The sequence below is a fragment of the Mesocricetus auratus genome, unplaced genomic scaffold (genome assembly GCF_017639785.1).
Source record: "Mesocricetus auratus isolate SY011 unplaced genomic scaffold, BCM_Maur_2.0 Super-Scaffold_100010, whole genome shotgun sequence".
Taxonomy (NCBI): domain Eukaryota; kingdom Metazoa; phylum Chordata; class Mammalia; order Rodentia; family Cricetidae; genus Mesocricetus; species Mesocricetus auratus.
The window spans coordinates 81,653,131-81,867,563 of NW_024429194.1; the positions used below are offsets into that span (position 1 = coordinate 81,653,131).

Consider the following 214,433-nt stretch of genomic DNA (forward strand, 5'->3'; position numbering starts at 1 on the left):
ATAGTGACACACATCTTTAATCCTAGCGCTTGGGAGGCAGAAGTAGGAGGAACTCTGTGAGCTTGAGGCCAGCCTGGTCTACTTAGTGAGTTCTAGGGAAGCCAGGGCTACAAAGAGAGACCTTGTCTCAAAAAGAAAAATTAAAAATCTAAAAAACATTTTTTTTTTTTGTTTTTCGAGACAGGGTTTCTCTGTGGCTTTGGAGGCTGTCCTGGAACTCACTTTGTAGACCAGGCTGGCCTCGAACTCGAACTCACAGAGATCCGCCTGCCTCTGCCTCCCGAGTGCTGGGATTAAAGGCGTGTGCCACCAACGCCCGGCTTCTAAAAAACATTTTTAAGGGGCTGGGTACCTCAACAGATAAAGGCGCCCGTGTAAGCCTGATGACCCGGGTTCAATCTCTAGAACCCTCCGGAAGGTGGAAGGAGAGAACCAGCCCCACAAGGTTGCCCTCTGACAGCTTTTATGGGACCGTGAACTCTGAGCAGTGAACAGTGTTTGTTTCTAGGGGTCAGAGTGAAGATCTAGCCCAGGAGGACACCAAGGGTGCCCAGAACAGTGGCCTTGTGGCTGTGCAGCCACTGAATCAGCTTCTTGGGGTGCAGGAGGCAGGGGAGTCAGTCCACCTGATGTGTCCCTCACACAGAGCTAGGTGACAAGGATCACCGGGGCCTTTCCGTCTCCGTCACCCTGCTGCACAGGGACACTGGAAGCCTGTTGAGGACAGAGGCCCCATGGATAGTGGCAGGTATATTCTTTTACTTTTTTTTTTTTTTTTTGAGACAGGGTTTCTCTGTGTAGCTCTGGCAGTCCTGGAACTAACTCTGTGTGTGTGTGTGTGTGTCCAGTGAACAACTTCAGACGTCCTTCCTCAGAAGTCACCTACCTTGGTTTTGTTGTTTAATCCACTCTATTTTGTGTGTGTGTGTGGGCGTGCTCATGCCAAGTGGCTTGTATGACTGTCAAGGGGCTGCCTTCTGGAGTCAGTTATCTCCTTCCACAGTGAATTGAACTCAGTTTGTCAGTCTTAGCACTAAACTTTGCCAGCAGAACCATCTCACTAGTCCCAATTTGGGTTTTGTTTGTTTGTTTGTTTTGTTTTGTTTTTGAGACAGGGTCTCTCTCTGGGACATGGGGCTCACTGGTGAAGCTAGCTTGGCTGGCTAGCAAGTCCCAGGGATCTGTGTGTCTCCACCCTCCCAGAACTGGGATTCTAAGCTCACATTACCATGCTGTACTTTCCGCTTTTTCCTATGACTTTACTGGTTCAAATTCAGGTCATATGCTTGCATGGCAAGTGCTCTACTGAATGAGTTCAGTCCTCAGCCCCAGTCACTTCTTTTCTCTTCCTGAACCTTTGAAGACCCTGCTGCACATTCTCCTAGAGTTCCCAGACGTCTGTGGACAAAACAGACTCCAGGCCAGAGTAGCAGGAGCGAAGGTGCTCCTTCCTTTCTGATGTGGGCTGTCTGGGGAGGCTTCTGGATGCACTTGGTTTTTCAAGCTGTGCCCTGCGTAACAGCGAATGGACAGAAAGAGGCTGGGAGGCGAGAGAATAGCAAGGTAGCATTTCATAAGGATGTTGGGGGCAGGTTATGGAAGATGCTAGATGCTGGCTAAAGAATTTGGACCTTTCTGTAGGTGCTAGGCCCCCAGTAAGGAGGAGCAAGAGTGGCAAGATTGGTTTCTTGGAGAAGTGAGTGAGGGTGTGGCTGCTGGTCCTGAGGATGCCCCTCAGTGAGGCAGCTGGGGAATGGAGGGTATGAGAAGGGAGTTCCACCCAAGGATGCCCCTCAGTGAGGCAGCTGGGGAATGGAGGGTACAAGAAGGGAGTTCCACCCAGGGAGATTGCAGATATAAAGAAAGCAGGGAGCAGCTGCCAGCAGAGGGCAGGCATGGGAAAGGGGTTGGCACCTTCAAAGAAACGACTTTCACAAAGGCACTTCCTGTGGTGAGGTCGTTGGCTTGGGGTAATAAAATAATGATGAGGAAATCACCAGCCAGTCTCAGTTCCCAAATCTTCTAATCAAGATGAAATTGGTACTTTCAGTGTGAAATGAAAGGAGGTTTAGGCTGAGCTTGGTTGCTGGCACATGCTGGTGATCCCAGCCCTCCAGAGGTGAAGACGGAAGTTCCCAGTCATTCATCCTTAACTATGTAGCAAACTTGAACAAAACAGTCTATAGGAATCTGAACTTAGAAGAGTTCTTCCCCAAGCAGAGGAATGGGGCTTGGTTTTTTGTTTGTTTGTTTTTGTTTAGTTTTCATTTTGTCAACCATGGCGCAGGGTCATTCATTACTTGGCCATTAAGCAGCCGGGTCTTTGCTTCCTAGACTCTAGGGTCAAGGGAACAGGTGAGAAAGGGACAGCTCAGAGGAAGGAGGGTAGGGAAGAGACCATTCCTGCTGCTGAGGACTCAGGGTGTGACAAACTGTGTGTGGTAGGCTAGGCTGTCTGCTGGATGCAGGTGACTCCTCCCTGTCTGGAAAGGACATGTGCTCCCCAGTGCCAGAACTATTGCAGGATCTCACAGGCTGAGTTGTTGAAGCTTAGTCCATTCTAGAAGGAAGGCTGCTGAGCCTGTGGCCAGGGCCCTAGCTGCCCAGAGCATCCCTGATCCTTATCCTGACCATCAGTGCCTCCATCTGTCACTCCATGCCCACACCAGCAGAGGGCACCAGATCTCACTCAAGGTGGTGGTGAGCCACCACGTGGTTGCTGGGAATTGAACTCAGGACCTCTGGAAGAACAGTCAGTGCTCTTAACCGCTGAGCCATTTCTCCAGCTCCCTCATCTTACAGCTATCTTATAGTCCATCATGCAGGACAGGAATCTGGAGGCAGGAGCTGATGATACAGAGGCCATGGAGGGGTGCTGCTTACTGGCTTGCTCCTCATGGCTTGCTCAGCCTGCTTTCTTATAGAACCCAAGACTACCAGCCCAAGGGTGGCCTGTAATAGAATAGTACTTAAACTATGTAACGGTGTGTTGCTTTTGTTTATGCTGCATTTGTTTAATTATGTAAAGATGTGTTGCTGTTCCACCTTGCCTGACTAAAGAACCTGATTTCTCTATAATAAAAAGCTGAATAGCCAATAGCTAGGCAGTAGAGGGATAGGCCAGTTGGTGGGCAGAGAGAATAAATAGGAATCTAGGCTTGGCAGAAGAGGGAGAATGGAGAGAAAGTGAGGGAGAAAGAGAGGGAGCTTCCTAAGGCCAGCTAGCCAGACATGGAGTAGGACATACAGAATGAAAGAAAGTTAAAAAACCCAGAGGCAATACATAGATAAAGAGAAACAGGATAAGTTATTAGAGATGGCAAGGAATGAGCATAAGCTAAGGCTGAGCATTCATAACCAAGAGGTCTCCATGTCGTGATTTGGGAGCTGGTTGATGGCCCAAAAGAAAAATCTGTTACAGTGGCCCCACCCACAAGGGGCTGGGCCTTCCCCCATTGCCCGCACATAGTAGTAGATGTTCAATAAATGTGACTTCAAAGCCTGAACCCTGAAATTAGAGTCCCCCAAGGAATCTCCACCACCTTACTGTGTGACCCCATGTCAATCTGAGTTCTCTGAACCTGTTTGCTTGGGGAAGGGCAGTGACATGAGAATGACAGTTATATCCCTGCCTGCACTTGTACATGTGGGCCTGGGTCTAGGGTTTGTTGTCTCGCTGTTATTCTTAGTAGAAAAAATGACACACTTGCTGGTAGGAGCTGCCCTCTCCCTTCCCATTGTCCCCTGGGCAGGCAGTTTCTTGATCCTGCCCACAGCCCTTGGCTTATGAAGAACAGCCGGTATGGTGGAGCCAAGAGAGGGTGTGCCCTGAGCTGGGAGAGCCCTGGGCTGGGTGAAGGCTGAGTCATAGCCATAAAGCTGGGGGTGTGTCCTGGTGACACCAAATACCCACATCCGGCTTGGAGGGAGCTGTATCTCCTGTCTCACCAGCAAGGGAGCTCAAACAGAAAGCCTTTGAGGGCTGCAGGAAACAGGGAGTCAAGTGGAAATTTTTGCCCGGCAGCTGTCCTGACTTGGCGTCAGCCCACACCTGGCCTGGCTGGTCATTTGGACTGGAGTGGCTTTCCCAGTCACAGATACAGCCAGCTCTTATAACATGCATGACCTTCTCTACCCATCCATGTCCCCAGCACCCCTTGATGCCCTGCCCGAGGGCCCTGGCATGTTCTTCCCTTCCCCCCACAGAAGCCTGCTCTGCCCTAAGACCCCATTAAAACATACCTTGCTACTGAGGCTTTCAGCCATCTTCTCTGAAAGCAACATCACCATTTTCCCCACCCATCCTTACCATTCCTGACCTTGGAAGTCCCTGGCGTGCCAGGGTCCAGGCCAGACTTGTCTTTCTGTCACCTTTCTCTCCTGCCAAATAAGTCAGCCATCTTTCCCTACTCAAGCTTGAAGAGTTTTAAATTTTGTTTTTCCTTTTATTATTTTTTAAATACATTATTTATTGTGTGTGGGGGGTGGCTCTCGAGTGTGTGATCAGAGGAGAGAGGACAGTTTTTTATGTTAGTTCTCCTTTGTGTCTTCCTGAAATCTAATTCAGGATGTCAAGGCTTGCACAGTATCTCAGGGTTTCTATGGCTGTGGTGAAATACCGTGACCAAAAGGAAGCTGGGGCGGAAAGGGTTTATGTGGCTTACACTTCCACATCATCGTTCGTCACTGAAGGAAGTCAGGAGGAAGTCAGGACAGGAACTCAAGCAGGGCAGGAACCTGGAGGGAGGAGCTGATGCAGAGGGCATGGAAGGGAGCTGCTTGCTGGCTTGCTCACCATGGCTTGCTCAGCCTGATTTTTTATATAGAACCCAGAACCACCAGCCCAGGATGATACCACCCACAATGGGCTGAGCTCTTCCATGTCAATCATTAGTTAAGAAAATGCTCTACAAGCTTGCATATAGCCTGATCTTAAGAAGGCATTTTCTCAGCCGGGCGTTGGTGGCGCACGCCTTTAATCCCAGCACTCGGGAGGCAGAGGCAGGCGGATCTCTGTGAGTTCGAGGCCAGCCTGGTCTACAAGAGCTAGTTCCAGGACAGCCTCCAAAGCCACAGAGAAACCCTGTCTCGAAAAACCAAAAAAAAAAAAAAAAAAAAAAAGAAGGCATTTTCTCGGGCTGGAGAGTGGAGAGATGGCTCGGAGGTTAAGAGCACTGACTATTCTTCCAGGGGTTCTGAGTTCAATTCCTAGCAACCACGTGATGGCTCACAACCACCTACAATTCAATCTGGTACCTCTTCTGGCATGTAGGCAGAACATTGTATATGTAATAAATAAGTAAATCTTTAAAAAAATAAAGAAGGCATTTTCTCAATTGAGGTTCCCTCCTCTCATGTTTTTAGTATGTGTCAAATCGGTATAAAACTAGCCAGCACACACAGTAACTGTTACCCACTGAGCCATCTTACTAGTCCATTTTAGGATTTTTGTTTTTTGGGTATTTTGTTTTATTTTGTTTTGGAGACAGGATCTTAAATAGTTCAAAGTAGTTTTACTATGTGAGTAAGGATGACTTTGAACTCCTACTTTCCTGCCTTTATCTCCCAAGTGTTAGGATTAGAGGCATGCACTAACACATGCCTGAGTTTTAATTCTCAGTTTTACTTTAAAAACTGTTTTTGAAAAAAAGTTCTTACTATGTAGCCCAGGCTATCTTGGAATTCATGATCCTCCAGCCTCTGCCTCCCCAATACTGGGATTATAGTTGTGAGCACAGAGTACAGATTTTTAGAGTAGTTGAAGGACTCTGTAGGATAAGGTAAAGGTAGACTCATGAACTGGGCAAACTCCATGGAAAACAATACAAACAACAAACCCTAATGTGTGCTGTGCACTTTAGTCAGTAGTGATATACTAGTACTGATCAGTCATTTGCAACCGCTATGCCCACTACCCTAAGATCTAAGCCATAGGGGCAATAGGGGTAGAAGGAAGATAAGAGGAAAGGAATGCAGGCCTGTGGGAAATCACCTCTATATCCCCCTCTCCCTACAACTCCCACCCCCATCAGAGACAGGGCCTCATGTAGCCTGGGGTGGGATTGAATTTGCTATTGCTACCTAACCAAGGGTCACCTTCAAACTGTTCCTCCTGCCTTTCCTCCTGAATGCTAGGATTGTAGATGTCTACCAACATGCTCAATTTATGAGATGTTGTAACTTGAAGGCTTTGTGCATGTAAGGCAAGCACTCTACTGACTGAGCTATGCTCCCAGCAGATCTGTGAGTTGGAGGCTAGCCTGTTCTCCATAGTAAATTCCAGTATAGCCAGGGCTTTGTAGAAAGACCTGTGTCAAAAGACAAAAACCAACAACCAAAATTAAAAAATGATTTATTGGGGCTGAAGAGATGACTCAGCAGTTAAGAGCACTGACTGTTCTTCTAGAGGACCTGGGTTCAATTCCCAGTACCCACATGGCAGCTTACAACTGTCTTTAACTCCAGTTCCAGGGGATCTGATACCTTCATCCCAATGCATATAAAATAAAGGTTAACTATAAAAATGATTTATTTTATTTTTTAAAAGATCTATTTATTCATTATGTATACAGTGTTCTGCCTGCATGTATCCCTGCAGGCCAGAAGAGGGCACCAGACTTCATTACAGATGATTGTGAGCCACCATGTGGTTGCTGGGAATTGAACTCAGGACCTCTGGAAGAATGCTCTTAACCCCTGAGCCATCTCTCCAGCCCGATTTATTTTACTTTTAATTACATGTATATGTAGTATATATATGTGAGTGTTGGTGGCTATGAAGGCCAGAAGAGAGTGTCTCCTGGAGTTACAGGTGTTTGTGAGCTGCCAGACATGTGTCCTGGGAACCAAACTCTGGTCCTCTACAAGAGCAATAAATGCTCTTAACCGCCATCTCTCCAGCACCTTGAGGGACCTTTTTTTTTTTTTTTTAAGACTTATTTATTACATATACACCAGATTGAATTGTAGATGGTTGTCAGCCACCATGTGGTTGCTGGGAATTGAACTCCAGACCTCTGGAAGAGCAGTCAGTGCTCTTAACCTCTGAGCCATCTCTCCAGCCCCGCTTGAGGGACCTTTTTAAGAAATATTTATTTATTCATGTTTTATGTATATGCGTGCTCTGCCTTCATGCACGCCAGAAGGAATCTGATCCCACTATAGATGGTTGTGAAGCAACATGTGGGTGCTGGGAATTGAACTCAGGACTTCTGGAAGAGCAGTCAAGTGATCTTAACCACTGAGCTATTTCTCCAGTCCCCTGTTAGTGGGTCTTTTGTTTTGTTTTTTGTTTTTCGAGGCAGGGTTTCTCTGTGGCTTTGGAGGCTGTCCTGGAACTAGCTCTTTTTTTTTTTTTTTTTGAGACAGGGTTTCTCTGTGGCTTTGGAGGCTGTCCTGGAACTCACTTTGTAGACCAGGCTGGCCTGGAACTCACAGAGATCCACCTGCCTCTGCCTCCCGAGTGCTGGGATTAAAGGCGTGCGCCACCACTGCTCGGAATAGTGGGTCTTTTAAAAGCGATTTTAGGTTTACAGAAAAATTAATGAGAGGGACTAGGCTCAAACACACAGAGATCAGCTTGTCTCTGCCTCCAATGTGCTGAGATTAAAGGCACGGACCCATCACATCCATCTATAAGTCATTTTTTAAAATGTCCAGTGATAAAAGAAACATCGCCTGTTTCTCTATGGCATGGAGACTGTTTGTTCTAGCCATGCCTGTCTTCCTCTGAGGAAGACAGGCATTTTCTTCCCTCCCCAGAGGCTTTAGCCATCACAGGAATGTGCTTTTGTTGAGTCTCCTATCGTGGAATTCCTAGGTACTAAGCAAGCTGATCATGAGTGACAAGGAACAAAACCGTCTTTAAAACATCATTTGGATGCTGTGCTAGGTTAGGAGACTGCGGTCAAGCTTAATGATGGCACAAGGGGCTCTTTAAGGCCAGGTCAGTGCTAGCTAGATTCACTTTTTGTGGGGCTTTGTTAAGGAAATGTCGGTTGCTTTGTGTGACGCTCTGTCTGTGTGGGCTGCCATATGGATGCTGGGTCCCAGGCAGTCCTAGGCAGAGTCTGGCACTGGGTGTTAGCTCTCTGGGCAGACTGTAGGAATGCCCTGACCTATGATTAGCCAGACCAGGCTTGGCAGCGGCGGGCTGTCCCTGATGCCCACATGATACTCCCATCCGCCTTAATGAGAGCACGTGCTGCAATCTGAAACCAGAGTCACGGCTGGAACCAGTTGCACAGAAAATAGAGCTGTTACAACAGGAAGGGCACATCCAGAGCCTGCCAAGGGACAGCTGGGATGGAGGGAGTTGGCCTGCTCTTCGGCACCCCCCCATCCCCTCCCCACCCCCACCTCCCACCCCCCCGGCCACCTGTGAGCTTCTGGGAGTCAGAGACCTAGAGAAGGACTGCTGAGGTTAGATCGTGCTGGATTTGTGCCCTTCTGGTTTCCCCAGCCTTGGCCTTGCCCTGGCAGGAGGATTGTGTGCGTGCTGGAGCACCAATCCTTCACATTCCCATCACTGGCTCCTCAGACACCTTCCAGATCCTGCTTATCTCTGGCTTCTCCCAGGGCCAGATCTGCCCTGCTCCATCTTCCCTTCTGTTGTCCTAGCCAACAGGGGAGGTGGCTCGTGTAGCAAGGGACCTGGCCTTATGTGTCCATTGAATTCAATTACAAGGAGAGAGAGGAAAGAACACTGGAGGACTTGGGAGATGGGGGCAAGCTTGAAAGGGTCCGTGACTGCTGGGTAGGGACCCAGGGCAGCCCTCCTGATTTTCCCAGGCTTGACTTCCTCACCTTGGAAGGACAATAGGATCCGTCTGTCATCTTTGCAGTCTTTTGGCTTTGTGGTTCTGAATTCCAAATGTTGAATATATCTTTCTCCTGTCACTCTTTGTCACCGATTGCCCAATAGTGGCATCTGGTGTGAAATCTCACTCTGTGCCTTTTTTTAAAGATACATCTATTTTATTTATTTTTTAAAAAGATTTATTTATTTTGAATACAGTGTTCTGTCTACATGTATGCCTGCAGGCCAGAAGAGGGTACCAGATCTCATTATGGATGGCTGTGAGCTACCATGTGGATGCTGGAATTTGAACTCAGGTTCTCCGGAAGAACAGCCAGGACTCTTAACCTTTGAGTCATCTCTCTGGCCCATAGTTTTTTGTTTTTGTTTTTGTTTTTTTTGAGACAGGGTTTCTCTGTATTGCTTTGGAGGTTGTCCTGGAACTTCTCTGTAGACCAGGCTGGCCTCGATCTCACAGAGATCCACCTGCCTCTGTCTCCTGAGTGCGGGGTGGGATTAAAGGTGTGCGCCACCATCACCCCCCCACGATACATTTATTTTTATGTGTGTGTTTTGCCTGCATGTATGCATGTGCATCGTGTACGATGCCTGATACCCTCAGAGATCAGAAGAGGGTGTTGGATTCCCTGGAACTGAGTTATGAAATGGTTGTGAGCCACCATGTGGATGCTGGGGAACCCAACCCAAGACTTCTGCAAAAGCAGTTAGCGCTCTTAACCACTGAGCCATGCCCACTGTACCTGCACCTGAGGAGGAAGGGAGGAATCCACCAGCACTTGATTCTGACCACCTAGGGTGGGGCCCAGCTCTAGGTCACATGATTGAAACCCACCATCAGTATCCCATCCTACGTGGGCCCACTATCCTTGTCAGCAGTGTCTTCCTGTCCTCTCTTCCCCTTTTTTCCCCTTTCCTTTCTTTTTTCATTTTCTTGGGTAGCTTTCATGTACCCCAGTCTGGCCTTAAACTTATTTATCCAAGGATGACCTTGTACTTGTGACCTTCCTGCTTCCACCTTCCAAATGCTGGGATTGCAGGAATGGGAGGGAGGTCAGGCCTGGTTTATGAGGTTGGAACTCAGGCTTTGTGTGTACTAGACAAATGCGTACTACCAACTGGGCCATATCGTCAGCCTCAGAAATCTTTGTGTAACTGTATGTCCGTGGAGTGTGTGTGTGTGTGTGAGAGAGGGGGGGATCAGTCCTTGCTTTCCAGCTTACTCAAGACAGGGTATGCTTGTTATTTGCTGCTATGTTTGTGTCACTAGCTGGCCTGAGAGTGTCTATGCACTCTCCTGTATCTGACTCCTATAGGAGCACTGGGATTACAGATGCTCTTTACTATGTGCAGCTGGTATGTGGGATCTGGGAAATCAAACTGAGGTCCTCAGGCCATTGGGCCAACACATTTTACTCACTGAACCATCTCCCTGACCCAGGTCCATTATCTTCCCCAGACGAGAGTGGGTGTCATAAGAGGCATTCATATATGCAGAGTTGTTTAAACTTGGAGTGGAAGCTGGCATTGGTGGCGCTCACATTTAATCCCAGCATTTGGGAGGCAGAGGCAGGTGGATCTTTGAGTTCAAGTCCAGCCTGCTTTACAGAGAAAGTTCCAGGACAGCCGAGGCTACACAGAGAAACCCTGTCTCAGAAAAACCAAAACTAAAACAGAACAGAGCAAAACACCCTGAGCTTGAAGTGGAGTTGGCCGTGCTTGCTGCCCCCACAGGGCTGTTGGAGGTGGAATATAGGTGCTCGGTAGTCTCAGTCTGGGTGGAGGTTCCCAAGGGGAGATGAGGTGGGCAGGAAAGGAGCTGGGAGGGACAGAGGGCTGTGGGGGTGGGAATGCAGACGGCAGGGCAGGGCAGGGCAGACAAGCTGGAGGAAAGAGATGGATGAGATGGATGGTGGCATCTCTCTGTGGTGAGAGACAGAGAACAGGTGCTGCTGACTTAGCCAGGCCAGCTCTGTTCCCTCTTAGGAGGCATGGAATGTGGGTGAGAAAAGGGGGGGTCGGGGAACTCAGCTGCTTGCTCTGCCCCTGTACAGACCAGGAAGTGGCTCCGAGGCACAGATGCATCCTGGTGTGGGCTGGCACCCAGCACTGGTGGGTCTGACTTCACTGCATGGTAGGCACGGCACTAGGTAGGCACCTTCCATATATGCAGAACTGCATACAACAGCCACCCTGACAAGGAAGGCTGGGCTTTGCTCTTTCTCCTGATCAAACACGTCTACAGATGCTGAGACGTGACAGGCTTGCCCAAAGTCTCCTGGCCTAGAAGAGGAATGATGGGGGAGGCATTGAAATTCACCTTGGTTTTTTTTTTTTTTTTTTTGGTTCAAGAATGTCTGTTGAAGTATTGGGCATGGGTTTATTACACAATTTTTTTTGAGACAGGGTTTCTCTGTATTCTGGAACTGGCTGTTCTGGAACTCACTCTGTAGACCAGACTGGCCTCGAACTCAGAGATCCCCCTGCCTCTGCCTCCTGAGTGCTGGGATTAAAGTCGTGCGCCACCAACGCCCGGTCACAATTTTCTCTTACTCTTTCTTCTTCCCCTTCCCTGCCTTCTGCCTTCCTTCTGTAAGGTGTCCTTGCTCATTATAGAAAATGTGGGAAACGGCCGGGCGTTGGTGGCGCACGCCTTTAATCCCAGCACTCGGGAGGCAGAGGCAGGCAGATCTCTGTGAGTTTGAGACCAGCCTGGACTACCAAGCGAGTTCCAGGACAGCCTCCAAAGCCACAGAGAAACCCTGTCTCAGAAAAAAAAAAAAAAAAAGAAAATGTGGGAAACGAAAAAGTAGATTTGAGAACAAACACCTGGCCTTCCTCCTGTTGCCGTACTGTGACAATGTTACCTGGAACTGCCCGACAAAGGACCACAGCTTCCACCTGGGTGGCTTTAAAAAATGATGTTTGCTATTCTGCAGTTCTGGAGGCCTAAAATCCAAGTGCTGGTAGGGACAGTTGATACGGATCTACATGGGAGAGGGAGGGTGGCCTGCCAACACAGACTCCATTCTGAATCCCAAGTGCCATTTTACGACTTGCAGGTCCATATCGGATGGCCTGAAGAGCATCTTTGATTGCCATGAAAGAATACGAGGAGATTGTTCTAGACATTTTTTTTGAGATAGGGTGTCTCTTTAGCTTTGGAGCCTGTCCTGGAACTCACTCTGTATACCTCAAACTCACTCTGTATATCTTAAGCTCACAGAGATCCACCTGTCTTTGTCTCCTGAGTGCTGGGATCAAAGGCAGGTGCTACAACATCCTGGCTGACATTTCTTCCCCCTCAATATGTTTTTATTTAAATTAGAAACATGAATGCTTCACATGTCAATTCCAGCTCCCTCTCCCAGCCCTCTCCTCCATCGTCCCTCCACCAGTCCCCCAACCCCCCTGCTGACATTTTATAAAAAAAATGTGTGTGTACCATGTGTGTTTGGGTACCCTTAAAGAGGGTGTGGGGTCTCATGGAGTTGGACTCACAGGTAGTTGTGAGCTACCTAATGAGGATGTTAGGAATAGAACTCAGGTCCTCTAGAAGAGCAGGAATCACTCTTAATTGATGAGCTATCCCTCCATCCTCTGAACTTTAGTGGAGGGTGACCTTGAATTCTCGATCCTCCTGCCTCTGCCTCCCAAGTACTAGGACTTGACTGCTATTGTTGGAGGTCGAGTCAGGCTAAGGCGTTCAGGGTGGCTTTGAACTCTTGTTCCTCCTGCCTCCACCTGTGTGGTGCTCAGATTAAAAGGTGTGCACCACTATGGTTAGTGCCTCAGGGAATATATACATATATATGTTTTTGGAGACAGTGTTTCTCTGTAGGTTTGGAGGCTGTCCTTGAACTCTCTTTGAAGACCAGGCTGGCCTCGAACTCACAGAGACTCTGCCTCTGCCACCCAAGTGCTGGGATTAAAGGTGTGCACAACCACCACCACCACCACCACCACCACCACCACCACCACCACCACCACCACCACCACCACCACCACCCAGCAGAATTTGTGTCTTTATCTTTTATCAAGTAAAGACTGGGCCTTATTGGGTCTTCAAGTTTTACTTGGTCCAATTTGGCACATATGGTAACACTGTACTAGAGACCCTCCCCGTGGGTTTTCCACTTAGTAGAAGTTAGAATTTCCATCAGGATCTGTGCCCTGAAGTAGTCAGAGGCATGAGCAGTTGAGATGCACCCCTGTAAAATTCTCTGTAATCCCAGCTCCTGGGAGATGGAGGTAGGAGGATCAGGAGTTCAAGGTCATTCTTGGCAACATAGTGAGTTCTGGCCAGCTTAGGCAACGGGAGACAGTTAATTTTTGTTGTTTTTCCGAGGGCGGTGAGACTGCCCAGCAGGTAAAAGTGCTTGCTCTCTAGTCTGATGACCTGAGTTCCATCTCCATGTACCAGACAGGAGGAATGGACTTTCTCCAGTGGAGTGTCCTCCGACCTTCACGCTTACACTGTGGGATGCATATAAACATATAGATCAATGGGGGGGTGGAGAACCAATTGAGGATTGTGTGTAGGTGGAATGACACTAGCACATCAAGTGCTGGTCACACCTTCTTAAGGAAACCCCATTCATAGGCAGTGCCGTGTCCCTCCACCTTTGGGTGGGTTAGGGCAAGCAGCCTACAGCACGTGAGAGTGGAGTGTTGTACCTGCCTGTACAATTACGTGTGAGTCTGTGTGCACAGGCCAAAGAACAAAACATCTAAGCAAGCGAGGGCGGGATAACTGCCTCCTAATCAGTGACGCATTCATTCCACACATTTGGCAGGAATGTGCTTCATTCCTGGGTAGATCCAGGAATGGCTCCAACAGTTAACACTTTGGTGTCTCCAAAATCTTAACAATTGGTTAGTGGGTGCTGGAGATGGAGCAAGGAAGGCTCTTGTGGGCTGAGCCAGCCTCACTTTCCAATCGTCTGTGTGTGTGTGTGTGTGTGTGTGTGTGTGTGTGTGTCCCCATCCATGTGTGTATTCAAGTGACCTGACCTTTGTATGCTTGTATGGAGGCCAAGAGATTAACTCTTTCCAAAGTATTTATTTATTTATTTGAGACAGAGTCTCTCACTGAATCTGGAGCTTGCTCTTTCAATTAAACTGGCTGGCTTTAAAGTTACCTGGAATCTTTCTAACTCTCCTGTCCCAGTGCTGAGATCACACACTCATGCTACTCCATCTGGCTTTTTTTTTTTTTTTTTTTTTTGGTTTTTCCGAGACAGGGTTTCTCTGTATTACTTTGGAGCCTGTGCTAGAACTCGATCTGTAGACCAGGCTGGCCTCGAACTCACAGAGATCCGCCTGCCTCTGCCTCCCGAGTGCTGGGATTAAAGGCGTGTGCCACCAACGCCCAGCTTCCATCTGGCTTTTAGATGGTTTCTGCACCCTAAGTACTTTAGCACCGAGCCATCCCTCTTGCTGCCAATTCCAATTAAAAAAATGAAAAGTTGAGTGGAGTTTGGTAGTGCATACCTTTTAATCCAAGAATTTAGGAAGCACATCTCTGTGAGTTTGAAGCCAGCCTGGCCTGCATAGTGAGAACCTGTGTCAAACAAAATAAAAGTGGGAGGAGTTTTATAGTCTGTAGTGATCCTGGGACATATTCAGTATTCATAGGCCATCCTGAGAGCAAGGTAGGCTTAAACTCACTAGTCCTGGTTTTCCTGGACTTATCTGTTTTACAGTTGAGAAAATTGCGCCCCAAAGAAGGGAAGGCACTTGCAGGGTGGAGTGGCTGTTTGCTGCCAAGCTACCCTCCCTCCCCATGTGTCTTTGCTTCTTGCATGCCTGAAATGCTCCAGCCAAGAGGAACCTCTTTCTCTCTTTAGGGCTCACTGCTTTCTGGGAGGCTCTTTGTCATATTTTAGCCATCTTGGGCAGTAAAATATCACCTTTGCTCTTTGTCATATTCTACCCTTTTGAGGGAAGTAAAACGTTACTGTGCTTACTATTGTTGTCTCTCCCTTGTCTTTGCTAGGTTCACCAAACATTTGAGAGCTGTCGCATCCTATTCATTTGTTGGGACAATGTCTCACTATGTATCTCTGGCTGTCCTGGAACTCGCTATGTAGACCAGGCTGGGCTTGAACACACAGGCATCTGCCTGCCTCTGCCTCCTGAGAGCTGGGATTAAAGGCATATGCTACCATGCTTGGCTATCTGTACTTATTCTTAACTTTGGAGTTACTGGAGCTATTTTACCAGCAAAAGGGCTTCCTCTGGGTGTTTATTGAAAATATTTTGGTCACTGTGAAAATATGAGGGTTTTCTCTGGGGAGGGTTAAGACAAGGTCTCATATAGCCTAGGCTGGCCTTGAACTCGCTATGTAGTTTAGGATTACTTTGAACTCCTGCCTCTACCTCCTAAATGCTGAAACTACAAGCAGGTACCACTACTTGTTTTTATTTTGTTTGACTTTATTGCATTTTATTTATTGTGTGTGTAGCCATGCATATACTACAGTATACTTGTAAAAGTCAGAGGACAAGTTGTGGGGAGTCTGTTTTCTCCTTCCATGTGGGACCTGGGAATCAAAACTTAGGTTGTTGGTGGCGCACGCCTTTAATCCCAGCACTCGGGAGGCAGAGGCAGGCGGATCTCTGTGAGTTCGAGGCCAGCCTGGTCTACAGAGTGAGTTCAGGGACAGCCTCCAAAGCCACAGAGAAACCCTGTCTCGAAAAACCAAAAAAAAACAAAAAACAAAAAAAAACAAAACTTAGGTTGTTAGGCTCGGCAGCGAGTGCCTTTACCTCTGAGCTATCTTGTGAGCCCCTTGAAAATATGTTTTAACCTGGACTTTTTAATCTAAGCCATGTTGCATAAAATGGCTAATAAAGGACTAACTTGATTATCTTCTGACCCCAGTAGCTCTGTGACAGTGAGTTCCTTGTGTGTGGTCACTCTGCTCAGGCACAAGGCAATCCCAGCTGCGGACTAAGAGCCACTCTCCAAGTGTCTGCTCACAAACTCTGAGAGGCTGGCACTGTCTGCCATCCTGGCCATAGACCAGGACACAGAGGTGCTGAGAGCACCAGGGGCACAGGGAAAATCCTTTGTTTGGAGAGGGGCAAAGGCAGACCTGTTGGGTGTGAGTAAGAGAGGCTGGGGTGAAGCTGTGAGATGTCCGTGCAGGCGACAGGAGGCATCTGGCTGGTGGGTGGTGCCAGACTTGATGCTTCTTTGTGGCTTCCAGTGTCCAGGTGAGGCTAGAGTCACCAGGGCTGGGTGTGAAGCAAGACTATTCGAGCATGGCATGGGGACAGGTATGCTGATTGAATGGCGGTGGAGTGATTGCTCCCCTTAGAGACCCTGGGAGAAACTCTGGACTTCCAGAGACAGGAGTCTGCACCATCAGCTGACCTTGCCCAGACTAGCCTCAAACCCAAGATCCTCCTGCCCCAGCATGGGTGTTAGGGCGACAAGTGTGTGTGTACTTACTTCCATACAGCTGAGCCTCGCTGACGCTTTTCTTTTGTGTGTGTACATGTGGTCTGCACTTGTGTATACATGTGTATTCACATGTGTATGTGCACGCCTGTGGAAACCAGAGGTTGTCATCGGGTTATCGTCCTTGCTGGATTCGTGCCCCATTCACTGAGGCAAGGTCACCTGTTAAACCTGGAGCTTCCTGATGCAGCTAGTCCAGTCCTGACTCTTCAGGCAAGCTATGCCAGCTAGACTTCTGTGTGGACGCCTGGGGTCTGTGGAAAGTGCTTTAACCACTGGACATCTCCTCAGCCCGATTTATTTATTTATTATTATTTTTGTTTGTTTTGAGATAGGTTTTCTCTGTGTAGCTCTGACTGTCCTGGAATCCATAAACTAGGCTGTCCTCGAACTCAGAGATCCACCTACCTCTGCCTCTGCCATTAAAGGTGTAAGCAACCACTGCCCAGCTTATTTTCATTTTTTAAGAAATGGTCTCATATAGCCCAAGTTGGCCTTGGGCTTCCTAAGTAGCTAGGATGACCCTGAACTCCTGACCCCTCCTGTTCTATACCAAGCGCTAAGCTACCACACCTGCCTTTTCTGTTTAGTTTAATTTGCAGGGAGGATGAGACAGGGTCTCATTATGTATCCCAGGCTGATCTTGAATGTTCAATGAGTCTCCAGTCTCTGTCTCCCCAAGTGCTGGGATTAAAGGCATATATCACCATATGTAGCTTCATTTATTCATTTGTGTCAGTGTCTTTCGGTGTATCCCTGGCTTGCCTGGGGCCATTTCCTCTTTTTCTTTCTTCCAACTAATTCTGTCGCCTAGGCTGGCCTGGGACTCTCAGCCATTCTTCTGTGTCAGCCTCTTGAGTGGATTAGAAGCCACTATCCATGGCCATTTACTCTTTACTCCACATAGTATCCAGAAACTTACCTGCTGTCGATTTCTCAGATCCTCACTCGGGGATCTCTAGCAGTGTGAGGCAGTGGTTAGGAAGTTATTAGCCATTTTGATGCACTATCATTTCCCTCTGTTCCTGGAGCTAACGCCTTATCGGGCAGGACAACTGTGAACCAAAATGTCTGTGCATTGTCTGGTGCCCTGAAGGCCTGTCCTCTGGAGGGAAGTTTCTTCACTCCACTTCCTCTTCTTCTTTTTGTTTATAAGACAGTGCTTACTATGTAGCCTTGGCTAGCCCGGAACACACTGTGTAGACCACGGTGACCACGAATGCAAAGGCACCCGCTTGCCTATGCCTCCTCTGTGCTGGGATTAAATGCGTGCCCTACCACTCCTGGTTTGGAGGAAACTTTTTAAATAAAAAGAATTGTGTGTGTATGTTTGCTTCTATGTATGTCCTCGCCACGTGCGTGCCTGGTGCCCACAAAGGCCAGAAGAGGGCGTCAGATTCCCTGGACTGAAGTCACTGACCGTGATGAGCCGACTCATGGGTGCTTGGAATGGAATCCGGGTCTTTTTGTCCAGATCCGAGGAAACTTTCTCAAAGTCCACCTCATCTGAATTCGCAGTCAGGCACCGCAACGCTCCAGGGTGCTAGGAAAACCACAGAACTCTGGCCCGTCTAAGGAAGTCCTATAGACCCCAGCCTCAGGGCGGCACCCGGGGAGTGACCCACGCTGGCCTCTCAGAGGCTTAAGTAGGCGCTCCTCGTTTGACTGACAGGGGAGGCCGCTAATACTCACCCAGACTAGTCCGTTTGAGCGTGCTTGGGGGCGTGCTGCCTCTGCTTCGGTCTGCCCAATCCGGGGCGCCGAGGGGGTTGAAGGGCGGGGTCTTGATGCCGGCAGCCAATGGGGCGAGCACAGCGGGCGCGGCGGGGGCGGCGCGGTCTGGGCAGGCGGCAGAAGCGGCCGCGGCGGGTCTGGGCAGGGCCGGGCAGCTTGCGCGGCTGGAGCGGAACGGGAAGGGGTCGGAGTCGCAGCCGGGCCGAGGCGGCGTGCGTAGCGGGACCCGAGGCGAGCTGCGATCGAGGTGAGGGGTGCGCCGCGACGGTTGGGACGCGGGTCGGTGGCCGCGCCTACCCCTGTCAGGCCGCGCCGGGGCGGAGCGCACGGGGCCGCGCCGCTCGAAACTTCTAGTCCGCGCGCGAGGAGCCACGCACCGGCGGGAGGAGCCGGGGAGGCCCGAGGGGTGGCCGGAGCGGGCCGGACCCACGCGGACTTACTCCTGGGGTGCTTTGCGGACTCCCGTTTCCGTCCTTCCCACGCTTGGTGTCCTCGGTGGTGAGAGCCAAGCCTGCCTGGTGAACATGACCTAGGGGTGTGTGGCGAGACAGGAAAGGCTGGATGCTGTCCTTTTGACTTTCATAGTTTTCTAGACACGTTGGATCCGAAGTGTCAACTGCCTCTCTCCTCCCGTGGCGCTCAAAAGCCGCGTTCTTCTCTCCCTAAAAACTCTAGGCTTGCGGGGCCCCTCTCTGAGAAGGTCGGCTTTTCTTTTTTCAAGACTGGATCAGAGGGGTCTGGCTGGAGACCTTACGGCCTTAGAGATTAGACCTGGAAGTAGACACGCCCCAGGGATGCTGCGTTCTTTTGGGTCCTCAAGGGAAGATGACTTTGGTCCGGGGTTTGCACTCCATTCCTGGCTCTTGCCGTCTTTCTCCTTGACCGCAGATGTCCTGAGGTTTTGTGATTAAGGGGAGTAGATTGCTGACGGTCTCCAGGGCTACTCATTACGCTGTTTAACAAACACTCCTTCGCTGTTCTGATGTAAATCTATTTAATCCTGAGTGGTAGGTGTGAGCTCACACCTTCCTCCCCCACTGTAGGTTTTTTAGTTTGCTTAAGTTCTGTTCTTGTGCCCCGGGGCTTGACAGCTTGGAGCACCTCGCCAAGGGCTCATCCAGATGGGCAGTGTTCTCTGTTAGGGCTTTCGGAACCACCTTTTCAAAGCAGAAGCACTGAATGAGTGCCAGTGTAGCTGGGATTCTTTTGACTTACTTGGAACACTTTTGGTCTGTGCATTTACACTTAACTGCAGAGTTTGGCAGTCTCCTGGTGAAGCTGTGTTCCCTAAGCCATGAGGCCATTACATGAAAAACTTCTGCGACGTGTGTTTCTTTCCCTGTGGTCTGGAGAATTTAAAGAAACTGACCATTAGGCTGATGGATACTTATTACTTGGGAAAGTAACAGCACAAAGGACTAGAAGACTGATTAGATCTCTTCTCTCTGTGCAGGATTTTTTTTCCCCCTTGAAGACTGGGTTTCTCAGTAGCCCTGGCTGTCTTGGAACTCAATCTGTAGACCAGGCTGGCCTCAAACTCACAGAGATCCCTGCCTGCCTCTGCCTCTGGAGTGCTGGGGCTAAAGGCTTGCGCCACCACCACCCCGCAGCAATTGTGCAGGACTTTTAAAGAATAACTATTGATTGGAATAGAAATGGTATTTTAGTTCATGCTGTTTTGGGAGCTAGAACTTGTTACTTCTGAACACAAGAATTAATTAATGCAAAAGTGTGTGTATGCAAGATACAACATCTAGGTTTCCATGCTACCTGCTAGAGGTTTTCCCTTGGTCCAGAGTGCCAGCAAGGATTTCTGATGGCCAGGCATTTCTGGGGTGGGGATGGATAGGGACATTTGCCCTCAGTTTTGTGGGTTGTTTGTTTGTGTGTTTTCTTCTTTAGACACAGGATCTCACTATGTGAACCAGGCAGGCTTGGAATTTACAGAGATTAAAGGCATGTAGCACCATAACTGGCCACCCTTAATCTTTGTATTCCTTTCTCTTACCTGAAAGTCCATGTTGATGAGTTAAAACCTTAGGCTTCCTGCTTCTCAAAGGGGTCATCACTTGACCCTTGCCGGATGTTACGGAGTATGAAATAATAGCAGTACATTACTAGCTGTCTTGGCACCTTGTGAAGCATACCCAAGTGCTCTCTGGCCAAGCTCACCTGAAACCCAGGTGACTGAGTCTGGCCTGCCTTATCTACATCCCATTGTACTTGGCTTCCTGGAGGCCACCCTAAGTAATCACCATGTTCACCAGAGCTGCAGTGCCGGCTCAGTTTTTTTCCAGTTGTTTGGAACCACAGCTGCATACCTGAAGGCAGCAGAGGGAGGCAGGGCTTCATTACCTAAGCTTATTTGCATGCTCGGGTCAGAGTCCTTTGTGGCCTCTGCATATTCTCCTCACACCTGGAAGTAGGCCTGAGAGCAAGGTCTAAGTGGGCCTTAACTTGTTCCTCCTGAGGGCTCTCAGTGATGATCTCTGGGATGGGGATGACTGAGAGGTTTTTTTTTTTCTTCCCGATTTTAATATCCAGGTGGTTATGCTGACTAAAGACCATCTTAAAAGAATAGGTCTCCAAGGGCTGGGGGATCGTTCAGTCAGTAAAGCACACAATGTTCAAACTTGAGGATACCTGAGTTTGAACCCCCAAGCAAAAAAAAAAATGAGGCGGGGGCAGGGAGATGGCTCAGTGGCTAAGAGCATTTACTCTTACAGAGGACCTGGGTTTAATTCTTAGCACCCACATGGTACCATAACCATCTGTAACTCCAGTCCCAGGGACTCCTACATCCTCTTCTGACCTCTGAGGGCACCAGGAATGTACACGGTGCACATACATACATGCAGGCAAACATCCATATACAAAATTGAGAAATCCTGCTGAGCAGTAGTGGCACATGCCTTTAATCCCAGCACTTGGGAGGCAGAGGCAGGCACAGATAGTGAGTTCGAGGCCAGCCTGGTCTACAAAGTGAATTCCAGGAGAGCCAGGACTGTTACAAAGAGAAACCCTGTCTCAAAAAGCAAAAAAAGAGAAAGAAAGAAAGAAAGAAAGAAAGAAAAAAAAAGTGGTGCCTGATATCAATCTCTGACCTGCACTTACACACACACACACACACACACACACACACACACACACACACACACACATGGGCACTTGCCTTTGGGAGGCTAAAAGTAGGGAAATCTCTAGTCTGAGGCCTCCTTAACTGTGTAGTGAGACCCTATCTCAACAAAGGATAGTTCTCCAAATATTCTGCACAAGGAGACTTTTTTTAGCATCTGTGTGGTTAGTAATTCCTTGAGACAACTGGTTTGCATTTTTTGGGGGGGGTGATTTTGAGGCAGGGTTTCTCTGTGATTTGGAGGCTGTCCTGGAACTCGCTCTTGTAGAGCAGGCTGGTCTGGAACTCACAGAGATCTGCCTGCCTCTGCCTCCTGAGTGCTGGGATTAAAGGCGTGCGCTACCATGGCCCAGCTGGTTTGCATTTTTAAAAGGATATTTCGTTTGTGGTGTGTGTGTGTGTGTGTGTGTGTGTGCACGTGCACATGAGTGTATGCACATGCCATGGCATGCATGTGGAGGTCAGAGGACAGCTTGCAGGGGTTTTTTTCTCTCATCTTGTAGATAACAGGGATGGAACTCAGATTGTCAGGCTTGGCAGCAAGTGTCTTTACCTGCTGAGCTGGTCCTCTCTGTCCAGATTTTTAATTTTCATTTAAAAAGAAAAATTTCCATTAAAAAAAAAAAAGATAATACCTCAGGAGGCAGAAACAGGCAGATCTCAGTGAGTTTGAAGCCAGCCAGGTCTACGCAGTGAGTTCCAGGACAGCCAAGACTGGGTTCTGGGGACTGGACTCTGATTGTAAGGGTTGATGGTTCCCTTCTCCCAACTCCCGTTTTTTTTTCTTTCCCTCCCCTCCCTCTCCCCTCCCCCTTGGTGTTGGGGGTGGAGCTCTGTGTGCTACAGCCTATGCAAGCAGTCTACTACTGAGCTATGCCTCTAGCTCTCTTAAAAATTTCAGCTTAGAAACATTCACTCATTTCTTGGGTCTAGACACTGAACTAGATAGAGAAGGAGATACAGCGGTGGGATACAGTGGTAGCAGCTATCAGAGTCCTCAGCAGCTGCCTTAGAAAGAAACCTTGCTGCAACATTGAGGCAGGATCTGAGTCGGGACTTACAGTGTGGCCGTCCTTAGCCTCAGATTTAAGACAGTCTTCCTGCCTCAGCTCTTCAAGTGCTGATGTTTCAGGCTTGAGCCTTTACATCTGCTTTGATGTAATTTTCTCCAGATGGCAGAGGGGGAGATGGGGACCAGAAGCCCTGCGCTCTTTCTAGCCTTCCCTCCAGTAACTCTGAGTCTAGGAGGATATGCAGATCTTAGGGTCTCGTTATTTATATTTGTAAGATGAGAGCAGTTGTGAGATATCCTCCCCCCCCAGGAAAAGAAGCACACATGTAAACAACTTGGGACACGCATCCAGGGTAAGGACTGCCACACTCCAGCCCTAAGCTGTCTCCCTCCTGACGTGGTCTTGGGGCGGTGAGCACATATCTTCCTAAGCTGCCTCTCGCCTCAGAATCTGTAATCCTATTTTCCCTGTCATCTTGGAGCTAATAATAACGGTGACGTACATACATGGAGGACACACATTTTGAAGGATTGTCCCCTTATTATTTTTTACTCAAACATTTGAATGACATGAGTTGTGGTAAAGAAAGTGGTGTCAGGTCTGGCCATTGCTTTGTAGAATTCATCCTGGGTCCAGAACTTGTGCTCCTGGATGCCAGCTTGGGGTTTTTCCTTGGTTGTTGTCATGATGAATCGTTGGCATCGTAAATCTCCTAGATTGTCACTTAGAGAAGTTTTGTTTGCCTTTGAAGGACTGTTTTTCCTTTGGAATTTGAATCCTAAATACCTTTCTGTCTTGACGATGAAGATTAGTTTTAAACCTTTATATTTTATTCTATGTGAATGAGTATTCTACCTATATGTGTGTTGGATCCCCTGGAACTGGAGTTACAGTCAGTTATGAGCTGCCATATGAGTGCTGAGAATTGAACCCAGGTCCTCTGGGAGAGCAACCAGTGCTCTTAACTGGTGAGCCATTTCTAGTCCCCTTGTTTTTGTTCTTTAGCCTTTTTCACAGGGGAAAATTTGTAGGATGTGAGTGTTTTGGGCAGGCTTATTTAATGTTTATTGATTAAAGAGTATATTTAAATGATTATTTCTCAATTGCTTAGCACTTGAGAAAGCTGTGAAGTAAATAAATGTTAAGTGGAAATTAGAAATTGAGTCAGACCTAGTGATGCAAGCTTTTAAGTTCCAGCACTTGGAGGCAGAAGCAGAGGCAGGTGGATCTCTGAGTTGGAGGTCAGCCTGGTTTACAGAGTGAATTTTAGGACAACCAAGGCAACACAATGAAACCCTGTCTTGAAACAAAGAAAATCTAAAATCTTGGAGTTGACCTATCCAAACATGTTCTCATTGATGATATACTCCCTGAGTAGAATTCCCCAGTAATTTGAAGTTGGACATGAATTGTGTTGGTGACTGTCTTAGTTACTTTTCTATTGCTGTGATAGAACAGTTGAGAATTCACAACAGTTGAGAAAGTAGGAGGTGCAGCGAGAGAGGGAGAAAGAGAATGCACATTGTTAATGGTGTAATGGGCTTTTGTAAGCTCAAAGCCATCTCCCGGTGACACGTCTCTTCCTATAAGGCCATACCTCCTAATTCTTTCTAAGCAGTTCCATAAACTGGGTACCAAGCATTTAAATATAAGAGTCTAAGGGTGCCCTTCTCAAATAACCACAATGACCAAGGCTGTCCAACAGTGGCTTTTTGTGATTTTGTCAGGTTCCTAATGCTTTATGAATTGTCTGTTTATTAGTAGCACAGAGAGTCTCAGCTGTACAAAGAGCAAGTGTTTAAGAAAGGACAAGAAACTTAAAAACTGTGCAAGTTAAATAGCCTTTTTCCCCCTATTTTTGTAAAAGTATTATTCTGGGTATGCATGTGTATGCATGTCTGCATGAGCACAGTAAGTGCATTTACCTGCCAAAATTTGCCAAGCCGTCTGTCTGTGGTGGTTTGAATAAGAATGGCCTCCATAGGCTCATATAACTGGGTGTGTAGTCATCAGGGAGTGGCACTATTTGAGAAGACTTAGGAGGTGTTGTTGGAGTAGGTGTGGCCTTGTTGGAGGAAGTGTGTCTCTAGGGGTAGGCTTTGAGGCTTCAACAGCCAGTGCCAGCCCCAATCTCAGGCTCTGCTTGTGGATCAGGATGTAGCCTGTCACCATGCTCCCTACTAAGATGACAATAAGCCTCTGAAACTGTAAGCCAGCCACAATGAAATGCTTCCTTTATACGAGTTGCCTTGGTTGTGATGTCTCTTCGCAGCAATAAAACAGTGACTAGGATACCTTTTCACTGGCTTATTTCTGAAAATAATTGACCTGGTCAGATGTATTGGTTACTCAGGCATTGACTTTTGAAGTACCCTCAAACAGCCAGTGTGGAGAAGTCCCTGTCCTTCTATCATGTCATCCTGATGCATGTCAGGAGGCAGCCAACCACAGTTTGTGATTATGGCATGGAAAAAGTGTCTGTTCTTGGACTAGAGAGCTACCTCAGTGGTTAAGAGCACTGCTGCTTTTCCAGAGAACTGGAGGCCAGAAAATGATGCCAAATCCCCTGCAACTGGAGTTAATAAAAGGTTGTTAGTTGCCATGTGGGTGCAGGGAACTGAACTTGGGTCCTCTGGACGTGCAGTACATGCTCTTAACTGCTGAACTATCTCTTAGCTCTTTGTTTTGTTTTGCTTTGTTTTATTTATTTTTAGTCTTTTGAGAACATGCTGGTCTCAAACTCACAGAGATATGCCTGCTACTGCCTCCTGAATGTTGAGATTAAGGTGAGCACCACCATGCCCAGCGCTTACTTTGTGGGTTTTTTTTTTTTTTTTTTTGGAGACAGGGTTTCTCTGTGGCTTTGGAGGCTGTCCTGGAACTAGCTCTTGTAGACCAGGCTGGCCTCGAACTCACAGAGATCCGCCTGCCTCTGCCTCCCGAGTGCTGGGATTAAAGGCGTGCACCACCAACGCCCGGCTACTTTGTGTTTTTAATGTGTGTTTTCCTGCAGGCATGCATCTGTGGAGGTCTGAGAACAACCCTTGGGAACCTGGTTTTTTTTTTTTCCTCCCTATTATCTAGTGTGATCCGGTGATCAAATTCAGGTTGTCAGGCTTGTATTTAAGTTCTTTTGTGCTGAGCCATCTTAATAATCCCATTTTTGTTTGTTTTAATTATTTATCTTATGTGTGAGTGTTTTACTCACATGTATGTATATATGTGTACCACATGTTTGACTGTTGTCCAAGGAGGTCAGACAAGGGTGTCAAGTCTCCTAGAACTGTCATTGCACAGTTGTGAGCTGCCATGTAGGTCCTCTGGAAGAACAGTGTGTGCTCTTAACCATTGAGCCATCTCTCCGGTCCCAATAGCCCTGTTTTTTAAGAGAGGATGTAACCTAGGCGGAGTTTGAACTCATTGTCTTCTTGTCTTAACCAGTTTAGAGTTTTACTTGACTGCTCTCCTTGGACTGAGATCATTTGGAAAATATCTCAGTTGTCAGGATGTCAGTGTGTGAAGGAAGAATAGGCAAAGTGAATTGAAGGGGTGTTTTCTGGCCACTGTTAGGTAGAGACCTTGGTGCCTGGTTCAGCTCATAGTTCTAGGATTCCAAGATTAAAGTCTCATGCTCTGTAGAACAGCTGGGTCTAGAAATAATTGTGTTTCACCACGGCAGTACCAGATAGAAACGGGTCCACCTGTAGAGACACAGAGGAGGGCTGGTTTGGCTGCTCTCAGCACGCTGCAGAGCTTTATTCCAGGGAGGTGGCCTTTGGTAGAAGTGAGCTCCAGAGTCATCAAGAATATGGTTGCACGTGGTGTGTGAGGCTGTTGAGTGTGGTGGGAATGCAGCTTCAGGATGTGAGTGAGCTCTTTGTAGGCCAAGGTTAGGGTCTCAGCTTTCCTCTGGAGAATGAATTCAGTGGGGAGCCTTCCAGGGTATGAGCAGGACTAAAAGGTCAGTTGAGAAGTCAGGAGTGGATGGGATTCTGATTGTTCCTTTTCACAAAGATCACCCATGTCCTCAAGGCTTGAGGGTTGCCTTGGCAACTCCTAGGAAGCAGTAGTTTAATTTTGTAAGAAAGGGGCTTCCAGAGAGGGCTGGCCTCAGTCAATGATTGAGCTCCATTGTCTAAATGTTGACTTATGCTATTGGGGTGAGGAGGGTGTTGTCCTATAGCCTGTGTCCTGTTTTTGTTTTGATTGGCTTATTCTCACAAGTCTGAAAGGCTAGCTCCTGCAGATGAGAAAAGGCAATACAGCAGCAACAAACCAGAGGTCAGAAGCATGGGTTTGCACCAGACAGCCCTGGGTCTAGGTCCCAGGTCTACCACCAGGTGATCGCGTATCCACACCTGGTCAAATGTTCAACATTTAAGAGACTAGGTGTCTTATTTTGACTGCTGTAGCATAGTGCTCTAGGCATTTGCTTATGAAGAACAGAAATCTTTCTCAAAGTTCTGGAGTTTGGAAGTCTGAGGTGAGGGCACAGTAGTGTTGGGTCTCTTCTGGGTTATAGATCCAACTTCTGCTTGTACTCTCACACAGCTGAAAGAGGGTATGGGAGATCTCTGAGTTCCTTCTTAGGAAAAGGCACTAATCTCATTCTTGGGGACTTCACCTCCATGACCTAATTAGTGTCCTAAGGCTCCATATCCTAATATCATAATGACACTAGGATTTGAGCATTGGAATTTGGAGTGGGTCCCTTACTCTGGATGCGGTAGGTGCTGTGCAGTCACAGACCCAGAGCTCAATCCATAACACTTAGTTATTTTGTATCACTCTACATGATAATTAGGTGAGTTTGTAAATTAAGTAAAACCCTAAAGTACTCACTGGATTTATTTTACCCAGTTCTTTCTTCAGCCCGAGTACTCATTAGTACCTCCTTTGGTGACTCAAAGTCACAGGGGTGCTATCAGGGGTCACCAGTATGGGGGATTCCCTTTGTGGAATCTCATGACCCTGGCAGGACATATGTCCTCTTTTTGCACTATTCTGAGGTTATGTTTGCTTCTGTCTACTTAATGGGCGAGACTAGGAATCTGTATCCTAGCCAGGTGGTGGTGGCACACATCTTTAATCCCAGCACTGAGGAGGCAGAGATAGGCAGCTCTCTAAATTGGAGGATAGCCTACAAAGTGAGTTCCAGGACAGCCAGGACCACACAGAGAAATCCTGTATGGAAACAAACAAAGATGGGTGCATCCTGCCTATGCTTGAGGGCAGCCCTTCCCTGCCTCCTGGCTTGATGATGGTGTGCGTGAGTTTAATGTGATGGTCATGCAGGCCTGTCCCAGTGGTGAGGAAATGTTGCTGTGATTGTAACTAGTACATAGGGGGAAAGGAGCAGGTGACAGGGTAAATGGTACACCCAAGATGGAAAAGAATTTAAGGGGAAGGATTAAGCTGTGGGCACAGGGATCCATGGGGGAAATGGGAGTAAACTTACATGAAGCAGCAAGAGCTCAAACTGTGAAATCAGGGGTGCCCTTACCCTTTCACTTTCAGAATTAATATTTAGGTTTTAATTGGCTTTATAATTTAGATTGTTTATCAATACAACTTGACTGTGCAGGTATTGGTAGTTGACTATGAGCTTTCCTATTAGCTTTCATTTTGTTTTCAGAACAGCTGTGTTGGTTTCCCATGCTCACGGTTCAGAAGAAAGACAAAAAGAGGTAGAATTGGAAGGAAGGGTCTAGACCCCCACATGAGGGGTAGGTAGTTACAAGGTCTTTGCCTGGACCTGCAGGGTAGTCTGTGGTGTCTGGAGTCAGCTGTGGCTAGTTTTCTAAGTTGTCTCTTGAATGAAATGAAATTTTATTATTTTAAAATGATATTCAAATTGTAGTTTGTGAACATTTTCAGACTTCAAATTATATTTGTGTTTCATTATATCAAATTATGCTGTCTCTAGCTGAGTGTTCCAAGATTGTGAATTGTGGTCAGGCTCTCTTCCCACGCAGGCCTCCAAGCCCCGTTATTAGTGGATTCTGTAGCTCCCTGGTTTGCTGAAGCTGGCTTGCCTGAGCACCAGTTAGCTTGAGTGTGATGACGTTTTTAATTAAGCACTGTGACCTCTGTACCAGCAAATGTATCATCAGATAAGGAGGCTGGATATGTGCCATGGGAAGATTGGCATGCCTGGTGGCAGAAACAGTGATCATGGGGTACATTGTGTTCTGGATTTTCTGAGAGACCATGGATGTTTTACATTTCTGCCCATTGAATTCTTAAAACCAGTTGGTGATAACTCCACTTCATCCAGGAGTAATCAACCCAAAGGTCAGAGAAGTGACCTTCAGAGGGTTGCTGTCAGAAATGACCCTGAAGCCCACACCAGTGTCCCTTGATTTTTCCACCTAGAGTGCTTTTAGTTTAAGGCAGGAGTTATGTTCACAACTCACCCAATCGAGAATCTGTAAATTCGCATTGTACAAAGCCAGGGAGTTTGTAAGGGTAGGAAGGGAACTTACACAAGCTGGGACTGGGTCACCCGCATGCTTCTCTCCCAGCTGATGAGGTCAGAGGGTGGAGGAGCAGGGCTCTCAGTTCCAGAGGCCTGGTGGTTGCTATTGCTCCATCTTCCACAGAAGCCCTGAGGAGGCAGCTGAGGGAGAACCCACTCTGTTCTTTGTGACATTAGCTGAAGCTTATTTTAGGTGGATACCTGAGAGCAGATGTTCTGACTGTGTGGTTTTGTTTGTAAACACAGTTTCACCATGTAGCCCAGGCTGGCCTCAGACTCCAGATCCTGCCTAGCTCCCAAATGCTGGGGTTACAGGCTGTCCCATCACACTTGGCTCAGATACTTTGGTGGTTTTGCTTGGGCTAATTGCTGCTTTTTGTGACAAATGACTGGATATGAAAAAATTATATTCCCCTACTCCTCTATGTATGTGCATGTGTGTCTGTGCCATGGTATGCCATGGGAAGTTCAGATGGCAACTTGCAGAATTTTTTTTAAATCACGTGGGTACTGGGGCTCAAATTCCTATTTTCAGGCTTGGGAACAAGTGCCCTTATCTGCTGAACTTGTCTAGAATCTAGATTCTAGATGGCCCATGCCCCCCCCCATGTTTTTTCTTTTTGAGATTTGTGTCCGTGTCCCGTCCCCCCCCCACTCTGTCTGGCCTAAATGTCCTTATTGAGTATTTCCGTTGAAGTTTTTTCTTCCTTTGCAGTGTTGGGGGATCAGACCTAGAGCCTAGTGCATCCAAGACAAGCATTCTGCTGAGTTATGTGTCCAACCCCTTAGAAGATTTCCATTGTTACCTCATTGACTGTGTGAGATTGAAACATTCCCTGGTGCTGGGCATTTTAGGTTATTTCCACTTTTTTGCTAATTAGATGAATTTGTAGTTGACAATTTGACTTTGCTTACTTGCTTGCTTCCTTCCCTCCTGACTTCCTTCCTCCCTCCCTCCCTCCCTTTCTATTAGTTCCCAAGGAGAAATTCCCAGGAATGGCTTTAAAGCTGTAGACACTTGAGTGTTTTGAGACTTGTTTGAATTCTTCTAAGTCTGTTTTTCTAGAATTTTAAGCAAAAGAAAACCCTGGGGAATTCTTCCTGTTAGGTGCCTTGGTCTTTGGAACTTGCAGTATCCATGAGATAAACTCTCCTGAGGGTTTCTTGAATGAGTCACACTCCCTTCCTAATCTGGGTGGATTCTCCTCACAGGGGCTCCTTTCCTTTCCTGATCATGAAGCAGGGCCTTCCTGGGGCTGGGTTGTAGCTCAGTGCTAGAGCTATGCAGAGCATACTCAGGGCCTGGCTTCAGTTCCCAGTGCTAAAAAAATGGAAGTCATCTGACTGCCCCTCCTGCTTGTAACCAGTTAGGTGAGTGAGGAGTCTGTGAGTGGTCAGACTGCTCGGTTTGTGTCTCCACATTTGCAGTATGTGAATTGGCAAGGACTGGGCAAGGCTGTTGGCACTGGAATCATTCAGAGGTCATGGCAGCCTGGAGTCATGATCCTTTGGACTTTGCCTCTGTGACTTGGGGTGCCTGCCATTCTCATAGATGCTTCAGCCTCTACAAACAGGCACTCTACCGGAATTCTATATCCCATTCTTGTTTCTGTTGTTACTGTTTGCTTGTTTGTTCATTCTTTATTAGTCTACTGTGTCACTTCCCATTGGCTGACTCACTTTTTCACCTTTTACTGTCTGTGGAAGACTGAGCAGTGTCCTGTTTACTCATTTCTCAGGGTTTGCAAAGGACAAGGGTGTGTGTGTGTGTGTGTGTGTGTGTGTGTGTGTGTGTGTGTGTGTGTGTGTGTGTGTGTGTAGGGTGGGGGCTCCTGGCATGGAGGTTATGGCCAAGCTAGCCCACCTTTGCTCTTGGACAGTTGTGCCTCTCCCACATCCACCCCTCCCCCAGAAGCAGTTTGCTCTTCACATATCTGGCTTTACCTTGGACCAAACTTTCAATCTTACTTTCTCTTCTAAGAAAAACTAGTGTTCCAGGCTGAACTGAAGCAAAAGACTACTCCATATGGAGGTAGAAATGAGAGGAAACCATCTCAGACAACACATGGGCATAAGAGGCATTTGTTCCCTGGCACAAATGAGCTTTTAGCAGTCTGGATCTAGTCTGACTGTTAACTCTGCTAAGCACTAGGAGCTTCCTGCTTCCCCACCCCTGTTTATTCTGTCAATAAGACCAAATTTTAGAGTAATGCTTGGCTGTGTGCTTGGCAGCCTGTGTTTTTATCACAAGTGTGGAAATTGTACTTTGGCTTGGTTTCTACAGATGTCTAAACATGTCTGAGTCTCTGTTGCCTTAGCAACTAGCTGAACTTTGCTTGTGTATGTCAAAGGTTCTGGCAGGGGCTGGGTGGGAGCTTTTTAACTAAATTAGATGGCCAGTACCAAGCCCCAGTGGCACTCCCTGTGGCTGTCCCTAGAGTCCATTTTATTTTCTTGAGAAATCCCTGCTGAGCCACCCCAGCTCAGCAGAGTAGCATGGCATGGGATAGGGCTGACGCAGCCCTCCAGCACCTCCTAACTCAGGCTTTCCTCTTGGCTGAGGCTAGAGGCTTTGCTTTGCCCTGGGGTCAGGGCTTCTCCTGCTATTCTATAAAGTTGCTTGTGTTTCTTACACCTGGTCCTAAAGGCTGGGTCTGTCATGGAAACAGGGCCTCATAGAGGGCCAGAATGGTACATTTGAGTACCATACATTTTGAGGCAGTGAGTATGATGAGGTCATAGGAGTCTATGATAGATGTTCCTTTAAGAAGACCAAGGGAAGGGGATGGAGAGATGGCTCAGAGGTTAAGAGCACTGACTGCTTGCTCTTTCCAGAGGTCCTGAGTTCAATTCCCAGCAACCACATGGTGGCTCACAACCATCCATAAAGATATCTGGTGTCCTCTTCTGATGTGCAAACGTACATGGAGGCAGGATGTTATATTCATAATAAATAAATAAAATCTTTTTAAAAAATTAAAAAAAAGAAGACCAAGGGAAATGGTTGCTGTAATAAATATTATCCTTTGCTATCTTGTCCTGTTTTTGCATTTATTTTATTTGTTTGTGTATGTGTGGGTAAAGGTGTGCCAGGGCTCACATGTGGAGGTCACAGGATAGCCTGTAGGAGTTGGTTCTTGCTAGGGATCTAACTCAAATCAAGATTGACAGCAAGTACCTTTACCTACTGAGTCCACTTACATACATCTCTGTTATTTTATATTAATGTGGCTTTTATTTCCTTTTGAGTTTTTTCTTGCTCTTATAGGTGTAGATCGTTGCTTGATGGGAGCAGGAGCCGAGAGCTGTTTATCACCTTTCTTTAAGCTCATCCAGTCTGCCTTCCCTGAAGTACTTCTTTGTGTTCATTTCCAGAATTGCTAATTTGCACCTGAGCTGCAAATTAGAAATAGTTTAAAATAGCATGTGCTCTTATGAGTGTGGAGGGACTTCTAATAACCCTGCCTTCCAAAAGCTCACAGTGTGATTAGTTGCAGGGAGTACAAACTTAGCCTGCAGGGGACTGTAGGGATTCCGTCTTTGGCATGGAGTTGGCAAATTGCCAGTCTTGCCAGGACCTAAAAGGTTGCAAATCTTATTCCCACTTCCTTTGCACACTGCTGCTGTTGGGGGGAGGCAGTGTGGTCCTGATTGAGGGCCTTGGTTGCTCACTTTGAAGGAGGGCCATGTTTTCAAACAGTAATAGCTACCTCTGAGTTTGGGTCTTGACACAGCAGTGCTTTGGTGTATAGAATGTGAGGTGTCTCATTAGGATGCTCTGCTGCTAGGTTGCTCCAACTTCACCTTGACTCTTGACTGCTATTTGATGTGGGATCTATTTCTTTTTTCTTTTTTTCATTTTTTTTTTTTTTGGTTTTATGAGACAGGGTTTCTCTGTATGGGATCTATTTCTTTCTTTTTTTTTTTTTTTTTTGGTTTTTACGAGACAGGGTTTCTCTGTATTGTTTCGGAGGTTGTCGGTCCAGCCTGGCCTCGAACTCACAGAGATCCGCCTGCCTCTGCCTCCCGAGTGCTGGGATTAAAGGTGTGCACCACCACCGCCGGCGGGGATGTATTTCTTATTTGTATATTTGTATTTATGTGGACCTGTGTGAGTTTATGTGGATGACATTTGTGCAGGTGGCCAGGGAGGCCAGAAGAAGGCTGTGGGCCTCCTGGAACTGGAGTAAGAGGCAGTTGTGAGCTGCCTGATGTAAAGGCTGCAAACTAAGCCCAGGCTCTCTTCAAGAACAGTGGTGGTGGTGCATTCCTTTAATCCCAGCACTCAGGAGGCAGAGGCAGGAGGATCTCTGTGAGTTCAAGCCAGCCAGGTCTACAAAGGGAGTTCCAGGACAGCCAGGACTATTACATAGAGACCCTGTCTGGAAAAAAAAAATCCCAAAAGAACAGTAAGCTCTCTTAACAGCCAAGCCTCCTCTCCAGCCCCCACCTCCCTTTACAGTGGGGTGCTGATAGGCTTGTTGTATCGTTGGGTGAATGACTGCTGCACCACACTTCTTGTAGCACCCTGCCTGCTGGGTGGAGCACACAGGTGTATGGAAGTTTCCTGACTCTTGGAACCACGGTGTCTAGCTCAGTGCTGTAGTGATTCTTAGTGGTCCTGGCTCCCTGTGGCTAAGTGACTACCAAAGTTTTAGTCCCTCAGGGCTGTGCTCAGCAGCTACAGGTTGTGTCAGGTGGGTCCAACCCTCTGCTGTGGACTGTATGTCGCACACAGTGAAGATAACTGAATAATGTAGCCCTTCAGAGGCTGTGTGACCTGCGAGGAGTCCTCATAATTTCTGGGGCCCAGCTCCTCTGTCCAGTGAAGGATGAATCTGTGGGGGATGAAGTTGCTTCCTGGACCATGTGATGTACCTCCCAAGCTAGCTCTATTTTTGTTTAATTTAGTGCCCTTAAGGCTTCGAGAAATGTCATTAACCATACCACCTCACTGTCCAGCGACACTAGTCTGTGGGTACAGTGCCCAGGGCTGGTGCCCCACTGTTAATGCACCCCTCCCAGTTCCTGAAGTTGTAGACTGGGGAAATATATCTACCTGAGAGCTAAGATCAGACAGGGCTTCTGCCAACCTCAGGAGAGGGATTCAACCTCTCCTAAAACGTAGCAGTGTTCAAACTTCACATTCCCAGGTTGGATCATTAAAAGTCCCCCGTTTTCCCTGAGAGATCACCTTGGACTTGAGTAGTCCTCACGTTTCAGTTTCCTGAGTGTTGGGATTGTAGGGGGTGTACCATCACATTGATCCCGACCTGGTTTTCATTTCACTATGGTTACCACAGTCATTTTCAGTTTATATTTGCAGGGACTGATACGCCAGACCTCCCTGCTTCTCTCTGTGCATTTATGCTCATCCTCAGGACAGGTGAAGAAGCTGAGTGTAGGCAAAGTGCCAATATCTGGAAATGTGGTGCGAGCTTGAGATGTGAGTGCTATTGTGGAACTTGGAAGCCAGACCTGAGGACGAATCAGAACCCTCAGTAAGGGTGCCCTGTGTGTCTTTGTAATAAGGAATTGGCATATCAACGAGAGGGAATTTGTGAGACATGCTTCAGCCCTTTGTGTGGTGGACCTCACCACTTGATGCAGATATACCTGTTTGCTGTTTACAGATTTGGACAGTTTCTTTCTTGTTCTGAGTGCATTCCTTGCGGATGGTGTATTATTCCTTTCTTGGCTGCAGAGCTTTGGGTACTCACTGGCTTTTCTCCAGTGTTTTCTTGTTGTGACTGAGCATAGTGACTTTCTGAAAGCTGTTTTAAAAATCTCCTCTCCTCTGTGAAGGATGGAAGGAAAGAGCATTTGTGACCATGACTCAGCCCTTGATATAACAGTCATTCTGACTGGAAGTTTGCAAGCTGTTACCCTGCTGGCATCAGCAGCTGTGAGTTCTTTAAATATTTACATTTGATCACTGCTCAGCTCTTGTCTTCTGTAGGGAGGGAAGCAGTGTCCTACAATCCACGTGGTCATCTCTCATGCTTACCTTTCCAGGAGGGACTGTGGGTTAAAGATTGATGGGTTACCCAGGTGAGCTTTGCTCTGGGCCTTGCAAGGTGAGCTGTGTGTTTCTGCTCAGAGATCATGGTGTCCAGTGTGAGAAAATGGCAATGGAATCTTCAGTGTGTCTTAGAAGGGTTCTGTTTGAGGAGAAAATGGAAACCATTGTATTTTTGGATTCTTTATTTCTCTTCCCCTTCCTGCCCCTTCCCCTTCTCTTTCCTTCATTGAAAGCAAAGTGGGAGAACAGTGCAAAGAGGGGAGGTGGGCATCAGCCTGCACAGAGCTAGAGTACTGCTTGCCTCCCTTTAATTTGAAAATGCCCTTTTAACGTTGGTTTTTGTTGTTGTTGTTTGTTTTGTTGAGATTGGGTCTCACTTAGTTCAGGCTGGCTTGGAATTGTGTAGCTGAAGATGACCTTGAATTCCTGATCCCCTGCCTATAGCTCCCAAGTGCTGGGATTGCAGGTGTGTGGCACCATGCCTGGCTCGGAGATGGCTTTTGAAGAATGCTGTTATTGGATAGCATAAAAAGTTAGTGCTTTACCTTCTCACCCCAAATTTCAAACAACCTGAGTGGCAATAATGGACAGTCCTATGTTGCCTGTTTTTAAAGCGTATTGGTAAGCATACTGGTTGATATGGTAAGCGTACTGGTTGATACGTTTGACATGGGCATACACTGTTGCCATGTCCACAAACTAGCAACCTCTTCTTGTTTTGCAGCCCCTCCATTTATCACACCCCTTGTCTTCCCCAGGTAGGAAGCCATTACCATGTCTCCTGTCTTAAAATGCAAAAGCCTTAGGACTTGATGAAGTAGATGTTTGTAGGTTTGTGTGTCTGGGCTAAGTTTCATGTAAAATATTTGCTTAATTCAGGGTCACAAACATGTCTTGCTGGTCCTACAGGTCTGGGTTTTACAGTCGGGTCTGTGATCCATTTGAGCCACTTTTGTAAATAGTTGGAGGCATATGAGGACGGTCCCCTGTGGCTCCCCCATCTAGTTTTTCAGCACCATTTACTAAAATATTCCCCAAATTTTAAGGGGAAATTTTCTAATTGATCTGGGACTTGTGGTTCTGGGCACTTGAGTGTCTTCCTCCTGTTGGCTGCTTATCAGTGTCTGTGCTTCATGTAGCCTGGGTGTTTTTCTTTTGTGAGTAGATTCGACTCCTGATGGCAGGGGTCTTGTCATAGTGTAGCAAGTTGTAAAGGGGTAGGATGATGCTTGGCCAGATGTATGTGGGCTTTCTTCCTGCTCAGGGTTACAGAGCCCTGGACACAGAATCCTTATGGACATCTCAGTTGGTGGCTTCTGGGCAGAGGTGACTGTGGAGGCCTGCCAGGACAGAGAAGTGAGGGCACAATAAGTCTAGTGTGCCTGGGTACGTAGGGTGGCACCTAGGCTGTTTGGAGGCTACCGTATGTGGGAGAGGCCCAACAGTGGTGTGACCTGCCTGTTGGCTGAGGGAACGTGGCTCCTCCATGGTCTGACTAGTCTCTTCCAGTTAGATGTCTGTGAAGTTCTCGTGTTTGTTCTTGGTCACAGGCTCTGAGCAGTCTCTAGGCTGATCTGGTCTGTCTGACCCGTGCGGTGTGGTCCACTGGCCATGGTCTTGCCAGTGCCACCATCTGTGCTCTCTTCTGCTCTAAGCACTCTGCCAGCCTCATATGGCCCTGTGGGCAGACAGTAAGGAAACTGGAGCTTGGAGGAGTCCACATATCAGAAGCCTTTGGGCATGTGTTTGGCTGTTAAAGTTTAAAGAATTGATTGGTTTGCTATTCTTGAACTTCTCTTCAGAAGAGTGATTTCAAAGCAAGCCATCCTGGTCTTCATTGTCAAAGTGGGGAAGGGCCGGACTGTCTGGATTACAGTTCCTCATGGCTCCTGGTAGCCCTCACAGCGAAAGCCAAGCCTTGTAGAATGGCCTCTGCTTACCTCATTTCTTGCCACATCCCTGCATTTCTCCCTCCAGGTAAGAGGTGATTTCCTTCCTTCCTCCACTTACCTTTCACCCTTTGCCCATGCTGAGGAAGATGAGGGCCTGCAAGTTCTGTCTTTTTAAAATGCAACCCAGTTTTTAGTTCTGCAGTGGCATAAGCAGATGTTTATGGAATCACCAAATGCGTGTATGGGCACCGTGGGGACCCTTGGCTTGGGAACCATCTCACTGTATGAGAAGTGGTTGTCTGGATTGAGCTGTCTTCTTTGTCTTTATTTTTCTTTCTTCCTTCCACTTGCCTCTCCCCTTCTCTCTTTCCTGTTATTGAGACAGGGTCTTACTGTATTATAAGGTCTGACTCCTGGAACTCTCTCTATGTACCAAGCTGGCTTCACACTTGTGACAGTTCCTGAGTACTAGGGTTATAATTATGAGCCACTGTGCCCAGCTCCTTAGCTTTTTTTAGATCATGGATTTTAAGTTTATACATATTTTTTCTCACACCAATTAAAAAATTGGCATTCCTAACACAAACTGTCTATTTTGTGTGTATTTGTAAGTTCAGGAATTTGTGTGCTACAGTTTGCCTGTGGAGGTCAAAGGACAACTCTGTGGAGTTGATTCTCTCCTGCCACCTTGTGGGATGTGGGATTGAACTCATGTTGTCAAAGCTTCCGAACAGTGTGTCCACCAACTGAGCCATCTCACTGGTCAATATCTTTTTCTAAATGTGTCTACTGTTGAAAGTTTGATGGTAAGTTCAAAGACTAATTCGAATTTTTGTAGTATTTCTTTGGAACGTGGAGCCTGGGCCACAGTTGATTAGCATGGCTCAATACCGGTGTCTCTGGAGCTCACTGCTTCGTACTTTGGCTGGGAACGTTACACCTGCATGCTTGGCTGTCTGCATACTTGAGGCACACTCCTATAGGCTCTTGGGGTTCTGACCCTTGAACCAGATTATTTCAGTTCACTGTGTAGTATCTTCTTTTAGTTACTAGGAGATAGGAGTGAGCAATCTCATTTGACTGCCTGGTATTTGAGGGGAGGCTAAGGGCTTTAGGGGTGTAGAAGAGGAAGGGGAGGGACAAAGGGGGGTGGAGGGATGAAGAAGGTTGGGGTGCATGTACATGACTTCAAGTTTATTTCATTGTCAATTCTACCTCCAGCCATAAATAGTTGTAAAAAAGGAAAGAAAAACACCCTAGGGCTTTCTACTCTCCTCGCCCTCTCCCATGTTCTTTGAAAATGGGTATTTAAAGTACCATTCTTGGAGACTTAAGGTGTGACTACCACTGTCTGAACACAGTGGCAGGGGTGGGGGTAGTGTTTTTCCTAGAATGAAAAGTAGTCTATCCTGAGTAACTTGTGGTGAATGAGTAGCCAGTGAAGTCCCAGAGGAAAAAAGCAGCTGTGTTGAGGAGGTGGAGTTCTTCTATGGGACACTGAGCACCCTGTAGGCAGCCAGGAATGTTTGGGTTCTGATTCTCACTGTAGTTCTGCATGGTCAGTGTTGTTATTGTACACAGAAAATGCGGCCTCAGAGAGGTCATACGTACCTGGCCAGGGTTAGAGACACAGTTCAGCAGTTAAGAGCCTCACTGCTCTTCCAGAGGTCTCAAGCTTGGTTCCCAGCACCCACATTGGGCAGCTTATAACCACTTATAACTCCAGCAGCAGATCCAACACCCTCTGGCCTTTAGGGGCACCCTCACACATGTGGCAGAGAAGCATACGTGAACACATAAATGAAAATAAGTATTAATTTGCATGTCTAGTAAGTGAGAGTCAAGATTTGAACTTGGGTTACTCATCATGTTGTGTGCTGATTCAGGATTCCATCTCTCCCCATGCTTATGAATTAAGTATTGGGTGTTGTAGCCTTTGTGGGCCATAAGGGAGAGATGTGTTAGTCAGGGCCTTTGTGGAGGAAATTTAGCATCTATATTGTATATAGATGTGCATTTGTATTTATGAAACTCATGCAGTCTGTGTCTTAGTTGTCCAGGCTGTGGGAGTCTGAGAATTTCTAAACAGGAGAGTGGGGTGAGATCAGACCTGAGCCTCAGGAAGGTCTTCCCAGGGTGTGCAGCCAGGAATAGAGATGGGCTGCAGAGGCAGATGCCTGTGAGGGGGTTTCTGCCTATTCTGAGGGTCTCTCTGCACAGGTGCTTCTCTTTCCCTGGATTTACTTCACTGGATCCTCTCTTCCTTCAGGCCAGTGTGCCCCTCCTCAGGGCCTTGTCACTCCTTCCCTGATGTGGTCATCCTGCTCTCACTTGGGTTTTAGTGTTTCTTGAGTCTGTTTCCATGTCGCCTGTTCTCTGGAAAGTTCTTTGTAAGTCCATGGTTGTGAATGGGCAGCCCAGGTGTGAGCTGTGAGATCTTGTTCTATCAGTAAGCTGCAAGGAGTGGGAGCCAGGGGCATGGAATGAAAGGTCATTTTAATGTGTTTAATTTCATTTGACCAGATTAATGTTGCCTTTGACTCATACTTGTAGCTGTTTCAGTTGAGTGAACACTGCTTTCTCTGAACCGAACTGGGATGGTGGCCAGGGGGGGCCACTTTCAACAGCAGCATTGCTTTACTGAGCCTGGGTCCTTTTCCTCTTTTGTTGGGCAAACTCTTTTTGGCAGTCATCATTTCCCTCTTTCATAATCTCTAGGGTAGCTTCTGATCTTCCTTATCTAATGCTCACTCTTTCTTTAGTAATTCACAGAAAAGGGAAACCAGCTAGAGGTTGCTTGACTGAGACTTTTGGGCAAGGGATTGTTGACCTTGAAGGAAAGCTTCCAATTGGGGCAGATTGTGTGTGTGTGTGTGTGTGTGTGTGTGTGTGTGTGTAGGGGGATGGGAGAGTTGGGCCAGGTAGAAGTAGAAGGTGGAACAAGACCAAGGCTCTGGCAAGGTGACCTTGATGTTTCCTTTGCATTGTGCACTGATATGAGAGTGAAGCCAGGTAACCAGTGGCTCTAGAGCAATGGTTAGTCTTCTAGTCAGTAAGGGAGGGGGGGCAGTAGGGTGGGTCACTTCAGATGGATGGTGTGCTCAATGTGTGGAATCTGAGATGAGAATGTGTATGTGTGTGTTCTGCTCTATCATTCTCTGCCTTATTTCTTTGAGATAAGGTCTTTTACTGGAACGCAGTAGTTTTCTGCTAGAGTGTCTGGTCACCTAGCTCCAGCCATCTTCCTTTTGCCACCCCCTTCCCCGTCCACATAAGTGCTGGTGCTATGTGTACACTTAGCTTTTCCCTAGATGTCCACATAAGTGCTGGTACTATGTGTACACTTAGCTTTTCCCTAGATGCTAGGATCCCAGCTCAAGTTGTCGACTCCCAGCTGCATTATCTGTATATATTTTTATTTATATGTGGAAATTTACACTAACAAAACTGTCATAGGCTGAGGTTTAGGGACAACATGGCGATCTTGTTGTTCTGTGTGGTCTGTATGCTAAGGGGATTATGCTCACAGGAAGTTCCACGCCACATGGGCAGTGCCTGAAGTTAAATCTCTATACCACAAGTTTGTTAAGCAGATGCCTGAAGTCAGCGGTTCTCAACCTGTGGGTTGCTGTCAAAGGACCCTTTCACAGAGGTCATCTTAGACCATTGGAAAACACTTATTTGTATTATATTCATAACAGTAACAAAATTATGTTTATGAAGTAGCAACAAAAATAAAGTATATTATTGGGGGGTCACCACGACATGAGGAACTGTATTAAAGTGTCTCAGCATTAGGAGGTTTAGAACCACTGCCCTGTACTCCCAGCAGGAAGGGTCACAGAGCAGACTGAGGGAGGCATTTGGCCAGGGCCATTGATATCTCTGTATAGTTGACTGTTCTTATATTTAATTGAATATCATTTCCTGGGTAGAGATGTAAACACATGTTGCTATCCTTGGGCATTGGACAATGGCAAGAGCATTTCAGGTGCTTTAGGAGTTGTTGTTTTTCAGTTCTTTGTAGAGGCCTCTGGTCTGTACTCTAGTGCAGGGGGATTGGTCAAGAGGGTTGAGCATTCTATTCTGCCAGAATACAGAAAACTGGTAAGAGTTTTGTGACCTAAGTGAGTCTAAGCATAAAGCTAGTCCTTGGAAGATACTGGGTGTGGTGGCCTCGAAGATACAGGAAATCTGAAAAGGAGCCAGGAGGGACTATTGTTCCCAAGGGGTGGGGGATTCCCTAAAGCCCAACTGAAATGAGGAAGAGGAACTGTGTTGGGCATGGATCTACATTGGGGAATGTCATAGAGCCTCCTGCATAATGGAAATGTAACAGACTAGGCCAGGTTGTGTCCAGGATGCTAACCACCTTTGTACCATGTCTCAGGTGAGTCTATTAGAACTTCTTCAGGCCAGAAGTATAGTACCTCATCCTTAGGAATGCCACAAATGTAGCCAGACTGCATTCCTGAACTTACTGTCAGTGCATACAAGGAAACCTCCCTGAGTTCTGCCCTCTGTGGGTGGGTGAATTCAGGGCAGAGGAATGTCATCACCTGGGAGCCAGGAGCCCTGCTTTGCTGTCAGCAAGACAAAGTAGACTCTAGTTTAGCCACCAACCTGATGTGGTCCCTATGTCCTTTTTTTGGTTGCATGTAAACAAAGGCTATTTGTAGTGTTTCTCATTAGATTTCTTAGTTACAAGTTACTACACATATTACGATATGCTCATGCCAAATAAAACAAAAGATGAAGTTGGAGGTGGTAATGGTAATAAGTCAAACCAAGCTGACTGTGTAGTAGAACCATGGGTGTCTTTTGCAGGTTCTCACGTCAGAGCCGCCTTAAAGAGGAAACTTGAGTGGGTATCACTCTGAAACTCTATGGTTCCACTTCCCTTGAGTTTACTTGGCTGTCTCAGTTTAAGATCTCAAGAACAAAGATCTACTACCTATGCTCATGTAAACAACCCTAATTAAATCCAGTGGGTCACAATGAAATAAATAATAAATGAATGAGAGAGTCCTAAAAGTAAGTTGTCTTCTGACCTCCACACAATGGGGTGGATGTTCTCAAAATGAAAGAGGGAAGGAAGGCCTAAGAATTAGAGGGCTTTGAACAGATTGGATTGTCAGATTGGCCTGAAAATCTTTGGAGTGGGGGTGGGGTGGTGGAGGTGTCTCAACACTGTTCTGCATTTGCTAAACAGTTTTCTTTTTGTGTCTGTCTTGTGACATTTCTAAATAAAAATAAACTAAACCTCTAGTTTAGAAATGTCTTGTTTTGTTTTGTTTTTTTTCGAGACAGGGTTTCTCTATATAACAGCCTGGTTTTCCTGGAATTCTCTTTGTAGACTAGGCTGGCCTTGAACTCACAGAGATTGACATGCCTCTGCTTCCTGAGTGCCAGGACTATTTATTTTATCTTTCATGTGTATGTGGTTCTGAAGATAGACTCAGAGGAGTTGAATAAGGCAAGCATGCTTACTACTGAGCTATTTCTATAGTTTTTGGTAGCTAGGTTTTGAAGCATATTGGTGAGTTCCTGAGGGTCAGCCTCCCAGTTTGAGAAGGAAACCATTGTTTGTAATTCAGGGAAGGTGGTGCATCCTGCTACAGATAAATGTGGTCTAGATCTTTCATCATTCTCTTGATGTTCTTTTTGCTCTCCAAGAACACTATATATTTAAGTATATATGTGTGATTACTATGTTTAATGTTCTTATGTGCTTTATAAAGCAGGACTCAAATGATCTTCAGATAAGTTCAATTTTACTTGCTAAGTAATTGTCTTTTGATTTCATTTGTATTAATGTTCTGTGTAGAAACAATTAATTGTGTGAGTGCACCCTTGTGCATGCCTGCAAACATGCATTCTCACACGTGAAGCTCATGTGTTTATGGAATTTATAAAGAATGTGATCATGCATTTATGGAGGCAAGTTCTCATGTGCACTGCAACTCAGGAGAGCTAGTAAGGCAGTTTCAGCCTGAAAGTGGGCAGGCTGTGATCTTACTGTTTCTGTTCTGCTCAGACCTTCAGCTGATTAGATGAGTCCTACCTAAACTAAGGGGTTGATCTAAGGGGGCTGGACAGATGGCTCAGAGATTAAGAGCACTGGATGTTCTTCCAAAGGACACAGGTTCAATTTCCAGCACCCACATGACAGCTCATAACTGTCTGTAACTCCAGTTCTAGTGGATCCAATACACTCACACAGACATACATGCAAGCAAAACACCAATTAAAAAATGCACATTAAAAAAAATCATGCCAAATAGTGGTGGAGCTTGCCTTTAATCCCAGCACTCTGGAGGCATATGTAGGTAAATCTCTGTGAATTTGAGGCCAGCCTGGTCTACAGATCTAGTTCTAGGACAGCTAGGGCCATTTCACAGAAAAATCCTGTCTCAAAACAAACAAAGAAACAAAAAGAATCATTAAATTTTTCAAGCCGGGTGGTGGTGGTGCACACCTTTATCCCAGCACTTGGGAGGCAGAGGCAGGTGGATTTCTATGAGTTTGAGGCCAACTTGGTCTACAGACTGAGTTTTAGGACAGCCAGCGTTGTTATACAGAGAAACCCTGTCTTGAAAAAAAAAATGCTAACGTCATCTCTTGTAGAAGCATTCAGAATATTTAACCAAATATCTGGGTATCTGCTGGTGAAGTCAAGTTGACAAAAATTCACCATCACATGCCCAGACCACAGTGTAGTATCCTGTCAGCAGTCCAAACATGATGAACACTGTGGCTGTGAGCCTTCTTAATGCATATCTATTGGTACATATATACATGTGGGGCTTTTTTAGATTTTACTCAGTTGCTTGTGGTGTGTGCTCATCGTATAAAGGATGTATAGAGTATAACTTAGCTGCAGTACTTGTAAGTGGGTTTGCTCATCCTGGTATCCACAACCTAGGCCCAGGCTCAGTCTTCCCAAAAGTCAGCTGGTCTGCAGAGCTGATACACTGGTTCCACATGACTGCCTTCATTGATGGTGGGTGAGGAGGGAAGGAAAAGAGGCTGAACTCATTGCTTAATGACATCCCCCCAGTCCCCCCTCCTGTTCTCTTTTCTTTTCTCTTTTGAGACAGGGTTTCTCTGTGTAGCAGCTAGGGCTGTCCTGAAACTCACTCCTGAACTCACAGAGATCCACCTGCCTCTGCCTCCTGAGTGCTGGAATCAAAGGTGTGTGCCACCATTACCCCGATACTTAATGACCTCTCAGTTGGGTGATCCGAGCTGCTCTCTGCCTTCACCAGGAAGAGCTCTACAACTTTGCATTGAGGTGTCAGACAGAGCACGGACAAAAGAACTTTCAGGGATAAGCCTCCATATTGAAATGGTGACAGGAGCAGACAGCTTTCTCTATCATTTGGAAGTAGGTGGAATACAGATACAAACCACATCCAGTTAATAGGGGAGTTTGTCAGGCCTGGTGCGTATCACCTGGCGTTCATAGGAAAGTTCTGTGTGTGAGTTGCATGTGGTGGCTTACATCTGTAATCTCAGCACTTGGGAGACTGAGGCTCAGATGCTTCAAGTTGAAAGCTAACCTTGGAAACGGAAACAAAAGGTGTTGGATCCTTGGTGGAATTGCTGTATGTCATTCATTAGGTGGAGCCATTAGTGGGTAGGAGTGACTTATTTTTGGTGCTGTGATAAAACACCATGTCCAAGGCAATTTACGGAAGAGTTTGCTTTGGCTTACTGTTCCAGAGGGTTAGAGCCCATAGTGGCAGGACAAAGCAGCAGGTGGGCATGGATGTTGAGAGCTCATATCTTGACCCACAGGCACAAAGCAGAAAGAACAAACTGTAAACAGCATGAGTCTTTAAACTCTTGTAAATGACATATTTCCTTCAGGGCTGCATCTTCTAGACCTCCCCACAAAGCTCCACCAACTGGGGACTAAATGTTCAAATCCCAAGCCTGTGGGACTGTCTCCTTCAAACCACTACAGTGGATTAGGTGGAGGACAGACAGAAGCAGGTAGGCACATGATTTGGAGTGATGGAGGTTTGGCCCTCAGCTGGTGGTGCTGTTTGTTTGGGGAGAGTCTAGTGGGAGGAATTATGTCACAAAGGACATGTCCTTGGGGGCTTTATCTTGTCCTGTCCCCTTCTTGTTTCTTTGCTTCCAAGCTACCATGAGGTAAACAGTTTTGCTCTGCCATGCCCCCTCCCCCCCATCATGATGTCCTGCCTTCCCACAGGCCCAGAAACAGAGCCAAGAAGCAGAATCCTTTGGAATTATGACCTGAAAATCTCTTCTTCCTGACATTTCTCAAGAAAAATGTAGTGTCTGTGATGAGAAGCTAACTAACACATAGTAGGCCGTTTCATCTAGGAACCTGAGAGGTAGGAGAGACTGGTCTTTGTGATAGTTGAAGAAACAGGCTCACTGGTGAATCTGCTTAGGAGTTCACACTAGTAATGTGTTTGCTTACGTTCCAGGAAAGTGGTCGACAGTTCTGTTATTTTCTGTCCTGACCTCGGCCACAAAATGACATTAAATCTAAGTCAGAGTGAATTCACTCCTCTCATGCTGTTCGCCACTTCAAAGTTCAGGTGTGTGCTTCCGTGTCTAGAAGTATCTTATTTCACATGTAGGAAGGTGCTTTGTGAGAAACCTGACCAAGGCTACTTAATTAAAAGCATGACTGAATTCCTAACCAGTTTGAAGTAGCTGGTAGGCTTATTGGTTCTGAGCATGCTCCATAGGTCAGAAAGAGCAGAGGGGAAGCATAGCTTGAGCGCTTCTCTCTCCCACGGGGCTGTGGCTGCAGGTTCCCAGTGCATAGTGGTCACAGTTCATCTTCCCTTAGTTGAAAGCTGGGTGTGGGGCACACTCCTGTGATCCCAGCTCTCTAGAGGCAGGAGGGATTGTCCATAAATTCAACATAGTGAGTTCTAGGCCAGGCGGAGTTCTAGGACCCTGTCTGAGGGAAAAACTAAAAACTAAAGAAAACAGAAAAAAAGAACAAAATACTACTGTTAAAAAACAAAAAACAGAACCCTAAAAAACATTGTGTTTGTTTGTTTGTTTCAAGGCAGGGATTGTCTGTGTAGTCCTGGCTGTCCTGGAACTCACTCTTGACTAGGCTGGCCTTGAGAGATACACCCTCCTGAGTGCTAGGATTGAAGGTGTGCATCACCGTCACTCAGCTCTAAACAAGCTTTTTATAAACTAGATGGCATTTAGTAGTTTGAGGTACCAACTCCCTTTTCTGTTTTCAGCTTAGTGTTAGCTGAAACTCTGGTGAAAGAGATGAAGACCGCTGTTGTAGGGACAGGTTGGAGCAGAGCACTGTGGGGAGGCTTTGGTGAGGAGGACTGGCGGGGTGGGGCTGAGGGAGATGTAGGGAGCCACCACCGGGGTGCTGCTTGGCCATGCCTGTAGACTGCAGATTGGACCTCATGCTTTGGAAGCCACTTGCTGTCATTCTCATCAATTACTAGTTACATGCAGTTGTTTATCACTTTTTGTATGATTGAGTTTACAGAGGGACCTCCTTCATCTCAAGGTTCTTGCTTGCTTTGAGATTTTTTTAATAGATTGTTTTCTTTTGGGAGCTAGAGACACTGGCCAGCATGTGGTCATCACTAACCATGCTGAGTATGCCAGTCTGCTGTCCCACTGCTCATCCAGTAAAGTAAGACTTATTTATTAATGGAATCTCCTTTTCATGCCTACCCCTGATTGGGATCCCTTCATGCTGTTGAGATTAGGGAAGCTTCCAGTAATATGTCCAGTGCCACATGTGAAATTGCAAGTTTGTCTGGGTGCCTCTGCCTTTGGGTGTAGCTGAGGGTTTTATACTTCTTCCAGAAGGGGTCATAAAATCTCACACTTGGCTTTTTGGAGTAAATGGTATGGAATGACCTTGTTCTTTTCCCAGTGAAGGTAACATAATCAGGAAAGCCAGCTGTGGTGACAGGCCTCCCTCTGGAACAAGAGTTTCAGAATGGCAGGCTTATGTAGATGGAAGTTTCTGTCCTGCCTGGTCCCACAGCCATTTAGTCCCAAATAAACAAACACACAGAGGCTTATATTAAGTATAAACTGTTTGGCCGATGTCTTAGGCTTCTTATTGACTAGCTCTCTCTTAATTATTAACCCATTTCTCTTAATCTGAGTATTTCCATGTGCTTACCGGCTTGGCTTGCCAGTGACCCCCAGGTCTCTTCTTCCTCGGCAGCTACATGGAATCTCCCTGACTCTGCCTGCTTCCCTTCTCTATTCCTGTTTGAATTTCCCACCTGGCTAAATCCTGCCAGTCCATTGGCTGAAACAGCTTTATTCATCAACCAGTAAGAGAAACATATATTCACAGTATACAGAAGGACATCCCCCACCAGGCTTCAGTTGGTGACAACTTGTCATTTGTCATCTGGAATAAAGGATACTATGAAAGCCTGTGAGTGGGGACTGGCCTGTGGGCTTTGAAGTGAACTGGTCCTGGCCCCTCAGCACAGCAACAAGCTTGGCCTTTGTCTTGGCCTCAATGATGTCTGTCTAGTTAGAGGACTCAGAAAAGGACTCTGCTTATTCCTCTTCTTTTTTTTTTTTCCAAATTTTTTTTTGGGGGGGATTCAAGACAGGCTTTCTCTATGGCTTTGGAGGCTGTTCTGGAACTAGCTCTTGTAGACCAGGCTGGTCTCGAACTCACAGAGATCTGTCTGTCTCTGCCTCCCTAGTGCTGGGGGTAAAGGTGTGTACCACCATTGCCCAACCATTCCTCTTTTCTAAAGCTTGTAAGTGCATGTTGTAAAATACAAATGCAGATGTTCAGAAGAAAATCACCGTAGCACTTCATCATACATTTTCTAAGTCTGTATAGTCACACATATAGACATGGTTTAAAAAGTTATTTCATGTTAGTAATCATGTATGCATGCACTTTAGCACATGGAGGTCAGAGGACAACTTTCAGGAATCAGTTCTCCCGTTCTATCATGTGGATCCTGGGAATTGAACTCAGGTCAGCAGGCTTGGCGGCAAGTGCTCTTTACCTGTTGAGCTTACTCTTTGAACCCAAAATGTTTTTATGAGCAAGATCTCTTGGAAGATGAAATATTGGGAGGTAACAGGCCCCCAACCCCCAAGGCCTCCATGTTCTTAGTGGGCTTAAAAAAAGTTGGCTGCTTCCCTGCCTCTGTTAAAAGGCACTAGCTGTTATAGTCAGGAGCTCTGCAGATGGCCAGCTCTCCCTTGGAGGTAGCTGCTGAAGCTTAGGGAGTCACTTTTCTGGGGAGTTGTCTACCTTTCTTCCTTATTTGTTGGCCTAGCTTGGTCCCCTTCCTGTGAGGTCCCTAGATACAGTGCTTGTCATTCTGTGTGACCCTCTTGGTATTTGTCCATCTACCCTCCAGACTTGAAGCTACTTAAGAACAGGAATAGTGAATTACTTAGCCTGTAAGTCTTCATTAACTCTCCATCACTGTGACTGTTAGTGTGGATCGCCAACTTGATAGGCTCTAGAATCACCTGAAAGACAAACCTCTGGGCCTGTATTTGAGGGAATTTCTGGATTGCGTTATTGATGTGGGAAGACCCCCACATGGTACCATACCATGGGTGGAGTTCTGGACTAAATAAAAGAGAAGTGGGCCAAACACCAATATTCAATTTTCTCTGCTTCTTGACTGGATATGCAGTGTGACTTTGTTAGGCATTTCGTTGCAGCATGGAGGAAAGTAACTTACATAATCACTATTACATCTATCTACTATAGAGAGGAAAGGGTGATTTTGACTTAAAGTTTGGAGATTTCAATGCACAGTTGACTGACTGACCCATTGTTTAGGCTTGTGTTGAGGTTGTACCTCATGGTGGGAGTATAGTAAAGCATAAGGTAACCTGATGACTGGAATTCAAAAGAGAGAAAGAGACCTGGGTCCCACAGTTCCCTCTGAGGACTGTCTTTAGTGCATGGCCTTTAGGGACCTTAACAGCCAAACTATAGCAGATGGTGGATTTAAATATAAGTAAATGGGTAAAAATCATACCAGTAAAGCATTTGTGCAGCATGACCACTTTTAGTGCTGAAAATGTCCCTAAACTCACTGAACCTTACCTGGTGTTTGATTTTTTTTTGAACTTCAGATCTTCCTTCTTGGATTGTGTTCCATTTTCAGTATATTGCCCAAAGAATGCATACTCTTTTCCCAGGGTCATAGGCGATATGACATTTTTTGGGGGGGGGCTTTGAGACAGGGTTTTCTGTATTGTTTTAGAGCCTGTTCTGGAACTCACTCAGTAGACCAGGCTGGTTTCGAGCTTACAAAGATCTGCCTGCCTCTGCCTCCCGAGTGCTGGGATTATTGAGCCACCAACACCGGGCACAATATGACATTTTCACCTCCCAAAAGACATTTTTATTTCCAAGATGTTAGTTTAGAAATACAGATGTTGGGGGCTGGAGAGATGGCTCAGAGGTTAAGAGCGCTGACTGCTCTTCCAGAGATCCTGAGTTCAATTCAGCAACCACATGGTGGCTCACAACCATCTATAATTAGACCTCATACCCTCTTCTGGCGTAGATGCCAGAACACTGCATGCATAATAAATAAATCTTTTAAAAAAAAGAAATGCAAGTGTTGGGATGAGATGATCGCTCAGTTTGCAAGCTGAGAGCCATGTGAAAAAGCTGGATGTGATGGTACATGCTTGTAATCTCATTGCTGGTGAAGTGGAAACAGGCTTATCTCTGGGGTTTACTGACCGCTTAACCTAGCCTACTAGGCAAGCTCCAGGCTAGTAAGAGCTGGTGCCTCAAAAAAAGAAGTCAGACATGGTGGTACACGCCTTTAATCCCAACACTCAGGAGGTGGAGGCAAGCAGATCTCTGTGAGTTCGAGGCCAGCCTGGCCAGCCAAAGTGAAACAGTGAGAGACCTTGTCTCAAAAAATAGACAGTGCCTGATGGTCTCACAATGCATGCACACATACACATATTTGCAGACATTTGAACATATGTGCATCTATGCATACACACAACACCCTGAAAACCCAAGTATCGCTTCTCTTGATAGGGGCAACACGTTCTATCTAAACTAAAGTTGGGCTTTCAGCTTTAATGAGTTTGGTGTTGCTGCTTCCTTTTTCTATTTTTTCCCTCTTCCCTCTCCTTTTCTGTGTTTGGACAACTGCCAGAAAAGCAAAGAAGCTTATGTAAGAGATTTTACCTTTTTAAAAAACTTTGCCAAAGATAGTTCAGCTTTGTTCTGGTGCATTCTCTGATAAAGGCTGTTAGAAATCTGGCATAGATGTAGGAGAAATAAAGCCAGATGACTCATTTCGATCTTGGTTCTTGAAAAATAGGAAAGACTAATATTAAGATTTGAAATTAGCCATTACCCTCCTCTCTCTCCAAGTGTACTAACACCGCTATGCTTTATTTAGTAATATAGTAAGTTTTTGAAATTGAATATTTACTTGGTATTCGAAGACAAGAACTGATCACTTTGTTGCCAGCCTAGTAGCAATTGAACCTGACACTGAATTCTGCCACTGCAAGGCACTCTTGTGACAATATAGAGAAGCTGAGTGATGCTGGCTACAAAGTGGACCATTTGGTCCATCAGAATCATTGGTGTGTGATAGAGTCAGTCACCTTAAGGTTTGAGTCTCAATAAAATATACTTAGGCTAAAATGTTACAAAGTGTCTTCTTTGACTTCAGTACCTTGTGATGCAGTCATGGTCAGTGTTGTCTCTAGTGTGCTGCAGAAGTGGCCTGGTGGGAAGTTCTGTTACTGGAGTTATGCTCCACCTGATGGCAGAAGCCACGCAGGAGCCCACGAAGTGCCTCCTACTTTCACAGACTTAACTGTTAGGTTTCTGTGTATCTGCAAAAAGGCAGATAGATACCAGTGTTGAGGCAGAAGGATTCCAAGTTTGGGTGCAGTTTGGGCTGTATGGCTAGATTATGTTTCAACAACAGAAACTACTCTTTAAAAACCATAGATCAGTGTTTGCCAAGCCAGGGAATGCTGCAAAGGGCACAGGCAACTTGAGGGCTGGAGAAATGTTCTGTCAGTGCCACTAAGTGATCTCTAAGTCTATGCAAATCAGTATCTCATGAAAGAGAAAGAAGGAAGGAGGAGGAAAAGCAGATAGGGAGGAAAGAAGAAGAAAGAGCAAAAGGAAAGAAAGATAAGACCACCGGTCTCAGTTCTTCTAGAGTAGAGGTTCTCAACCTTCCTAATGCTTTGACAGTTCCTCATGTTGCTACTTCATAACTAATTTTGCTACTGTTATAAATCATAATGTAAATATTTTTGGAGGTAGAGGTTTGTGGAAGGGGAAATGACCCACAGGTTGGTAACTACTGTTCTAGAACAGCTATATCCCGGTGGCCTCTGCTGGGGTAACTGGATTGATCTAGTCTCCTTTCTGTAGATGTGGTGATTGGAATGCTAATGGTTCTACTACCAGCCCAGCTGAACTACCTGGCTTTGTGTCTTTGGCTTGCTGAGTTCGGGACCCAGATATGTGGGAGGTATGTCAAGGTGGGACTGCCAGGTATCCTTGCCTCCCCTTCCTCTTCCACTTAGGTTGAGTGATAACATCTGTTGATGTGGTCGTTTCTGATGGTTTCCAGTATAAGATTTGAGAGAGAGAGAGAGAGAGAGAGAGAGAGAGAGAGAGAGAGAGAGAGAGAGAGAGAGAGAATCTTCAACTGCTTTGTACAAGTTGAGGCTGCGTGACTTTTGAGTGAATAGTGACATCAATACTGACAAATACCCGAATGTTCAAGTGCACCGTTTTCCTTTGCAATGCATTATTTCGTCAGTCACCTAATTTAGTTTTACTACATTCTTCTTGGCTCATATTTTAAGGTAGAAACTGTCCTAAAGTGACCCTTTTCTGGCCACTGCCACTTAAACATAGTGTCCTAGCTGGCTGTATGGAAGGGATAGAACTTGTGTGGAAGAGAAGCATGGGGCGGAGCGGCTGTTTCCCCATCTGCTGAGCCATCTTGTATATAATTTAAAAAATCTTTATTGGAAAATAATAAGTGTACATAAAAGTGTCCAGACATAAGAGTACATGGATTTTCACACGCCCAGTGTGTATGCAATTAGTTCAAGACCCAGAAAACAAACCTGGGTCGATGTCCCTTGTGAGGCCCTGGTTCTGTCTCAAGTACAGGGAGAGGAAAAAAAAAGAAAAGAAAAAAAAAAAAGAGCCAGAAACTCATAAGCCCTCTGCAAAGTCTGTTCTTCCCACTTCCCTGTCCTGGTCCCCACAGCCCAGTTTGGTGGGGTTCCCCCCTTGTGCTTTATCTATCTAAGGGGTTCATGGCTGTGTATTCTTGTATACACAAAGTACCCAAACTTTTAACATTGTTTTTCCTTTTACATTTAGTTGTTTTTGTTTGTTTTGTTTTTTTCGAGACAGGGTTTCTCTGTGACTTTGGAGGCTGTCCTGGAACTCTCTTTTGCTGACCAGCCTGGTCTCGAACCCACAGAGATCCACCTGCCTCTGCCTCCTGAGTGCTGGGATTAAAGGCGTGCGCCACCACCACCCGACTTAGTTGTTTATCAGAGTAGAAGAAATAGGGGTGGCTTTTGGTTTTTACTCTGCTCACCTTGCATATTTATTTGTGTACCTTTCTTCTTAGGAGACTGTTGTCCCCTACCTGTCCCCTTCCTGTCCCCTACATCCCCATTGTCTTCTACTAACAAGCTACTTTGTGTTGGAGAGTACAGCATAGGAGTGGAGTTCTAATGTTCAGACACTAAGGTTAGCCCACCCACCGAAACAAACCTGGGGAACACAGGCTACATTATACCTGCCCTGAGATACAGAGTATGCTTTTTTCTGTTCTAAGTGGCAGGACCCTAAAGAACAAGGCGAGTCTGTAATGTAAGTTGGGGAGCACACACTTTGGTTTGAAGGAGCAATATGACTTTGTTGCCAGACCTCCTTTCTCTGGCTTTTAGGGAATGCTGAGATTCCTGGGGTCTCTTTTCTGAAAAGAGAGCTGTTGTGTGATGGCCCAGGCAGGCAAGAGCCAGCCGCAGTCAGAACCTGGTGCTTGGACTGTGAATGCAGCAGTGTGCCGAATGACCTTATCTCAGCAGCCAACAGGAAATGATGAAATGTGCTGGGAGAATTCGGCTGGGAGAGGGAGGTCAGACCTACCAGCAGGGTCGGAAGGAGGCAGGTACTGACTGAGTCGATCTGCAAAGTTAGGCGGTTGCAGCCAGCGCCTTACAGAAAGTGAGTGCTCTTTAAGGTAGACCTGTCTGGAAGTAGAATTTCTATACTTATTTTTGTCCGTGTGATTAACAGCAGTCTCACCTTGTAAGGAAGCCTACCTAGTTTGAGAGGTTCTTGACGGAAGCGTTCATCCAGTTCCACATTAACCAGCATGGAATGTTTTGTCCTGCATGCCCTGAGAAAATGACAGTAAGTGCTTCATTCTGCTGTGCTAGATTTTGACCCGAACAAAAAACGACGGTTGTGCTTTCTAATCTTTGGCTCTGGCTGGAAACATGAACGCATGGTTCCTTTCCCAGTGGGTTTCTCTGAACTGCTTCAGTGGGGTTGCCTCCGGCTTGCATACCTCTAGTGGAATTTTTTTCCTAACTGCCTAGCCAAATGAGTTACCTGAGTTAACTGTTTCTAGAGGGCTCTTTTTTCCTGACTTTCAGACAGTGTGTTTATTATGTATGCTGCTTCTTTTCTTAAAAGCCAGAGCTAATCTATAGGCACAGAGAAAAAAGCCAGCAAATAAGCTTTTCCAGTTGACTGTAATTGCTGGGAGGGCTCCCTGAATTAGCATGCTGCCCGCTCCTGGCCCGAGTCAGCTCTTTTCTCATCTCTCAGACCCTGTACCCTGTCTTCATTGCTAGAAACTTAATGTTTTTATCGGACAGCAAACGTTCTATTTTAAAAACTGAGCAGCCTCATACACATTTAAAATTATTTCTTACCTCAAAAATCATATCCTGGAACTGAAATTATGACTCCTCTCTCCCTTTATTTTTGTAGTACTGTAATTGTAATTAAAAGCTAAAACAAAAAACCGACTGCTTAAGTGGCCCCCGCTGCATGACTTGTTCTTACTGGATTACCTATTGCATGAACATTGAACCAAGCAGTGGCCTAGTATGGTTGTAAGCGCTCTGCTGGTGCAGGCTGTGCCCCCACACAAACATGCTTTCTTGTTAGAGTGTTACCTGCTGTGATCTGTGCATATGCCTAGCACTTTTGGGTCACAGGGAACTCTTCCACAGTATATAGCTACATGCCCATCAGTATTACTTTTGCTCTTGTAGCTTTGAATAGCTCTTTCCTCAAACCTTCTGGATCATGGAGTATTTTACTGGATATTCTTTAAGTGTTGCATTTGTGAAAATAACGAAGAGGTTTCATAACTTCAAGCCAAGCATTCCTTGCAGGTATGAGAGCTCCACCAGAAAGTGAGAATACACCTTTCTTTGTTGTTCCTTCTTTTTATTTGGCCCTTGCTCACCCACATGCTAAGTTATTAGGTAGCTTAGTTTCAAAGGTAGGAGCTTGGCATTTACAGTTGGAGGGCTCTTAGAGCTGCTGTGGACAGGCCTCTTATTTTGACAAAGGAATTGAGACTTTAAGAAGTGTAATGACTCGCTCAAGGTCACACAGCTGATTAGCTGAGTCTGGAAGCTTAAGGTGCCCGCTTTCTAGGTCATTCCTTTTGTATGATAGGTGTCTGCTTTCTCAACTTCATATCTTGGATGGCCCCTCTTCTCTTGGACGGGGGCCTCACTGAGCCTTAGCCCTGACCCAAAGAGTTCATTTTCTTCTTTTCATTTCCAAACACTCAGCTTTTATTAAATAACAGGTTTTGATGAGTACTGTTTGGCTTAGATGCATAATGAAAAAGTAGATTAATATAGAATATAATGTATAATGAGGTCATTATCAGTACAAAGGGTACCGACAGTTCTGCCTCTGAGAGATACTTTTTCTTAAAAATAAAGAGTCCTCTATTTCAAAGTTTTTCCTGCCTCTCTCCTAAATTAGGTCCCAGCCAAGTGAGCCCCATTATGTGTTATCTGTAGATGAGACTGCCAACCCTATTTAGATTACATTTAGTAAAAGAAATGGACAAATGCTTAGTTCTTCTTTGAAAGAGGAAACATGACAGGAAAACCTCCGAACACAAGCTCCTGTTTCTTAGTATTTGTGTGTTTCAGTTCCTGCATAGGAATACTAGCAGCTTTTAAATCTTAAGACAGGTCCTGCTACATGAGAGACTTAAAAAAAAATATAATGTAAACAAAGAGATGATTTAGTTAATAAAATAGAATTTATTCACTACTTTAAACATAGTTTCTTGGGGTAGATGAATGCTTGGAGTGTGTGAGGCCCTGGGTTCAGTCTCTAGCACCCAGCCTTGTCAAGGTTCTCTGTAAAAACTGAGTTCAAGCACAGACTGGCTGAGGGAGGGTATGGCGCCCTGCTGCTGTACAAAACCTACTTCTAGTACCCTGGAGGAGGTTTATAGACAGCATGTGTTTTTCTTTTCTAAAATATTTAGAGTATAATCCTTTAAAATTTTCTGAAATAGACTGGGTATAGTGGTGCACACCTTTAATCCCAGCACTCAAGAGGCAGAGGCAGGTGGAGCTCTGAGTTCTAGGCCAGTCTGGTCTACAGAGTGAGTTCCTGAACAGCCAGGGCTACACAGTGAGGTCTGTATAAACATTATGGTTAAGGGGAAGGCTTTTACTGTAGAGAGAGAGAGAGAACAGCCAGAGGATCTGGAAGAGTCCAGAGCAAAGAGAGAAAGAAGTAGACTGGACACGGCCAGCAGACTGGACACGGCCAGGGCTGCCTGTGAAAGAGGGGAGGACAACAGCAGGGGATAGAGAATGAGAAAACACAGGGAGAGGAGCAGGAGCCGAGCAGGGAGAAAACAGTGAGAACAGCAGGGTTATAAGGAGAATGGGTGCCAGGCGTTGGTGGCGCACGCCTTTAATCCCAGCACTCGGGAGGTAGAGGCAGGCGGATCTCTGTGAGTTCGAGGCCAGCCTGGTCTACAAAGTGAGTTCCAGGACAGCCTCCAAAGCTACAGAGAAACCCTGTCTCGAAAAACAAAACAAAAACAAAACAAAAACAAAAAAAAAAAAAAAAAGAAAAGGAGAATGGGTGGGGGGAAGGGGAGGAGAAGGGAGCCTGCCAGCTGCAGGGAGGTTGGGGGAGGGGAGGAGGTGAGAAGGGCTAGGATGCTAGCCTGGACTTTGAATGTGTGACAGGTACATGTGATAACCTGCATGAGCTTTGATATGCTGATAGACTCCACATGTAGCTGCAGGCCCTTCTGCCTTGAGGTAAGGAAATGACTCCTTTTGGTAGAGGGGAATCGGCTTCACAAGTTCCTGAGGAATGCTGACTTTTTAATCTTACTCCAGAAATCCTCCTATAGTCCAGGTTGAGCTATTTCTGGATAGTTAGATTATCTTTGGAGTTTGGGGAATTCGAGTTTCCTTTGGATCTGACAAGGAAACAAACAAACAAAAAATTCTGAAATATGTACACTCCAGGAACATGGATGTCTTTTTTGTTTCTTTGTTTTTTGTTTTTTAAAGACAGATTTTGGAGCCTGTCCTGGAACTCACTTTGTAGACCATGCTAGCCTTGAACTCACAAAGATTCACCTTCTTCTGCCTCCTGAGTGCTGGATCAAAGGCGTGCACCACAGCTTGAAAATGGATGTCTTTATAGATATCTTATTTGTGCTTAAAGTTTAATTTAATCAATGTGTACCTACTGTAATCTATAAAAGCAAAGAATGAAGTGAGTTCCGTGAGTGGTATTTTCATGCTGTAGGGCTGAGCTGTGACTTCCCCTGCCATTGTAATGGGCACCTTTTATATCCCTGAAAAGGCTGTTGCTTTTGGACTGAGCCTGATGGTAACACCAGAAGAAGGCATGGATCCCCTGGTATGAGAATTAGATGATTGTGAGTGAGCTGGGTCCTTTTCCTAATAATATAATTGATTCATCTCTTTCTGGAGTCAGCTAGTACTATCTGACAGGCATTCTTCCTGCTCCTAGCTTCTGCTTACTTTGTCCTAGGAGTTTTGTTGAGAGGGGTTGTCAGGCAGAAGCAAACCCAGAGGGAACAACATCTTGGAGGTCAGAAAAAAATAATTCACCATGCTTTATTTAGTGCAGTGATTCTCAACCTGTGGGTCTCAACCCCATTGGCAAACCCCTACCTCCAAAAATATTTACATTACGATTTATAACTGTAGCAAAATTATAGTTATGAAGTAGCAATGAAAATAATTTTATGGTTAGGGTCACCACGACATGATGGGCTGTATTTAAGGGTCCTAGCCTTAGGAAGGTTGAGAACCACTGCTCCAGAGTTTAGTATGTGCTTTAGGTACCCACCTCCTATTTACCTGGCCCAGAGCAGTTATTTTCCATCTTAAGCTACTTCTGTGTTCTTCATTTCTCTTTGAGGCTTTACCATCTGTTGTGCTATTAGCTTCTTGTGTCTGTGATGTTAAAAGTGTCAAGTCAGTTTCTCATTTGAGGAGCTGGTGAGTAGTGCCATGTTGGATGACCCAAGTCCTGAGGCTGGGGATTGCTCTCCACTCTATCCATTGGCTTCAGATCTAGTCCATCTGTCCCCACGGCTGGCTCTGAAGAAGGTCCAGAGTCCTCTTTAGTATGCTAGCTAAGGCTCTTGGGTTTGGTGGCCTTCTTTTGTCTCCTAGTATCTAGCAGCTCCCCTCACCATTCTCTGCCACTCAGTTTTAATCATTCCCTCTCTACCTAGAGGGGACCATCCTTACTGTCTCCAGAGTGACTTCCCTCTCCTAAGCACGCACCCAGGAGAATTGTCAGGAGCACATCCTATAGGGTCCTTTCTGCAGGGCTTTTGGGTAGTGTACATGTCTGAAAGGTCTAACTGATAAACTGGGTTGTCTGGGCATGGGTTCTTACTGAGCTGTTGTCATTGCTCAGCACAGTATGTCTCACTCCAGTTTTTCTGGATTTCACTGTTGCTGCTGGTCTAGTTGGGACTCTGAGAGCAAACTGTCGTTTTCTCTGACTGCTTTTGTGATTTTTTTTCCTGCATTTTCATGGTTCTGCAATTTAAGTTGACTCTGTGCAGCTATTTTAAAAGTCTTGTTTGGGCTTATTTGGCATCCATAATCTGTAATTTAGTGTTTTTGATTATTCTGCAAAATTACTCTTAAATATTGATTTCTCTTGCCCTTAAATGTATCTCTTTCTACTATTGCTGCCCTTCTATTTCTCCCCTTATTTCTGAGGGTCTCTGTGACTTTCATAATAAATTAAAAAAATAATTTATTTAACCTTTTCATGCATTGGGGTAAAGGTATCAGATCCCCTGGTATTAGAGTTGCAGACAGTTGTAAGCTGCCATGTGGTGCTGGGAATTGAACCCACGTCCTCTGGAAGAACAGTCAGCGCTCTTAACCGCTGAGCCATCTTCCCAGCCCAATACATGAAAATTTTTATTGAAAATATGTAAAAAATGGGGTACAGGCTATCCATCCATCCATCCATCCATCCATCCATCCATCCATCCATCCATCCATCCATCCATCCATCCATCCATGCATCCATCCACATAGCCCTGACTTGGCTGTCCTGAAACTCACTATGCAGAGCTGCCTGCTGTTCCTCCCCAGTGCTGGGATTGAAGGCATGTGTTACCATGCCTGGCTCAGGCGGTTTCTTAAACCAATAAATTTTTTATTGAGTATGGGGGAATGAGTAGGGAGGAGGAGGAAAGAATTGCTGTGTATTGTAATTGAGGTTGTAATAGACTCCTCAGATATTACTTGGTAAGGCAAGTATGGTAATTAGGCATTTTGCTGTGGATAGAAATGGGATTCCTTTTTCTCCGTCGTACTATGATTGATCACTAGAAAATGTTTACTAGAGAGGCAGTGTGTGAATTGATGTCTTGTGTCCTGGAGTTGTCATTGTTAAGTAACAATTGTGCTTTAAAGAAGATAAGGAAATTCTACTCATAATTTCCCCGTAAGGGATGCTGGCTCAGGAATGAAGCCAGCCTACACTGGATGCCATGTCCCACTATGAAAGAGGGTACCTAAGCTTGTATAGTCACAGAACAGTACATTTGCTGGTTATGTTGGTAGGAGCATCAGGTAGGCAGCTCACAGCCAAGGTAGGAAGTCTCTTCTGTAGGTTCTAGATGTTATAGCATCATTAATTTTAGGCTTGGAGGCTAAAGGTTAGCCAAGCCATACATCCTGAGAAGTCTATCTGTGGTCAGGTATGTTAAGTCAGATGCAAAAGTTAAGAGAGACAACCACTAAAGGATCTAAATTAGCTCTGGGCCTTCCTATAGCATCTCACCAGAATCACGGTGCTCCAGCCAGCCAAACTGAAGCAGTCCGCACCAGCTTTAGAGTGGATCTGTGGCTACAGCTTCTTCAGAGAGCATTGTGCAATGTGCTTATGCACTGCTTGCAAAGTGACATCTGTGGCCAGTTATGCTAAGGACTAGTAGATTGAGAGCATGAGAGACCAGCATTTGGGGAGTGCCTGAGACATGTAGGCATTCACACTTAATGTGCCATTTAAACTTAAAACTTTCTCTATGGAATAGCGCCCTGGTCTCCATCCCCGGCCCCCCCCCATTTTACAGATGGGAATGAAGCCCAGAAGTTAAACCTTACCTGATCACTGCTATTGCCAGGACTCAGAGTCCAGTTCTTCTCACTTTTCTCATGGAAAGAGGATTTTGCTGCTGATTTTTGCTTTGCTTAGGCTCATTTCAGATTATTGCTTATACATGAGTTTCCTGTTGTCTCAAACTGCTGGTTTTTGTTTGTTTTAACTAACATCAATATGAAGTTAAAACTCCTCCCCCTCCCCTCCCCCTATCTCTTTCTCTGTGTCTCTTCTCTCTGTCTCCCTCCCTCCTTTAGTTTTCAGTATGTTGCAAGTACCAGGTGTAAACTCCCAGCACTCTTCTCTGGGGTGGGATGCTGCGGCTTCAGTTGGTACGTGCAGATGAGCAGAATGTGTTCTTGAGAAAGTGACATTGTAGTAACATTCAGACAATGTCTACACAACATTTAAAAACCAAGTGATTCCCCCACGTATCCGTGTGTGTGTGTGTGTGTGCGTGCGTGCGTGCGTGCGTGCGTGCATGTGCACAAGCATACGCTTGCACAGACTTAAGCTTCAAAAGTATGTGGCTAGAGAAATATTTGAGCAGTTCCTTTCTGGAGACAACTTCTAAAAGGTGTGGTATTGCCATGATTTTCTGGCATTTTCTATCATTCTTGAGGAGGGGGCTGTGAACCCCTCCCCACCAAATAGGCTTAAAAACCAGCTAAACTGTGTGCTGCACTTTTGTTGTCACACACCTTCCTTCTCCTGGGACGCCCACCCACTCCTTCAGCCTATGGCTTCCCAGTGAGACTCCTGCTTCGAACACGGTGTTTTTGCACAGCTCTTTCTTCATTGGAAGAGATTGCCCACCGTGCTAGAAGACGTCCTTTCTGTGATTGTGAACCCTGTAAGAACAGAGCCCTCAGTGCTAGGGACCTGGCCACAGGCATGATTATCCAGTTGCCACCACTCAGGAAGCACACCCCCTCTCTCCCCCAGCAGAATGCTGCTGGTTCCACACAGTCTCCAAGGCAGACTGGATTCCATTTTTCAGATGAACATTGTCTTGGGCCTCAGAAGTATTTTGCCTGATGTGATCAGATCACCAGAAGGTATGGTCTTGTGGAGAATCAGTCACAGATTTCAGAGACCTTGCCTGGTCATGTGCTGTGGAATTATCCTTCTCTTGCTCTTTCTAATTTTCCACTAAGCAACTGTCACCTCTCAGGCAGAGCTGCAGCTCCTAGAGGCATCTGCTTTGTCAGACTTTTCTGTGGGGCAGGGCCTCTGAAACTGCCGCCTGTGCACAGGAAAAGCATCTACTCCTCCTCTCTGAACACAGGCCCACAGAGGCCCTTTGTGTTACAGGAAGTCCTGCTTCTAGAGGGGTTGTCTCAAAGTGGAGGGGTTGGAAGGAGCTAGAGGGGCTGACCTGGGACACTCTGACTCATGTGTTGTTAATAATGCCCTTTGTCTGCTCCTGGGAACCTGCCTCAGCAGCCACCAGCCCTTGGTGAATGTTCCCATTTTCTGTCCCTCTGAATAAAGGACAACCTCCTGACCCATTCTATATTTTTTCCCATTTTGGCCAAAAGAGTCCTTCTGACTCATCTAGGTCCATGTGACTTTTCTGGGAGTTGAAGTGTAGCCCTTGAGTGGGAGCTGACAGCTTACGGAAGAGGTCACTGACTAAGCAGGCACCCTGACTGGAGTCTCCAGGGAAGTGTTTGATGTAGCTTGACAGTGAGCTGTGGTAATGCCTCTCAGAGGCTGGGGCAGAGGGGAGCCGAGGCACGGGAGGAGTACTCAGAATACTTTGAAACGCCAGTACCCCCATTGGCAACCCAGATCTCTACCACTTTGTGACACATGTCTCTTGTGTACCTGTAGCCATCTGTCTGTCACTGTTGATTCTGATCTTAAGATATCTTAAAGTGAGAGGAGCATCATGCAGATCGAGCTGAGCTGATATATCCTGTGTGCTCTCCAGCTCTGACCCTTAGCATGCCCACAGGTGTGCTTCCTAGTGAAAGGACCCCCCCCCCAGGGGTTCTCTCTGTAACAGCCTTGGCTGTCCTGGAACTCACTTTGTAGACTCTGCTGGCCAGAGGTCTGCCTGTCTCTGCCTTCGAGTGCTGGGGTTAAAGGTGTGCACCACCACATTCTGTTGAAAGGATTCTTTTTGTATAAAAAAGATCTATTTTATTTATTTATTTATTTTTGTTTTGTTTTCTTTTTCCAGACAGGATTTCTTTGTGTGATAGCCCTGGCTGTCCTGGAACGTGCTTTGTAGACTAGGCTGGCCTTGAACTCACAGAGATCCTCTTGCCTCTGCCTCCTGAGTGCTGGGATCAAAGGTGTGTGCCATCACTGCCCAGCAGATTTATTTTTATTTCTGTGTTTATTAAATGGGCCATGTATGCTGGTGTTCCTGAAGGCCAACTGGAGTTAAAGGCAGTTATGAAACACCCAGTGCAGGTACCGTGAGCCAAACTCAGGTTTTTTGGGAGAACAACAAGCGCTCTTAACCCCTGAACCATCTATTGAGCCCGGACACACAAAAAGTTAGGAGTTGTCATTTTGTGTGATGAGTACATGTGTACTGTGGTGTGCCTGAGACCCACACTAAGAAGAATGTGTTGAATCTCCGGGAATTGGAGTTTACCTATGATCATAAGCCTTCTTGGAGTTGAACCTGGGTCCTTTGCAAGGGCAACAAGTGTTATTAACCTCTGAGCCATCTCCCCAGCCTGCTGGTGAAGGGATTCTAATACCGTTACAATACCATCTCTTCATTTTTTGGCACTGCTTTGTACACATTGTCACATATGTGGATATGGGAGTAAGCCAGTAAGCAGTTAGTTCTTCAAGCCTAAAGCAAGTCTTTGTTGAATGTGACCACTTGGACTGTTTGTATAGGATACTTATATTTGGGGTAGAAACACCCCATCAGTCAAGTATGTTCATTGAAGATAAGAAAATATGGCATTTGGAATTTGGTGCCCTAGCTCAGAATACTTTGCCATATTTAAAGCCATCAAAACTGTAGAAAGTCTTATTATCTAGCCTACCCTCTCCTTGTACAGAAGTGTGAGCAAGGTGTGGGTGTGGGAAGAGGAGCTTCTGGCTTGAGCAGCCTACAAGTGCTGGGACCATTTCCTGATGTGGGATTTCCAGACTGGCCTACTGTCTGGGACAGAATGGGGAGACAGGGTGTACAGGAATATGGGAGGGTTGAGTGGAAGTCTGTGGGAGACAGGGCCTGTGACAAGAGTCTTTGGCCAGAGAAGGTGGCAGTGAGGAGTGAGAAGAGCAAGAAGCTTCCGATTGCTGTTTGTCTTCTGCAGAGAGTGAGAGCTGGAGTAAGGGAGGGAGCTGGAGGGGAACTGTGGGGCAGGGGTTATGGACTGGCCATCTGCTGGTTGACAGTACACAGGCAGGGGGGTCCCTGGAGAGCCAGTTCTCCAGGGTTGCCAGTAGGCTGCTCAGAATGAGACAAGAAGCTAACAGCTGGATCCGTAGCTTCTCGCTAGGTAGGTGATAAAGAACTGGCATAAAGGACCTGGCAGTCTTCCTGCTGTACCCTGGGGGTGAAGCTGTGGCAGTGGTTAGCCCAGGACTAATGAGAAGAAATGTGGCTGATTCAGGCCATCACTTAGAACACTGAGGAGGGTCTGTCTGATGAAAGAATTTTTACATCACAACCCTTTGAATTTCTGTTGACTCTTCCTCAAGAATGTGAACATTAATTCCATAGAAGAAAACCTGTTTCTTGGGTGACAAAAGCAGGCTCTGACTATCAGCAGGACTCTCCGGAAACAAACACTGTGGAATGAATGTGTGTTGTTTGTATCCAACATTCTGGGAAGTACTTGACATTCATAAAGCAGGTACCCATGGGAAGACCACGAGAGTCCCACCCTGATTTTCCCTCCCTACGAAATACTGACAGGTGGACTGCCAGCCTCATGAACCACAGGCGCATTTCTCTTTGGAAAGGCACCCAGCTTTCTTATTCGAAGGAAGACTATGGTTTCTCCTGTCTTTTGTAAGGCACACTCTGAGTCATTTTCTAGGACCTAGGCTAAGTAGCCTTAGTTTTTTTCCATCTGTCTCCACCAGCCCTTGTCACTCACAGACTGAGCTGACTTGTTCATGTATTGATTCAGACATGTAATTGGCTAATATTTAAGTGTGTTCCTCATGCCAAGCACTGGGGACAAGGATGAAAATGCACAGCCCTTGCTCCCAAGTAACAGGTGTCTGTACTGTTCTGTGTGTCCAGTTTGAAATGGAAACCACTTTCCCGCTGTCCTTTTTGGTGGCTGTGTGTATCAGTCCTGTCAATTCACCATTGTTTTCTTAGCTTTTGGGTATTTGACTTGTCTCCAGTTTTTGTTGTTATAAATATTACTGGGATGAACATTTTGTTCAAGCTATTTTTTCCTATGTGTTTATTTGCTTGGGGCATATTCCCCAGAGTAGGACTAAAGAGTCAGAGGTTGGTAACAGTTACCACCCTTGTTCTGTATTTCCAGATTTTTCTATAAAGCCTTTTGGCAATGTAAGAATATATTCCTGTTTCCCATAGCTCCATCCCAACAAGTTATTGACCTGTTTCAAGGAAGCCCCGCTCCTTCCTCCCATAGTTCATTGTGTTCTTTCTGTATAGGTTATGCCTCACTAGTGAGCAGTACCAGTTTTCAGGGACTGACCATGACAAAAATGTTGACTTTTCTTACCACTCCCCAACTCTCCCACGTGTTCCTGTGTGGTGCCTGGGTGTGTAGTCCATCCAGTACACAGTGACCCTGGGACCAGGTTGGTCTAGGAGACCCTGCTCCCCCCAGCTGCCAGTTGAGGCCTCCTCAGTGGTGGACACAGCAGAAAGGGCAGCATTAAGACTTTGTACTTACGTGGCCGGGAGGGCTCATGCCGCCTGGTTTAGCAGATGCCCACGAGTGGTCTGCTTCTGTCTGTTCCAGCTCTCTAAGCCACTGATGCCAATGTAAAACGGTGCAGTTGTCAGACTGGGTGACTATGGGAAGCCATTTCTCAATACAACCCAGCAGTTCCTAGGTGTCTGCCCTAGAGAAACGAAGATGTACATAGAGCTGTGCAGAGACCTGTACATATGTCGTCACTGCAGTACTTTTCATAATAGACCAAGAGCAGAACGTGTTAATCCTAAACAAATTGGAGTGTGTTGATACAATGGAATGTTGCTTAGCATTAAAAAGGGATGAAATACTGCTATGGGCTACCACTCATGAACTTCACAGACGTGCTTAGTGAAAGAAGCAAGACCACATCGTGTATGGTTCCTTTAATATGAACTACAAGAGAGGCCAAGCCTGAGTGATCAATTAATTGTTAGGGGATAGAGGGGACAGATATGGCTACTAAGGGTCATGGGATGTGTTTGGTGTAATGGAAATGTTCTAAAAATTGACTGGTAATGCCGACACAACTCGGTGAGCTTCATAGAAATCACTTTGTCCATTTTAAATGGGTAGATTATGCGTAAGTTCTATCTTAGAAACGTTCTGAAAAATAGCTGTTTTCAGTAGTTAAGCCTTTTTGTCGCACCCCAGCCCCCTGCTAAATAATTCCCTTCATTAGTCCCTCACCCATGATTCTGGAGATCAAAGCTAGGGCCTTAGCTAGGCAGTCTTTCTACCTATCCTGACTTTGGTCTCTGCTAGACAGATGTGTGTGTAGGACCTTTTAGTTTATATACATAGAATTCCATTCTTCTTGCACTTCTCAAATTTCAGTTTCCAGTATTAAACACAAAGTTCCAGTCAGTGGCACTAGAAGTGGGCTGGGCTTTGCATTTCCAAGGGAGGCCACTAGGACTGATCTTTCAGCCCACATGGTGGAGTGGATCCCTCGCCAGGCCATGCCACTATTAGCACTTACTCCTGTGCTTGGACAGAACTCTGGTCTTACTTCCCACTGACTTGCTGACCTTGGAGGCCATCCTCTTTTCCCTTTCCATGGCAGTAAAAGGTGTAGACATGAGGAGATGGTGTGTGAGGTGGCTGCTACCTGCAGGGTAGTGGTGGAGGTAACTTACCTCTACAGCATATGCATTTTCATTAAGCAAAGCCTGTGCCGCCAGGAGTGAAGACAAATGGGCCCACAGCCTTGTGACAAGCTCTCCTTTGCAGAGAACAGAAGTGTTTTTAGAGGAAAGTGACTGTCCTAGCCACTGAGTAGTAGCTGAGGTTTTAAGTGAGCCTGTGCTTCTCGTTTGTTTTAGCCCTTACTCTTCCTAGCTGAGTAAGCATGGTAGCACTGGGTAGTAGGTGTAAAGCCCATTCATAAGCATTGCTTTGTGTGAGCAAAACCTCCATCTTATAAAAAAAAATCACTATTGTTCTGCTGCTAAGCAGCTTCCTGTAGTATATCAAAGGTCTAGTAAATGCTCAGCTCATGCCTAGGCAGTCTCTAAGAAGGCAGGCACTCAGGAGACAGTACTTAGTGATGGTGAGTGGTGAGTTCCTCTCTACAAGAGGCAGTGATAGTGACCTTCTGTTTATATTAAGAGAGCTGGGCAGGGCAGGGTGCATTTCTTCCTCATGTAGGAGGTGAGGAGTCTGAGGCCGGTGGGAAAGTGTTTTACATAGGAGTTACTTGGCAGTTTGGGAAAGCCAAAGAGAAGCCCTGGAGTACAGACTTCCTGATCCTCTCCACTGTGGGTTCTAGTTCCTTTTAACCTGGAGAGCAAAAGTAGTTGAATATTTCTTATGAAAGCACAGTCTAGAGCGCATTAGCCATTTCTTCACGGGCATGGCTTTTCAGGAGCTATGGCACCCATGGAGTTAAGTTTACTTACTTAGCCCTAACCAGGTCACACCTCATCATTTTCTTTCCATGAGATTCCTTCTGTGTATTTTCTTATATTACTGTTGGTATTCTTGTATTAACACTAGATTTGAAAATGTGTCATTTTTGTCCTTTTAAAAGTAGCTCTATTTTGCCGGGCGTTGGCGCATGCCTTTAATCCCAGCACTCGGGAGGCAGAGGCAGGCGGATCTCTGTGAGTTCGAGGCCAGCCTGGTCTACAAGAGCTAGTTCCAGGACAGCCTCCAGAGCCACAGAGAAACCTTGTCTCGAAAAACCAAAAAAAAAAAAAAAAAAAAAAAAAGTAGCTCTATTTTAACCCTGGTATTCAGGTCAAGAATATCTTCAGCTGAATGTCCACGTTCCATTCCTAGGGCTCTTGCCAGCCAGAGGTATAGAATACATTGCTGTGAGAGCATTCTCTGACCTGTTCCCATTACAGAATAAAAATGCCTTTGGGGGGACCACATGTAACCCGCCACCCAGACCTTCCCTGGTGACATCCTGTGGGTGAGCTAATAGCTGACAGCTGGCCTGAGACCTTCTGGTTTTTTAACTTTCTCCTACCTTTGATTCCTTCTCTTTGACCTGAACAGGCCATCTAAAAATGACCAAGATACCTGGTCCTCAGCTTGTTTTATTTGTACTGTTAGGATACAAAACACTCCAGGGCAAAACACGTTACTACAGGAACCCACAATTTGTTTTTGAACTGAATCCCACAACTTCTGTAACTTCTGTCTCCCTCCTTGTTCCGTTTCCTAAATTCCTGGTGATTTGTGTCCTGCACAGATAAGCTGGGCGGAGCCAGCTCTTCTCCAGGTGCTGGAATGAAGACAGGCTGCAGGGTACCTGGGCAGGCATAGCCCAGAGGTGATGCCAACCATGACAGGCTGTTAGGAGGAGGTAGCTGAGCCTAGAGGAGCTGGCAGAGCAGGGCCATTAGTGTTTATGAGCTCTCTGCTTGGTGTGAGCCTTGGCACATAGCACAGTCTGGCAGAAGGAGCTTCGCTGATGTCCTCTGAAGCATGCTGTGCAGAGAGTGGCAGCTGTCGTGTGTGATACCTCCTTTCCTGTAAGAGTCAAAAGGGAAGGTCTAGTCTTTCTTCCATTGACTGTGGTTCCAAAGTAGCAAGTCTTTCTGCTTCAGACTTTCCTCCTGTAAACAGACTGACATGGCTTTCTCTGGGCTTCAGATCCATCTTTGTTTTCACTCTAAGGCCCGGCATTCTCTCAGCACATGTCTGCTGCTTTCTGACAGGAAACCACTTAGAAACTGGAGCTCTACTGCAGATATAGAGGTGACAGCCACAGATCTTCCTAGAGCTACCTCCAGTAATTATTTGGTTGGTTTAAAAAATACTTGCGATTCTATTCAGTTTAAATGCCATCGGTTCTTAGGGTTGATGCGAGACAAGCATTTGGCAAGGTGAAGTTGTGTGTTCTCTGCATGTGTATGGGTCGAGGAGGGTGGGTGAACTGAGCAATCTGCTGGGTGGGTGGACGGACTTTGTTTTGAAGGGATTGGGAAGACTGAGGAAGTTCAGGACTGCCTAGCTGAGCCAGCCCCATACCTGTGACTGGTGTCTGAGGTGTGCTGAACCTTCGTACTGCTTGGATCTGTGGGTTGGGTGGGGTGTCTGTCCTACCTTGGCATTGGCTCTTCATGCTGGTGTGGCTCCCACCTTCACTGGGATGGTAGAGGAGAGATTGACCCTCATACCAGGCCTAGCAGGGTGAGTAGGAGCTGACTAGGAAGAGCAGTCTCGGGCAACAGTGTGTCACACTAGTTGTTCACAGAGGCTGAGGCCACTGGAGAGGTAGGATCTTCTGTCGTTGAAAACAGTTTGAGAGCATGAAGGTGAGGGATGTGTACATGGCCAAGAAGAGGTCATTGTGACAGTGAGCATATGAATGCCAACAAGGTTCCACCTTCTGGCTGAGCCTGGGCTGTCAGATGCAATGCCATGGTATCCTCGGTGTAACTCATGCAGCCCTGGTTCTGCTTTAGAATTTTGTCTTTGCTGAGGTTCACTGCATGATTCATCTCTGCACTCTTAACTAAATATGTAAGATCTTACTCATCTGGTAAAATTAGACAAACCTTAGGCTTCTCTTTACTCTGCCTTGTTTCTCTACGGGGGAAGAAGCCCAGGAGACAAGTGTGTCAAGGAGCTGCTGTTCTCTCACACTGAGGACAGTGTGAGTCACTGTAGCTCTGCTGGTATTTCAGTACCAGTTTATTTTTAAACAGTTCTGTGCAAGCAGAGCTTCCTCATGGTTTCTGTTACTAAGGCTCCATAATATTTCCTTAGGTCTGTGTGCCTGTGCTATCACACACTGTGGGCTTTCTAGTCCCTCAGGCTGTCTCCTGGTCAGGGTAGGAAGCAGTGTTTCTCCAGCTGCAATAGCAATTCTCTCTGATTTGGAAGAGAGTTCATTGTTGCTTGTGAATGTTGGAAAGAAGGGGCTGGTCAGTGGAAGGTGCTGTGTGACTCAGGGCTGCCAGGCCTCCCATCTTGGGACTGAGTGAGCAGATGCTCCCTCTGCCTTAAGGCCTTAACTCCAGGTCTTCTGGTTGAGAGTACAGGCAAGTAGGTTGGCTTGGGAAGTGTTGGTGCTGCATCCTCTGGCAGGCCCTTGGTTCTTTTTTTTTCCCTCTTATACTTGGTTTAGAGGCAGCCTCACACTGTAGTCCAGGCTGGCCTGGAACTCATTACATAGCCAAGGCTAGACTCAAGCGTTTGGAACTTGTAGTGGTCCTCCTCGGCTTCTTGAGTGTTGGGATTGTTGGTTATGAGCCCCTGTTTCAGTTACTTTTTTTTTTTTTTTTTTTGGTAATAAAACACAGAACCTATTTCTTCCTCCTTTGGCATGGTATTGTCTGGACATGAGTAGACACAGACCCAAGGACAAATCAGAAGTGCCCACGTTGTACACATTCAGGATTCCTACACCAATCTCTTTCCTCACCTCCATGCTCCTGTCTTATTTCTCTTGCTCAGCTCCTCTGGTTTGTCAGCAAGGACAAACTGACTACTGCAGAGGGAAGGCAGCTCATTAGCTTTCACTGGACTCCAGTTGCAGCCCTGGGAAATGCCTCCTCTTAGGTTACTAAGCTATTATCAGATAGGAGCCATTCTTAATCTCCCTGGCTTCCTTTTCAGGAGTGTTTCAGTTACTCTTATTGGTCATTTATCTTTGGGGGAGGTTCTTTGTTTCGAGACTCAGGCTAATTTAAAGACAGTCTGTTTACTAGTCCTGGCATTCTGGCCAAATTTACTTTGTCCTCCAGCCCATGCATTTGGGATTATTCTGTAAGGCTCTTCTCTGCTCTTGGAGAAAGTGTATTTCCTAGATGATTGTCCAGGGTTTAAGATAGGCCCAGAGAACTGTACATGGAAAGAGGCAGTTTGTGGCTACCTCAGAGTGTGGTACTTTAGAGTTAACTAGTATAGGGATAGCACACGAAGTCATCTCACACTAGGTTCTGATCGTATGCTTGAGTCCTCGGGAAACTGTGCTGGCTAGGTATCTTCAGGTTCTGCCATATGCATGATGACAGGACTGTTCAGTACTAGGGGGCTGAGAGTGTAGCATTAACTGACTTAGCTCCTTACAAACCCTTGCTCTGATACACAGTAACTATCAACTGCTGCTGTTTCTGTTACTAAGCAGAACATAACAGCATAACAAGATGTATAGGTGCTCTGGGCATGCCCATAAGATTCTGGTTATGGGACATTGTTTTAGTTAGGGTTTCTGTTGCTGTGAAGAGACACCATGACCATGGCAACTCTTATAAAAGAAAACATTTAATTGTGGCTCCATTACAGTTCATAGATTTAGCCCATCATGGTCATGGTGGGAAACAAGGCAGCATGCAGGCAGACACCGTGCTGGGGAGGAACTGAGAGTCCTTACACCTTGACTCACAGGCAACAGGAAGTGGTCTTTGAGACACTGGGTATTGCTTGAGTGTATATGAGCTCTCAAAGCCCACCTCCACAGTGACATAGTTCCTCCAGCAAGGCCTCACCTCCTAATAATGCCACTCCCATGGGGGGCAATTTTCTTTCAAACTACCACAGATGTACTGCTGACTTTGGATGGATGAACAGACCATGAAAGAAGAATTGCTCCTCACCTATTTTGTTCTCAGCTCAGGACATTTTTGGTTAATAATCTAAGCAATTAGTTTTTTTCCCCCTTCTTTCCTGTGTACTGTAAGACATGCTAGTGTGTGGCCTTCATGAATGAAATCGAGAGAGTCGGTGCACTCAGATCCATCAATATCTTCTAGAGCTGGGACCCTGGCAGGTATACCAGCTCTCTTTAGCCCTTCTCCCCTGTCTTGAGTCGAGCTCATTGATTTGCACCTGCTCCTGCCTCATCCTGAGATTGTAGCCTGGCTTTCAGACTCAGTTCTTTTCCTTCCTGGGGGACCTGAGCTCATGATACACAACAGCATCTCTGTTTCTTCATCTTTCTCTGCCTTGCAGGGCTGTTGAAGAGTGGGTATGCCTAGCACTGGGGCTCACACACAGTAACTATCAACTGCTGCTGTTTCTGTTTTTCAGCAAAGGCAGGAAGTACACCCCACAATAGCCCTCAGGGCTCACCTCACCAGCTTTATTGTGTGTTTTACTCAGGATGTGAAATGCCTATGTTAGTTTTTAGCATAGGGGTTAGGACAAGGATAGGATGCTGTGTCAGCAGCAGCATGAGTAACTTCTGTGATATGAATGGGCTTGGGAAACAGACTGTGGCTTGATTTACTGCAAGATCTCGAGAGAAGCAAGGTACTTCCTGTTCTTCCAGAGGACCCAGGTTCAGTTCCCAGCGCCCATGTCCAGCAGCTATAACTTTAGCTCAAGGGAATCTGATACCCTCTTCTGTTCTCTTAGGACACTAGCTTGCAAGTAGCATACATTCGCACAGATGTATAAATAAAATCTTAAAATATGATTTTTGACTCATCAGAATTATGGTGGGCTGGGTGGTGATTGGTACATGCCTGTAATCCCAGCGCTGGAAGATTACAGAAGTGGGGAGGCAGAGGCAGGTGGATCTCTGAGTTTGAGGCCAGCCTGGTCTACAGAGCAAGGTCCAGGACAGCCATGGCTACACAGAGAAACCCTGTCTCAAAAAAATAAAAAAAATAAGAAAGAAGTTATAGTGGTTTTGTTTTTCTTTTGTTGTCTATTTATATTCTTAAAAATTATTTTTATATGCATAGTTGTCTTACTTGTATTTATGTCTGGAACACCATGTATGTGCAGTGCCCAAGGAGGCTAAAGGATGTTAAACCCCCTGAAACTGAAGCTACGGACATTTGTGAGCTGCTATGTTATTTCTGGGACTTGAACCCAGGTCCTCTGAAAGAGTAGACAGTACTCTTGACTGCTGAGCCATTTCTCCAGCCCCCAGAAATTATGATTGATATAGATTTACTGGTTCTGTTTATTTGAGGGTGTATGAATGTCTGGGCGTACTTTTCTTTTAAAATTGGTGTTCAAGCTGTGCATGATAGTGCATACCTGTAACCCAGTATCTGGCATGCTGAGGCAGGAAGATAATGAGTTTGAGGCCAGGTTGGGTTGTATAAGTGCATTACTTGCCAGCCTGAGGTACATAGTGAGACTATGTCCCAAAACAAATGTAAACTTGACATTTGAGACAGGGCATATGAAATGATCCCTTTCAGCACACTGAATAACTCCCATGACCTACATGAGTGTACATAGTTGTTGTGTGGACAGTCCAAAAAGTTGAAAGGATAGTAGTTCTTTAATAAGCATAGTGTGAAGTACTTTGGCAGTTTTGAACTAAAGATGGTTCACAGTTAAAAATTGTGTGTCATTTACTTGAAGTTCCTTAAAAACAACCTGATTTCCTCCTCTATGTTATAGGCAGTGAAATAGGAAGAAATTTTAAAAATGTGTGTTTTACTTACATGTATGTACATATACCACATCTGTGCAGGTGCCTATGGAGGCCAGAAAAGGGCATTGGATTCCCTGGAACTGGGGTTGGACACAGTTGTGAGTCTCCATGTAGTGCTGGGAGCTGAGCCTGGGTCCCTGCTAGAGTAGGCAGTGCTCTTGATAGCTGAGCCATCTCTGCAGCCCCTAAAGTAAGGCTTGCTTATTAAGAAGGCTTGCTTACTTTCTCCCCTTTCCATCCAACCTTCCTCATCTATGTTAGCACAGGTATACTATCTCCTGTACCTTCTCTGATGTTCTCGGCTTTATTTCTAGCACAGGTAACAAACAGCAGATTACAGGTAGTGAAAGGCTTCAGGGGCCCAAGAGACACCAGCATTTTTTTCTCTTCTCTCAGGGTGTTTTCTAGTCCTTTATCCTGCCAGTATTATCTACCCTTCAAATACAAATGGAGAATGTTACTTAGAGGCTTGCCCCTTAACTGTGTCTGAGACATCTGACCACAATGTGGAGTGCTGAAGCCAGAGCACCTGGTGAAGGAGCAGGTCAGAAAAGGGAAGCTCCACCAGCTGGAACTGTCCCAATCTTGGTTCTGAATTCTGTCTGGGGATGACCTGAACTGTGAAGACCTGGTGGGGTCAAGTCTAAGACCACAGGGATGATGTTTTAGAACATCTCAGGGAGAAATGCTGGTTTATACAGTTGAGAATGCAGACTAGGGTGGCTAGGTGCTTGTGATTTGGCCGTAGATGGACTGAAAGGGCCAAGTACTGAGACTGGAGGGCCTCGTGTTGGTGTGACCGTTCCATGCTAACCAAGGATTGTCATTTGGAGTTAGAGCTATCATGGGCCTAGCAACATGGCCATGGGGAAGAGCAGGGCTAGAGACACTGGGTTTCTGAGTGGGAATTGCATGCCTGATAGTAGGACACCTTCACTGGGCTTGTCGGGTTAGGAAAGTATGATTTTCTCACCTACCTCCCCTGTGGGACAAAGGCCCCTGCAGTGTTGAGTGAAGCCAAATAAGACAAGCTCCACCATTTCTTCTTTTAATTGGGGTTCTTAAGAGTGTTTATTTCCAGGAAAATGGTCCCACGCCCTTGTGGAGCTCCTAAGATCTCCTACTTCTTACAAGCCCACTGTGCCTGTGTCACATGGTAACTCGGAAGCCTCGTCTAGCCAACTTGGGTTTTCAGGTGATTGTTTCTATCTAGGACAATTACAAGTTTTTGTCTTCAGGGAGATGCAGAGAATGAAAAAAACTATGCTCCCACCTTCATTATTTAGACTGGCTAAGCACTGGACCTCAGGTCCCTGAGAAGCAGCCTTTAGAATCCAGCATGTTGTGATGGACACAGTTTCCCACTCATTGTTGAGTTGAGTGCTCTACACAGCATTCCAGAGAGAGAAGTGACTTTATTTGCTGATCTCTATCACTTCCTTTAAGGAATGTTCCCTTTTCCAGATGAAGTCATTGGAAACAAAATAGGCTGTGGCAGATAGCCAAGTTGAAACATGTGTCTCTGCTTATTAACCAATGTTCGAGGCCACGTGTTAGCTCTGGCCTGAGCACCCTTTGTGTGCAAGGTGGTTTGAGGGCTAGAGAGATGCAGGAGACCTTGTCCTTCTTACCAGGGACTGACTGGACACACACTGAACCTGGCAGCAGAGGGAACCCAGAGGCCAGAGGCCTCAGATGGGCTGTAGGGCTTCCTGTATGGCTGTAGTGAACAGGGCTTGAGCTGCCTATTTTTCCTTGAGTTACCAAGCCCACTTGAGTAGAGTAGTCCTAAGCTCCAAGAAAGAGCCCAAAAGCTTTTTAGAGGATTTGAAGGAAAGAACATATAATAAGATGGGAGGAGGTATTACAGTTGTATTAATAAAAGAAGTCTCTACTTTAGATAAAGGCTCCCATTAGTTTCCTCCTGGGATCTTATCTCCTTGAGTCAAGATCACTCAGACTCTTGAGTTCAGCTTACCCTAAAACCTCCGGCAAGTTTTAAAGGAGTGACTGTACCCAAGGAAATGTGGATGCAAGAGTCAGGGCAGTGAACAAAAGAGGGCAGTGACGCAGACTCATGCCCTCTCAAGAGTTTCCATTTGTGGCATGGTAGTGCAGGCCTTTAATCCCAACACTCTGCTGGCAGGGGCAGGGGCAGCTGGATCTCTGTGAGTTTGAGACTAACCTAATCTACACTGAGTTTCAGGATAGCCAAAGCTATGTAGAGAGACTCTTGTATCAAAACAGATAGACAGATAAATAAATAAATAACCCAAAATACAAAAAGCCAACTGTGGTGTTAGAACTTGAAAGCACGGTAGAGTTGGAAGTGCTAGGATGCTGCCTGCCTTGCACAGGTCTGTAGTGCAGGAGGAAGGACGTTCAGGCAGAGGATGCGTGAACTGACCGCAGCTGACAGTGCCAGTGTCAACAGAGTACCTGCCTGATTGGAGTTGTGTGCCGTGGGTCGTGAGGACTGGACAGTTTGATGGGCATTGAAGTGATTTCATTTTTTAGTTCTGTTTTCTGCCGCAGCAGCATTCCCACAGTGAATACCTGCTCTTGGCTGAACTCAATCTGTAGAATAAATTTAGAGCTGAGACAGACTTTGGGATAGATGGTGACTTCTCTCCTTAGAGGTTTGGACACTGCAGAGCTAAGGACAGATACAAAACACATAGGTGCTTGGTTTTTAAGATTTATTTTTAGTTATGTGAATGTATGTGTGAGGGGAGGGGGCATGTGAGTGTGGAGACCAGACACATCGGATCCCCCTGGAGCTGGAGCCCAAGTGGTTGTGAAGTGCCTGATGTAGATTCCGGGAACCAAACTTGCATCATCTGCAAGAGCAGTACATGTTCTTAACTGCTAAGCCATCCCTAGCCACATGCTTGATTTTAATAGATTTTTAAAAACTTTTTCTTGTTTCTTTCACATCATGAATCCCGATCCCACCCATCTCCCACCCCCTGCATCCACCCTCTGTCCCTGCAACCTCACCCGACCCCAAATAAAACAATAAAAATAAACAGGAAGGGGAAAATCTTGTCATAGAAGTTGCAGTGTGACACAGTGAGTCACTCAGTGAGCCCTTTTATCCATGCATCTTTAAGTGCAGGCTCATTGCAAGAAACCGCTGGTCTGGATGAAAGTCCTTGCTCTCTGTTAATAGCATGTGTTATTGTGAGGTTTTAGTTTTGAAAAGCAGAGCACAGAGGTAATGTGAATGATACTTCATTGGTCCTCTCTGGAGCTTTTGGTACTGATCTCCCTGTTCTCCTGTCCCGTCCAGTGCAGGGCAGGTCTGTCACCTTCTACTGTCCCTCTACTAGGAAGCACCTGTCCCTACTTCCCATCTTTCCAAGTCCTCAGAGACCATACTTAATCACAATAAGCCCCTGCCCCTCAGACTTCTTCCTCTAGCACCCACATATCCACCCTTCCTTCCTTCCTTCCTTCCTTCCTTCCTTCCTTCCTTCCTTCCTTCCTTCCTTCCTTCCTTCCTTCCTTCCTTCCTTCCTTCCTTCCTTCCTTCCTTCTTTTTAGGAGACAGGGTTTCTCTGTATTGTTTTGGAGGCTGTCGGACCAGCCCGGCCTCGAACTCACAGAGATCCGCCCGCCTCTGCCTCCCGAGTGCTGGGATTAAAGGCGCGCGCCACCACTGCCCAGCACACCCACATTTCTTCTATCCAGAATTTAATACACTATGTGGCTGTATCATTTAACTGCATGCCAGGATGATCTCAGCCCCAGAAGGGCAGGGACTGAGTTTGTCTTGTTTATTGCTACTGTTCTGTCACCAGTTTAGGATAGTTCCTGGTGCATGGTAGATGTTTGTGGAATGAATGGGTAAATGGTTTCCTTGTTTAAAGAATGGTGGGTGTCTCCCCACCCTACCTTTGAGGCTGCATAGTGGCTTAGAAGTTGCAGTCAGCTGGACAGTGGTGACACACACCTTTAATCCTGGCACTTGGGAAGCAGAAACAGGTGAGTCTCTGAGTTTGAGGCCAACCAGGGCTACTCAAGAGAACCCCTGTGCAGAGAGAGAGAGAGAGGGAGAGAGGGAGAGAGAGAGAGAGAGAGAGAGAGAGAGAGAGAGGGAGGATGGGGGGGGGATAGGGGAAAAAAGAATTTGCAGTCATTTCCTAGTAACTGAAGACTTTTCTGTGCAGGTAACGAGTAAGAAAGAAACCTGTTTGAACCATGGGACCGCATAACAGCCTGGGAAGGCCATGTGGGCACTTCTGCTTCCCTCCATGGTTAGTGTTTAGCAAGGATCAAAGAGGAGGACTTCCTGCTCTTCTTTCAGGGGAGACAGGCAAGCACAGTACTTGGATGGTCTTACTTTCTACAGTAGCCTATCGGCCTCAAGAACGGCCTCTTAGTTTTCCTTTTGGAGTGAATTAAGGGGATTAAAGATAAGCTAGAGTTCTTATGTAATACATCCTTTGTTTACCTGGTACCTGTTAACAGGCCAGAAATGGTAGAAGGAGGTTGTGCCAGCCTCCACTGGGGCCAAGGGCAACTGTAACATCCTCTGTTAACCTCTAAGCCTCTGTACACAGGCAGAAAACTGGCTCTGGAACAAGTGTTGACCTTGTGCAGCAGCAGAAGTCACACGAAGCAGGGACCTAGACACTCTTACCCATCCTTATTCCTGGATTCCTAAGGATACCTTTTAAAATAGGTTTGTCTAATGAGTATCTTTGGAGGACTTGCTGTGTGCTTGCTGGCTTTGGACAGGGTCTCACATTGTGGCTCAGGTGGCCTGAAACGTTCTACAGCCCAGGCTGCCTTGAACCCAGCAGTCCTTTTGCCTCAGCCTCCCAAGTGCTGGGATTACACGAATTGGCCACCAGCCCGACTTCTATTACTAGGATTTTCTTGCTCTCAGGTTGCATGTTTGTTGCATCGTCATTGTCAACTTGACTGGATTTAGAATTACCTAGGAGACGTTTACATTTGTCTATAAGGATATACTCAGGATTAGTGAGAAGGGAAGGCTCACCTTACATGGGGATAGCGCCATCCACTGGGTGGGGGTCCTAGACTGAATAAAAAGGAGAAAATTGACTGAGCTCCATCATTTGTTGCTCTCTGCTTTCTGGCTGTGAATGTAGTGTAACCAGTAACTCACCCTGGGGTATCTTCCTTACCATAATGGATTATATCATCAAACCGTGGGCCCAGATAAATCCTTCCCACCTCAAGCTAGTTTTGTTTGGTATCATGTCACAGTAAAAAGAAAATTATCTTCTTTGAGGGGGCAGAGAAGCCTGTGCTGTCCTTGTTCCTTAATTAACTGGGATGCTAAGGCCTTTGGGAGGAGCTGGACTGAGGCTCTGCATCCTTCTAAGAGAGGGCCAGAAGAGAGAAGTCCTTAGTTGAGAGTCCTCACTCACTCACCTGCCTAACTTGTATTTAGACTCTTAATGTAGAGTGTGTGTCTTTGTCCTCCTGGCCGATGCGATGGGAGAGCCTTGTATTTTCCTCTTTAACATTGAATTACTGGAGTAACCTTCTCCCTCACCAGCAGCACTGGGGAGTTCTCAGAACTCTGTACATTCTGTTCAAGCATTAGAACTCAGTTTCTTTAGGAAGAAGTTATCAGTTTCTGAGTGCCAGGCAGCGTGAATTGCACAAACTGCCAGGCTCAGCCCATCCTTAGAACAGTGGTGGCTAGCTTGTCATTTTGTGCTTTTCCAGAGTTCTTTGCTGTTCTGCACCTAGGACCTCACTCTACCATTCAACCATACCTTACAGGCCACTTGAGGTGCCTCAGGAGGTGGTCTGTTCTACCCTGCCCCACAGAGGAGGTCATGCAGGGCATGCTTTCGAGATCATTGCCAGTAGGGAATCCCCAAAGCCACTGCCTGTTTCTGAAGGAGTCACCTCCCAGGCCTGCAGCAAGTTGAGTCTGAGCAGGATGGGTAGAGATACAACAGATATTGAGAAGTGAACTTTTGCCAGATGCTGGACTGTGTTAGGGTTTTATCTTGGTTTTCTCCCCCTGCTTGCTTCTGCCACTGTGACAGATATCTGAGAAAACAATGTAATGGGAGTAAATGTTTGTTTTGGCTCGTGGTTTCCGTCCATGTCGTGGCTGTGTCTCTGACCCTGTGGTGAGGCAGAGCATCACAGCAGAAGGGTGTGGTAGAACAAAACTGCTCATCTCCATAGAGTTTGAGAAGCAGAGAGAGCAAGGGCCAGGGCGTGTTCCTAGTGACCTTCTTCCAAGTAAGGCCCACCTCCCAGTGATGCTGTTATGTTCTCAATATTACACAGCAAAACAGTTGCGGGGGGGGGGGTTACTCCTTTGTCATCAGAGTTCTGTGGTGATTGGAACCATCAGCTGAGTAGCAAACCTTCAACACAAGAGCCTTTGGTGGATAACATACAATATCCAACCACAGCAGGTGTTGGACCAGTGTTTGAATCCTGGATACTCAGTTTTCTGCCTGTAAAGTGATGATAGTGGTATATGTGTGTATTTTGAGGAGCAAGAAACATGCCTAAAGCTCAGCATAGACTACCCGCTGGTAGTATGTAAGAGATGTGTAGAACGTGGCAGTTCCATGTTCTTACCATGCACTCCCAGATTCAGATCTGGCAAAAGCAGGCTTGCCATAAATGTGGCAGCCTCCAGAAAAAGAACCTTTTTTGGGGGCATAATTTAGCCATTACTTAGTGACTGAATACCTATGTGACATCATCAGGCAGCTCTTTTAGTTCCTTCCTGGATGGTCTTTGACTATCCATGGGGTTGAGTGTGGCTCTTTTTTGGATGCAATCTACCTGTCCTTGTTGATAGCTGGTTCTCACCCAGGAAGGAAGGCTTTTATATTAGGGACCATACTCGAAGAGAGAGCCAGAGTTTTATGCTGGAAGCCCTTTTCTCTTCGAGTATGGTTATGTCATGTGCCCTCTCCTTTTACCTTAGAACCCTTTCTCTGTAGCTCTAGGTGTCCTCAGTTACACGTCTCTCTATGAAGTCCACCAGAAGGGCTAAGGCCCACAGCTGTCTCCTAGGGTAGAATTTCAGCTAGCTCCTCAGGGCACAGTACCTGCAGTTAGAATTATCCAGGATGTTCTATGTTCCTGAGCTAGACAAACTCCTTGCCCTTTCTGTGTTCCTGCTCTTGTGAGACATGTGATGACTGCTGCCTTGTAGTTGTTAGTCAGGACTAAGTGCAGGCATGAGGAGCACATGAAACTCCCTGACAGCAGGTGGCCACCAGTTCCCTCCCTGAGTAAGAGAAGCTAGCAGCCTCAGAGAAAATGCTTGTCCCTGAAGCAATAACCAACAACAAAAAGTTCCAGTCCATAGTGTTTCTCTCACTTTCTTTGGGGAGCTTGCTGGGTGGACACTTTTGGTGTGTTGGGTGTGTGTGCCAAATATCTCTTACTTGTCCTTGTTAACTGTATTAGGATTCTCTAGAGGAACAGCACTTATAGAATTTATTAGAGTGGCTTATAGGCTCTGGTCCAGCTAGCTGTCCAACAATAGTATTTCCCAATGAAAAGACCAAGAATCCAATAGTTGTTTGATCCATAAGACTGGGTGCCTCATGGCTGGGTGTATCTGTAGTATACACCGGAATCCCAAAGAAATAGGCTCTGATGCCAGTGAAGGAATGGATTTGCCAGTGAGAGCAATGGCAAGCAGACAGTTTCCTTTCTCCGTGTCCTTTATATATCCAAAGATGTGGCCTAGATTAAAGGTAGATCTTCCACCTCAGAAGATCCAGAAGTAGGTCTTCCTATACTTCAACCATTTAATTAAGAAAAAAATTCCTCATAGGTATACCCAGCCCCTTGGATTTTAGTTAATTCCAGATGTAGTCAAGTTGACAACCAAGTAACTTAATGCAATGTGAGTAAAGCGCCCCATCCTTATTTGACTAAGGCTGTCTGACTCTCAGAAGAGCTTCTGTGGTGTCACTGGTGACACTGGAGTCAGTTGAGCTCCAAGGCGTCTCTGGGAGGTACTTGCAAGCCTCAGTCTCAGTGAACTGAGACTTGAGTGGTGGGACAGGGAAGAGAAGCTGGCCTATGGCAGAGTAGGAGAGACCAATGTGCTGAGATTGGTGTTGTGCGTTCAGTAGAGACACCTTGCCTTTTGTCCTCGAACGGGAAAACTACAACTGTCTATGTTTTTCTCTCATAGGTGTATCTGCAAGTTTTGAGCATCTGAAGTGGATTCCTGAACCTGAGTATCTGCTGCCATCCCCTCATCCTCTGCAGAAATGTCTGTCACCTACGATGATTCTGTGGGAGTGGAAGTGTCCAGTGACAGCTTCTGGGAGGTAATGCCTTCCCCTTTGATGAATGCAGATCCCAGGTCTTTGGCATCCAGTGTACCATTGTGGGTTTGCTAGAGTCATGAGGAGCTCAATGTAACTCAAAATCAGCTGAGGATTTGCCATCAAATGGGTGGTGACAGAGATAGGACGGTGTTTTTTAGGGTGTATGGGAATGCTCCAGCCCTCAGTGGAGGTGGGAGCTTACTTGCCTGGAAAGTCTGATCCCTCACGAGCTGAGGTGTGTTTGTGAAAGGTCTTGATGATTTTCCTTCCAATGTTCTTGGGTGTCTAGCAATAACACACAATAGACAGGCTCAGTCTCACAGGTTTTATGCATGACACGACATTATTTTGCATACTGCAGGCAAGTGGCCAGAGGGCTCCACAAAGGGCTGGGATCCTGGTAGAGCATCTGCCAGCCAGCCTGTGTCCTGGGAACTCCCTGATGAAATTATCTTGTGACTGGTTTTATTTTCGGAAGTTATTCTCCCCTAACCCACTTATTTTTCCAAGTAAAGTCTTGACTATATTTTCCCTCACGGAAAACCCCCTGGAACTTTCTTTTCATTCTGGGCTGCATGGACGGGGTGAGAAGGACTGGGCTTGCAGCGGTGGTGTATCAGCTCTGACCCCCGCTGTGCGGTCACTAGCTATGTGATCTTGGGCAAGTTGCCCCGCTTATCTGAGCCTCAGAATAAAAGGGGCTAATACTGGCCCCCAAGAGAGGCTGCCAGATGAGATGGAATGTAGTCTTCAGCACCCTCCTTGCTGACAGGAGGCTCCAGGGGAGGAAAAGGTGAGTGTGCTGTCCTGGTGTTTGCTGGGACTAACGTGTCTGAAAACTGTCATCTGCTGGTACAGGCTAATGGAAACTGATCACTAGTGCCCCGATTTTAAAAGATAGCAGAGGGTTCAAGCTTCACTAGCACTTTTCTTTCCTGTGCTCCGAGTGAGAGGACTGTAATTGACTTTTAATCTGTTAAAGGTACTTACTTAGCTAGATGCAGTGGCTAATGCTCGTGGCCTCTAGGACTGGGAAGGCTAAGGCCAGAGGATTGCTTCAGCAAGAGTGGGAGACCAGGCTGGACAACTCAGCAAGATTCTGGCCCCAGAACAAAATAGAACGGGACATGTATTACTAGCAGATACTGTGTGTGAGGTCCTGTGAGATCCTGTGAGGGCGTGTAGAGAACAAGTCTGGGACTTAAGGGGCTGCTCCTATAGGTACAGTGTGTGTGGAAGTGAGAGAGCAGGCGTGCTCTTCCCAGACTGACTGGCCGCAGTTGTCTTGTGAGGCTGGAGGCTGGAACTGGATCTGGATGGCAAGAGGCAGGGCTGCCCTGGAAGGGAAACATTTAGGGCAGCAAAGGTCACGGGGGCAGACATACTGTCAGCTGCTCAGGAGCAGGGTATGTTGGAAGGGTTGGAGCAAAACTAGGGGAAGCCGCCTTAGAGCTGTGGCTGTAGATGTCAACTGGAGTAAGGGTGGGCTGGCACTTGTCCTCTGCCCTTGCAGACACAGGTGTGTGGGCGGGCAGGCCCCTCTTGCTGAACCCCAGAGAAGCTGTGGCTCCCCTAGAGGCACAAAAGCACCCGTGAAGCTGTGTTGTCTGTGCCTCTGTGTGTTCTGCACCAGCCCATCAGGCATATGCACAGAAACTGTTAAGATCTCTTTGCTTTTCTGTAACCATGCTAGACTACCACAGAACATTTAGAAATCACAAGTGACTGCCCGAGCCTTGCTTTCAGTCTTCATAGCTGCCTCCCTGGTGTGAGCTCTGCTTACAAGCTTGAATGGGTATGAAAATAAGCTCCAAATGAGTTAGAACTGCCAGGCTTCAGAGTAGAACATGGCAGGGAGGGGATGTGGGCACCAGGATATAGGGCTGTGCCCCTGCCCTGCTTGTGGCCTCCTGGAACTCTGTCCCAAAGAGCCTTGTTCCTCCACACTCTCTGGGGTGTTGCTGCTTTCCTGTGAAGAAACAGAGACAAATGAGACGTGGAGATGAAGATGACAAGAATAGTTCTTATCACAGTGCTCTTGGCTCACATCAGTAATGGCAGTGCTCTCGGGCCAGCTCTCAACACCCCTGCCACACCTGTTGGTGCCTATTCTTTAGCTTAGTAGAGTCAGAGTGACCCTGTTTGGCTTGTGTTGCCACCATCTAGCACTGGGCATGGTGCATGGAGAGACTTTGTAGTCGAGGACCTGATGGTAGCAGGTGGTCAGATATAAATGGCTGAGGTCCTTCCAGGAGCTATCATTCTGCAGAGCCTGGCGCGCCCTCTCTAGGAACCTGCATCTGGTACATGAGAACTGACTGTTTTCAGCAAGCTGATGCTGGCTTTTCGACCACTGGCTTTTCCACATGCTTAGTAGATGGTAGAGTAGGACAACTGCAGCTGCTTCCAATCCTGTTGACCTCCCCTCTTAAGAAGACTGCAGAGTTCTATCTGAGTAGTGTATTTTGACTGGGTGCCACCTGACATAGAAATCTCCTTTGGTCGCAGGACTGGGACTTTTATGTATATATTGCTGATGCCAGAGCAATCCAGTAAAGCGTCTGATACAGAATTGAGTGTGCATGCCACAGATCATGATGCCCAGCCAGTGATAGCGTTTCTCTGATTATGATGGGTTACCAGTGCTGGACGCTTCCTCACTGTTGGTGCTGTCTGGTGTGCTTAGGATACCTGGAGCCCTAGGGTCACAGGACTCTTCAGGGGTTGGTAGGGCCAGGGCCTCCTGAGCCATAGTGTCTCTGCATTCTCTGGTCCTCAGCTGCACACATGAGCATTGCACACAGACAGATGGGGAAGTAGGCTCCATCTTGTTGCTGACAGGTCTCTTCACTATCTAGACATGGTTCTGAATGCCAGACAGCCACTTTTGTGGGGGGTGGGAGGGCCATCCCTGGGTTGCTTGTCAGGAAGTTCATCCTCCTTTTGTTTTGTCTTTGGGTCTCAGTCACTTGATTAAACTGTTAGAGGCACACTTTTCCATGTGGAATAGCAGAATTTGAGTGGTCTTTGGTATTAACCCTCAGAGCATCCTGGCTCCATGGGACTTTAAGGACAAATGTTGGTTTGAGCTGGCAGAGCAGGAAGGAAGCTGGATGGCCAGATACAGCCTGAGAGCACAGGCAGTGAGAACTGCAAACCAGGCTTGGACATGAGGGACCAGGACAAGAGTGGATCACACCAGAGTTGGGGTAAAGGGACTGGGAGTGTAAGTCCCTAAGAGACAACTATCCCAACCCTAACCCCACCTTTCAGTCTGTTGATTTCCTTCCAGGGCACTTGGCTTTTTATGACAGCCTGTTTCCACATGGCTCTTGACTTGATCCCCGGGGTCACAGAACTCTGAGGGTGTCTGTCCCTCTTACACTGGAGTGTTTCTGGGTTTCTCCTAAGAGCTGCTGGTCTTTAGCAGCTCATGGCAGCAGCTGTGACTCATTCTTGCCATTTTCTAGTTTGTCTGCTGAAGGATGAACAAGGGCTCATATCTCTATGTGAAAACCTGGAGTTCAAGGAGGGGCCTTGGGGGCAGTGGCATACAGATCTGGTCCATGTTATGAGCACAGATGCCTATGGGACACTGCGGGTCCTGCCTTCCTCCACTGTACAATACACACCACATGCACTGAGAACATGGGTACAGCAAACTTTGCCAGCAGCCTGTGGAGACGCTCAGTTAAGAGTAGGTTCATTGGGACTGAAGCTCAGTGGTTAAGAGCACCTACTGCTCTTCCAAAGGACTCAAGTTCAGGTCCCAGCACCCACACTGGGTAACCATTGTAACTTTTAGCTCCAGGAATCCAGTACCCTTTTCTGGCTTCTGTAGGCAGGCGCACACGCACACACAAACACAAGTGGATGCACATACACAACCCTCCCTCACTAAAATAAATATTTAAAAAGGGTTTGTTTGAACACAATCTTCCTCCCTATTATTTCATGTGTTCTGCTTTTGGATTTAGGATCCATCAACAGAGAGGTAGGGGTTCCACTTTATCCATTTTTAAGTTGTCAGTTTGAATATTTAACATTGATAATTCAGTTATCTTTAAAGTTTTTCTCTGATGTGTGTACTTTTAAGCAGTCAGAGCAAGGGGTACCTTTACTGGGCAGTGAACCCCATTTCCTTCCCTTTCCTTTGCTAGGCAATGAATCTCATTGTTTTCCTTTCCTCTATAGAATAGTGAACCCCATTTCCTTCCTTTTATTGGACAGTGGACTCTGTTTCCTTTGCTGAGTAGTGAACCCCATTTTATTCCCTTTCCTCTGAAGACCAGTTCCAGAAACAGGATGGCAGCAGTCAGTGTGGGGCTGTTACCAAACACCTGGATCTGGGACAGGAGTGAGGTCCTAGGCTTTGTCATGCTTCAACAGAGACTGTTTGTAAAACAGTAGAGGCATTGGCAGATCCGGGCATAAGCTTCAGCCTTGGGCTCTCTTGGGCTCTGCAGGCAAGGAGCATCATCCCATTCAGGTGGGGAGCCCAGTGGGTGTTATGCAGGCCAGTGGTTCAGGGAAACATCCTACTAAGGTGCCCCTAGGTTCTCTGCTGCAAGGTGGACATTACAAGAAAGTTGTAGAATTCATAGAAATGAGGTGAAAGCAGAATTCATAGAAATGAGGATGATAGAGCACTAATTGGCCCCAGAAAAGCAAAACATAGACATGAAATTTTTCAAGAGATACCTCCTTACATTTTGGTTTCTTTAAGCACAAGTGCCACAGAGTTAAAAACCCAAAATTGAGTAGAAGATGGTAGGAACAGAAGACCCAGAGGACTCATCCCTGTTGCAAGGGTCAGAATGGGGTTTTGATGGGTTGTCGGAAGTTGCTGAGATGAAGGCCCATGCTTTACCAGAGGTTGCCCTGTAGGTGTGTATATAGTGTTGCATCTGTGACAGGGAGTGATGCTGCAGGCTGTGTAGTCTTAGGAGGAAAGACTGTCCTGCAATCCTCCCGGCTTCACTGAGATACTGTGGGTTTGGGGTAAAATACTCAGGCCCTGGATATCACTAAAGATTGTGTAGGTTGCAGCAAGGGATCTGCAGGGCCCTCTTACTGGCCTGTGCCTTCACATCCCTTCTAGAAGTATGGAGGCTGAGGAGTGACTTGCTCCCCTTCATGGATGTGCTGGCTAGTTCTATATAAACATGACACATACTAAAGTCATCTGCGAGAAGAGAGCCTTAATTAAGAGAATGCCTCCGTAAGATAGGACTGTAGGCAGATATACTGTAAGGCATTTTCCTGTATGGAAATGCAGGCATGACCTGGAGGCCAGTCTTCTTGGCACACTGCACTTCTGAATAGGAAGCATTGCACACCATGCCCCAGATGTTAGAACACTGAATTCTGAAGTAGTGTGAGTAGTGGGTAGCTGGCCTGCAAATTAGTCTTCACTCTCCACTCTCCTTTTTGTGTTTCTTCAGCATAGGGACCCTGGTGGTATGAGTGCTCACTGACTGATCTGAGGTAATGTGCCAGCCAATCATAGTCTATAAGCTTCTGCTGTAAGTGGTTGCTCACATGCAATAAAGCAGCATAGTTCCCCCAAACCATCTCCAGAGCGGTTTACCTCTGCACCTTTTACTGTCATTGCTATCTTGTCGGGGCACAGAGTGGGTAATTTGCTGTCTGGTCAAAGAGCAACACAAGCATAGGTGGTAAAGTGCCTGCTCAAAGAGAAAGGAATTAAGTTTTGGTCTGAGTTACTACAGATAAATCCTTGGTTTTTGTTTTCGTTTGTTTTGAGGTAGGGGTGGTTTCAAGGCAGGGTTTCTCTGTGTAGCCCTGACTGGCCTTGAACTCTGTGCTGGGATTAAAGGTGTATGCCATCATGCCCAACAAATCCTTGGTTTTCTGTAGACAGATGTTTAGATCTAGAATTGTTGCAGAGAGCTTTAAACAGTGCACAGAGAAAGGGTTAGGACTGAATGTTCTGAATCTTTCTATTTGATTATGGCTTTTCTGGTAGCAGATAGAGATAAGGACAGTGAAAAGGAAAAAGAACAGGTAGGAAATTAAGATGACGTTGCTAGAAATTCTGCTGTGTCACAAAAGAGGACACTTCTGGCAAGAAGGCCTCTCAGCTCTGTCTTCTTTATGCCCTTCCTTGACTGCATTGCTTGAACATCGTAGCTTAAAAAGTGAAGGCTCTCAGCTGCCACCACATTTGGAACCTTTTCCAGCTTTGTGCTAGTCGTGATGATTGCTGGCCAATGAGCAACCCAGAGTCTCTGCTTTTCCAGTGAATGCAAATCCTACCCCTCGGAGACCCTTGAGATGGTATCCACATGACCTTAAAGCATCCAGCAGTTGCAGGCTGCTTATCGAGATGATGGATGTTGGTCTTTATATGTAATGCAATTATTAGAACCCATAAGAATAAATTTAAGCATGCCAGAGGGTTACAAACACCTGGCCTGAACATATATGAGCCCTCAGGATATTTTTTTTTAAGAAGGTACATTACTATGATCGATGTGAAGCTCAGGTGTAGCATCAAATGTGGAGATATTCCAGTCAGAAGGAGCATTCTCATCAGATGCTGAGCAGGCCTTCCTCAGTATTTTGACTAAGTTCTTCTGTGTACCTTAAGACCTTGGAAGGCTGTACCCTCTTCAGGGGACACAACAAATTTCAGAGATTTAAGACAAGTACCTACTGGGTGTTTTACTACATTTCTGGCTCAAGTACAAAGCTCGTGGAATGGGAAGTGCAGCATGCTGAGGTGGATGTCATACTGTGTGTGAACTTGCTTATGATGGGCCACAGCAGAGCCACAGAGGGCTAGACCATAAACAGTTCCTCTCCAGATGACGGGATCCTGACATGTCAGGAAATCGGGACCCAGACACATCAATGCCAGTGCCTTTGCAGAAGCTCTTGCAACATTGAAATCTTAAGTAAGGGGCCGTTGTTTCACTCTCAGTCCTGTAAAAATTCAATGGAAAACAGATGAACCTGGATGGATGGAACAATGGCCTTTAAGAGAAACTGCAGCGTGCTCAGGAAATAGCTGAACAGAAGCACCTGGAACATACCGAACCAAACTTCAGTCCCTGCAACTCTCCTATTTTTGTCATTTAAGAAAGTCAAGGGAAATTGGAGATTATTACATGACTTAAGAGCTGTTAATTTACAGTAATCATTCTTTGTTTCAAGTTAATATTTTTGGTTACTGGAAAGGTCAAATAATCATTATCCCCCATGGAAGCCCATATAAGTTTTAAGACCAATCACTGTGAAGAATTTTTCTCCTGTTCAAACTCTGTACCTGGAGCAGATATCATACTGATGTCCAGTTCCCATAGAGAAATGGCTTGTGTAACACTCAATACTACTACCCAAGAGTTTAAAATTTCGAAGGTCATTCTAGGGAGAGCTTCTCCAGAGTTGAAAATTGTTTGTGTAGCCATAAAACCCAATCCTTTGCCTATTAACCTGTATACTGACAGTACTTAATGTATTCACCTTGTTCCAAAATTACCTACCGCTTTCATAAAGACTAAAATTGCATCTTCCTATGATTTTGCAAGCTGTATTACAACAGCAACTACATCCTATCTTTATATCATATCAGACCCCCATAATTCTCTGGAGACGCTAAATAAAGGAAATGCTCTTGTTAATGAGGCATCGTGGCCTCCCTCTGGCAGGACTATGCACAATCACTTTCATCAGTCTGCATGGTCATTAAGCGCCTCTTTCCCACTGTAACTCATCAGCAAACAAAATAGATTGAGGATGTAATGCCTGTGCCCATTTCTCCCTTTAGGTCCTTTGCAGCCAATAGGGGTCAGTCCCTGGGGATTAAAGTCACTCGCATTATGGCAAGTGGGTATCATGCATGTTACTTCAATTGGTAGGCATAAATATGTTCATGTCATGGTAGACACTTAGTCTTACTTTCTTATGGCCACAGTAGTGACAGGGTGAAGGCCTATCATGTCATTACTCACCAAAATGTTTTGTGATAGCAGGGGTGCCCTGTACTATAGGAATAGATAATGGCCCTGCTCCTGCTCATCTCTCCTGCCTTTAAACAATTTTGTCTCCATGGAAAATTCCACATGTTACTGGAATTCCTTATAATCCCCAAGGTCAAACTGTAGTGGATAGAGCACACGAACAGTTCAAAGAACAAATTGATAGGTGGGGGTGGGGGTGAGTCTGAGTAAGGCTCACCCTCAATATCTTATTAATATGGCATTATTTACTTTAAATCCTTAAAAAACAGATGACAAGGGAAATACTGCAGCTCATAAACATTGAGCACCTTTGTAAGGACCTACAAGGTTACCTCTGGTGCCCTGCAAAGATGTAATAACGGGTAAATGTCAATCATCAGCCCCATGATTTACCACTGGGAGAGATTTCCTGTGTATTTTTCCAGAAATGGACTGCAGCCCATCTGGATCCCAGACTGGCTCCCCAGACCCTGGACAGCTGAGACCAGCAATGAAGCAGATAAAATTGGGCAGCTGCAAGAGACAGCGGCAAACACCTACTCTGCTCATGTGTTTACTTATTGTACTGACTCTAAGTAGTGCCAGAACTGAAAATTAGTATGCAGTGGTACTTAGCCCACCCTTGTTATCAGGGGTGGAGGTCAGAGGACCTTGTCCATAGCTGTTTGCCATTGGCTCCAACCTATTTCCTGATATGGGTCCTATAAGAGAAGATTCTAAAATTTAGAATGGATACCCTCTTTGCTTTTATAATGGTTATAATCTGTTTGCCTTTGTTATTTTCTCTTCAATTGTAATATTCTACTCATTGATCAGCTCATCTGCTCTTAGAAAAGCAAAACAATATAGAAGGAACTGTAGGAGAAAATACAGGCGTGTCCTGGTGACTAGCCTACTTGGCACACTGTGTTTCTAAATAAGAAGCATGGCACACCATACCCCAGAAGTCTGAATACTGAATTCTGAAGTAGCTTGAGTAACCATTAGCTTATCTCCCCGTCCTTTACCAACCCATAGGCATTGTTGTCTTGTCGGAGACTGCCCCAATAATGATGGCATTTTCTTAGTGATTTATGGGGAGACCAACCCATGGTGGGTGGTGCCATCCCTGGGCCTGTGGTCCTGAGTTCTATAAGAAAGCAAACTGAGCAACCCAGTAAGCAGCACCATCCGTGGCCTCTGCGTCAGCTCCTGCCTCTGTGTTCCTACCCTGCTTGAGTTCCTTACTGCTTTTGATGATGAACTGTTACATGGAACTGAAAGTTTTGGTCATGGTGTTCACCACAGCAATAGTTGGCGATGCCATCTGCTGTTGAAGGGCTCTTACAACTTCCCTGGGTTGAGAACTTTGTGAATAAAGGACTCCAGACTGCTTCAATGTCCATGATGGGAAGTATCCTAGCAGCTTTACAGACCTCTCCCTCTCCATGTGGAAAAAAGAATCTGGATCTAACTAACAGCCAGGTTTTGGCTCTGAGAAGACATTATGGAATGCCTGGTCTATAGATATTGAGAACAGAGAGTAATGACACTATGTTTTGGTGTGTAGCAGATGTCCACACAAGGTAACAAGGGTGACTTGAGCTGCAGGATAGATGTCAGAAGAGAGGTGCTGTGCATAGCTCGTGCTGTCCCCCTGACCCAAGCCTTCCTGAAGTCTGAGGCCCTTTCTTCTTATCTCACATGTCTCTAGACCAGCTTTGACCACTTGGAAATTCCTTTCCAGAACTATGATATTCACCAGAAGCTGAGAATTAGGGATGCCTGACTGGTTGCTTGCAGTTTGCTGGCTAGTGGCAGTGGCAGACTCTGCTCATTTCACGATTCCAGAACCATGAAGGACCTCTGGAGGTCACCTAAGCTGCTTCGCACTCCTTCCCTGTGTGGACAAGACAAAGACATAGCCGGAAAAGAACTTAGGTCCTGCCATGCAACTTAAGAGAATAGCATTGGCAGGGCGGAAGCCAGCATGCAGTGTGAGATTCTGGGACACTTGGCACAATAAGTACGTGCTCCGTTCTCAGCCCCCTTCCAGCTCAAGAGTCAGAAATGCAGAGAAGAGGCCTGGCCACATCACATGTTTGGGGCAGAGCCAGATCTGTGCTGCTGCTCTTGTGAGATAAAGTAGAAGGAAGAGAGCCTAGGGGCTTGAACACGAAGTCAGAAAGCCTTTTAGTTCATCTTGTGGCTACCTCCAGAGCTGTAAGCACCAGCCTCCAAAGGCCTGCCATTTCTTATGTCTTCCAACCCAGCAGAGAAGGCTGCAGCTTCTAAGCATCCTTTATCAGTGTTGGGGTAGACATTTGAATTTCAGAGCATGGACTTGCCTGGAGGGACATTGCCAGCCTTCTGCTGAGCAACTTGGCACAGGTACTTTCCTCTTCCAGGGATGAAAAAGGGCAGTTGTGGTTCTTGAGCCTGCATTACAAGGGTAAAATCAAGGTTACCCTTGGCAAGTTGTCTTAGTAGCATCTAAGCTCGGGGTTCCTGGGGTGAAGCGCCATTGGGACACAGTGGAAGCAGAAGTGGGGTCTGGCCCTGCTCTGCAACTCTTTACCCTCCTGATTGATCCAAGAGGAGCATGGTATGTGGGCCTCAGACTGTCTCTTTCTATCTGAATGATCATGAGTGACCATACCTCTTCAATCCTATTTCTGTATCCGTTAGATGGGGACACTAATATTCCCACCCACTGACCATGCATGGGATGGGTTGTCACAGTGGGACTGTCACTCCCTGCCTGGCAAAACATAAACATTGTGATGTAACGCACAATGGCAGGGTGTGACACTTGTTGCTAAGAGTCTAGTCCAGCTAAGGGCCAAGGCCAGTGTGCCTGAGGGGACTTAGTGAAACTGTGGCCATGGGCACCAAGTTCACAAGGGCACATGTGACCCCCAGCTGGAACATTTGTCTGGATTCGGGTTGGAGAAATCAGTTCCAGCAGCCGAGGGGTTCAGGCGATGCAAGTACCCACAGGTGGTCTCACCAGGGAGGCATCCATGGGGAAGACTGGCTGAGCCATTTCTCAGGCAAGGTACTATGGACTGGGCAGTGCAGGTCCCGCTCTGCCCCCTCTACTTCCCATTCATGCCTGTTTGCCTCCCCCCTTCCGGTGGTGCAGATTTGAGCGTCATGGTTCTAGAGCTTTTTATCCCTGTTCTATGTACAAGCATTTGTAATTTATATAAAGTTTCTAATTTTTGAAGAGTCTACCCTGACCTCCTACCTTCCAGTTCATTTCTGTGCCACACATCTTCTCATGCCATCCCCAAGGAATAGTCTCTTACCTGCCTGGAATGTGATGGTATTACACCAAACCAAATTGCTGGGTGGATCAAAGTTACAGGCATACTGGTGCCTAAGGACTTCAATATCTCCTGGTTGTTGACAGAAGTCTGTTTTCTACTAGTTCACGCAGTAAGAGCCTTTGCCCTACCCTAGCCTGTACTTGAGATTTCTCTCTCTCTCTCTGGGGTTTGCTAGTCTATGGGTGTAAAGAACTCCCTGAGTACTGCTTGCAGCAGCCCTGTCTTTTCCAACATGATATTTAGGACTTAGTTTAAGTCCCTTGCAGATTTTTAAGAGAGAGACAGTCTCTCCCTCGCCCTCTCCTTCTCCACCCCCCAACGTGTGTGTGGGGGCGGGTAGGTAGGTAGGTAGGTATGCATACATGAGTGCATGTCCCCACAGAAATCAGAGGGAATCCCCTGGAGCTGGAGGTAATCAGTTGTGAGCCACCTCATGTGGGTGCTGGGAATTGAACTTGGTCTTCTGGAAAGAGCTCTTGACAGCTGAGCTATCTCTCCAGCACCCCCTCTTGATTTTGGACATAACAGGAGATAGTGCTTATAGTCTGCAGTTGTTCAGGATATCTGTTATGAACAGACATCTTTAGTTTTTGAGGGAAGAGGGTGTGCATTCATGTAGCTTTAAGCTGTGAAATGGTACTTAAAGAGTACCACCTTTTTTTCTTTTCTTTTCTTTTTTTTTTTTTTTTTTTTGGTTTTTGGTTTTTGGTTTTTAGGAGACAGCGTCTCTCTGTATTGTTTTGGAGGCTATCGGTCCAGCCCAGCCTCGAACTCACAGAGATCCGCCTACCTCTGCTGGGATTAAAGGCGTGCGCCACCACCGCCCGGCAAGAATACCACCTTAATTTGCAGAGGTGTATTGGCCTACATGCTCTTCTAGTTGTTCTGTGGTTTTGCTGTTAGTGTTTTCATTGAAACCCTGGTATGTGGATGACCTAGAGAAGGCAGAATGGACAGATATTAGTCTACATGCTGTAGGCTATAGGTGCTTCGTGCATTGTGAAGCTTTTTTGTTGCCTGTATCTACCCAGGCCTGATTGCAGAAAGTGAGCTTGGCTGTGGAAGAGACAAGGGTAGCCATTGCCTCGCCAGAGGAAAACAGGGTAGTCTAGGACATGGATCCAGGAACACTGTCCACAAGAGAGCTTCTTTTCCTCTCATTTGGGGATCCATGGGTCAGCCTCGTGACTGTTGAACCTCTGGTGTATCAGGAAGTGTTGTCTGTTTGGGTTCCTTGTGACACCGAGGACTTCCCTGAGGAGGACAGGGTAGGAATTTCCTCACAACCTCAGGACCAAGGAAACTCAGGTGGGAACATGAGGTTGACAGTAGTCTTACCTGATTCTAGTCACACTAGGGTCACAAGTTCTTCCTGCCACTTGTCCTGAAATGTCTGCCTGCCGAGGCAGCTTCCCGCACTGGGAACTCAGGTGGCCGGAGTTCCTGTTTGATTGTGACTGCAACTGCTGTGTGCTATGGGCCTGCGCAGTTTGTGACTCATTAGCAGATGTTCTTTCCCTTCCTGAAATCTTGTCTTCTGGGCTTTGAACTTTGAGGAGGTGAGCAGGTTTCCAGATGCTAAAATACACATCTGGATAGTCATCTCCAGTCAGCACTACTGTGAAAGATGGAAACTGTCTCTGTGTGGTGGTTCCATGGGGCTACTGAGGCTCAGTCAGGTTGACTCTCTGTTCCTCTTGCCACCAGTCCTCCTCCTCCTCCTCTTCCTCCTCCTCTTCCTCCTCCTCTCCTTTTCTTCTTCATTTCTGAGTGACCACAAAGCCCCATTTGAAGAGGAGCAAGTGTGTTGGTGTTGCAGGGTGTGTTGTGGAGACTGTTTTTGTTTTCCTGTTTGTAGTAAGGAAAGGGAAAAGCTAGGTTATTAAGTCACTGCTCCGTTTCAGCCATATATACATTAATAAACTGCTGAACTTCCAGCCTTGCTGAGGAGACAAAACAGGCTTTGCCTGGGCTGCAGGGACTTTGTGCAGGGAATATAATTAACAATGGGTTCAAGAGTCCCACCCTTTAGTCAGTAGCCACAGTGATGCTGGGCCTCTGACCTCCAGGGGTCTTGGCTGTCAGCAGGATTCTGGCTACTGCCAGACGAGGTCATTTCCTCAGATGCCAAGAGCTCTAGCACTAGGGATAGCCTTTCCCTGGAGCTATTGTAGCCACCATCTCTCACTCCTTTTGCGTCTGCATGCAGTGGCTGCCTGCTTGTCCCTTTGCAAGGTGTTGTCTTTCTCCCTCTCGCAGGTCATCTCCAGCACCCCTCCTCTCAGCACGGGGAAAACACTGTGGAAGTACCACAGCACTGCAGAGAGGGCTGCCCCCTGTTCAGAGCAGGCCCAGGCATGCCTTGCTCAGAGGCTTTCAGACTGAGCAATGTCCTGGAGAGTCAGTGGGTAGAGACTTCCTAAGAGAGTAGTTAAGAGTTTTGAAGACATTGGTAGGAAACAAATGAGAACGTACTCGATCCTTTTTCTGTGCTGTTCTCCATGGACCCTCCCGTTAGCACTGGTTCTCTTTCAAGGCCATAGCTGAAGGATGGAACAGGCTCAGTTGGTAAAGTACTGGTGCGCCAAGCATGGTGACCTAAGCTCGCTTCTGCAGCATCCACAGAAGCTGAGTGTGACTGCACACGCCGGGAACGCTATGCTGGCAGTTGGAGACAGGAGGATCTCTGGGTTTGATATCCAGCTAATATAGCCAGATGTATGAGTGAACGCCAAGTTCATCAGAACCTTGTCTGAAAAAATAAAGTAAGAACAATGAGGAAGGTGCTTGACGTTGACTTCTGGCCTCCACCTACATGTGCACATGTGTGCATACACCACAAACACAGAGGGTGAAAATATTTTCATAGCTACTTCTAATTTAAATAATTATTTTCTCTCTTTGTATGTGAAAAGGGGTAGCCAAAACTTGCCCTTGACAAAGCAGATTAGAATCTGAGCTTTGTCATGCAGGCTGTCCCAAAAGTATTTTGAAAACTACCTTGAGCTTCAGCCCAGGCAGTATGACTGCAATCTTAGCCACAGTTCTCAGCTACTCTAAGCCTCAGATTCTTCATCTATGAAGTAGGGGACAGTTGCTGCCACTTAGGGATTAGGCAATGTATGCCTGGTGCATATTAGGCACTCATTAGGCGGGAAAATATATAATACTGTCATTGGGAAGTGAGTAATTTAACATGTGAGCATTTGGTTACGTGTTACCTGCTCCCCCATCTGCCTGAAGACCTGCCAGCCTCCCTGAGCCCTGCACCTTGCTCATCTGCCTCCTTCCCTGACCTACCAGTTGGTTTCTGCCACAGGACCTTACCTGGAGTTATATACTCAGAAGCCCGTTGAATGATTTATTTCTGTTGTTAATAAATGGGGGGGGTTGCTTGTCTGGTAACATGGGGTAGCCATCAGTGTGTGGAGTTGGGATGACCCTTAGAGTGGCATGAAGGGCTCCTACTGGCTTATATAGCAGCAACAGATAGGCTAACCATTCTGGAGGCTCTAGCGAATACACACCTTCCCCTAACCTTAAGCTCTGTCTCACAGGTTGGGAACTACAAACGGACTGTGAAACGGATCGATGATGGCCACCGCCTGTGTGGTGACCTCATGAACTGTTTGCATGAGCGGGCACGCATTGAGAAAGCATATGCACAGCAGCTCACTGAATGGGCCCGGCGCTGGAAGCAGCTTGTAGAGAAAGGTAAGGTGCCCTGGGCATGGGTACTAACTACTCATTTGCCAAGGATCCTCTGATGAATTGCTCATAAGTGGGCCAGGAATGCATCTTGCAGTTTCTAGGTCTGTGTGTGTGTGTGTGTGTGTGTGTGTGTGTGTGTGTGTGTGTGTGTGTGTGTGTGTGTGTGTAGGTGTGTGTAGGTGTGTGTGTGTGTGTAGGTCTGTGTGTAGGTGTGTGTGTGTGTGTAGGTGTAGGACAGCACAGTGCCTGTCACCCAGACACAGGCTGTATGAGCTTCTGTCCTCTTTCCATGGAGACAGTGAACTGCTAGCTGCAAAGATCCCTGATCCCCTGTTGCAGCCCTCCCTTGTCATCCACAGGAGAATAACAGCTGCAGAGGGCCTGCGGGTGCCCGTAGGATAGAGGACTCAGCAGAAAGGAATGAAGTCTATACTGGGAGAGAGGAGAGAGAAACTGCACAGGCCCACACAGAAATCTCTGGATGGTGTGGGGACAACTGTCAATTCACTCCCTTTTTGTTCCCATTCCCTAAGGCTCAGGAGGGAAACTCTTGATCAGGACTGTCACTTTGAATAAGGGGTCTGGGTAGGAAGGACAAAAAAAAGCAAGACATCAGTGAACTGGGTGAAACCCAGCCAAGTCATGAAGTGCTCCCAGCAACTGGTAGTCTCTGATCTGAGTCAAGCCAGAGCGGCGTGGGGTTTGGAGACTACAAAATGTCCCGTGTCTGGTGTCCATTGACACTGTTATCCTCTAGGCCACTGCTTATGGGACTGAGTAAAGGTGATCCATCTAGAGGCAGGCCACTCCCAACCATGGACTGTCGTGGGAGCAGATTGAGATCTACAGAATGCAGAAAGGGTTGTTTCAAAGACCTCAGAGGGAACATGGGAGCTGGCTTAGGTGGGCAAGCATTTGCTATACACACAAAGAGGGCCTGATTCCCAATTTCTTCCTACCTCAAAGTCAGATGCAAGATTCCTAAATGTCTCAGTGGTTAAGAACACCGGGTACTCTTTCAGAGGAACTGGTTTTGCTACCAACATCCATGTGGCAGCTCAAAACACTTATACTTGCAGTTCCAGGGATGCCAATAACCCCTTGTAGCCTTCATGGGTACCAGGCATGCCCATATTACACATACATATATGTAGGTACTCACATATCTTTAAAATAAAAGTAGATTTTTTTAAAAAAGCAAGTACAGAACTGCACACCTGTAATCCCCATTCTGTGAAATAGAGACTAGAAGACCTGGATGATCACTGGCCAACTGTCTAGTTGAATCCGTGAACTCCAGGTTCCATGAGACCCTATCTCAAAAAACAAAGAGAGGTGATTAAGGAAGTTTGACATGAGCCTTGTCCTCCACATAAAATGTGTATGCATATCACATGAACATTCACCTATACAATCTCATGTAAAATATGTAAGCACCTGTGCGTGTTCTCACATTATATACACATTGCTTATGTGCACACACACAGGAGCTCACAGGCTTTAGACAAGGAGCTGTCTACAGCTGGGCTGCTTGCGGAGGCTGAGTTAACGTGCTTCTCCTCCTGTCAGGACCACAGTACGGGACTGTGGAGAAGGCCTGGCTGGCTGTCATGTCTGAAGCAGAGAGGGTAAGTGAGCTGCACCTGGAAGTGAAGGCGTCGCTGATGAATGAGGACTTCGAGAAGATCAAGAACTGGCAGAAGGAAGCCTTTCACAAGCAGATGATGGGAGGCTTCAAGGAGACCAAGGAAGCAGAGGATGGTTTCCGGAAGGCCCAGAAGCCCTGGGCCAAGAAGCTGAAAGAGGTACCTCCCTCCCTTCCTGCACTTCCAGGAACTCACCTTAGCCACAGGAGAGCACAGCTGCTGGAGAACAGGTTGTCTCTGGGCCCAAGACCCTGTTATATGTGCTTTCTTCAAATTTAATCCATACCAGCCCATCATAGACTGTAGACAGGACCAGAACTTCACATTGCTGGCAGAACTCTAGACTCAAGGTCTTGTCCAGTAACATCTTTCTCTGCCACCTGGAGAATTGTCTGTTGGGTGCAGGAGACCTTTGGACTAGTATAAAAGGTTAATTCAGAACTGTCCTTTTCCTTATGTGGATTTCTCTCCCAAATTGGCATACAACGCTGACCCCCACTCCTTCAACAGTCAAACCCACTGAGTCCTGTGTGGCCTTGGCTCACTGGCAGATGTCATCCGGCCATTCTGACCTCAGCATGTCCACTTCCTGCCTGTAGCAGGACCTCTGCCTCTCACTGGAACGCTGTCCCTCCCACCTTTCCCAACAGCTGGGCTGCTTTCCTCAGAGTCATCCAGAACAGGCCTCCATCTTTGCTTGCTCTCCTTTTCTCTACACGTTGGCTTTTTACCACACCCTTTCTCTGTCTTCCTGCCCCTGAGCCTTCCTAAATGAAACTGTGTTCCCTCCATGAGTTCACTACATTCTTCTTTTTCTCCTAGAATGAAATCTGTGGCTTGGGTTCAGATATGTAAGTCACTTTTAAGAATGCATGTGTCTCTGAGGGAGGAAAGGCAGGAGATGGGGGATAGCTGCTAGAGCCTGGGAGGAGTATCTAAGCCAGTTCTCAACCTGTGGTCAAACGACCCTTGACCCTTTGTAGAGGTTGAGTAAGACCATCAGTCTTGAAAAAAGAAACACCAGAAAACACAAATGTTTACATTAAGATTCATAACAGTAGCAAAGTTACAGTTACAAAGTAACAGGGAAAATAATTTTGTGGTTGGGGTCACCACAATCTGAGGAACTGTACTAAAGGATCCCAGCATTAGGAAGGTTGAGAACCACTGCTCTAAGCTCATGACCTTGAGACCAATATGGACATTGTATCGTATCGTGACCCTTTGTCAAAAGAGAAGTCCTTGGAAACTGTGACCTGTTCCTGCCCAGCCCACCTTAAGCTTTTTTTTTTTTTTTTTAATTCATGGGAGAAAGGGTGTTCTCTCTCCAGCACATGAGCTACCCCCACCCCCACCCCCACCCCCATTTCTTTCTCTCTCTCTCTAGGGTCTCACTTTTGACAGGGTCTAATTGGTTGACCTGGACTCAGTATGTAGATTAGGTTGACCCTGGAACTCAACTCTATCTGCTTCTACATGCTCCACCAGCCAGACTTTGGAACGTCTTTCTGTTGACTGTCCTGACATGTACTTTCCTTGGGTATCCATACCTCTTCCTTTTACTCCAAGCAGTCTCAGGGGCTTTTCCCTACCGTTCTCTATAGAATTCTGTCCCTGCACTTCTCGTGTCCCTAGTATCTTCCTCTAATTGATTTCCTCCATAATACTTAGTCCCTTCTAATTAACTCCAACATTTAATGATGCCTGCATTTGGCCACCTAATTCACATCTACAAATGAAGTCAAGTGTCAGTTCTTCCTATCCTGTGTCTCCAGTGCCTAGAACCATGTGTTGAGGATAAATATTTACAAAGTGAGGCCTTTTATTCAGCCAGTTGTTATAGTGACAAAACACAGACAATGATGTCCCTGCCTTTCCCTCTCTTCGGACAGCACATGGAGTTCCCCAGGCTGTGCCCTCTCCAGACCTGAGCTTGCAGCCGTGTTGCATTCAGAACTTACTCTCCCTGTAGGTAGAAGCAGCAAAGAAAGCCCACCACACAGCATGCAAAGAGGAGAAACTGGCCATCTCTCGAGAAGCCAACAGCAAAGCAGATCCATCCCTCAACCCTGAGCAGCTGAAGAAACTGCAAGACAAGATAGAAAAATGCAAGCAGGATGTCCTGAAGGTAAGCCCCACAATTGCTTTGCTCTGTCCAATGCTGTTCACCTGTGTAGCACACAGTGAGTCTTTTAGAACTGTTTGATTAGGTGACTGGATGAAGATAAATGCCAATGAAACATTCTTGGGGACTCACAGATAAGCACTTGAGCCACACCTCAGCAAGGGCATTCTACCTGCCTCAGCTAAGGACAGAACCAAGTGCCAGGCAGGCATGAGAGTGTGGTCCTTGTGCTCAGGGGAACAAGTTAGTGTGGCTTCTCAGGAGATAAGTTTGAGGACAGCGGGGATGAGCAGGGAAGAGCAGCTTGTGCAGAGTGCAGAAATGAGGAGGGCACGTAAGCAGAGCTGGGGGTTAGGACCAGTGCTCTCCACAGGCAGGCAGATCTAGGAACTTGGGATATACTAGGAAGACCTAGACCAGGGAAGAGGGGAAGAGTATGGGGAAGGGCTGATAAGACTGGGTTAGAGATGTGGAGGAAAGACTGCAAATGGAGATCCAAGGATTAGATGCAGGTTGGGAGGGTGTGTCTAGGAGCCCATAGGGAAGTAAGGCATTGGAGAGAGGCAGTTGCCCTTGACCATACCAATAGCAGAGGTTACAGGAGCTGGGAGTGACAGAACAGTGGCTTTTGGCCAATAAGAGAGGGAACAGATTATCTTAATATCCACTGCCATGCCCTGGGAACCCTTCTGCGTCTGCTGTGAGGCTGTCTACCTCAGTGGGTCAGTGAGAAGGTCATATAAATAAGACTTTGTCGGAGCACTTTGTGATCTGATGTGTCCCACTAGTACTGGGAAGGCTTCTACTTGGAAGATTCCAGAGTCACAGGAAATAAGTAACTAGCTGGTAACTTGTCATTTAGAAACTCCTGGGGGCTGGGCTTTTCAGCTCCCTGTAACCAGAGGTTTCTCTGCTCATCCTATCCCGCAGCTGCTTCTAAATAATCGCACAGAGGCTTAATATTAATTACAGAATGGTTGGCCTATAGTTCAGGCTTTTACCAGTCTGCTGGCATCTTGTTTCTTGGTCAGCTGGCTTTCGTCTCTCCCTACTCTGCCCTTCCTTCTCCTTGTATTCAGTTTGGCTTCCCTGCCTAGCTATAGGCCAAATCAACCAATGAGAGCAACATATATATATTCAACAACTCCCGTTTGCCACTGCTCTAGACGTGAGGGGCCAGGGAACCACCCCCCCCCAAGCACACGCACCTGTGGCCTATCCTAGCCTACCTAAATCTACAGGAGGAGATGAGGGGTCACAGCAGGCAGTTTTCCCAACAGAACTTGAGGCTGGCAGATAGAACCTACTTGACACCCTTGCCAGACTTGAGATAAGGCATGGCATCCATTTGGAATGTGTGGTGGTATTCCTGCTCTGTGTATAAAGAGCCAAGGTCGCCGGGTGTTGGTGTCACACACCTTTAATCCCAGTGCTCCAGAGGCAGAGGCAGGCAGATCTCTGTGAGCCAGCCTGGTCTACAGAGCGAGTTCCAGGACAGCCTCCAAAGCAATACAGAGAAACCCTGTCAGTGAGGACAAATAGTGTGCTGCTCTGTAATGTGAGAGCAGCAATTCTGACTCCAGAGCCTGCACCCTGCACTACTGCTGTCCTCACCTCCACACAGAGCATCTCCATAAGGGACTGGGATCAGGAACTGGGGGAACTTCGGTGAGGGATCTGCGTCTCTATGGAGTAGGTACTAGAGCTCAAGAAACATAAGGCCTGGGGAATACTTTGTTAGGATCACAGGGAATCTGCTGCTCAGGAAGTTATTTAGAAGAAAGATAAAACACATCTTTGTGTGCTTCTGTCTGTGTAGGAGAGGGCAAACCTTATTTTTCCCCCCACACAGAGACAGTATGCTTCTTCTCAGTACAATGCTTTCTCGCAGCAGACCGAGAGTATGAGGTCTAACCTAAAGTGTCTGTCCAGTGGCTCCCCTTTGGGAACTCGCCTTCCCTTGGTGGTCTGCCAGTGATCTCAGAGCCTGAGTGATCTATGTAGCCCTAGAATGCTGGAGGAAGTACCAGCTGCTGCTCACAGACCTTCTCCTGGCTAGTCAGGAAGTGAATCCTGCAGTGTTCATCAGAGAGGAGGTTCTCTTCAGGGGCATAGCATCTCTGAGGGGCCATTGGAGACTTTATAGTTAGGGGATTTTCTGACTAGTGATGACCCTGCTTGGTTCCTGGTTGATGCTGGGGACAGCACATAGCTTCAGCTGGAAGAGGGGAGTTTCCAGTAAGAGGAACATCATCTGTAGTTCTCCAAAGGCGCCCAGAGGCTTTGAGATTTGAATGCTCGTGACCCTCAGTGCTGAGGGTCTGTGATCCAGTGCTTCTACACAGTGCTTCCAGATTGGAGCACAGGTAGTGCTAAAGATGATGGGGCATAACCAGAGAGTCTCTGGAACTCTGTTCTTGCCTAAGTGACCTTTCCTCATAGAGGACCCAACTCGACCATTTCTAAGGTCAGAAAAAAGCAAGGAACCATATGCCAAGAGAGGGACAAAGCCAGTAATGGAATTCAGAACGTGGTCAGGAAAAGCTTCCAGAAGAGGAATCTCCTTAGAATGTACAGAAAGGAGTTTCTATGCCTGAGTCTTAGGGTAGATGGAGGAGATGCGATGCCCAGTGTGAGAAGACAGAGAAGTTACTCCAGGGGTCTGGGTTCAGGGACTGGGCTGGACTTGGAGAATGCTAGACTCTGGAACTCTTGCTCCCACATTTGGAATCTGGGGAGGCCCGAGCAGCAGTGGGGCACATGGGGTAAACAGAGGTGGGATGGAAACTATCCTCTGCCTGTGCCAATTTCAACACAGACCAAGGACAAGTATGAGAAGGCCCTGAAGGAGCTTGATCAGACCACACCCCAGTACATGGAGAACATGGAGCAGGTGTTCGAGCAGTGCCAGCAGTTTGAAGAGAAGCGCTTGCGCTTCTTCCGGGAGGTTCTGCTGGAGGTTCAGAAGCACCTGGACCTGTCCAATGTGGCTAGGTAAGTCTGAGACAAAAAACCCATCATTGTGACTTACAGGGAGGCTGGTATTGAATAGACTCAGGTGCTGCATGTCCACCTTGGGGGACAGGGCAGTCACCCAGAGGGCCTGTTTGCAGAGCCAGCATACAGCACTGCCATAGAAGGCTGGAGCAGGGCAGGCATGGTGGGCTTGATGCTGCCAGAGCCAGCATTCTGGAAATCCACCTGGGCTGACACAGCACTGGCCAGGCCTCATGTCTTCTGCCCCCAAGGACAGTCCCTTGTAGAAGTCTTCTCATTCCTGCTGCCAGTTCAACCATTGGAATCTTGGTGACTGTAGGTCCTGGGGAAGCCAGAACAGCAAGATGCTAGTTTGATTGTAACACAGTGTACCTGCATCAGGGGAGACCCAGATAACAGGACAGAGATAGAAATCTACTTTCTTCATACATCTGAAGGATCTTCCTTTGAGAAATGGATGTCAGGTCAAAGCTTGCTGTCAGGAGAAAATGGCATCCCTTTTGTCTCTTTGAAAAAGATGGAAAGTAGTCACTGCACAGCTGCTCTGCTGTCATTTCCTCTCTGTGACAGCCTAGAAAGAAGGCAGGATTGTCCCCATCCTGCTGATGAGGAAACTGAGCCGTTACACAGCTTTTAGGGTACAGGAAACGGGACAGGGCTGGGACTGTGTCCTGCTCTTCTGTGTAAGAGGTACATTCCACGATGTTTGTACTTGGCTGTGGCAAAGGCCTGAATGAGCACAGTCTACCCCTATGTTCCAAGCCACCTGAGGTGGGGGTGGGGACACGCAGAGGGGGGGTGGCACATGGTGTGGTCGCTCCTAGGGTGGCATGGCAGACAACAAGGGAAGCTCATCACTAAGTTCTAGGACAGAAATCACAAACCAAGGTATGGCCACACTCCTCCTGAAGGCTCCAGGCAGGTCCTTCCTGCCTCTTCTAGCGTGTGGGGTCTGCCAGTCCTCGGCTTCCCGGACATCTGAGCACGTCTGTCCAGTCCTCTGGCCATCTTCCCCTGACTGTCTAGTGTAGATGTCTCCTCCTTTATGTAGGGACAGCAGCCCTGCTGCATTGGGGACACTTTACAGACCCTGTTTTAAGTTGTTCACCTCTGAAAGACAAGGTCACCTCCTGGGTGGGGTTGGGGCTTCAGCTATTGTAGTTGGAGAACACAATCCAATCCTTAGATAGAATAGGTCTTATGCCCACTCCGCATTGACAGAAAGTGGGGCTACCAAAGCAAGTTCCAGGACAGCCTCCAAAGCCACAGGGAAACCCTGTCTCGAAAAACCAAAAAAAAAAAAACCAGATAATAAGTGATCCCTCAGGTCTAGTCAAGACCGTGTTCTTGGCTACAGGAGGTTGGACTGTCTCTCGTAGTTCTGCCTTCCTCCCATAGTGCCTTTCACTTGGGGAGGAAACCTGCAGCTCTCCCGACATTCTCCTCTAATACTTCTTCCTCAACATGACCTGACCCAGTGGGACTGCACAGTTGTGCCACGGAGCACACCCAAGATGCGATGCAGGGCAAGCTCAGTGTGCCACCTGGTTATGTGAAGCTTATTTGTCGGTGGTGCCAGGTTCTAGAGAATGGTGTGTGCATCTGTACGTGTGACGGCCCGGGAATGGTGTTCCTGATCTATGTCTGGGAGACAAGATTCCTGCAGACTACAGAGACGATCATGCAGGGTCTGTTGTGGCTGTGAGGAATGATGGCTGGGCCCTGCCTTTTGTAGAGCTGTCCTTCTGTCTCTGATATAGCTATAAAACCATTTACCGAGAGCTGGAGCAGAACATCAAAGCAGCTGATGCGGTAGAGGACCTGAGGTGGTTCAGAGCCAACCATGGGCCAGGCATGGCCATGAACTGGCCACAGTTTGAGGTAAGGAGTTGACTCTGCCCACCTGGGAAGAGACCTCTGCCCAGTTAGTTGGGCTATGAATGGTGTTCTCACTCCCTGCTTTGTTGCGCAATAGTCCTGACTGTGGTAGTGTCTAGTGTCCCATTACTGTCTCTGATGTCCTGAGGTACTCTCACACACCATTGCCACTCCCCTCTTGTCCCAGACCAAAAAAAAAATTGTTTATCTCACCATCCAGGGTATCCAGGAATTGAAGTACCCAGTCTGTCCCTAGGCCTCATTTTAGGTCACAGGTGCAGCCAGTATTAGTGAGCTGCTTATCTTATCCTTTTCTCGGGAACTTTTTCCTGCCTTGGGCTGTAAATCCAATGAATCTTGTCTCAAAATTAGTTTTCCTGTTCTCCCATTTTGTGGGCCTTAGGTGGCAGTATATTTATGTTATAAAATCCAAAGGCCCATAGATCTTGAAGCTGGTTTGGTCACCAGGTCCACCTAGCTCCCTAACAGCAGTATAGGAGGTAGTAGCCAGAAGTCCCAGCAGCCATGTTCCTGAAGGAAGGCATTCTCTCCTGCTCATTCGTTCGGTATAGTATGGCCCCCATCCTGTAACTGCTAATAAAAGAGTCTTCCAAGCCAGCCAGACGTCTCTAGCATGGCTATGGCTTCTCTGGCCTGATAGTAGCCAAAACCTGGACTGCATCTGTCCTTACACCTTAGCAAGTAGCTATGTGTGGCTTAGTTTTCCATGTTCAAGTCTGAATAGCAACCTGGGGTTATTGAAGGGCATAACCTGATCTATACTGGGTTATCACATAGACCTGGGCTCCCCCCAAGTTCTTCAGCCCTTTTTGAACTGTATTAGTCCTTACCCCCACACTTCCAATTTTTAGAAATTCATATGATTTCTCCAAATTATGTCCCCTGCATCTACCTATCAGGAGACTGCAGATCAGGCAGGGCCCTAGGAGACACTAGGGTCCACTTTCTAGTGTAAAACGGCCATAGAGCAAACAGTGCTTTTTCCATGGGCGTGGCACACTTGGAAAGAAGTATGCTAAGTGGCATCCTAGGCATAGCTCATACTCGGCTTCCAGTCTGCTCGTTGCTCTAGAGTGGCACAACGCACCATATATGTGACACTTTCCTGCTCCCCTTAGGGTGGCTGCTGCTCCAAAGAGGGCAGCAGCAAGGAAGATTGGGCTGATTGTCCTTCTGGAAGAAGTACCCTGGCCAGAGTCTATGGGCTCCTCTCTGTGGGTCCCTGGCTGGGGACCAACCCTCCTGTGTTCCTATTGATAGTTGTCGCCAGCTTGTCTCTGACTCTCTCTAATGAAGTTATTTTCATTTTTCATGCCACAAGGATGAAGTAAGTTTCTGTTTATGATTAACTCATGGATTGCCATGCTCCCTACTGCATGCGGTCAGCCCGCTTAGTCGCTTGTCTATAGAGGCCCAGGACATAGTCCTTTCTTCCAGTAGTCCCCAAGAGCTGACTTGTGAGAGTCCACTTATATTTAGAGGTCGCACGGGGAACTTGAGGTTCCAACTGAGTTCTCAGCTCACTTATTTCCATCAGGACTGTCATTAATAGACCAGGTGACTTGGGTTGAGGTCTGTGGCCCAAAGTTATGATCCATTCTGTATGGACCTCAATTTCTCTTGACCTCTCTTTATTTCCCCATCTGACAAATCAAAAGCTAGACTTAATGTAGCGAAAATGCCCTGTGGCCTCGATATTTTGTAAGATGGAATGATGCTGTGCACTGAGACAAATTTGGTTTAAATTGTTAAATTTAAAGTTGTATTTGTGTTTGTGTGTATGAGAGAGAGAGAGAGAGAGAGAGAGAGAGAGAGAGAGAGAGAGAGAGAGAGAGAGAGAGAGAGAGAGGAGAGAGAGAGAGAAAGAGAGTGAGAGCATGAGCCAGAAGGTAGCTTTGTGGAGTTAGTTTTTTCCATCCATCTTAACATGGGATTGAAGTTGGTTTGTCATTCTTTCAAGGCAAATGGTTTTTTCTTTTTTTTTTTTTTTTTTGCACTTTTAACCTGATTAGTCATCTTACCAGGTTATAATTCCACTTGTTTGATAAATAGAGATGGGAGATAAGGAGAAATTAATAAGTGCTTAAACACATGGGACTGTTCTGGAAAATCAAGACCTAGCCCCCTTTCCACCTATATGTTTCAACAGTTAGTGAAAGCTTCTTGTTAGGAAAACAGAAAACCCATGGGAACATAAAATCTGTTCTCTGTTAGCTGCCAGCATGTCACTCTGATTAAAAGTGATTAAAAGTTCCTTTTTAAGACCTGAGCATTCAGTGTCTACCTGTCAATCTCCTTTGCCATGCCATAGTCACCTAGCCTCTGATTTTATTTGTAGTTCTGGTGCACTTTCCTATATGGTAGACATGCTCAGAACCCTTCAGAGAGCTGTCAACTCTGACCTGGATTTAGAAGTAAATGGAAAGGATCCTTAGTGCACTAAGCTGTGTGCCTCAGCCAGGCTCCCTACAGGACTGGCTTATGTCTACATGAGAGGCTCAAGAACTCCAGAACCCATGGCATGGGGGGATAGAGCCTAAGAGCTGAGGTGAGCAGGGAATGGGAGTGGAAGACTCTCTGGGACAGAAAGTGTCATGAGCCATGGTTCATGTTTGTGTGGGGATGGAGGTGGGGATGAGTGTGTGGTGTGTGCGGTGCTGGGCGTAGCATCTATGGCCCTATGTATGGTGGGCAGGCACTCTATACTGAAGTACTTCCCCAGCCCTCAGTCCTAGTTCACTTGTCACCATCATGCCCTATAAAATCTGCTGTTTCCTGTCGGGGCCTTGTGGTTAAATGCGTGCTAACCTTCATATCCTTTAGGCCCAATAGGCAGCTTGAGGTTTCCTGGGAAACAGAAGAGCAGGGGTCAAAAGGCTGAATGTTACTAATAGCACAGGGCAGCTGCTGGCTGGGCAGATATTTTGGACCACTGTGGTTTCCCAGAAATGAGCCTCCCATTTCTTTCCCATGACCCACTTGCCCAGGAGTGGTCTGCAGATCTGAATCGAACTCTCAGCCGGAGAGAGAAGAAGAAGGCTGCTGACGGTGTCACGCTAACAGGAATCAACCAGACAGGGGACCAGTCTGGGCAGAACAAGACTGGCAGGTGAGCTCCAGGCATAGCTGCAGTCCAGACCTGACCATCTGGTCAGGAGTGAGGATCTGCTGGTCCTGGGATGCCACCAGCTTATGCTCTTGGATGATTCCACATGGAACAGGGACCCCAAGAACAAATGTCTGGGAACTCTGTGAGCTCTGCGTGAAGCATCTCTCAATTCTGTTTGCTTGCTGCTGGTGTTCCTGAAAAATCCAGAGAATGCCTTTTGCACACTGTGCCTGTCCTGATAAGGAAGATTCCGGTTTTAGCTGCTTGTGTTCATCTCTGTGGTACAGCCCTGGGTGGAAGTAGCAGATAGAGACATGACACCAGTAGCATCATCTTGTTGGGACGTCTGTGTGGAGGTGCCAATGGATTCAGAACAGTGGGGGATGCTCACATGTCCCCTGTACTTAGTGGTAGTTATTTCTGAATAGGTTTGGGGTTTAACTCAGCAGCAGATCATTTGTCAAGCAAGTAAAAGCCCTGGGTTCAGTCCCAGCACTCTGAACAGAACACTCCCTTATCCTCATGACAGAAGTCTCTGACTTCATTGTATAAAAAAACTTGTGGATAGAAGGGGCACCAACTGTAGTCCTTAGAGCCTTTTGGAAAGTATGTGCTGTAGGACTTGGCTAGAGGCCTCTGTGCCATGCTTAGGTAATTGTCACCTTAGCTCAGGTTCTAGTTAATAGGCTTGGGGTATAAATGAGGCACTAAGCTCCTACCCTCCTAGACTCCCTAGTCGCACATGACTGGTTCTGCTCAGCTGCTGTGCTCAGAGGTCTTGAGGGTCTAACCTCAGAACCAAGCCATCTTCCCCAGTGCCCTTAGTGCTAGTAGTAGGTAGGAGGGATTGGGATCTCCCTGAGGAGTTCCTGTGGGCTAGTGGCTGTCCAGAAAAAATGTACCAGTTCAGTGCCCAGCACCAAATCCTTCACATAAGTCCATTAGAGCAGGGAGCCCAGATGGGCAGAGGGTCTGGTGGCATCCAACACACTACCTGTGCATGGACAACCAGGCAGGGTCACTCTGGCATTCGTGGGGTTTCCCACTTTCTGCTGATGACTCTGGGGTGGTAGCTGCTCGGTTTTATGCTGCCCAAAGCCCTGACCACTGGTGTGGGTGGCAGTTGTAGCCAGGGAAGCACAGTATATCAGCCCAGCGTGACTTTCTACACATTTTTCTTGTGGTGTCTCCCTGATATAGTGCACTACTCCCTGCAGCCCCTCCCTTCATCCCACTCCCTAGCACCCAGTGTCTTGCTGGAGAGTGCTAAGCTGGGAGACAGTTGGCAAAGGATGGTTTGACCCCAGAGCGCTAGAGATCCCTCTATGCAGCAAGCTTTAGTGCTGACCGTGGAAGCTCCAGCACCAGGAAGTTCACCATTGGTGTTTATTAGCTAGAAGGGGCACTGGAGAGCTGGGGAGGCCCCTACTCCATGGATGCAGTCCTTCTGGGGCTGCTGCTTCCTAGAGGAACTCCACCATCAATTTTTTCCACTGACTAAGCCTTATGTGGGAATGAGGGGGTGGAGAAACCCTGAACCAGGAAGTGCTTGTGCACCTGTGGTGGACTTATAGGTGATGGAGGTATAGTGACACATCAAAGTATAGCCCCATGTCCTACTATAATTATCTTTTAGTCAAACAACACCGTCCTTATCAGATGAGGGAGGAGATGCTGTCACTCTAGAGATGCTGTCACTGTCTTCTGCAGATAGAGTCACCAGGGCCCTCAGTGGGCCCCCAGCTGTGATCCCTGAAAGCTCTCTTTCTCCCCCCTAGCAACCTTAGTGTCCCGAGCAATCCCGCCCAGTCCACGCAGTTACAGTCCAGCTACAACCCCTTCGAGGACGAGGACGACACGGGCAGCACCGTCAGTGAGAAGGAAGACATTAAGGCCAAAAAGTTGGTGAACACACACTTCCCTCTGGCTTCCTCCTCGCTCTCTGTGTGTCTCCTTTCTCTCTATCCAGGGGTCTCGGGGTCTCACCCCTCAGCATTTCAGCAGTGCATGCATCCTGCAGGACTGGGTGCCTGCGCTCTGCATTCCAGGCCTGCTTGGACAGTGTCAAGCCTCTCCACCTCTCCGGGAGGGCACAGCTAACACTCTGGTTGCTTTTCCTCTGTCCTTTGTTAACCCTTTAAGGCCTGAGCAGCACCACTACAAGAAGACAGACAGGCAGTTTAAGCTGGGGGGCCTGCTGAAGTGGGTCTTGGCAGCCCCCCAGCTTCTCTTGAGGGCTCAGGATGAGTGTGGATGGCATGAAGGCTCAGAGAGGCCTGGCTGCACCTGCGTGTGGGGCAGGAACTCTGGGTGGGGACCTCACATCCTCTGTCAGTCCCATGCTAAGAGCCTCATGTCATTCTCTGTCGCAGTGTCAGCAGCTACGAGAAGACTCAGAATTACCCTGCTGACTGGTCTGACGACGAGTCTAACAACCCCTTCTCCTCCACGGATGCCAACGGGGACTCTAACCCGTTTGACGAGGACACTACCTCAGGAACAGAAGTTCGAGTTCGGGCCCTCTATGACTATGAGGGGCAGGAACACGATGAGCTGAGCTTCAAGGCTGGTAGGTGACCTTCCCAAATACCCACCCCAGGACTGGAGGCATCCAGCCTGCTGAGACTTGCTTGTCTTTTGTTCTCAAAGTCTTGAAAAGTTCCTGCTAGTTTCATGTGTGGTTCTTAACTCTAGTACCTTTCCCCTACTCGATCTCTGCATGTCCCAACCAGGGAGATGATAGTGTGTTGCTCGTGTTGGGGCCAGGTGAAGGCCATCTCTCTCCGACTTGTGCTTTGTTAGCCATTGACCTTCGCTGTCTGCTGGCTGTCAGTTACCGGCTGAAGTTACTACCTCTGATTTTACAGGGATCTGTCTGTGTGCTGTTAACTATGTTAAGATCTCTATGTTCTGACGTTTATGTTTTTGTCTCTTTACCATGACAGGGGTTTAACTATGGAAGCCACCAGACTATAGCTGCTGTCTTTCTTGGGTAACTCAGGGTTAGCTCTTGTCTCTGGTCTCCTAGGCAGAAGCTTCTTGCAAGAAGCTATGCTTACAATTTAACCTGTCACTAGGAGCAAGATGATAATAATAAAGGACAATAGTGACTTAAGTGTGTCCTTCAAAGCCTTTGGGGAATAGTCAGAATGCCATTACTGTCCTTCCTATTGGCTGTGTAGCTTGGGTGTCTCATGCTGCCTACTAGTCCTCTTGTTTATCCTCTTCGGTACTGTAGACTTTGCTGTGCTGATCTTTTTAGCCCCTACTTATGTCCTCACTGTGAGCCAAGGCAGTTTTTCCTTACTGGCCCCAGAGAGCAAGCTCCTGTGTCACAGCACAACAAACTCAAGCTCTCTGCATTCTGGGAACCTCTTGTTAGCACTCAGGCCTCAGTGGTCTCTTCATCTGCAGAAGTGTCTGAGAGAAGACCCTGTTTGCCCAGGGGTCTGCCAGGCCAGCAGTAGCTCAGGAAGCAAACCTCAAAAGGCTGCAGGAATGAGCCCCAACGACACCTTGAACCACTATACAGAATGAAAACATGGGGGCATGTTGCTAAGCAAGGCAGCCTGGGATACACAGAATAGGCACAAGGCTGAGCCTGGTACTATTACAACCTGGAATGCTACTTGCTACAGGGTTACTTAAGAGCTGCCATCTTTGAATCACATTGGTCTCTGGGACAGAAGCGTTGAAAATAGTAGTGAAATATCCAGGGTCTTGCCCATCTTCAGGAGGCTGTCTGTCCCTCTGTCCTGGAGACCCTCTAAGGATCCTTCTAGAAGCATGTTTCACACATCCACATGGGATTTGGATGCACAGGTGACTTTCTGTGGTCAGTGTTGCCTGTTTTGTCACTATGGCTATCCTCTTTTTGTTTTGCAGGGGATGAGCTGACCAAGATAGAGGACGAGGATGAACAGGGTTGGTGCAAGGGACGCTTGGACAGCGGTCAGGTTGGCCTATATCCAGCCAACTATGTCGAGGCTATCCAGTGACAGGCCATGGGCAGGCTGGCGGAGAGACAAAAGTGGGGAGTTCAGGAGCTCTGTTAGCCTTGGCCTGTGCAGTGACACCTCTAGTGCCCCCAGCAGCCGTGTAGGCATCCACTCCACCTGCAAAAGATGACGGTTGTGTTCTTGGCTCCCTGATGTGTTTTGAAGGCAGATGAGCTGGTGATTTCACTGGGGACTTGACCCCTTCTCAAGCATATCTGGACAGATCTAGGCACAGGAAGACATGGTCCAGCAGCGAAAGCCAAGCCCCTCCCTACCTGCACCATCTCTCTGTATCATGGATCTGCACCTTCTTGCCCTTGCCTCTCCTGAGTCAATGATGGATCACACTGATTCCTGTTCCACTGATTATTTTCTCTGATGAGTTCCTACCTGCAAGTTCAGTGAACAAACTTCAACGTCATTTTCTGAGTAAAGAGTTTGAGGTTTTAATTTAAAGGCAATGTACAGTTATACTTTTATATATGCTCTTCCAGTCACGTAAATTATGGCCTAGATTGATCCAAGATGGTCTCCATGTAAGCTGCCTTCATTTCTCTGTTTTGTCCAGATGTGGGGTTGCTGCAGCAGGGTTCCTTGGCAAGTGCCAGTTGCAGGGGTAACATTTTGCAGCATTCCCCAACATCACTTATGTTTAGAAATTATTTTCACTCTATTCTTGCTTCAGTTTTTGCAGATTAACAGTTTTATTAATGATTTGGAAAGTTAAAAGAAGACTAACTTTTCAAAGCAGCTGCATCTATGGATTAAGATGCTTTACATTAGACTCATGTCTTAATGTATATCTGTATATATTATTTGATATTCAGAGAATCTATAAAGTTCACCTACTGTTGAAATGAGCATTGATGGCTTCTGACAGCAGGTGTTGTCAGCTGCTTGAAGCCCATGGCGTTGAGGCACAGGCATGGCTGGCCAACAGCCTCCTCCCAGTTAAGATGTAGCTCTGGCCTCTGAGTGGAGGCTGCTGGGAAGTCTAATTCTCTCTGGCCGGAACTCCAGGTCCATGGCAGAGCACTGGGAAATCTCCCAGGTCCTTGCAGTCATCACAGGCTTCAAGGGTCCTGTGCCACTCACTGGAATGTTGCAGGGGTTCCGCCCCCAGCACAAATCCCTCCAGGTACCCTTGTCCTCAAGTGCAGTGGGATTGTTCTGAGCCCCACGGATAGGCTGGGGGAAGGCTTTATTTTGTTAGCTCAGTGTGCACTGTTGCTTATCAACAACTCGCGTGTCTTCGGTGTTTGCCATGAGCACCCTGTTTCACTGTGGCTGTGTATCATGACAACTTACCAGCAGAAACCCTTGTTCCTATGCTGCAGTCCTTAACATTTAGAAATCCCTTTAAGTGTATAGTATTTTAGAACAACAACAACAACAAATCAATAAACAGTTGATCTCGTGCGTTTGACAGGCCTTTTGCTTTGCATCCAACTTCGTGTTCACACAGCTGATAGGCCTGTCTCCTTTGGGGCACACCAGCTGAAACACAAGACTTCTTCTCAGGGCCATGTCCTGCCACCCTGTTTCCCCTGACCTAACAGAACAAGACCAGCAGCCACTTTTCCATACCTGTGCATACCTACTGTGTGTTGATCCTTTGGGTGCCACTGTAGTAAGATATCTCCCCCCCTCCATACCTGTAGCGCTGATCGTGCCCATTTGGGCGTGGTCACAGGTGAGGACTTGATGGAGGACAGGACTAGATCTGGGGTGGCAGACCCCAGAGCTCTCTCTTGCTGCTGGTCGGGTCACAGGGAACAGCTGGGAGGATCCTTGGAGCTGGAACCTGTGGCAGCCTCCCGCCTCTTGTGTAAGTGTAATCTCTCCAAATAAACTTCATTTAACTTGTACTGAGTCTAATGAATCTTGAATCCCGTGGGCCAAGACAAAACCAGACCCAAATTTTCCAGTAGAAAGAACCAGAACCAGGGTAGAGATGGCTCCAAAGTACAGGCCAAATTCAACCTAGCCCAGCCCGGGAGTGAAGTACCAGACTCAGGGCCAGAATACCACCATTACAGGATAAATGTGTCTTGTTTGTTGAAAACCCTTCCCGCTACAGTGATAGCTTTTCAAAAGAAGATATTGCAGAGGTGATTGGGTCTCGAGGGGAAGATTCCTATGGTAGGATCAGTGTCCTTATAAAGGAGGCCTGTGGGGTCCTGTCCACCCCCCCCAGGACAGCTAGGAAGCACTCTCTAGGAAGTGGCTGTGATGTGCTGTCAGACGTGACAGGATCTTGTACCCAATCGTGGATCCTGCTGTATGACCGTAGTCACCTGAGCCCTTGCAGACAGCTCTGGAGTTCTTGAGCTTTGCTTTGCTCATCTCTAAAACGGAGCACTAGGAGACATCTGTGTCTCACTCTGTGTGACACTCCATCCTTTTAACATCTGCTGCCTTGTTTAACTTTTATGGTGGCCCAGTGCACTAGGTGGCATTAACTTTATTTTATAGATGAGGAAACTGAGGCACCGAGAGCCACTTGTCCAAAGCAGAAAAGCTGCCATGCAACAGAGTAAGCTTCAGATCAGGCATGATAGCCCAGGCTCCTTCAAGCTGGTCTGTTGTTGGCCTGGTAGCACCTGCCTCAGAGGACACAGCACTGGGCCCCTTGCCTGTACCCACTGGTACCCACAACACTTAGTGCCAGACATGCTGGTGCATACCTTTAATCTCAGCAGACAAAGATAAGGGGATCAGTCTGAGTTTGGGGCCAGCCTGATCTAAATGGTGAATTCTAGACGCATAATGAGATCCTGTCTGAAAAGGAAATGTCACCTAGCTAGGCCATCTAATTTGAAATGCCCCTCCTCTCTGCAGCCCTTCGTACAACTCTCCCCTTGTCACTATCCCCAATAATCAAAATATAGAACTCCTGTTTGCCCGTCTTCCTAGTCGACTTCTTTATACTCTCATGGTCTTAGCTGTGTAGCCCAGACTAGCCTCAACCTCACAGTCATCCTGCCTCAGCTTCCTCACAGTCAATAGCTCCCATGCCCAACTTGTACTGATCTGTCTTCTCTTTAGTTTTGTGCCATTTCCAAAATGTATTATGAGTAGAATCGTTTGAAAAGTAGCCTTTGGGGCTGAAGACATGGCTCAGTGATTGAGAGAATTGGAGCTCAGATGTCCAGAACTCCCAGAACGTGCCAGGTAGGTGTGGTATCCCACCTGTAATTCAAGCCTTTGAAGGCAGAGACAGCATCTTCAGAGCAAGTCAGGAACAAGCTAACTAGCTAGGCTAGAGGTATCAAAAAGCCCCGGGTTTTGTTGAGAGACCCTGCCTCAAAGAACACGGTTAAGACCAATTGAGGAAGATTCCCAATATTAGCCTTGGACCACCACATACACATGTATTCATGTACACACCCATTTGCACATGTGCATGCACTTACATGTGAGCATGCACACACATGTATACTACATATGTATGAAAAGGAAAATTGGTCTTTTTTCCACGTTATTCCATGTAGTTTTGTATACATGCTTGGATTCATTCATTCAACTGAAGGATATTGTGTTTCTAGTATTTGAGGATAATAATGTTATAAGCACTAATAATGATCAGAATTTGGGGACCTTGGGAAATGGTTCAGTGGAGAAAGCATTTGCTCTGCAAGCCTGAAGATCTGAATTCAGATCCCCAGCACCTATATAAATGCTGGATGGGCATAGAAGCCTGCCTATAATTTCAGCCCTCAGACAAGGAAGACAGAAGATCCCTGAAACAAGACTAGCTGGTGGGAGCTCTAGGTTCAGGTAAGAGACCCTGCCTCAATGAATAAGGTGGAGAGTTGTGAGGGAAAACATTTTAAGCTACCATAATCAAGTGTACACATGTGCGGTGTGTATATACACACATATACATGCATTTACACACCACACAGCAAAAATGTCCAGTGTTTCATGTCAGTTATTTTTGCCTCAAATTACAAATATGCTAATGACTGGGTGGTAGTGGTGCACACCTGTAATCCCAGTACTTGGGAGGCAGAGGCTGGCAGGTCTCTGTGAGTTCGAGGCCAGCCTGGTCTATAGAGCGAGTTCCAGGACAGCCTCCAAAACTACACAGAAAAACCTTGTCTCACAAAAACCAGTGTGTGTATGTGTGTGTGTCACAAATGAAGCTATTCTAATAAGAGGTGTTAGCTTCTCTTTTTTTAAAATCTAGCTACCAATCCAGGAAACAATCTCTAAATTTGCATATTTATTGGGTTTTTCTAGATAGGATTTCTCTGTATAGCCTTGTTTGTCCTAGAACTCTGTAGACTAGGCTGGCCTCAAACTCAGAGATCTGCCTGCCTCTGCCTCCAGAATGCTAGGATTAAAGGGGCCAGTCACATCCACCCCCACCTCTACCCCACCCCCAGAAAATCACTATTTGTCAAGGTCTTAGGTGTGCGCAGCCTGAGAGTACAGAGGTTAGTAGAATCAAATGAGGCAGCTCACGATTCAGTGAGTTTATTTCCAGTTGTGTCTGGCCTACACAAAAGTCATGTGTTCTCTTTCAACACTAGTCACTGGTAGTGTCTTCCAGACAGCAGCTGTTCCTATTCTCACTAGGATTCAGTCTCTGACTGTCTGGGCACACTTACCTTTCATTCTCGTGGCAGTTGGACCAAGTCCAGCTTTGAGTCATAATACACCCTTCCTGCAGCTGCCGCACTTTCCCAAGACCGACTCAATGGACAGGCTGAGTGAGTCTTCCCTTTTCTGGAGTGGAAATGTGTGCCATAGGCCTTTGGAGGACTTGACTGGAAGTTACTTTCCAGCACTAACCCTTTCTTTGTATTGTCATACTCTGTCCTTGAACACAACACAGGCCATTGCTGACTGAGCAGCCCTGCCAGGCAGTACACGAGAAGCCAGCGTGCAGCTGACAAACTGGCCCACTAGACCTCTCCAGCTCCTCAAGGCCCATTAAGCCCTGTCCTTTCCAGCAGCTAGAGTAGCAGTGGTCCTGGGGGTGGGAGCTTTTCTTCAGTGCTGCCCATAATTGCTCACTCACCTGGAGATAATGCTCTACTCACCCCCCAGTGCTCCTGTAAATGACCCTAATTAAAGCTAAGTAGGTTCTGTCTGCTGGATCTGGGTGGAACTTTGGTCTGTTTTGTCTAGCCGTTATCTTTGGTGCCCTACCTAAGGTGAAGACAGAAGAAAATGCTTCTTTAGGGACCGTTAACAGAACAGATGAGCAAATGGCCCACCTCTAGAGAAGAAAATGCTGAAAACCCAAGACTGGGAAGCAGCCAGCTGACTGGGACAGAAGCTGGGCAGCACTGAACTTGACTCTCAAACCTGTTTTACTTCTACCAGTACACCTTACCCGAGGCCACGTTTTCCAACTCCGCTCCGCTCACCCTAGTAAAAGAGGAACCTGCTCCAGAGTCCTAACCTTCCGACTTGTGTTCTATGTATTGTCGAACTCTGTCCTGGTATCATGTAAGGTTGGGATGGAGCCCCACGTGCTACTTAAGCTTGGGCTGTTGCAAAGATGGCTCATGGTTTCAGAAAGCACTCCTCTTCCAGAGGCTATGAGTTCTTTTCACCAGCTCCAGGACTCTCAGGGTACCCACATGCATATACACAGACATGCATAATTAATGTTTCACTGGTTTATCTGCCTCATTCCAGGGAAGGCCCTCATGCCCAGGAGTAGAAAACAGTGGCCAACAGAAAAACTCAGTGGTATTTTTGGGGATTTTGTTTGGGGGATCTGGATTTTTTGTTTTGTTTTGATGGGTGGGAAGAACTGGGGAGGATCTATCTGGGAGTTGGCAAGGGGGTAGTGGTACATGATGAAAATTATTGAATGAAAAATTGTTTAATTAAAAAAATCAGGGGCAGTGATGCGTGTCTCTCATCCCAACACTTACTTACGTTGTGGAAGCAGGAGGATCAAAAAGGCGAGTTCACCCTCAGCTGCATAATGAGTTCATGGACTACATAATGCTAACCTGGACAACATAAGACCCCGTCTCAACATATTTATAATATATATGCAAAGTACACTCTGTAGAAAATAAAAATCATATGTACTGTGTACCCCAAGTGTACAGTGCCTGTGGAGGCCAGAAGAGGGTGTGAGAGCCCTTGGTATGTGGACGCTGGGAATCGAACCCAGGTCCTCTTGAAGAGCACCCAGTGCTCTTAATTACTACTATCCAGAAGCCTAAAAAGTTCTCTCTACAAAAAACGAACTTTCTACCACAGATTCAGGGTTTGGCTTTAGCTGAGAATAAAAAGAGTGACAATCCAGTGTGAGGGGAGAGTCCTAGTCAGCCACCGCACAACTTTTCTGAAACGCCTATCCGGAGGAAGCTGATGCGCCTGGCGCAGGCGCGCCGGAGCAGACTCTATGCCCCGAGCTCGAAGCTGTGAGACCATCCGCAGGACGAGGAGCTCCCGGGCAACTCCGGGGGCGGGGCCAGAGACCACCTGTGTGCGGGGCGGAAAGAGAGTGGCTGGGGCTCGCGCGGTGGGCGGGGCGCCGGCGGAGCCTCCTGCCGCGAGCTGCAGGTCGGCTGTTGGTCTCTGAGCGGCCGGCAACGGTTTTTCTGTTTCTCTCAGGACGTCCTGTCTGGTCGCGGCGCGATGCCTCTCGATCCTCGGGTGGCCATGGGGGACGCTGGCAATCAGGACATCTTGGCTGTCTTCAACCGCCTGCGCTTGGTGCTTAGTAACCAAGTAGCAGCCGCCTGGCGAGCTCGGGACCGCGCGGCGGGCGTGGGAGGCGAAGCCGCCCAGTTCGTAAACGGTCGAATTCGCCCACGCGGGATCTGAGTGACTTCTCCGACCGACCGTGCTTGCCCACGCCAGTGAGTAACCCTCACTCCACGTCCAATACGTTCACTGCTCTCGCCGAGTTAGACTTCGGTGAAATAGTGCTTTGGGTGGTGTTTCGTGTCCGCCTTGGGTGATCCGGCGTCTCCCAAAGAAAAACTAACAGCACCTCACTTGAATGACGCAAACTGGTCGCATCCCCTCTAGCTGTAGAGCTAACGCATCACCCAGTTCCTTGTCACTTGAGCTGTCCGAGTGTGTTTAATATGCATGGTTACTTAGTAGTGGCCTGCTGAAGAGACATCAGCGTCCTTTTTTTTTCTTTTTGAGGGAGTATCTCACTATGTAGATGAACCTGGACCAACCTGATCTTGAACTGGTAATCTTCCTGCCTCTGCCTCCTGAGTGCTGGGACCTTAAATGTGTGCCACCGTGCTTCCGTGCCTTTTATAACCTAATCTCGAAAGTAGTATGCTGTCGCTTTTGCCACATTTTCCTGGTCACACAGACCACCTTGGTAAAAGTGAGGCAGAAGCTGTACAAGAGATAATTGGAGGACGGTTGGGCCAAGTCGTTAGTGAAGAGAGAAAAATCATGCCCAAGTGCCTGTCATGTGAGAGACAGCCACTACCCAATGGATGATAAGGGAGAGTGTCCCAGGAGCTCGTTTTCATTTATGTGCTAAGTTCCTAACTGGATGTTAGAGGTAGGAAGCAAAGGGTATGGCTTAAAGACCTAAGTTATCTTCTCTGTGCAGACTACATACATAATAGTGTATTGCTAATACAATTCAGCAATTGTATTGATAACTCTCCATGGGGCCCATGATTAACCCCTCACCAGTGCAAAGCCAAAGCATTTTACATGCTAAGCAAGTACCTGATGACTGAGAGTTTATAATTTATAGCTATAATATTACAATTTTTTTTATTTTGGTTTTGCGAGACAGGGTTTCTCTGTATTGTTTCGGTCCAGCCTGGCCTCGAACTCACAGAGATCCGCCTGCCTCTGCCTCCCGAGTGCTGGGATTAAAGGCGTGCACCACCACCGCCCGGCCATTTACAATTTTTTAACAACTTAAAATTTAAATGTATGGGTGTTTTGTCTGTTTATATATATATCTGTGTGCCTGGTGCCCATGGAGGCCAGAAGAGGGCATCATATTCCCAGGAATTGGAGTTAGATGATTGTGACCTACCATGTGGTTGGTTACTGAGAACCAAACCTAGATCTTCTGTTAACAGCTGAGCCATTTCTCCAACCCCAATATTGTTGCAGCTGTCTAAAGTTCTAAAAAAAAAAATTGGACTGGAGAGATGCCTCAGTAGTTAAGAGTACTAGCTGATCCAATTCCCAGCACCAACATGGCAGGTCACAATCTTACGTAATTCCAATTATAGGGGACCCAAAACCCTCTTCTGGCCTCCATGAGCACCAGGCACACATGGGGTACCAGATATACATGAAGGCAAAACACACAAAAGTTTAAATTTCTAAAATCCTAGATGACACTTCTCAACATTTTTTTATTTTTTTGCAGCAGAATGTCTGGTGTGGGATATGACTGAAAATATTATTTAGTTGTGCAAGAAGAAATGGTACTTATATACAAAAGAAAGACATGATTTTTTGGTTTTAAGTAAATACAACATACATCCTACAAGTCTGGACTTTTAGATCTTCCTGATGGAAGACCACCATGATACCATTACTCTCCCAATAATTAAATGAGGTGCCAATGATGAAACATGGTCACAATTAGCGCCCTTACAAGACTCCTTCCCAGATATCTGACCAGGACCAAGACTGGAATTTCTCATCTATGGTACTTAACAGTGGAGTATTCTCCCATACCTGATTCTGGTTCTGTTGAGAGGACCTACTTAAGTGACTTTCTCCAGCTCATTGAAAGCAGCAGAACAAAAGCCTCATCCAGGCCATGGAAGCTGGACCACATGCCTGTGAAGAAAGCATTGCAAATCTCATCTTTGGAAGTGTTTTTCTTAGCATGCCATGGTGAGTTATGCCTGTTGTCTCAGCACTTAGGAGGCTAAGGCAGGAGAACTGTCACAAGCAAGGCTAGTTTGGGCTGAATAACTTTCAGAGTGAGACATTATTTCAAACAAGAACCCCTAACAGTTGTCAGTGCCTGTGTAAAATATCTCAGACACTGCCTGTACTGAGCTCCTTAGACTGCACCAGGATCCACCCCATTGTGAGGAAGAGGGGAGGTGACACTGGCCATCACCATCTATGTGATCATCTGATTATGGTATGTCTGTGTCCTTGGGGTGAGGCAGCATGCCCTCAGTTGTGTTGTATATATTAAATTATGCTGTGCAGGATATCATGGTGCCCTGAACAGAGATGTCAAAACTTTGTTAAAGAAATCAGATTCCATCCAATTTTGTCATCCCCCAGACCTTTGAACTGGCAGGGTCTGTGCCTAATTTCTCTGTGTCTAGAAAGTACTGGCAGTACCTAGTCAGGAGATGAAATGGGGAGCTCCTTCAGAGGCCAGTTGGTGTCACACTAGCTCCAGATATGGGTGCACTTGTCCACACCCCCAGAAAGATCTGACTGTATTTACCCTAGACCATAAAGTTGAAGGTGTGTTGGGAAGTAGCAGGTAACATTCTCCAGGTTGCCAGGCCAGGAAAACAGTACATCCTGCTCTTTGGAGATGCAGATAATAATAGCCCACGATGCCTATGTTCTATTTATCAGCTATGGTCTGCTTGTTAGCACATCATACCTTCAGCAGCAGCTTGACTTGCCTGATTGGGAACACAGCCATCTTGGAGATGGCAATAGTGATACCTAGAGTTAGGAAGTCATTGGTGAAAGCTAATGGCCTGTTCCAGCTAGGTGGCACCAGGGAAAACAGTAGGCACAGATGAGAAGAAGGCAACACCTAGATTAGCGTACTGCCACAGTACCAAACGAATAGGTCACGTTTCCTAGTTATCAGAATTTAAGTGTGAATGTTAGACAGCTGTTAAGCTAGTTTGTACTGTGTTGTATAAGATAACTCAGCCTGCTAATATATATTCTTAGAAATATATAACAATTTTCTTTCAGGTATGTTTTGAGTACAGTGCCAAAAATCACAACTGGGCAAGCATAACCTACAGGATGTTTCTTTTTATCACTTGCTCAGGGTCACTTTGTGTCTACTAGAGTTTTATCTGGTGAGTCTTTCCTTGCTTTTTTTTTGTATTATGTTGACTTGACATCAAGTAAAATAGCAGATTAATTGCCAGTTAAGGAGGGGTTAAACCTTGCATCTTTGAGGCTGGAAAGATGACTTTGGTTAGCATATTATAAACTTCATGAAGACCCAAGATAAGCTCCCAGTACTCACATAAGGCAGCTCACAACCACCTGTATGTACCACCATCTCCAGGGGCATCCATGGGCACCTAAACTCATGCACATACCCGTATGCACACACATATGCATATAGTTATAAAAAGTCTTAAAAAGTGATCTTTCATCAACTAATAGCCTGGGGAAATGAGCCATTTTCTACTTGGGCCTCTGTGGAGATCTTCTAGGAGGAATAAAGCACTGATTTGGAAACAAGTCTGATGCAGGGTCTCCAAACAACAATTCCCTCCAGTGCCTTCTAAGAAATTAAGAGTACAAAGTACACACTTGAGAGAAGGGGGTTCCCTGTACATACCATTCAATGTTAAGAGTTCAGAGGAAGGTGGGGTCGTCATATCAAGTGTGGCATCCAGCATAATCCTCCTACTCCAATTCCCATTGACACTAGCAGGACAAAGCATGAGTGGAAAAATTTGTTTGGCTTTTAGCTGGTGATTTCACAGTTTATAACATGAAGAAGGTCTTTATTCCCTCTTAAGCAAGGGCTTGGGCTACATTAGCCACTCTAATGAGTCTACTCTGACACTGTGGACCTTTGCAGATGTCTTGGTTACTGTTCTCTTGCTGTGAAGAGACACCATGGTCAAGACAGTTGTGGTGGTTTGAACAGGAATGGCCCCCAAAGGCTCATGGATTTGAATGCTTGGTCACCAGGAAGTAGCACTATTAGGAGGTGTAAACTTATTGGAGGAAGTGTGTCACTGGGGTTGTATTGCTAACTGGGGTATGCAAAAAAATCTATGAATGTGGCCATGGCTTAGGAAAAATTCTTATCCATCTGAGGGGAAAAATAAGTAATTATCTCTCTCTCTCTCTCTCTTTTTTTTTTTTCTTTATGAGACAGGGTTTCTCTGATTGTTTTGGAGGCTCTCGGTCCAGCCTGGCCTCGAACTCACAGAGCTCCGCCTGTCTCTGCCTCCCGAGTGCTGGGATTAAAGGCGTGCGCCACCACTGCCCGGCCAGTAATTTTCTCTTTTACCTCATCTTAAATAATCCTTTCTGAGAATCTGTCTCCACACAGCTACATATATACAGCTACATATCTCTCTTTACATACATATATCTCTCTCCTATATGGCCAGTCATCTCTATACACAGTTACATCTATTTTCACATGGCTACACATGTTTCTTTTACATATATTTCTTGTTTACATCTCTTTTCTATTCAGTTTCATCTTCCTTGCTTCCACACAGTTACAGATCTCCATACAGCCACAGTTATACATTTCATTCACATAGCTCTCTCAGCATATAGCACTTTACACAGTTCTAGGCACAGCTCCTCAAACACACACTCACATCACACTGCTATATCATTCATTCGCTCATAGTCACACTCACAATCTTCATGTCTCACACTTCTCTCTGCCCATTCAGCTATATCCCTCACTCATCGAGCACATGCGCGCGCGCACACACACACACACACACACACACACAGAGCACAGTTCCTACATAGCTCTACATAGCCGCCTCTCTCCACACCATCATTCCTCTCACAGTGCAACTCTGGACAATTATATGTTACATTTTCAGGGCCCAACCCATTGTCATAACACAAGGTAAGTCACACAGTTTTTCTCAGGCTAGGGAGGTCACATTGACCAGCTAGTGAGTGACACTTAGCCATGCACATTCTCAGACAAAGTAAACCTTGAGCTTGTAACGTAAACTGAGGCTGGGACTATGTACAAAAAGTCACTTACTGAGAAAGTTATGTCTACTAAAGTTACTTCAAGCTCTGCCCTTGAATCAGCAATGAACACCTGGGAAAATGACCTCATGTGTTTGTCTCTAGGGGCAACCAGATATTCATCTCCAGGGACAACCAGTTTGTTTTGAATATTTTCTGAAATCTAAATTAGCTGTCTTTATGACTGAAAATTCTATTACTTTCCTATGTTAGTCTGAATAATAAAAAATGTCCTAGTATTATTAATAGTCATCAAAATTACACACATTAAGCAAAACTCATCTTCCTGACCATCCACAGCTATATGTGTGCCCAAAGATGGAATATTTACATGCGATAAACACACAAGCAATGGGAAACACCCATTGCAGTTCTTAGGGAAGAAATGAAGTGGCACATGACAGAAATTACAGACAGGCACAACTGGTCACTCCATAGCCTTGTCTGGTGGGGCTCCTCAATAGAGAGTCATCTGTCTGGTGGGTTGACTTGTTAACACTAGTTGTCACCTGTTGTATAATCCCACGGCCATTGATGCCAGCAGCTCTCAGCAAGGATGGGCTATGAGGTTTCAAATGCTCAAGCCGGGCCCAGTGCCTCTCCCTGGATGCCTACCAGTGCAGATGTAGAACCCGGGGCTCCTTTTCCAGCACCATCTCTGTTTAGTGTGTGCTGCCATAATTCCTGCCATGATAATGGACTTAAACCTCTGAACCTGTAAGCAAGCCCCAATTAAATGTTTTCTTTTATAAGAGTTGCCATGGTCTTGGTGTCTCTACAGCAATAGAAACCCTAAGAAAGCCTTTCTTTTTTTTTTAAGATTTATTTATTGCATACATACTGTTCTGCCTACATGACAAAAGAGGGCACTAGATTGAATTGTAGATGGTTGTGAGCCACCATGTGGTTGCTGGGAATTGAACTCAGGACTCCTGGAAGAGCAGTCAGTGCTCTTAACCTCTGAGCCATCTCTCCAGCCCCAAGAAAGCCATTCTTATAAAAGGAATTGTTTAATTGGATACTTGCTAACAGTTTTAGAAAGTTAGTCCATGATCATGGCTGGAAGCAGACAGACAAGGTGCTGGAACAGGAACTGAGAGCTTTACATTCTAATTGGGGGGGGGGCTGGGCCTAGTATGAGTTTTTTAAACCTTAAAGCCTATCCCCAGTGATACCTCCTCCAACAAGATCACACTAAAAGTCACACCTGATCTTCCCAAACAGTTCCACTAATTAGAATTCAAGCATTCAATAAAAGCCTGTGGGGACCATTCTCATTCAAACCAACACACTGTATATCAGACAAAGGTGCTTCCCACTGGGAAGACAGCCCCATAGTGGGAGGAAAGGGACCTCTGACAAGAAGTGAAATAGTAGTAAAAGGACTGTAGTCAGGTTTGAGGTCCAGCTGCCTGGGCCCTTGTTAGGACATCTTCTGCAGGTCATCACATGGACTCAGGCCTCTGTTGGTGCCATTTCCTCTAGCAGCTGGCCTGTTTCCCTATTCCTTTTCTAGGAATGGACCTGGTAGACAGGCTGTTTGGAACTCTGGAAGTGATTTCTTTTGTTGTTGTTGTTATGACTTAAGGAATATTGACACAATATGACTACCAATAAAGGAACATTTGTCCCCATAGGATAAAAACTAATGAAACCTTTTTTATGTTAGAATGAAAACTGGTAATAATTACAACAAAATTTCCTTTTTTGATAACTAAAACTTTCTGTTGCATTGTTTTGGGAGTTTTGGTTTTTTTTTTGAGGGGGGTGTTTTGAGACAGGGTTTCTTTGTGGCTTTGGAGGCTGTCCTGGAACTAGGTCTTGTAGACCAGGCTGGTCTCAAACTCACAGAGATCCACCTGCCTCTGCCTCCCAAGTGCTGGGGTTAAAGGCGTGCGCCACCACCGTCAGGCTCTTGTTTTGGTTTTGAGACAGGTTCTCTACATTGTGCTGTCTGTTCTGGAACTCCTATGTAGACCAAGCTGTCTTTGAACTTACAGAGATCCACCTCCCTCTACCTTCCCCAGTGCAGGGATTAAAGGCGCATATGACCACACCTGTCTTTTTTTTTTTTTTTTTTAAGAAGTCTGTAAAGGCATGGTAGGATAAATAGCCATATAACTCAATAAGTAATTATTAAGAAAGGGGAGCAATTTTTGTATATTCTTCCTCATTTAAGATTATCAGCCATACTGTTTTGTCTGAGACTGTGATCCCAGAATGTTTGAAATGTGCAGCCATGTTCTTGTCTCTTTTAAATTTTGACAAGATATGGTTGCTGGTGTAAGTTTACTTGCCCCAGTTTTTTCTTCTTGTGATTAATGTTCATGTGGTTTAACATCTTAATTTTCTTTCAAATATCTGTTGTCATGCTCATACTTGTGTGGAACAGGTCAAACCTCCCTTCCATCTTAAGACTGAGTAAAACCCCACTGCACACACATATCATCTCCTTTTCTTATCCTTTCATCCAGAAATTGTCAATTTGGTAGTTTCCATGATTTAGTAATATTGCTTTGAAAATAGTTTGTACAAATATCTGATTTGAATAGATATGTAAGAGTGGAGTTGCTAGATAAGAATATCTGTTCATTTTTGTCATTGCTGTAGGCCAGATATCTAACAAAGAATATAAGAAGCATTTATTTTGGTTCACAGTTTATGTGTTTGATCAATACTCATTTAATCTATATGCTTGGGCAGACTATCATAGTGGCAAGAAGAGTATGATAGACACTTTTTAACCCTTTTTGACAGAGGTGACATAGAAAGAATGGGCAGTGGGCTGACTTTCTGTGCAGGGCCCCATAACATGGTACTGTCCACGGTCAGGGTCAACCTTTATGTGTGCCTTGGAGTCTCCAGGAACCTCTCTTTTCTTGGCTCAATCAGAAGGGTCAGCCCCAGAGGCCACTGTGCCAGGGATCAATTTTGGTTTGAAATCTGGGGGTAAATGGTGTTTAGATGTAGAGCAGAGAGATTTTGGTGCCCTGTAGATGGTGACCTGCAGGTTATTCAGGGACAGAAACATCCCTCCAGTTCACTCGATGACTACAGTGACAGAGCAGGATTGTATTAGGTGCTTTGGCACCAGAGGTGAGGTGAACACACTCTGAAAGCCAGCTTGTCAGTGCCACAGAGTGCTTTTCCTGCCTCCAAATTATTCATTAGCCATTAGAACTTGCATATTATGAATTATGGAAGAGTGCTGTTTCTATTAAGCAAGGGGGACATATCCTTGCATGGCTTTTTTATAGTAAATTCCATTATTTCCAGACTATAAATGATGCATTATTATAATACTGCATTCAGAATAAAGAAACTGGCCTGTTTGCTGAGCTCCATGGAGTCCAAATGGCCTTTGGTGGGGGATGTGACTGACAAGAAGACAGTGTGCTAGCTGTTAAAGGCTTTTCCCAGGGACCTGCAGAGATGTGTTCAGAGGGGAGGAAGGTGCAGTGTAAGGGCCAGCATGAAGCAAAAGCTCATGGAGAAATGGGACCCAGAAATCAGAGCCCAAGCTGGGTGAAGGTCAGTGATGAGGAGAGCTGCTGAGTCCCAGCATGGACTGATGGCTGTGCAGGCTGGCTGGCATAGAGTGTTGTCTGTGAGTGACTGGGTATCCCCTACAGGTTTCTAGAGCATAGAGAGGCTCTCGTGAGTTAGTGAAGAACTGGGAAGACCCCATGTGAGAACTGCTCTGGGCACCTATGAAAGGTGGTATTTTCTCTAGGGTAGTTGAACGGTACCTAATGCCCCCTACATTCCAGGATAAGCTCTTAGCTCATATAAATGAAGAGTGTCTGTTCCATAGAGAGATGCTAAACTTGCACACTTCTGTGCCAGAACAGTCTTAAAGATCCCGGAGGTTCCAGCCCTTCATTCCACTCCACTAATAGTGTTCGTACCTTTCCTGTGCCCTCCAAGGGCCTACCAACCTCTATTAGACTTTTGCCTCCCACCAGAGCGGGTCTATGGGGGTCATGAACCCAAAGTAGCTTCTCCTGTGAACTAGTTTGCAAGCCTCATGAACAGGGACAGGAGCTATCTCCTGCCCTATTTCCCCCCACTATAGTTCTGACCCCTTGAAAGTACTTACTGAATAGCTTGTAAATTTGCCAGTAAGTTGGTCTTAGTTCCTTTCCTGGACCCTTGATGATGATAAACCCTGAAGCGTGAGAAGGTCAGCAGTAACTTATTCTTTAGAACCCTCCTCTGATTTTACTTCTGTTTCCTTGGTTGTTCTGGTTCCTGGTCTTTGAACAAGATTTCTACTCTCCATTCTTCAGTTAGAGCCAGGGCTAGGTGCTGCTCCATTCAGCTGCAGAGGAGCATTTAGAGTTTCTAGCTAAAAGACAGGGATGCTCCAAATACCACATCTTCTTTCTTGGGTGGATGATAATTTAACAGGCATGTTCTTAGTGTCCTTCTTGCCAGAGAAGGCAGAGCCACATTTAGCACTTACGTTTTCTCTCCATGTTTCTTGTGAAAACCCTATTTGCTACAGACACTGGGCTTATCCCCCTCTGTTGTTGTTTTTTTTTTTTTTTTTTTTGGCTAGAAAAGAATGTATTTTTTCTTAGCACCCTCACCATGATCCTGGCCTATATGATTCCTGACCCAGCTCTTCAAAATTTGGTGTGGTCCCTTTGGCTGTCTGCCCTTCTGATCTGGTATGTCCACCTTCTTGTGATCCTTTATAACATGGAGTTTAGTGTTTGCCTTGGATTCTGTGTGATTCTAGTCTTAGTTATTTCAGACCTCTGCATTCTTTCCCATCACCCTGCCTTGCCTAAACCCTCGGCTGTGGACTCTGTCTCACTCCAAAGACAACCCTTGAAATCCACCTTCATATTGGAGACACATATCCCTGGGCTCTTTTTCCATTGTAAACTGTCATGGCACCAACATCACAGTTCATGAGCATCTTTCTTGTCTCTGTCTTATCTTATCCTGGCTAACAGTGCTATGACTTCTTGGGGAATCTTTTTCCCTTGTCACACAGGATGGAACACTGCATTGGAGTGCTGTTCTCTGAGTGATAATCGGTTTAGTGGTGTGCCGCTGACAAGGGACAAACCAACCCAAGGATACTTTTAGATCACACTGCAAGAGCAATGGAAAAAGGGTCCAGTGATCAATAGTCTGTGGCTTTGTATCCAACTCCAGGAAGTCAGTGAGTGACATTTATATCATTCATATTGAACACATTGACCAGGGAAGACATTGGAATCTAGAAGCATCTGTAACAGTACTAGGAGAAAATGAAGGAGATCTGTGTTGTGCAAATAGGCCAGGTCATGTTGTGATAAGCATTCTCAAGTCTCAGGGGCTCAGCATATAGCAGTTTATCCCTGTGTCTAGCAAGTCAGCTTTGGGTAAATGTGACTGTCTAGAACATTGGTTCTCAACCTGTGGGCCACAATCCCCACAGGGGTTGTATATCAGATATCCTGCATATCAGATATTTACATTATGATTCTTTTTTTTTAAATATTTTATTTATTTATTGTGTATACAGTCTTCTGCCTGCATGCCAGCAGAGGGCACCAGATCTCATTCAAGGTGGTTGTGAGCCACCATGTGGTTGCTGGGAATTGAACTCAGGTCCTCTGGAAGAATAGTCAGTGCTCCTAACCTCTGAGCCATCTCTCCAGCCCTACATTATGATTCTTAACAGCAAAATTATAGTTACAAAGTAGCTAATGAAACAATTTTATGGTTGGGGGTCACTACAACATGAGGAACTGTATTAAGGGGTTGCAGCATTAGGAAGGTTGAGAACCACTGGTCTAGAGTTCCCATCTTCTAAACCAGGAGGGGTCTCATTTGCCTTATGATATAGCAATCCCTCTTCTCTACAGCCCCCAAAGAGAAGATAGGTCAGGTTAAACAGTCACTTTAAAGACCTTGGAAATGACACCTCCTATCTGTTCCTGTTTATTGGCCACATGATGTGGATGTTATCTCAGCACATGACTAGGTAGGGGAAACATGTGCCCCATACCCAGAACTAGAGACCCTGATTAGGAGCAAAAGTAAACACTCCACCATCAATCACTCTTCCTTCCTATTCCTACAGGTGTGTTGATGGTCCCATGGAGATAAGAGGCAGTTCCTTTCATAGCTGGGATGACAGTGTTGATTCCTACTGGGAGAAGGACAGCAGCAGAGACGACTAGACCACTGTGAAAAAGCACAGGCTCTTCAGACAAATGTGAGCTGCAAGACCAAGAAGTCAGAGCTACAGGCTGGATTGCCTTCTGTACCTCCTTTCTGGCACTCACTTCACAGCCACAGTGGCTGGCAGGTCGTCATCAGTGTTACAGAGGCAGGTGGGGCCAGGATATAAGTGGGCCAGCCTTGCAGGGCTGTTATGGGCTACAGCCAGGCAGGGCTCGACAGGAGCCATCAGCAGCTTTGATGTTCTGCTCCAGCTCTCGGTAAATGGTTTTGTACCTAAATCAGAGACAGAAGGATAGCTCTACAAAAGGCAGGGCCCAGCCATCATTCCTCACAGCCACAAGAGACCCTGCATGATCGTCTCTGTAGTCTGCAGGAATCTTATCTCCCAGACATAGATCAGGAACACCATTCCCGGGCCGTCACACGTACAGATGCACACACCATCCTTAGAACCTGGCACCACCGACAAATAAGCTTCACATAACCAGGCGGCACACTGAGCTTGCCCTGCATCGCATCTTGGGTGTGCTCCGTGGCACAACTGTGCAGTCCCACTGGGTCAGGTCATGTTGAGGAAGAAGTCATTAGACGAGAATGTCGGGAGAGCTGCAGGTTTCCTCCCCAAGTGAAAGGCACTATAGGAGGAAGGCAGAACTATGAGACAGTCCAGCCTCCTGTAGCCAAGAACACGGTCTTGACTAGACCTGAGGGATCACTTATTATCTACATAGACAGTTTTTTACTTTTTCTAAGCCTCACTTTCTGTCAATGCGGAATGGGCATAAGACCTATTCTATCTAAGGATTGGATTGTGTTCTCCAACTACAATAGCTGAAGCCCCAACCCCACCCAGGAGGTGACCTTGTCTTTCAGAGGTGAACAACTTAAAACAGGGTCTGTAAAGTGTCCCCAATGCAGCAGGGCTGCTGTCCCTACATAAAGGAGGAGACATCTACACTAGACAGTCAGGGGAAGATGGCCAGAGGACTGGACAGACGTGCTCAGATGTCCGGGAAGCCGAGGACTGGCAGACCCCACACGCTAGAAGAGGCAGGAAGGACCTGCCTGGAGCCTTCAGGAGGAGTGTGGCCATACCTTGGTTTGTGATTTCTGTCCTAGAACTTAGTGATGAGCTTCCCTTGTTGTCTGCCATGCCACCCTAGGAGCGACCACACCATGTGCCACCCTCCCTCTGCGTGTCCCCACCCCCACCTCAGGTGGCTTGGAACATAGGGGTAGACTGTGCTCATTCAGGCCTTTGCCACAGCCAAGTACAAACATCGTGGAAGGTACCTCTTACACAGAAGAGCAGGACACAGTCCTAGCCCTGTCCCGTTTCCTGTACCCTAAAAGCTGTGTAGCGACTCAGTTTCCTCATCAGCAGGATGGGGACAATCCTGCCTTCTTTCTAGGCTGTCACAGAGAGGAAATGACAGCAGAGCAGCTGTGCAGTGACTACTTTCCATCTTTTTCAAAGAGACAAAAGGGATGCCATTTTCTCCTGACAGCAAGCTTTGACCTGACATCCATTTCTCAAAGGAAGATCCTTCAGATGTATGAAGAAAGTAGATTTCTATCTCTGTCCTGTTATCTGGGTCTCCCCTGATGCAGGTACACTGTGTTACAATCAAACTAGCATCTTGCTGTTCTGGCTTCCCCAGGACCTACAGTCACCAAGATTCCAATGGTTGAACTGGCAGCAGGAATGAGAAGACTTCTACAAGGGACTGTCCTTGGGGGCAGAAGACATGAGGCCTGGCCAGTGCTGTGTCAGCCCAGGTGGATTTCCAGAATGCTGGCTCTGGCAGCATCAAGCCCACCATGCCTGCCCTGCTCCAGCCTTCTATGGCAGTGCTGTATGCTGGCTCTGCAAACAGGCCCTCTGGGTGACTGCCCTGTCCCCCAAGGTGGACATGCAGCACCTGAGTCTATTCAATACCAGCCTCCCTGTAAGTCACAATGATGGGTTTTTTGTCTCAGACTTACCTAGCCACATTGGACAGGTCCAGGTGCTTCTGAACCTCCAGCAGAACCTCCCGGAAGAAGCGCAAGCGCTTCTCTTCAAACTGCTGGCACTGCTCGAACACCTGCTCCATGTTCTCCATGTACTGGGGTGTGGTCTGATCAAGCTCCTTCAGGGCCTTCTCATACTTGTCCTTGGTCTGTGTTGAAATTGGCACAGGCAGAGGATAGTTTCCATCCCACCTCTGTTTACCCCATGTGCCCCACTGCTGCTCGGGCCTCCCCAGATTCCAAATGTGGGAGCAAGAGTTCCAGAGTCTAGCATTCTCCAAGTCCAGTCCCTGTGTTTCTTCATGGCAAGTCACACTCTGTACCTGCTCTCACACTCACTGATAGGAGGCCCAATCAGGTAAGATATAGGCAGGAGATAGTCACATCAACATTCAGTGTCCTGGATCCCAAACATATGTCTACATTGGTGGCACAGTTGTGAGCATAGCTGCCTTCTTTGTTCATTACATGCCTGTGTTCATTTTGTCAGTGGGGAGTGCTATGCTGTGTAACACTCTAGCCTAGATCTAGCCCCAGTAGCTGTGGCATGTGAGGCACCTTGGAGACAAGGTCATTGTCTTAAGTGCCAAATGGTCCTGGGCCTCACCCTTTATCAGGCAATGAGAATACTTTCTGCTTCATAGTATTTTGAGACTTAAAGGACTGACACAAAGCTATGTGGATTAGACATTCCTAAAGTCTGTCCAATCAGCCTTTTTTTCAAGGCTATCCAGAGGAAGGGCATTTAGGTAAAAGGATAAATTAAGAGCAATATGGTCCAACTTAAGCAAGTCTCTGGGGAGAATGTATTAAATCCCTAGCATGTGAAAGTGAACACCTGACATGTGTGCTTGGGCTTGGAGACCACATTCACCCGGACATGTGTACCCTACCTTCCATACCATGCTAATCTAATTCTTTTGTGGTTCCAGACAGTTGATAGGAGCTTCCTGGAAGTGAGGGGTAGCTTGGTTCTGGAAATGGCTATTTATTGCAGAGCTTTCCATATGTGTGTCTAGCAACTGAAGGGTGTTCATGGATGCATGTGAGAAGCACATGACACTCTTCCATGCCAATGCTCAGCATACCTCACCAGCCTGTGATTAGCCTTCAGAGTGTCCGTTAGCAGGTGGCCACTTCAGTGTTCCATCTGTAGCCTCTCAGGTGAAGGTACAGTACATTCACTTTTCCTTGGTCTCTCTGGAGCTGGCAAGATTTTCCGGTCGTACACTGTGTGGTGCACTCTTGAGCTTCTACCTAAGTAGAAAGAGTGCTAAGGACCTCATTGTTCAAAGTGACCTTCATGACTTCCATTTCAGATTGTTTTCTGAGGACTCTAGGCTTTCTGAAAGCTCTGCACTGCTTCATTTCCTCAAGATCTCCCATGGTTGTGCTAAAAAGCTGCCATTGCTGTCTTGTGTGTGTGTGTACTGTCAGATGAGAAAGCAGGTGCAAACTATAGGTAAACTATCACTACAAGCATTCATCAGACTATAGGTAAACTATCACTACAAGCACTCATCAGACTATAGGTAAACTATCACTACAAGCATTCATCAGACTGTAGGTAAAGTATCACTACAAGCATTCATCAGACTATAGGTAAACTATCACTACAAGCACTCATCAAACTATAGGTAAACTATCACTACAAGCACTCATCAAACTATAGGTAAACTATCACTACAAGCACTCATCAAACTATAGGTAAACTATCACTACAAGCACTCATCAAACTATAGGTAAACTATCACTACAAGCACTCATCAGAAAAGGACCTCACTGGGTCATTCTTGACAGCTAATTTCTAACTGATTCATAATACTGCTTTTGAATAGTTTCCTTGTTACTTAAAAAGCAAAGGACCTCATTCCACAGGTACTTGCCAAGTAACTGTCATCTGCCAGACACTCCTGGAAGTGGCTAGCCTGCCCCTTGTTGCTTTAGAGGCCATTGCAGCCTCCATGTTTACCCTGTGTTGCCAGACAACAAGCTTCCCTGCTGTTACCAACAGAGAGGTCTACAGACTGAGTCTCTGCATACAACTCCAGGCCAGGTACTGACAGACCAGCTGGTAGGTTAAAGAGTGATGCCAGCTAGCAAAATGCAGGGCTAAGAGAGCTGATATCTCATGTTGACATAGAGGACAGGAACGGCTTCCCTTAGTTGGTAAAATTGAACTAAAGCCTTCTGTTTCATGTCAGCACATAAAAGAACATTACTACTTTCTAGTTATTCCCACCTATCTAATTCTAGGCCCCATGCTTGTTTTTTCAGCCTTTAAATTTGCCTATTCCCTAGCAAATAGGAATAACTGTCCCCATTTCACAGATGAGGAAACTGAAGCTTAGGGCAGTCACTGCATCTGCCAGTGTCCTACAGCTCAGTAGCAGGGCTGGAGCTGAAAGTAGTTCTTTGGGGACAGTCTGGATAGCAAAACCTGATTCGTACACAGCAGTCCAGAGCTGCTAACAAGAAGAAAGCTACACTTTGACCTTCAAAAAATCTCTCAGCCAGTTGCTGACATCTTTGATGGCCACAAAAGGATCTTAGAGGATCTGAAGAAATCAACCAGTCCTGGTAATAGTTGGTGCAAATTTGCCTTGTGGCTGCCTGAACCTTTGCTTTAATTTCAGCCAATAGGCTCTTCCTTGACAGTCTATAGTGTGTACCCACCATAATGCAACCTCTGCTTGTCCTGTATTCTAGAGTGTTCATCTGCTGTCAGAAGGACTGCAGACTGGCTGCAGCGCTGTAACAGTCTGTAGGCTTTGTCTTTTGTTCTGCTGACTCGGTACTCTATTCCAGTAGACGTTGGCTCTTGGAGCTTTAATTTGAGCTGCTCTGGTGACTCATGCCTGCAATCCTAGCACTCAGGAGGCAGAAGTAGCATTGACAGGTCGAGGCCAACCTGAGCTACATAGTGAGTTCCAGACCAGCTTGAGCTACAAAGTGATACCTTGACTCCAAAAATATAAAGAAAAGGAAAAAAGACTTTAGGTAGGACTGCCACTCAACTGCACTGTGTCTTGTACATGTTCAAAAACCCTCTGGGCTCTGTTTTGGTTTCTGATACTCTGAATTTGGCACAGCTTTTGTGAGCACCTATTCCGGTTCTCACACCTTGTCTGCAGGTCCTGTGCCTATTACTGTTATTAGCACTTCCAGGGATGCCATGAAAAGCAGCTCTGAGAGCCCTGAGGTTCTAGTTGCTTCTTATGGTCACAAGTTACCTCTTTTTCGGTCTCCTGTTTAAAAGAGTAGGCCTGGGAATCACCCCACAGGTGTCTAATTGAGGTTCATTTAGATCCAAGAGATTCAAGAAAAAGGACAACTTGCCTCAATGCCTGACATCAGTATGAATTAGAAGACCAATTGGCTGGACAATGGGTTTGCTTGATGTAAAAGAAAGAAAAGAGACTCCTCTAATCTTTTTATACTAGGACCTTCATCTGAGAGATTCCTAACTAAGCCCCTAGGCCTACAGACTCTGTGATCCAGACAGCTGAGGGAAGACACACAAGTGTCAGGGAGAACCTCAGACCCTACGCAGAGGGGAGAAAGGATAGATAAAAGCCAGTACCTTGTGGCAACCATCTCAGGGTAATTCAAAATATGATCCAAATCTAACAAGAACCAAGGCACCTGAATGAGAGAACATATTTGACCAAAAGGAAGGGTACTAGGAAATGACTGCTTTGTAAAGGGCTGGCCAAACAGCAGCCCCACCCAAGGGCAGCCATGGTTAGCCCCTGGGTCAAGAAAGCCCATGAACTTCAGTGTCATTTTCAGTGGAATTTTGTGTGACACTTGTGGCTGGTGTTCCCATTATCCCATATCTTGTGTTAGGGTTTGGGTATAAAATATTAACCCAAAGCACTGATGGTTGGAGGATTTGTCAGCTGGCACTGTTAAGGAATGATTAGATCATAAGGGTGGTGTCACCAATGGATTAATCTGTTAATTTTTTCCTATTTGAATGGGCAGTTAGACCATGGGGTCTGTTTGTTGGAAGTGGGGACAGTGGAGCAGTGCCCTGAAGAGGTATATCTTATTTCTAATCCAGTCTCCTATCATTAGATACATACTCTTGCCAAGTGTTTCTGTGATGTTCAGTTTTGCCTCAGGTCTACAATGATGAGGCCAGAGAACCATGGACCAAAGCCACAAGTCAAAATAAGTCTACTCATTTCAGTTGTAGCAAAAATTTTTTGGCACAATAAATAACACAGGGTAATCTTTTTCTATGTATGTAAAGGTGTATATATCTACATGTATACTGTAAGCATATTGTGTACATTGTACCAAATTGAGTTAGAAATAAACACTTGTTTATCAAAGAAACTTGTGAGATAAGCCCACCAGAAACTACCACTCAGACACACTTTTGTTTCTGGCTTTTCAAGACAGGGTTACTCTGTAGACCAGCCTGGCCTTGAACCCAGGATATCCGCCTGCCTCCCAAGTGCTGGAATTAAAGGCATGCACCGCCACGCACCTAGATCACTCAGACACTCTTAAAGCCAAAAAGAAAATCTTTTAGCCGGGAACTTGCCTAACTCTTACAGCCCTTTGTCTTTTGTGCACAAAAACAAAACAACAAAAAAATGCATCATCACACTTCAGTTAGAAAGAACAGTAGTTAAAATGTAAGGTTAATGGTTTAGGGACTTTCTTGAAACTATAAACTAGTTCTTGGATGGATTAGGTCTTTGTTCCCATTTTGGCAGATTTGGGGGCCTTTGTGCTGGGTTTTAAGGTCGGAATGGTGCCTCTAACATGGCATCAGTTGTGCTAAATCTGGCACCTGTTAGAAAACAATCCCAAATGCTTTGCAAATTGTGTGTAACTTAGGAAAGCTTAGGTGAAGAAGACTGATATTGACAGATGTCTGATGTGTCTCAAGATGAACTATGTACTCGTGTATTTTAATATGTAAAGCTCTTGTAACATTCATATGGGAAAGAGTGTTAGCTAATGGCTCTGATAGCTCTAATGCCTCAGAATTTTAGTGGCAATTTAAACAGAAATTAGGATGAATAAGGGGGTGCTGATGGTATAGCTCAGTAAAGTACTGGCCTAGCATGAGTAAGACCCTGGGGTTCCATCCATAGCTCCCTAAAATAAAATGAGCTGACAAACATAAATAGGATTATAAGTATAGACGAGAGAGAAAGCTTCCAAGATGTGACATGTTCATTGCTGAATATAAGTTTAAGTCCTCTGGGAAACTTCTAAAATGTAAAAATGCAAGCTACCTGGATTGATGGGTGTGTTCTAGAATATTTAGAATTACTAGTTAGCATGTGTAATTCTGTATGTGAGTTAAAATAAGTTAATCCATGTAAATTGAAAAGTTTTTCAGGGGCCAATGGGATGCTTCAGTAAAGTGCTTGCTACAGGCATGAGAGCGAGTCTGATCCCTAGCACCCAAATAAAAAATTGGACATGATAGCATTTGATATACACAGCACTAGGGTGGTGGAGACAAGAGGATCTGCAGGCTGGGCAGCTTAACCTGAGCCTATCCCCAGGTCCCAGTGAGACTGCCTCAAAAAGAAAAGATAGACTGCTCCTGAGGAATGATACCCAAGCGTACCTCAGGCCTCCACATACACACTGAGACACATATACAAAACATGCACACACACAAACCAATAAATTTAGAAATTTTGTATACTTGGGCTGTGGATATAGCTCACTAGTAGTTATAGTGTATCTGCTTGGCATGTGTAAAACTCTGTTTCAACCTCTAATACTGAAAGAGACAGAATAAAATGAAAGAAAATTGTTAAGTAGGCAAAAAGCAGTATGGAGAAATTTACATGTATGGTAATCTATTTAAAAATTTTATGCATATAGGTGTCTTGCATGCACATATATCTGTATACCTTGTGTGTGCAGTGCCCATGGAGGCCAGAAGAGGGTGTTGGATCCCCTGAACCCATATTTACAAATTGTTGTGAGCTGGAAATTAAACCCAGTTCTTCTGGAAGAGCAGCCAGTGCTCTTAACCACTGAGCTATTGTTCCAGCTCCATAAGAATCTATTTTTATGAGAAAGCTTAAAAGGAAAGTATGGATGACAAGGGGTTTTGTGGGTTTGGAACAGTAGCCCACCAGTTAAGAGCACATACTGAGTTTGGTACCCGGCACCCACATTGGGCAGTTTACAACTCTAGGGAATCTGATGCCTTCTGGGCTCTAAAGTATTATCCTCATGTATAAAACCCGTTCAAAAGACACAATATACATATTTAGGCAGAGTCAGGCAGCCTGGTCTATAAGAGCTAGTTCCAGAACAGCCTCCAAAGCCACAGAAAAATCCTGTTTTGAAAAAAAAACGGGGGGGCTGGAGAGATGACTGGCTCAGTGGTGAAGAGCATTTGTCGTGACAGAGGACCTGGGTTCAGTTCCCAGTATTCACATGGTGAGGAGCTCACAGCCAACTGTGGCTCCTGTTTCAGGGCATGAGGGATCTTCTGATATCTGAGGGCAGCAGGCAAAACATTTTTATATATGTACACTCTCATGCAGGCAAAACAATTATATATAAAATCAAATATAAAAATGTATCTTAAAATGGTAAGCAATTGCAGATGGAAATGTAGACCTCTGCGGTTATCAACATAGGGTTTTTAGAAAATCACTGGCAAATGGGAGAACAGTAGTTGGAGTGTGTGGGTGGAAAAACCGAGTACCACTGAATAAACATTTCCTGTGCTGCTGTTGTGAAGGATAGCTAGAAGTCAAGAGGGTAATGATGGTCCACATAGGGATGACAGAGATCTGGAGTTTAGATCCCTTGGGGAAATGGTGGAATTAAAAACAGGTTTAGGGTAAAACCAAATAGGCAGAGGTAGACCTGCAGCCGTTAGATGAGTGGAGGCCAGAGGAGCATAGATACTGAGCAATTGGTATGGTGGGATCAAAGACAAACTTCACCATGAAGATTACTTAGAAAACATCAAAGGTGTCTGAGACTCGGGGTCATGGTTAGGATTAAATCTGTTGGCAGTGTTTGGGTAAAATAATAGTGAAATCAGATTCACAAAACTGGAAAGAAGGTGCCTAGAGGTGAGTAGCAGCTGAGATTTTTAGAATGTACTCCTTTTGGAAGAAGACAGTGACAGTTGAGAGTAGTGGTGCCAGGTAAAGAACTGAAGAAGTGCTGTCCTCAAGGAGGGAAATGGAAAAAGATGTAAGCAGAGCCATCCACCATCACCATGAACCTGCATGGTGACCAAAGACTGCCGTTCGGGTCACTTGGGAGGTCCAAACAAAACAAAAAGTCATCTTTTCTAATTACCACTTTTAATATGGTTTAACAGATGACACATGTGTCTAGCCTCAGCATTTCTACCCCATGGAAGAAATTTTGGAGAGAGAAAGTACCCCTAAAGAAAGTTATCAGTAATACACTGGCGAGAAAATGGAGGCTGGCTCTCAGAAGGGGCTCAGAGTTGTGCCGGTTGCTATGGGGTCAAGGGAAGACACATTGGTTCCAGCAGTCTGGCCACACTGGTAGCATCTGAACTTGCAGAGAACACAACAGGCCTGGCAAAGAGTGGCTCCAGCCAAAGAGCAGCTGGCTAGCTGGCCATGGAGGAAGCCACAGCACAAGGAATTAGACAGCATGGAAAGCACTCATCACATGAGTGAGTAATGAGGAAAGAGAGGTTGAGGACGAAGATGAGTACAAGGGCCAGGCAGAAGGTGGTGTGTGAGTAAATACGGACATGAAGGGGCTGGAGCTCAGCAGAACTGTCGGGAACAGGTGTTTCCTAAGAGCCATTTAGAAGAATGAGAAGGTGACCAGGAGTCTTCAATGTGGAGTTGTGTAAAGTGCTGAGTTACTGGGTCAAAAATAACGCTGTTGGGTGATGAAAATATGGTGGGAGCTGAGGAATACAGCTCAGTGGTAGAGCATTTGCCTAGTATAGTATGTGTGAGGCCCTGCGTATAGTTGCTGGAACACACAGGAAATATCTCTGAAAGTGATAGGAGGTAGGGTCAGTTAATGAAGGGAATGCACACTTAAGTCATCAATGAGGGCTAAGAGGTGTCTCAGGAGATAAATGCCCTTGCCACTAAGCCTGAAGACCTGATTTCAATCCCTGGAAGTCATATGATGGGAGGAAATACCAAATCCTAAAACTTACCCCCTGACGCCCACAAGCACTCTATGGCACACTGGTGCATACACATACACATTCCAAGTAAGATAATTTAAAAAGCATCAGTAATTTGACTACATAATTCACAAACAGCAGTTGGAAGAACAGAGTGGGAGAGTGCATAAAGTGACTTTCACTATATGGAGAGGGGATGCGGAACTGATGACGAGGAGCATTACATGGGAAAGACAAAGGAGGCTGGACCAGAGGTGGGAGAACTCGGCTAAGCAGGCCCTACTGGAATAGGAGTGCCAGCTAGTGGATCCTGTGTGCTTGCTTAGCATGCACAAGGCCTTGAGTCTGATCCTGAACAAAGAGGCCTAGCACCTAGCTGTTCCCACCCTGTCTGGGTGTCCCTTCTCCTTACTACTGTCTTTTGATCCTTGTGGGTTTTGTTGTTTGTTTAGTGGTGGTGGTGTTTTTGGTCCAGCTCTGAGCTGATGAATGTACAGCTTTTGTGAGGTCCCAACTTCCCTGAGGGTGTGTAGACAGACAGGGAAAATATTGCCAACTTCACACCAAGTCCCTTTCCAGAACGTCACGGAAGCTGCTGTGCTGCTCAGGTCAACACGTTCCATCTCCAACTCCTTCGTCCAAATGAATGCTAGGAAATGACTAAAGCCGCGTGGTTGACAAGTAGCCAGTTGACCTGGGGAGAAGCTGGGGCACTGCATTCGACACCCAAACCTGTTTTTCTTCTATTGTGCCCTACCTGAGGCAATATTTGCCAGCTGCTCCATGCTGGCCCTTGTAAAAGAGGCACCTGCTCCCGAGCTCAAACCTTGTAGCTACTAATGTTATCCAAGGTTTAGATGGCGCCCCAAGCACTAAACATGTTTCCGATCTTTCTAGACTTACCATGTTCTGACCCTGACAGGACCTGTGGCCTAGAGGAGGGCACTCTCTCTCCATTGACCGAACAGACAATTTATAATTACAGAATTACCAAACCGATATGGCACAGTGCAGACCTGTAATCCCAGAACGCAAGAAGCCGAGGCAAGAAGATCTCCAGTTCAAGTCCAACCTGGCAACTACATAGTAGGTTCTAGACTAGCTTAGCTTCACCGGAGAGAGGAGAAAATGAAACAGCAGTTTCCAGCACAGACTTTCGTTCAGGGTTTGGTTTGAGCTGAGAGAGTACAAAAACAAACGTTCCTCCACTGCTTCTCTCCAGGATCCCGTGAGGAGGGAACCCGCCGGCTCTGCCACCCTGTAGGAACCAGGAGGAGCGGACAGCGAGATGCGCGGGGCTCCCGGAGCTAAACCTGGCGTTTCCGCCCTGCACTGTGAAGGACCGAAGAACGGGGACGCGAGCGCCCGCGCATGCGTCTGTGGCGCCGGACTTAGAGGTTAGAACACAGAGGGGCCTGCCTGGTTCGCGCCGCTGGAACGTCAGAGCGAGGGAGAACGGCGCGTGCGCCTGCCTTGTGGGCGGAGCCTTGGCGCGGCAGGGGCGTGGCCTTCGTCACGCGCAGCCCCTCCCCTTTGCCTCCGGGAGGCGGCAACCGCTTCTCCTTGTCTTTTCCCGGTTGTCGGGGACTGCCTCACCTTATTCGGTGACCATGGGGGACCCCAGCAAGCAGGACATCTTGGCCATCTTCAAGCGCCTGCGCTCGGTGCCCACTAACAAGGTAACAGTCGCAAGCGGGCTCGGGACCCCGCCGCTTGCTGGACCTCGGTGTGGCCACGGCCGCCGTGGGAGGAGCCGCCCGGCCTGTGACACGTCGCACTGTGGGCCTGGTAGCCGCCGCTCCCCAACCTTCGCCAGCGAGGGGCGGAAGAGGGGACGCACACCAGGGGCTTGGCAACGGAGTACGGGGTCCAGTGAGAGCTGGCCAGAGACCCTAGGGCGCAGGGAGGACTTGGGACATGGGCATCTGGAGAATGTACAGAACCGAAGGGCAAAGCATCTGGGGAGCATAGAGAGGCTGAGGCATGGACATCTGGGATGTCCAGCACCGGAGAGCATAGTGCCTGGGGGTAGCTGGAGATGTCTAAGACAGGAGATCAGTGCATCTAAGGGTACAGAGAGGGCTGGGGTATGGGCTTCTAGGAGTTTCCAGGATCAGAGGTCAGTATTTGGGGGCTCAGAGAGAGAGCCGGTTCTTGGCATCTGGGGGTGCCTAGGTCTGGAGACCAGAACATTTGACCCAGAAGCTCAGACAATGTTGAGGTGGAGGGAGCAGTGTGTCTGTTAGATAGTCGAGTTCTGAGAAAGCTGGGGATGCATCAACTCTGTCTCCCGTGAGCTAAAAGTGAATACTACAGCCACCGAGACCCGCGTGTCTGAGGTCAGAACACTAAATGTGCTGGGCTCTGGGAAAGGAATTCTCCCCACCATGAACCTTGTCATGAGTGCTCTTCAGGGCTGGGGACCTGTTGGATCCTGGTCCCCATTGTCCTTTGGTGGCATCCTGTTTCCCAGGGCAGTAGAGCTAAGCTGCCTAAGGTGCCTGAGGAAGTCCACCGACGTTCCCCTTCATCCCTTTGTAGGTTGAGGTTCACCCCTCCAATTTTTTTTCTTGTAAGTGCCCCTCCCCCTCCCCCACTGTCTCATATAACTTAGCATGTGGCTGGTGCTGGTGTTATGATACACAGGGTTAAGGTGACCACTTCCTAGGATGACGAAGTAGGGCGGACCCTGTAGAGTACAAAGGGCTGTCCTGTCATTGTGGACTCTCCCCACACCTCTTGGAGTTCAGTCTGGCCTCCACCTCCACCTCCAAGGAAACATCTGTTAATGAGCACAGCCACCAGTCCTGGATTGATGGCGTAGACAGTTCCAGCATTTTACAAAATTCAGGCATTTTAGGTCTTGATGGTGGGAGTCCTAATTTTTATAGCCTTCTAGTGAAGGAAATGGTCAGTTAGGGGTGATAATGTCTGGTGGATGTGAGAAAGAGGAGGCAGCTCCCAGGCACTGTCCAGTTTGAAGGGAATGGTCAGTTAGGGGTGATAATGTCTGGTGGATGTAAGAAAGAGGAAACAGCTTCCAGGCACTGTCCAGTTTGTTGTTGCTTTACTATTTTCTTGATTTTTTTTTCAAGTTTAGATTGATCTGTGTATAGCAAGGACTTTCTTGTTACCACACAAGATTGGATCCTGCAGTTGGCAGGGTGGAAAAATACATATGCTACTGCTTTCTCTCCTAATCACACCAATATGTAGTCTCTTTAAATTCATCAAAAAGACACAGCTAAATAAGAAAAATAAAAGCAACAAACAACAAAAGGGAAGAGGCTGGTAAAGCGTCGGTGTTACGGTACCAAGAGATACTTTTGTTTGTTTGTTTTTGTTTTTTCGAGGCAGGGTTTCTCTGTATTGTTTTGGAGGCTGTCCTGGAACTCACTCTGGAGACCAGGCTGGCCTCAAACTCACAGAGATCCGCTTGCCTCTGCCTCCCGAGTGCAGGGATCCCAAGAGATACTTTTAAGGAGCCCACATGGGCTTGCTTGCATATGGTGGCACATGCTGTAACCCCAGCACTTGGGAGGGGAAGCCAGGAAGATGAGGAGTTTAGGGGCAGCCTCAGCTACAAAGCAAGTTCTGGCCTGCTTGGGCTACATGAGACTATCTCCCCCCAAAATTAAAATTATTGTCCATGGGCATAATGGTACACAATCCCAGCACTTGGGAGACTGAGGCAGTTGGGTTTCCAATAGTTAAAGGACAGCTTAAGCTATGTAGTGGGTTTCTGGTTAGTCTTTGTCACAAAGTGAGACCTGCCGCAAATGTACACACAGGGTATGTGTGGTGGAGCAAATGCACACACGGTATGTGTGGTGAGCAAATGTACACACACGGTATGTGTGGTGGAGCAAATGCACACACACGGTATGTGTGGTGAGCAAATGTACACACACGGTATGTGTGGTGGAGCAAATGCACACACACGGTATGTGTGGTGGGGAGGGAGCTGCCGCGTTCTAGCTCTATTGCCCTGAAGCACACCCCTTGGCCACTTCACACTGTATTCCGTTGTCTGAGAATGTGGTTTTGAACTGGATCTCACTGAAAGGATGGCTGTGAAGATTAAATTAGGTGAGCCAAGAAAAGCCTGGTGTGACATTAGTCCACATGAATGCAGCCATTGTTTCCATTTTATTCCAAAGACCACACCTGTGGGTATATTCTGTTCTGTAATATGACTTCTTCTTCTTCTTCTTTTTTTTTTTTTTTTTTTTTTTTTTTTTGAGACAGGGTTTCTCTGTGTAACAGTCCTGGCTGACCTGGAACTCACTCTGTATACCAGGCTGGCCTCAAGTTTGCAGAGATCCACCTGCCTCTGCTCCCCGAGTGCTAGGATTAAAGGCAGGTGCCACCACCACCCAGCTTGCAATATGATTTCTTTTTTTTTTTATTTTGTTTATTTTTATTTCATGTGCATTGGTCTTTTTGCCTGCATATATGTCTGCATGAAGGTGTCGGATCCCCTGGAGCTGGCGTTACAGACAGTTATGAACTGTCCTGTGGGTGCTGGGGATTGAACTTAGGTCCTCTGGAAGAACAGTCAGTGCTCTTAGCTGCTGAGCCATCTCCCCAATCACTCAATATGATTTCTAAAGCAAGATGCCAAAGTAGCTTCTGGTCATGTCTCATAGCTTTTGGCTCTCCTTTATTTGGTTTGAAGCCATGATCTGAACAATGGTGAAAACAAGTTTTAAATGACTAGAAGGTCTGGACAACAATAAGCCCCCTCCCTTTTAGTATAGTACTGGAGTTTGAACCTAAGGCCTTGTGTATTCTAGACAAGCAATTTGTCTATGAGCTCTCTCTCTCTCTCTCTCTCTCTCTCTCTCTCTCTCTCTCTCTCTCTCGTTTTCAAGACAGGTTCTCTCTGTGTAGCTCGCTTTAAACTCACTATGTAGCTCTAGTCTGGCCTCAAATTTTGCAACCCCTAGCCACATCTTTCTGAATGATGAAATTAATCCTGAATGAAATTAATGAGTATGTCATTAATCCTGGCTTAACAACATTTTTTAAATGCTTAATTAAGTTGAGGTAGGAAGATTGGCAAATTCAAGGCTAGACCACATAGCAAAGTCCTTTCACAAATGAAAAATTAAAAAATAAGTACAATATATAAAGACTCATCTGAGCTTGCAAGTAAATGTTGCTTTAATAGGGCTGTAGGCCTGATAAGGTGCAGTGCCCTTCTAATTACAATTCCTGGAGGGAGAGGCAGGAGGATCAGGAGTTCAGAGTCATCTCCAGCTACAGAACAAGTGTCATCAAGACTGAGGTACAGGAGACCCTGTCTAAAAAAGGGGGAGGTTCTAAAAATAAGGAGCCCTAAAATGTAGAAGTCAGAAATGGCAAAAGGAAAGCAGCTAGATTTACTTTCATTGGAATTTGCTGCCCAGACTCTCTTGGCTATGATGACAGTCTGCTTTGGTGAATGGTCTGGGCTCACAGGCTGCTCCTTGGGGTTGCGTAGACTGCTCTCGAATTTGTCAGCACCCACTGTGTTCCATTGCCATGTAGAGCACTGGCGACATTTACACTGAAGGTGCAGGCCTGACACGTGCCTTCAAGGAGCTTGCAGTAGTGGATGCCAAACAGGAAGTGGGGCTGGAGAGCTGGATCAGCAGTGAAGAGCCGGGCAGATGCTGAGAACCTGAGTTAGGTTCCCAGCATCTGTACCAGGTGGCTCACAAGCACTCCAGTTCCAGGGAATTCACTGCCTCTGGCCTCTGAGGGTAACTGTACTCTCTCTCTCTCTCTCTCTCTCTCTCTCTCTCTCTCTCTCTCTCTCTCTCTCTCTCTCTCTCTCACACACACACACAATTAAAAATAAAATGAATCTTTTAAAAAGTACACGGGGGACTGGAAAGATTGCTCAGTGGTTAAGAGCACTTAATGCTCTTACAGAGGACCTGGGTTTGGTTCCTTGGCACCCACATAATGACTCACAACCATCCATTAACTCCAACTCCAGGGGATCCAGTGACCTCTCTGACCTCTGCCGAAGCCAGGCATACATGTGGTTCTCAGGTACACACACACACACACACACACACACACACACACACACACACACACACGCACACACGCACATGCACACGCATATGCAAAACATCATAAACTAATGTTTAAAAGCAGATGAAGGGCTTCATGTGTTGTACTTTCTGATATGGGAGACATTGGTGAAATGCATAGGAATGGGTACCAAGAACACAAACCACTTACCGTCCAGTGTAGCTGAAAGCAACCTTGAGCTTCTGACCCCCCAGCCTCCACTTCCCAGGCATGCCCCCCTTCTCTGTTTCCTGCATCTCTCTAAAATGACGGTGAAGTCCAGCTGTTAATTTGTAAAATGCAGCAAATAGAAAGGTTATGCCCTTGTTTGAAAAGCGTCAAGAATTTTAACAACATTCAGCCTGCCACAAGCCCACTAAGGCAGCAGGTGATCTCCCAGGTGTCACCCTTCCTACAGGTTTTTGTGAAGGTATTAGCACTGGCTGTCGTTATTTCTGTAAGAAAATTCTTATCAGGCCAAGCACAGCAGCTGAAAGCTGTTTCTTTTTAGACTCCCTACAAACTGAGTTCTCCTTAGAAAACCGTAACTCTACTTTTGTTTGGGACCACATATCAAAGCACAGCCCATTTCCTTTTTGTTTGTTTTTGTTTTTGGAGATAGGGTTTCTCTAACTTTGGAGGCTGTCCCGGAACTCACTCTGTAGATCAGGCTGGCCTCGAACTCACAGAGGTCCTCCTGCCTCTGCCTCCAGAGTGCTGGATTAAAGGTGTGTGCCACCACCACCCAGCAAGACTCCATTTCTTTCCCCCATGTGGCCTGCCTTTTGACCACTCATGACGCTCAGCTTGCCTGTGCTGGACTGTGCACAATAAACCTCTGCTGCCACCTCTCTCCAGGGGGCCATGTTCCATCTTTGACCCTGCATAGAAAACCTTGTCTTCCATGTTCACCTAAAGTCATACGATCACATAATGAGTTGTCTCGCCCATGGGGGCCAGGGACAGCACAGGATGGGAATTGCACAGTTAAGTCAGGTGAGTGACCAATGCCTAGGCCACTCAGTGTCCTCCCAGAGAGTCTCCTTCCAGAGCTGTTGCCCCAGAGCTGTTTAATGTCTGTGTCCATTTCTCCCCATACAACGAGCACCTCACAGGCCAGCATAGGCCTGGCAGGGACCAGGTCTCAGTATGCACTGGTGGATTAATGATGCCATTTGTACTCTGGCTTCTGACACAGTGTCTGACACGTAGCCCAGTGAGTCATTGTCCACTCTGTCACTCCACATCCACTGTCACTGGTCAGCCTGAGGCCAGCATGGCAACAGTTTTCAGCAGCTTGTAGTTTCTCTTGTTTCCCAACGTCAGAAGCAGCTTTTTCCCTGAGGGTAGTTTTTATTTTATAAAGATAATTTCCTGTTTGTGGAAAACTTGTAATTCTGACTTGAATTAACTATAAATATCAAATGCCATGGAAGACACTGTAATTATTTATTTATTAAATTGTGGTGGAGGTTACATGAGTACCATGGTATGCATTCCATGGCCTGCTTATATAGGTCAGAGAACAACCTGAGGGATTCTTTTCTTGCCTTCTACCATGTAAGATGCGGGAACTGAACTTAGGTCGTCAAGCTTGGCGGCAAGCACCTTTACCCTCTGAGCCCTCTCGATGGCCCAGCACTGTGTATCTTTAAGTAGCTCTGTGCACATGTTATCAGATAAGGAGTGTTTTGTGTCATCATCGTGGAAGGGTCTGGTGGCAGTCTCTGAGCTGTTTGCTTGGTTAACAAACATTTGCTGAACGCTTATGAGAAAGGACTACTTGATCAGAGCCTGTGGAAGCTACATATCCAGAGCTGTTCAGCCAGCCAGCACTAAACACCTGTGCTAACAGACAGCAGGTGACAGGCAAGGCCTGGCTAGCCCTGTAGGGACTCTCAGTGACTGCAGAGTGGAGGACACATTCTGTCGTTGTGCCCCATGTAGTTCTCAAATTGACATCCAGATGGGGTGTTGGAGGTTGCCATGTTCCAGAGAGGAGCACTGGAGTAACCCCCAAACTTGGCACCTTCCATCCACAGACATGCTTGCCCATGGAGGTTCTGAGGTCAGGAATGGGGAGTGACTTGGTTGGCTGGGTTTGCGGTGTCTGCTTGTGTCTGTCATCTGAACAGTCTCGTCTGCTGGTGTGGCAGGCCTCACCAAGCTCCTTGCCACTTGAGCCTGTCCCCAGGGCTGTCTCGAGTGTCCTTGAGAAACTGTATCTGGTTTCTCCCAGAGGTAGTGACCCAGTGGCAATGAGGCCAGGGTGTCTTAGCCTAATCACAGAAGTGGTAGGTCATCCTCCTGCCCCATTCTACAAGGCACCTTGGTAAAGTGAGGCAGAGATTGCACAAGTATGATATGAATATTAGGAGGTGGGGGATGATCGGGCATCTGGTTAGTGCACCATCCTCAGACAGAGAGAGACTCACACCCAGAAGCCTGCTATGTGGGATACAGCCACTGCCCAGGAGATGGTATGGGACAGAGTGTGGTTCTCACCAGCATGCACTTATGTGCCGAGGCTCCCTACTGAGAGTTCCAGGATAAGCAGTGTTGGAGATAAATCTTTATTCTCTTACTGTATTTAATTAATGTAGTTATACATCAGCACCATTTTCACCATCACCATCATCATAAACGAAATGTGAGAGTTTTGGAAACCTAAGTGACTTCTTTTTTCTTCCCATGCGTGTATGTCCATGTGGGCACACGTGTGCTGCTGTGTAAGCACATGTGCACACGTGTGTGTGGAGGCCAGAAGACAGCCTCAGCTGTCATTCCTCAGATGCCATCCACTTTGTTTCTTTGAGGCAGGTTCTCACTGGCTTGTAACGTGGTAAGTAGGAGATCTGTCGGTCTCTGCCTCCCTAGCAACATGCAGCCCCAGCCAGCTGGCCCCCACCTCCCCACCCTCCCAGGGGCTTTAGGGATGGACTGCAGGTCTTCATGCTTGCCAGGCCAGCACTCTGGACTTCAAGTTTCCCCAGGTGTAACGTGTGGATGGAGGCTGTGCTTCTTTCGTCAGTCTACTCCAGCCTCCTGGATGACTCACCTGCTGACGTCATAGTTACTAACCACATCTAATATGTTTTTCTTCCAGGTATGTTTTGACTGTGGTGCCAAAAATCCCAGCTGGGCAAGCATAACCTACGGGGTGTTTCTGTGCATCGACTGCTCAGGGTCACACCGGTCACTTGGTGTTCACTTGAGTTTTATTCGGTAAGTGAACTTTCTTTCCCTGGCTGGCTGCAGAAATTGCACTGTTACATGGATATATACAGTGCTCATCTCCCTGCTGAAACAAAATACCTGGCAGGAATAATTTGAAGGACAGAGTGTTAGTCATCTTCTTTTGTCCAGGATATTTAGGGTGTGCTATGCGTCCTTGTCTCATCATCATCATCATCATCATCATTATATTATGGATTTTTTTGAGACATTTCTCTAGCCCTAGCTGTCCTGGAACTCACTCAGAAGCCCAGGCTGGCCTTGAACTCAGAGATCTGGCCTTTGCCTCCCAAGTGCTGGTATTAAAGGTGTGTACCACCACTGCCTAGCCCCTGCTGCTATCTTTAATCTCTATGATTTGCCTACTTTAATGTCTCCTGTTCCAGCTTCCAATCTGTTGTCGGTGTGTGAGCACCCTTGGGACAGAACCAAGGACCTTGTATGTATACAGTGCCACACCAGTGAATGCTAGGCAACTGTTCTACCGCTGAGCTAGATTCCCAGCCTCTTTGCACTTTTACTTTGAGACAGGCTTTTATACTTTGCCCAGGCTGGCCTTGAACTCACTCTGGTGCACTGCTGAGGCTAGGCTTGAACTTGAGCTCTTCCTTCCTCAGCCTCCTGAGGCATTGGGGTTACATATGTGAGCCACCAGTACCACCCCCCAGCGTGCAGATTTACTTTTGAAAACGTTTTTTTCCAGATTGGTCATTAACTGTTCGTATATGGTGCCACACCCTGTCCAGAGTAGAGGAATGCCTCCCTCTGCCCTGTTCTCCTTCCCAGATCCCCTCCTTATCATCGGGCCTGTCCTCTTGTTCACCTCTGAGGCACATGCCCACGTACATAGCTCCAGGAAATCAGGTAGGAAGAGGATTGGCCTGGAGCCTGGAGCCTGGACAGCTAGATCTGCTGGGCCTGTGCAAGTTCAACCACGTGCCTTTTGAAAATCAGATAAACGTAACCGTGAGTCACATGCTAACAGTTGATTAAAAAAAAATGTCGAAAAAGCACCAAGCCAAAGGGCCACTGCCAAGGCTCTGACAGGAGAAAATCCAGGGCACATGTTACCCAGGGCAATCACTGCTGAGTTTAAGGCCAACCTGGTCTACATAGTGAAGTCCAGGCCAGTCAGGGCTACATAAAAAGACCCTGTCTCAAAAGTCAAACATACAGGTTAGAGGGATGGCTCAGAGGTTAAGAGCACTAACTGCTCTTCCAGAGGTCCCAGCAACCGCATGGTAGCTCACAACCATCTGTAATAAGATCTGGTGCCCTCTTCTGGCCTCTGGCCTGCAGGCATATGTTCGGCCAGAACACTGTGTATGTAATAAGTAAATACATCTTTTTCAAAAATCAAGCAAACAGGGGCTGGAGAGATGGCTCAGAGGTTAAGAGCACTGCCTGCTCTGCTCTTCCAGAGGTCCTGAGTTCAATTCCCAGCAACCACATGGTGGCTCACAGCCATCTGTAATAAGATCTGGTGCCCTCTTGTGGTTTGTAGGCATACATGCAGACCGAACACTGTATACATAATAAATAAATAAATCTTTAAAAAAAAAATCAAGCAAACAAACCACCACAAGTCTTGCCTAATGGCACATGCAAGGAATCACAGCCCTGGGGAAGCAGAGGGCATCACCTGATTCACAAACAACCTCACATCCCAACTCAAAAGAAAAAATGCAAACGCTCACTGGGAGAAAGTCCGAGCAGCACCCACTTACATCAGTGAGGTGTGGAAGCTGCAACTCTGGGTCCCTCCTTCTTTCTTCCTCTCCCCCTGCCAGCCGCACGCATGCACAAGGATGGGCCCTGGCATGCACCAACAGTCAGAGCTCTCACACGTGATCACTGTGAGCAGTGAGCTGTGCTTGGCATTTCTAAACAAGTGGAGTTTATGTTTGTAGGTTGAATTTCAAGGTAGCAATGTTTACAGAGGACAAAATCATTTCTAACCTGTGTTTGTTCTAACCTTCAAAGCAAATTAGGAATGCGTGCATAGACACCAGACATGATACCTGGAGCCCAGCATTCAACTGTGGCTGGAATTGTCGTGGCCCTGACCAGCGCCCTGGGTGGCACTGTTCACAGGGCTACTCATTTTCAGCTCATGACCAACTCATACTCAGCTGGGTGCCTCTCGGGACTCTAGGGGAGAGCCTTGGCATGCATGTCACCAGCATGGAAGAGAACACTTGGCCTTGAAGGAAGCACCCTTGCACATTGGAAACAAATACCCCACCATACACTGCTTGAGACTGTCTGCGTTGTTCATGTAGTTGTTGACTATGGGACATCTTCGTTAGCATTCATTCTGACACCCATTCCAAAATCTACTTAAATATTCTACTTACATAATTGCTGTGTTCAAGCCATTAGCGAAGTGAGGGAGGCCATTGGCTAACAAGAGCACTTTTTTCTCAGCACTTGACTTTCATAGGATTCTGCAGGGCAGCAGTTCTTCCTATGGGAGTGGGTGCTACCCAAAGCTCCTGCAGTGTGGGGGGGGGGTGTGAGCTCAGGTCTCCACCATCAGAACATTTGTCATGGGAGTTCAGAGTTCCAAGGGAATTTCTATTAACTCAGTTAAAGATCCCTGCTTAAAGGAGCTGGAAGGATGGCTCAGCGGTTAAACACTTGCTTTTCTTGCAGGAGACCCAGGCCCAGTTCCCAGCACCCACATCAGTTGGCTCAAGCCCCTGTAACCCCAGTCCAGGGGGTCCATAGGGTTATATGTGACATAAACACAGTTGTTCATAAATAAAATAAATTGTAAAGGAAGAAAAAGAAGGGAATGGAGGGATGGCTCTGTGGTCAAGAGCACTTGCTGCTCTTCCAGAGGACCTGGGTTGGTTCCTAGCACCCATGCAGAGGCACACAACTGTGTGTAACCTCAGGGGATCAGACCCCTCATCGGGCGGGCGAGGGACCAGGCCTGATATACATGCAGGTAAAGCACCCATGCATAGCAGTCACAGTGTTCACCCAGAGCTCCAGGCCCACCCTTTGGGGTTTTTGAAACAGGCTCACATGGGACTTGGGCAAGGCTCCCGCTTACAATTCTCTTGCCTCGGCCTGCCAGGTGTGAGGATTACAGGTGCACATCACTGTGCCTGGCTACACAGAATTCCCTAAATCCCAGAACCCTAGGAAGCGTTTATGAAAGCTTAGCAGGTTGAAGCCAGAGAAGGAAAGTTTTCATGTTATGGGACCTTTTTTCCCTCCAGATCCACGGAGCTGGATTCAAACTGGTCTTGGTTTCAGCTTCGCTGCATGCAAGTTGGAGGGAACTCGAATGCTGTAAGTTCCTCAGGCTTGCCCTTTCCTCTTTACTCACGTTCAGTACCTATGTATTTGGGAGGATCTTGGGGGCAGGGCAGGGGGCAAAAGGCAGGCCCAACGGCCAAAAGCATTTTTGTTCAGGAACACATTGAGAGCCTGTTGTTCTGGATGCTGGGTGTCTGGCAATAAACCAACTGCTCTGGTGGTAGAGTCAGAGCACGACTGAAGAAAGAAATTAACAAGAAAATAACAGTGTAAGTGCTTTAAGGAAACTGGAAGCAAGTGAGGATTTAGAAGAACTGACATTCTTAAAAACAAAAGGAGGGACTGGAGAGATGACTCAGAGGTTAAGAGCACTGGCTGCTCTTCCAGAGGTCCTGAGTTCAATTCCCAGCAACCACTTAGTGGCTCACAGTCATCTATAATAGGATCTGATGGCCTCTTCTGCCCTGCAGGCACACATGCAAATACAGCACTCATATACATAAATAAGTAAATCTTTAAAGTAAAAAGCCTCTGTGTTCCAGTGTAAATATATTGGAATGTGTGTGTTTACATTAATTGGAGTGAGTCAGGTTTCTAAAGTGGTAGATCAGAAACCTTGTCAAAGTGCTAGAGTGTGTGGGGGGCCATTTCTTCAGTGATGTAGCCACGGGCTAGTTGTGCAGGCTCCAGTGAACAGCCCCCACCATGCTGTGCAGGCAGCCTAACTGAACTCAGTGAGTCACACAAAAAAGCAAGCCCCGTGCCTAATAGAAGAGAGAGAGAGAGAGAGAGAGAGAGAGAGAGAGAGATAATATACATGTGTGAAGTTGTCAAAGAAGAAAAAGTTCTAGCCCCAAAAATCTTTTGAGACACTGACACTCCCTTCATTTCCAAATGGTGACTGGAGCACTTTGAGAGGTGCTTTTCTGCCTGGTGTAAGAAACCACACGCGGTCACATGTGGTGGCCATGCCTGTGACCCTGGCACCCAGTAGACAGGGGCAGAAGGAGCTCTGTGAGTTCGGGGCCAGCCTGGTCTATATAGGGAATATATATTTCAGGTCAGCCAGGACAATATAGTGAGACCCTGTAACAAGTTGTCACTCGTTCTCTAAGACATGTTTGTCTTGCCTGTTTTTTCTTTTGAGACTTTGCAGTGTAGACCAGACTGGCTTAAACCCACAGATAGCCATAGTGAGCCCCTGCCTCTCACCAAGGAAACCCCCCTCAAAGTAACCTTCAGGTTGATACAGGTGGGTGGTGGACATACGAAGACCAATTACTCATATGTAGTCTTGTGTCTAGTTTTATCACAATACTAACATTAGGACCTGAGATGGTTCAGCTTGCTGTCAAGCCTGGAACCCACTTTCTGGAAGAAGACAACAGAGCCCCCCAAGATGTCATGATTCCCCCGTACACACATACACCCCCAACAATCCATCCATTCATCAATAATAAATGTTAAAAATAAAAATATTCAGGGCTGTAGAGATGACTCGGTGGTTAAGAGCTTTGGCTGTTCTTTCAGAGGACCCAGGTTCAATTCCCTCCAGTTCCAGGGCATCTGACACCCTCACATAGACATACAAGAAGTGCCATAAAATAAATAAATAAATTGTCACTATGTTTGAAGGAACTTTCTTGTTAATTTTTTATTACATGTGTGTCTTTGTATGTGTGCATGCACATGCTTGTGGATGACATGTCATGGTGCACATGTCGAGGTCAAGGACAGTTCCAGGAGCTGGATCTCTCTTCTCACCACATGGGTCTTGGGGATTGAACTCAGGTTGTCACCTGTGCAGCAAATGCCTTTTACCTGCTGAGCCATCTCGTTGGCCCTTTTGTAAGGAAAGGATTCCCTATTGTAAGGAAAGTTTATTTTAGAACTTTCATGATGTTTGATTATTTTCATTTTCCCTTGCACTTTTTAAGTCTCTTACTCAGTAGCATTTTGATCACGAGGTCTTATGAAATTTCTGTCCATTTTCCTGCTTTCCTCTGTAGTCTTCCTTCTTCCACCAACACGGGTGTGCCACCAATGACACCAACGCCAAGTACAACAGCCGTGCAGCTCAGCTTTACAGGGAGAAAATCAAGTCTCTGGCCACCCAGGCCACCCGGAAGCACGGCACTGATGTGAGTTCCTTTAGATGACATTCATTCAGTAAAGAGAGTTTTAAACCCAAGCAGTGAAACTCTCTCTCCAGTCTCCTGTGAGGAGCCAGGGTATAGTGAACCCTCACTATTAGAAGAACTCTGTTCTGTCAGTTCATATGTGACCCGGACCAACAGGTCATTCATCAGTAACAGGGCCCAAAGGGGAGGGTCAAGAGACGAGAGGATAAAGAAGATAGGAAAGCTGGCTCAGGAGGTCTTCCACAGGCTGATGGCTCACACAAGCACAGTTATTAAGAAGTACAGTATGCTGGGAGGTGGTGGCCACACCTTTAATTCTAGCATTTGGGAGGCAGAGGCAGGCGGATCTCTGTGAGTTCCTGGCCAGCCTGGTTGTCAGAGTGAGATCCAGGGCAATACAGAGAAACCTTGTCTCAAGAAGGAAGGAAGGAAGGGCGGGAGGGAGGGAGGGAGGGAGGGAGGGAGGGAGGGAGGGAGGGAGGGAGGAAGGAAGGAAGGAAGGAAGGAAGGAAGGAAGGAAGGAAGGAGACGGGAAGGGAAGGGAAGTGCAGCATCTTGTATACAGTTTGCAGGGGGGAAATTCGACAGTCAGAAGAAAGCTGTCATACAATGGAGCAAAGCCAGCAGGAAGCTAATCAAGCGATGTCATACAAAGGGAGCACAGTGTCTCAAATGTGGCACAGACAGCACACAGCAGCCCTGGAACTGGTAACCACAGCCCTTCAGGGGCAAAAGCTGAATTCTTAGGTTAAGGTCACGGTTCCCCCCAAGCTCCTGGCCCCAGGCTTGTTACTGGCTCTGTCAGTAATCCAGGTCTTAGACAAGGAGCCACATTCCTTCTCCACACACATGGGTACTGAGGGTCAAAGCTGGAGACTTGAGGTTCCTTCCAGCCCTGGGTCACACAGGTCATGTTTCCATTAACTAATCAATGCATACCTTTGCTTAATGTGTGTTTTTCCAGTAAAAGAGCCCTCATTTTAATATGAGGTGTGCTGGCTCCACATGGAATCCCAGCACTTAGGAGGCAGAAGCAGGAGGAATCCAAGTTCAAGCCCATCTCAGAAAACAAGAATATGCAAACAGAGTGGCTCACACCTAGGATCCTAGTACTCGAAAGGAAGAGGCAGGTGGATCACTTCAATTTTGAAGCCTGTCTGATCTACATAATTGAGTTCTAGGCCAGTCAGGGTCTTGAAAATGAAAATCAGTCAATCATAAAAGGATAACCTCATTTAAAGGGCTTAAGTTCAGTGATAGAATGCTTGTTACCTAGTATGCGAAAGACCCCGGGCTTCAACTTCACACTTCAAAAGAATTAATTAATTAATTAATTGCCAACCTTGGGGCTGGAGAGATGGCTCAGAGGTTAAGAGCACTGGCTGCTCTTCCAGAGGTCCTGAGTTCAATTCCCAGCAACCACAAGGTGGCTTACAATCATCTATAATGAGATCTGGTGCCCTGTTCTGACCTGCAGGGATACATGCAGACAGAACACTGTATACATAATAAATAAATAAATAAATCTTTAAAAAAATTGCCAACCTTGTTTGGTATGTATTGGTGACATGTGAGCATTGACTACACACACACACAGGCCACAGCTCAGGGCCGATCAGGGTTTCTCTGGAAGACAGGAAGGAAAGTCACAGCCCTCAGGAGCCTTGGAGCCTGAGACAGCTGCTCAGCCCTTGGGCTGTGTTTAACATGGAAGCTATTAGTGGAGTAAAGGCCTGGCGGTGAGAAGGACATCCCCTGACGGGGCACAGGAAGGCCACTCACTTGTGAGTCTGAGGACCGAAGCACAGGGCAGCGTACGTAGATGGTGGGCCTGCGTCAGCTTCTGCCAGGAACATGCTTTTCCCACAGCTCGTCTTTGCTGTGTGTCTGGAGACGGATTGAAAACATCAGGAATGTTGAGCTGAGGTCGCAAGCAGCCTCAGGTGGAAATCCTAGGTGTGGAATCCAGGCTGGGCCTGGTCACTGTGGTTTAGAACCTGCACTTACATGTAAAAGGGTTTCCAGAGCTAAGGTCCTTGACCTACCGGAGGTGTGGAACTTTTTGGAGTGACAGCTTTTTTCCACAGTGTATTCAGGGCCCTGTTTAGACACTCTGGTATTGTGGGTGAGGGACTAGATAGTGTCCCTGCAAACTCCAGAGGGGTGGGGAGAGCTAAGGTAAACTCCCCTGCTAAGCTCTGCCTTGTTTTCCTTCCAGCTGTGGCTTGACAGCTGTGCAGCTCCACCTGTGTCCCCTCCCCCAAAGGAGGAGGATTTTTTCGCCTCTCATTCTTCTCAGGAGGTAAGTTTGCTGCTTTGTTCTTAAGGTTTATTTTAGGTTATGTGTGTATGTGTGGGCCATATGTGCATGTGGGTACAGTGCTCATGGAGTCCAGAAGAGGGCGACAGACTCTTGGAGCTGGAATTAAAGGTAGTTGTGAGCCATCCCAATGGGTCCCTCTGAACAACCTCTCTGGCCATGCTTCATATAATTTTAGAATGTGCTTATTCTTAAAGTCATAACAAGCAGGCATTTGAGATGTTCCAGTAAGATACAGACTGCTCAACCAGTTTCCTGTGCTGTTCTCCACTCATGGCTTCTGGCTCGGGGTCTAACATGGGCCCAGCAGTATGCCCTTCCATGCTTCATAGGAGAGATATACACATCCAGGAAAGCAAGGGCCCCATCCTGTTTCAGGCATCCACACCACTGTTCCTGTCTTTCTGGCTGGAACGCGGTCACCTCTGTACGTAGCTACTTGCTCAGTTTTAAAATTAAGTTTCATGTTCATACCTATCATGGTGATACGTACCCAAGATGATCAGCTTATGAAGAGAGATTTATGGTGATGCAGTGTAAGCAGAGTGGTTTGTCTAGACCACTGATCAGCTCTGTCCCACCAGCTGCTTCCCAAATAACCACACAGAGACTTAATATTAATTATAAATGATCGGCCAATAGCTTAGGCTTGTTTTTAGCCAGGTCTTATAACTTAACCCATTTCTGTTAATCTATGTGCTGCCCCAAGGCTTGTTTTCCTCATGTTCATATTTCCCATCCTGCTCAGTCTGTAGCTAATGGCATCTCCTGGCGACTCCTCGACTCTGCCCTTCTTCCCAGTGTCATCCTAGTCTGGCTCTCCTACCCAGTCTCTTCCTGCCAGCTATAGGGCAGTCAGCTCTTTATTGACAGTGAGAGTGATGCATATTTACATATACAAAGCTTGCTCCACAGCAGGCCAGGGTGGCTGGTCCTGTAGCTGCTGTGCCCGTTCAGCATTAGGACTCTGCTGGGGAGCAGACAGAGGAGGGAGATTGCTCACCTCATGGCCAGAGGAACTGGGCTCCCTTTCTTCCCCTCCAAGGGCCCTAAGACCTCCCTTTAGAACCTACCCGCTGCAGGCTGGAGGCCAAGTGAGTGACACTTAAGCTTTTGGCAGTGGGGAGCCATTTAAAAGCCAGAGCAAAATGCAAGCACTGTGCATTCTGCTCCTGCACTGTCGAGGCTGAGACAGACTGCTGCTGCTGCTCAAGTTAGAGGTCTGCTGTGGCTACACAGTGAGTTCTGGAACAGCCTGGGTCATAGTGTGAGGTTCTGTCTTTAAAAAAAAATTAAAAAGCAAAAACCCCTGGGTAAATGGCTCAGTCGACAAAGCAGTCACTGTGTGTGAGAAGTAGAGTTTGGATACAGGAACCAAGTGAGGCTGGACAGGTGTAGCAGCCTTCCTGCAATGCCCATGCTCAGGAGAGAGACATGGGATCCCTGAAGCAAGCTGCCTGTCTACACTAACTGAGTCAGCAAGCTCCAGGCTCACCAAGAAACCCTGCCCCAGTAAATACAGTAAATCAACCTCCAACCTGCATCCACACACCTGTGAATATGTGTGCACACTATAACACACACACACACATACACACACGATACATCTTGATTTTTTTTCTTTTTTGCTTTTATAATTTGCATGTATATGTTGTCATTGACAATATAGTAAGTAGTTACCAGGAGCTGGGGTGGGGACACAGATGTGTAACCCAGCACTCAGGAGGCTGAAGCAGAGGATTGTGAGTGGAGCCCAACCTGGGTGGGGAATGTCGCCATTGTTTAACACAGCACTAGATACAGAATAGACTGAATATCCGTGCTTCATAACTGAGAGATGGCAGCTGTAAAGATGGTCTGGGAAGAGAGGGCCAGGAGCAGCGTGGTGTGGACTCTAAGATGAGCTCGTGTGTATGTGTGTCATCTCTGTAGTGTGTGTCTGCGCATGTGCTAATGGAGACTCTGGACAGATGTGTACAAGTGTAGTCACACACATCCCTCATGCCTATAGACAGTGACATCCTGGCTCAGCAAACACCCCAGCATCTGACCTTGGTTTCCAAAGACTTATTCATGTGTGTGTGAGTGTCTGCATGTGCATGTGTGCAACATGTGCGTGCCTGGTGCCTGCAGATGCTGAAGACGATATCACGTGCCCTGGAGCTGGAGTTCCAGACAGTTGTAAGCAGTCTGATGCGGGTGCTGGGAACTGAACCTGAGTCCTCCACAGGAGCAGCCAGTGCTGTTGACCATCTCTCCAGCTCCTCAGATCCTGCTTTCTAATTCCCATCTCCCAGCAGTGGAGTCAGGACTTCCTGTAGAAAATGGCCCCTGAGGTTTCTGAGTCAGGTGTGCAGACCATCTTGTAGCGCTGAGACAGACTGGGCTTTGTCCAAAGGATTCGAGCAACCTGGGGCAGTCCAAACCACAAAATCAGTGTCGCATTACCACCCAAAAAGCATGTCACCAGGAGTCAGTGTGACTCCAGTGAGTACAGCATGACGGGGGGGGGCAGGTCTTCCTCTGACTGGGAGATACCTCCCAAGACTGGAAAGGAAGGAAACGGGCCCACATCACCTAACCAAGGGTCAGGGGAGCACGTCTCCAGTGCTGAGTCATGTTAACACAGGCAAGGAGAGAACCAAAGCACTGGATAGCATCCTTCAAAAGCGTCAAGGCCATGAGAATGAGTACAGGCTGTAGAGGCTCCAGGGCTCATTGTTGGGTCCCTGAGCAGCTCCAAGGGGAGTGGGGGGGGGATGATCGTGGATGCAGCACCCTGCAGAGCCTGCCTTGCCCAGGGGTGCTGCATCTATGATCATATCCTGCTTTGATAGGTGTGCAGAGGAGACTGGGCACATAGAAATGTTCTGTATAATCTGGATCAGTTTTGCATAAATCTGAAATTATTCCATCCGACTGTGGTGGACCACACCTATAATCCCAGCACTCAGGAAGCAAAGGCAGACAGAGCTCTGTGAGCTTGAGTCCACTCAGGACTACGTAATGAGACCCTTTCACACAAAAACAAACATTCAAAAATGTACACCCTAGAAGGGAAGAGGCTGGGAGTGTAGCTCAGGTGGCAGAGTGCTAGCTATAGCACACACAAAGCCTGGGCTCTGCCCCGTCCTCGTAAACTGGGTGCTGTCTTGCATATCTGTAACCCCAGCACTGGCAGGTGAAAGGAGAAAAATCAGAAGTTCAGTGTCATCTTCTGCCACAGTGCCAGGTTCTAGGCCAGTCTGGGATTCATGAGACTCTTGTCTGCAAAAAAAGCAAAATAAATAAATAAATAAATAAAAAAGCAAACAAAAACTGGTGGGCAAAGTGAGACATTTGAACGTTGAGGCAGGGCTGAGGACAGAGGCCTTTGGAGTCTTGCCACTAGCACAAGCTCAAAAGGGGCTCCTGTACTGCTACCCATGCTGGTTTACTGTAGTGATGAGTCCTTGCTTTCCTGCTAATGACTTCTCTCACCCTGCTGCAGGTCAGTGGTACCGTGCAGGCATCTGTGCAGCCAGAACCAACTCCCTTAATGACGTGGGCAGTGGAAACCACTCCAGAAAAAAACGAAGGTGGGATTCATGAAGTCAGCGCAGAATGCTGTTCTGTGGTTGAGTGGCCAAGATGAAACTGCGAAAGTTAAAATAGAAACCTTTTGTGTTAGCCCATGGACTTAAAACACGTTCTAGAAGGTTCCCACAAAGATGTTAGCTAGAGAGTGCGATAATTGGATCATTAGTTTCTGCTTTGGTATAGTATCAAGTGTGGACTTCCTTTTGTTTTCTTGTTTTTCAAGACAGGCTTTCAGTTTTTAGCTCTGGCTGACCTCGAACTCACAGAGGTCTGCCTGTCTCTGCCTTCTGAGAGCTGGGATTAAAGGTGTGTGCTACCACTACCCAGCTAAGTGTGAACTTTTATAATTAGAAAACAAGATTTCAACGTTCTTTTTAAAATTTAGTTTAAAATATTTTTAAGGTGAGGTCTCACTGTGTAGCCCTGGTTGTCCTGGAGCTCTCTGTGTAGACCAGACTGGCCTCAAATTTGCAGAGATCCACCTGCCTCTGCCTCTGGAGTACTGTGTATAGAGTCTGTGCCACCACACCTGGCTAAGATTTCTGTTTTAAACACAATTAATAAGATTTCACAGTTAATATGTCACACCAACTTGGTGACTATATTGTCAAACTTTATTTAATGGCTTTTTGAGGCAGAGTCTCATGCAGCCCAGGCTGTCCAGAAATTCACTAGATCACTGAGGATAACTGAACTCCTGACTCTACCTCCTGAGTGTTGGGATCACAGCAAGCACGGCCACTCCAGGCTGTATATGCACTGTAAATATGGTGTCAATCACTTATGCACTAGACATGACCTAGATGCCCCCTGTGTTCTAAAGCTGAGAGCATCTTTCATCTGCCCAAATGTTACCATAAATTAACAATAAAGTGTACCTTTGACACTCAAGCAGCAAACTTGGGATGTAAGACCCAGGAAAGACCTGCTGACTTCTGGACGCCCGGTGCCAGCCTTGGGGTTGGGGTGCAATAAGACTATTTCAGAAACGGATTCTGCTGCAAGGATTAAATTTGGTACCACCTGTCATGGGAAGGGTGGTAGGAGAGAGCGGCTCAAGAAGCTGGAGTCAGGACTCTAAGGTAACCCTAGCATGGCTGCTCTTCACCTGTGGTTTACAGCCTGTGGATTTCTTTTTTTCTTTTTTCTTTTTCTTTTCTTTTCTTTTTTTTTTTTTTTTTTTGAGTCAGGGTTTTTCCATGTAGCCCTGGCTGTCCTGGAACTCACTCTGTAGACCAGGCTGGCCTCAAACTCACAGAGATCTGTCTGCCTCTGCCTCCCGAGTGCTGGGATTAAAGGCGTGGACCACCACCACCTGGATATGTGGATTTCTTTTTTTGTATCCTGAAGTTGTGATGCCTTGGAGAAAGACAGAAGTCCAGCCTGGCATTCTCCCCCATTCCTTCTTTCTCTCCTGGGGGTACAGCTCCAGGTGCAGCCATTGGCCACGCCCAACACAGCTGCCTTCTGCACTTTGACTCCCTTCTAGCACGGTACACCCTGTTCTGGAGATTGTGTGTTCCTTGGGTTGCACGTGACATGTGTCCCAGTGGAGGGAAGCTGTGTAGTACATGTGTCATGGATAGTATAGGTAACTCAGTGCCATACTGTAAACTACCAAATGATGAGTAGAATTATGAGGCCAGAGTGGGGCACACACCCACAGTCTTGGCATTAAGAGGCAAAGTCAGGAAAGTTGGGGTTCACTGTCATCGTTGACTACCTAGGGAGTTCAAGGCCAGCCTGAGCTATATGAAACCCTGTCCAAAAAAATTACAAAGTAGAATTCTAAATGGTAACTGTTGAAAAGACAATTTTCATTCTATAAAATCATTATTTTAAGCATGCATTTGCATTTTGATAGATTTTTCTTGTCTTTTTTTCTTAAGACGGAGTCCCACATAGCCCAGGTGACCTCACACTTGCTACATAGCTGAGGATGACTTTGAACTTGTGATCCTCCTGCCTCCAACTCTGAATGCAGGAGGACACCAATATGCCCATCTCTTATAACAATTTTAGGTCAAATTGCCTTTAACAGGAGTGGGTTGTGGGGAGGGTGGTAATGGAACCAGGGGTCTAGTTGGAGAGGGCAGTGATGGCCATGATTTGCACCTCAGGATAACTACAGCTGTTAACATTTTCTCATAGTAAGAGGTTTCAAATGTGTCTAATGCAGAGAGGTGGTAATGTTTTATATGATACACGATCACTACACACTGTACACATTGCTGAAATGTCACAGTGTGTGTGTCATAAATATGTCAACTGAAAAGAAAAATATATTTAAAAAAATGAAGGGCCCACACCTTTAATCCCAGCACTCTGGAGGCAGAGACAGGTGGGTCTCTGTGAGTTCGAGGCCAGCCTGGTCTACAGAGTGAATCCCTGTCTTTCGGTGATAATGAAAGGGTAGCTCAGTGGTAGAGCATCGACTTGGCCTTGTGCATCAGAAAAGGTAATGATGGACTAGATCATAGAGCTGGAATGCAAAGTGAACATCGGTGTTTTCATTTTCAGGTGGACCAGAGCCAGGGCCAAGTGTGGAAGGTCTGAACGCTCCAGGGAAGGCTGCAGTAGGTAATGTGCTGAGGGCCCGGGCTCCACCTTTGCGTTCTGCCTGCTCAGTTCTTACAGTGATTCAGCGTTGTGACTGAACCCATTACTGAATTTTATCAGGCAAAGCTGCTAGTCCACATAGCCGTTGTGGCTGTGCACCTTGCAAAGGCTGCTTCACAAACATGCCCACTGGCCCGGCTCAGAGCCCTTGTAGCGCCCCTCATCAGACACTCAGCATTTTCTCCATCTTCTGAACTTCAAAGCAGTGTCTCATTTCTAAGGAGTTGCAATCTGATATTGATGTGTATTACATTCTCATGTATTGGAAAGTAGCCACACTGATGGAAAATAACTAAACCTTCTGGTCATTTCCATCATCTGTCAGACTCCTCAGAGTCAGGAAGAGGTTGAGGCAGGTGCAATAAGAGTCTAAAGCAGAGCAATGGAAAAAGAAAGTTCCCCATGGTATCCTTTTCACCCTTGAAGTCTAGCACTAGTCTCCTCTTAGGGCCAAAGATTGCAGTCTGATGTACTGGAGGGTCTCCCCCACCACCACCACCTTAGAGGAGGTAGGGGTGTGTGTGTGTGTGTGTGTGTGTGTGTGTGTGTGTGTGTGTGTGTGTGTGTGTGGAGTGGAACTGAGGCTTCATGTATACTCACTGAGCTATATATCCCCAGCCCCAGACTTTATTCTTCCTAGGTTACCAAAACATAATTTTAGAGTCAGAATATATAACTGTGTATTGAAAATGTCTCAGAAAAATTGGGCGGTGGTGCACTCCTTTAATCCCAGCACCTTTGAGGCAGAGGCAGACTGATCTCTGTGAATTCAAGGCCAGCCTGGTCTACAGAGCAAGTTCCAGGTAGCCTGGTCTACACAGAGAAACCCTATCTCAAAAAAAATAGAAAGAAAGAAAGAAAAGGAAGGAAACTCAGAAAGTGATATTAAAAAAAAAAAACAAAACCTTAGGGCTGGAGATATGGCTCAGAGGTTAAGAGTGCTGACTGCTCTTCCAGGGGTCCTGAGTTCAATTCCCAGCAATCACATGGTGGCTCACAACCATCTACAATTCAATCTGGTGCCCTCTTCTGGCATGTAGGCAGAACACTGTATATGTAATAAATAAATCTTAAAGCAACTCTATAAAGTATGTATTTTTGTGAAACTTAGAAAATGCTATACTAAGACTTTAGTAGAAATGCCAAAAAGCATTAGCAAAAGAGGCAGCTACTAAATGACAGGATGCTTCTGGTCTCAGTAGCTGAATGATAAGATCTGTGTGTAAGTCAGTAGGAAAGGCCCAACCCAGGCTTTACTTGCAGCATAGTGCTGGGCCATTTACTGATTTTTATATTTATATGTTTAATTTTATGTGTCTGGGTATTTGGCCTGCATGTATGGCTGTGCACCATATGCATGCAGATGCCTACAGAGGTCAGAAAAAGGGTTAGATCCCCTGGAACTAGTTACAGATGGCTGTGAGCCACCATGTGGGTTCTGGGATTCAGACCCAGGTCCTCTGCAAGAGCAGCCAGTGCTCTTAACCCCTAAGCCATCTCCGCAGCCTCCAGGTTCCTGTTTTTAAGGAGCTGATGCTACCTCAGTGGTAGAGTAGTTGCCTACCATCAAAGCCCTGGGATTGATTGCCAGCAGCACCAAGCAGTGGTAATGGTGGTGATGGTGGCAGTGATGGTAGTGAGAATGATGGTGATGATGGTGATGGTAGTGAGAATGATGATGGTGGTGATGGTAGTGATGGTGATGGGGATGATAGTGAGGGTGATGATGGTGAAGGTGGTGGTGAGGATGATGATGGTGATGATGGTGATAACTATATGCATGAGAGTACAGTAGAGAAACTGCCAACATGACCACTCATTTTTGTTGTAAATAAGAGCAAGAGAACATCCAGAGGCATCTGGAAGAGTCCAGAGCAGAGAGAAATAAACAGGCTGGACATGGCCAGGGCCATCTGTTAGAGAAGCGAGAACAGTGTATAGGCAGAGAGCCAGAGGATAGCCAGGAATAGAGTTAGTCTATTGAGGCTGGGCCTGGGGGTGTACTAAAGACATCAGGAATCCGAGGTGGAATGGAGTAAGGGGCTTAGAAATACATAGCAACTACTTGAGGGACTGAGAAATCCTAGAAGCCAGCTTGGCCTTCAATATGTAAGCACAGGTAGATGTCGCTGGGGTCATATGTTTATTCTACCAGAAGCAAGGGATGACTCCTGTTGGCAGATGGGAATCAGTTGAATCTTGGCTTTTATCTGACCGCCGGAAATCCTCCTGTAGTCCACTTTCAGCTCATTTCTAGACATTTGGACAGCCTCAGATCTTGAGCCCTCACAGCGGTGATAAAGATAAGAAAAGGTGATGCTGACGATGGATGGTGGTGATTTTGGTGGTGGGGTGATGGTGATGGAGATAAAAATGATAGTAAAAATGTGTTTTGGTTTTGGTTTTTTTTTTTTAGTTTTTTGGTTTTTTGAAACAGAGTTTCTCTCTGTGTAGCCCTGGCCATCCTAGAAATTGCTCTGTAGACCAGACTGACCTCGAACTCACAGAGATCCACTTGCCTAACAACAAAACCATAAATAGAATAAAAATGATACACAAAAAATGTGGAACATGGATATAACTCAGCAGGAGGGCACTTGCTTAATATTCCTGAGACCCTGGTTCAATCCCTAGCATCAAAAACTGTTTTTTAATAAAGAAAACCAAAGACAGGAACACAGTCATTACTTGGTTGCCAGGGCACTGGAATAGAGGAAAGGATCTTGACAGGAGACCTGGCACACCTGGTACAGCTCTAGGAGCTCCCAGACAGTGCGGTCATCTCATCAGCTAGATAAGGCTGCATGGAATGCACTGAAACGGGGCCTGGAGCTGCAGTTTAATCACATAGGAGTGATCTGAGGGCTGCCAGGCTCTCACTGTCATCCCCTGGCAGCTTCACCTGGGATGGTGTATGTGCTAATGAAGCCCTGCTGACCCGAGAACACGCCAAGACCACAGACAAGGCACCTTATTAGAAGACACATCAGAATAGAAAAGTGACGTATGACTTCTACCTGTCTGACTCTTTTTTTTTTTTTTTGGCAGAAGTTTCGTCTATTATAAAAAAGAAACCAAATCAAGCAAAAAAAGGAGTGAGTACTACATTATTAAAAATACAGGAGTTGGCTGTAAAACTAGAGATTCATTTCTCCTATGCATTGTTTCTAACGGGAATATTCTCATTGTATATGGTACTGAGTTTCATAAGCCTGCATGCTGGTACATGTCTTTAATTCTAGCAATCAGGAGGCAGAGGCAGAGGCAGGCAGAGCTCTGTGAATTGGAGGCCAGCCTGGTCTATATGTCTATATACTATATAGTGTGTGTGTGTTCCAGGATAGCCAGGGCTACACAGTAAGACCCCATCTTGGGAGGGGGGAGAGAGAGAGAGAGAGAGAGAGAGAGAGAGAGAGAGAGAGAGAGAGAGAGAGAGAGAGAGAGAGAGAGAGAAGACCTATATTGGGATCCTATCTCACCCTAATCAGAGCAGTATTCTCATTTTGAGAAATGGCTTTTTGTGCATATTTAACCTTGTTTTCTGCCTGCGACCAAATGTGACTGAGATGCCCTTAGAGCTCTCTTCTGCTGTGACTCTGAGGGACATCTGTGTCCTGTGAGGACCAGAGGGTGGTGTTAAGAGTTCCCACTGTGGCGATGCCCTGCAGTGTCCTTCCTGTTGGCAGGGACTGGGCGGGAGCAGCCCACTTCCCCCTCCCCTTCACTCACTCCAGCTCCACCTCATGGTGGTCCTGGCTCCTGCCCTGAATCCTGTGAATCCCATGTGCATCATTCAGACTGCCAGCCTCACAGAGGGGACCAAGCAGAAGGAAACGCTTGTCATAGACAGGCCTGGCAGGTCAGGGACCTCAGAGTGTACAGCTGCAGTCACAGGTTTTAACTGCCCGGGGAGAATAAAATCGTATGTATGTTCCAGCTTGGAGCCAAAAAAGGCAGCTTGGGAGCCCAGAAACTGACGAATGCATCCTTCACCGAGATCGAAAAGCAAGCACAGGCCGTGGATCAAAGGAAGGAGCAGGAAGGCCTGGCCCAGGGCGCGCTGAAGGAGGAGTCCATGTGAGCTCATTTGCTTCCTCTAACGCTGTGGGGCAGAGCCGTCTATGCTTGGATTCACTGTGTTTTCCACACCCCTTGCATTTTTGGTGATCGTGCTGTGCAGGGTGTAGTTTCATGAAAGCTTGTGTCACACTGGCATGTGGGTTGGAAAGGACAGGCTGATGGCTCTGGGGAGTGGCTGTGGCCCCTGGGGGAGCTGTGGGCAGGAAGTGCAGATGGGGCACAATGTCAAGGAGATGCTTCTTCTTATCCAGGAAGGCATCTACAACAGAAAAGACAGGTTAGAGCAGAGGTTCTCAGTCTTTGGGTCATGAACCCTTTGGAGATCAAACGACTCTTTCACAGGAGTTGCCTAAAACCATCAGAAAACGCAGGCATTTACATTATAATTCATAACTATAGCAAAATTAAAGTTATGAAGTAGCAACAAAAAATAATTTGAGGATGGGGTCACCACAACCCGAGGAACCCATATTAAAGGGTTGCAGCATTAGGAAGGTTGAGAACCCTGGGCTAGTGGCACAAGCCCCACATAGCATGCGTGAGGGTCTGCAGCCTCTCCCCAGCACAGAAAGACTGTCGGGAACGCTGGTAGGACAAGCGATTATAATGTTGTTGGTAGCAATGGGAAGCAGTTGAAGCCCCAGCTGTAGCTCACTTGTAGAGCACTTGCCTAGAGTACACAAGAGCACTCACAGAGCAGGAGCCCCATGGTAGAGCAGAAGGAACCTGACTGTGTCTCCCATGAAGAAAGGATGCATTGTGTCCCCACGGTGCGGTTTGATTGAACGATGCAAAGAGTGAATACATGGATGTACACTGAAAGTCTGTAAGAAAGAGGCCACATGTAAAACTACACGGTGTGTGGTCCTCTCCATAGGAGATGTCCAACGTGTAAAACTACACGGTGTGTGGTCCTCTCCATAGGAGATGTCCAACGTGTAAAACTACACGGTGTGTGGTCCTCTCCATAGGAAATGTCCAACGTGTAAAACTACACGGTGTGTGGTCCTCTCCATAGGAGATGTCCAACAGGCAGATCACAGAGTTAGAGGCCAAGGAGGGAGAGCGAGCGGGTGTTGCCGGTGCAAAGGGAAGAGCAGCAGTGCCCTGGGTTTTTGTCTGTTTTGTTTTGATGTATCTGTTTGTGCACACACAAAGTCACGGCACGTGTGGAGGTCAGAGGACAACATGGCAGAAGTGGGTTCTCCGGTTCTACCCTGTGGGGCCTAGGAATCAACTCAGGCTGTCACACCAGGTTGTCCCTTCCCCTCCTGACTGAGCTTTGTGGACCATCTGCTGTGGAGTCTCATTTACGTGTAGACTGTCTTCCGTAGGGCTTGCTTCTGTGTGTACCATCTCCTATAATGTTCTGTGATGTCTTCTGTGAAATTCTGTTTCCGAGTGGACTGTCTTCTGTGGTGATTGTTTTTGGACTGTCTCTTGTTGTGTTTTAATTCTGCATGGACTGACTTCTGTGGTGTCCTGTTTCTGTGTGGACGGCCTCCTGTGGAGTCTTGTTTCTGTGTGGACTGTCTTCTGTGGGGTCTTGTCTTCTGTGCTTTTTGTCTGCTTTAGCTGGAATTGCAGTCCACTGTATAATGAGCTAAATAAATGACCTTGTTTTATGAGGTTCTCTCAAGATCCATTTTAGATGACATTTATTGAATTCCTGGCATTAGTACCTGGAGCACAGTAGGGGTTCAATCAGTACAACTGGCATGCAATAGGTGCTTGACCAGTCTGACTTGTTCCTGTTTGTGCTGATGTTGGTTTGCTGAATGAAACTTAGAGGCTAAGCCCAGATAGTCTGAGACTGTTAGTTCCCTATTGACTCTCAGAGGACCAGGGCAGCGCTGACTTGTGTAGACAGACTGTCTCCATGACAGGAATGGAGTGTCACATTGAATTTCTCATCCCATTGCTTTCTGACCAGGGCAAAGGCAGGTTAGTTCAGCTGTTGGGAAATGACTTTGCCTGTGCTGCTGGAACTTGAAGTAGACTCAAAAGCCTGGTGAGACAAGAGTTGTGGGATGCACCCACAGCCTCCTTTGTGTGGTCAGGAGGCTGGAGAAGCCGGACACAGGGGGATTAGTGTGGGATGCTGGCCACACCCACCCTCCATGTCTGTCCTTAGGATCCACTGAATACACATTGACGAGCGCTTGGCTTGCAGCTTATGGGTGTAGTAATAAATTGGGACCACCAGCCTGCAGATAATGACACAGAGACTCGTTATTAATTATGAAACCTTGGCGTTAGCTTAATTTGCTACCAACTAGTTCTTATCACTTAAGTTAACCTGTATTTTTGATCTATGTTCTGCCTCATGGCTGCTGCTTCCTCTTGTCTCACTGGTGAATTTGCCTTTTCTTCTTCTCGGAGTTCTATCTCTGGCCGGAAGTGCTGCCAATGCTCTCCTGAATAGCTATTGGCTTTTCAGCTTTTTATCACACCAATCATAGCAACACATCTTACACAGTGTAGAAATACCCACAGTATGTGGGTAGAGTCTTTGCCAGGCATGCAGAAAGCCTGTGTGCAGAGGTGTGTGGTGGGGAGGGAAAGAAAGGAAGGGAGGGAGGGAGGGAGGGAGGAAGGAAGAGGAAAGAAAAGAAAAGAAAAGAAAAGAAAGACTTACTTGGGAACCCAGTTTGGCAGCTTGGTTGCCTTTCTCCAAGACATTGTGTGTTAGCCAGGGAAAGTGAGGGTTATGTCCTGGAAGCTGATGTTTCTAGTGATTGTGAATAGTGACAGTTCAGGGATCAGTGGCGAGTGTCAGCAGGTCCTGCACTGCCACACTGTGAAGCTAAAGGCCTTTGTGGTGCCTCATCCCTGCTGGCTACGCTGTTGGCTTGTGAGCATCCTATAGCCCAGCCTTTGCCGAGAGGAGAGCACATGCTTGTGAACAAGGACAGTCCTTGTCAGGAGTCCTGAGAGCCCTCCCAAGGTCTTCCTAGTCCTGTTCCTCTCCAGAGAACCTGCTGCTACAGTTTGATCAGTAGTGACTTTAAAGAAACCGTCAATGGTGGCACACGCCTTTAATCCCAGCTCTCAGGACACAGAGGCAGGTAGATCTCTGTGAGTTTGAGGCCAGCCTGGTCTACAGAGTGAGTTCCAGTGCTACACCAAGAAAAACCAATAAAAAAGAAACCTGATGTTTCACTTGCTAAGGAAGACGATAGTAAGAAAGTTAAAGAAAAAGACAGCTGCCAGGTCAGAGCCGACCCAAGAAACCTGCATGTCTTGTTACAAGAAGGAAAGAGCAAAAACAGGAATAGAATGTCCCTGCATGTCACAGGAGACACCTTTGCACAGGGTTCTGTGACTCCATGGTGAAGGGTCCTTGGTGCTTTCTGGGACTTTGGGAAGCAGATGGCAGGCATGTCACATCTGACAGCACTGAGTGTCGGTTTTTGATGCAAACCGTCATTCCTGCTGCTGAGCACAGCTTTCTATATGAGCTTAAGTACATCTGTGCTTATGGAAGCCTGGGAGCATGGACAATGTGCATACACCGTCCAGCCCTGGTGACGTGCATTAGAAATAGAAATCGGGGTATAGCTGGACTCATGGGATGGCTCAGCAGGTGACCTTAGTTCAATCTCAGGAACCCATGGTAGGAAGAGAGAACTGACTCCTTAAGTTGTCCTCTGACCTCCACATACATACATGCCATATACATGTCACCCACCCCACACACAATATCGGGTTCTATATACCCAATAACAATAAAATGGTTCTAAAGCTAGAAATAGTGGCTGGTGGGTAATGACTGCTCATTTCAAATGTTCTCAGTAGCCCGATACATAAAGAGACACTGCAGGAAATTATTTGAAATACTAATGATTTATATCTTTGTGAAATCAATTTTAGATATATTCATCTTTTTAAATTAAAAAATTAATTTCATGTATGCTGTTTGAGTTTGCATGTTTGTGCAGGTGCCTGCAGAGGTCAGAAGAGGGCATCAGATCGCCTGGAGTGATCCTATTCTCCCCTTAAATGACAGACGAGTTTACTAACCCCATAGGCTGATGTGTCCCAGGGAAGTGTAATCAAATGTCAATCAAAGGGAGGCACTTGCTGTGAGACCAGACAGTCAGAACGGCCAGGAAGTCCTGAGCTTATGTTTGAGAAAGACTTGGCAGCAGCACTCTGTCAGGTGTGCCAGCTGGAGAAGGCCAGGGTGATGCCTGAAGCTGAAGGAGGAATTCCATGGCTCTGGCCTGCCTATGACTTTAACCTAGGATTGTGGTTTTAAAGCTGAACTAATGAGCGTATGCTCTTCCCCATAGTGTTTCCTCGTTACGACTGGCCTACAAGGATCTTGAAATTCACACCAAGAAAGATGAAAAACTGAACCTGAGCGGCCAGAAGAAGGTGGAAGCCGAGAGACTGGGCATGGGCTTTGGAAGCTCCAGGAGGTGGGTCCGCCTGACCAGCTCAGCCCGGTGCAGTTTGCTCATGGTGCAGGGGTCTAGGGGCTCATTTCAACCTCAGACCATTTCCTTGGTGCTCTTCCCTTCCTGCTTGTTAGGCTTTGCTTTGGAATTTAGTATATTATGGCTGGGACTGAGCTTCCTGGGTAGAGTGTGCACAGAGCTGTGGTTTGGATCCCTAGCACCATAGAAACCAAGGTTGGGGGTTCACTCAAGGTCATTCTGAGCTACAGGAGTACCTGTCTGTCTCAAAACAAACAACAAATACAAAATAGTCTGGATAAAGCTAAGTATAGTGGTGTGTGTCTCTAATCTTAGCACTCAGGAGCTCAATACAGAAAGATCAGGAACTTCAAGGCCAGCCTGGGCCAACAAGTTCAAGACTAACCTGGACTACATGAGAAAGGGATGTGTGTGTGTGTGTGTGTGTGTGTGTGTGTGTGTGTGTGTGTGTGTGTGTGTGTGTGTGATGACAGGTGGCATGCATGGTTCTTGGAGAGAAGGAAATGGGTCTGAATTTCCAGGAAGTTGCACTGGAGTGGATGCCTCGGGCACACCCCGCATACATGGCTGTCTGGCTGTCTTCTCAGTCCTGCACTCAGAATGACTTCTACCTTCCAGAGCTCACATTGAGTTTCCCCGCCCTCCTGGTCAGCTTGTGTTTTTTCAGAGTATAGCTTAAAGCATTCCTTTGTTTGGTTAGACGGAAGCCAGTGATGTAACATTTCCTGTTTTATTCTGTCCTTTCAAGTGGCATTTCCCATTCCGTGACTTCAGACATGCAGACTATCGAGCAGGAGTCTCCCACACTGGCAAAGCCGAGGAGGAAGTACCAGGAGGACCCAGAGGAGTCATACTTCACCTCCAGCTCCAGGTGGTCTGAGCCTGGCCGAGGCCACGGCTGCATTAGGGGTTGGCATTAGGAGCCAGTACAGATCAGTACCCGTGACCATTTGAAAGCTCTGGCTGATTTGAGTCTGTGCATAGGACCAAAGGCTGGGGACACAGTAGAAGGGGCAGTGTTTACAACTAGGAAAACATTTGTTGATACAGTCTGCAGCTGAGGATTAAAGTCAGAGGTAGATGAGATGTCTCTGTACTGTGAGGAGTAGAGACAGACAGAGACTGTCTCCAAAGCAAGGGCCAGAGTATGCACACACCTTCAGTGGCTTCTGTGTTTGAACACCGGCTTCTGAAACTGCCATCAGAGTCCAGAGGGAAATAGCATTTGTGTGTGTATTTATTCATGAAAGCCATGACTGCTCTCAGAGGGCATTCCATGGTACTAGGACAACCTGGTTCTGTCCTTCTGTGTCACTGTCTGCTGGGGCAAAACATGACTGGCATGAAGCTGAATGTGGTGAGGACAAGTGTTATCCTGAATAGTCCCATTGTCAGGGTCACCCAGAAGCTGACTTCACTGGTTCCTGGAATGGCTTTGACGTAACATGTGGGTATAGACACGTGGATTGAGTGCTGGCTGTGCCACATAAGAACTGCTCAGCAATGGCCAGGTTATTAAAATGCTCCATTCTGCAGCCTCCTCATTTGTAAATGAAGGGGCCTGATGTTGCCTGCCTCACGGGGTCCATAGGAAAAGCTGAGGCACTACCAACAGAGTTCATGACCCTACTGTGGCTAATTTCAACTTTAGCCTAGGAACTCATCCAGAGACATGTGAGTGGCCAGTTGGGCAACTGCATTAGCCATACCCTTTCACATCTGGAGTTGGTGAGGATGGGACACATCTGTCAGAGATAATGCTGCCACAATCCCACAGGCTTCCTTGTGTCCCGTGGCCACAGACATGGATGTCATGGGCAGAACAGGCATAGGTTATGCTATCTAGAATCAACTGGAATTGTTGATTTCCCTACCCAAGCGCCTAGGTAGGGAGTTTTGCAAACAGCTCTTTCCTTTTCTTTAAGCACAGCTCTGAGTTACTGGAGTCCCAGCATTTTAGAAGAGAGCTGGATGCTTAATGACTCCTTGTTGGCCTAGTCAGGGGCTTCCTGCTCCTCTGCCTGCCCCCTCCAGCCTCCACAGGGTTCAGCAGCATGTGTGGGTCTGCCCATACTGTGCCATTTAAGGAAACTGAAATACATCTTACACAGGAACCTGGAAACTACACATCACGTCATTCCACATACGGTTTTAATGGGGACTTGGCTGGGGTCTGAGGACCCCTGCCTTCTCCTCCCCTGTTGGTGACTTCCTGCTCATCAGTGATGCCCATGGAGGGTGGTATAGGAAAGGACAGAATTACTTTCATGGAGCACCGGTGCTGTACTTGGGTAGCGGTGTTGGTGAGAGAAAAGGTTCTGGGTAAGGTCACCTGCTAAGTGGGACCTTTTCCATCCTCACAGCCTCAGGTCATGGAGGAATTTGTGTGGGACTTATGTGTGCCTTGGAGCCTTCAGAAACACCTCTTCCTTGGCTCAATCAGAAGGGTCAGCCCCAGAGGCCACTGTGCCAGGGATCAATTTTGGTTTGAAATCTGGGGGTAAATGGTGTTTAGATGTAGAGCAGAGAGATTTTGGTGCCCTGTAGATGGTGACCTGCAGGTTATTCAGGGACAGAAACATCCCTCCAGTTCACTCGATGACTACAGTGACAGAGCAGGATTGTATTAGGTGTTTTGGCACCAGAGGTGAGGTGAACACACTCTGAAAGCCAGCTTGTCAGTGCCACAGAGTGCTTTTCCTGCCTCCAAATTATTCATTAGCCATTAGAACTTGCATATTATGAATTATGGAAGAGTGCTGTTTCTATTAAGCAAGGGGGACATATCCTTGCATGGCTTTTTTATAGTAAATTCCATTATTTCCAGACTATAAATGATGCATTATTATAATACTGCATTCAGAATAAAGAAACTGGCCTGTTTGCTGAGCTCCATGGAGTCCAAATGGCCTTTGGTGGGGGATGTGACTGACAAGAAGACAGTGTGCTAGCTGTTAAAGGTTTTTCCCAGGGACCTGCAGAGATGTGTTCAGAGGGGAGGAAGGTGCAGTGTAAGGGCCAGCATGAAGCAAAAGCTCATGGAGAAATGGGACCCAGAAATCAGAGCCCAAGCTGGGTGAAGGTCAGTGATGAGGAGAGCTGCTGAGTCCCAGCATGGACTGATGGCTGTGCAGGCTGGCTGGCATAGAGTGTTGTCTGTGAGTGACTGGGTATCCCCTACAGGTTTCTAGAGCATAGAGAGGCTCTCGTGAGTTAGTGAAGAATTGGGAAGACCCCATGTGAGAACTGCTCTGGGCACCTATGAAAGGTGGCGTTTTCTCTTGCAATTTAAAGGCACCCTGATGCCGCTCCAGTCCAGACAAGGTTTTGACTCAAGTAGATGAAGAATGTTCATGTCCTGGAGTGGTGATCTCCAGAACACTGGGCACCATTGTTGAGAAGGACCTGAGTGTCCGGCCCCTCCCCATCTAGTGCTGACACCGCTTCCCCCACGCCCATCATGTGCTTCTGAAGGGCCAACCAGCCTCTGGACTCTGCCTTATGGCATCACAGCTGTCCAAGGTGGTGGTGGTCTCAGCAGCCTGAGGCTGCAACAGAAGAAAGGGCCCATCTCTTCCTGAAGCCCTCAGAGAGTGAGGTGAGCTGGAACACAGGTGCAGGGGAGACCTTGGAAACGGCACTTCACGTCAGCTCATGCTCATTGGCCGCATCTAGTGTCATGGCTACCCTTCACCTCAGAACATGACTGGGCAGGGAAGTCAGGGCCCCAGTCCCAGAAGAGGCCCTGAAAGGAGAGTGCGTCCGTAAGAACTCCCTGGTCACTGTTCCCTCCTGTTCCAGCAGGTACTTTGATGACCCCATGGAGATAAGAGACAGTTCCTTCTCCAGCTGGGATGACAGTGCCGATTCCTACTGGAAGAAGGACAGCAGCAGAGACCCTGAGCCTGCCATGAAAAGCACAGGCTCCTCAGACAGGTGGGAGTTGCAGGCTGGGGAGCAGGTGCCCCTGGCCTCTGTCGTAGGACGACTGGGTGATGTCTGTGTCATGAGTGTCCTGTACTGCTTTAGGAAGTGGCTGTGCACTGGAGGCACATGCCAGAAAGATCTGGGCCCGTTAGAAAGCAGGTGTGAGAGCTGATTCCCTGGGATTCTCAGTCCATGGGTCAGGGTGACCTGGCTCGTGAAGGAGGCTCCTTGCCCCATTTGAAGACTGTTTGCAAACTGTAAAGAGTCCCTGTTTCCTAGGGTGCTGGGATTCGTTTCTGGTTTTATATATATATATGTGGGGGGAGTGCTGTCTGTTTGAGGGTTTGTATACGTGTGTATGTATGTGTGGTTCTAGGGATATGTGGACAGTGAGCACATGTATGTGGAGTGCTGTCTATGGGGTGGGATGCGGTGCTGGGGATTAAACCCATGCCTGAAGCATGCTTGTGCACCCTGCACTCAACTGCACGTGTGCCCTTCTGAATGTAATTTGTTGTTTTATTTTGAGGCAGTGTCTTACTGAGATACCCGGGCTAGCCTCAAACTCGAGACCCCCCTGCCTCTGCCTCAGATTACTGCTCATGCCACCACACCCAGCACAGTCCCCATCATTTTAACTAACACACAGTCAGGTAATGACCACTAAGGCACAGGACATCCTGATGCTCCCAAGTCCCTTGCCTGTCCTCAGTCCTGAATGGACTTGCTATTCTTTTTTTGTCTTCCTATGTGAGATGGTACCATCCAGTAACTGGCCTTGCTTCTGAACTCTGAACCCCACTGTCCCCTGACTGCAGCCGTTCAGCCTGAGGTGGCCTCCCCTCCACAGCTCTCCTGTTAAGTGCTTCCTCTACAGTTAAAACAGAAGCCCATCATTTCATTTACTGTCCACACCGAGGAGCTCTCCACATGTAACTGGAATGTCCTGTTACCCCTGCATCTTATACACTGTGTGGCGGACATTGCGGGCAGGGTTGTCTAACACAGCTGAGGTGGGAGACTCCACATATGTGGAGGTGTGAACTGAGCTTGCTTTACCACCTGTGGTATGACCAACCCTGGGTGTTTTTCACTGTAGGTCAAGTGCTCGCCGGAAGCCAGACTATGAGCCCGTTGTCAATACGGATGAAGCCCAGAAGAAGTTTGGCAATGTCAAGGCCATTTCCTCAGACATGTACTTTGGAAGACAAGCTCAGGCAGATGTAAGGGTATAGAGCGTGACTCCAGGAACCCTGAGAACAGGAAAGAAGCTTAGCTGTGGAGACCATGAGAGAATAGGCTACTGAGGGAAAAGGGACCTGGCCAGAGGCTCCCAGACAATAACCCTGGAGCCAGGACCACAGCCCAGGCCTGTCTGAGCACCCTGGGTAGCTGTGGAGTCAGCCACCCAGTGTCGTTGCTCTTCACCTCTCTGGGGAGAGTGGTCATCTGTCAGTAGCTTTTGAGTAAATTTAGGATTTTATGTAGCATCATTTGCTTTTGATGAGTTTAACATTGTTAAATGAAGCCTGGAAATGTTTGTGGGTAGATGTTTCATTAGCCAGCTGTCTCTTGCCTCAGAAATGAACACATTCATCCAGGAGTCTGGCTAAGCTAGGGCTAAGCCCACTTCCCTCTACTCAGTGCAGAGGGGCTGGTAGGGCTGGAACTCTGAGGAGCTGATCCTGGAGGTACTGATTGACCAGAGGGGCCTCCAGCTCTTCAGCTTGGTTTACCTTTAAATTTGTTAGTGGGCTGGGGTGCAGCTCTTAGAGGAGCGCTTGCCTGCCATACTGGAGGACCTGGGTTCTATCCGCAGTACTACACACATGCATACATGCGTACACATGCACGCACAGATGTGAAGGCCTTCCAGTGGTGCACCAAGCACTGAGGGGCTTCCTGGAGTGGCTGAGAGTAGCACCTGAGCTCTGGCTGCCCCTCACCCTGACCACATTGGCAGTGATGTGGGACACACTCTTCCATCTCCAGGGCCTGGCTGGGGTGACAGGAGGTAGAGAGAGAGCAGGGAAGCAAACCCATCCCAGGCTCTCTTCAGCAGGTCTTGGAGTCTAACTCTGCCTTTCTCTGTCTAGTTTGAGACCCGGGCTCGGCTGGAGAGGCTCTCCACCAGCTCCTCCATAAGCTCTGCAGATCTTTTCGATGAGCAGAGGAAACAGGCAGCAGGTAAGAGGCCCATGGGGCTCCCTGGCACGTGCGTCTCCATTCCCAAGATTCCATACCCCATCACCCACACCCTTGCCACTGTGAGAGCAGTGAGTGTCCCGTGAGAGGAGACCAAGTCATGAAGCTCATGCCCCAGCACCCTGGTCACCTGGAAGTTTAGTATCCAGAACACTGTTCATACAGGAGGCAGGGGGTTCCTGGGAGATTCCAGCCACTCACTAGCTGGGGTCATGGCATGGTTAACTTCCTTCCATCTCCTGTCTGTGGAGTAGTTGGCCCTGAGATACGGTGTAAGGTGCCAGCCAGGCCGGGTCCTGCACCCGGGAGTCCCTCACAGGCCCCACAGCCCTCAGGACACACAGAAGCACTAAGGAGTGAGTGACTCTTTAGGGAGGATCCCACACAGCTTGGAAATGGGCAGGTTGAGAGGGAGAGCCGGTCTCTGCTGCCCCTCTACACCCTGCACAAGGTGTCTGATCATCCCAGGGCTGGGGTCTAACTGTGAGTCCCAGAGCAGACCCTTCACTGCTCACTCAGAGCTATGCCAGCTGCTTTTACCTGTGACTCGCTGTCCCAGAAGGCTTCCACCAGGCCACAGGGAGAGCGTGAAATGGCAGCAGCCTCTGAGGTCATTTCAGGAAAAGAACCAAGAGGATGAGGTCTCAGGAGCCAGTGCTGCAGGCATAGAGCTCTGCACCCTGGTTTGCAGTGTTTACTTCACAACCTGACTGGCTTTGGCTGACAGAAGGCCTGAGCGTTTGTGTGGGGTAACCATCCTAGCAGTCACACACACATGGAGTGGATGCAGCTTCAACAGAGAAGGTGTGGGGTAGTCTCAACTGCCTGGAACCTTCTGTGTGCAGGTTCGGGCATGTGTAGTCATTGTGACCCTCATACAGTGGCACTGCGTACTTCCTGGCTTAAGTGGGGAAAGTCATTCTAGGCTGGCGTGCAGGCACCTGTGTTCAGAGACAGGTGATCCAGCCTTGTGGGTCTGCTACCTGACAGGGCTGGGCAGGGCCATGGCTCCCATGCCCACCCTTCCTGACCACAGGTGCAGAGGCAGTCACTGCCCGGGAGGCGCTAGCCAGCAGTCTGCTACGTTTTCACATCCAACTTCACATCCTGGCCTTTTGTCAGGCTGGCTTCCTGTTGTGATGTGACACACCCTTGGCTCAAAGGCACTCAGCCCCCCTCCCCCGCCCAGGTCTCCCATCTGTGCTCCTGTCCAGCCAGTGCTGGCTTGTCATGTTGGAGCCAGTCCCAAGACTGTTGGGCAGGTCAGCCCCAAGACCCAGGTTGCTGAAATACCCACTTGCTTTTTTAATTTAATTTCTTGGAACATTTACTCTGAAGCATTGTTTGTTTAACACGCACACACAAACACACACACACACACACACACACACACACACGAAAAGAACTCTTAGAAGCAAACACACCCTTCCGTCCTTCACGTTGTTACAGCGCTCAGACTGGCTCAAGCTTGCCTCCTGCCCCACAACAAAACAAAGGTTCATTGAACTCTGATACTGGGGCTTCAACAACTGGGGGGGAGGGGGGCTTTGTGAAATACCCAACAGTTGGGACTGTTGTGGTTGCCCATCTGACACACCACCACCACTCCCCCGGGACACCTGTAGCCACTGGGCTGAGCTGGCTGGGCAGCCTTGTGAAGGACGGAAGAGCCCAGGCGATTCTGTTGCCTCATCCTGATCACTCCCATGTGTCAGATCAGGCAATCTGGAGTTGATGATCCCCTGCCTCTTATGAAATAGATCTTTGATAGGGTGAGATAAACATCCCGTGAATGGTGCTCAGGGCTGATCCCTGCTAGAGAAGGTTGAGGATTGTGTGAGAACCGTGAGTGCCAAAGCTACCCCGTCACAGTAGGGCCTCTTCTATGAGTTTGTGGACTGGGCCATATGAGAAGGGATGGTATGCTCAGGACCCCAGATGGCAAGATAGAGGGAGGTATGTGACAGCCATGTTAGAAAAAAGCCCAGTGCCCAGCTTATTCCTTGGTGTTTTTAGCATGTGTGTATGTGTGTGTCTGTGCATGTGAGTGTGTATGTGTGTGTCTGTGCATGTGAGTGTGTATGTGTGTGTGCACTCGGGCATGCACTTGCTTGTGGAGGCTGGAGATTAATGGAAATCGTGCCTCATCGCTCTCCACTCTATTCTATGAGGCAGGGTCTCTTAACTGAACCAGAGCTCACAGATTGGACTAGTCTAACCAGCAGCTTGCACTGGAATTACAGGTGGGCTGCCGTAACATTTATGTGGGTTCTGGGGATCTGGATGACCCTCACACTTAATGAACGCTTCATCTACAAAGCCATCTCTCCAGACCCTCAGTGTCCCTCTCAAGAACAGACTGAAGTTTCCAGTGGAGTGTAGCCTTGGCTCCTAAGCTCCACACCCTTAGCCTCCTTGTGCTGAGCTGCTTCCACGTAAAGCTGACCCAGAGGCCGGGAGTGCAGCCTACGTGGGCATGCAGGCGGGCAAACCCAGACCCAGTGTGCTCTCGGCTCTTTGCCTGCTCAGTTGTTACCCACATCCATCAGCCCTGAGACCCAGGCTCTGGCTCTGCTAGTTGTCACCATGATGTCAACACGGTGGCTACAGCACCTGCCTCAGAGAAGTAGCTGGCCGAGGGTTTTGATCCTTGTTAGATTCGTTATTCTTAAAATCTTGTTAGATTGTTATTCTTAAAATCTTGGACTTTTCTCTTGATTTGTCTCCATTTCTGAGAATTTGGTTCATAATACTCCATTAAAGGAGATCCATGACTCCCCTGGAGGGTGAGAGGGGCAGAGCTCTGAGTCTGGGGTCCCCCAGGCTCCTTTTTCTGCAGCCCCTCCCATGGTCCAGGCCTTTATGTGTGTATGCCTTCTGTCCATCCCTCCCCGGCTGCCCCGCCCTGCCTTCTCTGTCCCCGCACCCTGGAGCACTGGAACCCTTGCCCTTGCTGAGGTTCTCCAGCGTTGAGCCTGGCTCCTGTGGCCTCCCCAGCTCTCCCTCCCTGCAGCTGCCCCAGGCCTGTGGGGGCTCCTCAGGCCTCCATCAGGAGAGAGGCACCTGGTGACCAGACTGCAGCAGGATCCATCTTCTCTTCTCTGTGCCATTGGCATTTGACAAAGCCCTTGTCACAGGGTTTTTGAATGTATGATTGGATATATGGAGAATGAATGAACAAGAGCCCGCCCAGTGCCCAGCAGCACCAGAGCCACAGCCCTTCCTGGTACCTCCAGTATGCCATGGCCTGTGCTGGGCCTCATATGTCTGATTCAGGCTTGAGCCTTGAGAGCCTCTGTGCAGAGTGCTGTGTCCACCTTGCTGTGGTGGCTGAAGGAACTGTGGTGGACCAGTACTCCCCACCAAGCCCTGCCCCACTGCGGGACCAGCTCTCTGGACACAGCTGTTGCTTGGGAGGAGGCAGGAGGCAGAGTGGGTTCACAGAGCTATGGGTGTCCTTAGAAGAGAGGCGAGCTGGCATCTCTCTGTGTGCAGGAAACTACAACCTCTCGAATGTGCTGCCCAATGCCCCAGACATGGCGCACTTCAAGCAAGGTGTGCGATCCGTTGCTGGGAAACTCTCTGTCTTTGCCAATGGAGTCATGACATCCATTCAGGTGAGTGTCTGTAGCTGTGAGTTGGAAGCTGTGCTGTAGAATAGCCCAGACATCATGAGAGCCTGCAGCTGCAAAGTCTATTGTAATATTGCCTGTCGTCTCAGCCACTGGGGCTGCCCACCCGGGCTGAGACCCTGCCTCTGGGCGGCATTTTCTAAGTTCTTCCTGGGATTCATACAGTTCCTCAGTTCTGAGTTTAGAATGGAGAATTCTTTTTGAAAAAAATTTAATTATTTTATAGGTATGAATGTTTTGCCTGCATGTGCGTTTATATGTGTGCATACCTGGTCCCACAGAAGGGGTTGGATCCTCAGAATTGTAGTTACAGATGGTGATGAGCTGCCATGTGGGTGCTGGGAACTGAGCCCAGGTCTCCTGCAAGGGCGACAAGTGATATAAACTGCAGAGCCACCTCCCAGCCCCACAGAAGTGAGAATTCTTAAGATGAAAACCACCATCTCCCTGTTTTGGGATAACCCTGTAGTGTTCTGCTGTGTTTTGTTTTAGTTCAAACTATGTAGTCCTGGCATTGACTGTGTAGACCAGGCTGGCCTGGAACTCAGAGATCCGCCTGCCTCTGCCTCCCAAGAACTGGGATTAAAGGCGTGCACCACCACCCGTGGCCGGGTATCTTTTTAAGTGAAGAGGGAACCTATTGCTATGTGGCTGCTTGCTCTCCTTTCTCAGTGGCGTGTTCTGAGAGGCTCTCTGGAACTACAGATTCTCCAGAAGCCGTTTTCCGTGGGGTAAAAATATGCATATCTAATTTGCTTGTTCCACATGTCGGGCATTGCACGGTGCTTTGATCTCTTTTGGAGTTTCATTATTATCAGTGTATACTCTGGTCCTGGGTTACCTAAGGGCATTTCTGTAATGTATAGAATTGACTTGATGCATATTTCCCCCCCTACCTCTACCCTTCCCTCCTGCCCCCTCAGGTTGGTTCCCATAGTCCCCTAGACAGTTTGGCTTCTACTTTACACTGTATACACATACATCTTTTATGTACCTATAGAAATATTTGTCTTTCTATGTTAGACTTAATTCATTTCATATTCAATGAGGCAAAGGTAGAACCTGTTTATTATGGCAATAAGGCCTTCTCAGAGTATGCGAATGACTTGCTTCTGGAATCTTCTTGCCTATGTAAAGTCACTTTAGAAGCATCCTATTGGGATGAAATGTGGCTCCGAGGAGCAGGATGAGTTGACATTGCCCCTTTTGGACCCTGCTGTGGCCTCAATGGAAATGTGAGGAAATCCTCCATGGAGAGAGCCTAAGGCTGCAGAGGCTTGGGGCTCCCCTTCATCAGGTCCTCCTGGCCCAAGTCCTCCTAGTAAACAGTATCCCTGTTTTGTAGGTGACTGTCCTATTTTTAGAGGACTCCCACTCATGTCCCCATCTTGTAAGTGAAGCAGAGGCAGAGACGAAACCCCTGTAAGATGTGCAGGGACTAAAAGCTAGGTTTCGGGCTTCAGACAGTGCAGGGACTAAAAGCTAGGTTTCGGGCTTCAGACAATCCCTCAGTGCTTCCCATCACACATGCTCCCGGACAGCTCAGGACATGGCCCTGGGCACCTCACATACGGTAATCCCAGGCAGGTCTCCAAACCCTACTCATCCTCCTGGCCATAGGGACACTGAAGCAGTGCTGGCAACACTCTCTTCATGCAGAGGCTGGCCAGTGCCAAGAGCGGATGCGCGCCAACAGCGGTGGCATGGTATATGCATCGGAGGAGACAGATGCAGGGTATTGGAGTAAACGTTGGTCTGGTTCTCTCTAGGATCGCTACGGCTCTTAATCCTGGTGTCAGGCTGTGTCCGACCTGGTAAAACTCCACTTCCGATGGACCTGGGATCACATCTGGCTACACGAAGCCCCGGCTGCTGTGCAGGCAGGCAGGTTCTACTAGTTGGCAAGGCACCTGCACACTCCTGATGTTTTGTATTTCCTCTGAGGCACCCCCATTTCTCTAGTGGAGCTTTGCTTTCATTTCTGGTTTAGGTCAGTTCCTGGTGTCAGTCAAGCATATCCTTGCTTTATCTTTGTGAAATCTTTGTTCCCAGAGCTAGGAACCTGAGCTGCCAGCTCCTCCCACCTCTCCCTGGCCTGGGAGCTGTCACCCATCACCCAGGGCACACAGCAGCGTCTCCATGGACTGTGGGCTCAGGGCTGCCAGAGCTGGCTGGTGCTGGATGGGCCAGAGAAATAAAGCCACAGCACAGGCTTCTCTCTGCAAAGGAGAAAACAATAAAAGCAAGACCAGCTATGCCCGGCCTCTCACTGACAGATTGCTTCACATGTGCCCCACACAACCAGGAAATGTCAAACAACACTTCCAGCCATCTGTCACTTTGTAAATTATTTTGTCTATTCTCTACTCTTAAAAATGTTCCTCAGTTAGTTCTTTTAACAAACCGGAGCTTCCACGATGCCAAGGGAGTTCATTGCAACTTGGGAACAGGTGTTGCAGGCTAGCTGAGGCTCCCAAGGGCACCTGGAAATGAGCAGCGTGCACAAGCCCCAGCTGAGTGAGGCGGTGATGTGACTTCAGGACACAACTCAGATTCGGGGAAATGGTGATTATAATTGGGTGGTTTTGTTAATATTTTTATCTTGACCTTGATGTTCCAAAAGTTACAGGATAAATGGAAATCGATAAAGTCTTTTGGCTGTGTTTTAGACAGCACCAGAATATATTCAGCACAGTAAAATATATTTGAAATTTGATGAACCAAAAATATGATTTCAGATGAATATTTTGTCAATCTTTCTTAAAATATCCAATTTGTAGACTTCTAAATATAAAGGACAGCACAGCAGACCCTGTTGCCTGTGTTGTCATTTCACGAAAGCCTTTGTAATGACTCGTAAACTGGACATTGGGTGACTCTGGCACCAGTCACACCCGTGTTATGAAGGGACTGGCAGATGTCCTCATCACAGCACAGTGGGCATGTGGGTGCCTCTGGACGGGGAGTGGGCTTCCACACCTGGTAGTCCAGCGTGACCAGCACACACCTGCAGCCACAGCACAAGGATCTTTCTGGAGTGGAATGACAGGGTCAAGGTCCCCTCGGGGTGGGTTTCCCCAAGTACTGCCGGTGTGTTACCCCTTTTCTTTTTATGGTTTCAGTCTTGGGATGAGGGCACACTGAGCACTGAGAAGTCAGCCTGTCTTTTGACAGGGATATACCCCGAGGACCATCGGTCCATGAGGAGCTCCACAGCTGTCCACCTTCCGAACATTCGTGTGGACCATCAAACACTAACAGCCCACAGGGAGTTCAGCTCTATGCAGACCCCAGCACAGTGCTTACCCCATGTGCCCCGTGTGCCCCGTGAGCTCTGTGCCTGCTTTGTCCCCGGCTGCTGGGCCCCTGCCCCAGCCGCCTCTTCCCATCTGCTCCCTGACCACAGGGCCTCCTTATGGGGGCAGCAGCAAACAGGTGTCTTCTGGAACCATCTGGTCAGCATGTGAGGACAGGGCTGAGTGCTCTGCTGTGTAGGACCAGTCCACTTGGCTGGTGGCCAGCATTGCCCTCTAGAGTCCCCGCCTGTCTGTTGGGGGAGGGGAAGAAGGAAAGGAAGGTGAGAGGGTGTGGCTGTGTGGTGTGCTCCCTTAGGGTTCATTGCCAGTACCAAAAAAGCTAGTTGTTCATGTTGGCTGAATGAAACACGTTTGATCTTTTCTTTAGAAGTGGGGAGAGGCAGCCGGAGAGCAGCTTAAGGGTTAAGGGCACTGACAACTCTTCAGAAGACTTGGGTTCGATTCCTAGTACCCACATGGTGGCTACAGTTCCAAGGGATCCAACACCCTCTTCTGGCTTCTTTGGACACTGCACGTACATGGTACACAGACATACATGTAGGCAAACACAAACATTAAAAAAAATCTCAAAAAATAAAACGGGAATGTGGCCCAACAGCAGAGCACTTGCCTGTAATACCCAAGGCCTAGAAAAGACAGAAGCAGCCCCTGCAGCCAGGAACTGCACAGGGAGCATTGGGAGGTGTTTCGGAGCTTTCACTGTTGCGTGTGAAACCCGGAAAGCCAGGGTCTCCTCTTGGAGCCTTTGGGCAGAGTAGGCTGGTCAGAGAAAGCCCTGGAGACGGGCCTTTGCTGAGCAACACCTTCTCCGGAAGAAATGCAGGGTTAAAATGCAGCATTCTAAAGTGAACCCTGGAGACTAGAGAGATGACTCAGCTGGTGAGAGCGCTTGCTGCTCTTGGAGAACCGAGGAGAGGAGGACGTCAGGGGCCAGCCCCAGCCATCCAGCTACACAGCAGTCCACAGAGTAAGACTACAGAAGTAAGAGAACAGGGAAAGTCAGAGGCAAAAGGTTAAGAAAAGCTAGCTAGAAACAAAGCCAAGCTAAGGCTGGGTGTTCATAAGTAATGAGACTCCGTGTGTAATTCATTTGGGAGCTGGGTGGTGTGCTTCCCCCCAAAAGAAAAAAAAAACATTTTACTACAGTTGGGAAAGGCTGGGGAGAATCCAGAGGGAGTTAAAGGGGTGAATAAAATTGAAATGCATTCTAGGCATGTATTAGCCTTGCAATAAACAGGAAATATATTTTTTAAAATGACCTCCCTAGCTGCCAGCAGAACCTGCTGGAAAGTCCCCCTGCAGAGCCAGCAGTGACACAGTCAACCTCGGGCTTTACGCCTCATCAATCCATGCATGGACAGGCAGCTGGAACCTGATCAGGCCATTAGCTCTGGAGCTTGTCATTAGCTGGGGTCATCTGGGAAGAGGGAACTTCAGTTGAGAAAGTAGACAAGTCTGTGGAGCATTTCCTTAACTATTGATTGATGTGAGGGGACCCAGCCCATTGTGGGCAGCACCAGCCGTTGGAAGGTAGTCCTGGGTTGTATAAGAAAGCCGATTAAGGACTGGAGTCATGGCTCAATGGTTAAGAGCACTGGCTGCTCTTCCAGAAGACCCAGGTTAGATTCCCAGCAGCCACATGATAGCTCACCACTGTCTGTAACTTCAGGCGATCCAATGTCCTTTTCTGGCCTCCACAGGCACTGCACACACGTGATACACATTCATGTAGGCAAAACACCATACACATAAAATAATAAAGGTGGTAATAATGAAGACTTAAAGACAAGCTGAGTGCATCACGTGGAGCAGGCCAGTAAACAGCATCTTCCCATGGCCTCTGCTTCAGCTCCTGCTCTGACTTCCCTTCATGGGGCACTTCAAACTGACAGCTGAAAAAATCCCCAGGTTGCTTTTGGTCGTGGTGTTTATACAGCGATACAAAGCAAACTCAGACAGCCAGCAGCATAACTGGGCCTAGGAAGTGAGTCTGCAGCCAGGCAGGCCCTCCAGGGCAAGGCTGCTAGGGTTGGTAAAGCCAGGTTCCTGGCTAAGCCAAGTTTCAGTTCTTGGATAACTTGCCACTGGACCTGGATCAAGCCTAGCAAAGACTTCCTGTGAGTTCCCAGATGGTAACAGACCCCACATGACCCCAAAGGGGAACAACGTACCCTGGGCATGGGTGACACTGCCACCTACGCTCCCCAGGGAAGCATTCTATTAGTCTGTAGGAAAAAACAAAAGCAGGCTGTGGTCCCTGTGTATTCCCTAACACACAAACAAAATGTAAAATAATAATTCTAAAAATGAAAGTGAAACAAATTGCACAATTTAAAAGCCGGGTGTATAGTATCCTGCATGCGTTACCACATGTACGTACCACATGTACACACGCGCGCACACACACACACACACACCTGATATCTCTCATGTTTCAAAATTCAAGTTTGAGGACTTTACAACCTTACCACACCCACACCCACCATCCCCCACCCCCACTCAATCGTGTGTCACAACACTTGGTCAGGAAATCCTAAAACTTGCTCTGGAACTGTGGGCAGAGGTTATGCCTGGAAAATGTGGCTTAGACTTGAAGAGAAAGGAAGTCAAAGGAGACGTGCTCAGGCCCACGATCCAGGCCTGCCCTGTGTGATTCCGAACCATGAGCAGTGGAGCTCCGAGCCTGTGGCAAGGCCTCAGATACAGACTGTGGTATGCAGCAGACTGAGAGAGAGAGAGAGAGAGAGAGAGAGAGAGAGAGAGAGACAGACAGACAGACAGACAGACAGACAGACAGACACACACACACACACACACTGTGGTAGGCTGTGCAGACACAGAGCTGCCTCTTATGATTCATCTCTGGGTTCACAGAGGACATACCTGCAGTGAAGCTTAGGACACGGGCACTCAGTGGGGACTAAGCCCAAGGGCCCTCCAGAGAGACAGCGATGTGAGAGTTACTGTGATGTGTGCCTCCCTCAGATAGAAACATCTGCCTGACGCACTGCACAGCTGGAGGGGGTTGTGGTGGTCTGGTCTGGATGAGGATGGACCTCTTAGGCTCATGTTTGGGCCCCAGTTGGAGAAACTGTTTGGGAAGTATTAGGAGGTGTGGCCTTGATGAAGGAGTGTGTCACTAGGGGTGGGCTTTGAGGTTTCAAAAGGACACAACATTCCCAGTCTCTCTGACTCCTCTTTCTCCTCTCTCATCCATCCATCCATCCGTCCATCCATTCATCCATCCTTCCATCCATCCATCCGTCTGTCTGTCCATCCATCCATCCGTCCGTCCGTCCGTCCTTCCATCCATCCATCCATCCATCCATCCACCCGTCTGTCCATCCGTCCATCCATCCGTCCATCCGTCCGTCCATCTGTATCCATCTACATCCATCTATGTAGCATCTGTCAGTCTATCATCTTACACATGCAGATAAAGTGATACGTTCTCAGCTGTTGTTCCAGCATCATACCTGCCCTGCCTGCCTGCTGCCATACTCAACAACATGATAATCATAGACTCAAAACCTCTGCAACTCTAAGCCCCAATAGACTCTTCTCCTGTAAGTTATCTTGTTCGTAGTATTCCTTCACAGCAACAGGGCAGGGATGGAGCCTGGAACCAGCCTAGTAGGAGATGGGGGCAGTTCAGACGGAACTGAGGGACAGGAGCACTGTATGCTTTCCACTCTTCTTGCAGATTAAACATGTTTAAGAAAAGGAAGTGAGCCTGGTGGTGGTGGCACACACCTTGAATCCCAGCACTCGGGAGGCAGAGGCAGGTAGATCTGCGTGAGTTCGAGACCAGCCTGGTCTACAAGAGGTAGTTCCAGTACAGCCTCCAAAGCCACAGAGAAACCCTGTCTCAAAAAACCAAAAAAGAAAAAAAAGAAAAAAGGAAAGGAAGGAAGGAAGGAAAGGAAGTGGGAAAGAGGCCCTCCAGAGCCAAGTTGCAATTCAGGATGTGATGGTACAGCTCCAAATGGCTAACTTGGCCCAGAGACTGCCCCACCCCTCGGATATCTTAGCCACTCAGGCACTATGACCAGTGTTTGAGACAGCTGGGGCTTGTCCCAGGGTCCGGTGCAGCCACAGAGCACCACCTGGAGATAATTGCTGAGTCTCCCCAGGCCCTGGCTTTAGGAGACAAACAGAGGGACAGATGGGCCCCCAGAGGCTGAGGAAAGTACATGTGCCTTTGCCACTCCTGATGAAGGGCAGTCGCCCTAGGCAGCTTCACCTCACGGGGAATCAAGAGCCTTGGAGACGGAATTATGGAACCACACATGGGACAAAAGACCATGGGCAGGGCTGACCTGACTGTGTTAGCGCCTTAGAAACAAAGGTGTCAGCCTTTGAAGCTTCTGTGAGATCTAGTGCTGGGGTGGTACCTCCAGCTACAACCTTCCCCGACCAGCCTACCTATGACCTTCACTCTGGTGGCCACAGCTGACTGCAGAGGAAAGGTCCCCAAAGACGCTACACTACAGCTATACCTGACACCCCAATTTATACCAAGACTGGGTGCCTAGGGAGTTGAGCCCCAAGTACCTGTGGCAGAAATCAAGTGGTTCCTGTTGAGGAGGAGAGAACTCGGGTGCTGCCTGGCATTCGTGTCTGAGGGAGAAAGGCGACAGACTGGGGCTCGGAAAGGTGCCGGCAAGGTGGCCTCTGGAGAAGCTCCTTATCAGCTAACACACCAAATGCCGGGATGGAATTGGTGAGAGGTTGCCTTGAACTCCTTCCAGGCCCCATGGGACAGCCACACTGTGACCCTGAAGCCCAGAAGAGACATCTACAGGAGCTTCCTCCCGGGGACAGGGGTGGGGAGGCCGTCTCTTGAATGTCACACTTCTTGTCATCATCCTCCACTCCAGCCTTGCAGACGAGCAAGCTGAGGCTCAGGATGGCACAGCTTGTAATGAACCGTGAAGGGAGGCTTAGGATTCAGGCCTGGCCTCGCCTTGTGTCCTGGTAGGCTTTAGATTGCTGTGATTAAACACGCTGACCAAAAGCAACTTGGGAAGAAAGGGTTTACTTGGCTTACATGTCCCGATTCCTTTCCATCACTGAGGGAAGTCAAGGCAGGAACTCAGAGACTGTGGGAGGGTGCTGCTTACTGGCTTGCTACTCGTGGCTTTTTTTTCACCCTCATGATTGGGTTTCTCTGTGTAGCCCTGGCTGTCCTGGAACTCACTCTGTAGACCAGGCTGGCCTCGAACTCCCAGAGATCCGCCTGCCTCTGCCTCGAGAGTGCTGGGATTGAAGAGTTCACCACCACCTGCTTCAGTCTGCTTTCTTATATAATACAGGACCACTGCCCATAGTGGGTTGGGCTCTCTCACATCAATCATTAAACCAAAAACTACCCCTATAGACGCCCTAGAGGCCAGTCTAATGGAAGCATTTTATCAATTATGGTTTACTCTTCCCAGGTGTCTCTAGCTTATGTCAAGTCGACAAAAAAACTAACCAGTGCACCACACCACACAGCCTGGTTTGGTTCCCAGAACCCACATGGTGGCTCACAACTGTCTGTGACTCAAGATCCAAAGGACATGATGGCTTTGCCTGGCCGTCGAGAGAATCAGGCACATATCCAAGGCACTCACAAATACACAAAATAAAAATAAAGAAATCTAAAGAAATTCAAAATAAAACACATTTGTTACCTGAATTTCCATAAATTGAGTGTGGAGCACACACCTTTAGCTGCAGCACTTGGGAGGCAGAGGCAGATGGAGCTGTGGGAGTTTGACGCCAGCCTGATTTATACAGTGAAGTTCAGGCTAGCCAGGGCTACATGATGAGACCCTTTCACAAAATAAAACAACAACCTCAATATAAAAGAGACAACAACAAATCACATTTTTAGTTGGGGCTAGACTACGTTGCCCATTCTGGCTTTGGATTTAAATCCTCCTGCCTCAGCTTCCTGAGCTGCTGGGGTTCCGGGTGCTGACCCCACACCTATGTCTCCACTTTTGCTTTGAATCACGGTGTTGTGTATCCCAGGCTGCCTCCAAGTCCCGCGTGTAGCTGAGGGTGACTTTGAACTCCTGATCCTCCTGCCGCCACACTTGGTTTAAGTCATGCTAGATAGAGGTCAGACGAGGCCTCCTGCACACTAAACATTTCTGACCAGCGTGACCTCCAAGGTCCAGAAGGAACAACCATCTCAGCTGACGCATTTTCATATAGCCCGTGGTCACATGTCATGTTTGCATGGTCCTTGTTATTTTGGTATTGTGTTATGTCCCCAAGCCTGGTTTGAGGATACCTAGCTCAGAGTGACCCATGCGGCTGCAGATGAATCATGGGAATCCCACAGCTCAGAACGAGGCCGTGAACACAAACACAGGCAGGACGATGCAAACTAGGAGCTCCGGCCAGCTAACATGCAATCACAGCAACACGGTGAGGAGCCAGGAGGGCGTGACAGGTCCACACTGACCTTGCAGGATCAATCCAAGCCTGTCTCCGTGTTGACTGTAGATGTGGGTGTGGTGAGGGGCTGTGTTCTCTGGGCTCCAATGTGTCCTACACATTTCCCATAGCTCAAGGTTCCTCTGTCCTGGAGTCTGGAGATTGTTAATTGATATTTATATCAATGTTACATGATGGTGAGAACTGTATCTGCTCACACAGCAGTGGGCTCAGTTATCTAGGCAGTGACTTCCTCGTACAGATGAGCTTTCTTTGACACACTGTCTTGCCACATGATGCCCTCCCAGGTCTAACCTATGGAGGGGCCCCTGACGAGACCGCATGAGTGACAGCACCGTGGTCCAGTGAAAGACCCCTACCCAGGACCCCCTAGGAAAAGAAAAGCAAGGCCAGGCCATTGCCTAATGAAAGAAACCCAAACCAGGTGTTTCACCCTCAAAACAGGATGTCTCTGATCACTATAGCAGTCATGGGACCCAGATAATAATTGCTGAAGCGTGCTGGGAACTTTCATATGACAATACTAGAAAACCTAGTCCTTGGCAACTACCCTGGCCCCCAATTGTGTCTGATCACTATAGAAATCATGGGACCCGGATAATAATTGCTGAAGCGTGCTGGGAACTTTCATATGACAATACCAGGACACCTAGTCCTTGGCAACTACCCTTGCCCCCAGTTGTGTCTATGATCACCATAGTAGTCATGGGACCAGGATAATAATTGCTGAAGTATGCCTGGGTCTTTCATAAAGTAATAGCAGGAAACTTAGTCCGTGGGAACTGCCCCTGCCCCCAAGATGAACCAATGAAATGCCTGTTACTTATGTAACCATTGAAACTCTATAAATATTGTACTCCCTGAAAGCCCGGTATGCTCTGCACCCAAATTGCAGTAGCATCCGCAGGCGCCTGTGTACTCAATAAATCACCTCTTGCATTTGCAGCCAGTGGTCTGGCCCCGGTTCTTGGGCAGAGGGTTCAGTTCAGTGCCCGGTGCTTTGATGCCGAGGTCTTTCATTGGAGGTTCCACCGAGATTTCTGCCCCAGAACCACCAGTGCCACCAGGAGGTAAGCTAGCCGGCACCCTGTCTGCTTTGTTCTTTCTTATATGTATGTATGTTGATTTGTCTCCGAGCAGGTTGGCTACGTAGTCATTCAGTAACTAGGGTGGCTTGAGAAGGGGCTGATGAGCCCAGACTTCTCCCCCGCCACCCTGGCAGACGTGCCAGGGATCTGGAGAGCTCAATTGTTTGGAGCTCATGGGCCTGAAAAGGGAAAAACAGGACCACTACTCCTGTTGACCCCTCTGAGTATTTACTTTCGGTTCTCCACTGAAAGCTGCAGCATGTCTGGTTGTGAGTTGCTTAATTGTGTTATTTGTCTTGTTCGTCTACTTGTCTTTGTATTTTGAGTTTTCTGATTCAAGCATGGGACAAACCATAACCACCCCTTTGAGCCTTACTTTAGATCACTGAAATGAAGTGCAGATTCGTGCCTCTAACCAGTATAAACTGCACATCTGAGTGGCCAACCTTTGATGTGGGCTGGCCACGGGATAGGACTTTTAACCTAGAAATTATCTTACAGGTTTAGGATCCGGTCTTTGACAAGGCACCCCATGGACACCTGGACCAGATAGCATACATTGTTATTTGGGAAAATTTGGCTACAGACCCCCAACATGGGCAGCCCGGTTTGTGACTCTCCTACCTCCTCCGAAGGCAGAGAGAAAACCGTCGGCTCCTCCCCTCCCCCTTCTTCACCCTTGGTCTCTGTCCCAGCTCCAGATCATCATCTACTCCTAGATGATGCGGTTCTCATAGAAATCTTACAAGGGGAAAACTACAAGTAACAAGTTTTATAAAGTTAATTTAAATTTGCTAATAAGTTTTCATGTTCAGGATAAATAATTTTTCAACCCTGTTGATAAGGTGACTTTCACATTAAGACAGCTGTTACATGCCAATTTTTTTATGTGTGTGTACAATTGGTTGAGTATCTAATATGCCCTAGGTTCAGTAACTAAACAAATCTTTTTATAAGTTGGTCATATGGCTGAGGACTTTGGCCAAGCCTAGCTAGTCACTGGCCCATCTTATCCCTCTGTCTCTGTTCTTGCCCGCCTAACACATGGTGCAGGTCAGGGGTCTTCTCTTGCTGCCCTGAACACATGGCATGCTGGGCAAAAGTCCCTCCCGCTATGTGCCATGGGTTAGAGCATGCTGCAGCAGGGTCTCCTATCCCTGAGCATGCAGTGAGGCAGCTGCTCTGTTCTCCAACTGCTGCTGCAGCCCTCACAGCTGAGCCTGCTCCGTCCTCACCTGCCTGTCTGTGAGGTGTGCAGGATGTGAGGATGGGGGTCTCTCTCTCTCTCTCTTTCTGTCTCTCTGCCCCAGCACATGGCATGCTGGCAAAGGATCTGCCAGCTTTTCCCTCCACCAGAGCTCCCTGCTCAAACACACAGGGCTGGAGCAGGTAAGCCATTTGGCCAGATCCGGTCTTTCCATAGAAACTAAATGGCTTTAAAGTTATAACTACAAGAGAAAAAAATGTAAACTGTTTACTATGATGTTTCATTTCTACAAATGCTAAATTTTAAAAATTAATCTCTCAAAAATTATGTATGCTTGTTTTGTTAAAAAGTTCTATCTGTATTTTCTGTCATAATCTAAGTTTTATTACAAGCATAGAGCTAAAACCAAAGTGGTGCAGGTCGCCACCGTTTTACAGTCAGTCACATGCCAAGCTGGCCACATGGCTGGCTGGTAGCCATTTTACTAAAGTTAAAAGAGATACCTGATCTACCATCTTAACTAAAGGTGACCACATGGAAGTTATGAGGTACCATCCTATCAACAAGTTTTTATTCAGATTTAAAATGTTAATGCTTTTATACACAGGAATGCTAAGTTTTATAATTTAACAGTCACCCAGATAATAATGGTTTTAAAGGCCTTTAATTTTCAATATTAAAAAAACATTAAGGAATTTCAGAACAGTTTTTAAAATGTTTTCAATTTATAAGGTTATAAGATATTTATACTGTTAAAATGTTTAAAGCTAGACCTAACAATATATAGTTCTAGTTTTATAAAGGTTAATAAAGTTTATACTTTTAACAGTTAAGCTTAAGGCAGACAAACCTCTAATACTTCAGAGACCTGCAGAACATGGCATTTAAAATGTTAATTTAAAAGTTTATAATATCAGACAGACTTCCAGATCCTAACAGTGACCCAAAGTCTCCAAAGAAGATTACAAGGCACCCCGGTCCCTACACCTGGATTGTGTTGACTCTGACCAGTGAGCAAGATGCTCAAAGGTGACACCTGCTGCTGCCAGGACCTGGCCCAGAATGTGGACACTGGAAAATTGATTGTACCCCTTTTGCCGAGACAAAACAAGGTCAGTCTTTTCTATGTCCCTCTTCCACAGAGAGAAAGAAAACTCACCTTACAGGCCTGGTAGAGATTGATGCTGTTCCTGATACTTGTGCCTCCAGTGCTAATAGAGGAGACTTGGGTATGGCTGTATATGGACTGGTACCTGGCACTTTTTAATAGATTTGGAGACTGTATAAAATTTATCCTTCTCAGATCTCCGAAAGTATTAATGGTTGTCAGCTTGACAGCATCAGGCAGCCAAATCCACAAGACTATAGTCAGCTTGGTAGCTCATTTTATTTATGTAAAAATCAAGCCTTAATATGTCTCAATAAGGATCAAAGGATGTAAATACTTGTTCAATCACAAGCTCAAGGTTTTTAGGTTTATTTTGGTTACCATCTAAGTATAAACTTAAATGGCTTTTTATCAGGCCAAAGATACCTCTGTCCAATTCATACCTGGCTCCCTGGACAGAAGACAAATGTACACTACTAGCCCAAATCTGTAGTTTCTGCTAGGACATAAAATACAGATACCCAGATATCTGCTTTTTCTACAATGTAGATTTCAGTACCAATTGATAATACTACTGTACCTATAACCTTCATGTCCTTTTGTATTACAAAATTCACATAGGCTTCAGAGGATCAAAAGTCATACAGCTTGGATCCACTTCTCACAGGTCAAAGAGGACTCCAGATAAGTACAGCCAGTTATCCCACCTGTCTGTTCCTGAGAATGAGATTTTCTCTCCTGGTCATGGGATTCCTGACCTTCCTGATCACTAATACTGTGGGTCTAAAGAGTTCCAACTAAATACATAAGTTTTAACTTCTGTTCCCAGTTTTAAACATGTCTTAAACAGGTTTCCACTTCTGGCAAACACATCTGAATATCAGTTGCTGACCACAGCCTGCTCCTAAAGACTGCGAGCCCTAGACTTGCTATGAATGTGAACCAGTTCAGCTGATGTGGACACCCCCTGTCTCTTCAACACAGTCTGCCAATCAGCTGCTCCTGGATAGATACCCCATTACCTAAATTCCCTTTTTGCTTTTGACTTGCATTTCAGCCTTCTTGGGTCCCCTAACTTCGTCCCAAAGTCAGCAAGAAGTAGCATGGAAAGAAATACATCGTCCTCTTTTCCCTGGTTGAGATGCTAAGTCAAAAGAAAAAAAATTCCCTTATATAGGGAACAGTATAATAAGAGAGGGAGACATATGTGCCACTCTCTAAGAGAAATGTTTTTATGCAGACAAAACTGGGGTAGTAACCAAAACTCTGGATAAACTCAAGGAGAGGCTAACTGTTCATCAGAAAAAATTTAAATCCCAACAATGCTGGTATACCATGCCCTCAAACAGATGGAACCATAAGTAAACCTTAAGTAGAAAGGGCTGGGCAATAGGTAAAAGATTCTACCTATGCACAAGAACAAGGGGGTTCAGTGCCCGGCGCTTTGATGCCGAGGTCTTTCACCAGGACCTCCAGACTCCAGAAACATGGGGCAAGTAAATTTCTTTTTATAAATCACTGCCATCTTTGATTTATAAAACAAGCAAACGGCTCTTCCAGAGATGGTGCTTAGAGGTGCTCAGAATGGTCCAGCCTTTGACATACCAAGGTAGGCTTCCCTACAATACAGCTGCTAACAAAACTAGGCTGTCTCGAACCCCTGGCGACAGGATTGTTTACCTTTATGCCAAGAAGGTTGGGAAAGCACCTAAATATGCATGCGGTGTGTGCCCACGCAGACTTCAAGGATGGAGAGATGACACAACCGTTAAGAATACTGGCTGCCAGGGCTAGAGAGATGGCTCAGAGGTTAAGGGCACTGACTGCTCTTCTAGAGGTCCAGAGTTCAATTCCCAGCAACCACATGGTGGCTCACAACCATCTACAATTCAATCTGATGCCCTCTTCTGGGATGTAGGCAGAGCACTGTATATGTAATAAATAATAAATAAAAATCTTTTAAAAAAAAAAGAACACTGGCTGCCTTCCAGAGGACCCAGGTTCAATCTCCAGCACCCACATGGCAGCTCACAACTGACTGTAACTCCAGTTTCAGGGGATGTGGCATCCTTACACAAATGCATATAAAATAAAATAAATTATTTTGTTGTTGTTGTTGTTATTGTGCCCAAGCTTTGAAGATCCCCAAAGACCACCAGAAAGACAGACCCTTCAAACTGCAAAAACAAGGTTTTTTTGTTTATCCAACCATGACAGGGACCCCGTCTAGCATATTTTGGCATGAAATACCTGTGTACCAATTATTCTTATTGGTCAGTGCTGAGAGGGAACATTCTGTGGTTTCTATGGCTTCGTCTTGTTACTTGCAGGTGGCCTGTTGTTCCTAGATACCAATAGTTTTCAGAACTGTATCCTGGAGACTACAGGGGAGGTTTTGGTCTCCCCTGGAGTTTCTTTTGTGGCCAAACAGTTCCCAGGAACCAAGTATCTAGAGGCTGGGGTGGGGGCTGGGGAAGTAGTTTGGAGTTTCTTTGTGTCATATGCTTAGTGGGAGGCCTACATGTCTTTTCTGTAGCCTGTCATGGCTGCCAAAGCAGGGGACTGAGTGAGGGTCTGGTACCTTCATTTTCTTTTTGTTTTTCGAGACAGGGTTTCTCTGTGGCTTTGGAGGTTGTCCTGGAACTCACTCTGTAGACCAGCCTGGTCTCGAATTCACAGAGATCCGCCTGCCTCTGCCTCCCGAGTGCTGGGATTAAAGGCGTGAGCCACCACCGCCCGGCTTTATCTTGTTTTCTATTTTATTTTATGTATATGAGTGTCTTGCCCGCATGTATGCCTGTGCACTACCTGCATGATTAGCGTCCACAGAGACCAGAAGAGGGAATTGGATCCCCTGAACTGACACTACCATGTGGATGCTGGGAACTGAACCCAGGTCCTCTGCAAGAGCAGCTTATACTTTTAGCCCCTGAGCCATCTCTCCAGCCCCTGAACTCAGGTCTGTTTTGTTTTGTTTTGTTTTGTTTTGTTGAGACAGGGTCTCACTATGCAGTCCTAGCTGCCCTGGAACTCACTATGTAGAGCAGGCCGGCCTCAAACTCCCAAGAGATCCACCTGCCTCTGCCTCCACAGTGCTTGCTTGGATTAAAGGAGCGCACCACCACCACCGGGCCTAAACTCAGGTCTTAAAGCTTGTGTAACAAGTTCTTTGTGACTGAGCCCATCCGGCCCTTTGATTTGTTTCTTCTTTTGTTGTTGGTTTGCTTTCGCGTGCTGATTCAGTCCTGGATGGCTCAGAGTCAGTGTAGGCAAACATGGCTGTGAACTCCTTTCTGCCTCCACCTGCAGCATGCTGAAATTCCTGACGTGTTTCACTCATGCTGGCACTTTTAGTGTCACGTGGCCACACCACAGGGCCCTGTTCTTTTTCAGGGTTGTCAGAAGCTCCACGGGGATAGCTTTTATTGCTGGGCACAGCCGGGCTGTCTCAGCTGCTTTCGCTGCCTTCTTTGGTCACTGGCTCAGAGCTGTCTGAACCCAACTCGCAAACGGCCACTCTCAAGCATCCACACACATGCCTTTCGCTCTTGCAGTATGAAGTCGGGTGACGTCTGTCTGTCCCAGAGAACCCATGCTCAGGAGACAGGGGAGCGCGTGTGTACCTGTTCCTGCTGTGTTTGTCAATTCTCTGGTTGTGTTTCATGGAGGCAGAGAAAGACACAATTAAAAAACATTTATTATTTATTTATGTGCCTGTGTGTATGTGCAAATACCTGTGGTTATGTACAAATAACCTTAGTTTAGAGGAGGGCGTTGGATTTCCTGGGGTGGGAGTTACAGCCAGTTGTGAAACACCTACTGTATGCGTGCTGGGACCCAAACTCAGGCCGTCTGCAAGAGCAGCAAACACTTTTTCCTGCTGAGCCATCTCTTCAGCCCCAGAAAACACTATTTTCTTTTCTCACTTTAGCTTGGAGGAAACAACCATACGCCCGGCTTCCACGCGGCGGACGACCAGCGTGGCATGGAAGGGGTCCTTTCTCTTTCTGGTCTTCACAGAGACCCCTGGGCAGTAGCACGGCCCGCTCCTTGATTTGGTGGTTTAAAAAGTAAAAAGGCCAGCAGTCTTGGCTACACTGTGGTGAAGGACACACCCTTTCAGCGTGCTGGAACAGTCCATGGCTTTCATATTGCATGTCACCTTAGTTTCTGCTTGTGTGTGTATGTGTATGTGTGTACCCGTGCCCGTGCGGGTATGTTTTAGACTTGTTTATTTTATGAGTGTTTTACATACATATATATGTGCACCATATGTACCCTCAGATGTCAGAACCATGGAGAGAGGCATTATCCAGCTTGCCTAAGGTCCAAACAGAACACAAGGCAAGGAGCACGTATGGGAATGGCATGCCTGGATGACGGTAGGGTTACTTTCAACAGGAAATTTTAGAGTGGGTAAACAGTATTCAAACCACAGGCAGGGTTCTATTTAGATGACCTCATTTTATATCCAAATGCACAGCCCATGTGAAGGCCACCTATGGGCATAGTGAGTCCATTTGCTGGGGGTCTCACACTCCCATGTTTTCTCTGTATATGGCCTTGGGGACTGAACCTGGGCCTCACAAGTGTTAGTCAGCACTGCCAGATGGTGGTGGTGCATGCCTTTGATCCCAGCACTCGGGAGGCAGAGGCAGGCGGATCTCTGTGAGTTCAAAGTCAGCCTGGTCTACAGAGCTCCATAGAGAAACCCTGTCTCGAGAGACTAAAAAACAAACAAACATCAGCACTGAGCCACGCACCAGACCCCTTTACAATTTTCAGTACAGAGTTTCTAGGTTACCCAGGTTGGCCCTGAACTCACGCTGTGGCCCATGTCCCGAGACTGTAATCCTCCTGCCTCTGCTCCCAAGGAGTTGGATGACAGGCCTGTGCCACCAGGCCCAGCTGACACCCCATAATTATAATCAAATAAGATACTTGTGTGTGGGAGTCTGTGTAAGAAAGCTGTGCACTCAGGAGTCAGGGGCAGGTGGATGGATCTCTGAGTTCGAGGCCAGCCTGGTCTACAGAGTGAGTTCCAAGACAGCCAGGGCTACACAGAGAAACCCTGTCTCAGAAAACCAAATAAAATAAATGCGCATGAAAGCAAAGATATGAAGGGAATCCCTTGGCTTGTCTGCATTATCTCTGTAGGAAGGACAAAGCCGGGGACAAAGGTCACGGCTCTCTCCGTAGGACCACAGATGGCAAGATAGAAAACACCAGCTGTATCACCTTGCTGTACTTGTATTTGCTTAAGCTAACTGTAAACATCACCTGTGTTTTAACAAGAAAAATGAGAAGTGCTTTGTTTGCACTGCCCTTGAGCCCAAACCCTTGGAGTACCTCGGCTAGGTTACCGAACGCAGCACGCAGGCAGATCTTTTGACACGCCCCTTTACCCTCGGACACGCCCCCTTAACCTCGAACAGGCAGTCTCACTGGCAGCTTCTGGTCTGTACTTGCCGGCATCTGTGGTGGGAGGAGGGAGACGAAGCGGGTGAATATGATCAAAATACATTAAAAACGTGTGTGAGCATGGAGGAGCAGCGCACGCGCGGCTTTAATCCCAGCACTTGGCAGGCAGAGGCAGGGCAACTCTGTCTGGAGAGTTCCAGGGCAGCTGGGGCTACAAAGACAGACCCTGTCTGGGGATAAAAAGGACTGCCATGACAGGATTCACCAAAACCTTTTGAAACAAAGCCTAAGGCCACCGTAGACATGGAGGTGTCTGCTAGCCAGACGTCCCAAGACACAGGGACGTGGGTACCTTGTACTGTCAGTGTGGCACTGGGAGTCACGCCACACAGCATCCGAGGAGAAAATGTCTGAGCCTAGACACAGCCTGCATCCCCAGAGGGACCCCACCCAGCCCGGCCCAGCGCCTCGACAGCACGCCAGGCGTGGCAGAGACCACTGTAACCCCAGGCCCTGGAGGCTGAGGCAGGACGGTCCAGGGCAGGTGATGACAGGGCTTATGACAGTGGAGGGAGTGGTGCTGACGTCGGTGGTAATGATGGCAGTGGTGGTAACAAGGATAACGGTGATGGTGGTGAGGTTGTGATAAGGGTGGTGGTGTGGTGTGTGGTGTGGTGTGGTGTGTGTGGTATGTGGTGTGGTGTGTGGTGTGGTGTGGTGTGTGTGGTGTGTGTGTGGTGTGGTGTGGTATGTGTGTGGTATGTGGTGTGGTGTGTGGTGTGGTGTGTGGTGTGGTGTGTGTGGTATGTGGTGTGGTGTGTGGTGTGGTGTGTGGTGTGGTGTGTGTGGTGTGTGTGGTGTGTGGTGTGGTGTGTGGTGTATGTGGTGTGTGTGGTGTGTGTGTGGTGTATGTGGTGTGTGTGTGGTGTATGTGGTGTGTGTGTGGTGTGGTGTGGTGTGGTGTGGTGTGTGTGGTATGTGGTGTGGTGTGTGGTGTGGTGTGGTGTGTGTGTGATGTGGTGTGGTGTGTGTGTGGTATGGTGTGGTGTGTGGTGTGGTGTGGTGTGTGTGTGGTATGTGGTGTGGTGTGTGGTGTGGTGTGGTGTATGTGGTGTGTGGTGTGGTTTGTGGTGTGTGGTGTGTGGTGTGGTGTGTGGTGTGGTTTGTGGTGTGGTGTGGTGTATGTGGTGTGTGGTGTGGTGTGTGGTGTGGTATGTGGTGTGGTGTGTGGTGTGGTGTTATGGCAGTGACCGTGACGATGTGCATTCTGGGTGTGCTCTGCAGAGCCCTCCATCTCCAGGCGGTGAGGATGCAGCCCCTCTGCAGGTTGGGGCTGGAGTGGAGAGCGTATTGACGCTAGAAGGACTGGCCTCTCGCTGCTTGGTTCCCTTAGAAAACCTCATATCAGACCAGGAGAACCCAACCATGCGTCATGAGGACATAATTAGCAGCAAGCAGCAGCCTGGCCCATGTGGAGAGCCCGCCAGAGCTGGAGCCAGATGCCCAGATAATCCAGTTAAGGCTGAAGCTGAGCAGACATGGACAGCCTGACCCAGGGCCATTAGGGAGCTCACTGGCTCCCAGAACCACAGCTCATGACTGAAAGAGCTCTGCCCAGGATCCTGCTAACAGTGTGCTACCCCAAACATGAGGGAAGGATGTTCATTCTTCCTAGTTAGCAGATACAAAAACACTGAGGGTCTGGATGGTGCGCATAGTCCCACAGAGAGCAAGCTGCCGAGACACTAAGTGTGTTGGCATTCCTACCTTCCTGCATCCTAGAGGTAGGTGCACCTTGGCTAGCACCGCTAGTGAGTGGTCCTGACTGCCCCTGACCAGCCCCTTTCCCACGGGACCTGGAACCCCACCCCCACCCCAGTTCAGAGGTATACTTTGATTCCTTTGTAGCCTCCTTGGAAAACATCTGGCCAGGTCACTTTCTAGGGACTTGCTTTAGGTTACATTGGAACCCTGTCTCAAAAAAACAAACAAGCCCAGCCCCCCCAAAAGATGTCCTCTGGCCTCCACACATGTGCCACTTGTCCCACAATAATAATAATAAATAATAAGGTTTTTGTTGGCTTTGTGTGTGTGTGTGCGGTTGTTTTTCTTTTTCTTTCTTTCTTTCTTTCTTTCTTTCTTTTTTTTTTTTGAGACAAGGTTTCTTCTGTATAACAGCCTTACAGCCTTGACTGTCCTGGAACTCCCTCTGTAGACCAGGCTGGCCTCAAACTCACAGAGATCCCCTTGCCTCTGCCTCTGAGTGCTGGGATTAAAGGCGTGTGTTACCTTGCCTGACCAAATAAAAAGGTTTTAAAAGGAAATAAACCAATGATAAAGGAAGACTGGACATAGTAGACAGACACGCGTGGCTAGCTAGCTACGTGTAACAAAACAGCGTGCACAAGGGACCCTTGCTCGTCAAATGAGAGAGAGGCAGGTACCTCATGCGTATGTAAATGACATGTGGGGCTCAGGTCCAGCTCTCCAGCCCACTCCTGTTCTCAGCGGTTCCTTTTCCTTCATGAAGAAACTGTTTCAATTATCAGCCATGTGACCTCAGTCCAAATCTTCGCTACGGAACTCAGTAACTCGGACATCTCAGTGGGTTCATTCCTTTATCATCAGCCAGACGACTCACTGTGCGCCCACGGATCCACTGAAGAGACTCTAGCTGAAACTGGAGTACTGATTGCACAGACAGGAGTTTACTGCCGCGTAGATGCCACCTCCCCATGGGATCATCAGAAACGACGAGTGTGGGAAATGCCTGGAGAATACTTCTGGCATAGTGACAGACATCTTCAATCCCAGCACTCAGGAGGCAGAGGCAAGCAGAGCTCTGTGAGTTTGAGGCCAGCCTGGTCTACAGAGTGAGTTCCAGGACAGCCAGGGCTCCATAATCTAGTCTACATACATGCGTACATACATACATACATACATACAGATGTACATACATTCCTCACTCTGTAATAACAAAGTCAAAAGACTAGAGAAAACAAAGCTGTGTTTAATATGCCATCCTACAGAGAGGGGTGACAGCAAAAATAGTGTTGTGCTGATTTGGTGCCAGGCAGTGGACTTTAAATCTCCAACCCTAAGAAATCCCAACTCTCTTTCTCCAATAGGGCAGGACTTCAGGGATGCACAACTTAGCACAGCCCTCTTCAAAGATCCTCCACCCTATGGGCTTAGGACCCGAGGCTTTGTCTAAGGACTGTCCTGGGCCTTCTGATCATGGCTTCAGGTCATCTAACAGGTTGACTATCACTTTCCAGTCTCAGAGTGTTAAGACAAGCAGGTCCCAGCTTCCAACTAGAGGAGAGGGACCTGATGCCTCCCGCTCACCTGTAACTCTGAGGTACTCTAAGTGCACCTCAAACTGAAAACGATGTTTTACACGAGGGATGTCCTCCTGCTTGACAGGAGTGTCACTATTAAGTCAGGGAAGAGGTGACACATCCCCCATTGTTCTGGAAGCCGCACACAGGATTGGAGACTAGGCAGTATCCCTCATCACCTGCCCTACCCACCCAGGTAGCAGGGCAGGAAGGGAGGGATTTCAAGCCCCAAGGGAAAGCTCACAAAATGAAATCTGAATCTTTAGGGCCACACCCTGCAGCTGCCCCAACACAGGCGGGAGGGCAGGCAGGGAGCTAATTTCATTTCCCCCTCTGTGGACACACAGCTTGGAAAGCCATGTCGTCAGCTAGAGAATCAGACTGGCCTCAGTGTATACACTCAAACAATAAGGGAAAGACAGTGATTGAAGAAAAGGCTTCTTCTTGTTCTGAACAAGTCACGTTATTCCCCAGAGCATTTCTCCTGAGCAACCCAGGGTCACATCTGTTTGCCTTGCTTCAGGCTTAATGAGCAATCCAGAAATGATGGAGAAGTATGTGGGCAGCCAGGCATGATGATGAAGGCCTATATTCCAGCGTCGGGGAGGCTGAGGCAGGAGGATCGAGTGTTTGAGGCCAGTCTGGGTTACTTTTTTTTTTTCCATTTTAAGAAAGACAGGATCTCATATAGCCCAGGGTGACAGCTAAAGCTGAGCTTGAACTTCTGATCCTTCTGTCTTGACTTCTCAAGTGCTCACAGTATAACAGCACACTGGCAGACATTATATCTGCAAGGCTCCTAAAAACATCCCCACAGTCCCTATGGCTTATAGGGGATAAATGATAATAATGTTATTATTACTGAGTTATATAGCCCTGGCTTGCCAAGAACTCACAGAGATTCACTGTCTCTGCCTCTGAAGTGCTGGAATTAAAGGTGTGTGCCTCCACAAGTAGCTGGGATAATTTATTAATAGTTATCCAGAACATTTTACTGAATCTAAAGTACAATTCCATAGCCCTTCCCCAACATTCTATAGATTGAAGCAGTCATTCAGACGGTGTCCCTGTCGCCACCCTCCATGTTCATGTTCTCTAGTGTCTTGGTGCTCTTCCTTTAGTTTAATTTAACATTTTAAAGTTATTTTACTGCACGTGTATGGGTATTTTGCCCGAGTGAATGTCTGTTGTAGAATATTAGTTAAGGAAGTGTTACATTTGTTTATGCTATGGGACATATGTTTAATGCAAAGGTGTGTGTTGCATTCTTTTATGTTGCGTTTATTTAACTCTGTGAAGCTGTATTACTGTGCCTGTCTAAAACACCTGATTGGTCTAATAAAGAGCTGAACGGTCGATAGCAAGACAGGAGCAAGGCAGAGAGAATAAATAGGAGGAGAAATCTAGGCTTGGGAGAGGAACAAGAGAAGGAGTAAGACTCCAGGGGCCAGCCACCTCGCTATACAGCAAGCCGCGCAGCAAGAAATAAACAAAGGTATATAGGGCAAAGATAAAAGCCCAGAGGCGAAAGGCAGATGGGATAGTTTAAGTTAAGAAAAGCTGGCTAGAAATAAGCCAAGATAAGGCTGGGCATTCATAAGAAAGAATAAGCCTCCATGTGATTTATTTGGGAGTTGGTTGGTGGGCCCCCAAAGAGCTAAGAGTAAAGAATAGTGAAACAGCCAACTACAGATGTCTTTGTACCACGTGTGTACCCAGTGCCTGTGGAAACCAAAAGAACCCATTAGATTTCCTGGGACAGACCGTCGTGAGCCAACTCATGTGTGCTGCGATTGAACTTGTGTCTCTGGAAGAACCTCTTAACTGCTGAGCCAGCTTTTCATCCCTTTAATTGTGTGTGTGTGTGTGTGTGTGTGTGTGTGTGTGTGTGTGTGTGTGTGTGTGATAAACCAGCCCACCTCAATCTTGGGCTTAGAAGCCATCTCATAGTAAAGACAAACTAAGCTCTTTCCTCCTTATGATTAAACCTGTTTCTCAAGGATTATAGGCCTCACCTGTAATCTTAACTACAAATAGCTCTGTACTGCCTGTTCCGGGACACCGAAACCATCTCTTTGTTTCAAAAATCAGAATAACCATCTTGCAACCCTACCTTTGTTTTAGAAGCTTATCTTGACCACCTAGGACTACTTTGATGTGATTGCCTTGTTATGACTAACTCTTCATAGCCGCTTTGCAACCATGCCTTTGTTTCTGGAGGTTGTTAGGACTAGCTTGTTTTTGGTTTCTCAAGACAGGGTTTCTCTGTGTAGCTCTGGCTGTCCTGGAACTCACTCTGTAGACCAAGCTGGACTTGAACACAGAGATCTGTCTTCTACTGCTTCCTGAGCTCTGGGATTAAAGGAGTGCGCCACCACTGCCCAGCTATGACTAATTTCTTGTGCTTATGCTTTGCTCCTGTAGCCCCACCTATTTTGCCCCTCAGATCCCCCATTGGGAAACCCCTAACCCTGAGCTATAAAAACCTTGTCTTCCTCAGATCAATGCTGACCTCTCAAACCCCACATTAGGGGCAGCCGGTGACAGGAATAAAAAAGTTTGCCTTAAGTAATTGCTTACTTTAATTAATTTGGCCATGACTGTTTGGATCACTGGTCTTTCTCCCACCTTTGGATTAACACTAGGCCCACTTGTGCAGGACCATACCAGTCTCATCCGGTCACTTCCAACTGAAGCTCAGATGAAGTTAGACAGCATCATTTCTCTTAGAACCCTGATGGAGGTGGAAACTGCTTACAGGTGGGTAAGTACCTGCAAGAGGTTGTTGCAAACTCATTCATTCAGTCATTCATTCCAGTTTTTTTTTCCTTGAGAAAGGGACTCATTGTGATTGCGTGGCCTTGGCTGACCCAGAACTTTGGGTCACAGCAACGTTCACCGTGAAGAAATTTCCTTCCTTTTACAGATGGTAGAGGGTGACTTCAGGCTACAGAGACACGGTGCTACAGCAATTGAGGAACAAGCCCAAGGTTTCTGCTAGCTACTTTCTAGCTTTCCATAGATAGAATGCAGCGCAGTAAATCTGGTTTCTTTCCATAGATAGAATGCACGGCAGTAAATCTGGTTTCTTTGGAACCTGGCAGCCGGAAGCAGATCCGGTTTTCCTGACCTCCCTGTGATAATAATGGTCTCAGCAGGGAACCTGACTGTTGCCGCATGGAAGAGCAGCCAGGGGACCTGACTAATCCCAAAGCCAGCCCAGAGCTTGTGATTTCACACCTCTAATCCAGGTTGGTCTCTTACTAAAGGCGGGCCTTCTTTCTGTGATAGCTTCCTGAGTGCTGGGATTACAAGCATGAGCCTCCATGCTCAGATTCAGCCTTCCGAACTCTTATTTTATTTTTCAAGACAGGATTTCTCTGTGTAGCCCTGGATGTCCTGGAACTCACTGTGTAGACCAAGATGGTAGTAGAGACCTAGAATTTCTGATTCTCTGGAAAAAGAATACACATTTATCCAAACACAGTGGGCCTAGGTTTTCTCCACTAAGATTTCCATCATTGAATTCTTCTTCCTTTTTAAGAAATAATTTTGATGACTTAAGCTTTATTATTTATTTATTTGTTTATTTGTTGAGAGGGATTTCACTATGTAGTTCTGCCTGGCCTGGAATTCACAATGTAGACCAGGCTGACCTCAAACTCATAGCAATCCTTCTGGCTCTGCCTCCTAAGAACAAGGATGCCCCAACATGCCTGGTCTGATTCTTCAAGTTGTTATTTTTTTTTATTTACCTGTGTGTGAACACACACGTGTGTGCTCATGGAGGTCTGTGTAAAAATAAATGTGTTGAAATGTAGTAATATGATTCTATCATGTGGGATTGAACTCAGGTTGTTTGATTTGGAAGCAAGCACTTTTCATGCCTAAACCGTCTTGCCAGCCCTCGTTTCCTTTAGTTTTAGACTTATTTTTATTTGTGTGTATGCTTGTGTGTCTGTGTGAGAGCATGCTGTGAGTGTACTGTGTCCATGGGAGCCAAAGGGGGCATGGAGCTGATGTAGGTGCTGGGAACTGAACTTGGGTCCTCTGAAGAATAGTGGGTGCAGCTGATAAGGGTCCAACCAGATGCCTCAGCAACACCAAGGTCTCTCTACCAGTAACTACCAGTAAGGTTAAGGCTACCCCTAGCCATTTAACCAAAAATACTCATGTGACCATTGAAGTAGAATCTAGACTGTTTACAAGAACAGGGCTGCAGCCAATAAGACAAGATTTTTGCACACAAAGCGGAGAGAAGGAGTCATCCTAAGTGTTGGTATTTCGGGCTGGATGGGAATGGAACAGGAGTGGGTCAGGTATTCTGGCACTCGGGAGTCACAGAATAATGAGTGTTACACAGCTCAGGTGGAAAGGTATCCTGGAGCTCGGGAGCCAAGGACCACCACAGGTTGTAGTAAGCTTAGCTGCTTACAGCCCTGCCTCAGGGAAAGGCTTCCCCAGTGTATCGGCTCTGGTGTATTGGCTCTGCTCCGGCAGGACAGGGTCTTCCAGCTAGGGATGTTCGCCTAGTGTAGCAGTTTTGCTTGGCAGGAGGTTTCTCTGGTGAAGTTGCTACAGTTCAGCTCTGCTCCTGGAGAGCAGACAGAGGAAAGCGGGAGCAGAGAGCGGAGTGTAACAACTCGGCTCTGCCAAGGGAAGGTGTCCCGGGCAAGTGTTACAGCCCTGTCCACTCTGATCTGCTCTGCCCAGGGTCACCTCTGCTCCATCGACGCCGCAAAAGATCTCCACCCAAAGCTAATCCAAGGGGTTTATTGGGAGGGAAGAATCCAGGAGAGTGGCTGCCCTCTGCCAGAGTGGCAGAAGACAGCCCGTAGGGCAAACAGACACAAGCTGAACAGACACAGGGTTTATATAGGGCTTCCAGGGTGGGGATTGATCAGATTTTAGTGCTGAGCTCAGATTGGCTAGAGCTCCTACTCCAGGATTGGTTAGTTTTCTGCACAGGATTAGGGTCAAATTTGGCTCTGGTTTCAAAGCCAAAGTGTGTTTCTTTCTCTGGTCCTTTTTAGCCTTTTGGCTCCAATTTTAGGGCCAGGGTGCATTTCTTTCACTGACTCAGATTCCAGGGACAAAGTGTGTTCCTCTGGCACTGGTTTCAGGGTCAGGGTACATTTCTTTGGTTCTGGTTGCAGGGCCAAAGTGTGTTTCTTTGGCTCTGCTCAGGGTGTGTTTCTTTGACTGGCCCCTTTTCCCTACACTAAGTAGCCTGCTTATGGGAAAAGGAAGCTGACATGGTAATGTTAACCTCGAAAGAAATGAAGTGAGTCAATGGTGTTGGAATCCGACAATTTGCTGACCCCGCCCCCTGACGACAGGCGGGGCACACACAGTGGCATGGCCACGTCATCACTAGGCTACTCGTTACAGGGGTGCATGCCAGTACGCATGGGCAAGCCTCCCCCTTTAAGTGAGCACCTCCACATGGCACGTGGTCCCCTCTTCTTCTTCTCTCTTCTTCTTCTTTTTTTTTTTTTCTTTTAGGTTTTTTTTTCGAGACAGGGTTTTCCCATGGCTTTGGAGGCTGTCCTGGAACTCACTCTTGTTGTAGACCAGGCTGGTCTCAAACTCACAGAGATCCTCCCTCTGCTTCCGGAGCGCCCGTGTTAAAGGCGTGCGCCACCACCGCCAGGCCCCCTTCTTCTCTCTGCTCTCCCCTCTTGCTTCCTTCCTCTCTTGCTCATCGCCCCACCCCACCCCAGGCCCTCTCTCTTTTCCCCCCTCCCTCTCCTGCCCCTGGAATAAACTATAGATAATGTATCTCTCGTATTTCATGTTCTATCATGCTGGTCCAGGTTCCATCTCTCCCCTTTCTAATTTTAACTTTTGCAAAAGAACAACATTTCATGCCATGAAACCCAGGATGCTCTCTCTGTGGCCTCCTGTCGCTTGCTGGTGGCTGCCAGAGACACGGGGACCCTCCTCTCCAGCAGACAACCTGTAAACTTCAACTCGGTCACTTTTCCAACTAAGGATCTCTGGATTTTTCCATCCTCCACCGCCATGTCTGGTAAGCCTGCCCCTTCCTTGCTTCCATGAGTCAGGACTCTACAGGTATAGAGACCATGGTCAAAAATCCCAATATTGGGTGGCCACACATCTCTCTGGTTGTCCCTTTTACTTTTATCCAGTGCTGTTTGATATATCTGCTTGTCTCTATACATATGATTTAAATATAACTGTGCCAAGTCTCAAATATTTCTAAATTGTAATATATCTTTAAATGATGGTAAACATTTAAAGTTATAAAGGTCTACTTCAAATTAACAAAATATTTATACCACCCAGTCCTTCCTGTAAGCTGTTTACAAAGGTAAAACTTCTATTACATACTAAACAGAGCCCTCAAATGCTCCGAGATCTAGAGATATGGCATTTAAAATGTTTTATTTAAAAGCTTTTATAACAGAGAGACAGGCCAGCTGCTGACCCCACCCCATTTCCTCCAAGAAGACTGGTGGGCACTGAAGAAACTCCACCCACAAAAGTGGTAACGCTAGCCACTGAGCAATCCTGCCTTTCACCTCAACTGCTGCAAAGGACTCTTCAGACCATGGACAAGAGGACAGTGGAATTGACTTTTTCCATGTTGCTTGGGTCAAAGACAGGAAAGTCTTCCTAGATAGAGTTCCTGGCTCACAGGTCCACTGCTATCAGGAGAAGGCAGGTGTCCTTAAAGCTGTTGCCCTCAACAACTACAGAGGACCTTGGGGGTGGCTATCCATGCAGTCAGCTAGCAAGTCTCTCTCATTCTCTAATCATTAACTCGGGTAAAATTTTATCCTTCTTAAGAACTCTGATGCTTTTGAGGACTGGTAGCTTTGCCAGCTTAAAGCAACAGTCAAGGCTCTGTCACAAAACAGATTTCAGGAAGAGGTATTTTAATGTTCATCTATATAAGATGGTAGTGTAAGGTGTATGAATTAAAGTTATGAAGGTCTGAGGATAACAAGTCTTTTTTTTTTTTTTTTTTTGGTTTTACAAGACAGGGTTTCTCTGTTTTGGAGGCTGTCGGTCCAGCCTGGCCTCGAACTCACAGAGATCCGCCTGCCTCTGCCTCCCGAGTGCTGGGATTAAAGGCGTGCGCCACCAACGCCCGGCGAGGATAACAAGTCTTAAGTGATGACAAATAAAGTGAGGTGAGACATTAAAAAGAATGAAATATGTCCCAGATTTCTCCCTTTCATTATGCTACTGTTCATAGTCAATAAAGTTCTGATAAGCTACTAATCCAACTCCAACAGAGTGCTAAACAACTATACCACTATATGATCATAGCTACAAGGTCAAGATTAAGGTACTTCTATTATGCTAAAAACTATTTGTCAGTTTTTAAAATGTTAATGCTTTTAGCCAAGTCGCTTCTAACATACATATGCTGCTAATGTGTCTAATACCTTTTCACAAACTCAAAGGACTCTTGTAAGTTCCAGGGAGTCGAATTGGACCCATCCAAACAGGTCAGATTCACTCCAGGTATTATTCAATCTCTCCCTGGTCCCAGGACCCCCTTCCCTCATCTTGGGACTCCCCTCGGGAACCCCTCCCTCATCTTACAATCCTCCCCTCAAGAACCAGGACCTAAGAAAGAAAATGTTCCTAAACTTAACTTTGTCCTCTACTCTGCCAACATCTTGCCAGATCTTCAGAGATGCCAGAGTTCCACACAGCCAGGACTGCGATGGAGCAACCAACTACCCCAGGACGTGGCAACACCCCAGCTTTCTCAGGTCCCCCAAAGATGGTCGATGTCCCCCAGGTCAGCAGGAAACAGTCTTGAGAACTCGACGCCCTTATTCCCTAATCTGCCACATCTAAGACCCCACCTTTTTAATAATAGTAAGAGGTGAGATTGTTGGAACTCTGGCATTATGCTGACCCCGCCCCCTGGCAACATGCGGGGCATGCACAGTGGCATGGCCACATCATCACTGCGCCACTTGTTACAGGGTGCAAGCCAGGACGCATGCACAAGCTTCCCCCTTTAAGTGAGCACCTCCACGTGGTCCCCCCTTCCTCTCTCCTCTCTCTTCCCTTTTGCTCTCCATTCTCCCCTCTTGCTTCCTTCCTCTCTTGCCCTTCCTCTTCCTTCTTCCTCTCTCACTCCATGTCCTTCCTCTCTCTCCTCCTGCTCAGCTCTCTTCTCTCTCGTGTCTGTCTCCCCCACTCTCGCTCTCCCACGCTGTAATAAACCATAGTTGATGTACTCTCCATGGCTTGTGCTCTGTCATACCAGCCGTGGTTCCATCTGGTGCCCTTTCTAATTTTAACTTAAGCAAAAGAACAACAAATGGGACTTGGGGAGATCCCCACATAATTCGTTTGTGTTTATTTGTTTTTCGAGACAGGGTTTCTATGTGTAGCTTTCGAGCCTGTTCTGGAACTTGCTCTGTACACAAGGCTGACTTTGAACTCGCAGAGATCCATCTGCCTCTGCCTCCCGAGTGCTGGGATTAAAGGCATGAACCACCACTGCTCTGCAATCCCCACATAATTTGAAGGCCTGGAACAAACTTTAGATATAGCCAGAGGGGAAATCCACCCTTTATTGGATTGGATAAGAGCTGCATGGAGGCAGGCTTTCCCCATACTTGATATAACTCAATTTGAGGCAGAAGGACAATTGGAAAATGTAAAAGGAGCAGTTGATCTGCTTTACTTTATTCAAGCGGTAGCTTGAATGTAATTGGCCCCCAAAAGCTTATAGAGAGTGGCATTATTAGGAGGTGTGGCCTTGCTGAAGGAAATGTGTCACTGTGGGGGTGGGCTTTGAAGTCTTTTTCCTTTAAGCTTCACTCAGTGTCAGAGTCCATTTCCTGTTGCCTTCTGATCAAGATGTAGCCAACACCATGTCTGCCTGCATGCTGCCATGCTCCCAGTCACCATGGATAATGGACTAAACCTCTGAAGCTACAAGCCACCACCTCAACTAAGTGTTTTCCTTTGTAAGAGGTGCCGTGGTCATGGTGTGTCTTCACAGGAATAGAAACCCTAACTAACACACAGACTAACACCACAGGTGACGTCACTGCTCCCCAGCATGAGGAAAATTCTAATTAATGACAGAGAATGACACTGAAATCAACTCTGGCCAACTGCAAGTCACCGGAGAAGCCATCTGCTACTTCCAGAAGACTAGAGAACTGGAGACAGATATGATAGTATCCCTCTGGTCTAATGTACAGAATAGAGCCAAACCAGCACTATGGAAAAAAACTCACCTAAAAGGCAGCCCCTATCAGGCAGAGGCCAGGCAAGACCACCCCCTAGACCCAACCCTCCATTCTTTCAAAAAACCAGGGATAGAGGATCACTTGGAAGATGAGATCACATACCAATAAGACAGCCCCGAGGAAGATTCAGAAACAGACTCCTAGGCAGACCGAAGAAAGGATGGAATTGGCAGCTCCAGAATCTAGGAAGGACCTGGACCTTTCATGCAGATCCCAGCAAAGATGGGGAGAATGGTCCAACAGATGAATTGGCTGATAGACACAAGGAGTAAGGTGAAAACTTGCGGCATCTACCTACCCCTGCCAAACTACTACTATCATGTAATTAAGGAGTAGCAGAAAAACCATTCAAAGTAATAACAGAATATGTAGAATTATTAGTTGATGGGGAAGTCCTGTGTATATGTCAATAAAGCACTGTTGGCCAACAGGGAAGCAAGATAGGTGGGACTAGGAGTCCAGGAGGACTCTGGGTAGGAGAACCACAGGGAGTCACGATGTAGCCCGCCAGAGAAGTAAGGTGTCTGGAACTTTTCTCCAGTAAGAGAAATACTTAGATTAACAATTATGGGATAAATACTCAAGTCAGAGATAGCCAGTAAGAAACAAGCAAGGACAACTGCTTCATAATTAATACAGCGTCTTGTGTGTTATTTGGGGACTACAACACGGCAGAGCCCAGGCGACTGGTGGGGAAAAACCAAAGCTGCTGGCAAAGAAAAGTCTTCTCTCTACAATTAGTTTATAACTTACCCCTAAAAATTCCCACAATATTTACACCAGCACCTAACTGTGTGTTGAAGAGGGATGTCATACTCAAATTATTTACCCAATGGCATCACATTAAAAAATTTAAACCAGGCCAGGTTGTGGTGGTACATGCTTTTAATCCCAACACTCATGAGGCAGAGGCTGGCGAATCTCTGTGGATTTGAGGTCAGCCTGGTCTACAGAGTGATTTCCAGAAGAGCCATGGCTACAGAGAAACAAACTCAACAAAAAAACAAAAGAATAAGTAAACAAATAGGGGGCTGTACTTCTCTTCCAGAGGATCTGAGTTCAATTCCCAGCACCCATGTCAGATAACTCACAACCACCTGTGACTACAGCTTCATAGAATCTGAGGCCTCTGGTCTCCTTAAACACCTGCACCCATGTGCATATCCCTCAACACACATGTACATACACATAATTAATTAAAAAGCAAATACATAATGGGGGCGGTTTCGAGACAGGGTTTCTCTGTGTAATAGCACTAGCTGTTCTGGAACTCAATCTGTAAACTAGATTGGCCTCGAACTCACAGAGATCCACCTTCCTCTGCCTCCCAAGAGCTGGGATTAAAGGTGTGGTGTTGGAGTCTGCTCCAATGAGTCAGCTGGGTTACCTGAGTAGGGGCGTGAGGATTGAGAAATGGCAGGTAAAGAAACAGAGACAGAAACACAGGATAGATTCGGGAGGACTGCCCGGTCCATGCCTTTCAGCACACCAGACAGCCCCAAGTTTAACTTAGACCCTGCTTATATACAGACTAGAGGCAAAGCAGAACAAAGAGCAGCATAATTAGTTAACCGACTCCCTGCACTGACCTTGAATCGAGAGGCAGCCAAGCCCACTGTCTATCATGCAGGTCCTACTAGCAGTAAGCAGCTGCATTACCTATCTGAGTGCCTACAACTGGCATCAGTGGCTCATTAGAGAGAAAATACACTCTATCCCATAGGCTTAATCAGAACTTTCTCATGGCTCTCAAGGAGACTGGAACAAGCAAGTTGAACTCCAATGTCTATTAAGTCAGAATAGACTTCAGATAGAAACTGAGTCATGTGTGGTCTCCCACAGCATGGCCCACCACTGCCCAGCCAAAGAGGAGTTTTTTGAGACAGCCTGTAAGCTCATCTCTGAGCATGCAACTTGACCATTATGAATATCATATTTATTAGGGAATATGACAATATTGAGTAATATGACAATTCATAAAGCGAAAGGGAGTCCTCCAGCACTTGCCTGTTGGCTTCTCTTGCAAGGGTTTCCCATAGGTGGAGAATAAAGACTCATTCTTTGGGAAACAACCCTACACTCAGTCATTGCCAACCACCCTATGGTCGTAAGGGAGCCCATTCTAATGATGGACTGGATCCATTTGAAGGCAGAACAGCCTTCAAAGGCTCAGCCATGGAAGGAAAGGAATTACAGTGGGACTGGCCACAGGGATTTGTGCCCTCCCACACTGAGGTAATAAATAGCTCCACTGCCTATAATGCCCATCCCTGAACCACTCACTCCAATGGAATGGTCATGACATTTGGCTAACTCGTGGTTCACTGACGGCTCATCAAAACTGACGGAACTAAAGCTAAATGGAAAGCAGCAGCCTGTAGACCGGATTGAATGCTAGTACTGAGGAAGGAACCATTAAATCAGCTTAATACAC

General features: G+C 47.1%; 3 protein-coding genes and 2 long non-coding RNA genes across 12 annotated transcripts; 3 read left to right on the forward strand and 2 right to left on the reverse strand.

Annotated features, from left to right (window-relative positions):
* Window positions 1-14,324: 14,324 nt before the first annotated feature.
* Window positions 14,325-35,356, reverse strand: LOC121142976 (translation initiation factor IF-2-like). Its single transcript, XM_040754240.1, has 4 exons — window positions 35,298-35,356; window positions 17,976-18,546; window positions 17,704-17,826; window positions 14,325-14,378 (listed from the first exon to the last, which is right to left on the reverse strand). Exons 1-4 carry the CDS (start codon window positions 35,354-35,356, stop codon window positions 14,325-14,327), a joined length of 807 nt encoding a protein of 268 aa, XP_040610174.1.
* On the forward strand, window positions 18,132-112,947 carry Pacsin2 (protein kinase C and casein kinase substrate in neurons 2). Of its 6 annotated transcripts, none has more exons than XM_040754076.1 (12): window positions 18,132-18,264; window positions 80,160-80,298; window positions 95,152-95,308; window positions 96,875-97,110; window positions 98,924-99,079; window positions 101,895-102,070; window positions 103,834-103,954; window positions 105,294-105,299; window positions 106,960-107,081; window positions 108,860-108,982; window positions 109,454-109,650; window positions 110,967-112,947. In XM_040754076.1, the coding sequence occupies exons 2-12, from the start codon at window positions 80,239-80,241 to the stop codon at window positions 111,077-111,079; spliced, it is 1,467 nt and encodes a 488-aa protein (XP_040610010.1). In that variant the 5' UTR covers window positions 18,132-18,264; window positions 80,160-80,238; the 3' UTR covers window positions 111,080-112,947. The 6 variants fall into 6 exon arrangements, with proteins under 6 accessions (XP_040610010.1, XP_040610014.1, XP_040610013.1 ...); XM_040754078.1 differs by lacking the exon at window positions 18,132-18,264 and adding an exon at window positions 52,669-52,795; XM_040754077.1 differs by lacking the exon at window positions 18,132-18,264 and adding an exon at window positions 52,822-52,984.
* Window positions 86,971-90,159, reverse strand: LOC121142925. The gene is made up of 2 exons (XR_005880090.1): window positions 90,025-90,159; window positions 86,971-87,246 (listed from the first exon to the last, which is right to left on the reverse strand). It is a non-coding gene; the product is annotated as an uncharacterized LOC121142925 (long non-coding RNA).
* A 4,243-nt stretch (window positions 112,948-117,190) lies between the features above and the next one.
* On the forward strand, window positions 117,191-135,507 carry LOC106020892. 2 transcript variants are annotated; one of them, XR_002382198.2, is made up of 5 exons: window positions 117,191-117,918; window positions 119,424-119,899; window positions 120,965-121,074; window positions 127,974-128,144; window positions 129,051-135,507. It is a non-coding gene; the product is annotated as an uncharacterized LOC106020892 (long non-coding RNA). The 2 variants fall into 2 exon arrangements; XR_001196296.3 differs by having other exon boundaries at window positions 119,427-119,899.
* Window positions 135,508-140,806: 5,299 nt separating this feature from the next.
* On the forward strand, window positions 140,807-183,621 carry Arfgap3 (ADP ribosylation factor GTPase activating protein 3). Of its 2 annotated transcripts, none has more exons than XM_013111326.3 (16): window positions 140,807-140,977; window positions 148,471-148,589; window positions 151,829-151,901; window positions 153,878-154,009; window positions 156,228-156,311; window positions 159,820-159,907; window positions 162,429-162,488; window positions 165,576-165,622; window positions 166,465-166,604; window positions 170,903-171,031; window positions 171,798-171,920; window positions 174,851-174,985; window positions 176,076-176,199; window positions 177,073-177,163; window positions 180,677-180,798; window positions 182,583-183,621. In XM_013111326.3, the coding sequence occupies exons 1-16, from the start codon at window positions 140,909-140,911 to the stop codon at window positions 182,598-182,600; spliced, it is 1,554 nt and encodes a 517-aa protein (XP_012966780.1). In that variant the 5' UTR covers window positions 140,807-140,908; the 3' UTR covers window positions 182,601-183,621. The 2 variants fall into 2 exon arrangements, with proteins under 2 accessions (XP_012966780.1, XP_005067097.1); XM_005067040.4 differs by having other exon boundaries at window positions 174,854-174,985.
* Window positions 183,622-214,433: the final 30,812 nt, after the last annotated feature.

What these genes read in the sequence shown, in the direction of transcription:
- LOC121142976 (XM_040754240.1), bottom strand. Translation starts at nt 35,356, where the DNA reads ATGGCAACAGTGTATGCCCATGTCAAACGTATCAACCAGTACGCTTAC. An exon ending in TACGCTTACCATATCAACCA is followed by an intron (nt 18,547 to 35,297) that starts GTATGCTTACCA and finishes ACACACCCCTAG; the next exon opens with GTCATGTTCACCAGGCAGGC. An exon ending in GCTCAAACGGACTAGTCTGG is followed by an intron (nt 17,827 to 17,975) that starts GTGAGTATTAGC and finishes TGGTTTTCCTAG; the next exon opens with CACCCTGGAGCGTTGCGGTG.
- Pacsin2 (XM_040754076.1), top strand. Translation starts at nt 80,239, where the DNA reads ATGTCTGTCACCTACGATGATTCTGTGGGAGTGGAAGTGTCCAGTGAC. An exon ending in CCAGTGACAGCTTCTGGGAG is followed by an intron (nt 80,299 to 95,151) that starts GTAATGCCTTCC and finishes TCTGTCTCACAG; the next exon opens with GTTGGGAACTACAAACGGAC. An exon ending in GAAGACATTAAGGCCAAAAA is followed by an intron (nt 108,983 to 109,453) that starts GTTGGTGAACAC and finishes TCTCTGTCGCAG; the next exon opens with TGTCAGCAGCTACGAGAAGA.
- Arfgap3 (XM_013111326.3), top strand. Translation starts at nt 140,909, where the DNA reads ATGGGGGACCCCAGCAAGCAGGACATCTTGGCCATCTTCAAGCGCCTG. An exon ending in TTGGAGGGAACTCGAATGCT is followed by an intron (nt 151,902 to 153,877) that starts GTAAGTTCCTCA and finishes TTTCCTCTGTAG; the next exon opens with TCTTCCTTCTTCCACCAACA. An exon ending in GGCTTTGGAAGCTCCAGGAG is followed by an intron (nt 171,032 to 171,797) that starts GTGGGTCCGCCT and finishes TGTCCTTTCAAG; the next exon opens with TGGCATTTCCCATTCCGTGA.